The sequence below is a fragment of the Zeugodacus cucurbitae genome, chromosome X (assembly GCF_028554725.1).
Source record: "Zeugodacus cucurbitae isolate PBARC_wt_2022May chromosome X, idZeuCucr1.2, whole genome shotgun sequence".
Classification (NCBI taxonomy): Eukaryota; Metazoa; Arthropoda; class Insecta; order Diptera; family Tephritidae; genus Zeugodacus; species Zeugodacus cucurbitae.
The window spans coordinates 4,697,847-4,986,204 of record NC_071672.1 but is presented as its reverse complement, the minus strand read 5'-3'; the positions used below and the strand labels follow the sequence as shown (position 1 = coordinate 4,986,204).

The following is a 288,358-nucleotide window of genomic DNA, read 5'->3' as shown; positions in this document are numbered from 1 at the left end:
AGAACAACACATGACATGACATGACATGACATGACAAGACAAGACAGAACAGGACAAGACAAGACAAGACAAGACAAGAAAAGACATGACATGACATGAGAAGACAAGACAAGACAAGACAAGACATGACAAGACAAAACAAGACAAAACAAAAGAAGACAAGACAAGACAAGACAAGACAAGACAAGACAAGACAAGACAAGACAAGACAAGACAAGACAAGACAAGACAACACAAGACAAGACAAGACAAGACAAGACAAGACAAGACAAGAAAAGACATGACATGACATGACAAGACAAGACAAGACAAGACATGACAAGACAAGACAAGACAAGACAAGACAAGAAAAGAAAAGACAAGACAAGACAAGACAAGACAAGACAAGATAAGACATGACAAGACAAGAAAAGACAAGACAAGACAAGACAAGACAAGACAAGACATGACAAAACAAGACAAGACAAGACAAGACAAGACAAGACAAGACAAGACAAGACAAGACAAGACAAGACAAGACAAGACAAGACAAGACAAGACAAGACAAGACAAGACAAGACAAGACAAATCAAGACAAGATAAGACATGACAAAACAAGACAAGACAAAACAACACCACATACGACATGACATGACATGACAAGACAAGACAAGACAAGACAAGACAAGACAAGACAAGACAAGACAGAACACCACATACGACATGACATGACATGACAAGACAAGACAAGACAAGACAAGACAAGACAAGACAAGACAAGACAAGACAAGACAAGACAAGACAAGACAAGACAAGACAAGACAAGACAAGACAAGCCAAGGCAAGACAAGACAAGACAAGACAAGACAAGACAAGACAAGACAAGACAAGACAAGACAAAACAAGACAAGACAAGACAGAACACCACATACGACATGACATGACATGACAAGACAAGACAAGACAAGACAAGACAAGACAAGACAAGACAAGACAAGACAAGACAAGACAAGACAAGACAAGACAAGACAAGACAAGCCAAGGCAAGACAAGACAAGACAAGACAAGACAAGACAAGACAAGACAAGACAAGACAAGACAAGACAAGACAAGACAAGACAAGACAAGACAAGACAAGACAAGACAAGACAAGACAAGACAAGACAAGACAAGACAAGACAAGACAAATCAAGACAAGATAAGACATGACAAAACAAGACAAGACAAAACAACACCACATACGACATGACATGACATGACAAGACAAGACAAGACAAGACAAGACAAGACAAGACAAGACAAGACAAGACAAGACAAGACAAGACAAGACAAGACAAGACAAGACAAGACAAGACAAGACAAGACAAGACAAGACAAGACAAGACAAGCCAAGGCAAGACAAGACAAGACAAGACAAGACAAGACAAGACAAGACAAGACAAGACAAGACAAGACAAGACAAGACAAGACAAGACAAGACAAGACAAGACAAGACAAGACAAGATAAGACATGACAAAACAAGACAAGACAAAACAACACCACATACGACATGACATGACATGACAAGACAAGACAAGACAAGACAAGACAAGACAAGACAAGACAAGACAAGACAAGACAAGACAAGACAAGACAAGACAAGACATGACAAAACAAGACAAGACAAAACAACACCACATACGACATGACATGACATGACAAGACAAGACAAGACAAGATAAGACATGACAAGACAAGAAAAGACAAGACAAGACAAGACAAGACAAGACAAGACAAGACAAGACAAGACAAGACAAATCAAGACAAGATAAGACATGACAAAACAAGACAAGACAAAACAACACCACATACGACATGACATGACATGACAAGACAAGACAAGACAAGACAAGACAAGACAAGACAAGACAAGACAAGACAAGACAAGACAAGACAAGACAAGACAAGACAAGACAAGACAAGACAAGACAAGACAAGACAAGACAAGACAAGCCAAGGCAAGACAAGACAAGACAAGACAAGACAAGACAAGACAAGACAAGACAAGACAAGACAAGACAAGACAAGACAAGACAAGACAAGACAAGACAAGACAAGACAAGACAAGACAAGACAAGACAAGACAAGACAAGACAAGACAAGACAAGACAAGACAAGACAAGACAAGACAAGACAAGACAAGACAAGACAAGACAAGACAAGACAAGCCAAGGCAAGACAAGACAAGACAAGACATGACATGACATGACAAGACAAGACAAGACAAGACAAGACAAGACAAGACAAGACAAGACAAGACAAGACAAGACAAGACAAGACAAGACAAGACAAGACAAGACAAGACAAGACAAGACAAGACAAGACAAGACAAGCCAAGGCAAGACAAGACAAGACAAGACAAGACAAGACAAGACAAGACAAGACAAGACAAGACAAGACAAGACAAGACAAGACAAGACAAGACAAGACAAGACAAGACAAGACAAGACAAGACAAGACAAGACAAGACATGACAAGACAAAACAAGACAAGACAAAACAACACAACATACGACATGACATGACATGACAAGACAAGACAAGACAAGACAAGACAAGACAAGACAAGACAAGACAAGACAAGACAAGACAAGACAAGACAAGACAAGACAAGACAAGACAAGACAAGACAAGACAAGACAAGACAAGACAAGACAAGACAAGACAAGACAAGACAAGACAAGACAAGACAAGACAAGACAAGACAAGACAAGACAAGACAAGACAAGACAAGACAAGACAAGACAAGACAAGACAAGACAAGACAAGACAAGACAAGACAAGACAAGACAAGACAAGACAAGACAAGACAAGACAAGACAAGACAAGACAAGACAAGACAAGACAAGACAAGACAAGACAAGACAAGACAAGACAAGACAAGACAAGACAAGACAAGACAAGACAAGACAAGACAAGACAAGACAAGACAAGACAAGACAAGACAAGACAAGACAAGACAAGACAAGACAAGACAAGACAAGACAAGACAAGACAAGACAAGACAAGACAAGACAAGACAAGACAAGACAAGACAAGACAAGACAAGACAAGACAAGACAAGACAAGACAAGACAAAACAAGACAAGACAAGACAAGACAAGACAAGACAAGACAAGACAAGACAAGACAAGACAAGACAAGACAAGACAAGACAAGACAAGACAAGACAAGACAAGACAAGACAAGACAAGACAATACAAGACAAGACAATACAAGACAAGACAAGACAAGACAAGACAAGACAAGACAAGACAAGACAAGACAATACAAGACAAGACAATACAAGACAAGACAACACAAGACAAGACAAAACAAGACAAGACAAGACAAGACAAGACAAGACAAGACAAGACAAGACAAGGCAAGACAAGACAAGACAGGACAAGACAAGACAAGACAAGACAAGACAAGACAAAACAAGACAAGACAAGACAAGACAAGACAAGACAAGACAACACAACACAACATACGACATGCCATGACATGACAAGACAAGACAAGACATGACAAGACAAAACAAGACAAAACAAGACAAGACAAGACAAGACATGACATGACAAGACAAGACAAGACAAGACAAGACAAGACAAGACAAGACAAGACAAGACAAGACAACACAAGACAAGACAAGACAAAACAAGACAAGACAAGACAAGACATGACAAGACAAAGCAAAACAAGACAAGACAAAACAACACAACATACGACATGCCATGACATGACAAGACAAGACAAGACATGACAAGACAAAACAAGACAAAACAAAAGAAGACAAAACAAGACAAGACAAGACAAGACAAGACAAGACAGGACAAGACAACGCAAGACAAGACAAGACAAGACAAGACAAGACAAGACAAGACAAAACAAGACAAGACAAGACAGAACAACACATGACATGACATGACATGACATGACAAGACAAGACAGAACAGGACAAGACAAGACAAGACAAGACAAGAAAAGACATGACATGACATGAGAAGACAAGACAAGACAAGACAAGACATGACAAGACAAAACAAGACAAAACAAAAGAAGACAAGACAAGACAAGACAAGACAAGACAAGACAAGACAAGACAAGACAAGACAACACAAGACAAGACAAGACAAGACATGACATGACAAGACAAGACAAGACAAGACAAGACAAGACAAGACAAGACAAGACAAGACAAGACAAGACAAGACAAGACAAGACAAGACAAGACAAGACAAGACAAGACAAGACAAGACAAGACAAGACAAGACAAGACAAGACAAGACAAGACAAGACAAGACAAGACAAGACAAGACAAGACAAGACAAGACAAGACAAGACAAGACAAGACAAGACAAGACAAGACAAGACAAGACAAGACAAGACAAGACAAGACAACACAACACAACACAAGACAAGACAAGAAAAGATAAGACAAGAAAAGAAAAGAAAAGACAAGACAAGACAAGACAATACAAGACAAGACAAGACAAGACAAGACAAAAAAACAACACATGACATGACATGACATGACAAGACAGAACAGGACAAGACAAGACAAGACAAGACAAGACAAGACAAGACAAGACAAGACAAGACAAGACAAGACAAGACAAGACAAGACAAGAAAAGACAAGACAAGACAAGACAAGACAAGACAAGACAAGACAAGACAAGACAAGACAAGACAAGACAAGACAAGACAAGACAAGACAAGACAAGACAAGACAAGACAAGACAAGACAAGACAACACAACACAACACAAGACAAGACAAGAAAAGATAAGACAAGAAAAGAAAAGAAAAGACAAGACAAGACAAGACAATACACCACATACGACATGACATGACATGACAAGACAAGACAAGACAAGACAAGACAAGACAAGACAAGACAAGACAAGACAAGACAAGACAAGACAAGACAAGACAAGACAAGCCAAGACAAGACAACACAACACAACACAAGACAAGACAAGAAAAGATAAGACAAGAAAAGAAAAGAAAAGACAAGACAAGACAAGACAAGACAATACAAGACAAGACAAGACAAGACAAGACAAGACAAGACAAGACAAGACAAGACAAGACAAGACAAGACAAGACAAGACAAGACAAGACAAGACAAGACAAGACAAGACAAGACAAGACAAGACAAGACAAGACAAGACAAGACAAGACAAGACAAGACAAGCCAAGACAAGACAAGACATGACAAGACAAGACAAGACAAGACAAGAAAAGACAAGACAAGACAAGACAAGACAAGACAAGACAAGACAACACAAGACAAGACAAGACAAGACAAGACAAGACAAGACAAGACAAGACAAGAAAAGACATGACATGACATGACAAGACAAGACAAGACAAGACATGACAAGACAAGACAAGACAAGACAAGAAAAGACAAGACAAGACAAGACAAGACAAGACAAGACAAGACAAGACAAGACATGACAAAACAAGACAAGACAAAACAACACCACATACGACATGACATGACATGACATGACAAGACAAGACAAGACAAGACAAGACAAGACATGACAAGACAAAACAAGACAAGACAAAACAACACAACATACGACATGACATGACATGACAAGACAAGACAAGACAAGACAAGACAAGACAAGACAAGACAAGACAAGACAAGACAAGACAAGACAAGACAAGACAAGACAAGACAAGACAAGACAAGACAAGACAAGACAAGACAAGACAAGACAAGACAAGACAAGACAAGACAAGACAAGACAAGACAAGACAAGACAAGACAAGACAAGACAAGACAAGACAAGACAAGACAAGACAAGACAAGACAAGACAAGACAAGACAAGACAAGACAAGACAAGACAAGACAAGACAAGACAAGACAAGACAAGACAAGACAAGACAAGACAAGACAAGACAAGACAAGACAAGACAAGACAAGACAAGACAAGACAAGACAAGACAAGACAAGACAAGACAAGACAAGACAAGACAAGACAAGACAAGACAAGACAAGACAAGACAAGACAAGACAAGACAAGACAAGACAAGACAAGACAAGACAAGACAAGACAAGACAAGAAAAGACAAGACAAGACAAGACAAGACAAGACAACACAAGACAAGACAAGACAAGACAAGACAAGACAAGACAAGAAAAGACATGACATGACATGACAAGACAAGACAAGACAAGACATGACAAGACAAGACAAGACAAGACAAGAAAAGACAAGACAAGACAAGACAAGACAAGACAAGACAAGACAAGACAAGACAAGACAAGACATGACAAAACAAGACAAGACAAAACAACACCACATACGACATGACATGACATGACATGACAAGACAAGACAAGACAAGACAAGACAAGACATGACAAGACAAAACAAGACAAGACAAAACAACACAACATACGACATGACATGACATGACAAGACAAGACAAGACAAGACAAGACAAGACAAGACAAGACAAGACAAGACAAGACAAGACAAGACAAGACAAGACAAGACAAGACAAGACAAGACAAGACAAGACAAGACAAGACAAGACAAGACAAGACAAGACAAGACAAGACAAGACAAGACAAGACAAGACAAGACAAGACAAGACAAGACAAGACAAGACAAGACAAGACAAGACAAGACAAGACAAGACAAGACAAGACAAGACAAGACAAGACAAGACAAGACAAGACAAGACAAGACAAGACAAGACAAGACAAGACAAGACAAGACAAGACAAGACAAGACAAGACAAGACAAGACAAGACAAGACAAGACAAGACAAGACAAGACAAGACAAGACAAGACAAGACAAGACAAGACAAGACAAGACAAGACAAGACAAGACAAGACAAGACAAGACAAGACAAGACAAGACAAGACAAGACAAAACAAGACAAGACAAGACAAGACAAGACAAGACAAGACAAGACAAGACAAGACAAGACAAGACAAGACAAGACAAGACAAGACAAGACAAGACAAGACAAGACAAGACAAGACAAGACAAGACAATACAAGACAAGACAATACAAGACAAGACAAGACAAGACAAGACAAGACAAGACAAGACAAGACAAGACAATACAAGACAAGACAATACAAGACAAGACAACACAAGACAAGACAAAACAAGACAAGACAAGACAAGACAAGACAAGACAAGACAAGACAAGACAAGACAAGGCAAGACAAGACAAGACAAGACAAGACAAGACAAGACAAGACAAGACAAGACAAAACAAGACAAGACAAAACAACACAACACAACATACGACATGACATGACATGACAAGACAAGACAAGACAAGACAAGAAAAGAAAAGACAAGACAAGACAACACAAGACAAGACAAGACAAAACAAGACAAGACAAGACAAGACATGACAAGACAAAGCAAAACAAGACAAGACAAAACAACACAACATACGACATGCCATGACATGACAAGACAAGACAAGACATGACAAGACAAAACAAGACAAAACAAAAGAAGACAAAACAAGACAAGACAAGACAAGACAAGACAAGACAGGACAAGACAACGCAAGACAAGACAAGACAAGACAAGACAAGACAAGACAAGACAAGACAAGACAAAACAAGACAAGACAAGACAGAACAACACATGACATGACATGACATGACATGACAAGACAAGACAGAACAGGACAAGACAAGACAAGACAAGACAAGAAAAGACATGACATGACATGAGAAGACAAGACAAGACAAGACAAGACATGACAAGACAAAACAAGACAAAACAAAAGAAGACAAGACAAGACAAGACAAGACAAGACAAGACAAGACAAGACAAGACAAGACAAGACAAGACAAGACAAGACAAGACAAGACAAGACAAGACAACACAAGACAAGACAAGACAAGACAAGACAAGACAAGACAAGAAAAGACATGACATGACATGACAAGACAAGACAAGACAAGACATGACAAGACAAGACAAGACAAGACAAGACAAGACAAGAAAAGACAAGACAAGACAAGACAAGACAAGACAAGATAAGACATGACAAGACAAGAAAAGACAAGACAAGACAAGACAAGACAAGACAAGACATGACAAAACAAGACAAGACAAAACAACACCACATACGACATGACATGACATGACAAGACAAGACAAGACAAGACAAGACAAGACAAGACAAGACAAGACAAGACAAGACAAGACAAGACAAGACAAGACAAGACAAGACAAGAAAAGACATGACATGACATGACAAGACAAGACAAGACAAGACAAGACATGACAAGACAAGACAAGACAAGACAAGAAAAGACAAGACAAGACAAGACAAGACAAGACAAGATAAGACATGACAAGACAAGAAAAGACAAGACAAGACAAGACAAGACAAGACAAGACAAGACAAGACATGACAAAACAAGACAAGACAAAACAACACCACATACGACATGACATGACATGACAAGACAAGACAAGACAAGATAAGACATGACAAGACAAGAAAAGACAAGACAAGACAAGACAAGACAAGACAAGACAAGACAAGACAAGACAAGACAAGACAAATCAAGACAAGATAAGACATGACAAAACAAGACAAGACAAAACAACACCACATACGACATGACATGACATGACAAGACAAGACAAGACAAGACAAGACAAGACAAGACAAGACAAGACAAGACAAGACAAGACAAGACAAGACAAGACAAGACAAGACAAGACAAGACAAGACAAGACAAGACAAGACAAGACAAGCCAAGGCAAGACAAGACAAGACAAGACAAGACAAGACAAGACAAGACAAGACAAGACAAGACAAGACAAGACAAGACAAGACAAGACAAGACAAGACAAGACAAGACAAGACAAGACAAGACAAGACAAGACAAGACAAGACAAGACAAGACAAGACAAGACAAGACAAGACAAGACAAGACAAGACAAGACAAGACAAGACAAGCCAAGGCAAGACAAGACAAGACAAGACATGACATGACATGACAAGACAAGACAAGACAAGACAAGACAAGACAAGACAAGACAAGACAAGACAAGACAAGACAAGACAAGACAAGACAAGACAAGACAAGACAAGACAAGACAAGACAAGACAAGACAAGACAAGCCAAGGCAAGACAAGACAAGACAAGACAAGACAAGACAAGACAAGACAAGACAAGACAAGACAAGACAAGACAAGACAAGACAAGACAACACAAGACAAGACAAGAAAAGATAAGACAAGAAAAGAAAAGAAAAGACAAGACAAGACAAGACAATACACCACATACGACATGACATGACATGACAAGACAAGACAAGACAAGACAAGACAAGACAAGACAAGACAAGACAAGACAAGACAAGACAAGACAAGACAAGACAAGACAAGACAAGACAAGACAAGACAAGACAAGACAAGACAAGACAAGACAAGCCAAGGCAAGACAAGACAAGACAAGACATGACATGACATGACAAGACAAGACAAGACAAGACAAGACAAGACAAGACAAGACAAGACAAGACAAGACAAGACAAGACAAGACAAGACAAGACAAGACAAGACAAGACAAGACAAGACAAGACAAGACAAGCCAAGGCAAGACAAGACAAGACAAGACAAGACAAGACAAGACAAGACAAGACAAGACAAGACAAGACAAGACAAGACAAGACAAGACAAGACAACACAACACAACACAAGACAAGACAAGAAAAGATAAGACAAGAAAAGAAAAGAAAAGACAAGACAAGACAAGACAAGACAAGACAAGACAACACAAGACAAGACAAGACAAGACAAGACAAGACAAGACAAGACAAGACAAGACAAGACAAGACAAGACAAGACAAAACAAGACAAGACAAAACAACACCACATACGACATGACATGACATGACAAGACAAGACAAGACAAGACAAGACAAGACAAGACAAGACAAGACAAGACAAGACAAGACAAGACAAGACAAGACAAGACAAATCAAGACAAGATAAGACATGACAAAACAAGACAAGACAAAACAACACCACATACGACATGACATGACATGACAAGACAAGACAAGACAAGACAAGACAAGACAAGACAAGACAAGACAAGACAAGACAAGACAAGACAAGACAAGACAAGACAAGACAAGCCAAGGCAAGACAAGACAAGACAAGACAAGACAAGACAAGACAAGACAAGACAAGACAAGACAAGACAAGACAAGACAAGACAAGACAAGACAAGACAAGACAAGACAAGACAAGACAAGACAAGACAAGACAAGACAAGACAAGACAAGACAAGACAAGACAAGACAAGACAAATCAAGACAAGATAAGACATGACAAAACAAGACAAGACAAAACAACACCACATACGACATGACATGACATGACAAGACAAGACAAGACAAGACAAGACAAGACAAGACAAGACAAGACAAGACAAGACAAGACAAGACAAGACAAGACAAGACAAGACAAGACAAGACAAGACAAGACAAGACAAGACAAGACAAGACAAGACAAGACAAGCCAAGGCAAGACAAGACAAGACAAGACATGACATGACATGACAAGACAAGACAAGACAAGACAAGACAAGACAAGACAAGACAAGACAAGACAAGACAAGACAAGACAAGACAAGACAAGACAAGACAAGACAAGACAAGACAAGACAAGACAAGACAAGACAAGCCAAGGCAAGACAAGACAAGACAAGACAAGACAAGACAAGACAAGACAAGACAAGACAAGACAACACAACACAACACAAGACAAGACAAGAAAAGATAAGACAAGAAAAGAAAAGAAAAGACAAGACAAGACAAGACAATACACCACATACGACATGACATGACATGACAAGACAAGACAAGACAAGACAAGACAAGACAAGACAAGACAAGACAAGACAAGACAAGACAAGACAAGACAAGACAAGACAAGACAAGCCAAGACAAGACAACACAACACAACACAAGACAAGACAAGAAAAGATAAGACAAGAAAAGAAAAGAAAAGACAAGACAAGACAAGACAAGACAATACAAGACAAGACAAGACAAGACAAGACAAGACAAGACAAGACAAGACAAGACAAGACAAGACAAGACAAGACAAGACAAGACAAGACAAGACAAGACAAGACAAGACAAGACAAGACAAGACAAGACAAGACAAGACAAGACAAGACAAGCCAAGACAAGACAAGACATGACAAGACAAGACAAGACAAGACAAGAAAAGACAAGACAAGACAAGACAAGACAAGACAAGACAAGACAAGACAACACAAGACAAGACAAGACAAGACAAGACAAGACAAGACAAGACAAGACAAGAAAAGACATGACATGACATGACAAGACAAGACAAGACAAGACATGACAAGACAAGACAAGACAAGACAAGAAAAGACAAGACAAGACAAGACAAGACAAGACAAGACAAGACAAGACAAGACATGACAAAACAAGACAAGACAAAACAACACCACATACGACATGACATGACATGACATGACAAGACAAGACAAGACAAGACAAGACAAGACATGACAAGACAAAACAAGACAAGACAAAACAACACAACATACGACATGACATGACATGACAAGACAAGACAAGACAAGACAAGACAAGACAAGACAAGACAAGACAAGACAAGACAAGACAAGACAAGACAAGACAAGACAAGACAAGACAAGACAAGACAAGACAAGACAAGACAAGACAAGACAAGACAAGACAAGACAAGACAAGACAAGACAAGACAAGACAAGACAAGACAAGACAAGACAAGACAAGACAAGACAAGACAAGACAAGACAAGACAAGACAAGACAAGACAAGACAAGACAAGACAAGACAAGACAAGACAAGACAAGACAAGACAAGACAAGACAAGACAAGACAAGACAAGACAAGACAAGACAAGACAAGACAAGACAAGACAAGACAAGACAAGACAAGACAAGACAAGACAAGACAAGACAAGACAAGACAAGACAAGACAAGTCAAGACAAGACAAGACAAGACAAGACAAGACAAGACAAGACAAGACAAGACAAGACAAGACAAGACAAGACAAGACAAGACAAGACAAGACAAGACAAGACAAGACAAGACAAGACAAGACAAGACAAGACAAGACAAAACAAGACAAGACAAGACAAGACAAGACAAGACAAGACAAGACAAGACAAGACAAGACAAGACAAGACAAGACAAGACAAGACAAGACAAGACAAGACAAGACAAGACAAGACAAGACAAGACAAGACAATACAAGACAAGACAAGACAAGACAAGACAAGACAAGACAAGACAAGACAAGACAAGACAAGACAAGACAAGACAAGACAATACAAAACAAGACAATACAAGACAAGACAACACAAGACAAGACAAAACAAGACAAGACAAGACAAGACAAGACAAGACAAGACAAGACAAGACAAGACAAGGCAAGACAAGACAAGACAAGACAAGACAAGACAAGACAAGACAAGACAAAACAAGACAAGACAAAACAACACAACACAACATACGACATGACATGACATGACAAGACAAGACAAGACAAGACAAGAAAAGAAAAGACAAGACAAGACAACACAAGACAAGACAAGACAAAACAAGACAAGACAAGACAAGACATGACAAGACAAAGCAAAACAAGACAAGACAAAACAACACAACATACGACATGCCATGACATGACAAGACAAGACAAGACATGACAAGACAAAACAAGACAAAACAAAAGAAGACAAAACAAGACAAGACAAGACAAGACAAGACAAGACAAGACAGGACAAGACAACGCAAGACAAGACAAGACAAGACAAGACAAGACAAGACAAGACAAAACAAGACAAGACAAGACAGAACAACACATGACATGACATGACATGACATGACAAGACAAGACAGAACAGGACAAGACAAGACAAGACAAGACAAGAAAAGACATGACATGACATGAGAAGACAAGACAAGACAAGACAAGACATGACAAGACAAAACAAGACAAAACAAAAGAAGACAAGACAAGACAAGACAAGACAAAACAAGACAAGACAAGACAAGACAAGACAAGACAAGACAAGACAAGACAAGACAAGACAAGACAACACAAGACAAGACAAGACAAGACAAGACAAGACAAGACAAGAAAAGACATGACATGACATGACAAGACAAGACAAGACAAGACATGACAAGACAAGACAAGACAAGACAAGACAAGACAAGACAAGAAAAGACAAGACAAGACAAGACAAGACAAGACAAGATAAGACATGACAAGACAAGAAAAGACAAGACAAGACAAGACAAGACAAGACAAGACATGACAAAACAAGACAAGACAAAACAACACCACATACGACATGACATGACATGACAAGACAAGACAAGACAAGACAAGACAAGACAAGACAAGACAAGACAAGACAAGACAAGACAAGACAAGACAAGACAAGACAAGACAAGACAAGACAAGACAAGACAAGACAAGAAAAGACATGACATGACATGACAAGACAAGACAAGACATGACAAGACAAGACAAGACAAGACAAGAAAAGACAAGACAAGACAAGACAAGACAAGACAAGATAAGACATGACAAGACAAGAAAAGACAAGACAAGACAAGACAAGACAAGACAAGACAAGACAAGACATGACAAAACAAGACAAGACAAGACAAGACAAGATAAGACATGACAAGACAAGAAAAGACAAGACAAGACAAGACAAGACAAGACAAGACAAGACAAGACAAGACAAATCAAGACAAGATAAGACATGACAAAACAAGACAAGACAAAACAACACCACATACGACATGACATGACATGACAAGACAAGACAAGACAAGACAAGACAAGACAAGACAAGACAAGACAAGACAAGACAAGACAAGACAAGACAAGACAAGACAAGACAAGACAAGACAAGACAAGACAAGACAAGACAAGACAAGACAAGCCAAGGCAAGACAAGACAAGACAAGACAAGACAAGACAAGACAAGACAAGACAAGACAAGACAAGACAAGACAAGACAAGACAAGACAAGACAAGACAAGACAAGACAAGACAAGACAAGACAAGACAAGACAAGACAAGACAAGACAAGACAAGACAAGACAAGACAAGACAAGACAAGACAAGACAAGACAAGACAAGACAAGACAAGACAAGACAAGACAAGACAAGACAAGACAAGACAAGACAAGACAAGACAAGACAAGACAAGACAAGACAAGACAAGACAAGACAAGACAAGACAAGACAAGACAAGACAAGACAAGACAAGACAAGCCAAGGCAAGACAAGACAAGACAAGACATGACATGACATGACAAGACAAGACAAGACAAGACAAGACAAGACAAGACAAGACAAGACAAGACAAGACAAGACAAGACAAGACAAGACAAGACAAGACAAGACAAGACAAGACAAGACAAGCCAAGGCAAGACAAGACAAGACAAGACAAGACAAGACAAGACAAGACAAGACAAGACAAGACAAGACAAGACAAGACAAGACAAGACAAGACAAGACAAGACAAGACAAGACATGACAAGACAAAACAAGACAAGACAAAACAACACAACATACGACATGACATGACATGACAAGACAAGACAAGACAAGACAAGACAAGACAAGACAAGACAAGACAAGACAAGACAAGACAAGACAAGACAAGACAAGACAAGACAAGACAAGACAAGACAAGACAAGACAAGACAAGACAAGACAAGACAAGACAAGACAAGACAAGACAAGACAAGACAAGACAAGACAAGACAAGACAAGACAAGACAAGACAAGACAAGACAAGACAAGACAAGACAAGACAAGACAAGACAAGACAAGACAAGACAAGACAAGACAAGACAAGACAAGACAAGACAAGACAAGACAAGACAAGACAAGACAAGACAAGACAAGACAAGACAAGACAAGACAAGACAAGACAAGACAAGACAAGACAAGACAAGACAAGACAAGACAAGACAAGACAAGACAAGACAAGACAAGACAAGACAAGACAAGACAAGACAAGACAAGACAAGACAAAACAAGACAAGACAAGACAAGACAAGACAAGACAAGACAAGACAAGACAAGACAAGACAAGACAAGACAAGACAAGACAAGACAAGACAAGACAAGACAATACAAGACAAGACAATACAAGACAAGACAAGACAAGACAAGACAAGACAAGACAAGACAAGACAAGACAATACAAGACAAGACAATACAAGACAAGACAACACAAGACAAGACAAAACAAGACAAGACAAGACAAGACAAGACAAGACAAGACAAGACAAGACAAGACAAGACAAGACAAGGCAAGACAAGACAAGACAAGACAAGACAAGACAAGACAAGACAAAACAAGACAAGACAAAACAACACAACACAACATACGACATGACATGACATGACAAGACAAGACAAGACAAGACAAGAAAAGAAAAGACAAGACAAGACAACACAAGACAAGACAAGACAAAACAAGACAAGACAAGACAAGACATGACAAGACAAAGCAAAACAAGACAAGACAAAACAACACAACATACGACATGCCATGACATGACAAGACAAGACAAGACATGACAAGACAAAACAAGACAAAACAAAAGAAGACAAAACAAGACAAGACAAGACAAGACAAGACAAGACAGGACAAGACAACGCAAGACAAGACAAGACAAGACAAGACAAGACAAGACAAGACAAAACAAGACAAGACAAGACAGAACAACACATGACATGACATGACATGACATGACAAGACAAGACAGAACAGGACAAGACAAGACAAGACAAGACAAGAAAAGACATGACATGACATGAGAAGACAAGACAAGACAAGACAAGACATGACAAGACAAAACAAGACAAAACAAAAGAAGACAAGACAAGACAAGACAAGACAAGACAAGACAAGACAAGACAAGACAAGACAAGACAAGACAAGACAAGACAAGACAACACAAGACAAGACAAGACAAGACAAGACAAGACAAGACAAGACAAGAAAAGACATGACATGACATGACAAGACAAGACAAGACAAGACATGACAAGACAAGACAAGACAAGACAAGACAAGACAAGACAAGAAAAGACAAGACAAGACAAGACAAGACAAGATAAGACATGACAAGACAAGAAAAGACAAGACAAGACAAGACAAGACAAGACAAGACATGACAAAACAAGACAAGACAAAACAACACCACATACGACATGACATGACATGACAAGACAAGACAAGACAAGACAAGACAAGACAAGACAAGACAAGACAAGACAAGACAAGACAAGACAAGACAAGACAAGACAAGACAAGACAAGACAAGAAAAGACATGACATGACATGACAAGACAAGACAAGACAAGACAAGACATGACAAGACAAGACAAGACAAGACAAGAAAAGACAAGACAAGACAAGACAAGACAAGACAAGATAAGACATGACAAGACAAGAAAAGACAAGACAAGACAAGACAAGACAAGACAAGACAAGACAAGACATGACAAAACAAGACAAGACAAAACAACACCACATACGACATGACATGACATGACAAGACAAGACAAGACAAGATAAGACATGACAAGACAAGAAAAGACAAGACAAGACAAGACAAGACAAGACAAGACAAGACAAGACAAGACAAATCAAGACAAGATAAGACATGACAAAACAAGACAAGACAAAATAACACCACATACGACATGACATGACATGACAAGACAAGACAAGACAAGACAAGACAAGACAAGACAAGACAAGACAAGACAAGACAAGACAAGACAAGACAAGACAAGACAAGACAAGACAAGACAAGACAAGACAAGACAAGCCAAGCCAAGGCAAGACAAGACAAGACAAGACAAGACAAGACAAGACAAGACAAGACAAGACAAGACAAGACAAGACAAGACAAGACAAGACAAGACAACACAAGACAAGACAAGACAAGACAAGACAAGAAAAGACAAGAAAAGACAAGAAAAGACATGAAAAGACATGACAAGACAAGACAAGACAAGACAAGACAAGACAAGACAAGACAAGACAAGACAACACATGACATGACATGACATGACAAGACAAAACAACACATGACATGACATGACAAGACAAGACAAGACATGACACGACAAAACAACACAAGACAAGACAAAACAACACAACACACGACGGGACAGGACAAGACAAGACAAGACAAGACAAGACAAGACAAGAAAAGACAAGACAACACAAGACAAGACAAGACAAGACATGACATGACAAGACAAGACAAGACAAGACAAGACAAGACAAGACAAGACAAGACAAGACAAGACAAGACAAGACAAGACAAGACAAGACAAGACAAGACAAGACAAGACAAGACAAGACAAGACAAGACAAGACAAGACAAGACAAGACAAGACAAGACAAGACAAGACAAGACAAGACAAGACAAGACAAGACAAGACAAGACAAGACAAGACAAGACAAGACAAGACAAGACAAGACAAGACAAGACAAGACAAGACAAGACAAGACAAGACAAGACAAGACAAGACAAGACAAGACAAGACAAGACAAGACAACACAACACAACACAAGACAAGACAAGAAAAGATAAGACAAGAAAAGAAAAGAAAAGACAAGACAAGACAAGACAATACAAGACAAGACAAGACAAGACAAGACAAAAAAACAACACATGACATGACATGACATGACAAGACAGAACAGGACAAGACAAGACAAGACAAGACAAGACAAGACAAGACAAGACAAGACAAGACAAGACAAGACAAGACAAGACAAGACAAGACAAGACAAGAAAAGACAAGACAAGACAAGACAAGACAAGACAAGACAAGACAAGACAAGACAAGACAAGACAAGACAAGACAAGACAAGACAAGACAAGACAAGACAACACAACACAACACAAGACAAGACAAGAAAAGATAAGACAAGAAAAGAAAAGAAAAGACAAGACAAGACAAGACAATACACCACATACGACATGACATGACATGACAAGACAAGACAAGACAAGACAAGACAAGACAAGACAAGACAAGACAAGACAAGACAAGACAAGACAAGACAAGACAAGACAAGACAAGCCAAGACAAGACAACACAACACAACACAAGACAAGACAAGAAAAGATAAGACAAGGAAAGAAAAGAAAAGACAAGACAAGACAAGACAATACAAGACAAGACAAGACAAGACAAGACAAAAAAACAACACATGACATGACATGACATGACAAGACAGAACAGGACAAGACAAGACAAGACAAGACAAGACAAGACAAGACAAGACAAGACAAGACATGACAAGACAAGACAAGACAAGACAAGACAAGACAAGACAAGACAAGACAAGACAAGACAAGACAAGACAAGACAAGACAAGACAAGACAAGACAAGAAAAGACAAGACAAGACAAGACAAGACAAGACAAGACAAGACAAGACAAGACAAGACAATACAAGACAAGACAAGACAAAACAAGACAAGACAAGACAAAACAACACATGACATGACATGACAAGACAAGACAAGACAGAACAGGACAAGACAAGAAAAGACAAGAAAAGAAAAGACAAGACAAGACAAGACAAGGCAAAACAAGACAATACAAGACAAGACAAAACAACACAACATACGACATGACATGACATGACAAGACAAGACAAGACAAGACAACACAAGACAAGACAAGAAAAGACAAGACAAGAAAAGAAAAGACAAGACAATACAACACAAGACAAGACAAAACAAGACAAGACAAGACAAAACAACACATGACATAACATGACATGACAAGACAAGACAGAACAGGACAAGACAAGACAAGACAAGACAAGACAAGACATGACATGACAAGACAAGACAAGACAAGACAATACAAGACAAGACAAGACAAGACAAGACAAGACAAGACAAGACAAGACAAGACAAGACAAAACAACACATGACATAACATGACATGACAAGACAAGACAGAACAGGACAAGACAAGACAAGACAAGACAAGACAAGACATGACATGACAAGACAAGACAAGACAAGACAATACAAGACAAGACAAGACAAGACAAGACAAGACAAGACCAGACAAGACAAAACAACACATGACATGACATGACAAGACAAGACAAGACATGACACGACAAAACAACACAAGACAAGACAAAACAACACAACACACGACGGGACAGGACAAGACAAGACAAGACAAGACAAGACAAGACAAGACAAGACAAGAAAAGACAAGACAATACAACACAAGACAAGACAAAACAAGACAAAACAACACATGACATAACATGACATGACAAGACAAGACAGAACAGGACAAGACAAGACAAGACAAGACAAGACAAGACATGACATGACAAGACAAGACAAGACAAGACAATACAAGACAAGACAAGACAAGACAAGACAAGACAAGACAAGACCAGACAAGACAAAACAACACATGACATGACATGACAAGACAAGACAAGACATGACACGACAAAACAACACAAGACAAGACAAAACAACACAACACACGACGGGACAGGACAAGACAAGACAAGACAAGACAAGACAAGACAAGACAAGACAAGACAAGAAAAGACAAGACAAGACAAGGCAAGACAAGACAAGACATGACATGACAAGACAAGACAAGACAAGACAAGACAAGACAAGACAAGACAAGACAAGACAAGACAAGACAAGACAAGACAAGACAAGAAAAGACAAGACAAGACAAGACAAGACAAGACAAGACAAGACAAGACAAGACAAGACAAGACAAGACAAGACAAGACAAGACAAGACAAGACAATACAAGACAAGACAAAACAAGACAAGACAAGACAAAACAACACATGACATGACATGACATGACAAGACAAGACAAGACAGAACAGGACAAGACAAGACAAGAAAAGAAAAGACAAGACAAGACAAGACAAGGCAAAACAAGACAATACAAGACAAGACAAAACAACACAACATACGACATGACATGACATGACAAGACAAGACAAGACAAGACAACACAAGACAAGACAAGAAAAGACAAGAAAAGAAAAGACAAGACAATACAACACAAGACAAGACAAAACAAGACAAGACAAGACAAAACAACACATGACATAACATGACATGACAAGACAAGACAGAACAGGACAAGACAAGACAAGACAAGACAAGACAAGACAAGACATGACATGACAAGACAAGACAAGACAAGACAATACAAGACAAGACAAGACAAGACCAGACAAGACAAAACAACACATGACATGACATGACAAGACAAGACAAGACATGACACGACAAAACAACACAAGACAAGACAAAACAACACAACACACGACGGGACAGGACAAGACAAGACAAGACAAGACAAGACAAGACAAGACAAGACAAGAAAAGACAAGACAAGACAAGACAAGACAAGACAAGACAAGACAAGACAAGACAAGACAAGACAAGACAAGACAAGACAAGACAAGACAAGACAAGACAAGACAAGACAAGACAAGACAAGACAAGACAAGACAAGACAAGACATGACATGACAAGACATGACATGACAAGACAAGACAAGACAAGACAACACAACACAACACAAGACAAGACAAGACATGACATGACAAGACAAGACAAGACAAGACAAAACAAGACAAGACAAGACAAAACAACACATGACATAACATGACATGACAAGACAAGACAGAACAGGACAAGACAAGACAAGACAAGACAAGACAAGACATGACATGACAAGACAAGACAAGACAAGACAATACAAGACAAGACAAGACAAGACAAGACAAGACAAGACAAGACAAGACAAGACAAGACAAGACAAGACAAGACAAGACATGACATGACAAGACATGACATGACAAGACAAGACAAGACAAGACAACACAAGACAAGACAAGAAAAGACAAGAAAAGAAAAGACAAGACAATACAACACATGACAAAACAAGACAAGACAAAACAACACCACATACGACATGACATGACATGACAAGACAAGACAAGACAAGACAAGACAAGACAAGACAAGACAAGACAAGACAAGACAAGACAAGACAAGACAAGACAAGACAAGACAAGACAAGACAAGACAAGACAAGACAAGACAAGACAAGCCAAGGCAAGACAAGACAAGACAAGACAAGACAAGACAAGACAAGACAAGACAAGACAAGACAAGACAAGACAAGACAAGACAAGACAACACAAGACAAGACAAGACAAGACAAGACAAGAAAAGACAAGAAAAGACAAGAAAAGACATGAAAAGACATGACAAGACAAGACAAGACAAGACAAGACAAGACAAGACAAGACAAGACAACACATGACATGACATGACATGACAAGACAAAACAACACATGACATGACATGACAAGACAAGACAAGACATGACACGACAAAACAACACAAGACAAGACAAAACAACACAACACACGACGGGACAGGACAAGACAAGACAAGACAAGACAAGACAAGACAAGAAAAGACAAGACAACACAAGACAAGACAAGACAAGACATGACATGACAAGACAAGACAAGACAAGACAAGACAAGACAAGACAAGACAAGACAAGACAAGACAAGACAAGACAAGACAAGACAAGACAAGACAAGACAAGACAAGACAAGACAAGACAAGACAAGACAAGACAAGACAAGACAAGACAAGACAAGACAAGACAAGACAAGACAAGACAAGACAAGACAAGACAAGACAAGACAAGACAAGACAAGACAAGACAAGACAAGACAAGACAAGACAAGACAAGACAAGACAAGACAAGACAAGACAAGACAAGACAAGACAAGACAAGACAAGACAAGACAAGACAACACAACACAACACAAGACAAGACAAGAAAAGATAAGACAAGAAAAGAAAAGAAAAGACAAGACAAGACAAGACAATACAAGACAAGACAAGACAAGACAAGACAAAAAAACAACACATGACATGACATGACATGACAAGACAGAACAGGACAAGACAAGACAAGACAAGACAAGACAAGACAAGACAAGACAAGACAAGACAAGACAAGACAAGACAAGACAAGACAAGACAAGACAAGACAAGACAAGACAAGACAAGACAAGACAAGACAAGACAAGACAAGACAAGACAAGACAAGACAAGACAAGACAAGACAAGACAAGACAAGACAAGACAAGACAAGACAACACAACACAACACAAGACAAGACAAGAAAAGATAAGACAAGAAAAGAAAAGAAAAGACAAGACAAGACAAGACAATACACCACATACGACATGACATGACATGACAAGACAAGACAAGACAAGACAAGACAAGACAAGACAAGACAAGACAAGACAAGACAAGACAAGACAAGACAAGACAAGACAAGACAAGACAAGCCAAGACAAGACAACACAACACAACACAAGACAAGACAAGAAAAGATAAGACAAGAAAAGAAAAGAAAAGACAAGACAAGACAAGACAATACAAGACAAGACAAGACAAGACAAGACAAAAAAACAACACATGACATGACATGACATGACAAGACAGAACAGGACAAGACAAGACAAGACAAGACAAGACAAGACAAGACAAGACAAGACAAGACATGACAAGACAAGACAAGACAAGACAAGACAAGACAAGACAAGACAAGACAAGACAAGACAAGACAAGACAAGACAAGACAAGACAAGACAAGACAAGAAAAGACAAGACAAGACAAGACAAGACAAGACAAGACAAGACAATACAAGACAAGACAAGACAAAACAAGACAAGACAAGACAAAACAACACATGACATGACATGACAAGACAAGACAAGACAGAACAGGACAAGACAAGAAAAGACAAGAAAAGAAAAGACAAGACAAGACAAGACAAGGCAAAACAAGACAATACAAGACAAGACAAAACAACACAACATACGACATGACATGACATGACAAGACAAGACAAGACAAGACAACACAAGACAAGACAAGAAAAGACAAGACAAGAAAAGAAAAGACAAGACAATACAACACAAGACAAGACAAAACAAGACAAGACAAGACAAAACAACACATGACATAACATGACATGACAAGACAAGACAGAACAGGACAAGACAAGACAAGACAAGACAAGACAAGACATGACATGACAAGACAAGACAAGACAAGACAATACAAGACAAGACAAGACAAGACAAGACAAGACAAGACAAGACAAGACAAGACAAGACAAAACAACACATGACATAACATGACATGACAAGACAAGACAGAACAGGACAAGACAAGACAAGACAAGACAAGACAAGACATGACATGACAAGACAAGACAAGACAAGACAATACAAGACAAGACAAGACAAGACAAGACAAGACAAGACCAGACAAGACAAAACAACACATGACATGACATGACAAGACAAGACAAGACATGACACGACAAAACAACACAAGACAAGACAAAACAACACAACACACGACGGGACAGGACAAGACAAGACAAGACAAGACAAGACAAGACAAGAAAAGACAAGACAATACAACACAAGACAAGACAAAACAAGACAAAACAACACATGACATAACATGACATGACAAGACAAGACAGAACAGGACAAGACAAGACAAGACAAGACAAGACAAGACATGACATGACAAGACAAGACAAGACAAGACAATACAAGACAAGACAAGACAAGACAAGACAAGACAAGACAAGACCAGACAAGACAAAACAACACATGACATGACATGACAAGACAAGACAAGACATGACACGACAAAACAACACAAGACAAGACAAAACAACACAACACACGACGGGACAGGACAAGACAAGACAAGACAAGACAAGACAAGACAAGACAAGACAAGAAAAGACAAGACAAGGCAAGACAAGACAAGACATGACATGACAAGACAAGACAAGACAAGACAAGACAAGACAAGACAAGACAAGACAAGACAAGACAAGACAAGACAAGACAAGACAAGAAAAGACAAGACAAGACAAGACAAGACAAGACAAGACAAGACAAGACAAGACAAGACAAGACAAGACAAGACAAGACAAGACAAGACAATACAAGACAAGACAAAACAAGACAAGACAAGACAAAACAACACATGACATGACATGACATGACAAGACAAGACAAGACAGAACAGGACAAGACAAGACAAGAAAAGAAAAGACAAGACAAGACAAGACAAGGCAAAACAAGACAATACAAGACAAGACAAAACAACACAACATACGACATGACATGACATGACAAGACAAGACAAGACAAGACAACACAAGACAAGACAAGAAAAGACAAGAAAAGAAAAGACAAGACAATACAACACAAGACAAGACAAAACAAGACAAGACAAGACAAAACAACACATGACATAACATGACATGACAAGACAAGACAGAACAGGACAAGACAAGACAAGACAAGACAAGACAAGACAAGACATGACATGACAAGACAAGACAAGACAAGACAATACAAGACAAGACAAGACAAGACCAGACAAGACAAGACAAGACAAGACCAGACAAGACAAAACAACACATGACATGACATGACAAGACAAGACAAGACATGACACGACAAAACAACACAAGACAAGACAAAACAACACAACACACGACGGGACAGGACAAGACAAGACAAGACAAGACAAGACAAGACAAGACAAGACAAGAAAAGACAAGACAAGACAAGACAAGACAAGACAAGACAAGACATGACATGACAAGACAAGACAAGACAAGACAAGACAAGACAAGACAAGACAAGACAAGACAAGACAAGACAAGACAAGACAAGACAAGACAAGACAAAACAAGACAAGATAATACATGACAAAACAAGTCAAGATAAAACAACACCACATACGACATGACATGACATGACAAGTCAAGACAAGACAAGACAAGACAAGACAAGACAAGACAAGACAAAACAACACATGACATGACATGACAAGACAAGACAAGACAGAACAGGACAAGACAAGACAAGACAAGAAAAGAAAAGACAAGACAAGACAAGACAAGGCAAAACAAGACAATACAAGACAAGACAAAACAACACAACATACGACATGACATGACATGACAAGACAAGACAAGACAAGACAAGACAAGACAAGACAAGACAAGACAAGACAAGACAAAACAACACATGACATGAAATGACAAGACAAGACAAGACAGAACAGGACAAGACAAGAAAAGACAAGAAAAGACAAGACAAGACATGACACGACAAAACAACACAAGACAAGACAAAACAACACAACACACGACGGGACAGGACAAGACAAGACAAGACAAGACAAGACAAGACAAGACAAGACAAGACAAGAAAAGACAAGACAAGACAAGACAAGACAAGACAAGACAAGACAAGAAAAGAAAAGAAAAGACAAGACAAGACAAGACAATACACCACATACGACATGACATGACATGACAAGACAAGACAAGACAAGACAAGACAAGACAAGACAAGACAAGACAAGACAAGACAAGACAAGACAAGACAAGACAAGACAAGACAAGACAAGACAAGACAAGACAAGACAAGACAAGACAAGACAAGACAAGACAAGACAAGACAAGACAAGACAAGACAAGACAAGACAACACAACACAACACAAGACAAGACAAGAAAAGATAAGACAAGAAAAGAAAAGAAAAGACAAGACAAGACAAGACAATACAAGACAAGACAAGACAAGACAAGACAAAAAAACAACACATGACATGACATGACATGACAAGACAGAACAGGACAAGACAAGACAATACAAGACAAGACAAGACAAGACAAGACAAAAAAACAACACATGACATGACATGACATGACAAGACAGAACAGGACAAGACAAGACAAGACAAGACAAGACAAGACAAGACAAGACAAGACAAGACAAGACATGACAAGACAAGACAAGACAAGACAAGACAAGACAAGACAAGACAAGACAAGACCAGACAAGACAAGACAAGACAAGACAAGACAAGACAAGACCAGACAAGACAAGACAAGACAAGACAAGACAAAACAAGACAAGAAAAAAGACAAGACAAGACAAGACAAGACAAGACAAGATAAGACAAGACAAGACAATACAAGACAAGACAAGACAAAACAAGACAAGACAAGACAAAACAACACATGACATGACATGACAAGACAAGACAAGACAGAACAGGACAAGACAAGAAAAGACAAGAAAAGAAAAGACAAGACAAGACAAGACAAGGCAAAACAAGACAATACAAGACAAGACAAAACAACACAACATACGACATGACATGACATGACAAGACAAGACAAGACAAGACAACACAAGACAAGACAAGAAAAGACAAGACAAGAAAAGAAAAGACAAGACAATACAACACAAGACAAGACAAAACAAGACAAGACAAGACAAGACAAGACAAGACAAGACATGACAAGACAAGACAAGACAAGACAAGACCAGACAAGACAAGACAAGACCAGACAAGACAAGACAAGACAAGGCAAGACAAGACAAGACAAGACAAGAAAAGAAAAGAAAAGAAAAGAAAAGAAAAGACAAGACAATACAACACAAGACAAGACAAAACAAGACAAGACAAGACAAAAAAACAACACATGACATGACATGACATGACATGACAAGACAGAACAGGACAAGACAAGACAAGACAAGACAAGACAAGACAAGACAAGACCAGACAAGACAAGACAAGACAAGACAAGACAAGGCAAGACAAGACAAGACAAGACAAGACAAGACAAGACAAGACAAGACAATACAAGACAAGACAAAACAAGACAAGACAAGACAAAACAACACATGACATGACATGACAAGACAAGACAAGACAGAACAGGACAAGACAAGACAAGAAAAGAAAAGACAAGACAAGACAAGACAAGACAAGACAAGACAAGACAAGACAAGACAAGACAAGACAAGACAAGACAAGACAAGACAAGACAAGACAAGACAAGACAACACAACACAACACAAGACAAGACAAGAAAAGATAAGACAAGAAAAGAAAAGAAAAGACAAGACAAGACAAGACAATACAAGACAAGACAAGACAAAAAAACAACACATGACATGACATGACATGACAAGACAGAACAGGACAAGACAAGACAATACAAGACAAGACAAGACAAGACAAGACAAAAAAACAACACATGACATGACATGACATGACAAGACAGAACAGGACAAGACAAGACAAGACAAGACAAGACAAGACAAGACAAGACAAGACAAGACATGACAAGACAAGACAAGAAAAGAAAAGACAAGACAAGACAAGACAAGGCAAAACAAGACAATACAAGACAAGACAAAACAACACAACATACGACATGACATGACATGACAAGACAAGACAAGACAAGACAAGACAACACAAGACAAGACAAGAAAAGACAAGACAAGAAAAGAAAAGACAAGACAATACAACACAAGACAAGACAAAACAAGACAAGACAAGACAAAACAACACATGACATAACATGACATGACAAGACAAGACAGAACAGGACAAGACAAGACAAGACAAGACAAGACAAGACATGACATGACAAGACAAGACAAGACAAGACAATACAAGACAAGACAAGACAAGACAAGACAAGACCAGACAAGACAAAACAACACATGACATGACATGACAAGACAAGACAAGACATGACACGACAAAACAACACAAGACAAGACAAAACAACACAACACACGACGGGACAGGACAAGACAAGACAAGACAAGACAAGACAAGACAAGACAAGACAAGAAAAGACAAGACAAGACAAGGCAAGACAAGACAAGACATGACATGACAAGACAAGACAAGACAAGACAAGACAAGACACACAAGACAAGACACATGACATAACATGACATGACAAGACAAGACAGAACAGGACAAGACAAGACAAGACAAGACAAGACAAGACAAGACATGACATGACAAGACAAGACAAGACAAGACAATACAAGACAAGACAAGACAAGACAAGACAAGACAAGACAAGACAAGACCAGACAAGACAAAACAACACATGACATGACATGACAAGACAAGACAAGACAAGACAAGACAAGACAAGACAAGACAAGACAAAACAACACATGACATGACATGACAAGACAAGACAAGACAGAACAGGACAAGACAAGACAAGACAAGAAAAGAAAAGACAAGACAAGACAAGACAAGGCAAAACAAGACAATACAAGACAAGACAAAACAACACAACATACGACATGACATGACATGACAAGACAAGACAAGACAAGACAAGACAAGACAAGACAAGACAAGACAATACAAGACAAGACAAGACAAAACAACACATGACATGAAATGACAAGACAAGACAAGACAGAACAGGACAAGACAAGAAAAGACAAGAAAAGAAAAGACAAGACAAGACACGACAAGGCAAAACAAGACAAAACAACACATGACATAACATGACATGGCAAGACAAGACAGAACAGGACAAGACAAGACAAGACAAGACAAGACAAGACATGACATGACAAGACAAGACAAGACAAGACAATACAAGACAAGACAAGACAAGACAAGACAAGACCAGACAAGACAAAACAACACATGACATGACATGACAAGACAAGACAAGACATGACACGACAAAACAACACAAGACAAGACAAAACAACACAACACACGACGGGACAGGACAAGACAAGACAAGACAAGACAAGACAAGACAAGACAAGAAAAGACAAGACAAGACAAGACAAGACAAGACAAGACATGACATGACAAGACAAGACAAGACAAGACAAGACAAGACAAGACAAGACAAGACAAGACAAGACAAGACAAGACAAGACAAGACAAGACAAGACAAGACAAGAAAAGACAAGACAAGACAAGACAAGACAAGACAAGACAAGACAAGACAAGACAAGACAATACAAGACAAGACAAAACAAGACAAGACAAGACAAACCAACACATGACATGACATGACAAGACAAGACAAGACAGAACAGGACGAGACAAGACAAGAAAAGAAAAGACAAGACAAGACAAGACAAGGCAAAACAAGACAATACAAGACAAGACAAAACAACACAACATACGACATGACATGACATGACAAGACAAGACAAGACAAGACAACACAAGACAAGACAAGAAAAGACAAGAAAAGAAAAGACAAGACAATACAACACAAGACAAGACAAAACAAGACAAGACAAGACAAAACAACACATGACATAACATGACATGACAAGACAAGACAGAACAGGACAAGACAAGACAAGACAAGACGAGACATGACAAAACAACACAACATACGACATGACATGACATGACAAGACAAGACAAGACAAGACAATACAAGACAAGACAAGACAAAACAAGACAAGACAAGACAAAACAACACATGACATGAAATGACAAGACAAGACAAGACAGAACAGGACAAGGCAAGAAAAGACAAGAAAAGAAAAGACAAGACAAGACACGACAAGGCAAAACAAGACAAAACAACACATGACATAACATGACATGGCAAGACAAGACAGAACAGGACAAGACAAGACAAGACAAGACAAGACAAGACATGACATGACAAGACAAGACAAGACAAGACAATACAAGACAAGACAAGACAAGACAAGACAAGACCAGACAAGACAAAACAACACATGACATGACATGACAAGACAAGACAAGACATGACACGACAAAACAACACAAGACAAGACAAAACAACACAACACACGACGGGACAGGACAAGACAAGACAAGACAAGACAAGACAAGACAAGACAAGACAAGAAAAGACAAGACAAGACAAGACAAGACAAGACAAGACATGACATGACAAGACAAGACAAGACAAGACAAGACAAGACAAGACAAGACAAGACAAGACAAGACAAGACAAGACAAGACAAGACAAGACAAGACAAGACAAGACAAGAAAAGACAAGACAAGACAAGACAAGACAAGACAAGACAAGACAAGACAAGACAAGACAATACAAGACAAGACAAAACAAGACAAGACAAGACAAACCAACACATGACATGACATGACAAGACAAGACAAGACAGAACAGGACAAGACAAGACAAGAAAAGAAAAGACAAGACAAGACAAGACAAGGCAAAACAAGACAATACAAGACAAGACAAAACAACACAACATACGACATGACATGACATGACAAGACAAGACAAGACAAGACAACACAAGACAAGACAAGAAAAGACAAGAAAAGAAAAGACAAGACAATACAACACAAGACAAGACAAAACAAGACAAGACAAGACAAAACAACACATGACATAACATGACATAACATGACATGACAAGACAAGACAGAACAGGACAAGACAAGACAAGACAAGACAAGACAAGACAAGACATGACATGACAAGACAAGACAAGACAATACAAGACAAGACAAGACAAGACAAGACAAGACAAGACAAGACAAGACCAGACAAGACAAAACAACACATGACATGACAAGACAAGACAAGACATGACACGACAAAACAACACAAGACAAGACAAAACAACACAACACACGACGGGACAGGACAAGACAAGACAAGACAAGACAAGACAAGACAAGACAAGAAAAGACAAGACAAGACAACACAAGACAAGACAAGACAAGACAAGACAAGACAAGACAAGACAAGACAAGGCAAGACAAGACAAGACAAGACAAGACAAGACAAGACAAGACAAGACAAGACAAGACAAGACAAGACAAGACAAGACAAGACAAGACAAGACAAGACAAGAGAAGACAAGAAAAGACAAGACAAGACAAGACAAGACAAGAAAAGACAAGACAAGACAAGACAAGACAAGACAAGACAAGACAAGACAAGACAAGACAAGACAAGACAAGACAAGACAAGACAAGACAAGACAAGACAAGACAAGACAAGACAACACAAGACAAGACAAGACAAGAAAAGACAAGACAAGAAAAGACAAGAAAAGACAAGACAAGACAAGACAAGACAACACAAGACAAGACAAGACAAGAAAAGACAAGACAAGACAACACAAGACAAGACAAGACAAAACAAGACAAGAGAAGACAAGACAAGACAAGACAAGACAAGACAAGACAAGGCAAGACAAGACAAGAAAAGACAAGAAAAGACAAGACAAGACAAGACAAGACAAGACAAGACAAGACAAGACAAGACAAGACAAGACAAGACAAGACAAGACAAGACAAGACAAGTCAAGACAAGACAAGACAAGACAAGACAAGACAACACAAGACAAGACAAGACAAGAAAAGACAAGACTAGAAAAGACACGAAAAGACAAGACAAGACAAGACAAGACAACACAAGACAAGACAAGACAAGACAAGACAAGACAAGACAAGTCAAGACAAGACAAGACAAGACAAGACAAGACAAGACAAGACAAGACAAGACAAGACAAGACAAGACAAGACAAGACAAGACAAGACAAGACAAGACAAGACAAGACAAGACAAGAGAAGACAAGACAAGACAAGACAAGACAAGACAAGACAAGGCAAGACAAGACAAGAAAAGACAAGACAAGACAAGACAAGACAAGACAAGACAAGACAAGACAAGACAAGACAAGACAAGACAAGACAAGACAAGACAAGACAAGACAAGACAAGACAAGACAAGACAAGACAAAACAAGACAAGATAAGACATGACAAAACAAGACAAGACAAAACAACACCACATACGACATGACATGACATGACAAGACAAGACAAGACAAGACAAGACAAGACAAGAAAAGACAAGACAAGACAAGACAAGACAAGACAAGACAAGACAAGACAAGACAAGAGAAGACAAGACAAGACAAGACAAGACAAGACAAGACAAGAAAAGACAAGACAAGACAAGACAAGACAAGACAAGACAAGACAAGACAAGACAAGACAAGACAAGATAAGACATGACAAGACAAGAAAAGACAAGACAAGACAAGACAAGACATGACATGACAAGACAAGACAAGACAAGACAAGACAAGACAAGACAAGACAAGACAAAACAAGACAAGATAAGACATGACAAGACAAGACATGACATGACAAGACAAGACAAGACAAGACAAGACAAGACAAGACAAGACAAGACAAGACAAGACAAGACAAGACAAGACAAGACAAGACAAGACAAGACAAGACAAGACAAGACAAGACAAGACAAGACAAGACAAGACAAGACAAGACAAGACAAGACAAGACAAGACAAGACAAGACAAGACAAGACAAGACAAGACAAAACAAGACAAGATAAGACATGACAAAACAAGACAAGACAAAACAACACCACATACGACATGACATGACATGACAAGACAAGACAAGAAAAGACAAGACAAGACAAGACAAGAAAAGACAAGACAAAACAAGACAAGACAAGACAAGACATGACAAGACAAAACAAAACAAGACAAGACATGACAAGACAAAACAAAACAAGACAAGACAACACAACACAACACATGACATGACATGACATGACAAGACAGAACAGGACAAGACAAGACAAGACAAGACAAGACAAGACAAGACAAGACAAGACAAGACAAGACAAGACAAGACAAGACAAGACAAGACAAGACAAGACAAGACAAGACAAGACAAGACAAGACAAGATAAGACAAGACAAGACAAGACAAGACAAAACAACACATGACATGACATGACATGACATGACAAGACAAGACAAGACAAGACAACACAAGACAAGACAAGAAAAGACAAGAAAAGAAAAGACAAGACAATACAACACAAGACAAGACAAAACAAGACAAGACAAGACAAAACAACACATGACATAACATGACATGACAAGACAAGACAGAACAGGACAAGACAAGACAAGACAAGACAAGACAAGACATGACATGACAAGACAAGACAAGACAAGACAATACAAGACAAGACAAGACAAGACAAGACAAGACAAGACAAGACCAGACAAGACAAAACAACACATGACATGACATGACAAGACAAGACAAGACATGACACGACAAAACAACACAAGACAAGACAAAACAACACAACACACGACGGGACAGGACAAGACAAGACAAGACAAGACAAGACAAGACAAGACAAGACAAGACAAGAAAAGACAAGACAAGACAAGACAAGACAAGACAAGACATGACATGACAAGACAAGACAAGACAAGACAAGACAAGACAAGACAAGACAAGACAAGACAAGACAAGACAAGACAAGACAAGACAAGACAAGACAAGACAAGACAAGACAAGACAAAACAAGACAAGATAAGACATGACAAAACAAGTCAAGATAAAACAACAACACATACGACATGACATGACATGACAAGTCAAGACAAGACAAGACAAGACAAGACAAGACAAGACAAGACAAAACAACACATGAAATGACATGACAAGACAAGACAAGACAGAACAGGACAAGACAAGACAAGACAAGAAAAGAAAAGACAAGACAAGACAAGACAAGGCAAAACAAGACAATACAAGACAAGACAAAACAACACAACATACGACATGACATGACATGACAAGACAAGACAAGACAAGACAAGACAAGACAAGACAAGACAAGACAAGACAAGACAAGACAAGACAAGACAATACAAGACAATACAAGACAAGACAAGACAAAACAACACATGACATGAAATGACAAGACAAGACAAGACAGAACAGGACAAGACAAGAAAAGACAAGAAAAGAAAAGACAAGACAAGACACGACAAGGCAAAACAAGACAAAACAACACATGACATAACATGACATGACAAGACAAGACAGAACAGGATAAGACAAGACAAGACAAGACAAGACAAGACATGACATGACAAGACAAGACAAGACAAGACAATACAAGACAAGACAAGACAAGACAAGACAAGACAAGACCAGACAAGACAAAACAACACATGACATGACATGACAAGACAAGACAAGACATGACACGACAAAACAACACAAGACAAGACAAAACAACACAACACACGACGGGACAGGACAAGACAAGACAAGACAAGACAAGACAAGACAAGACAAGAAAAGACAAGACAAGACAAGACAAGACAAGACAAGACATGACATGACAAGGCAAGACAAGACAAGACAAGACAAGACAAGACAAGACAAGACAAGACAAGACAAGACAAGACAAGAAAAGACAAGACAAGACAAGACAAGACAAGACAAGACAAGACAAGACAAGACAAGACAATACAAGACAAGACAAAACAAGACAAGACAAGACAAACCAACACATGACATGACATGACAAGACAAGACAAGACAGAACAGGACAAGACAAGACAAGAAAAGAAAAGAAAAGACAAGACAAGACAAGACAAGGCAAAACAAGACAATACAAGACAAGACAAAACAACACAACATACGACATGACATGACATGACAAGACAAGACAAGACAAGACAACACAAGACAAGACAAGAAAAGACAAGAAAAGAAAAGACAAGACAATACAACACAAGACAAGACAAAACAAGACAAGACAAAACAAAACAACACATGACATAACATGACATGACAAGACAAGACAGAACAGGACAAGACAAGACAAGACAAGACAAGACAAGACATGACATGACAAGACAAGACAAGACAATACAAGACAAGACAAGACAAGACAAGACAAGACAAGACAAGACAAGACCAGACAAGACAAAACAACACATGACATGACATGACAAGACAAGACAAGACATGACACGACAAAACAACACAAGACAAGACAAAACAACACAACACACGACGGGACAGGACAAGACAAGACAAGACAAGACAAGACAAGACAAGACAAGACAAGACAAGACAAGACAAGACAAGACAAGACAAGACAAGAAAAGACAAGACAAGACAAGACAAGACAAGACAAGACATGACATGACAAGACAAGACAAGACAAGACAAGACAAGACAAGACAAGACAAGACAAGACAAGACAAGACAAGACAAGACAAGACAAGACAAGACAAAACAAGACAAGATAAGACATGACAAAACAAGTCAAGATAAAACAACACCACATACGACATGACATGACATGACAAGTCAAGACAAGACAAGACAAGACAAGACAAGACAAGACAAGACAAGACAAGACAAGACACGACAAAACAACACATGACATGACATGACAAGACAAGACAAGACAGAACAGGACAAGACAAGACAAGACAAGAAAAGAAAAGACAAGACAAGACAAGACAAGACAAGGCAAAACAAGACAATACAAGACAAGACAAAACAACACAACATACGACATGACATGACATGACAAGACAAGACAAGACAAGACAAGAAAAGACAAGACAAGACAACACAAGACAAGACAAGAAAAGACAAGACAAGAAAAGAAAAGACAAGACAATACAACACAAGACAAGACAAAACAAGACAAGACAAGACAAGACAAAACAACACATGACATAACATGACATGACAAGACAAGACAGAACAGGACAAGACAAGACAATACAAGACAAGACATGACATGACAAGACAATACAAGACAAGACAAGACAAGACAAGACAAGACAAGACAAGACAATACAAGACAAGACAAGACAAGACAAGACAAGAAAAGACCAGACAAGACAAAACAACACATGACATGACATGACAAGACAAAACAACACAACACACGTCGGGACAGGACAAGACAGGACAAGACAAGACAAGACAAGACAAGACAAGACATGACATGACAAGACAAGACAAGACAAGACAAGACAAGACAAGACAAGACAAGACAAGACAAGACAAGACAAGACAAGACAAGATAAGACATGACAAGACAAGAAAAGACAAGACAAGACAAGACAAGACAAGACATGACATGACAAGACAAGACAAGACAAGACAAGACAAGACAAGACAAGACAAGCCAAGACAAGACAAAACAAGACAAGATAAGACATGACAAGACAAGACATGACATGACAAGACAAGACAAGACAAGACAAGACAAGACAAGACAAGACAAGACAAGACAAGACAAGACAAGACAAAACAACACAACACACGACGGGACAGGACAAGACAAGACAAGACAAGACAAGACAAGACAAGACAAGACAAGACAAGACAAGACAAGACAAGACATGACATGACAAGACAAGACAAGACAAGACAAGACAAGACAAGACAAGACAAGACAAGACAAGACAAGACAAGACAAGACAAGACAAGACAAAACAAGACAAGACAAGAAAAGACATGACAAGACAAAACAAAACAAGAAAAGACAAAACAACACAACAAGACAAGACAAGACAAGACAAGACAAGACAAGACAAGACAAAACAACACATGACATGACATGACAAGACAGAACAGGACAAGACAAGACAAAACAAGACAAGACAAGACAAGACATGACAAGACAAAACAAAACAAGACAAGACAAGACAAAACAACACATGACATGACATGACAAGACAGAACAGGACAAGACAACACAACACAAGACAAGACAAGACAACACAAGACAAGACAAGACAAAACAAGACAAGACAAGACAAGACAAGACAAGACATGACAAGACAAAACAAAACAAGACAAGACAAAACAACACAACACATGACATGACATGACATGACAAGACAGAACAGGACAAGACAAGACAAGACAAGACAAGACAAGACAAGACAAGACAAGACAAGACAAGACAACACAACACAAGACAAGACAAGACAAGACAAGATAAGACATGACAAGACAAGAAAAGACAAGACAAGACAAGACAAGACATGACATGACAAGACAAGACAAGACAAGACAAGACAAGACAAGACAAGACAAGCCAAGCCAAGACAAAACAAGACAAGATAAGACATGACAAGACAAGACATGACATGACAAGACAAGACAAGACAAGACAAGACAAGACAAGACAAGACAAGACAAGACAAGACAAGACAAGACAAGACAAGACAAGACAAGACAAGACAAGACAAGACAAGACAAGACAAGACAAGACAAGACAAGACAAGACAAGACAAGACAAGACAAGACAAGACAAGACAAGACAAGACAAGACAAGACAAGACAAGACAAGACAAGACAAGACAAGACAAGACAAGACAAGACAAGACAAGACAAGACAAGACAAGACAAGACAAGACAAGACAAGACAAGGGAAGACAAGACAAGACAAGACAAGACAAGACAAGACAAGACAAGACAAGAAAAGACAAGACAAGACAAGACATGACAAGACATGACATGACAAGACAAGACAAGACAAGACAAGACAAGACAAGACAAGACAAGACAAGACAAGACAAGACAAGACAAGACAAGACAAGACAAGACAAGACAAGACAAGACAAGACAAGACAAGACAAGACAAGACAAGACAAGACAAGACAAGATAAGACATGACAAGACAAGAAAAGACAAGACAAGACAAGACAAGACATGACATGACAAGACAAGACAAGACAAGACAAGACAAGACAAGACAAGACAAGCCAAGACAAGACAAAACAAGACAAGATAAGACATGACAAGACAAGACATGACATGACAAGACAAGACAAGACAAGACAAGACAAGACAAGACAAGACAAGACAAGACAAGACAAGACAAGACAAGATAAGACAAGACAAGACAAGACAAGACAAGACAAGACAAGACAAGACAAGACAAGACAAGACAAGACAAGACAAGACAAGACAAGACAAAACAAGACAAGATAAGACATGACAAAACAAGACAAGACAAAACAACACCACATACGACATGACATGACATGACAAGACAAGACAAGAAAAGACAAGACAAGACAAGACAAGACAAGAAAAGACAAGACAAAACAAGACAAGACAAGACAAGACATGACAAGACAAAACAAAACAAGACAAGACATGACAAGACAAAACAAAACAAGACAAGACAACACAACACAACACATGACATGACATGACATGACAAGACAGAACAGGACAAGACAAGACAAGACAAGACAAGACAAGACAAGACAAGACAAGACAAGACAAGACAAGACAAGACAAGACAAGACAAGACAAGACAAGACAAGACAAGACAAGACAAAACAACACATGACATGACATGACAAGACAGAACAGGACAGAACAGGACAAGACAAGATAAAACAAGACAAGCCAAGACAAGACATGACAAGACAAAACAAAACAAGACAAGACAAAACAACACAACACATGACATGACATGACAAGACAGAACAGGACAAGACAAGACAAGACAAGACAAGACAAGACAAGACAAGACAACACAAGACAAGACAAGACAAGACAACACAAGACAAGACAAGACAAAACAAGACAAGACAAGACAAGACAAGACAAGACAAGACAAGACAAGACAAGACAAGACAAGACAAGACAAGACAAGACAAGACAAGACAAGACAAGACAAGACAAGACAAGACAAGACAAGACAAGACAAGACAAGACAAGACAAGACAAGACAAGACAAGACAAGACAAGACAAGACAAGACAAGACAAGACAAGACAAGACAAGACAAGAGAAGACAAGACAAGACAAGACAAGACAAGACAAGACAAGGCAAGACAAGAAAAGAAAAGACAAGACAAGACAAGACAAGACAAGACAAGACAAGACAAGACAAGACAAGACAAGACAAGACAAGACAAGACAAGACAAGACAAGACAAGACAAGACAAGACAAGACAAGACAAGACAAGTCAAGACAAGACAAGACAAGACAAGACAAGACAACACAAGACAAGACAAGACAAGAAAAGACAAGACTAGAAAAGACACGAAAAGACAAGACAAGACAAGACAAGACAACACAAGACAAGACAAGACAAGAAAAGACAAGACAAGACAACACAAGACAAGACAAGACAAAACAAGACAAGACAAGAAAAGACATGACAAGACAAAACAAAACAAGAAAAGACAAAACAACACAACACATGACATGACATGACATGACAAGACAAGACAAGACAAGACAAGACAAGACAAGACAAGAGAAGACAAGACAAGACAAGACAAGACAAGACAAGACAAGACAAGACAAGACAAGACAAAACAACACATGACATGACATGACAAGACAGAACAGGACAAGACAAGACAAAACAAGACAAGACAAGACAAGACATGACAAGACAAAACAAAACAAGACAAGACAAAACAACACAACACATGACATGACATGACATGACAAGACAGAACAGGACAAGACAAGACAAGACAAGACAAGACAAGACAAGACAACACAACACAAGACAAGACAAGACAACACAAGACAAGACAAGACAAAACAAGACAAGACAAGACAAAACAACACATGACATGACATGACAAGACAGAACAAGACAAGACAAGACAAGACAAGACAAGACAAGACAAGACAAGACAAGACAAGACAAGACAAGACAAGACAAGACAAGACAAGACAAAACAACACATGACATGACATGACAAGACAGAACAGGACAAGACAAGACAAAACAAGACAAGACAAGACAAGACATGACAAGACAAAACAAAACAAGACAAGACAAAACAACACAACACATGACATGACATGACATGACAAGACAGAACAGGACAAGACAAGACAAGACAAGACAAGACAAGACAAGACAAGACAAGACAAGACAAGACATGACAAGACAAAACAAAACAAGACAAGACAAAACAACACAACACATGACATGACATGACATGACAAGACAGAACAGGACAAGACAAGACAAGACAAGACAAGACAAGACAAGACAAGACAAGACAAGACAAGACAACACAACACAAGACAAGACAAGACAAGACAAGACAACACAAGACAAGACAAGACAAAACAAGACAAGACAAGACAAGACAAGACAAGACAACACAACACAAGACAAGACAAGACAAGAAAAGACAAGACATGAAAAGACAAGAAAAGACAAGAAAAGAAAAGACAAGACAAGACAAGACAAGACAAGAAAAGAAAAGACAAGACAAGACAACACAAGACAAGACAAGGCAAAACAAGACAAGACAAGACAAGACATGACAAGACAAAACAAAACAAGACAAGACAAAACAACACAACACATGACATGACATGACATGACAAGACAGAACAGGACAAGACAAGACAAGACAAGACAAGACAAGACAAGACAAAACAACACATGACATGACATGACAAGACAGAACAGGACAAGACAAGACAAAACAAGACAAGACAAGACAAAACAACACATGACATGACAAGACAGAATAGGACAAGACAAGACAAGACAAGACAAGACAAAACAACACATGACATAACATGACATGACAAGACAAGACAGAACAGGACGAGACAAGACAAGACAAGACAAGACATGACATGACAAGACAAGACAAGACAAGACAATACAAGACAAGACAAGACAAGACAAGACCAGACAAGACAAAACAACACATGACATGACATGACAAAACAAGACAAGACATGACACGACAAAACAACACAAGACAAGACAAGACAAGAAAAGACAAGACAAGACAAGACAAGACAAGACAAGACATGACATGACAAGACAAGACAAGACAAGACAAGACAAGACAAGACAAGACAAGACAAGACAAGAAAAGACAAGACAAGACAAGACAAGACAAGACAAGACAAGACAAGACAAGACAAGACAAGACAAGACAAGACAAGACAAGACAAGACAAGACAAGACAAGACAAAACAAGACAAGATAAGACATGACAAAACAAGACAAGACAAAACAACACCACATACGACATGACATGACATGACAAGACAAGACAAGACAAGACAAGACAAGACAAGACAAGACAAGACAAGACAAGACAAGACAAGACAAGACAAGACAACACAACACAAGACAAGACAAGACAACACAAGACAAGACAAGACAAAACAAGACAAGACAAGACAAGACAAGACAAGACAAGAAAAGACAAGACAAGACAAGACAAGACAAGACAAGACAAGACAAGACAAGACAAGACAAGACAAGACAAAACAACACATGACATGACATGACAAGACAGAACAGGACAAGACAAGATAAAACAAGACAAGCCAAGACAAGACATGACAAGACAAAACAAAACAAGACAAGACAAAGCAACACAACACATGACATGACATGACAAGACAGAACAGGACAAGACAAGACAAGACAACACAACACAAGACAAGAAAAGACAAGACAAGACAAGACAAGACAAGACAAGACAAGACAAGACAAGACAAGACAAGACAAGACAAGACAAGACAAGACAAGACAAGACAAGACAAGACAAGACAAGACAAGACAAAACAACACATGACATGACATGACAAGACAGAACAGGACGAGACAAGATAAAACAAGACAAGCCAAGACAAGACATGACAAGACAAAACAAAACAAGACAAGACAAAACAACACAACACATGACATGACATGACAAGACAGAACAGGACAAGACAAGACAAGACAACACAACACAAGACAAGACAAGACAACACAAGACAAGACAAGACAAAACAAGACAAGACAAGACAAGACAAGACAAGACAAGACAAGACAAGACAAGACAAGACAAGACAAGACAAGACAAGACAAGACAAGACAAGGCAAGACAAGACAAGACAAGACAAGACAAGACAAGACAAGACAAGACAAGACAAGACAAGACAAGACAAGACAAGACAAGACCAGACAAGACAAGACAAGACAAGACAAGACAAGAGAAGACAAGACAAGACAAGACAAGACAAGACAAGACAAGAGAAGACAAGACAAGACAAGAAAAGACAAGACAAGACAAGACAAGACAAGACAAGACAAGACAAGACAAGACAAGACAAGACAAGACAAGACAAGACAAGACAAGACAAGACAAGACAAGACAAGACAAGACAAGACAAGACAAGACAAGACAAGACAAGACAAGACAAGACAAGACAAGACAAGACAAGACAAGACAAGACAAGACAAGACAAGACAAGACAAGACAAGACAAGACAAGACAAGACAAGACAAGACAAGACAAGACAAGACAAGACAAGACAAGACAAGACAAGACAAGACAAGACAAGACAAGACAAGACAAGACAAGACAAGACAAGACAAGACAAGACAAGACAAGACAAGACAAGACAAGACAAGACAAGACAAGACAAGACAAGACAAGACAAGACAAGACAAGACAAGACAAGGCAAGGCAAGACAAGACAAGAAAAGACAAGACAAGACAAGACAAGACAAGACAAGACAAGACAAGACAAGACAAGACAAGACAAGACAAGACAAGACAAGACAAGACAAGACAAGACAAGACAAGTCAAGACAAGACAAGACAAGACAAGACAAGACAACACAAGACAAGACAAGACAAGAAAAGACAAGACTAGAAAAGACACGAAAAGACAAGACAAGACAAGACAAGACAACACAAGACAAGACAAGACAAGAAAAGACAAGACAAGACAACACAAGACAAGACAAGACAAAACAAGACAAGACAAGAAAAGACATGACAAGACAAAACAAAACAAGAAAAGACAAAACAACACAACACATGACATGACATGACATGACAAGACAAGACAAGACAAGACAAGACAAGACAAGACAAGACAAGACAAGAGAAGACAAGACAAGACAAGACAAGACAAGACAAGACAAGACAAGACAAGACAAGACAAGACAAGACAAGACAAAACAACACATGACATGACATGACAAGACAGAACAGGACAAGACAAGACAAAACAAGACAAGACAAGACAAGACATGACAAGACAAAACAAAACAAGACAAGACAAAACAACACAACACATGACATGACATGACATGACAAGACAGAACAGGACAAGACAAGACAAGACAAGACAAGACAAGACAAGACAAGACAAGACAAGACAACACAACACAAGACAAGACAAGACAACACAAGACAAGACAAGACAAAACAAGACAAGACAAGACAAAACAACACATGACATGACATGACAAGACAGAACAAGACAAGACAAGACAAGACAAGACAAGACAAGACAAGACAAGACAAGACAAGACAAGACAAGACAAGACAAGACAAAACAACACATGACATGACATGACAAGACAGAACAGGACAAGACAAGACAAAACAAGACAAGACAAGACAAGACATGACAAGACAAAACAAAACAAGACAAGACAAAACAACACAACACATGACATGACATGACATGACAAGACAGAACAGGACAAGACAAGACAAGACAAGACAAGACAAGACAAGACAAGACAAGACAAGACAAGACAAGACAAGACAAGACAAGACAAGACAAGACAAAACAACACATGACATGACATGACAAGACAGAACAGGACAAGACAAGACAAAACAAGACAAGACAAGACAAGACATGACAAGACAAAACAAAACAAGACAAGACAAAACAACACAACACATGACATGACATGACATGACAAGACAGAACAGGACAAGACAAGACAAGACAAGACAAGACAAGACAAGACAAGACAAGACAACACAACACAAGACAAGACAAGACAACACAAGACAAGACAAGACAAAACAAGACAAGACAAGACAAGACAAGACAAGACAACACAACACAAGACAAGACAAGACAAGAAAAGACAAGACATGAAAAGACAAGAAAAGACAAGAAAAGAAAAGACAAGACAAGACAAGACAAGACAAGAAAAGAAAAGACAAGACAAGACAACACAAGACAAGACAAGGCAAAACAAGACAAGACAAGACAAGACATGACAAGACAAAACAAAACAAGACAAGACAAAACAACACAACACATGACATGACATGACATGACAAGACAGAACAGGACAAAACAAGACAAGACAAGACAAGACAATACAAGACAAGACAAGACAAGACAAGACAAGACAAGACAAGACAAAACAACACATGACATGACATGACAAGACAGAACAGGACAAGACAAGACAAAACAAGACAAGACAAGACAAAACAACACATGACATGACAAGACAGAACAGGACAAGACAAGACAAGACAAGACAAGACAAGACAAAACAACACATGACATAACATGACATGACAAGACAAGACAGAACAGGACGAGACAAGACAAGACAAGACAAGACATGACATGACAAGACAAGACAAGACAAGACAATACAAGACAAGACAAGACAAGACAAGACCAGACAAGACAAAACAACACATGACATGACATGACAAAACAAGACAAGACATGACACGACAAAACAACACAAGACAAGACAAGACAAGAAAAGACAAGACAAGACAAGACAAGACAAGACAAGACAAGACATGACAAGACAAGACAAGACAAGACAAGACAAGACAAGACAAGACAAGACAAGAAAAGACAAGACAAGACAAGACAAGACAAGACAAGACAAGGCAAGACAAAACAAGACAAGACAAGACAAAACAACACATGACATGACAAGACAGAACAGGACAAGACAAGACAAGACAAGACAAGACAAGACAAAACAACACATGACATAACATGACATGACAAGACAAGACAGAACAGGACGAGACAAGACAAGACAAGACAAGACATGACATGACAAGACAAGACAAGACAAGACAAGAAAAGACATGACAAGACAAAACAAAACAAGAAAAGACAAAACAACACAACACATGACATGACATGACATGACAAGACAGAACAGGACAAGACAAGACAAGACAAGACAAGACAAGACAAGACAAGAAAAGACATGACAAGACAAAACAAAACAAGAAAAGACAAAACAACACAACACATGACATGACATGACATGACAAGACAGAACAGGACAAGACAAGACAAGACAAGACAAGACAAGACAAGACAAGACAAGACAAGGCAAAACAAGACAATACAAGACAAGACAAAACAACACAACATACGACATGACAAGACAAGACAAGACAAGACAAGACAAGACAATACAAGACAAGACAAGACAAGACAAGACAAGGCAAAACAAGACAATACAAGACAAGACAAAACAACACAACATACGACATGACATGACATGAAAAGACAAGACAAGACAAGACAACACAAGACAAGACAAGAAAAGACAAGAAAAGAAAAGACAAGACAATACAACACAAGACAAGACAAAACAAGATAAGACAAGACAAAACAACACATGACATAACATGACATGACAAGACAAGACAGAACAGGACAAGACAAGACAAGACAAGACAAGACAAGACATGACATGACAAGACAAGACAGAACAGGACAAGACAAGAAAAGACAAGAAAAGAAAAGACAAGACAAGACACGACAAGGCAAAACAAGACAAAACAACACATGACATAACATGACATGACAAGACAAGACAGAACAGGACAAGACAAGAAAAGACAAGAAAAGAAAAGACAAGACAAGACACGACAAGGCAAAACAAGACAAAACAACACATGACATAACATGACATGACAAGACAAGACAGAACAGGACAAGACAAGAAAAGACAAGAAAAGAAAAGACATGACAAGACAAGACAAGACAAGAAAAGAAAAGACAAGACAAGACAAGACAAGGCAAAACAAGACAATACAAGACAAGACAAAACAACACAACATACGACATGACATGACATGACAAGACAAGACAAGACAAGACAACACAAGACAAGACAAGAAAAGACAAGAAAAGAAAAGACAAGACAATACAACACAAGACAAGACAAAACAAGACAAGACAAGACAAAACAACACATGACATAACATGACATGACAAGACAAGACAGAACAGGACAAGACAAGACAAGACAAGACAAGACAAGACATGACATGACAAGACAAGACAAGACAAGACAATACAAGACAAGACAAGACAAGACAAGACAAGACCAGACAAGACAAAACAACACATGACATGACATGACAAGACAAGACAAGACATGACACGACAAAACAACACAAGACAAGACAAAACAACACAACACACGACGGGACAGGACAAGACAAGACAAGACAAGACAAGACAAGACAAGACAAGAAAAGACAAGACAAGACAAGACAAGACAAGACAAGACAAGACAAGACATGACATGACAAGACAAGACAAGACAAGACAAGACAAGACAAGACAAGACAAGACAAGACAAGACAAGACAAGACAAGACAAGACAAGACAAAACAAGACAAGATAAGACATGACAAAACAAGTCAAGATAAAACAACAACACATACGACATGACATGACATGACAAGTCAAGACAAGACAAGACAAGACAAGACAAGACAAGACAAGACAAAACAACACATGACATGACATGACAAGACAAGACAAGACAGAACAGGACAAGACAAGACAAGACAAGAAAAGAAAAGACAAGACAAGACAAGACAAGGCAAAACAAGACAATACAAGACAAGACAAAACAACACAACATACGACATGACATGACATGACAAGACAAGACAAGACAAGACAAGACAAGACAAGACAAGACAAGACAAGACAAGACAAGACAAGACAAGACAAGACAAGACAAGACAAGACAATACAAGACAAGACAAGACAAAACAAGACAAGACAAGACAAAACAACACATGACATGAAATGACAAGACAAGACAAGACAGAACAGGACAAGACAAGAAAAGACAAGAAAAGAAAAGACAAGACAAGACACGACAAGGCAAAACAAGACAAAACAACACATGACATAACATGACATGACAAGACAAGACAGAACAGGACAAGACAAGACAAGACAAGACAAGACAAGACATGACATGACAAGACAAGACAAGACAAGACAATACAAGACAAGACAAGACAAGACAAGACAAGACCAGACAAGACAAAACAACACATGACATGACATGACAAGACAAGACAAGACATGACACGACAAAACAACACAAGACAAGACAAAACAACACAACACACGACGGGACAGGACAAGACAAGACAAGACAAGACAAGACAAGACAAGACAAGACAAGAAAAGACAAGACAAGACAAGACAAGACAAGACAAGACATGACATGACAAGGCAAGACAAGACAAGACAAGACAAGACAAGACAAGACAAGACAAGACAAGACAAGACAAGACAAGACAAGACAAGACAAGACAAGACAAGACAAGACAAGACAAGACAAGACAATACAAGACAAGACAAAACAAGACAAGACAAGACAAACCAACACATGACATGACATGACAAGACAAGACAAGACAGAACAGGACAAGACAAGACAAGAAAAGAAAAGACAAGACAAGACAAGACAAGGCAAAACAAGACAATACAAGACAAGACAAAACAACACAACATACGACATGACATGACATGACAAGACAAGACAAGACAAGACAACACAAGACAAGACAAGAAAAGACAAGAAAAGAAAAGACAAGACAATACAACACAAGACAAGACAAAACAAGACAAGACAAGACAAAACAACACATGACATAACATGACATGACAAGACAAGACAGAACAGGACAAGACAAGACAAGACAAGACAAGACAAGACATGACATGACAAGACAAGACAAGACAATACAAGACAAGACAAGACAAGACAAGACAAGACAAGACAAGACAAGACCAGACAAGACAAGACAAAACAACACATGACATGACATGACAAGACAAGACAAGACATGACACGACAAAACAACACAAGACAAGACAAAACAACACAACACACGACGGGACAGGACAAGACAAGACAAGACAAGACAAGACAAGACAAGACAAGACAAGACAAGACAAGAAAAGACAAGACAAGACAAGACAAGACAAGACAAGACATGACATGACAAGACAAGACAAGACAAGACAAGACAAGACAAGACAAGACAAGACAAGACAAGACAAGACAAGACAAGACAAGACAAAACAAGACAAGATAAGACATGACAAAACAAGTCAAGATAAAACAACACCAAATACGACATGACATGACATGACAAGTCAAGACAAGACAAGACAAGACAAGACAAGACAAGACAAGACAAAACAAGACAAGACAAGACAAAACAACACATGACATGACATGACAAGACAAGACAAGACAGAACAGGACAAGACAAGACAAGACAAGGCAAAACAAGACAATACAAGACAAGACAAAACAACACAACATACGACATGACATGACATGACAAGACAAGACAAGACAAGACAAGAAAAGACAAGACAAGACAACACAAGACAAGACAAGAAAAGACAAGACAAGAAAAGAAAAGACAAGACAATACAACACAAGACAAGACAAAACAAGACAAGACAAGACAAAACAACACATGACATAACATGACATGACAAGACAAGACAGAACAGGACAAGACAAGACAATACAAGACAAGACATGACATGACAAGACAATACAAGACAAGACAAGACAAGACAAGACAAGACAAGACAATACAAGACAAGACAAGACAAGACAAGACAAGAAAAGACCAGACAAGAAAAACAACACATGACATGACATGACAAGACAAAACAACACAACACACGTCGGGACAGGACAAGACAAGACAAGACAAGACAAGACAAGACAAGACAAGACATGACATGACAAGACAAGACAAGACAAGACAAGACAAGACAAGACAAGACAAGACAAGACAAGACAAGACAAGACAAGACAAGACAAGACAAGACAAGACAAGACAAGATAAGACATGACAAGACAAGAAAAGACAAGACAAGACAAGACAAGACAAGACATGACATGACAAGACAGCACAAGACAAGACAAGACAAGACAAGACAAGACAAGCCAAGACAAGACAAAACAAGACAAGATAAGACATGACAAGACAAGACATGACATGACAAGACAAGACAAGACAAGACAAGACAAGACAAGACAAGACAAGACAAGACAAGACAAGACAAGACAAGACAAGACAAGACAAGACAAGACAAGACAAGACCAGACAAGACAAAACAACACATGACATGACATGACAAGACAAGACAAGACATGACACGACAAAACAACACAAGACAAGACAAAACAACACAACACACGACGGGACAGGACAAGACAAGACAAGACAAGACAAGACAAGACAAGACAAGACAAGACAAGACAAGACAAGACAAGACAAGACAAGACAAGACAAGACAAGACAAGACATGACATGACAAGACAAGACAAGACAAGACAAGACAAGACAAGACAAGACAAGACAAGACAAGACAAGACAAGACAAGACAAGACAAAACAAGACAAGACAAGACAAAACAAGACAAGATAAGACATGACAAAACAAGTCAAGATAAAACAACACCACATACGACATGACATGACATGACAAGTCAAGACAAGACAAGACAAGACAAGACAAGACAAGACAAGACAAGACAAGACAAGACAAGACAAGACCAAACAACACATGACATGACATGACAAGACAAGACAAGACAGAACAGGACAAGACAAGACAAGACAAGAAAAGAAAAGACAAGACAAGACAAGACAAGGCAAAACAAGACAATACAAGACAAGACAAAACAACACAACATACGACATGACATGACATGACAAGACAAGACAAGACAAGACAAGAAAAGACAAGACAAGACAAGACAAGACAAGACAAGAAAAGACAAGACAAGAAAAGAAAAGACAAGACAATACAACACAAGACAAGACAAAACAAGACAAGACAAGACAAAACAACACATGACATAACATGACATGACAAGACAAGACAGAACAGGACAAGACAAGACAATACAAGACAAGACATGACATGACAAGACAATACAAGACAAGACAAGACAAGACAAGACAAGACAATACAAGACAAGACAAGACAAGACAAGACAAGAAAAGACCAGACAAGACAAAACAACACATGACATGACATGACAAGACAAAACAACACAACACACGTCGGGACAGGACAAGACAAGACAAGACAAGACATGACATGACAAGACAAGACAAGACAAGACAAGACAAGACAAGACAAGACAAGAAAAGACAAGACAAGACAAGACAAGACAAGACAAGATAAGACAAGACAAGACAAGACAAGACAAAACAACACATGACATGCATGACAAGACAGAACAGGACAAGACAAGATAAAACAAGACAAGACAAGACAAGACAAGACAAGACAAGACAAGACAAGACAAGACAAGACAAGACAAGATAAGACATGACAAGACAAGAAAAGACAAGACAAGACAAGACAAGACAAGATAAGACAAGACAAGACAAGACAAGACAAAACAACACATGACATGACAAGACAAGACATGACATGACATGACAAGGCAAGACAAGACAAGACAAGACAAGACAAGACAAGACAAGACAAGACAAGACAAGACAAGACAAGACAAGACAAGACAAGACAAGACAAGACAAGACAAGACAAGACAAGACAAGACAAGACAAGACAAGACAAGACAAGACAAGACAAGACAAGACAAGACAAAACAAGACAAGATAAGACATGACAAAACAAGACAAGACAAAACAACACCACATACGACATGACATGACATGACAAGACAAGACAAGACAAGAAAAGACAAGACAAGACAAGACAAGACAAGAAAAGACAAGACAAGACAAGACAAGACAAGACATGACAAGACAAAACAAAACAAGACAAGACATGACAAGACAAAACAAAACAAGACAAGACAAAACAACACAACACATGACATGACATGACATGACAAGACAGAACAGGACAAGACAAGACAAGACAAGACAAGACAAGACAAGACAAGACAAGACAAGACAAGACAAGACAAGACAAGACAAGACAAGACAAGACAAGACAAGACAAGACAAAACAAGACAAGACAAGACAAAACAAGACAAGATAAGACATGACAAAACAAGTCAAGATAAAACAACACCACATACGACATGACATGACATGACAAGTCAAGACAAGACAAGACAAGACAAGACAAGACAAGACAAGACAAGACAAGACAAGACAAGACAAAACAACACATGACATGACATGACAAGACAAGACAAGACAGAACAGGACAAGACAAGACAAGACAAGAAAAGAAAAGACAAGACAAGACAAGACAAGGCAAAACAAGACAATACAAGACAAGACAAAACAACACAACATACGACATGACATGACATGACAAGACAAGACAAGACAAGACAAGAAAAGACAAGACAAGACAACACAAGACAAGACAAGAAAAGACAAGACAAGAAAAGAAAAGACAAGACAATACAACACAAGACAAGACAAAACAAGACAAGACAAGACAAAACAACACATGACATAACATGACATGACAAGACAAGACAGAACAGGACAAGACAAGACAATACAAGACAAGACATGACATGACAAGACAATACAAGACAAGACAAGACAAGACAAGACAAGACAAGACAATACAAGACAAGACAAGACAAGACAAGACAAGAAAAGACCAGACAAGACAAAACAACACATGACATGACATGACAAGACAAAACAACACAACACACGTCGGGACAGGACAAGACAAGACAAGACAAGACATGACATGACAAGACAAGACAAGACAAGACAAGACAAGACAAGACAAGACAAGACAAGACAAGACAAGACAAGACAAGACAAGACAAGACAAGACAAGACAAGACAAGACAAGACAAGACAAGACAAGATAAGACATGACAAGACAAGAAAAGACAAGACAAGACAAGACAAGACAAGACAAGATAAGACAAGACAAGACAAGACAAGACAAAACAACACATGACATGACATGACAAGACAGAACAGGACAAGACAAGATAAAACAAGACAAGACAAGACAAGACAAGACAAGACAAGACAAGACAAGACAAGACAACACAAGACAAGATAAGACATGACAAGACAAGAAAAGACAAGACAAGACAAGACAAGACAAGACAAGATAAGACAAGACAAGACAAGACAAGACAAAACAACACATGACATGACAAGACAAGACATGACATGACAAGACAAGACAAGACAAGACAAGACAAGACAAGACAAGACAAGACAAGACAAGACAAGACAAGACAAGACAAGACAAGACAAGACAAGACAAGACAAGACAAGACAAGACAAGACAAGACAAGACAAGACAAGACAAGACAAGACAAGACAAGACAAGACAAGACAAGACAAGACAAGACAAGACAAGACAAGACAAGACAAAACAAGACAAGATAAGACATGACAAAACAAGACAAGACAAAACAACACCACATACGACATGACATGACATGACAAGACAAGACAAGAAAAGACAAGACAAGACAAGACAAGACAAGAAAAGACAAGACAAGACAAGACAAGACAAGACAAGATAAGACAAGACAAGACAAGGCAAGACAAAACAACACATGACATGACAAGACAAGACATGACATGACAAGACAAGACAAGACAAGACAAGACAAGACAAGACAAGACAAGACAAGACAAGACAAGACAAGACAAGACAAGACAAGACAAGACAAGACAAGACAAGACAAGACAAGACAAGACAAGACAAGACAAGACAAGACAAGACAAGACAAGACAAGACAAGACAAGACAAGACAAAACAAGACAAGATAAGACATGACAAAACAAGACAAGACAAAACAACACCACATACGACATGACATGACATGACAAGACAAGACAAGAAAAGACAAGACAAGACAAGACAAGACAAGAAAAGACAAGACAAGACAAGACAAGACAAGACAAGACATGACAAGACAAAACAAAACAAGACAAGACATGACAAGACAAAACAAAACAAGACAAGACAAAACAACACAACACATGACATGACATGACATGACAAGACAGAACAGGACAAGACAAGACAAGACAAGACAAGACAAGACAAGACAAGACAAGACAAGACAAGACAAGACAAGACAAGACAAGACAAGACAAGACAAGACAAGACAAGACAAGACAAGACAAGACAAGACAAGACAAGACAAGATAAGACAAGACAAGACAAGACAAGACAAAACAACACATGACATGACATGACAAGACAGAACAGGACAAGACAAGATAAAACAAGACAAGCCAAGACAAGACATGACAAGACAAAACAAAACAAGACAAGACAAGACAAGACAAGACAAGACAAGACAAGACAAGACAAGACAAGACAAGACAAGACAAGACAAAACAAGACAAGATAAGACATGACAAAACAAGACAAGACAAAACAACACCACATACGACATGACATGACATGACAAGACAAGACAAGAAAAGACAAGACAAGACAAGACAAGAAAAGACAAGACAAAACAAGACAAGACAAGACAAGACATGACAAGACAAAACAAAACAAGACAAGACATGACAAGACAAAACAAAACAAGACAAGACAACACAACACAACACATGACATGACATGACATGACAAGACAGAACAGGACAAGACAAGACAAGACAAGACAAGACAAGACAAGACAAGACAAGACAAGACAAGACAAGACAAGACAAGACAAGACAAGACAAGACAAGACAAGACAAGACAAGACAAGACAAGACAAGACAAGACAAGATAAGACAAGACAAGACAAGACAAGACAAAACAACACATGACATGACATGACAAGACAGAACAGGACAAGACAAGATAAAACAAGACAAGCCAAGACAAGACATGACAAGACAAAACAAAACAAGACAAGACAAAACAACACATGACATGACATGACAAGACAGAACAGGACAAGACAAGATAAAACAAGACAAGCCAAGACAAGACATGACAAGACAAAACAAAACAAGACAAGACAAGACAAGACAAGACAAGACAAGACAAGACAAGACAAGACAAGACAAGACAAGACAAGACAAGACAAGACAAGACAAGACAAGACAAGACAAGACAAGACAAGACAAGACAAGACAAGACAAGACAAGACAAGACAAGACAAGACAAGACAAGACAAGACAAGACAAGACAAGACAAGACAAGACAAGACAAGACAAGACAAGACAAGACAAGACAAGACAAGACAAGACAAGACAAGACAAGACAATACAAGATAAGACAAGACAAGACAAGACAAGACAAAACAACACATGACATGACATGACAAGACAGAACAGGACAAGACAAGATAAAACAAGACAAGCCAAGACAAGACATGACAAGACAAAACAAAACAAGACAAGACAAGACAAGACAAGACAAGACAAGACAAGACAAAACAAGACAAGATAAGACATGACAAAACAAGACAAGACAAAACAACACCACATACGACATGACATGACAAGACAAGACAAGACAAGACAAGACAAGACAACACAACACAAGACAAGACAAGACAACACAAGACAAGACAAGACAAAACAAGACAAGACAAGACAAGACAAGACAAGACATGACAAGACAAAACAAAACAAGACAAGACAAAACAACACAACACATGACATGACATGACATGACAAGACAGAACAGGACAAGACAAGACAAGACAAGACAAGACAAGACAAGACAAGACAAGACAAGACAAGACAAGACAAGACAAGACAAGACAAGACAAGACAAGACAAGACAAGACAAGACAAGACAAGACAAGACAAGACAAGACAAGACAAGACAAGACAACACAACACAAGACAAGACAAGACAAGATAAGACATGACAAGACAAGAAAAGACAAGACAAGACAAGACATGACATGACATGACAAGACAAGACAAGACAAGACAAGACAAGACAAGACAAGACAAGACAAGCCAAGCCAAGACAAAACAAGACAAGATAAGACATGACAAGACAAGACATGACATGACAAGACAAGACAAGACAAGACAAGACAAGACAAGACAAGACAAGACAAGACAAGACAAGACAAGACAAGACAAGACAAGACAAGACAAGACAAGACAAGACAAGACAAGACAAGACAAGACAAGACAAGACAAGACAAGACAAGACAAGACAAGACAAGACAAGACAAGACAAGACAAGACAAGACAAGACAAGACAAGACAAGACAAGACAAGACAAGACAAGACAAGACAAGACAAGACAAGACAAGACAAGACAAGACAAGACAAGACAAGACAAGACAAGACAAGACAAGACAAGACAAGACAAGACAAGACAAGACAAGACAAGACAAGACAAGACAAGACAAGACAAGACAAGACAAGACAAGAGAAGACAAGACAAGACAAGACAAGACAAGACAAGACAAGACAAGACAAGAAAAGACAAGACAAGACAAGACATGACAAGACATGACATGACAAGACAAGACAAGACAAGACAAGACAAGACAAGACAAGACAAGACAAGACAAGACAAGACAAGACAAGACAAGACAAGACAAGACAAGACAAGACAAGACAAGACAAGACAAGACAAGACAAAACACGACAAGATAAGACATGACAAAACAAGACAAGACAAAACAACACCACATACGACATGACATGACATGACAAGACAAGACAAGAAAAGACAAGACAAGACAAGACAAGACAAGAAAAGACAAGACAAAACAAGACAAGACAAGACAAGACATGACAAGACAAAACAAAACAAGACAAGACATGACAAGACAAAACAAAACAAGACAAGACAACACAACACAACACATGACATGACATGACATGACAAGACAGAACAGGACAAGACAAGACAAGACAAGACAAGACAAGACAAGACAAGACAAGACAAGACAAGACAAGACAAGACAAGACAAGACAAGACAAGACAAGACAAGACAAGACAAGACAAGACAAGACAAGACAAGACAAGACAAGACAAGATAAGACAAGACAAGACAAGACAAGACAAAACAACACATGACATGACATGACAAGACAGAACAGGACAAGACAAGATAAAACAAGACAAGCCAAGACAAGACATGACAAGACAAAACAAAACAAGACAAGACAAAACAACACAACACATGACATGACATGACAAGACAGAACAGGACAAGACAAGACAAGACAAGACAAGACAAGACAACACAACACAAGACAAGACAAGACAACACAAGACAAGACAAGACAAAACAAGACAAGACAAGACAAGACAAGACAAGACAAGACAAGACAAGACAAGACAAGACAAGACAAGACAAGACAAGACAAGACAAGACAAGACAAGACAAGACAAGACAAGACAAGACAAGACAAGACAAGACAAGACAAGACAAGACAAGACAAGACAAGACAAGACAAGACAAGACAAGACAAGACAAGACAAGACAAGACAAGACAAGACAAGACAAGACAAGACAAGACAAGACAAGACAAGACAAGACAAGACAAGACAAGACAAGACAAGACAAGACAAGACAAGACAAGACAAGACAAGACAAGACAAGACAAGACAAGACAAGACAAGACAAGACAAGACAAGACAAGACAAGACAAGACAAGACAAGACAAGACAAGACAAGACAAGACAAGACAAGACAAGAGAAGACAAGACAAGACAAGACAAGACAAGACAAGGCAAGACAAGACAAGACAAGAAAAGACAAGACAAGACAAGACAAGACAAGACAAGACAAGACAAGACAAGACAAGACAAGACAAGACAAGACAAGACAAGAAAAGACAAGACAAGAAAAGACTCGAAAAGACAAGACAAGACAAGACAAGACAACACAAGACAAGACAAGACAAGAAAAGACAAGACAAGACAACACAAGACAAGACAAGACAAAACAAGACAAGACAAGACAAGACAACACAAGACAAGACAAGACAAAACAAGACAAGACAAGACAAGAAAAGACATGACAAGACAAAACAAAACAAGAAAAGACAAAACAACACAACACATGACATGACATGACATCACAAGACAGAACAGGACAAGACAAGACAAGACAAGACAAGACAAGACAAGACAAGACAAGACAAGACATGACATGACAAGACAGAACAGGACAAGACAAGACAAAACAAGACAAGACAAGACAAGACATGACAAGACAAAACAAAACAAGACAAGACAAAACAACACAACACATGACATGACATGACATGACAAGACAGAACAGGACAAGACAAGACAAGACAAGACAAGACAAGACACGACAACACAACACAAGACAAGACAAGACAACACAAGACAAGACAAGACAAAACAAGACAAGACAAGACAAGACAAGACAAGACAAGACAAGACAAGACAAAACAAAACAAGACAAGACAAAACAACACAACACATGACATGACATGACATGACAAGACAGAACAGGACAAGACAAGACAAGACAAGACAAGACAAGACAAGACAAGACAAGACAACACAACACAAGACAAGACAAGACAAGAAAAGACAAGACATGAAAAGACAAGAAAAGACAAGAAAAGAAAAGACAAGACAAGACAAGACAAGACAAGAAAAGAAAAGACAAGACAAGACAACACAAGACAAGACAAGGCAAAACAAGACAAGACAAGACAAGACATGACAAGACAAAACAAAACAAGACAAGACAAAACAACACAACACATGACATGACATGACATGACAAGACAGAACAGGACAAGACAAGACAAGACAAGACAAGACAAGACAAGACAAGACAAGACAAGACAAGACAAGACAAGACAAGACAAGACAAGACAAGACAAGACAAGACAAGACAAGACAAGACAAGACAAGACAAAACAACACATGACATGACATGACAAGACAGAACAGGACAAGACAAGACAAAACAAGACAAGACAAAACAACACATGACATGACAAGACAGAACAGGACAAGACAAGACAAGACAAGACAAGACAAGACAAAACAACACATGACATAACATGACATGACAAGACAAGACAGAACAGGACGAGACAAGACAAGACAAGACAAGACATGACATGACAAGACAAGACAAGACAAGACAATACAAGACAAGACAAGACAAGACAAGACCAGACAAGACAAAACAACACATGACATGACATGACAAAACAAGACAAGACATGACACGACAAAACAACACAAGACAAGACAAAACAACACAACACACGACGGGACAGGACAAGACAAGACAAGACAAGACAAGACAAGACAAGACAAGAAAAGACAAGACAAGACAAGACAAGACAAGACAAGACATGACATGACAAGACAAGACAAGACAAGACAAGACAAGACAAGACAAGACAAGACAAGACAAGAAAAGACAAGACAAGACAAGACAAGACAAGACAAGACAAGACAAGACAAGACAAGACAAGACAAGACAAGACAAGACAAGACAAGACAAGACAAGACAAGACAAGACAAGACAAAACAAGACAAGATAAGACATGACAAAACAAGACAAGACAAAACAACACCACATACGACATGACATGACATGACAAGACAAGACAAGACAAGACAAGACAAGACAAGACAAGACAAGACAAGACAAGACAAGACAAGACAAGACAACACAACACAAGACAAGACAAGACAACACAAGACAAGACAAGACAAAACAAGACAAGACAAGACAAGACAAGACAAGACAAGAAAAGACAAGACAAGACAAGACAAGACAAGACAAGACAAGACAAGACAAGACAAGAAAAGACAAGACAAGACAAGACAAGACAAGACAAGACAAGACAAAACAACACATGACATGACATGACAAGACAGAACAGGACAAGACAAGATAAAACAAGACAAGCCAAGACAAGACATGACAAGACAAAACAAAACAAGACAAGACAAAACAACACAACACATGACATGACATGACAAGACAGAACAGGACAAGACAAGACAAGACAAGACAAGACAAGACAACACAACACAAGACAAGACAAGACAACACAAGACAAGACAAGACAAAACAAGACAAGACAAGACAAGACAAGACAAGACAAGACAAGACAAGACAAGACAAGACAAGACAAGACAAGACAAGACAAGGCAAGACAAGACAAGACAAGACAAGACAAGACAAGACAAGACAAGACAAGACAAGACAAGACAAGACAAGACAAGACCAGACAAGACAAGACAAGACAAGACAAGACAAGAGAAGACAAGACAAGACAAGACAAGACAAGACAAGACAAGACAAGACAAGAAAAGACAAGACAAGACAAGACAAGACAAGACAAGACAAGACAAGACAAGACAAGACAAGACAAGACAAGACAAGACAAGACAAGACAAGTCAAGACAAGACAAGACAAGACAAGACAAGACAACACAAGACAAGACAAGACAAGAAAAGACACGAAAAGACAAGACAAGACAACACAAGACAAGACAAGACAAGAAAAGACAAGACAAGACAACACAAGACAAGACAAGACAAAACAAGACAAGACAAGAAAAGACATGACAAGACAAAACAAAACAAGAAAAGACAAAACAACACAACACATGACATGACATGACATGACAAGACAGAACAGGACAAGACAAGACAAGACAAGACAAGACAAGACAAGACAAGACAAGACAAGACAAGACAAGACAAGACAAGACAAGACAAGACAAGACAAGACAAGACAAGACAAGACAAGACAAGACAAAACAACACATGACATGACATGACAAGACAGAACAGGACAAGACAAGACAAAACAAGACAAGACAAGACAAGACATGACAAGACAAAACAAAACAAGACAAGACAAAACAACACAACACATGACATGACATGACATGACAAGACAGAACAGGACAAGACAAGACAAGACAAGACAAGACAAGACAAGACAAGACAAGACAACACAACACAAGACAAGACAAGACAACACAAGACAAGACAAGACAAAACAAGACAAGACAAGACAAGACAAGACAAGACACGACAAGACAAAACAAAACAAGACAAGACAAAACAACACAACACATGACATGACATGACATGACAAGACAGAACAGGACAAGACAAGACAAGACAAGACAAGACAAGACAAGACAAGACAAGACAAGACAAGACAAGACAAGACAAGACAAGACAAGACAAGACAACACAACACAAGACAAGACAAGACAAGAAAAGACAAGACATGAAAAGACAAGAAAAGACAAGAAAAGAAAAGACAAGACAAGACAAGACAAGACAAAAAAAGAAAAGACAAGACAAGACAACACAAGACAAGACAAGGCAAAACAAGACAAGACAAGACAAGACATGACAAGACAAAACAAAACAAGACAAGACAAAACAACACAACACATGACATGACATGACATGACAAGACAGAACAGGACAAGACAAGACAAGACAAGACAAGACAAGACAAGACAAAACAACACATGACATGACATGACAAGACAGAACAGGACAAGACAAGACAAAACAAGACAAGACAAGACAAAACAACACATGACATGACAAGACAGAACAGGACAAGACAAGACAAGACAAGACAAGACAAGACAAGACAAGACAAGACAAGACAAAACAACACATGACATAACATGACATGACAAGACAAGACAGAACAGGACGAGACAAGACAAGACAAGACAAGACATGACATGACAAGACAAGACAAGACAAGACAAGACAAGACAATACAAGACAAGACAAGACAAGACAAGACCAGACAAGACAAAACAACACATGAAATGACATGACAAGACAAGACAAGACATGACACGACAAAACAACACAAGACAAGACAAAACAACACAACACACGACGGGACAGGACAAGACAAGACAAGACAAGACAAGACAAGACAAGACAAGACAAGACAAGAAAAGACAAGACAAGACAAGACAAGACAAGACAAGACAAGAAAAGACAAGACAAGACAAGACAAGACAAGACAAGACAAGACATGGCATGACAAGACAAGACAAGACAAGACAAGACAATACAAGACAAGACAAGACAAGACAAGACAAGAAAAGACAAGACAAGACAAGACAAGACAAGACAAGACAAGACAAGACAAGACAAGACAAGACAAGACAAGACAAGACAAGACAAGACAAGACAAGACAAGACAAGACAAGACAAGACAAGACAAGACAAGACAAGACAAGACAAGACAAGACAAGATAAGACAAGACAAGACAAGACAAGACAAAACAACACATGACATGACATGACAAGACAGAACAGGACAAGACAAGATAAAACAAGACAAGCCAAGACAAGACATGACAAGACAAAACAAAACAAGACAAGACAAGACAAGACAAGACAAGACAAGACAAGACAAGACAAGACAAGACAAGACAAAACAAGACAAGATAAGACATGACAAAACAAGACAAGACAAAACAACACCACATACGACATGACATGACATGACAAGACAAGACAAGAAAAGACAAGACAAGACAAGACAAGACAAGAAAAGACAAGACAAAACAAGACAAGACAAGACAAGACATGACAAGACAAAACAAAACAAGACAAGACATGACAAGACAAAACAAAACAAGACAAGACAACACAACACAACACATGACATGACATGACATGACAAGACAGAACAGGACAAGACAAGACAAGACAAGACAAGACAAGACAAGACAAGACAAGACAAGACAAGACAAGACAAGACAAGACAAGACAAGACAAGACAAGACAAGACAAGACAAGACAAGACAAGACAAGACAAGACAAGACAAGACAAGACAAGACAAGACAAGACAAGACAAGACAAGACAAGACAAGATAAGACAAGACAAGACAAGACAAGACAAAACAACACATGACATGACATGACAAGACAGAACAGGACAAGACAAGATAAAACAAGACAAGCCAAGACAAGACATGACAAGACAAAACAAAACAAGACAAGACAAAACAACACATGACATGACATGACAAGACAGAACAGGACAAGACAAGATAAAACAAGACAAGCCAAGACAAGACATGACAAGACAAAACAAAACAAGACAAGACAAGACAAGACAAGATAAGACAAGACAAGACAAGACAAGACAAGACAAGACATGACAAGACAAAACAAAACAAGACAAGACATGACAAGACAAAACAAAACAAGACAAGACAAAACAACACAACACATGACATGACATGACATGACAAGACAGAACAGGACAAGGCAAGACAAGACAAGACAAGACAAGACAAGACAAGACAAGACAAGACAAGACAAGACAAGACAAGACAAGACAAGACAAGACAAGACAAGACAAGACAAGACAAGACAAGACAAGACAAGACAAGACAAGACAAGACAAGATAAGACAAGACAAGACAAGACAAGACAAAACAACACATGACATGACATGACAAGACAGAACAGGACAAGACAAGATAAAACAAGACAAGCCAAGACAAGACATGACAAGACAAAACAAAACAAGACAAGACAAGACAAGACAAGACAAGACAAGACAAGACAAGACAAAACAAGACAAGATAAGACATGACAAAACAAGACAAGACAAAACAACACCACATACGACATGACAAGACAAGACAAGACAAGACAAGACAAGACAAGACAACACAACACAAGACAAGACAAGACAACACAAGACAAGACAAGACAAAACAAGACAAGACAAGACAAGACAAGACAAGACATGACAAGACAAAACAAAACAAGACAAGACAAAACAACACAACACATGACATGACATGACATGACAAGACAGAACAGGACAAGACAAGACAAGACAAGACAAGACAAGACAAGACAAGACAAGACAAGACAACACAACACAACACAAGACAAGACAAGACAAGATAAGACATGACAAGACAAGAAAAGACAAGACAAGACAAGACAAGACATGACATGACAAGACAAGACAAGACAAGACAAGACAAGACAAGACAAGACAAGACAAGACAAGCCAAGCCAAGACAAAACAAGACAAGATAAGACATGACAAGACAAGACATGACATGACAAGACAAGACAAGACAAGACAAGACAAGACAAGACAAGACAAGACAAGACAAGACAAGACAAGACAAGACAAGACAAGACAAGACAAGACAAGACAAGACAAGACAAGACAAGACAAGACAAGACAAGACAAGACAAGACAAGACAAGACAAGACAAGACAAGACAAAACAAGACAAGACAAGACAAGACAAGACAAGACAAGACAAGACAAGACAAGACAAGACAAGACAAGACAAGACAAGACAAGACAAGACAAGACAAGACAAGACAAGACAAGACAAGAGAAGACAAGACAAGACAAGACAAGACAAGACAAGACAAGACAAGAAAAGACAAGACAAGACAAGACATGACAAGACATGACATGACAAGACAAGACAAGACAAGACAAGACAAGACAAGACAAGACAAGACAAGACAAGACAAGACAAGACAAGACAAGACAAGACAAGACAAGACAAGACAAGACAAGACAAGACAAGACAAGACAAGACAAGATAAGACAAGACAAGACAAGACAAGACAAGACAAGACAAGACAAGACAAGACAAGACATGACATGACAAGACAAGACAAGACAAGACAAGACAAGACAAGACAAGACAAGACAAGACAAGACAAGACAAGACAAGACATGACAAGACAAGACAAGACAAGACAAGACAAGACAAGACAAGACAAGACAAGACAAGACAAGATAAGACAAGACAAGACAAGACAAGACAAGACAAGACAAGACAAGACAAGACAAGACAAGACATGACATGACAAGACAAGACAAGACAAGACAAGACAAGACAAGACAAGACAAGACAAGACAAGACAAGACAAGACAAGACAAAACAAGACAAGACATGACAAGACAAGACAAGACAAGACAAGACAAGACAAGACAAGACAAGACAAGACAAGACAAGACAAGATAAGACAAGACAAGACAAGACAAGACAAGACAAGACAAGACATGACATGACAAGACAAGACAAGACAAGACAAGACAAGACAAGACAAGACAAGACAAGACAAGACAAGCCAAGCCAAGCCAAGACAAAACAAGACAAGATAAGACATGACAAGACAAGACATGACATGACAAGACAAGACAAGACAAGACAAGACAAGACAAGACAAGACAAGACAAGACAAGACAAGACAAGACAAGACAAGACAAGACAAGACAAGACATGACATGACAAGACAAGACAAGACAAGACAAGACAAGACAAGACAAGACAAGACAAGACAAGACAAGACAAGACAAGACAAGACAAGACAAGACAAGACAAGACAAGACAAGACAAGACAAAACAAGACAAGACAAGACAAGACAAGACAAGACAAGACAAGACAAGACAAGACAAGACAAGACAAGACAAGACAAGACAAGACAAGACAAGACAAGACTAGACAAGACAAGACAAGACAAGACAAGACAAGACAAGACAAGACAAGACAAGACAAAACAAGACAAGACAAGACAAGACAAGACAAGACAAGACAAGACAAGACAAGACAAGACAAGACAAGACAAGACATGACATGACAAGACAAGACAAGACAAGACAAGACAAGACAAGACAAGACAAGACAAGACAAGCCAAGCCAAGCCAAGACAAAACAAGACAAGATAAGACATGACAAGACAAGACATGACATGACAAGACAAGACAAGACAAGACAAGACAAGACAAGCCAAGACAAGACAAGACAAGACAAGACAAGACAAGACAAGACAAGACAAGACAAGACAAGACAAGACAAGACAAGACAAGACAAGACAAGACAAGACAAGACAAGACAAAACAAGACAAGACAAGACAAGACAAGACAAGACAAGACAAGACAAGACAAGACAAGACAAGACAAGACAAGACAAGACAAGACAAGACAAGACAAGACAAGACAAGACAAGACAAGAGAAGACAAGACAAGACAAGACAAGACAAGACAAGACAAGACAAGAAAAGACAAGACAAGACAAGACATGACAAGACATGACATGACAAGACAAGACAAGACAAGACAAGACAAGACAAGACAAGACAAGACAAGACAAGACAAGACAAGACAAGACAAGACAAGACAAGACAAGACAAGACAAGACAAGACAAGTCAAGACAAGACAAGACAAGACAAGACAAGACAAGACAAGACAACACAAGACAAGACAAGACAAGAAAAGACAAGACAAGAAAAGACTCGAAAAGACAAGACAAGACAAGACAAGACAACACAAGACAAGACAAGACAAGAAAAGACAAGACAAGACAACACAAGACAAGACAAGACAAAACAAGACAAGACAAGAAAAGACATGACAAGACAAAACAAAACAAGAAAAGACAAAACAACACAACACATGACATGACATGACATGACAAGACAGAACAGGACAAGACAAGACAAGACAAGACAAGACAAGAAAAGACAAGACAAGACAAGACAAGACAAGACAAAACAACACATGACATGACATGACAAGACAGAACAGGACAAGACAAGACAAAACAAGACAAGACAAGACAAGACATGACAAGACAAAACAAAACAAGACAAGACAAAACAACACAACACATGACATGACATGACATGACAAGACAGAACAGGACAAGACAAGACAAGACAAGACAAGACAAGACAAGACAAGACAACACAACACAAGACAAGACAAGACAACACAAGACAAGACAAGACAAAACAAGACAAGACAAGACAAGACAAGACAAGACAAGACAAGACAAAACAAAACAAGACAAGACAAAACAACACAACACATGACATGACATGACATGACAAGACAGAACAGGACAAGACAAGACAAGACAAGACAAGACAAGACAAGACAACACAACACAAGACAAGACAAGACAAGAAAAGACAAGACATGAAAAGACAAGAAAAGACAAGAAAAGAAAAGACAAGACAAGACAAGACAAGACAAGAAAAGAAAAGACAAGACAAGACAACACAAGACAAGACAAGGCAAAACAAGGCAAGACAAGACAAGACATGACAAGACAAAACAAAACAAGACAAGACAAAACAACACAACACATGACATGACATGACATGACAAGACAGAACAGGACAAGACAAGACAAGACAAGACAAGACAAGACAAGACAAGACAAGACAAGACAAGACAAGACAAGACAAGACAAGACAAGACAAGACAAGACAAAACAACACATGACATGACATGACAAGACAGAACAGGACAAGACAAGACAAAACAAGACAAGACAAGACAAAACAACACATGACATGACAAGACAGAACAGGACAAGACAAGACAAGACAAGACAAGACAAGACAAAACAACACATGACATAACATGACATGACAAGACAAGACAGAACAGGACGAGACAAGACAAGACAAGACAAGACATGACATGACAAGACAAGACAAGACAAGACAATACAAGACAAGACAAGACAAGACAAGACCAGACAAGACAAAACAACACATGACATGACATGACAAAACAAGACAAGACATGACACGACAAAACAACACAAGACAAGACAAAACAACACAACACACGACGGGACAGGACAAGACAAGACAAGACAAGACAAGACAAGACAAGACAAGACAAGAAAAGACAAGACAAGACAAGACAAGACAAGACAAGACAAGACATGACATGACAAGACAAGACAAGAAAAGACAAGACAAGACAAGACAAGACAAGACAAGACAAGAAAAGACAAGACAAGACAAGACAAGACAAGACAAGACAAGACAAGACAAGACAAGACAAGACAAGACAAGACAAGACAAGACAAGACAAAACAAGACAAGATAAGACATGACAAAACAAGACAAGACAAAACAACACCACATACGACATGACATGACATGACAAGACAAGACAAGACAAGACAAGACAAGACAAGACAAGACAAGACAAGACAAGACAAGACAAGACAAGACAAGACAAGACAAGACAAGACAAGACAAGACAACACAACACAAGACAAGACAAGACAACACAAGACAAGACAAGACAAAACAAGACAAGACAAGACAAGACAAGACAAGACAAGAAAAGACAAGACAAGACAAGACAAGACAAGACAAGACAAGACAAGACAAGACAAGACAAGAAAAGACAAGACAAGACAAGACAAGACAAGACAAGACAAAACAACACATGACATGACATGACAAGACAGAACAGGACAAGACAAGATAAAACAAGACAAGCCAAGACAAGACATGACAAGACAAAACAAAACAAGACAAGACAAAACAACACAACACATGACATGACATGACAAGACAGAACAGGACAAGACAAGACAAGACAAGACAAGACAAGACAACACAACACAAGACAAGACAAGACAACACAAGACAAGACAAGACAAAACAAGACAAGACAAGACAAGACAAGACAAGACAAGACAAGACAAGACAAGACAAGACAAGACAAGACAAGACAAGACAAGACAAGGCAAGACAAGACAAGACAAGACAAGACAAGACAAGACAAGACAAGACAAGACAAGACAAGACAAGACAAGACAAGACCAGACAAGACAAGACAAGACAAGACAAGACAAGACAAGAGAAGACAAGACAAGACAAGACAAGACAAGACAAGACAAGACAAGACAAGACAAGACAAGAAAAGACAAGACAAGACAAGACAAGACAAGACAAGACAAGACAAGACAAGACAAGACAAGACAAGACAAGACAAGACAAGACAAGTCAAGACAAGTCAAGACAAGACAAGACAAGACAAGACAAGACAACACAAGACAAGACAAGACAAGAAAAGACAAGACAAGAAAAGACACGAAAAGACAAGACAAGACAAGACAAGACAACACAAGACAAGACAAGACAAGAAAAGACAAGACAAGACAACACAAGACAAGACAAGACAAAACAAGACAAGACAAGAAAAGACATGACAAGACAAAACAAAACAAGAAAAGACAAAACAACACAACACATGACATGACATGACATGACAAGACAGAACAGGACAAGACAAGACAAGACAAGACAAGACAAGACAAGACAAAACAACACATGACATGACATGACAAGACAGAACAGGACAAGACAAGACAAAACAAGACAAGACAAGACAAGACATGACAAGACAAAACAAAACAAGACAAGACAAAACAACACAACACATGACATGACATGACATGACAAGACAGAACAGGACAAGACAAGACAAGACAAGACAAGACAAGACAAGACAAGACAAGACAAGACAAGACAAGACAAGACAAGACAAGACAAGACAAGACAAGACAACACAACACAAGACAAGACAAGACAAGAAAAGACAAGACATGAAAAGACAAGAAAAGACAAGAAAAGAAAAGACAAGACAAGACAAGACAAGACAAGAAAAGAAAAGACAAGACAAGACAACACAAGACAAGACAAGGCAAAACAAGACAAGACAAGACAAGACATGACAAGACAAAACAAAACAAGACAAGACAAAACAACACAACACATGACATGACATGACATGACAAGACAGAACAGGACAAGACAAGACAAGACAAGACAAGACAAGACAAGACAAGACAAGACAAGACAAGACAAGACAAGACAAGACAAGACAAGACAAGACAAGACAAGACAAGACAAGACAAGACAAGACAAGACAAGACAAGACAAGACAAGACAAGACAAGACAAGACAAGACAAAACAACACATGACATGACATGACAAGACAGAACAGGACAAGACAAGACAAAACAAGACAAGACAAGACAAAACAACACATGACATGACAAGACAGAACAGGACAAGACAAGACAAGACAAGACAAGACAAGACAAGACAAGACAAGACAAGACAAAACAACACATGACATAACATGACATGACAAGACAAGACAGAACAGGACGAGACAAGACAAGACAAGACAAGACATGACATGACAAGACAAGACAAGACAAGACAAGACAATACAAGACAAGACAAGACAAGACAAGACCAGACAAGACAAAACAACACATGACATGACATGACAAGACAAGACAAGACATGACACGACAAAACAACACAAGACAAGACAAAACAACACAACACACGACGGGACAGGACAAGACAAGACAAGACAAGACAAGACAAGACAAGACAAGACAAGACAAGAAAAGACAAGACAAGACAAGACAAGACAAGACAAGACAAGACATGACATGACAAGACAAGACAAGACAAGACAAAACAAGACAAGACAAGACAAGACAAGACAAGACAAGAAAAGACAAGACAAGACAAGACAAGACAAGACAAGACAAGACAAGACAAGACAAGACAAGACAAGAAAAGACAAGACAAGACAAGACAAGACAAGACAAGACAAGACAAGACAAGACAAGACAAGACAAGACAAGACAAGACAAGACAAGACAAGACAAGACAAGACAAGACAAGACAAGACAAGACAAGACAAGACAAGACAAGTCAAGACAAGACAAGACAAGACAAGACAAGACAACACAAGACAAGACAAGACAAGAAAAGACAAGACAAGAAAAGACACGAAAAGACAAGGCAAGACAAGACAAGACAACACAAGACAAGACAAGACAAGACAAGACAAGACAAGACAAGACAACACAAGACAAGACAAGACAAAACAAGACAAGACAAGAAAAGACATGACAAGACAAAACAAAACAAGAAAAGACAAAACAACACAACACATGACATGACATGACATGACAAGACAGAACAGGACAAGACAAGACAAGACAAGACAAGACAAGACAAGACAAGACAAGACAAGACAAGACAAGACAAGACAAGACAAGACAAGACAAAGCAACACATGACATGACATGACAAGACAGAACAGGACAAGACAAGACAAAACAAGACAAGACAAGACAAGACATGACAAGACAAAACAAAACAAGACAAGACAAAACAACACAACACATGACATGACATGACATGACAAGACAGAACAGGACAAGACAAGACAAGACAAGACAAGACAAGACAAGACAACACAACACAAGACAAGACAAGACAAGACAACACAAGACAAGACAAGACAAAACAAGACAAGACAAGACAAGACAAGACAAGACATGACAAGACAAAACAAAACAAGACAAGACAAAACAACACAACACATGACATGACATGACATGACAAGACAGAACAGGACAAGACAAGACAAGACAAGACAAGACAAGACAAGACAAGACAAGACAAGACAAGACAAGACAAGACAAGACAAGACAAGACAAGACAAGACAAGACAACACAACACAACACAAGACAAGACAAGAAAAGACAAGACATGAAAAGACAAGAAAAGACAAGAAAAGAAAAGACAAGACAAGACAAGACAAGACAAGAAAAGAAAAGACAAGACAAGACAACACAAGACAAGACAAGGCAAAACAAGACAAGACAAGACAAGACATGACAAGACAAAACAAAACAAGACAAGACAAAACAACACAACACATGACATGACATGACATGACAAGACAGAATAGGACAAGACAAGACAAGACAAGACAAGACAAGACAAGACAAGACAAGACAAGACAAGACAAGACAAGACAAGACAAGACAAGACAAGACAAGACAAGACAAAACAACACATGACATGACATGACAAGACAGAACAGGACAAGACAAGACAAAACAACACATGACATGACAAGACAGAACAGGACAAGACAAGACAAGACAAGACAAGACAAGACAAGACAAGACAAAACAACACATGACATAACATGACATGACAAGACAAGACAGAACAGGACGAGACAAGACAAGACAAGACAAGACATGACATGACAAGACAAGACAAGACAAGACAAGACAAGACAATACAAGACAAGACAAGACAAGACAAGACCAGACAAGACAAAACAACACATGACATGACATGACAAGACAAGACAAGACATGACACGACAAAACAACACAAGACAAGACAAAACAACACAACACACGACGGGACAGGACAAGACAAGACAAGACAAGACAAGACAAGACAAGACAAGACAAGAAAAGACAAGACAAGACAAGACAAGACAAGACAAGACATGACATGACAAGACAAGACAAGACAAGACAAGACAAGACAAGACAAGACAAGACAAGACAAGACAAGACAAGACAAGACAAGATAAGACAAGAAAAGACATGACATGACATGCCAAGACAAGACAAGACAAGACAAGACATGACAAGACAAGACAAGAAAAGACATGACATGACATGACAAGACAAGACAAGACAAGACAAGACATGACAAGACAAAACAAGACAAAACAAAAGAAGACAAGACAAGACAAGACAAGACAAGACAAGACAAGACAAGACAAGACAAGACAAGACAAGACAAGACAAGACAAGACAAGACAAGACAACACAACACTAGACAAGACAAGACAAAACAAGACAAGACAAGACATGACAAGACAAAACAAGACAAGACAAAACAACACAACATACGACATGACATGACATGACAAGACAAGACAAGACAAGACAAGACAAGACAAGACAAGACAAGACAAGACAAGACAAGACAAGACAAGACAAGACAATACAAGACAAGACAAGACAAGACAAAACAAGACAAGACAAAACAACACAACATACGACATGACATGACATGACAAGACAAGACAAGACAAGACAAGACAAGACAAGACAAGACTAGACAAGACAAGACAAGACAAGACAATACAAGACAAGACAAGACACGACAAGACAAGACAAAACAAGACAAGACAAAACAACACAACATACGACATGACATGACATGACAAGACAAGACAAGACAAGACAAGACAAGACAAGACAAGACAAGACAAGACAAGACAAGACAAGACAAGACAATACAAGACAAGACAAGACAAGACAAGACAAGACAAGACAAGACAAGACAAGACAAGACAAGACAAGACAAGACAAGACAAGACAAGACAAGACAAGACAAGACAAGACAAGACAAGACAAGACAAGACAAGACAAGACAAGACAACACAAGACAAGACAAGACAAAACAAGACAAGACAAGACATGACAAGACAAAACAAGACAAAACAAAACAAAAGAAGACAAGACAAGACAAGACAAGACAAGACAAGACAAGACAAGACAAGACAAGACAAGACAAGACAAGACAAGACAAGACAAGACAAGACAAGACAAGACAAGACAAGACAAGACAAGACAAGACAAGACAAGACAAGACAAGACAAGACAAGACAAGACAAGACAAGACAAGACAAGACAAGACAAGACAAGACAAGACAAGACAAGACAAAACAAGACAAAAGAAGACAAGACAAGACAAGACAAGACAAGACAAGACAAGACAAGACAAGACAAGACAAGACAAGACAAGACAAGACAAAACAAGACAAGACAAGACATGACAAGACAAAACAAGACAAAACAAAACAAAAGAAGACAAGACAAGACAAGACAAGACAAGACAAGACAAAACAAGACAAGACAAGACATGACAAGACAAAACAAGACAAGACAAAACAACACAACATACGACATGACATGACATGACAAGACAAGACAAGACAAGACAAGACAAGACAAGACAAGACAAGACAAAACAAGACAAGACAAAACAACACAACATACGACATGACATGACATGACAAGACAAGACAAGACAAGACAAGACAAGACAAGACAAAACAAGACAAGACAAGACATGACAAGACAAAACAAGACAAGACAAAACAACACAACATACGACATGACATGACATGACAAGACAAGACAAGACAGAAAAGGACAAGACAAGACAAGACAAGACAAGACAAGACAAGACAAGACAAGACAAGACATGACAAGACAAAACAAGACAAAACAAAAGAAGACAAGACAAGGCAAGACAAGACAAGACAAGACAAGACAAGACAAGACAAGACAAGACAAGACAAGACAAGACAAGACAAGACAAGACAAGACAAGACAAGACAAGACAAGACAAGACAACACAAGACAACACAAGACAAAACAACACAAGACAAGACAAAACAACACAACACAACATACGACATGACATGACATGACAAGACAAGACAAGACAAGACAAGAAAAGAAAAGACAAGACAAGACAAGACAAAACAACACAACATACGACATGACATGACATGACAAGACAAGACAAGACAAGACAAGACAAGACAAGACAAGACAAGACAAGACAAGACAAGACAAGACAAGACAAGACAAGACAAGACAAGACAAGACAAGACAAGACAAGACAAGACAAGACAAGACAAGACAAGACAAGACAAGACAAGACAAGACAAGACAAGACAAGACAAGACAAGACAAGAAAAGACATGACAAGACAAGACAGAAAAGGACAAGACAAGACAAGACAAGACAAGACAAGACAAGACATGACAAGACAAAACAAGACAAAACAAAAGAAGACAAGACAAGGCAAGACAAGACAAGACAAGACAAGACAAGACAAGACAAGACAAGACAAGACAAGACAAGACAAGACAAGACAAGACAAGACAAGACAAGACAAGACAAGACAAGACAAGACAAGACAAGACAAGACAAGACAAGACAAGACAAGACAAGACAAGACAAGACAAGACAAGACAAGACAAGACAAGACAAGACAAGACAAGACAAGACAAGACAATACAAGACAAGACAAGACAACACAAGACAACACAAGACAAGACAAAACAACACAACACAACATACGACATGACATGACATGACAAGACAAGACAAGACAAGACAAGACAAGACAAGAAAATAAAAGACAAGACAAGACAACACAAGACAAGACAAGACAAAACAAGACAAGACAAGACAAGACAAGACAAGACAATACAAGACAAGACAAGACAACACAAGACAACACAAGACAAGACAAAACAACACAACACAACATACGACATGACATGACATGACAAGACAAGACAAGACAAGACAAGAAAAGAAAAGACAAGACAAGACAACACAAGACAAGACAAGACAAAACAAGACAAGACAAGACATGACAAGACAAAACAAAACAAGACAAGACAAAACAACACAACATACGACATGCCATGACATGACAAGACAAGACAAGACATGACAAGACAAAACAAGACAAAACAAAAGAAGACAAGACAAGACAAGACAAGACAAGACAAGACATGACAAGACAAAACAAGACAAAACAAAAGAAGACAAGACAAGACAAAACAAGACAAGACAAGACAAGACAGGACAAGACAACACAAGACAAGACAAGACAAGACAAGACAAGACAAGACAAGACAAGATAAGACATGACAAGACAAAACAAGACAAGACAAAACAACACAACATACGACATGACATGACATGACAAGACAAGACAAGACAAGACAAAACAAGACAAGACAAGACAAGACAAGACAAGACAAGACAAGACAAGACAAGACAAGACAAGACAAGACAAGACAAGACAAGACAAGACAAGACAAGACAAGACAAGACACGACAAGACAAGACAAAACAAGACAAGACAAAACAACACAACATACGACATGACATGACATGACAAGACAAGACAAGACAAGACAAGACAAGACAAGACAAGACAAGACAAGACAAGACAAGACAAGACAAGACAAGACAACACAAGACAAGACAAGACAAAACAAGACAAGACAAGACATGACAAGACAAAACAAGACAAAACAAAACAAAAGAAGACAAGACAAGACAAGACAAGACAAGACAAGACAAGACAAGACAAGACAAGACAAGACAAGACAAGACAAGACAAGACAAGACAAGACAAGACAAGACAAGACAAGACAAGACAAGACAAGACAAGACAAGACAAGACAAGACAAGACAAGACAAGACAAGACAAGACAAGACAAGACAAGACAAGACAAGACAAGACAAGACAAGACAAGACAAAACAAGACAAAAGAAGACAAGACAAGACAAGACAAGACAAGACAAGACAAGACAAGACAAGACAAGACAAGACAAGACAAGACAAAACAAGACAAGACAAGACATGACAAGACAAAACAAGACAAAACAAAACAAAAGAAGACAAGACAAGACAAGACAAGACAAGACAAAACAAGACAAGACAAGACATGACAAGACAAAACAAGACAAGACAAAACAACACAACATACGACATGACATGACATGACAAGACAAGACAAGACAAGACAAGACAAGACAAGACAAGACAAGACAAAACAAGACAAGACAAGACATGACAAGACAAAACAAGACAAAACAAAACAAAAGAAGACAAGACAAGACAAGACAAGACAAGACAAAACAAGACAAGACAAGACATGACAAGACAAAACAAGACAAGACAAAACAACACAACATACGACATGACATGACATGACAAGACAAGACAAGACAGAAAAGGACAAGACAAGACAAGACAAGACAAGACAAGACAAGACAAGACAAGACAAGACATGACAAGACAAAACAAGACAAAACAAAAGAAGACAAGACAAGGCAAGACAAGACAAGACAAGACAAGACAAGACAAGACAAGACAAGACAAGACAAGACAAGACAAGACAAGACAAGACAAGACAAGACAAGACAAGACAAGACAAGACAAGACAAGACAACACAAGACAACACAAGACAAAACAACACAAGACAAGACAAAACAACACAACACAACATACGACATGACATGACATGACAAGACAAGACAAGACAAGACAAGAAAAGAAAAGACAAGACAAGACAAGACAAAACAACACAACATACGACATGACATGACATGACAAGACAAGACAAGACAAGACAAGACAAGACAAGACAAGAAAAGACATGACAAGACAAGACAGAAAAGGACAAGACAAGACAAGACAAGACAAGACAAGACAAGACATGACAAGACAAAACAAGACAAAACAAAAGAAGACAAGACAAGGCAAGACAAGACAAGACAAGACAAGACAAGACAAGACAAGACAAGACAAGACAAGACAAGACAAGACAAGACAAGACAAGACAAGACAAGACAAGACAAGACAAGACAAGACAAGACAAGACAAGACAAGACAAGACAAGACAAGACAAGACAAGACAAGACAAGACAAGACAAGACAAGACAAGACAAGACAAGACAAGACAAGACAAGACAAGACAATACAAGACAAGACAAGACAACACAAGACAACACAAGACAAGACAAAACAACACAACACAACATACGACATGACATGACATGACAAGACAAGACAAGACAAGACAAGACAAGACAAGAAAATAAAAGACAAGACAAGACAACACAAGACAAGACAAGACAAAACAAGACAAGACAAGACAAGACAAGACAAGACAATACAAGACAAGACAAGACAACACAAGACAACACAAGACAAGACAAAACAACACAACACAACATACGACATGACATGACATGACAAGACAAGACAAGACAAGACAAGAAAAGAAAAGACAAGACAAGACAACACAAGACAAGACAAGACAAAACAAGACAAGACAAGACATGACAAGACAAAACAAAACAAGACAAGACAAAACAACACAACATACGACATGCCATGACATGACAAGACAAGACAAGACATGACAAGACAAAACAAGACAAAACAAAAGAAGACAAGACAAGACAAGACAAGACAAGACAAGACATGGCAAGACAAAACAAGACAAAACAAAAGAAGACAAGACAAGACAAAACAAGACAAGACAAGACAAGACAGGACAAGACAACACAAGACAAGACAAGACAAGACAAGACAAGACAAGACAAGACAAGATAAGACATGACAAGACAAAACAAGACAAGACAAAACAACACAACATACGACATGACATGACATGACAAGACAAGACAAGACAAGACAAAACAAGACAAGACAAGACAAGACAAGACAAGACAAGACAAGACAAGACAAGACAAGACAAGACAAGACAAGACAAGACAAGACAAGACAAGACAAGACAAGACAAGACAAGACAAGACAAGACAAGACAAGACAAGACAAGACAAGACAAGACAAGACAAGACAAGACAAGACAAGACAAGACAAGACAAGACAAGACAAGACAAAACAACACATGACATGACATGACAAGACAGAACAGGACAAGACAAGACAAAACAAGACAAGACAAGACAAAACAACACATGACATGACAAGACAGAACAGGACAAGACAAGACAAAACAAGACAAGACAAGACAAGAAAAGACAAGACAAGAAAAGACACGAAAAGACAAGGCAAGACAAGACAAGACAACACAAGACAAGACAAGACAAGAAAAGACAAGACAAGACAACACAAGACAAGACAAGACAAAACAAGACAAGACAAGAAAAGACATGACAAGACAAAACAAAACAAGAAAAGACAAAACAACACAACACATGACATGACATGACATGACAAGACAGAACAGGACAAGACAAGACAAGACAAGACAAGACAAGACAAGACAAGACAAGACAAGACAAGACAAGACAAGACAAGACAAGACAAGACAAGACAAGACAAGACAAGACAAGACAAGACAAGACAAGACAAGACAAGACAAGACAAGACAAAACAACACAACACAAGACAAGACAAGAAAAGACAAGACATGAAAAGACAAGAAAAGACAAGAAAAGAAAAGACAAGACAAGACAAGACAAGACAAGAAAAGAAAAGACAAGACAAGACAACACAAGACAAGACAAGGCAAAACAAAACAAGACAAGACAAGACATGACAAGACAAAACAAGACAAAACAAAACAAAAGAAGACAAGACAAGACAAGACAAGACAAGACAAAACAAGACAAGACAAGACATGACAAGACAAAACAAGACAAGACAAAACAACACAACATACGACATGACATGACATGACAAGACAAGACAAGACAGAAAAGGACAAGACAAGACAAGACAAGACAAGACAAGACAAGACAAGACAAGACAAGACATGACAAGACAAAACAAGACAAAACAAAAGAAGACAAGACAAGGCAAGACAAGACAAGACAAGACAAGACAAGACAAGACAAGACAAGACAAGACAAGACAAGACAAGACAAGACAAGACAAGACAAGACAAGACAAGACAAGACAAGACAAGACAACACAAGACAACACAAGACAAGACAACACAAGACAAGACAAAACAACACAACACAACATACGACATGACATGACATGACAAGACAAGACAAGACAAGACAAGAAAAGAAAAGACAAGACAAGACAAGACAAAACAACACAACATACGACATGACATGACATGACAAGACAAGACAAGACAAGACAAGACAAGACAAGACAAGACAAGACAAGACAAGACAAGACAAGACAAGACAAGACAAGACAAGACAAGACAAGACAAGACAAGACAAGACAAGACAAGACAAGACAAGACAAGACAAGACAAGACAAGACAAGAAAAGACATGACAAGACAAGACAGAAAAGGACAAGACAAGACAAGACAAGACAAGACAAGACAAGACATGACAAGACAAAACAAGACAAAACAAAAGAAGACAAGACAAGGCAAGACAAGACAAGACAAGACAAGACAAGACAAGACAAGACAAGACAAGACAAGACAAGACAAGACAAGACAAGACAAGACAAGACAAGACAAGACAAGACAAGACAAGACAAGACAAGACAAGACAAGACAAGACAAGACAAGACAAGACAAGACAAGACAAGACAAGACAAGACAAGACAATACAAGACAAGACAAGACAACACAAGACAACACAAGACAAGACAAAACAACACAACACACCATACGACATGACATGACATGACAAGACAAGACAAGACAAGACAAGACAAGACAAGAAAATAAAAGACAAGACAAGACAACACAAGACAAGACAAGACAAAACAAGACAAGACAAGACAAGACAAGACAAGACAATACAAGACAAGACAAGACAACACAAGACAACACAAGACAAGACAAAACAACACAACACAACATACGACATGACATGACATGACAAGACAAGACAAGACAAGACAAGAAAAGAAAAGACAAGACAAGACAACACAAGACAAGACAAGACAAAACAAGACAAGACAAGACATGACAAGATAAAACAAAACAAGACAAGACAAAACAACACAACATACGACATGCCATGACATGACAAGACAAGACAAGACATGACAAGACAAAACAAGACAAAACAAAAGAAGACAAGACAAGACAAAACAAGACAAGACAAGACAAGACAGGACAAGACAACACAAGACAAGACAAGACAAGACAAGACAAGACAAGACAAGATAAGACATGACAAGACAAAACAAGACAAGACAAAACAACACAACATACGACATGACATGACATGACAAGACAAGACAAGACAAGACAAAACAAGACAAGACAAGACAAGACAAGACAAGACAAGACAAGACAAGACAAGACAAGACAAGACAAGACAAGACAAGACAAGACAAGACAAGACAAGACAAGACAAGACAAGACAAGACAAGACAAGACAAGACAAGACAAGACAAGACAAGACAAGACAAGACAAGACAAGACAAGACAAGACAAGACAAGACAAGACAAGACAAGACAAGACAAGACAAGACAAAACAACACATGACATGACATGACAAGACAGAACAGGACAAGACAAGACAAAACAAGACAAGACAAGACAAAACAACACATGACATGACAAGACAGAACAGGACAAGACAAGACAAAACAAGACAAGACAAGACAAGAAAAGACAAGACAAGAAAAGACACGAAAAGACAAGGCAAGACAAGACAAGACAACACAAGACAAGACAAGACAAGAAAAGACAAGACAAGACAAGACAACACAAGACAAGACAAGACAAAACAAGACAAGACAAGAAAAGACATGACAAGACAAAACAAAACAAGAAAAGACAAAACAACACAACACATGACATGACATGACATGACAAGACAGAACAGGACAAGACAAGACAAGACAAGACAAGACAAGACAAGACAAGACAAGACAAGACAAGACAAGACAAGACAAGACAAGACAAGACAAGACAAGACAAGACAAGACAAGACAAGACAAGACAAGACAAGACAAAACAACACATGACATGACATGACAAGACAGAACAGGACAAGACAAGACAAAACAAGACAAGACAAGACAAGACATGACAAGACAAAACAAAACAAGACAAGACAAAACAACACAACACATGACATGACATGACATGACAAGACAGAACAGGACAAGACAAGACAAGACAAGACAAGACAAGACAAGACAAGACAAGACAACACAACACAAGACAAGACAAGACAAGACAACACAAGACAAGACAAGACAAAACAAGACAAGACAAGACAAGACAAGACAAGACATGACAAGACAAAACAAAACAAGACAAGACAAAACAACACAACACATGACATGACATGACATGACAAGACAGAACAGGACAAGACAAGACAAGACAAGACAAGACAAGACAAGACAAGACAAGACAAGACAAGACAAGACAAGACAAGACAAGACAAGACAAGACAAGACAAGACAACACAACACAAGACAAGACAAGAAAAGACAAGACATGAAAAGACAAGAAAAGACAAGAAAAGAAAAGACAAGACAAGACAAGACAAGACAAGAAAAGAAAAGACAAGACAAGACAACACAAGACAAGACAAGGCAAAACAAGACAAGACAAGACAAGACATGACAAGACAAAACAAAACAAGACAAGACAAAACAACACAACACATGACATGACATGACATGACAAGACAGAACAGGACAAGACAAGACAAGACAAGACAAGACAAGACAAGACAAGACAAGACAAGACAAGACAAGACAAGACAAGACAAGACAAAACAACACATGACATGACATGACAAGACAGAACAGGACAAGACAAGACAAAACAACACATGACATGACAAGACAGAACAGGACAAGACAAGACAAGACAAGACAAGACAAGACAAGACAAAACAACACATGACATAACATGACATGACAAGACAAGACAGAACAGGACGAGACAAGACAAGACAAGACAAGACATGACATGACAAGACAAGACAAGACAAGACAAGACAAGACAATACAAGACAAGACAAGACAAGACAAGACCAGACAAGACAAAACAACACATGACATGACATGACAAGACAAGACAAGACATGACACGACAAAACAACACAAGACAAGACAAAACAACACAACACACGACGGGACAGGACAAGACAAGACAAGACAAGACAAGACAAGACAAGACAAGACAAGACAAGAAAAGACAAGACAAGACAAGACAAGACAAGACAAGACATGACATGACAAGACAAGACAAGACAAGACAAGACAAGACAAGACAAGACAAGACAAGACAAGACAAGACAAGACAAGACAAGACAAGAAAAGACATGACATGACATGCCAAGACAAGACAAGACAAGACAAGACATGACAAGACAAGACAAGAAAAGACATGACATGACATGACAAGACAAGACAAGACAAGACAAGACATGACAAGACAAAACAAGACAAAACAAAAGAAGACAAGACAAGACAAGACAAGACAAGACAAGACAAGACAAGACAAGACAAGACAAGACAAGACAAGACAAGACAAGACAAGACAAGACAACACAACACTAGACAAGACAAGACAAAACAAGACAAGACAAGACATGACAAGACAAAACAAGACAAGACAAAACAACACAACATACGACATGACATGACATGACAAGACAAGACAAGACAAGACAAGACAAGACAAGACAAGACAAGACAAGACAAGACAAGACAAGACAAGACAAGACAAGACAAGACAATACAAGACAAGACAAGACAAGACAAAACAAGACAAGACAAAACAACACAACATACGACATGACATGACATGACAAGACAAGACAAGACAAGACAAGACAAGACAAGACAAGACAAGACAAGACAAGACAAGACAAGACAATACAAGACAAGACAAGACAAGACAAGACAAAACAAGACAAGACAAAACAACACAACATACGACATGACATGACATGACAAGACAAGACAAGACAAGACAAGACAAGACAAGACAAGACAATACAAGACAAGACAAGACAAGACAAGACAAGACAATACAAGACAAGACAAGACAAGACAAGACAAGACAAGACAAGACAAGACAAGACAAGACAAGACAAGACAAGACAAGACAAGACAAGACAAGACAAGACAAGACAAGACAAGACAAGACAAGACAAGACAAGACAAGACAACACAAGACAAGACAAGACAAAACAAGACAAGACAAGACATGACAAGACAAAACAAGACAAAACAAAACAAAAGAAGACAAGACAAGACAAGACAAGACAAGACAAGACAAGACAAGACAAGACAAGACAAGACAAGACAAGACAAGACAAGACAAGACAAGACAAGACAAGACAAGACAAGACAAGACAAGACAAGACAAGACAAGACAAGACAAGACAAGACAAGACAAGACAAGACAAGACAAGACAAGACAAGACAAGACAAGACAAGACAAGACAAGACAAGACAAGACAAGACAAAACAAGACAAAAGAAGACAAGACAAGACAAGACAAGACAAGACAAGACAAGACAAGACAAGACAAGACAAGACAAGACAAGACAAGACAAGACAAAACAAGACAAGACAAGACATGACAAGACAAAACAAGACAAAACAAAACAAAAGAAGACAAGACAAGACAAGACAAGACAAGACAAGACAAAACAAGACAAGACAAGACATGACAAGACAAAACAAGACAAGACAAAACAACACAACATACGACATGACATGACATGACAAGACAAGACAAGACAAGACAAGACAAGACAAGACAAGACAAGACAAGACAAGACAAAACAAGACAAGACAAGACATGACAAGACAAAACAAGACAAAACAAGACAAAACAAAACAAAAGAAGACAAGACAAGACAAGACAAGACAAGACAAAACAAGACAAGACAAGACATGACAAGACAAAACAAGACAAGACAAAACAACACAACATACGACATGACATGACATGACAAGACAAGACAAGACAGAAAAGGACAAGACAAGACAAGACAAGACAAGACAAGACAAGACAAGAAAAGACAAGACATGACAAGACAAAACAAGACAAAACAAAAGAAGACAAGACAAGGCAAGACAAGACAAGACAAGACAAGACAAGACAAGACAAGACAAGACAAGACAAGACAAGACAAGACAAGACAAGACAAGACAAGACAAGACAAGACAAGACAAGACAAGACAAGACAAGACAACACAAGACAACACAAGACAAGACAACACAAGACAAGACAAAACAACACAACACAACATACGACATGACATGACATGACAAGACAAGACAAGACAAGACAAGAAAAGAAAAGACAAGACAAGACAAGACAAAACAACACAACATACGACATGACATGACATGACAAGACAAGACAAGACAAGACAAGACAAGACAAGACAAGACAAGACAAGACAAGACAAGACAAGACAAGACAAGACAAGACAAGACAAGACAAGACAAGACAAGACAAGACAAGACAAGACAAGACAAGACAAGACAAGACAAGACAAGACAAGACAAGACAAGACAAGACAAGACAAGACAAGACAAGACAAGACAAGACAAGACAAGACAAGACAAGACAAGACAAGACAAGACAAGACAAGAAAAGACATGACAAGACAAGACAGAAAAGGACAAGACAAGACAAGACAAAACAAAAGAAGACAAGACAAGACAAGACAAGACATGACAAGACAAAACAAGACAAAACAAAAGAAGACAAGACAAGGCAAGACAAGACAAGACAAGACAAGACAAGACAAGACAAGACAAGACAAGACAAGACAAGACAAGACAAGACAAGACAAGACAAGACAAGACAAGACAAGACAAGACAAGACAAGACAAGACAAGACAAGACAAGACAAGACAAGACAAGACAAGACAAGACAAGACAAGACAATACAAGACAAGACAAGACAACACAAGACAACACAAGACAAGACAAAACAACACAACACAACATACGACATGACATGACATGACAAGACAAGACAAGACAAGACAAGACAAGAAAATAAAAGACAAGACAAGACAACACAAGACAAGACAAGACAAAACAAGACAAGACAAGACAAGACAAGACAAGACAATACAAGACAAGACAAGACAACACAAGACAACACAAGACAAGACAAAACAACACAACACAACATACGACATGACATGACATGACAAGACAAGACAAGACAAGACAAGAAAAGAAAAGACAAGACAAGACAACACAAGACAAGACAAGACAAAACAAGACAAGACAAGACATGACAAGACAAAACAAAACAAGACAAGACAAAACAACACAACACACGACATGCCATGACATGACAAGACAAGACAAGACATGACAAGACAAAACAAGACAAAACAAAAGAAGACAAGACAAGACAAGACAAGACAAGACAAGACATGACAAGACAAAACAAGACAAAACAAAAGAAGACAAGACAAGACAAAACAAGACAAGACAAGACAAGACAGGACAAGACAACACAAGACAAGACAAGACAAGACAAGACAAGACAAGACAAGATAAGACATGACAAGACAAAACAAGACAAGACAAAACAACACAACATACGACATGACATGACATGACAAGACAAGACAAGACAAGACAAAACAAGACAAGACAAGACAAGACAAGACAAGACAAGACAAGACAAGACAAGACAAGACAAGACAAGACAAGACAAGACAAGACAAGACAAGACAAGACAAGACAAGACAAGACAAGACAAGACAAGACAAGACAAGACAAGACAAGACAAGACAAGACAAGACAAGACAAGACAAGACAAGACAAAACAACACATGACATGACATGACAAGACAGAACAGGACAAGACAAGACAAAACAAGACAAGACAAGACAAAACAACACATGACATGACAAGACAGAACAGGACAAGACAAGACAAGACAAGACAAGACAAAACAACACATGACATGACAAGACAGAACAGGACAAGACAAGACAAAACAAGACAAGACAAGACAAAACAACACATGACATGACAAGACAGAACAGGACAAGACAAGACAAGACAAGACAAGACAAAACAACACATGACATGACAAGACAGAACAGGACAAGACAAGACAAAACAAGACAAGACAAGACAAAACAACACATGACATGACAAGACAGAACAGGACAAGACAAGACAAGACAAGACAAGACAAAGCAACACATGACATGACAAGACAGAACAGGACAAGACAAGACAAAACAAGACAAGACAAGACAAAACAAGACAAGACAAGACAAGACAAGACAAGACATGACAAGACAAAACAAAACAAGACAAGACAAAACAACACAACACATGACATGACATGACATGACAAGACAGAACAGGACAAGACAAGACAAGACAAGACAAGACAAGACAAGACATGACAAGACAAAACAAAACAAGACAAGACAAAACAACACAACACATGACATGACATGACATGACAAGACAGAACAGGACAAGACAAGACAAGACAAGACAAGACAAGACAAGACAAGACAAGACAAGACAAGACAAGACAAGACAAGACAAGACAAGACAAGACAAGACAAGACAAGACAAGACAAGACAAGACAAGACAAGACAAGACAAGACAACACAAGACAAGACAAGGCAAAACAAGACAAGACATGACAAGACAAAACAAAACAAGACAAGACAAGACAAGACAAGACAAGACAAGACAAGACAAGACAAGACAAGACAAGACAAGACAACACAACACAAGACAAGACAAGACAAGACAAGGCAAAACAAGACAAGACAAGACAAGACATGACAAGACAAAACAAGACAAGACAAGACAAGACAAGACAAGACAAGACAAGACAAGACAAGACAAGACAAAACAAGACAAGACAAGACAATACAAGACAAGACAAGACAAGACAAGACAAGACATGACAAGACAAAACAAAACAAGACAAGACAAAACAACACAACACATGACATGACATGACATGACAAGACAGAACAGGACAAGACAAGACAAGACAAGACAAGACATGACAAGACAAAACAAAACAAGACAAGACAAAACAACACAACACATGACATGACATGACATGACAAGACAGAACAGGACAAGACAAGACAAGACAAGACAAGACAAAACAACACATGACATGACAAGACAGAACAGGACAAGACAAGACAAAACAAGACAAGACAAAACAACACAACACATGACATGACATGACATGACAAGACAGAACAGGACAAGACAAGACAAGACAAGACAAGACAAGACAAGACAAGACAAGACAAGACAAGACAAGACAAGACAAGACAACACAACACAAGACAAGACAAGAAAAGACAAGACATGAAAAGACAAGAAAAGACAAGAAAAGAAAAGACAAGACAAGACAAGACAAGACAAGAAAAGAAAAGACAAGACAAGACAACACAAGACAAGACAAGGCAAAACAAGACAAGACAAGACAAGACATGACAAGACAAAACAAAACAAGACAAGACAAAACAACACAACACATGACATGACATGACATGACAAGACAGAACAGGACAAGACAAGACAAGACAAGACAAGACAAGACAAGACAAGACAAGACAAGACAAGACAAGACAAGACAAGACAAAACAACACATGACATGACATGACAAGACAGAACAGGACAAGACAAGACAAAACAAGACAAGACAAAACAACACATGACATGACAAGACAGAACAGGACAAGACAAGACAAGACAAGACAAGACAAGACAAGACAAGACAAGACAAAACAACACATGACATAACATGACATGACAAGACAAGACAGAACAGGACGAGACAAGACAAGACAAGACAAGACATGACATGACAAGGCAAGACAAGACAAGACAAGACAAGACAATACAAGACAAGACAAGACAAGACAAGACAAGACAAGACAAGACAAGACAAGACAAGACAAAACAACACATGACATAACATGACATGACAAGACAAGACAGAACAGGACGAGACAAGACAAGACAAGACAAGACATGACATGACAAGGCAAGACAAGACAAGACAAGACAAGACAATACAAGACAAGACAAGACAAGACCAGACAAGACAAAACAACACATGACATGACATGACAAGACAAGACAAGACATGACACGACAAAACAACACAAGACAAGACAAAACAACACAACACACGACGGGACAGGACAAGACAAGACAAGACAAGACAAGACAAGACAAGACAAGAAAAGACAAGACAAGACAAGACAAGACAAGACAAGACATGACATGACAAGACAAGACAAGACAAGACAAGACAAGACAAGACAAGACAAGACAAGACAAGACAAGACAAGAAAAGACATGACATGACATGACAAGACAAGACAAGACAAGACAAGACATGACAAGACAAGACAAGAAAAGACATGACATGACATGACAAGACAAGACAAGACAAGACAAGACATGACAAGACAAAACAAGACAAAACAAAAGAAGACAAGACAAGACAAGACAAGACAAGACAAGACAAGACAAGACAAGACAAGACAAGACAAGACAACACAACACAAGACAAGACAAGACAAAACAAGACAAGACAAGACATGACAAGACAAAACAAGACAAGACAAAACAACACAACATACGACATGACATGACATGACAAGACAAGACAAGACAAGACAAGACAAGACAAGACAAGACAAGACAAGACAAGACAAGACAAGACAAGACAAGACAAGACAAGACAAGACAAGACAAGACAAGACAAGACAAAACAAGACAAGACAAAACACCACAACATACGACATGATATGACATGACAAGACAAGACAAGACAAGACAAGACAAGACAAGACAAGACAAGACAAGACAAGACAATACAAGACAAGACAAGACAAGACAAAACAAGACAAGACAAAACAACACAACATACGACATGACATGACATGACAAGACAAGACAAGACAAGACAAGACAAGACAAGACAAGACAAGACAAGACAAGACAAGACAAGACAAGACAAGACAAGACAAGACAAGACAAGACAAGACAAGACAAGACAAGACAAGACAAGACAAGACAAGACAAGACAACACAAGACAAGACAAGACAAAACAAGACAAGACAAGACATGACAAGACAAAACAAGACAAAACAAAACAAAGAAGACAAGACAAGACAAGACAAGACAAGACAAGACAAAACAAGACAAGACAAGACATGACAAGACAAAACAAGACAAAACAAAACAAAGAAGACAAGACAAGACAAGACAAGACAAGACAAGACAAGACAAGACAAGACAAGACAAGACAAGACAAGACAAGACAAGACAAGACAAGACAAGACAAGACAAGACAAGACAAGACAAGACAAGACAAGACAAGACAAGACAAGACAAGACAAGACAAGACAAGACAAGACAAGACAAGACAAGACAAGACAAGACAAGACAAGACAAGACAAGACAAGACAAAACAAGACAAAACAAAACAAAAGAAGACAAGACAAGACAAGACAAGACAAGACAAGACAAGACAAGACAAGACAAGACATGACAAGACAAAACAAGACAAAACAAAACAAAAGAAGACAAGACAAGACAAGACAAGACAAGACAAAACAAGACAAGACAAGACATGACAAGACAAAACAAGACAAGACAAAACAACACAACATACGACATGACATGACATGACAAGACAAGACAAGACAAGACAAGACAAGACAAGACAAGACAAAACAAGACAAGACAAGACATGACAAGACAAAACAAGACAAAACAAAACAAAAGAAGACAAGACAAGACAAGACAAGACAAGACAAAACAAGACAAGACAAGACATGACAAGACAAAACAAGACAAGACAAAACAACACAACATACGACATGACATGACATGACAAGACAAGACAAGACAAGACAAGACAAGACAAGACAAGACAAGACAAGACAAGACAAGACAAGACAAGACAAGACAAGACAAGACAAGACAAGACAAGACAAGACAAGACAAGACAAGACAGAACAGGACAAGACAAGACAAGACAAGACAAGAAAAGACATGACATGACATGACATGACAAGACAAGACAAGACAAGACAAAACAAGACAAAACAAAAGAAGACAAGACAAGGCAAGACAAGACAAGACAAGACAAGACAAGACAAGACAAGACAAGACAAGACAAGACAAGACAAGACAAGACAAGACAAGAAAAGACATGACAAGACAAGACAAGACAAGACAGAAAAGGACAAGACAAGACAAGACAAGACAAGACAAGACAAGACAAGACATGACAAGACAAAACAAGACAAAACAAAAGAAGACAAGACAAGGCAAGACAAGACAAGACAAGACAAGACAAGACAAGACAAGACAAGACAAGACAAGACAAGACAAGACAAGACAAGACAAGACAAGACAACACAAGACAAGACAAAACAACACAACACAACATACGACATGACATGACATGACAAGACAAGACAAGACAAGACAAGAAAAGAAAAGACAAGACAAGACAAAACAACACAACATACGACATGACATGACATGACAAGACAAGACAAGACAAGACAAGACAAGACAAGACAAGACAAGACAAGACAAGACAAGACAAGACAAGACAAGACAAGACAAGACAAGACAAGACAAGACAAGACAAGAAAAGAAAAGACAAGACAAGACAACACAAGACAAGACAAGACAAGACAAGACAAGACAACACAAGACAAGACAAAACAACACAACACAACATACGACATGACATGACATGACAAGACAAGACAAGACAAGACAAGAAAAGAAAAGACAAGACAAGACAAAACAACACAACATACGACATGACATGACATGACAAGACAAGACAAGACAAGACAAGACAAGACAAGACAAGACAAGACAAGACAAGACAAGACAAGACAAGACAAGACAAGACAAGACAAGACAAGACAAGACAAGACAAGACAAGACAAGACAAGACAAGACAAGACAAGACAAGACAAGACAAGACAAGACAAGACAAGACAAGACAAGACAAGACAAGACAAGACAAGACAAGACAAGACAAGACAAGACAAGACAAGACAAGACAAGACAAGACAAGACAAGACAAGACAAGACAAGACAAGACAAGACAAGACAAGACAAGAAAATAAAAGACAAGACAAGACAACACAAGACAAGACAAGACAAAACAAGACAAGACAAGACAAGACAAGACAAGACAATACAAGACAAGACAAGACAACACAAGACAACACAAGACAAGACAAAACAACACAACACAACATACGACATGACATGACATGACAAGACAAGACAAGACAAGACAAGAAAAGAAAAGACAAGACAAGACAACACAAGACAAGACAAGACAAAACAAGACAAGACAAGACATGACAAGACAAAACAAAACAAGACAAGACAAAACAACACAACATACGACATGCCATGACATGACAAGACAAGACAAGACATGACAAGAAAAAACAAGACAAAACAAAAGAAGACAAGACAAGACAAGACAAGACAAGACAAGACATGACAAGACAAAACAAGACAAAACAAAAGAAGACAAGACAAGACAAAACAAGACAAGACAAGACAAGACAGGACAAGTTAACACAAGACAAGACAAGACAAGACAAGACAAGACAAGACAAGACAAGATAAGACATGACAAGACAAAACAAGACAAGACAAAACAACACAACATACGACATGACATGACATGACAAGACAAGACAAGACAAGACTAAACAAGACAAGACAAGACAAGACAAGACAAGACAAGACAAGACAAGACAAGACAAGACAAGACAAGACAAGACAAGACAAGACAAGACAAGACAAGACAAGACAAGACAAGACAAGACAAAACAACACATGACATGACATGACAAGACAGAACAGGACAAGACAAGACAAAACAAGACAAGACAAGACAAAACAACACATGACATGACAAGACAGAACAGGACAAGACAAGACAAGACAAGACAAGACAAAACAACACATGACATGACAAGACAGAACAGGACAAGACAAGACAAAACAAGACAAGACAAGACAAAACAACACATGACATGACAAGACAGAACAGGACAAGACAAGACAAGACAAGACAAGACAACACAACACAAGACAAGACAAGACAACACAAGACAAGACAAGACAAAACAAGACAAGACAAGACAAGACAAGACAAGACATGACAAGACAAAACAAAACAAGACAAGACAAAACAACACAACACATGACATGACATGACATGACAAGACAGAACAGGACAAGACAAGACAAGACAAGACAAGACAAGACAAGACAAGACAAGACAAGACAAGACAAGACAAGACAAGACAAGACAACACAACACAAGACAAGACAAGACAAGAAAAGACAAGACATGAAAAGACAAGAAAAGACAAGAAAAGAAATGACAAGACAAGACAAGACAAGAAAAGAAAAGACAAGACAAGACAACACAAGACAAGACAAGGCAAAACAAGACAAGACAAGACAAGACATGACAAGACAAAACAAAACAAGACAAGACAAAACAACACAACACATGACATGACATGACATGACAAGACAGAACAGGACAAGACAAGACAAGACAAGACAAGACAAGACAAGACAAGACAAGACAAGACAAGACAAGACAAGACAAGACAAGACAAGACAAGACAAGACAAGACAAGACAAGACAAGACAAGACAAGACAAGACAAGACAAGACAAGACAAAACAACACATGACATGACATGACAAGACAGAACAGGACAAGACAAGACAAAACAAGACAAGACAAGACAAAACAAGACAAGACAAGACAACACAACACAAGACAAGACAAGACAACACAAGACAAGACAAGACAAAACAAGACAAGACAAGACAAGACAAGACAAGACAAGACAAGACAAGACAAGACAAGACAAGACAAGACAAGACAAGACAAGACAAGACAAGACAAGACAAGACAAGACAAGACAAGACAAGACAAGACAAGACAAGACAAGACAAGACAAGACAAGACAAGACAAGACAAGACAAGACAAGACAAGACAAGACAAGACAAGACAAGACAAGACAAGACAAGACAAGACAAGACAAGACAAGACAAGACAAGACAAGACAAGACAAGACAAGACAAGACAAGACAAGACAAGACAAGACAAGACAAGACAAGACAAGACAAGACAAGACAAGACAAGAAAAGACAAGACAAGACAAGACAAGACAAGACAAGACAAGACAAGACAAGACAAGACAAGACAAGACAAGACAAGACAAGTCAAGACAAGACAAGACAAGACAAGACAAGACAACACAAGACAAGACAAGACAAGAAAAGACAAGACAAGAAAAGACAAGAAAAGACAAGACAAGACAAGACAAGACAAGAAGAGACATGACAAGACAAAACAAAACAAGAAAAGACAAAACAACACAACACATGACATGACATGACATGACAAGACAGAACAGGACAAGACAAGACAAGACAAGACAAGACAAGACAAGACAAGACAAGACAAGACAAGACAAGACAAGACAAGACAAGACAAGACAAGACAAGACAAGACAAGACAAAACAACACATGACATGACATGACAAGACAGAACAGGACAAGACAAGACAAAACAAGACAAGACAAGACAAGACATGACAAGACAAAACAAAACAAGACAAGACAAAACAACACAACACATGACATGACGTGACATGACAAGACAGAACAGGACAAGACAAGACAAGACAAGACAAGACAAGACAACACAACACAAGACAAGACAAGACAACACAAGACAAGACAAGACAAAACAAGACAAGACAAGACAAGACAAGACATGACAAGACAAAACAAAACAAGACAAGACAAAACAACACAACACATGACATGACATGACATGACAAGACAGAACAGGACAAGACAAGACAAGACAACACAAGACAAGACAAGACAAAACAAGACAAGACAAGACAGGACAAGACAAGACATGACAAGACAAAACAAAACAAGACAAGACAAAACAACACAACACATGACATGACATGACATGACAAGACAGAACAGGACAAGACAAGACAAGACAAGACAAGACAAGACAAGACAAGACAAGACAAGACAAGACAAGACAAGACAACACAACACAAGACAAGACAAGACAAGACAAGACAAGACAAGACAAGACAAGACAAGACAAGACAAGACAAGACAAGACAAAACAACACAACACATGACATGACATGACATGACAAGACAGAACAGGACAAGACAAGACAAGACAAGACAAGACAAGACAAGACAAGACAAGACAAGACAAGACAAGACAAGACAAGACAAGACAAGACAAGACAAAACAACACATGACATGACATGACAAGACAGAACAGGACAAGACAAGACAAAACAAGACAAGACAAGACAAAACAACACATGACATGACAAGACAGAACAGGACAAGACAAGACAAGACAAGACAAGACAAGACAAGACAAAACAACACATGACATAACATGACATGACAAGACAAGACAGAACAGGACAAGACAAGACAAGACAAGACAAGACATGACATGTCAAGACAAGACAAGACAAGACAATACAAGACAAGACAAGACAAGACAAGACCAGACAAGACAAAACAACACATGACATGACATGACATGACAAGACAAGACATGACACGACAAAACAACACAAGACAAGACAAAACAACACAACACACGACGGGACAGGACAAGACAAGACAAGACAAGACAAGACAAGACAAGACAAGACAAGAAAAGACAAGACAAGACAAGACAAGACAAGACAAGACAAGACATGACATGACAAGACAAGACAAGACAAGACAAGACAAGACAAGACAAGACAAGACAAGACAAGACAAGACAAGACAAGACAAGACAAGACAAGACAACACAACACAAGACAAGACAAGACAAAACAAAACAAGACAAGACAAAACAACACAACATACGACATGACATGACATGACAAGACAAGACAAGACAAGACAAGACAAGACAAGACAAGACAAGACAAGACAAGACAAGACAAGACAAGACAAGACAAGACAAGACAAGACAAGACAAGACAAGACAAGACAAGACAAGACAAGACAAGACAAGACAAGACAAGACAAGACAAGACAAGACAAGACAACACAAGACAAAACAACACATGATATGACATGACATGACAAGACAGAACAGGACAAGACAAGACAAGACAAGACAAGACAAGACAAGACAAGACAAGACAAGACAAGACCAGACAAGACAAGACAAGACAAGACAAGACAAGATAAGACAAGACAAGACAAGACAAGACAAGACAAGACAAGACAAGACAAGACAAGACAAGACAAGAAAAGAAAAGACAAGACAAGACAAGACAAGACAAGACAAGATAAGACATGACAAGATAAAACAAGACAAAACAAGACAAGACAAAACAACACAACATACGACATGACATGACATGACAAGACAAGACAAGAAAAGACAAGACAAGACAAGACAAGACAAGAAGAGACAAGACAAGACAAGACGAGACAAGACAAGACAAGACAAGACAAGACAAGACAAGACAAGACAAGACAAGACAAGACAAGACAAGACAAGACAAGACAAGACAAGACAAGACAAGACAAGACAAGACAAGACAAAACATGACAAGACAAGACAAGACAAGACAAGACAAGACAAGACAAGACAAGACAAGACAAGACAAGACAAGACAAGACAAAACAAGACAAGACAAGACAAGACAAGACAAGATAAGACATGACAAGACAAGACAAGAAAAGAAAAGACAATACAAGACCAGACAAGACAAGACAAGAAAAGACAAGACAAGAAAAGACAAGACAAGACAAGAAAAGACAAGACAAGACAAGACAAGACAAGACAAGACCAGACAAGACAAGACAAAACAAGACAAGACAAGACAAGACAAGATAAGACAAGACAAGACAAGACAAGACAAGACAAGACAAGACAAGACAAGACAAGACAAGACAAGACAAGACAAGACAAGACAAGACAAGACAATACAAGACAAGACAAGACAAGACAAGACAAGACAAGACAAGACAAGACAAGACAAGACACGACAAGACAAGACAAGACAACACACGACAGGACAGGACAAGACAAGACAAGACAAGACAAGACAAGACAAGACAAGACAAGGCAAGACAAGACAAGACACGACAAAACAACACAAGACAAGACAAAACAACACAACACACGACAGGACAGGACAAGACAAGACAAGACAAGACAAGACAAGACAAGACAAGACAAGGCAAGACAAGACAAGACAAGACAAGACAAGACGAGACAAGACAAGACAAGACAAGACAAGACAATACAAGACAAGACAAGACAAGACAAGACAAGACAAGACAAGACAAGACAAGACAAGACACGACAAGACAAGACAAGACAAGACAAGGCAAGACAAGACAAGACAAGACAAGACAAGAAAAGAAAAGACAAGACAAGACAAGACAAGACAAGACATGACAAGACAAGGCAAGACAAGACAAGACACGACAAAACAACACAAGACAAGACAAAACAACACAACACACGACAGGACAGGACAAGACAAGACAAGACAAGACAAGACAAGACAAGACAAGACAAGGCAAGACAAGACAAGACAAGACAAGACAAGACAAGACAAGACAAGACAAGACAAGACAAGACAATACAAGACAAGACAAGACAAGACAAGACAAGACAAGACAAGACAAGACAAGACAAGACACGACAAGACAAGACAAGACAAGACAAGGCAAGACAAGACAAGACAAGACAAGACAAGAAAAGAAAAGACAAGACAAGACAAGACAAGACAAGACATGACAAGACAAGACAAGACAAGACAACACAAGACAAGACAAGACAAGACAAGACAAGACAAGACAAAACAAGACAAGACAAGACATGACACGACAAGACAAGACAAAACAACACAACATACGACATGGCATGACATGACAAGCCAAGACAAGACAAGACACGAAAAGAAAAGACAAGACAAGACAAGACAAGACAAGACAAAACAAGACAAAACAAGACAAGACAAGACAACACAACACAAGACAAGACAAGAAAAGACAAGACAAGAAAAGACAAGAAAAGAAAAGACAAGACAAGACAAGACAATACAAGACAAGACAAGACAAGACAAGGCAAGACAAAACAACACATGACATGACATGACAAGACAGAACAGGACGAGACAAGACAAGACAAGACAAGACAAGACAAGACAAGACAAGACAAGACAAGAGCAGACAAGACAAGACACGACAAGACAAGACAAGACAAGACAAGACAAGACAAAACAAGACAAGACAAGACAAGACAAGACAAGACAAGACAAGACAAGACAAGACGAGACAAGACAAGACAAGACAAGACAAGACAAGACAAGACAAGACAAGACAAGACAAGACAAGACAATACAAGACAAGACAAGACAAGACAAGACAAGACAAGACAAGACAAGACAAGACAAGACACGACAAGACAAGGCAAGACAAGACAAGACAAGACAAGACAAGAAAAGAAAAGACAAGACAAGACAAGACAAGACAAGACATGACACGACAAAACAACACAAGACAAGACAAAACAACACAACACACGACAGGACAGGACAAGACAAGACAAGACAAGACAAGACAAGACAAGACAAGACAAGGCAAGACAAGACAAGACAAGACAAGACAAGACGAGACAAGACAAGACAAGACAAGACAAGGCAAGACAAAACAACACATGACATGACATGACAAGACAGAACAGGACGAGACAAGACAAGACAAGACAAGACAAGACAAGACAAGACAAGACAAGACAAGAGCAGACAAGACAAGACACGACAAGACAAGACAAGACAAGACAAGACAAGACAAAACAAGACAAGACAAGACAAGACAAGACAAGACAAGACAAGACAAGACAAGACGAGACAAGACAAGACAAGACAAGACAAGAAAAGAAAAGACAAGACAAGACAAGACAAGACAAGACATGACAAGACAAGGCAAGACAAGACAAGACACGACAAAACAACACAAGACAAGACAAAACAACACAACACACGACAGGACAAGAAAAGACAAGACAAGAAAAGACAAGAAAAGAAAAGACAAGACAAGACAAGACAAGGCAAGACAAGACAAGACAAGACAAGGCAAGACAAAACAACACATGACATGACATGACAAGACAGAACAGGACGAGACAAGACAAGACAAGACAAGACAAGACAAGACAAGACAAGACAAGACAAGAGCAGACAAGACAAGACACGACAAGACAAGACAAGACAAGACAAGACAAGACAAAACAAGACAAGACAAGACAAGACAAGACAAGACAAGACAAGACAAGACGAGACAAGACAAGACAAGACAAGACAAGACAAGACAAGACAAGACAATACAAGACAAGACAAGACAACACAAGACTACACAAGACAAGACAAGACAAAACAACATATGACATGACATGACATGACATGACATGACAAGACAAGACAGAACAGGACAAGACAAGACAAGACAAGACAAGACAAGACAAGACAAGACAGGACAAGACAAGACAAGACAAGACAAGACAAGACAAGACAAGACAAGACAAGACAAGATAAGACAAGACAAGACAAGACAAGACAAGACAAGACAAGACAAGACAAGACAAGAAAAGAAAAGACAAGACAAGACCAGACAAGACAAGACAAGACAAGACAAGACAGGACAAGACAAGACAAGACAAGACAAGACAAGACAAGACAAGACAAGACAAGACAAGACAAGACAAGACAAGACAAGACAAGACAAGACAAGACAAGACAAGACCAGACAAGACAAGACAAAACAAGACAAGACAAGATAAGACAAGACAAGACAAGATAAGACATGACAAGACAAGACAAGAAAAGAAAAGACAATACAAGACCAGACAAGACAAGACAAGAAAAGACAAGATAAGACATGACAAGATAAAACAAGACAAAACAAGACAAGACAAAACAACACAACATACGACATGACATGACATGACAAGACAAGACAAGAAAAGACAAGACAAGACAAGACAAGACAAGAAGAGACAAGACAAGACAAGACGAGACAAGACAAGACAAGACAAGACAAGACAAGACAAGGCAAGACATGACATGACAAGACAAGACAAGAAAAGAAAAGACAATACAAGACCAGACAAGACAAGACAAGAAAAGACAAGACAAGAAAAGAAAAGAAAAGACAAGACAAGACCAGACAAGACAAGACAAGACAAGACAAGACAAGACAAGACAAGACAAGACAAGACAAGACAAGACAAGACAAGACAAGACAAGACAAGACAAGACAAGACAAGGCAAGACATGACATGACAAGACAAGACAAGACAAGACAAGACAAGACAAGACAAGACAAGACAAGACAAGAAAAGACAAGACAAGACAAAACAAGACATGACAAGATAAAACAAGACAAAACAAGACAAGACAAAACAACACAACATACGACATGACATGACATGACAAGACAAGACAAGACAAGACAAGACAAGACAAGACAAGACAAGAAAAGACAAGACAAGACAAAACAAGACAAGACAAGACATGACAAGACAACACAAGACAAGACAAAACAACACAACATACGACATGACATGACATGACAAGACAAGACAAGACAAGACAAGACAAGACAAGACAAGACAAGACAAGACAAGACAAGACAAGACAAGACAAGACAAGACAAGACAAGACAAGACAAGACAAGACAAGACAAGACAAGACAAGACAAGACAAGACAAGACAAGACAAGACAAGACAAGACAAGACAAGACAAGACAAGACAAGACAAGACAAGACAAGACAAGACAAGACAAGACAAGACAAGACAAGAAAAGACAAGACAAGACAAGACAAGACAAGACAAGACAAGACAAGACAAGACAAGACAAGACAAGACAAGACAATACAAGACAAGACAAGACAAGACAAGACAAGACAAGACAAGACAAGACAAGACAAGACAAGACAAGACAAGACAAGACAAGACAAGACAAGACAAGACAAGACAAGACAAGACAAGACAAGACACGACAAGACAAGACAAGACAAGACAAGACAAGACAAGACAAGACAAGACATGACATGACATGACAAGACAAGACAAGACAAGACATGACAAGACAAAACAAGACAAAACAAAAGAAGACAAGACAAGACAAGGCAAGACAAGACAAGACAAGACAAGACAAGATAAGACATGACAAGATAAAACAAGACAAAACAAGACAAGACAAAACAACACAACATACGACATGACATGACATGACAAGACAAGACAAGAAAAGACAAGACAAGACAAGACAAGACAAGAAGAGACAAGACAAGACAAGACGAGACAAGACAAGACAAGACAAGACAAGACAAGACAAGACAAGACAAGACAAGACAAGACAAGACAAGACAAGACAAGACAAGACAAGACAAGACAAGACAAGACAAGACATGACAAGACAAAACAAGACAAAACAAAAGAAGACAAGACAAGGCAAGACAAGACAAGACAAGAAAAGACAAGACAAGACAAGACAAGACAAGACAAGACAAGACAAGACAAGACAAGACAAGACAAGAGAATACAAGACAAGACAAGACAACACAAGACTACACAAGACAAGACAAGACAAAACAACATATGACATGACATGACATGACATGACATGACAAGACAAGACAGAACAGGACAAGACAAGACAAGACAAGACAAGACAAGACAAGAACAACAAAACAAGACAAGACAAGACAAGACAAGACAAGACAAGACAAGACAAGACAAGACAAGACAAGACAAGACAAGACAAGACAAGACAATACAAGACAAGACAAGACAACACAAGACTACACAAGACAAGACAAGACAAAACAACATATGACATGACATGACATGACATGACATGACAAGACAAGACAGAACAGGACAAGACAAGACAAGACAAGACAAGACAAGTCAAGACAAGACAAGACAAGACAAGACAAGACAAGACAAGATAAGACATGACAAGACAAAACAAGACAAGACAAGACAAGACAAGACAAGACAAGACAAGACAAGAAAAGACAAGACAAGACAAGACAAGACAAGACAAGACAAGACAAGACAAAACAAGACAAGACAAGACATGACAAAACAACACAACATACGACATGACATGACATGACAAGACAAGACAAGAAAAGACAAGACAAGACAAGACAAGACAACACAAGACTACACAAGACAAGACAAAACAACACAACATACGACATGACATGACATGACAAGACAAGACAAGAAAAGACAAGACAAGACAAGACAAGACAAGAAGAGACAAGACAAGACAAGACGAGACAAGACAAGACAAGACAAGACAAGACAAGACAAGACAAGACAAGACAAGACAAGACAAGACAAGACAAGACAAGACAAGACAAGACAAGACAAGACAAGACAAGACAAGACAAGACAAGACAAGACATGACAAGACAAGACAAGACAAGACAAGACAAGACAAGACAAGACAAGACAAGACAAGACAAGACAAGACAAGACAAGACAAAACAAGACAAGACAAGACAAGACAAGACAAGATAAGACATGACAAGACAAGACAAGAAAAGAAAAGACAATACAAGACCAGACAAGACAAGACAAGAAAAGACAAGACAAGACAAGATAAGACATGACAAGACAAGACAAGAAAAGAAAAGACAAGACAAGACAAGACCAGACAAGACAAGACAAGACAAGACATGACATGACAAGACAAGACAAGACAAGACAAGACAAGACAAGACAAGACAAGACAAGACAAGACAAGACAAGACAAGACAAGACAAGACAAGACAAGACAAGACAAGACAAGAAAAGACAAGACAAGACAAGACAAGACAAGACAAGACCAGACAAGACAAGACAAAACAAGACAAGACAAGACAAGACAAGATAAGACAAGACAAGACAAGACAAGACAAGACAAGACAAGACAAGACAAGACAAGACAAGACAAGACAAGACAAGACAAGACAATACAAGACAAGACAAGACAAGACAAGACAAGACAAGACAAGACAAGACAAGACAAGACACGACAAGACAAGACAAGACAAGACAACACAACATACGACATGGCATGACATTACAAGCCAAGACAAGACAAGACAAGACAAGACAAGACAAGACAAGACAAGACAAGACAAGACAAGACAAGACAAGACAAGACAAGACAAGACAAGACAATACAAGACAAGACAAGACAAGACAAGACAAGACAAGACAAGACAAGACAAGACAAGACACGACAAGACAAGACAAGACAAGACAACACAACATACGACATGGCATGACATTACAAGCCAAGACAAGACAAGACAACACAACATACGACATGGCATGACATTACAAGCCAAGACAAGACAAGACAAAACAAGACAAGACAAGACAACACAACACAAGACAAGACAAGAAAAGACAAGACAAGAAAAGACAAGAAAAGAAAAGACAAGACAAGACAAGACAATACAAGACAAGACAAGACAAGACAAGGCAAGACAAAACAACACATGACATGACATGACATGACATGACAAGACAGAACAGGACAAGACAAGACAAGACAAGACAAGACAATACAAGACAATACAAGAAAAGAAAAGACAAGACAAGACAAGACAAGACAAGACAAGACAATACAAGACAAGACAAGACAAAACAAGACAAGACAAGACAAGACAAGACAAAACAACACATGACATGACATGACATGACAAGACAGAACAAGACAAGACAAGACAAGACAAGACAAGACAAGACAAGACAAGACAAGACAAGACAAGACAAGACAAGACAAGACAAGACAAGACAAGACAAGACAAGACAAGACAAGACAAAACAAGACAAGACAAGACAAGACAAGAAAAGAAAAGACAAGACAAGACAAGACAAGACAAGACATGACACGACAAAACAACACAAGACAAGACAAAACAACACAACACACGACAGGACAGGACAAGACAAGACAAGACAAGACAAGACAAGACAAGACAAGACAAGACAAGGCAAGACAAGACAAGACAAGACAAGACAAGACGAGACAAGACAAGACAAGACAAGACAAGACAAGACAAGACAAGACAAGACAAGACAAGACAAGACAAGACAAGACAAGACAACACAAGACAAGACAAGACAAGACAAGACAAGACAAGACAAGACAAAACAAGACAAGACAAGACATGACACGACAAGACAAGACAAAACAACACAACATACGACATGGCATGACATGACAAGCCAAGACAAGACAAGACACGAAAAGAAAAGACAAGACAAGACAAGACAAGACAAGACAAGACAAGACAAAACAAGACAAAACAAGACAAGACAAGACAACACAACACAAGACAAGACAAGAAAAGACAAGACAAGAAAAGACAAGAAAAGAAAAGACAAGACAAGACAAGACAATACAAGACAAGACAAGACAAGACAAGGCAAGACAAAACAACACATGACATGACATGACAAGACAGAACAGGACGAGACAAGACAAGACAAGACAAGACAAGACAAGACAAGACAAGACAAGACAAGACAAGAGCAGACAAGACAAGACACGACAAGACAAGACAAGACAAGACAAGACAAGACAAAACAAGACAAGACAAGACAAGACAAGACAAGACAAGACAAGACAAGACAAGACGAGACAAGACAAGACAAGACAAGACAAGACAAGACAAGACAAGACAATACAAGACAAGACAAGACAACACAAGACTACACAAGACAAGACAAGACAAAACAACATATGACATGACATGACATGACATGACATGACAAGACAAGACAGAACAGGACAAGACAAGACAAGACAAGACAAGACAAGACAAGACAAGACAGGACAAGACAAGACAAGACAAGACAAGACAAGACAAGACAAGACAAGACAAGATAAGACAAGACAAGACAAGACAAGACAAGACAAGACAAGACAAGACAAGACAAGAAAAGAAAAGACAAGACAAGACCAGACAAGACAAGACAAGACAAGACAAGACAGGACAAGACAAGACAAGACAAGACAAGACAAGACAAGACAAGACAAGACAAGACAAGACAAGACAAGACAAGACAAGACAAGACAAGACAAGACAAGACAAGACAAGACAAGACAAGACCAGACAAGACAAGACAAAACAAGACAAGACAAGATAAGACAAGACAAGACAAGATAAGACATGACAAGACAAGACAAGAAAAGAAAAGACAATACAAGACCAGACAAGACAAGACAAGAAAAGACAAGACAAGAAAAGAAAAGACAAGACAAGACCAGACAAGACAAGACAAGACAAGACAAGACAAGACAGGACAAGACCAGACAAGACAAGACAAAACAAGGCAAGACAAGATAAGACAAGACAAGACAAGATAAGACATGACAAGACAAGACAAGAAAAGAAAAGACAAGACAAGACAAGACCAGACAAGACAAGACAAGACAAGACATGACATGACAAGACAAGACAAGACAAGACAAGACAAGACAAAACAAGACAAGACAAGACAAGACAAGATAAGACAAGACAAGACAAGACAAAACAACACAACACACGACAGGACAGGACAAGACAAGACAAGACAACACAAGACAAGACAAGACAAGACAAGGCAAGACAAGACAAGACAAGACAAGACAAGACGAGACAAGACAAGACAAGACAAGACAAGACAAGACAAGACAAGACAAGACAAGACAAGACAAGACAAGACAAGACAAGACAAGACAAGACAAGACAAGACAAGACAAGACAAGACAAGACATGACATGACAAGACAAGACAAGACAAGACAAGACAAGACAAGACAAGACAAGACAAGACAAGAAAAGACAAGACAAGACAAAACAAGACAAGACAAGACATGACAAGACAAAACAAGACAAGACAAAACAACACAACATACGACATGACATGACATGACAAGACAAGACAAGACAAGACAAGACAAGACAAGACAAGACAAGACAAGACAAGACAAGACAAGACAAGACAAGACAAGACAAGACAAGACAAGACAAGACAAGACAAGACAAGACAAGACAAGACAAGACAAGACAAGACAAAACAAGACAAGACAAAACAACACAACATACGACATGACATGACATGACAAGACAAGACAAGACAAGACAAGACAAGACAAGACAAGACAAGACAAGACAAGACAAGACAAGACAAGACAAGACAAGACAAGACAAGACAAGACAAGACAAGACAAGACAAGACAAGACAAGGCAAGACATGACATGACAAGACAAGACAAGACAAGACAAGACAAGACAAGACAAGACAAGACAAGACAAGAAAAGACAAGACAAGACAAAACAAGACATGACAAGATAAAACAAGACAAAACAAGACAAGACAAAACAACACAACATACGACATGACATGACATGACAAGACAAGACAAGACAAGACAAGACAAGACAAGACAAGACAAGACAAGACAAGAAAAGACAAGACAAGACAAAACAAGACAAGACAAGACATGACAAGACAAAACAAGACAAGACAAAACAACACAACATACGACATGACATGACATGACAAGACAAGACAAGACAAGACAAGACAAGACAAGACAAGACAAGACAAGACAAGACAAGACAAGACAAGACAAGACAAGACAAGACAAGACAAGACAAGACAAGACAAGACAAGACAAGACAAGACAAGACAAGACAAGACAAGACAAGACAAGACAAGACAAGACAAGACAAGACAAGACAAGACAAGACAAGACAAGACAAGAAAAGACAAGACAAGACAAGACAAGACAAGACAAGACAAGACAAGACAAGACAAGACAAGACAAGACAAGACAAGACAATACAAAACAAGACAAGACAAGACAAGACAAGACAAGACAAGACAAGACAAGACAAGACAAGACAAGACAAGACAAGACAAGACAAGACAAGACAAGACAAGACAAGACAAGACAAGACAAGACAAGACAAGACACGACAAGACAAGACAAGACAAGACAAGACAAGACAAGACAAGAAAAGACATGACATGACATGACAAGACAAGACAAGACAAGACATGACAAGACAAAACAAGACAAAACAAAAGAAGACAAGACAAGACAAGGCAAGACAAGACAAGACAAGACAAGACAAGATAAGACATGACAAGATAAAACAAGACAAAACAAGACAAGACAAAACAACACAACATACGACATGACATGACATGACAAGACAAGACAAGAAAAGACAAGACAAGACAAGACAAGACAAGAAGAGACAAGACAAGACAAGACGAGACAAGACAAGACAAGACAAGACAAGACAAGACAAGACAAGACAAGACAAGACAAGACAAGACAAGACAAGACAAGACAAGACAAGACAAGACAAGACAAGACAAGACAAGACAAGACATGACAAGACAAAACAAGACAAAACAAAAGAAGACAAGACAAGGCAAGACAAGACAAGACAAGAAAAGACAAGACAAGACAAGACAAGACAAGACAAGACAAGACAAGACAAGACAAGACAAGACAAGACAAGAGAATACAAGACAAGACAAGACAACACAAGACTACACAAGACAAGACAAGACAAAACAACATATGACATGACATGACATGACATGACATGACAAGACAAGACAGAACAGGACAAGACAAGACAAGACAAGACAAGACAAGACAAGAACAACAAAACAAGACAAGACAAGACAAGACAAGACAAGACAAGACAAGACAAGACAAGACAAGACAAGACAATACAATACAAGACAAGACAAGACAACACAAGACTACACAAGACAAGACAAGACAAAACAACATATGACATGACATGACATGACATGACATGACAAGACAAGACAGAACAGGACAAGACAAGACAAGACAAGACAAGACAAGAACAACAAAACAAGACAAGACAAGACAAGACAAGACAAGACAAGACAAGACAAGACAAGACAAGACAAGTCAAGACAAGACAAGAAAAGACAAGACAAGAAAAGACAAGACAAGACAAGACAAGACAAGACAAGACAAGACAAGACAAGACAAGACAAGACAAGACAAGACAAGACAAGACAAGACAAGACAAGACAAGACAAGACAAGACAAGAACAACAAAACAAGACAAGACAAGACAAGACAAGACAAGACAAGACAAGACAAGACAAGACAAGACAAGACCAGACAAGACAAGACAAAACAAGGCAAGACAAGATAAGACAAGACAAGACAAGATAAGACATGACAAGACAAGACAAGAAAAGAAAAGACAAGACAAGACAAGACCAGACAAGACAAGACAAGACAAGACATGACATGACAAGACAAGACAAGACAAGACAAGACAAGACAAGACAAGACAAGACAAGACAAGACAAGACAAGACAAGACAAGACAAGACAAGACAAGACAAGACAAGACAAGACAAGAAAAGACAAGACAAGACAAGACAAGACAAGACAAGACCAGACAAGACAAGACAAAACAAGACAAGACAAGACAAGACAAGATAAGACAAGACAAGACAAGACAAAACAACACAACACACGACAGGACAGGACAAGACAAGACAAGACAACACAAGACAAGACAAGACAAGACAAGGCAAGACAAGACAAGACAAGACAAGACGAGACAAGACAAGACAAGACAAGACAAGACAAGACAAGACAAGACAAGACAAGACAAGACAAGACAAGACAAGACAAGACAAGACAAGACAAGACAAGACAAGACAAGACAAGACAAGACAAGACAAGACAAGACAAGACAAGACAAGACAAGACAAGACAAGACAAGACAAGACAAGACAAGACAAGACAAGACAAGACAAGACAAGACAAGACAAGACAAGACAAGACAAGACAAGACAAGACAAGACAAGACAAGACAAGACAAGACAAGACAAGACAAGACAAGACAAGACAAGACAAGACAAGACAAGACAAGACAAGACAAGACAAGACAAGACAAGACAAGACAAGACAAGACAAGACAAGACAAGACAAGACAAGACAAGACAAGACAAGACAAGACAAGACAAGACAAGACAAGACAAGACAAGACAAGACAAGACAAGACAAGACAAGACAAGACAAGACAAGACAAGACAAGACAAGACAAGACAAGACAAGACAAGACAAGACAAGACAAGACAAGACAAGACAAGACAAGACAAGACAAGACAAGACAAGACAAGACAAGACAAGACAAGACAAGACAAGACAAGACAAGACAAGACAAGACAAGACAAGACAAGACAAGACAAGACAAGACAAGACAAGACAAGACAAGACAAGACAAGACAAGACAAGACAAGACAAGACAAGACAAGACAAGACAAGACAAGACAAGACAAGACAAGACAAGACAAGACAAGACAAGACAAGACAAGACAAGACAAGACAAGACAAGACAAGACAAGACAAGACAAGACAAGACAAGACAAGACAAGACAAGAAAAGAAAAGACAAGACAAGACAAGACAAGACAAGAAAAGAAAAGACAAGACAAGACATGACACGACAAAACAAGACAAGACAAGACAAAACAAGCCAAGACAAGACAAGACACGAAAAGAAAAGACAAGACAAGACAAGACAAAACAAGACAAGACAAGACAACACAACACAAGACAAGACAAGAAAAGACAAGACAAGAAAAGACAAGAAAAGAAAAGACAAGACAAGACAAGACAATACAAGACAAGACAAGACAAGACAAGGCAAGACAAAACAACACATGACATGACATGACATGACATGACAAGACAGAACAGGACAAGACAAGACAAGACAAGACAAGACAAGACAATACAAGATAATACAAGAAAAGAAAAGACAAGACAAGACAAGACAAGACAAGACAAGACAATACAAGACAAGACAAGACAAGACAAAACAAGACATGACAAGACAAGACAAGACAAAACAACACATGACATGACATGACATGACATGACAAGACAGAACAAGACAAGACAAGACAAGACAAGACAAGACAAGAAAAGAAAAGACAAGACAAGACCAGACAAGACAAGACAAGACAAGACATGACATGACAAGACAAGACAAGACAAGACAAGACAAGACAAGACAAGACAAGACAAGACAAGACAAGACAAGACAAGACAAGACAAGACAAGACAAGACAAGACAAGACAAGACAAGACAAGACAAGAAAAGACAAGACAAGACCAGACAAGACAAGACAAGACAAGACAAGACAGGACAAGACAAGACAAGACAAGACAAGACAAGACAAGACAAGACAAGACAAGACAAGACAAGACAAGACAAGACAAGACAAGACAAGACAAGACCAGACAAGACAAGACAAAACTAGACAAGACAAGATAAGACAAGACAAGACAAGATAAGACATGACAAGACAAGACAAGAAAAGAAAAGACAATACAAGACCAGACAAGACAAGACAAGAAAAGACAAGACAAGAAAAGAAAAGACAAGACAAGACCAGACAAGACAAGACAAGACAAGACAAGACAAGACAGGACAAGACCAGACAAGACAAGACAAAACAAGGCAAGACAAGATAAGACAAGACAAGACAAGATAAGACATGACAAGACAAGACAAGAAAAGAAAAGACAAGACAAGACAAGACCAGACAAGACAAGACAAGACAAGACATGACATGACAAGACAAGACAAGACAAGACAAGACAAGACAAGACAAGACAAGACAAGACAAGACAAGACAAGACAAGACAAGAAAAGAAAAGACAAGACAAGACAAGACAAGACAAGACAAGACAAGACCAGACAAGACAAGACAAAACAAGACAAGACAAGACAAGACAAGATAAGACAAGACAAGACAAGACAAAACAACACAACACACGACAGGACAGGACAAGACAAGACAAGACAAGACAACACAAGACAAGACAAGACAAGACAAGGCAATACAAGACAAGACAAGACAAGACAAGACGAGACAAGACAAGACAAGACAAGACAAGACAAGACAAGACAAGACAAGACAAGACAAGACAAGACAAGACAAGACAAGACAAGACAAGACAAGACAAGACAAGACAAGACAAGACAAGACAAGACAAGACAAGACAAGACAAGACAAGACAAGACAAGACAAGACAAGACAAGACAAGACAAGACAAGACAAGACAAGACAAGACAAGACAAGACAAGACAAGACAAGACAAGACAAGACAAGACAAGACAAGACAAGACAAGACAAGACAAGACAAGACAAGACAAGACAAGACAAGACAAGACAAGACAAGACAAGACAAGACAAGACAAGACAAGACAAGACAAGACAAGACAAGACAAGACAAGACAAGACAAGACAAGACAAGACAAGACAAGACAAGACAAGACAAGACAAGACAAGACAAGACAAGACAAGACAAGACAAGACAAGACATGACATGACATGACAAGACAGAACAGGACAAGACAAGACAAGACAAGACAAGACAATACAAGATAATACAAGAAAAGAAAAGACAAGACAAGACAAGACAAGACAAGACAAGACAATACAAGACAAGACAAGACAAAACAAGACATGACAAGACAAGACAAGACAATACAAGACAAGACAAGACAAAACAAGACATGACAAGACAAGACAAGACAAAACAACACATGACATGACATGACATGACATGACAAGACAGAACAAGACAAGACAAGACAAGACAAGACAAGACAAGACAAGACAAGACAAGACAAGACAAGAAAAGAAAAGACAAGACAAGACAAGACAAGACCAGACAAGACAAGACAAGACAAGACATGACATGACAAGACAAGACAAGACAAGACAAGACAAGACAAGACAAGACAAGACAAGACAAGAAAAGAAAAGACAAGACAAGACCAGACAAGACAAGACAAGACAAGACAAGACAGGACTAGACAAGACAAGACAAGACAAGACAAGACAAGACAAGACAAGACAAGACAAGACAAGATAAGACAAGACAAGACAAGACAAGACAAGACAAGACAAGACAAGAAAAGACAAGACCAGACAAGACAAGACAAGACAAGACAAGACAAGACAGGACAAGACAAGACAAGACAAGACAAGACAAGACAAGACAAGACAAGACAAGACAAGACAAGACAAGACAAGACAAGACAAGACAAGACAAGACAAGACAAGACAAGACAAGACAAGACAAGACAAGACCAGACAAGACAAGACAAGACAAGACAAGACAAGACACGACAAGACAAGACAAGACAAGAAAAGAAAAGACAAGACAAGACCAGACAAGACAAGACAAGACAAGACAAGACAGGACTAGACAAGACAAGACAAGACAAGACAAGATAAGACAAGACAAGACAAGATAAGACATGACAAGACAAGACAAGAAAAGAAAAGACAAGACAAGACAAGACCAGACAAGACAAGACAAGACAAGACATGACATGACAAGACAAGACAAGACAAGACAAGACAAGACAAGACAAGACAAGACAAGACAAGACAAGACAAGACAAGACAAGACAAGACAAGACAAGACAAGAAAAGACAAGACAAGACAAGACAAGACAAGACAAGACCAGACAAGACAAGACAAAACAAGACAAGACAAGACAAGACAAGATAAGACAAGACAAGACAAGACAAAACAACACAACACACGACAGGACAGGACAAGACAAGACAAGACAACACAAGACAAGACAAGACAAGACAAGGCAAGACAAGACAAGACAAGACAAGACGAGACAAGACAAGACAAGACAAGACAAGACAAGACAAGACAAGACAAGACAAGACAAGACAAGACAAGACAAGACAAGACAAGACAAGACAAGACAAGACAAGACAAGACAAGACAAGACAAGACAAGACAAGACAAGACAAGACAAGACAAGACAAGACAAGACAAGACAAGACAAGACAAGACAAGACAAGACAAGACAAGACAAGACAAGACAAGACAAGACAAGACAAGACAAGACAAGACAAGACAAGACAAGACAAGACAAGACAAGACAAGACAAGACAAGACAAGACAAGACAAGACAAGACAAGACAAGACAAGACAAGACAAGACAAGACAAGACAAGACAAGACAAGACAAGACAAGACAAGACAAGACAAGACAAGACAAGACAAGACAAGACAAGACAAGACAAGACAAGACAAGACAAGACAAGACAAGACAAGACAAGACAAGACAAGACAAGACAAGACAAGACAAGACAAGACAAGACAAGACAAGACAAGACAAGACAAGACAAGACAAGACAAGACAAGACAAGACAATACAAGACAAGACAAGACAAGACAAGACAAGACAAGACAAGACAAGACAAGACAAGACAAGACAAGACACGACAAGACAAGACAAGACAAGACAACACAACATACGACATGGCATGACATTACAAGCCAAGACAAGACAAGACACGAAAAGAAAAGACAAGACAAGACAAGACAAGACAAGACAAAACAAGACAAGACAAGACAACACAACACAAGACAAGACAAGAAAAGACAAGACAAGAAAAGACAAGAAAAGAAAAGACAAGACAAGACAAGACAATACAAGACAAGACAAGACAAGACAAGACAAGGCAAGACAAAACAACACATGACATGACATGACATGACATGACAAGACAGAACAGGACAAGACAAGACAAGACAAGACAAGACAATACAAGACAATACAAGAAAAGAAAAGACAAGACAAGACAAGACAAGACAAGACAAGACAATACAAGACAAGACAAGACAAAACAAGACAAGACAAGACAAGACAAGACAAAACAACACATGACATGACATGACATGACATGACAAGACAGAACAAGACAAGACAAGACAAGACAAGACAAGACAAGACAAGACAAGACAAGACAAAACAAGACAAGACAAGACAACACAACACAAGACAAGACAAGAAAAGACAAGACAAGAAAAGACAAGAAAAGAAAAGACAAGACAAGACAAGACAATACAAGACAAGACAAGACAAGACAAGGCAAGACAAAACAACACATGACATGACATGACATGACATGACAAGACAGAACAGGACAAGACAAGACAAGACAAGACAATACAAGACAATACAAGAAAAGAAAAGACAAGACAAGACAAGACAAGACAAGACAAGACAATACAAGACAAGACAAGACAAAACAAGACAAGACAAGACAAGACAAGGCAAGACAAGACAAGACAAGACAAGACAAGAAAAGAAAAGACAAGACAAGACAAGACAAGACAAGACATGACACGACAAAACAACACAAGACAAGACAAAACAACACAACACACGACAGGACAGGACAAGACAAGACAAGACAAGACAAGACAAGACAAGACAAGACAAGGCAAGACAAGACAAGACAAGACAAGACAAGACGAGACAAGACAAGACAAGACAAGACAAGACAAGACAAGACAAGACAAGACAAGACAAGACAAGACAAGACAAGACAAGACAAGACAACACAAGACAAGACAAGACAAGACAAGACAAGACAAAACAAGACAAGACAAGACATGACACGACAAGACAAGACAAAACAACACAACATACGACATGGCATGACATGACAAGCCAAGACAAGACAAGACACGAAAAGAAAAGACAAGACAAGACAAGACAAGACAAGACAAGACAAAACAAGACAAAACAAGACAAGACAAGACAACACAACACAAGACAAGACAAGAAAAGACAAGACAAGAAAAGACAAGAAAAGAAAAGACAAGACAAGACAAGACAATACAAGACAAGACAAGACAAGACAAGGCAAGACAAAACAACACATGACATGACATGACAAGACAGAACAGGACGAGACAAGACAAGACAAGACAAGACAAGACAAGACAAGACAAGACAAGACAAGAGCAGACAAGACAAGACACGACAAGACAAGACAAGACAAGACAAGACAAGACAAAACAAGACAAGACAAGACAAGACAAGACAAGACAAGACAAGACAAGACAAGACAAGACAAGACGAGACAAGACAAGACAAGACAAGACAAGACAAGACAAGACAAGACAAGACAAGACAAAACAAGACAAGACAAGACAACACAACACAAGACAAGACAAAACAACACAACATACGACATGGCATGACATGACAAGCCAAGACAAGACAAGACACGAAAAGAAAAGACAAGACAAGACAAGACAAGACAAGACAAGACAACACAACACAAGACAAGACAAGAAAAGACAAGACAAGAAAAGACAAGAAAAGAAAAGACAAGACAAGACAAGACAATACAAGACAAGACAAGACAAGACAAGGCAAGACAAAACAACACATGACATGACATGACAAGACAGAACAGGACGAGACAAGACAAGACAAGACAAGACAAGACAAGACAAGACAAGACAAGACAAGACAAGAGCAGACAAGACAAGACACGACAAGACAAGACAAGACAAGACAAGACAAGACAAAACAAGACAAGACAAGACAAGACAAGACAAGACAAGACAAGACAAGACAAGACAAGACAAGACGAGACAAGACAAGACAAGACAAGACAAGACAAGACAAGACAAGACAAGACAACACAACACAAGACAAGACAAAACAACACAACATACGACATGGCATGACATGACAAGCCAAGACAAGACAAGACACGAAAAGAAAAGACAAGACAAGACAAGACAAGACAAGACAAGACAAAACAAGACAAAACAAGACAAGACAAGACAACACAACACAAGACAAGACAAGAAAAGACAAGACAAGAAAAGACAAGAAAAGAAAAGACAAGACAAGACAAGACAATACAAGACAAGACAAGACAAGACAAGGCAAGACAAAACAACACATGACATGACATGACAAGACAGAACAGGACGAGACAAGACAAGACAAGACAAGACAAGACAAGACAAGACAAGACAAGACAAGAGCAGACAAGACAAGACACGACAAGACAAGACAAGACAAGACAAGACAAGACAAAACAAGACAAGACAAGAAAAGAAAAGACAAGACAAGACAAGACAAGACAAGACAAAACAAGACAAGACAAGACAAGACAAGACACGAAAAGAAAAGACAAGACAAGACAAGACAAGACAAGACAAGACAAAACAAGACAAAACAAGACAAGACAAGACAACACAACACAAGACAAGACAAGAAAAGACAAGACAAGAAAAGACAAGAAAAGAAAAGACAAGACAAGACAAGACAATACAAGACAAGACAAGACAAGACAAGGCAAGACAAAACAACACATGACATGACATGACAAGACAGAACAGGACGAGACAAGACAAGACAAGACAAGACAAGACAAGACAAGACAAGACAAGACAAGACAAGACAAGACAAGACAAGACAAGACAAAACAAGACAAGACAAGACAACACAACACAAGACAAGACAAGAAAAGACAAGACAAGAAAAGACAAGAAAAGAAAAGACAAGACAAGACAAGACAATACAAGACAAGACAAGACAAGACAAGACAAGGCAAGACAAAACAACACATGACATGACATGACATGACATGACAAGACAGAACAGGACAAGACAAGACAAGACAAGACAAGACAATACAAGACAATACAAGAAAAGAAAAGACAAGACAAGACAAGACAAGACAAGACAAGACAAGACAAGACAATACAAGACAAGACAAGACAAAACAAGACAAGACAAGACAAGACAAGACAAAACAACACATGACATGACATGACATGACATGACAAGACAGAACAAGACAAGACAAGACAAGACAAGACAAGACAAGACAAGACAAGACAAGACAAGACAAGACAAGACAAGACAAGACAAGACAAGACAAGACAAGGCAAGACAAGACAAGACAAGACAAGACAAGAAAAGAAAAGACAAGACAAGACAAGACAAGACAAGACATGACACGACAAAACAACACAAGACAAGACAAAACAACACAACACACGACAGGACAGGACAAGACAAGACAAGACAAGACAAGACAAGACAAGACAAGACAAGGCAAGACAAGACAAGACAAGACAAGACAAGACGAGACAAGACAAGACAAGACAAGACAAGACAAGACAAGACAAGACAAGACAAGACAAGACAAGACAAGACAAGACAAGACAACACAAGACAAGACAAGACAAGACAAGACAAGACAAAACAAGACAAGACAAGACATGACAAGACAAGACAAAACAACACAACATACGACATGGCATGACATGACAAGCCAAGACAAGACAAGACACGAAAAGAAAAGACAAGACAAGACAAGACAAAACAAGACAAAACAAGACAAGACAAGACAACACAACACAAGACAAGACAAGAAAAGACAAGACAAGAAAAGACAAGAAAAGAAAAGACAAGACAAGACAAGACAATACAAGACAAGACAAGACAAGACTAGGCAAGACAAAACAACACATGACATGACATGACAAGACAGAACAGGACGAGACAAGACAAGACAAGACAAGACAAGACAAGACAAGACAAGACAAGACAAGACAAGAGCAGACAAGACAAGACACGACAAGACAAGACAAGACAAGACAAGACAAGACAAGACAAAACAAGACAAGACAAGACAAGACAAGACAAGACAAGACAAGACAAGACAAGACAAGACAAGACAAGACAAGACAAGACAAGACAAGACAAGACAAGACAAGACAAGACAAGACAAGACAAGACAAGACAAGACAAGACAAGACAAGACAAGACAAGACAAGACAAGACAAGACAAGACAAGACAAGACAAGACAAGACAAGACAAGACAAGACAAGACAAGACAAGACAAGACAAGACAAGACAAGACAAGACAAGACAAGACAAGACAAGACAAGACAAGACAAGACAAGACAAGACAAGACAAGACAAGACAAGACAAGACAAGACAAGACACGACAAGACAATACAAGACGAGACAAGACAAGACAAGACAAGACAAGACAAGACAAGACAAGACAAGACAAGACAAGACAAGACAAGACAAGACAAGAAAAGAAAAGACAAGACAAGACATGACACGACAAAACAAGACAAGACAAGACAAAACAACACAACATACGACATGGCATGACATTACAAGTCAAGACAAGACAAGACACGAAAAGAAAAGACAAGACAAGACAAGACAAGACAAGACAAGACAAAACAAGACAAGACAAGACAACACAACACAAGACAAGACAAGAAAAGACAAGACAAGAAAAGACAAGAAAAGAAAAGACAAGACAAGACAAGACAATACAAGACAAGACAAGACAAGACAAGGCAAGACAAAACAACACATGACATGACATGACATGACATGACAAGACAGAACAGGACAAGACAAGACAAGACAAGACAAGACAATACAAGACAATACAAGAAAAGAAAAGACAAGACAAGACAAGACAAGACAAGACAAGACAATACAAGACAAGACAAGACAAAACAAGACAAGACAAGACAAGACAAGACAAAACAACACATGACATGACATGACGTGACATGACAAGACAGAACAAGACAAGACAAGACAAGACAAGACAAGACAAGACAAGACAAGACAAGACAAGACAAGACAAGACAAGACAAGAAAAGAAAAGACAAGACAAGACATGACACGACAAAACAAGACAAGACAAGACAAAACAACACAACATACGACATGGCATGACATTACAAGCCAAGACAAGACAAGACACGAAAAGAAAAGACAAGACAAGACAAGACAAGACAAGACAAAACAAGACAAGACAAGACAACACAACACAAGACAAGACAAGAAAAGACAAGACAAGAAAAGACAAGAAAAGAAAAGACAAGACAAGACAAGACAATACAAGACAAGACAAGACAAGACAAGGCAAGACAAAACAACACATGACATGACATGACATGACATGACAAGACAGAACAGGACAAGACAAGACAAGACAAGACAAGACAATACAAGACAATACAAGAAAAGAAAAGACAAGACAAGACAAGACAAGACAAGACAAGACAAGACAAGACAAGACAAGACAAGACAAGACAAGACAAGGCAAGACAAGACAAGACAAGACAAGACAAGAAAAGAAAAGACAAGACAAGACAAGACAAGACAAGACATGACACGACAAAACAACACAAGACAAGACAAAACAACACAACACACGACAGGACAGGACAAGACAAGACAAGACAAGACAAGACAAGACAAGGCAAGACAAGACAAGACAAGACAAGACAAGACAAGACGAGACAATACAAGACAAGACAAGACAAGACAAGACAAGACAAGACAAGACAAGACAAGACAAGACAAGACAAGACAAGACAAGACAAGACAAGACAAGACAAGACAACACAAGACAAGACAAGACAAGACAAGACAAGACAAAACAAGACAAGACAAGACATGACACGACAAGACAAGACAAAACAAGACGAGACAAGACAAGACAAGACAAGACAAGACAACACAACACAAGACAAGACAAGAAAAGACAAGACAAGAAAAGACAAGACAAGACAAGACAAGAAAAGACAAGACAAGACAAGACAAGACAAGACATGACACGACAAAACAACACAAGACAAGACAAAACAACACAACACACGACAGGACAGGACAAGACAAGACAAGACAAGACAAGACAAGACAAGACAAGACAAGGCAAGACAAGACAAGACACGACAAAACAACACAAGACAAGACAAAACAACACAACACACGACAGGACAGGACAAGACAAGACAAGACAAGACAAGACAAGACAAGACAAGACAAGGCAAGACAAGACAAGACAAGACAAGACAAGACGAGACAAGACAAGACAAGACAAGACAAGACAAGACAAGACAAAACAACACAACACACGACAGGACAGGACAAGACAAGACAAGACAAGACAAGACAAGACAAGACAAGACAAGACAAGGCAAGACAAGACAAGACAAGACAAGACAAGACAAGACGAGACAAGACAAGACAAGACAAAACAACACAACACACGACAGGACAGGACAAGACAAGACAAGACAAGACAAGACAAGACAAGACAAGACAAGGCAAGACAAGACAAGACAAGACAAGACAAGACAAGACGAGACAAGACAAGACAAGACAAGACAAGACAAGACAAGACAAGACAAGACAAGACAAGACAAGAAAAGAAAAGACAAGACAAGACATGACACGACAAAACAAGACAAGACAAGACAAAACAACACAACATACGACATGGCATGACATTACAAGCCAAGACAAGACAAGACACGAAAAGAAAAGACAAGACAAGACAAGACAAGACAAGACAAAACAAGACAAGACAAGACAACACAACACAAGACAAGACAAGAAAAGACAAGACAAGAAAAGACAAGAAAAGAAAAGACAAGACAAGACAAGACAATACAAGACAAGACAAGACAAGACAAGGCAAGACAAAACAACACATGACATGACATGACATGACATGACAAGACAGAACAGGACAAGACAAGACAAGACAAGACAAGACAATACAAGACAATACAAGAAAAGAAAAGACAAGACAAGACAAGACAAGACAAGACACGACAAGACAATACAAGACGAGACAAGACAAGACAAGACAAGACAAGACAAGACAAGACAAGACAAGACAAGACAAGACAAGACAAGACAAGACAAGACAAGAAAAGAAAAGACAAGACAAGACATGACACGACAAAACAAGACAAGACAAGACAAAACAACACAACATACGACATGGCATGACATTACAAGCCAAGACAAGACAAGACACGAAAAGAAAAGACAAGACAAGACAAGACAAGACAAGACAAAACAAGACAAGACAAGACAACACAACACAAGACAAGACAAGAAAAGACAAGACAAGAAAAGACAAGAAAAGAAAAGACAAGACAAGACAAGACAATACAAGACAAGACAAGACAAGACAAGGCAAGACAAAACAACACATGACATGACATGACATGACATGACAAGACAGAACAGGACAAGACAAGACAAGACAAGACAAGACAATACAAGACAATACAAGAAAAGAAAAGACAAGACAAGACAAGACAAGACAAGACAAGACAATACAAGACAAGACAAGACAAAACAAGACAAGACAAGACAAGACAAGACAAAACAACACATGACATGACATGACGTGACATGACAAGACAGAACAAGACAAGACAAGACAAGACAAGACAAGACAAGACAAGACAAGACAAGACAAGACAAGACAAGAAAAGAAAAGACAAGACAAGACATGACACGACAAAACAAGACAAGACAAGACAAAACAACACAACATACGACATGGCATGACATTACAAGCCAAGACAAGACAAGACACGAAAAGAAAAGACAAGACAAGACAAGACAAGACAAGACAAAACAAGACAAGACAAGACAACACAACACAAGACAAGACAAGAAAAGACAAGACAAGAAAAGACAAGAAAAGAAAAGACAAGACAAGACAAGACAATACAAGACAAGACAAGACAAGACAAGGCAAGACAAAACAACACATGACATGACATGACATGACATGACAAGACAGAACAGGACAAGACAAGACAAGACAAGACAAGACAATACAAGACAATACAAGAAAAGAAAAGACAAGACAAGACAAGACAAGACAAGACAAGACAAGACAAGACAAGACAAGACAAGACAAGGCAAGACAAGACAAGACAAGACAAGACAAGAAAAGAAAAGACAAGACAAGACAAGACAAGACAAGACATGACACGACAAAACAACACAAGACAAGACAAAACAACACAACACACGACAGGACAGGACAAGACAAGACAAGACAAGACAAGACAAGACAAGGCAAGACAAGACAAGACAAGACAAGACAAGACAAGACGAGACAATACAAGACAAGACAAGACAAGACAAGACAAGACAAGACAAGACAAGACAAGACAAGACAAGACAAGACAAGACAAGACAAGACAAGACAAGACAACACAAGACAAGACAAGACAAGACAAGACAAGACAAAACAAGACAAGACAAGACATGACACGACAAGACAAGACAAAACAAGACGAGACAAGACAAGACAAGACAAGACAACACAACACAAGACAAGACAAGAAAAGACAAGACAAGAAAAGACAAGACAAGACAAGACAAGAAAAGACAAGACAAGACAAGACAAGACAAGACATGACACGACAAAACAACACAAGACAAGACAAAACAACACAACACACGACAGGACAGGACAAGACAAGACAAGACAAGACAAGACAAGACAAGACAAGACAAGGCAAGACAAGACAAGACACGACAAAACAACACAAGACAAGACAAAACAACACAACACACGACAGGACAGGACAAGACAAGACAAGACAAGACAAGACAAGACAAGACAAGACAAGGCAAGACAAGACAAGACAAGACAAGACAAGACGAGACAAGACAAGACAAGACAAGACAAGACAAGACAAGACAAGACAAAACAACACAACACACGACAGGACAGGACAAGACAAGACAAGACAAGACAAGACAAGACAAGACAAGACAAGGCAAGACAAGACAAGACAAGACAAGACAAGACGAGACAAGACAAGACAAGACAAAACAACACAACACACGACAGGACAGGACAAGACAAGACAAGACAAGACAAGACAAGACAAGACAAGACAAGGCAAGACAAGACAAGACAAGACAAGACAAGACAAGACGAGACAAGACAAGACAAGACAAGACAAGACAAGACAAGACAAGACAAGACAAGACAAGACAAGACAAGACAAGACAAGACAAGACAAGACAACACAAGACAAGACAAGACAAGACAAGACAAGACAAAACAAGATAAGACAAGACATGACACGACAAGACAAGACAAAACAACACAACATACGACATGGCATGACATGACAAGCCAAGACAAGACAAGACACGAAAAGAAAAGACAAGACAAGACAAGACAAGACAAGACAAGACAAAACAAGACAAAACAAGACAAGACAAGACAACACAACACAAGACAAGACAAGAAAAGACAAGACAAGAAAAGACAAGACAAGACAAGACAAGACAAGACAATACAAGACAAGACAAGACAAGACAAGGCAAGACAAAACAACACATGACATGACATGACATGACATGACATTACAAGCCAAGACAAGACAAGACACGAAAAGAAAAGACAAGACAAGACAAGACAAGACAAGACAAAACAAGACAAGACAAGACAACACAACACAAGACAAGACAAGAAAAGACAAGACAAGAAAAGACAAGAAAAGACAAGACAAGACAAGACAAGACAAGACAAGACAAGACAAAACAAGACAAGACAAGACAACACAACACAAGACAAGACAAGAAAAGACAAGACAAGAAAAGACAAGAAAAGAAAAGACAAGACAAGACAAGACAATACAAGACAAGACAAGACAAGACAAGGCAAGACAAAACAACACATGACATGACATGACATGACATGACAAGACAGAACAGGACAAGACAAGACAAGACAAGACAAGACAATACAAGACAATACAAGAAAAGAAAAGACAAGACAAGACAAGACAAGACAAGACAAGACAATACAAGACAAGACAAGACAAAACAAGACAAGACAAGACAAGACAAGACAAAACAACACATGCCATGACATGACGTGACATGACAAGACAGAACAAGACAAGACAAGACAAGACAAGACAAGACAAGACAAGACAAGACAAGACAAGACAAGAAAAGAAAAGACAAGACAAGACATGACACGACAAAACAAGACAAGACAAGACAAAACAACACAACATACGACATGGCATGACATTACAAGCCAAGACAAGACAAGACACGAAAAGAAAAGACAAGACAAGACAAGACAAGACAAGACAAAACAAGACAAGACAAGACAACACAACACAAGACAAGACAAGAAAAGACAAGACAAGAAAAGACAAGAAAAGAAAAGACAAGACAAGACAAGACAATACAAGACAAGACAAGACAAGACAAGGCAAGACAAAACAACACATGACATGACATGACATGACATGACAAGACAGAACAGGACAAGACAAGACAAGACAAGACAAGACAATACAAGACAATACAAGAAAAGAAAAGACAAGACAAGACAAGACAAGACAAGACAAGACAAGACAAGACAAGACAAGACAAGACAAGACAAGACAAGACAAGGCAAGACAAGACAAGACAAGACAAGACAAGAAAAGAAAAGACAAGACAAGACAAGACAAGACAAGACATGACACGACAAAACAACACAAGACAAGACAAAACAACACAACACACGACAGGACAGGACAAGACAAGACAAGACAAGACAAGACAAGACAAGGCAAGACAAGACAAGACAAGACAAGACAAGACAAGACGAGACAATACAAGACAAGACAAGACAAGACAAGACAAGACAAGACAAGACAAGACAAGACAAGACAAGACAAGACAAGACAAGACAAGACAAGACAACACAAGACAAGACAAGACAAGACAAGACAAGACAAAACAAGACAAGACAAGACATGACACGACAAGACAAGACAAAACAAGACGAGACAAGACAAGACAAGACAAGACAAGACAACACAACACAAGACAAGACAAGAAAAGACAAGACAAGAAAAGACAAGACAAGACAAGACAAGAAAAGACAAGACAAGACAAGACAAGACAAGACATGACACGACAAAACAACACAAGACAAGACAAAACAACACAACACACGACAGGACAGGACAAGACAAGACAAGACAAGACAAGACAAGACAAGACAAGACAAGGCAAGACAAGACAAGACACGACAAAACAACACAAGACAAGACAAAACAACACAACACACGACAGGACAGGACAAGACAAGACAAGACAAGACAAGACAAGACAAGACAAGACAAGGCAAGACAAGACAAGACAAGACAAGACAAGACGAGACAAGACAAGACAAGACAAGACAAGACAAGACAAGACAAAACAACACAACACACGACAGGACAGGACAAGACAAGACAAGACAAGACAAGACAAGACAAGACAAGACAAGGCAAGACAAGACAAGACAAGACAAGACAAGACGAGACAAGACAAGACAAGACAAAACAACACAACACACGACAGGACAGGACAAGACAAGACAAGACAAGACAAGACAAGACAAGACAAGACAAGGCAAGACAAGACAAGACAAGACAAGACAAGACAAGACGAGACAAGACAAGACAAGACAAGACAAGACAAGACAAGACAAGACAAGACAAGACAAGACAAGACAAGACAAGACAAGACAAGACAAGACAAGACAACACAAGACAAGACAAGACAAGACAAGACAAGACAAAACAAGATAAGACAAGACATGACACGACAAGACAAGACAAAACAACACAACATACGACATGGCATGACATGACAAGCCAAGACAAGACAAGACACGAAAAGAAAAGACAAGACAAGACAAGACAAGACAAGACAAGACAAAACAAGACAAAACAAGACAAGACAAGACAACACAACACAAGACAAGACAAGAAAAGACAAGACAAGAAAAGACAAGACAAGACAAGACAAGACAAGACAATACAAGACAAGACAAGACAAGACAAGGCAAGACAAAACAACACATGACATGACATGACATGACATGACATTACAAGCCAAGACAAGACAAGACACGAAAAGAAAAGACAAGACAAGACAAGACAAGACAAGACAAAACAAGACAAGACAAGACAACACAACACAAGACAAGACAAGAAAAGACAAGACAAGAAAAGACAAGAAAAGAAAAGACAAGACAAGACAAGACAATACAAGACAAGACAAGACAAGACAAGGCAAGACAAAACAACACATGACATGACATGACATGACATGACAAGACAGAACAGGACAAGACAAGACAAGACAAGACAAGACAATACAAGACAATACAAGAAAAGAAAAGACAAGACAAGACAAGACAAGACAAGACAAGACAAGACAAGACAAGACAAGACAAGACAAGACAAGACAAGGCAAGACAAGACAAGACAAGACAAGACAAGAAAAGAAAAGACAAGACAAGACAAGACAAGACAAGACATGACACGACAAAACAACACAAGACAAGACAAAACAACACAACACACGACAGGACAGGACAAGACAAGACAAGACAAGACAAGACAAGACAAGGCAAGACAAGACAAGACAAGACAAGACAAGACAAGACGAGACAATACAAGACAAGACAAGACAAGACAAGACAAGACAAGACAAGACAAGACAAGACAAGACAAGACAAGACAAGACAAGACAAGACAAGACAACACAAGACAAGACAAGACAAGACAAGACAAGACAAAACAAGACAAGACAAGACATGACACGACAAGACAAGACAAAACAAGACGAGACAAGACAAGACAAGACAAGACAAGACAACACAACACAAGACAAGACAAGAAAAGACAAGACAAGAAAAGACAAGACAAGACAAGACAAGAAAAGACAAGACAAGACAAGACAAGACAAGACATGACACGACAAAACAACACAAGACAAGACAAAACAACACAACACACGACAGGACAGGACAAGACAAGACAAGACAAGACAAGACAAGACAAGACAAGACAAGGCAAGACAAGACAAGACACGACAAAACAACACAAGACAAGACAAAACAACACAACACACGACAGGACAGGACAAGACAAGACAAGACAAGACAAGACAAGACAAGACAAGACAAGGCAAGACAAGACAAGACAAGACAAGACAAGACGAGACAAGACAAGACAAGACAAGACAAGACAAGACAAGACAAAACAACACAACACACGACAGGACAGGACAAGACAAGACAAGACAAGACAAGACAAGACAAGACAAGACAAGGCAAGACAAGACAAGACAAGACAAGACAAGACGAGACAAGACAAGACAAGACAAAACAACACAACACACGACAGGACAGGACAAGACAAGACAAGACAAGACAAGACAAGACAAGACAAGACAAGACAAGGCAAGACAAGACAAGACAAGACAAGACGAGACAAGACAAGACAAGACAAGACAAGACAAGACAAGACAAGACAAGACAAGACAAGACAAGACAAGACAAGACAAGACAACACAAGACAAGACAAGACAAGACAAGACAAGACAAAACAAGATAAGACAAGACATGACACGACAAGACAAGACAAAACAACACAACATACGACATGGCATGACATGACAAGCCAAGACAAGACAAGACACGAAAAGAAAAGACAAGACAAGACAAGACAAGACAAGACAAGACAAAACAAGACAAAACAAGACAAGACAAGACAACACAACACAAGACAAGACAAGAAAAGACAAGACAAGAAAAGACAAGACAAGACAAGACAAGACAAGACAATACAAGACAAGACAAGACAAGACAAGGCAAGACAAAACAACACATGACATGACATGACATGACATGACATGACAAGACAGAACAGGACGAGACAAGACAAGACAAGACAAGACAATACAAGACAAGACAAGAAAAGAAAAGACAAGACAAGACAAGACAAGACGAGACAAGACAAGACAAGACAATACAAGACAAGACAAGACAAAACAAGACAAGACAAGACAAGACAAGACAAGACAAGACAAGACGAGACAAGACAAGACAAGACAAGACAAGACAAGACAAGACAAGACAAGACAAGACAAGACAAGACAAGACAAGACAAGACAAGACAAGACAAGACGAGACAAGACAAGACAAGACAAGACAAGACGAGACAAGACAAGACAAGACAAGACAAGACAAGACAAGACAAGACAAGACAAGACAAGACGAGACAAGACAAGACAAGACAAGACAAGACAAGACAAGACAAGACAAGACAAGACAAGACAAGACAAGACAAGACAAGACAAGACAAGACAAGACAAGACAAGACAAGACAAGACAAGACAAGACAAGACAAGATATGACATGACAAGACAAGACAAGAAAAGAAAAGACAAGACAAGACCAGACAAGACAAGACAAGACAAGACAAGACAAGACCAGACAAGACAAGACAAGACAAGACAAGACAAGACAAGACAAGACAAGACAAGACAAGACAAGACAAGACAAGACAAGACAAGACAAGACAAGACAAGACAAGACAAGACAAGACAAGACAAGACAAGACAAGACAAGACAAGAAAAGATAAGACATGACAAGACAAGACAAGAAAAGAAAAGACAAGACAAGACCAGACAAGACAAGACAAGAAAAGACAAGACAAGAAAAGAAAAGACAAGACAAGACAAGACAAGACCAGACAAGACAAGACAAGACAAGACAAGACAGGACAAGACCAGACAAGACAAGACAAAACAAGGCAAGACAAGATAAGACAAGACAAGACAAGACAAGACAAGACAAGACAAGACAAGACAAGACAAGACAAGACAATACAAGACAAGAAAAGACAAGACAAGACAAAACAAGACAAGACAAGACATGACAAGACAAAACAAGACAAGACAAGACAAGACAAGACAAGACAAGACAAGACAAGACAAGACAAGACAAGACAAGACAAGACAAGACAAGACAAGACAAGACAAGACAAGACAAGACAAGACAAGACAAGACAAGACAAGACAAGACAAGACAAGACAAGACAAGACAAGACAAGACAAGACAAGACAAGACAAGACAAGACAAGACAAGACAAGACAAGACAAGACAAGACAAGACAAGACAAGACAAGACAAGACAAGACAAGACAAGACAAGACAAGACAAGACAAGACAAGACAAGAAAAGACATGACATGACATGACAAGGCAAGACAAGACAAGACATGACAAGACAAAACAAGACAAAACAAAAGAAGACAAGACAAGACAAGGCAAGACAAGACAAGACAAGACAAGACAAGATAAGACATGACAAGATAAAACAAGACAAAACAAGACAAGACAAAACAACACAACATACGACATGACATGACATGACAAGACAAGACAAGACAAGACAAGACAAGACAAGACAAGAAGAGACAAGACAAGACAAGACGAGACAAGACAAGACAAGACAAGACAAGACAAGACAAGACAAGACAAGACAAGACAAGACAAGACAAGACAAGACAAGACAAGACAAGACAAGACAAGACAAGACAAGACAAGACAAGACATGACAAGACAAAACAAGACAAAACAAAAGAAGACAAGACAAGGCAAGACAAGACAAGACAAGACAAGACAAGACAAGACAAGACAAGACAAGACAAGACAAGACAAGACAAGACAAGACAATACAAGACAAGACAAGACAACACAAGACTACACAAGACAAGACAAGACAAAACAACATATGACATGACATGACATGACATGACATGACAAGACAAGACAGAACAGGACAAGACAAGACAAGACAAGACAAGACAAGACAAGAACAACAAAACAAGACAAGACAAGACAAGACAAGACAAGACAAGACAAGACAAGACAAGACAAGACAAGACAAGACAAGACAAGACAAGACAATACAAGACAAGACAAGACAAGACAACACAAGACTACACAAGACAAGACAAGACAAAACAACATATGACATGACATGACATGACATGACATGACAAGACAAGACAGAACAGGACAAGACAAGACAAGACAAGACAAGACAAGACAAGACAAGACAAGACAAGACAAGACAAGACAAGACAAGACAAGACAAGACAAGAAAAGAAAAGACAAGACAAGACATGACACGACAAAACAAGACAAGACAAGACAAAACAACACAACATACGACATGGCATGACATTACAAGCCAAGACAAGACAAGACACGAAAGGAAAAGACAAGACAAGACAAGACAAGACAAGACAAAACAAGACAAGACAAGACAACACAACACAAGACAAGACAAGAAAAGACAAGACAAGAAAAGACAAGAAAAGAAAAGACAAGACAAGACAAGACAATACAAGACAAGACAAGACAAGACAAGGCAAGACAAAACAACACATGACATGACATGACATGACATGACAAGACAGAACAGGACAAGACAAGACAAGACAAGACAAGACAATACAAGACAATACAAGAAAAGAAAAGACAAGACAAGACAAGACAAGACAAGACAAGACAAGACAAGACAATACAAGACAAGACAAGACAAAACAAGACAAGACAAGACAAGACAAGACAAAACAACACATGACATGACATGACATGACATGACAAGACAGAACAAGACAAGACAAGACAAGACAAGACAAGACAAGACAAGACAAGACAAGACAAGACAAGACAAGACAAGACAAGACAAGACAAGACAAGACAAGGCAAGACAAGACAAGACAAGACAAGACAAGAAAAGAAAAGACAAGACAAGACAAGACAAGACAAGACATGACACGACAAAACAACACAAGACAAGACAAAACAACACAACACACGACAGGACAGGACAAGACAAGACAAGACAAGACAAGACAAGACAAGACAAGACAAGACAAGACAAGACAAGACGAGACAAGACAAGACAAGACAAGACAAGACAAGACAAGACAAGACAAGACAAGACAAGACAAGACAAGACAAGACAAGACAACACAAGACAAGACAAGACAAGACAAGACAAGACAAAACAAGACAAGACAAGACATGACAAGACAAGACAAAACAACACAACATACGACATGGCATGACATGACAAGCCAAGACAAGACAAGACACGAAAAGAAAAGACAAGACAAGACAAGACAAAACAAGACAAAACAAGACAAGACAAGACAACACAACACAAGACAAGACAAGAAAAGACAAGACAAGAAAAGACAAGAAAAGAAAAGACAAGACAAGACAAGACAATACAAGACAAGACAAGACAAGACAAGACAAGGCAAGACAAAACAACACATGACATGACATGACAAGACAGAACAGGACGAGACAAGACAAGACAAGACAAGACAAGACAAGACAAGACAAGACAAGACAAGACAAGACAAGACAAGACAAGACAAGACAAGACAAGACACGACAAGACAATACAAGACGAGACAAGACAAGACAAGACAAGACAAGACAAGACAAGACAAGACAAGACAAGACAAGACAAGACAAGACAAGACAAGACAAGAAAAGAAAAGACAAGACAAGACATGACACGACAAAACAAGACAAGACAAGACAAAACAACACAACATACGACATGGCATGACATTACAAGCCAAGACAAGACAAGACACGAAAAGAAAAGACAAGACAAGACAAGACAAGACAAGACAAAACAAGACAAGACAAGACAACACAACACAAGACAAGACAAGAAAAGACAAGACAAGAAAAGACAAGAAAAGAAAAGACAAGACAAGACAAGACAATACAAGACAAGACAAGACAAGACAAGACAAGGCAAGACAAAACAACACATGACATGACATGACAAGACAGAACAGGACGAGACAAGACAAGACAAGACAAGACAAGACAAGACAAGACAAGACAAGACAAGACAAGAGCAGACAAGACAAGACACGACAAGACAAGACAAGACAAGACAAGACAAGACAAGACAAAACAAGACAAGACAAGACAAGACAAGACAAGACAAGACAAGACAAGACAAGACAAGACAAGACAAGACAAGACAAGACAAGACAAGACAAGACAAGACAAGACAAGACAAGACAAGACAAGACAAGACAAGACAAGACAAGACAAGACAAGACAAGACAAGACAAGACAAGACAAGACAAGACAAGGCAAGACAAAACAACACATGACATGACATGACAAGACAGAACAGGACGAGACAAGACAAGACAAGACAAGACAAGACAAGACAAGACAAGACAAGACAAGACAAGAGCAGACAAGACAAGACACGACAAGACAAGACAAGACAAGACAAGACAAGACAAGACAAAACAAGACAAGACAAGACAAGACAAGACAAGACAAGACAAGACAAGACAAGACAAGACAAGACAAGACAAGACAAGACAAGACAAGACAAGACAAGACAAGACAAGACAAGACAAGACAAGACAAGACAAGACAAGACAAGACAAGACAAGACAAGACAAGACAAGACAAGACAAGACAAGACAAGACAAGACAAGACAAGACAAGACAAGACAAGACAAGACAAGACAAGACAAGACAAGACAAGACAAGACAAGACAAGACAAGACAAGACAAGACAAGACAAGACAAGACAAGACAAGACAAGACAAGACAAGACAAGACAAGACAAGACAAGACAAGACAAGACAAGACAAGACAAGACACGACAAGACAATACAAGACGAGACAAGACAAGACAAGACAAGACAAGACAAGACAAGACAAGACAAGACAAGACAAGACAAGACAAGACAAGACAAGACAAGAAAAGAAAAGACAAGACAAGACATGACACGACAAAACAAGACAAGACAAGACAAAACAACACAACATACGACATGGCATGACATTACAAGCCAAGACAAGACAAGACACGAAAAGAAAAGACAAGACAAGACAAGACAAGACAAGACAAAACAAGACAAGACAAGACAACACAACACAAGACAAGACAAGAAAAGACAAGACAAGAAAAGACAAGAAAAGAAAAGACAAGACAAGACAAGACAATACAAGACAAGACAAGACAAGACAAGGCAAGGCAAAACAACACATGACATGACATGACATGACATGACAAGACAGAACAGGACAAGACAAGACAAGACAAGACAAGACAATACAAGACAATACAAGAAAAGAAAAGACAAGACAAGACAAGACAAGACAAGACAAGACAATACAAGACAAGACAAGACAAAACAAGACAAGACAAGACAAGACAAGACAAAACAACACATGACATGACATGACGTGACATGACAAGACAGAACAAGACAAGACAAGACAAGACAAGACAAGACAAGACAAGACAAGACAAGACAAGACAAGAAAAGAAAAGACAAGACAAGACATGACACGACAAAACAAGACAAGACAAGACAAAACAACACAACATACGACATGGCATGACATTACAAGCCAAGACAAGACAAGACACGAAAAGAAAAGACAAGACAAGACAAGACAAGACAAGACAAAACAAGACAAGACAAGACAACACAACACAAGACAAGACAAGAAAAGACAAGACAAGAAAAGACAAGAAAAGAAAAGACAAGACAAGACAAGACAATACAAGACAAGACAAGACAAGACAAGGCAAGACAAAACAACACATGACATGACATGACATGACATGACAAGACAGAACAGGACAAGACAAGACAAGACAAGACAAGACAATACAAGACAATACAAGAAAAGAAAAGACAAGACAAGACAAGACAAGACAAGACAAGACAAGACAAGACAAGACAAGACAAGACAAGCCAAGACAAGACAAGGCAAGACAAGACAAGACAAGACAAGACAAGAAAAGAAAAGACAAGACAAGACAAGACAAGACAAGACATGACACGACAAAACAACACAAGACAAGACAAAACAACACAACACACGACAGGACAGGACAAGACAAGACAAGACAAGACAAGACAAGACAAGGCAAGACAAGACAAGACAAGACAAGACAAGACAAGACGAGACAATACAAGACAAGACAAGACAAGACAAGACAAGACAAGACAAGACAAGACAAGACAAGACAAGACAAGACAAGACAAGACAAGACAACACAAGACAAGACAAGACAAGACAAGACAAGACAAAACAAGACAAGACAAGACATGACACGACAAGACAAGACAAAACAAGACGAGACAAGACAAGACAAGACAAGACAAGACAACACAACACAAGACAAGACAAGAAAAGACAAGACAAGAAAAGACAAGACAAGACAAGACAAGAAAAGACAAGACAAGACAAGACAAGACAAGACATGACACGACAAAACAACACAAGACAAGACAAAACAACACAACACACGACAGGACAGGACAAGACAAGACAAGACAAGACAAGACAAGACAAGACAAGACAAGGCAAGACAAGACAAGACACGACAAAACAACACAAGACAAGACAAAACAACACAACACACGACAGGACAGGACAAGACAAGACAAGACAAGACAAGACAAGACAAGACAAGGCAAGACAAGACAAGACAAGACAAGACAAGACGAGACAAGACAAGACAAGACAAGACAAGACAAGACAAGACAAGACAAAACAACACAACACACGACAGGACAGGACAAGACAAGACAAGACAAGACAAGACAAGACAAGACAAGACAAGGCAAGACAAGACAAGACAAGACAAGACAAGACGAGACAAGACAAGACAAGACAAAACAACACAACACACGACAGGACAGGACAAGACAAGACAAGACAAGACAAGACAAGACAAGACAAGACAAGGCAAGACAAGACAAGACAAGACAAGACAAGACAAGACGAGACAAGACAAGACAAGACAGGACAAGACAAGACAAGACAAGACAAGACAAGACAAGACAAGACAAGACAAGACAAGACAAGACAAGACAAGACAACACAAGACAAGACAAGACAAGACAAGACAAGACAAAACAAGATAAGACAAGACATGACACGACAAGACAAGACAAAACAACACAACATACGACATGGCATGACATGACAAGCCAAGACAAGACAAGACACGAAAAGAAAAGACAAGACAAGACAAGACAAGACAAGACAAGACAAAACAAGACAAGACAAGACATGACACGACAAGACAAGACAAAACAAGACGAGACAAGACAAGACAAGACAAGACAAGACAACACAACACAAGACAAGACAAGAAAAGACAAGACAAGAAAAGACAAGACAAGACAAGACAAGAAAAGACAAGACAAGACAAGACAAGACAAGACATGACACGACAAAACAACACAAGACAAGACAAAACAACACAACACACGACAGGACAGGACAAGACAAGACAAGACAAGACAAGACAAGACAAGACAAGACAAGGCAAGACAAGACAAGACACGACAAAACAACACAAGACAAGACAAAACAACACAACACACGACAGGACAGGACAAGACAAGACAAGACAAGACAAGACAAGACAAGACAAGGCAAGACAAGACAAGACAAGACAAGACAAGACGAGACAAGACAAGACAAGACAAGACAAGACAAGACAAGACAAGACAAAACAACACAACACACGACAGGACAGGACAAGACAAGACAAGACAAGACAAGACAAGACAAGACAAGACAAGGCAAGACAAGACAAGACAAGACAAGACAAGACGAGACAAGACAAGACAAGACAAAACAACACAACACACGACAGGACAGGACAAGACAAGACAAGACAAGACAAGACAAGACAAGACAAGACAAGGCAAGACAAGACAAGACAAGACAAGACAAGACAAGACGAGACAAGACAAGACAAGACAAGACAAGACAAGACAAGACAAGACAAGACAAGACAAGACAAGACAAGACAAGACAAGACAAGACAAGACAAGACAACACAAGACAAGACAAGACAAGACAAGACAAGACAAAACAAGATAAGACAAGACATGACACGACAAGACAAGACAAAACAACACAACATACGACATGGCATGACATGACAAGCCAAGACAAGACAAGACACGAAAAGAAAAGACAAGACAAGACAAGACAAGACAAGACAAGACAAAACAAGACAAAACAAGACAAGACAAGACAACACAACACAAGACAAGACAAGAAAAGACAAGACAAGAAAAGACAAGACAAGACAAGACAAGACAAGACAATACAAGACAAGACAAGACAAGACAAGGCAAGACAAAACAACACATGACATGACATGACATGACATGACATGACAAGACAGAACAGGACGAGACAAGACAAGACAAGACAAGACAATACAAGACAAGACAAGAAAAGAAAAGACAAGACAAGACAAGACAAGACGAGACAAGACAAGACAAGACAATACAAGACAAGACAAGACAAAACAAGACAAGACAAGACAAGACAAGACAAGACAAGACAAGACGAGACAAGACAAGACAAGACAAGACAAGACAAGACAAGACAAGACAAGACAAGACAAGACAAGACAAGACAAGACAAGACAAGACAAGACGAGACAAGACAAGACAAGACAAGACAAGACGAGACAAGACAAGACAAGACAAGACAAGACAAGACAAGACAAGACAAGACAAGACAAGACAAGACAAGACAAGACAAGACAAGACAAGACAAGACAAGACAAGACAAAACAAGACAACACAAGACAAAACAACACATGACATGACATGACAAGACAAGACAAGACAAGACAAGACAAGACAAGACAAGATATGACATGACAAGACAAGACAAGAAAAGAAAAGACAAGACAAGACCAGACAAGACAAGACAAGACAAGACAAGACAAGACAAGACAAGACAAGACAAGACAAGACAAGACAAGACAAGACAAGACAAGACAAGACAAGACAAGACAAGACAAGACAAGACAAGACAAGACAAGACAAGACAAGACAAGACAAGAAAAGATAAGACATGACAAGACAAGACAAGAAAAGAAAAGACAAGACAAGACCAGACAAGACAAGACAAGAAAAGACAAGACAAGAAAAGAAAAGACAAGACAAGACAAGACAAGACAAGACAAGACAAGACAAGACAAGACAAGACAAGACAGGACAAGACCAGACAAGACAAGACAAAACAAGGCAAGACAAGATAAGACAAGACAAGACAAGACAAGACAAGACAAGACAAGACAAGACAAGACAAGACAAGACAATACAAGACAAGAAAAGACAAGACAAGACAAAACAAGACAAGACAAGACATGACAAGACAAAACAAGACAAGACAAAACAACACAACATACGACATGACATGCCATGACAAGACAAGACAAGACAAGACAAGACAAGACAAGACAAGACAAGACAAGACAAGACAAGACAAGACAAGACAAGACAAGACAAGACAAGACAAGACAAGACAAGACAAGACAAGACAAGACAAGACAAGACAAGACAAGACAAGACAAGACAAGACAAGACAAGACAAGACAAGACAAGACAAGACAAGACAAGACAAGACAAGACAAGACAAGACAAGACAAGACAAGACAAGACAAGACAAGACAAGACAAGACAAGACAAGACAAGACAAGACAAGACAAGACAAGACAAGACAAGACAAGACAAGACAAGACAAGACAAGACAAGACAAGACAAGACAAGACAAGACAAGACAAGACAAGACAAGACAAGACAAGACAAGACAAGACAAGACAAGACAAGACAAGACAAGACAAGACAAGACAAGACAAGACAAGACAAGACAAGACAAGACAAGACAAGACAAGACAAGACAAGACAAGACAAGACAAGACAAGACAAGACAAGACAAGACAAGACAAGACAAGACAAGACAAGACAAGACAAGACAAGACAAGACACGACAAGACAAGACAAGACAAGACAAGACAAGACAAGACAAGACAAGAAAAGACATGACATGACATGACAAGGCAAGACAAGACAAGACATGACAAGACAAAACAAGACAAAACAAAAGAAGACAAGACAAGACAAGGCAAGACAAGACAAGACAAGACAAGACAAGATAAGACATGACAAGATAAAACAAGACAAAACAAGACAAAACAAGACAAGACAAAACAACACAACATACGACATGACATGACATGACAAGACAAGACAAGACAAGACAAGACAAGACAAGACAAGAAGAGACAAGACAAGACAAGACGAGACAAGACAAGACAAGACAAGACAAGACAAGACAAGACAAGACAAGACAAGACAAGACAAGACAAGACAAGACAAGACAAGACAAGACAAGACAAGACAAGACAAGACATGACAAGACAAAACAAGACAAAACAAAAGAAGACAAGACAAGGCAAGACAAGACAAGACAAGACAAGACAAGACAAGACAAGACAAGACAAGACAAGACAAGACAAGACAAGACAAGACAATACAAGACAAGACAAGACAACACAAGACTACACAAGACAAGACAAGACAAAACAACATATGACATGACATGACATGACATGACATGACAAGACAAGACAGAACAGGACAAGACAAGACAAGACAAGACAAGACAAGACAAGACAAGAACAACAAAACAAGACAAGACAAGACAAGACAAGACAAGACAAGACAAGACAAGACAAGACAAGACAAGACAAGACAAGACAAGACAAGACAATACAAGACAAGACAAGACAAGACAACACAAGACTACACAAGACAAGACAAGACAAAACAACATATGACATGACATGACATGACATGACATGACAAGACAAGACAGAACAGGACAAGACAAGACAAGACAAGACAAGACAAGAACAACAAAACAAGACAAGACAAGACAAGACAAGACAAGACAAGACAAGACAAGACAAGACAAGACAAGACAAGACAAGACAAGACAAGTCAAGACAAGACAAGACAAGACAAGACAAGACAAGATAAGACATGACAAGACAAAACAAGACAAGACAAGACAAGACAAGACAAGACAAGACAAGACAAGACAAGAAAAGACAAGACAAGACAAGACAAGACAAGACAAGACAAGATAAGACAAGACAACACATGACATGACATGACATGACATGACAAGACAGAACAGGACAAGACAAGACAAGACAAGACAAGACAATACAAGACAATACAAGAAAAGAAAAGACAAGACAAGACAAGACAAGACAAGACAAGACAAGACAAGACAAGACAAGACAAGACAAGACAAGACAAGGCAAGACAAGACAAGACAAGACAAGACAAGAAAAGAAAAGACAAGACAAGACAAGACAAGACAAGACATGACACGACAAAACAACACAAGACAAGACAAAACAACACAACACACGACAGGACAGGACAAGACAAGACAAGACAAGACAAGACAAGACAAGGCAAGACAAGACAAGACAAGACAAGACAAGACAAGACGAGACAATACAAGACAAGACAAGACAAGACAAGACAAGACAAGACAAGACAAGACAAGACAAGACAAGACAAGACAAGACAAGACAAGACAAGACAACACAAGACAAGACAAGACAAGACAAGACAAGACAAAACAAGACAAGACAAGACATGACACGACAAGACAAGACAAAACAAGACGAGACAAGACAAGACAAGACAAGACAAGACAACACAACACAAGACAAGACAAGAAAAGACAAGACAAGAAAAGACAAGACAAGACAAGACAAGAAAAGACAAGACAAGACAAGACAAGACAAGACATGACACGACAAAACAACACAAGACAAGACAAAACAACACAACACACGACAGGACAGGACAAGACAAGACAAGACAAGACAAGACAAGACAAGACAAGACAAGGCAAGACAAGACAAGACACGACAAAACAACACAAGACAAGACAAAACAACACAACACACGACAGGACAGGACAAGACAAGACAAGACAAGACAAGACAAGACAAGACAAGGCAAGACAAGACAAGACAAGACAAGACAAGACGAGACAAGACAAGACAAGACAAGACAAGACAAGACAAGACAAAACAACACAACACACGACAGGACAGGACAAGACAAGACAAGACAAGACAAGACAAGACAAGACAAGACAAGGCAAGACAAGACAAGACAAGACAAGACAAGACGAGACAAGACAAGACAAGACAAAACAACACAACACACGACAGGACAGGACAAGACAAGACAAGACAAGACAAGACAAGACAAGACAAGACAAGGCAAGACAAGACAAGACAAGACAAGACAAGACAAGACGAGACAAGACAAGACAAGACAAGACAAGACAAGACAAGACAAGACAAGACAAGACAAGACAAGACAAGACAAGACAAGACAAGACAACACAAGACAAGACAAGACAAGACAAGACAAGACAAAACAAGATAAGACAAGACATGACACGACAAGACAAGACAAAACAACACAACATACGACATGGCATGACATGACAAGCCAAGACAAGACAAGACACGAAAAGAAAAGACAAGACAAGACAAGACAAGACAAGACAAGACAAAACAAGACAAAACAAGACAAGACAAGACAACACAACACAAGACAAGACAAGAAAAGACAAGACAAGAAAAGACAAGACAAGACAAGACAAGACAAGACAATACAAGACAAGACAAGACAAGACAAGGCAAGACAAAACAACACATGACATGACATGACATGACATGACATGACAAGACAGAACAGGACGAGACAAGACAAGACAACACAACACACGACAGGACAGGACAAGACAAGACAAGACAAGACAAGACAACACAACACAAGACAAGACAAGAAAAGACAAGACAAGAAAAGACAAGACAAGACAAGACAAGAAAAGACAAGACAAGACAAGACAAGACAAGACATGACACGACAAAACAACACAAGACAAGACAAAACAACACAACACACGACAGGACAGGACAAGACAAGACAAGACAAGACAAGACAAGACAAGGCAAGACAAGACAAGACAAGACAAGACAAGACAAGACGAGACAATACAAGACAAGACAAGACAAGACAAGACAAGACAAGACAAGACAAGACAAGACAAGACAAGACAAGACAAGACAAGACAAGACAAGACAACACAAGACAAGACAAGACAAGACAAGACAAGACAAAACAAGACAAGACAAGACATGACACGACAAGACAAGACAAAACAAGACGAGACAAGACAAGACAAGACAAGACAAGACAACACAACACAAGACAAGACAAGAAAAGACAAGACAAGAAAAGACAAGACAAGACAAGACAAGAAAAGACAAGACAAGACAAGACAAGACAAGACATGACACGACAAAACAACACAAGACAAGACAAAACAACACAACACACGACAGGACAGGACAAGACAAGACAAGACAAGACAAGACAAGACAAGACAAGACAAGGCAAGACAAGACAAGACACGACAAAACAACACAAGACAAGACAAAACAACACAACACACGACAGGACAGGACAAGACAAGACAAGACAAGACAAGACAAGACAAGACAAGGCAAGACAAGACAAGACAAGACAAGACAAGACGAGACAAGACAAGACAAGACAAGACAAGACAAGACAAGACAAAACAACACAACACACGACAGGACAGGACAAGACAAGACAAGACAAGACAAGACAAAACAACACAACATACGACATGGCATGACATGACAAGCCAAGACAAGACAAGACACGAAAAGAAAAGACAAGACAAGACAAGACAAGACAAGACAAGACAAAACAAGACAAAACAAGACAAGACAAGACAACACAACACAAGACAAGACAAGAAAAGACAAGACAAGAAAAGACAAGACAAGACAAGACAAGACAAGACAATACAAGACAAGACAAGACAAGACAAGGCAAGACAAAACAACACATGACATGACATGACATGACATGACATGACAAGACAGAACAGGACGAGACAAGACAAGACAAGACAATACAAGACAAGACAAGAAAAGAAAAGACAAGACAAGACAAGACAAGACGAGACAAGACAAGACAAGACAATACAAGACAAGACAAGACAAAACAAGACAAGACAAGACAAGACAAGACAAGACAAGACAAGACGAGACAAGACAAGACAAGACAAGACAAGACAAGACAAGACAAGACAAGACAAGACAAGACAAGACAAGACAAGACAAGACAAGACAAGACAAGACGAGACAAGACAAGACAAGACAAGACAAGACGAGACAAGACAAGACAAGACAAGACAAGACAAGACAAGACAAGACAAGACAAGACAAGACAAGACAAGACAAGACAAGACAAGACAAGACAAGACAAGACAAGACAAGACAAGACAAAACAAGACAACACAAGACAAAACAACACATGACATGACATGACAAGACAAGACAAGACAAGACAAGACAAGACAAGACAAGATATGACATGACAAGACAAGACAAGAAAAGAAAAGACAAGACAAGACCAGACAAGACAAGACAAGACAAGACAAGACAAGACAAGACAAGACAAGACAAGACAAGACAAGACAAGACAAGACAAGACAAGACAAGACAAGACAAGACAAGACAAGACAAGACAAGACAAGACAAGACAAGACAAGACAAGACAAGACAAGACAAGACAAGAAAAGATAAGACATGACAAGACAAGACAAGAAAAGAAAAGACAAGACAAGACCAGACAAGACAAGACAAGAAAAGACAAGACAAGAAAAGAAAAGACAAGACAAGACAAGACAAGACAAGACAAGACAAGACAAGACAAGACAAGACAGGACAAGACCAGACAAGACAAGACAAAACAAGGCAAGACAAGATAAGACAAGACAAGACAAGACAAGACAAGACAAGACAAGACAAGACAAGACAAGACAAGACAAGACGAGACAAGACAAGACAAGACAAGACAAGACAAGACAAGACAAGACAAGACAAGACAAGACAAGACAAGACAAGACAAGACAAGACAAGACAACACAAGAAAAGACAAGACAAGAAAAGAAAAGACAAGACAAGACAAGACAAGACAAGACAAGACAAGACAAGACAGGACAAGACCAGACAAGACAAGACAAAACAAGGCAAGACAAGACAAGACAAGACAAGACAAGACAAGACAAGGCAAGACAAGACAAGACAAGACAAGACAAGACAAGACGAGACAAGACAAGACAAGACAAGACAAGACAAGACAAGACAAGACAAGACAAGACAAGACAAGACAAGACAAGACAAGACAAGACAAGACAACACAAGACAAGACAAGACAAGACAAGACAAGACAAAACAAGATAAGACAAGACATGACACGACAAGACAAGACAAAACAACACAACATACGACATGGCATGACATGACAAGCCAAGACAAGACAAGACACGAAAAGAAAAGACAAGACAAGACAAGACAAGACAAGACAAGACAAAACAAGACAAAACAAGACAAGACAAGACAACACAACACAAGACAAGACAAGAAAAGACAAGACAAGAAAAGACAAGACAAGACAAGACAAGACAAGACAATACAAGACAAGACAAGACAAGACAAGGCAAGACAAAACAACACATGACATGACATGACATGACATGACATGACAAGACAGAACAGGACGAGACAAGACAAGACAAGACAAGACAATACAAGACAAGACAAGAAAAGAAAAGACAAGACAAGACAAGACAAGACGAGACAAGACAAGACAAGACAATACAAGACAAGACAAGACAAAACAAGACAAGACAAGACAAGACAAGACAAGACAAGACAAGACGAGACAAGACAAGACAAGACAAGACAAGACAAGACAAGACAAGACAAGACAAGACAAGACAAGACAAGACAAGACAAGACAAGACAAGACAAGACGAGACAAGACAAGACAAGACAAGACAAGACGAGACAAGACAAGACAAGACAAGACAAGACAAGACAAGACAAGACAAGACAAGACAAGACAAGACAAGACAAGACAAGACAAGACAAGACAAGACAAGACAAGACAAGACAAAACAAGACAACACAAGACAAAACAACACATGACATGACATGACAAGACAAGACAAGACAAGACAAGACAAGACAAGACAAGATATGACATGACAAGACAAGACAAGAAAAGAAAAGACAAGACAAGACCAGACAAGACAAGACAAGACAAGACAAGACAAGACAAGACAAGACAAGACAAGACAAGACAAGACAAGACAAGACAAGACAAGACAAGACAAGACAAGACAAGACAAGACAAGACAAGACAAGACAAGACAAGACAAGACAAGACAAGACAAGACAAGAAAAGATAAGACATGACAAGACAAGACAAGAAAAGAAAAGACAAGACAAGACCAGACAAGACAAGACAAGAAAAGACAAGACAAGAAAAGAAAAGACAAGACAAGACAAGACAAGACAAGACAAGACAAGACAAGACAAGACAAGACAGGACAAGACCAGACAAGACAAGACAAAACAAGGCAAGACAAGATAAGACAAGACAAGACAAGACAAGACAAGACAAGACAAGACAAGACAAGACAAGACAAGACAATACAAGACAAGAAAAGACAAGACAAGACAAAACAAGACAAGACAAGACATGACAAGACAAAACAAGACAAGACAAAACAACACAACATACGACATGACATGCCATGACAAGACAAGACAAGACAAGACAAGACAAGACAAGACAAGACAAGACAAGACAAGACAAGACAAGACAAGACAAGACAAGACAAGACAAGACAAGACAAGACAAGACAAGACAAGACAAGACAAGACAAGACAAGACAAGACAAGACAAGACAAGACAAGACAAGACAAGACAAGACAAGACAAGACAAGACAAGACAAGACAAGACAAGACAAGACAAGACAAGACAAGACAAGACAAGACAAGACAAGACAAGACAAGACAAGACAAGACAAGACAAGACAAGACAAGACAAGACAAGACAAGACAAGACAAGACAAGACAAGACAAGACAAGACAAGACAAGACAAGACAAGACAAGACAAGACAAGACAAGACAAGACAAGACAAGACAAGACAAGACAAGACAAGACAAGACAAGACAAGACAAGACAAGACAAGACAAGACAAGACACGACAAGACAAGACAAGACAAGACAAGACAAGACAAGAAAAGACATGACATGACATGACAAGGCAAGACAAGACAAGACATGACAAGACAAAACAAGACAAAACAAAAGAAGACAAGACAAGACAAGGCAAGACAAGACAAGACAAGACAAGACAAGATAAGACATGACAAGATAAAACAAGACAAAACAAGACAAAACAAGACAAGACAAAACAACACAACATACGACATGACATGACATGACAAGACAAGACAAGACAAGACAAGACAAGACAAGACAAGAAGAGACAAGACAAGACAAGACAAGACAAGACAAGACAAGACAAGACAAGACAAGACAAGACAAGACAAGACAAGACAAGACAAGACAAGACAAGACAAGACAAGACATGACAAGACAAAACAAGACAAAACAAAAGAAGACAAGACAAGGCAAGACAAGACAAGACAAGACAAGACAAGACAAGACAAGACAAGACAAGACAAGACAAGACAAGACAAGACAAGACAAGACAATACAAGACAAGACAAGACAACACAAGACTACACAAGACAAGACAAGACAAAACAACATATGACATGACATGACATGACATGACATGACAAGACAAGACAGAACAGGACAAGACAAGACAAGACAAGACAAGACAAGACAAGACAAGAACAACAAAACAAGACAAGACAAGACAAGACAAGACAAGACAAGACAAGACAAGACAAGACAAGACAAGACAAGACAAGACAAGACAAGACAAGACAAGACAATACAAGACAAGACAAGACAAGACAACACAAGACTACACAAGACAAGACAAGACAAAACAACATATGACATGACATGACATGACATGACATGACAAGACAAGACAGAACAGGACAAGACAAGACAAGACAAGACAAGACAAGAACAACAAAACAAGACAAGACAAGACAAGACAAGACAAGACAAGACAAGACAAGACAAGACAAGACAAGACAAGACAAGACAAGTCAAGACAAGACAAGACAAGACAAGACAAGACAAGATAAGACATGACAAGACAAAACAAGACAAGACAAGACAAGACAAGACAAGACAAGACAAGAAAAGACAAGACAAGACAAGACAAGACAAGACAAGACAAGACAAGATAAGACAAGACAAGACAAGGCAAGGCAAGACAAGACAAGACAAGACAAGACAAGACAAGACCGGACAAGACAAGACAAGACAAGACAAGACAAGGCAAGGCAAGACAAGACAAGACACGACAAGACAAGACAAGACAAGACAAGACAAGACAAGACAAGACAAGACAAGACAAGACAAGAAAAGAAAAGACAATACAAGACCAGACAAGACAAGACAAGAAAAGACAAGACAAGAAAAGAAAAGAAAAGACAAGACAAGACAAGACAAGGCAAGGCAAGACAAGACAAGACAAGACAAGACAAGACAAGACAAGACAAGACAAGACAAGACAGGACAAGACAAGACAAGACAAGACAAGACAAGACAAGACAAGACAAGATAAGACAAGACAAGACAAGACAAGACAAGACAAGACAAGACAAGACAAGACAAGACAAGACAAGACAAGACAAGAAAAGAAAAGACAAGACAAGACCAGACAAGACAAGACAAGACAAGACAAGACAGGACAAGACAAGACAAGACAAGACAAGACAAGACAAGACAAGACAAGACAAGACAAGACAAGACAAGACAAGACAAGACAAGACAAGACAAGACAAGACAAGACAAGACAAGACAAGACAAGACAAGACAAGACCAGACAAGACAAGACAAAACAAGACAAGACAAGATAAGACAAGACAAGACAAGATAAGACATGACAAGACAAGACAAGAAAAGAAAAGACAATACAAGACCAGACAAGACAAGACAAGACAAGACAAGAAAAGAAAAGACAAGACAAGACCAGACAAGACAAGACAAGACAAGACAAGACAGGACAAGACCAGACAAGACAAGACAAAACAAGGCAAGACAAGATAAGACAAGACAAGACAAGATAAGACATGACAAGACAAGACAAGAAAAGAAAAGACAAGACAAGACAAGACCAGACAAGACAAGACAAGACAAGACATGACATGACAAGACAAGACAAGACAAGACAAGACAAGACAAGACAAGACAAGACAAGACAAGACAAGACAAGACAAGACAAGACAAGACAAGACAAGACAAGAAAAGACAAGACAAGACAAGACAAGACAAGACCAGACAAGACAAGACAAAACAAGACAAGACAAGACAAGACAAGATAAGACAAGACAAGACAAGACAAAACAACACAACACACGACAGGACAGGACAAGACAAGACAAGACAACACAAGACAAGACAAGACAAGACAAGGCAAGACAAGACAAGACAAGACAAGACGAGACAAGACAAGACAAGACAAGACAAGACAAGACAAGACAAGACAAGACAAGACAAGACAAGACAAGACAAGACAAGACAAGACAAGACAAGACAAGACAAGACAAGACAAGACAAGACAAGAAAAGACAAGAAAAGAAAAGACAAGACAAGACAAGACAATACAAGACAAGACAAGACAAGACAAGGCAAGACAAAACAACACATGACATGACATGACATGACATGACAAGACAGAACAGGACAAGACAAGACAAGACAAGACAAGACAATACAAGATAATACAAGACAAGACAAGACAAGACAAGACAAGACAAGACAAGACAAGACAAGACAAGACAAGACAAGACAAGACAAGACAAGACAAGACAAGACAAGACAAGACAAGACAAGACAAGAAAAGACAAGAAAAGAAAAGACAAGACAAGACAAGACAATACAAGACAAGACAAGACAAGACAAGGCAAGACAAAACAACACATGACATGACATGACATGACATGACAAGACAGAACAGGACAAGACAAGACAAGACAAGACAAGACAATACAAGATAATACAAGAAAAGAAAAGACAAGACAAGACAAGACAAGACAAGACAAGACAAGACAAGACAAGACAAGACAATACAAGACAAGACAAGACAAAACAAGACATGACAAGACAAGACAAGACAAAACAACACATGACATGACATGACATGACATGACAAGACAGAACAAGACAAGACAAGACAAGGCAAGACAAGACAAGACAAGACAAGACAAGACAAGACAAGACAAGACAAGACAAGAAAAGAAAAGAAAAGACAAGACAAGACCAGACAAGACAAGACAAGACAAGACAAGACATGACAAGACAAGACAAGACAAGACAAGACAAGACAAGACAAGACAAGACAAGACAAGACAAGACAAGACAAGACAAGACAAGACAAGACAAGACAAGACAAGACAAGACAAGACAAGACAAGAAAAGACAAGACAAGACCAGACAAGACAAGACAAGACAAGACAAGACAGGACAAGACAAGACAAGACAAGACAAGACAAGACAAGACAAGACAAGACAAGACAAGACAAGACAAGACAAGACAAGACAAGACAAGACAAGACAAGACAAGACAAGACAAGACAAGACAAGACAAGACAAGACAAGACAAGACAAGACAAGACAAGACAAGACAAGACAAGACAAGACAAGACAAGACAAGAAAAGAAAAGACAAGACAAGACCAGACAAGACAAGACAAGACAAGACAAGACAGGACAAGACCAGACAAGACAGGACAAGACCAGACAAGACAAGACAAAACAAGGCAAGACAAGACAAGACAAGACAAGACAAGACAAGACAAGACAAGACAAGACAAGACATGACAAGACAAAACAAGACAAAACAAAAGAAGACAAGACAAGGCAAGACAAGACAAGACAAGATAAGACATGACAAGATAAAACAAGACAAAACAAGACAAGACAAAACAACACAACATACGACATGACATGACATGACAAGACAAGACAAGACAAGACAAGACAAGACAAGACAAGAAGAGACAAGACAAGACAAGACGAGACAAGACAAGACAAGACAAGACAAGACAAGACAAGACAAGACAAGACAAGACAAGACAAGACAAGACAAGACAAGACAAGACAAGACAAGACAAGACATGACAAGACAAAACAAGACAAAACAAAAGAAGACAAGACAAGGCAAGACAAGACAAGACAAGACAAGACAAGACAAGACAAGACAAGACAAGACAAGACAAGACAAGACAATACAAGACAAGACAAGACAACACAAGACTACACAAGACAAGACAAGACAAAACAACATATGACATGACATGACATGACATGACATGACAAGACAAGACAGAACAGGACAAGACAAGACAAGACAAGACAAGAACAACAAAACAAGACAAGACAAGACAAGACAAGACAAGACAAGACAAGACAAGACAAGACAAGACAAGACAAGACAAGACAAGACAAGACAAGACAATACAAGACAAGACAAGACAAGACAACACAAGACTACACAAGACAAGACAAGACAAAACAACATATGACATGACATGACATGACATGACATGACAAGACAAGACAGAACAGGACAAGACAAGACAAGACAAGAACAACAAAACAAGACAAGACAAGACAAGACAAGACAAGACAAGACAAGACAAGACAAGACAAGACAAGACAAGACAAGACAAGTCAAGACAAGACAAGACAAGACAAGACAAGACAAGATAAGACATGACAAGACAAAACAAGACAAGACAAGACAAGACAAGACAAGACAAGACAAGACAAGACAAGAAAAGACAAGACAAGACAAGACAAGACAAGACAAGACAAGATAAGACAAGACAAGACAAGGCAAGGCAAGACAAGACAAGACAAGACAAGACAAGACAAGACCGGACAAGACAAGACAAGACAAGACAAGACAAGGCAAGGCAAGACAAGACAAGACACGACAAGACAAGACAAGACCGGACAAGACAAGACAAGACAAGACAAGACAAGACAAGACAAGACAAGACAAGACAAGACAAGAAAAGAAAAGACAATACAAGACCAGACAAGACAAGACAAGAAAAGACAAGACAAGAAAAGAAAAGAAAAGACAAGACAAGACAAGACAAGGCAAGGCAAGACAAGACAAGACAAGACAAGACAAGACAAGACAAGACAGGACAAGACAAGACAAGACAAGACAAGACAAGACAAGACAAGACAAGATAAGACAAGACAAGACAAGACAAGACAAGACAAGACAAGACAAGACAAGACAAGACAAGACAAGACAAGGAAAGAAAAGACAAGACAAGACCAGACAAGACAAGACAAGACAAGACAAGACAGGACAAGACAAGACAAGACAAGACAAGACAAGACAAGACAAGACAAGACAAGACAAGACAAGACAAGACAAGACAAGACAAGACAAGACAAGACAAGACAAGACAAGACAAGACAAGACAAGACAAGACCAGACAAGACAAGACAAAACAAGACAAGACAAGATAAGACAAGACAAGACAAGATAAGACATGACAAGACAAGACAAGAAAAGAAAAGACAATACAAGACCAGACAAGACAAGACAAGACAAGACAAGAAAAGAAAAGACAAGACAAGACCAGACAAGACAAGACAAGACAAGACAAGACAGGACAAGACCAGACAAGACAAGACAAAACAAGGCAAGACAAGATAAGACAAGACAAGACAAGATAAGACATGACAAGACAAGACAAGAAAAGAAAAGACAAGACAAGACAAGACCAGACAAGACAAGACAAGACAAGACATGACATGACAAGACAAGACAAGACAAGACAAGACAAGACAAGACAAGACAAGACAAGACAAGACAAGACAAGACAAGACAAGACAAGACAAGAAAAGACAAGACAAGACAAGACAAGACAAGACCAGACAAGACAAGACAAAACAAGACAAGACAAGACAAGACAAGACAAGACAAGACAAGACAAGACAAGACAAGACAAGACATGACAAGACAAAACAAGACAAAACAAAAGAAGACAAGACAAGGCAAGACAAGACAAGACAAGATAAGACATGACAAGATAAAACAAGACAAAACAAGACAAAACAAGACAAGACAAAACAACACAACATACGACATGACATGACATGACAAGACAAGATAAGACAAGACAAGACAAGACAAGACAAGACAAGACAAGACAAGACAAGACAAGACAAGACAAGACAAGGAAAGAAAAGACAAGACAAGACCAGACAAGACAAGACAAGACAAGACAAGACAGGACAAGACAAGACAAGACAAGACAAGACAAGACAAGACAAGACAAGACAAGACAAGACAAGACAAGACAAGACAAGACAAGACAAGACAAGACAGGACAAGACAAGACAAGACAAGACAAGACAAAACAAGGCAAGACAAGATAAGACAAGACAAGACAAGATAAGACATGACAAGACAAGACAAGAAAAGAAAAGACAAGACAAGACAAGACCAGACAAGACAAGACAAGACAAGACATGACATGACAAGACAAGACAAGACAAGACAAGACAAGACAAGACAAGACAAGACAAGACAAGACAAGACAAGACAAGACAAGACAAGACAAGAAAAGACAAGATAAGACAAGACAAGACAAGACAAAACAACACAACACACGACAGGACAGGACAAGACAAGACAAGACAACACAAGACAAGACAAGACAAGACAAGACAAGACAAGACAAGACAAGACAAGACAAGACAAGACAAGACAAGAAAAGAAAAGACAAGACAAGACCAGACAAGACAAGACAAGACAAGACAAGACAGGACAAGACCAGACAAGACAGGACAAGACCAGACAAGACAAGACAAAACAAGGCAAGACAAGACAAGACAAGACAAGACAAGACAAGACAAGACAAGACAAGACAAGACATGACAAGACAAAACAAGACAAAACAAAAGAAGACAAGACAAGGCAAGACAAGACAAGACAAGATAAGACATGACAAGATAAAACAAGACAAAACAAGACAAAACAAGACAAGACAAAACAACACAACATACGACATGACATGACATGACAAGACAAGACAAGACAAGACAAGACAAGACAAGACAAGAAGAGACAAGACAAGACAAGACGAGACAAGACAAGACAAGACAAGACAAGACAAGACAAGACAAGACAAGACAAGACAAGACAAGACAAGACAAGACAAGACAAGACAAGACATGACAAGACAAAACAAGACAAAACAAAAGAAGACAAGACAAGGCAAGACAAGACAAGACAAGACAAGACAAGACAAGACAAGACAAGACAAGACAAGACAAGACAAGACAAGACAATACAAGACAAGACAAGACAACACAAGACTACACAAGACAAGACAAGACAAAACAACATATGACATGACATGACATGACATGACATGACAAGACAAGACAGAACAGGACAAGACAAGACAAGACAAGACAAGAACAACAAAACAAGACAAGACAAGACAAGACAAGACAAGACAAGACAAGACAAGACAAGACAAGACAAGACAAGACAAGACAAGACAAGACAAGACAAGACAATACAAGACAAGACAAGACAAGACAACACAAGACTACACAAGACAAGACAAGACAAAACAACATATGACATGACATGACATGACATGACATGACAAGACAAGACAGAACAGGACAAGACAAGACAAGACAAGAACAACAAAACAAGACAAGACAAGACAAGACAAGACAAGACAAGACAAGACAAGACAAGACAAGACAAGACAAGACAAGACAAGACAAGTCAAGACAAGACAAGACAAGACAAGACAAGACAAGATAAGACATGACAAGACAAAACAAGACAAGACAAGACAAGACAAGACAAGACAAGACAAGACAAGACAAGAAAAGACAAGACAAGACAAGACAAGACAAGACAAGATAAGACAAGACAAGACAAGGCAAGGCAAGACAAGACAAGACAAGACAAGACAAGACAAGACCGGACAAGACAAGACAAGACAAGACAAGACAAGGCAAGGCAAGACAAGACAAGACACGACAAGACAAGACAAGACCGGACAAGACAAGACAAGACAAGACAAGACAAGACAAGACAAGACAAGACAAGACAAGAAAAGAAAAGACAATACAAGACCAGACAAGACAAGACAAGAAAAGACAAGACAAGAAAAGAAAAGAAAAGACAAGACAAGACAAGACAAGGCAAGGCAAGACAAGACAAGACAAGACAAGACAAGACAAGACAAGACAGGACAAGACAAGACAAGACAAGACAAGACAAGACAAGACAAGACAAGATAAGACAAGACAAGACAAGACAAGACAAGACAAGACAAGACAAGACAAGACAAGACAAGACAAGACAAGACAAGAAAAGAAAAGACAAGACAAGACCAGACAAGACAAGACAAGACAAGACAAGACAGGACAAGACAAGACAAGACAAGACAAGACAAGACAAGACAAGACAAGACAAGACAAGACAAGACAAGACAAGACAAGACAAGACAAGACAAGACAAGACAAGACAAGACAAGACAAGACAAGACAAGACCAGACAAGACAAGACAAAACAAGACAAGACAAGATAAGACAAGACAAGACAAGATAAGACATGACAAGACAAGACAAGAAAAGAAAAGACAATACAAGACCAGACAAGACAAGACAAGACAAGACAAGAAAAGAAAAGACAAGACAAGACCAGACAAGACAAGACAAGACAAGACAAGACAGGACAAGACCAGACAAGACAAGACAAAACAAGGCAAGACAAGATAAGACAAGACAAGACAAGATAAGACATGACAAGACAAGACAAGAAAAGAAAAGACAAGACAAGACAAGACCAGACAAGACAAGACAAGACAAGACATGACATGACAAGACAAGACAAGACAAGACAAGACAAGACAAGACAAGACAAGACAAGACAAGACAAGACAAGACAAGACAAGACAAGACAAGACAAGACAAGACAAGACAAGAAAAGACAAGACAAGACAAGACAAGACAAGACCAGACAAGACAAGACAAAACAAGACAAGACAAGACAAGACAAGATAAGACAAGACAAGACAAGACAAAACAACACAACACACGACAGGACAGGACAAGACAAGACAAGACAACACAAGACAAGACAAGACAAGACAAGGCAAGACAAGACAAGACAAGACAAGACGAGACAAGACAAGACAAGACAAGACAAGACAAGACAAGACAAGACAAGACAAGACAAGACAAGACAAGACAAGACAAGACAAGACAAGACAAGACAAGACAAGACAAGACAAGACAAGACAAGACAAGACAAGACAAGACAAGACAAGACAAGACAAGACAAGACAAGACAAGACAAGACAAGACAAGACAAGACAAGACAAGACAAGACAAGACAAGACAAGACAAGACAAGACAAGACAAGACAAGACAAGACAAGACAAGACAAGACAAGACAAGACAAGACAAGACAAGACAAGACAAGACAAGACAAGACAAGACAAGACAAGACAAGACAAGACAAGACAAGACAAGACAAGACAAGACAAGACAAGACAAGACAAGACAAGACAAGACAAGACAAGACAAGACAAGACAAGACAAGACAAGACAAGACAAGACAAGACAAGACAAGACAAGACAAGACAAGACAAGACAAGACAAGACAAGACAAGACAAGACAAGACAAGACAAGACAAGACAAGACAAGACAAGACAAGACAAGACAAGACAAGACAAGACAAGACAAGACAAGACAAGACAAGACAAGACAAGACAAGACAAGACAAGACAAGACAAGACAAGACAAGACAAGACAAGACAAGACAAGACAAGACAAGACAAGACAAGACAAGACAAGACAAGACAAGACAAGACAAGACAAGAAAAGACAATACAAGATAATACAAGAAAAGAAAAGACAAGACAAGACAAGACAAGACAAGACAAGACAAGACAAGACAAGACAAGACAATACAAGACAAGACAAGACAAGACAAGACAAGGCAAGACAAAACAACACATGACATGACATGACATGACATGACAAGACAGAACAGGACAAGACAAGACAAGACAAGACAAGACAAGACAAGACAAGACAAGACAAGACAAGAGAAGACAAGACAAGACAAGACAAGACAAGACAAGACAAGACAAGACAAGACAAGACAAGACAAGACAAGACAAGACATGACACGACAAAACAAGACAACACAAGACAAGACAAGACAAGACAAGACAAGACAAAACAAGACAAGACAAGACATGACACGACAAGACAAGACAAGACAAGAAAAGACAAGACAAGACCAGACAAGACAAGACAAGACAAGACAAGACAAGACAAGACAAGACAAGACAAGACAAGACAAGACAAGACAAGACAAGACAAGACAAGACAAGACAAGACAAGAAAAGACAAGACAAGACAAGACAATACAAGACAAGACAAGACAAGACAAGGCAAGACAAAACAACACATGACATGACATGACATGACATGACAAGACAGAACAGGACAAGACAAGACAAGACAAGACAAGACAATACAAGATAATACAAGAAAAGAAAAGACAAGACAAGACAAGACAAGACAAGACAAGACAAGACAAGACAAGACAAGACAATACAAGACAAGACAAGACAAAACAAGACATGACAAGACAAGACAAGACAAAACAACACATGACATGACATGACATGACATGACAAGACAGAACAAGACAAGACAAGACAAGACAAGACAAGACAAGACAAGACAAGACAAGACAAGACAAGACAAGACAAGACAAGAAAAGAAAAGACAAGACAAGACAAGACCAGACAAGACAAGACAAGACAAGACAAGACATGACAAGACAAGACAAGACAAGACAAGACAAGACAAGACAAGACAAGACAAGACAAGACAAGACAAGACAAGACAAGACAAGACAAGACAAGACAAGACAAGACAAGACAAGACAAGACAAGAAAAGACAAGACAAGACCAGACAAGACAAGACAAGACAAGACAAGACAGGACAAGACAAGACAAGACAAGACAAGACAAGACAAGACAAGACAAGACAAGACAAGACAAGACAAGACAAGACAAGACAAGACAAGACAAGACAAGACAAGACAAGACAAGACAAGACAAGACAAGACAAGACAAGACAAGACAAGACAAGACAAGACAAGACAAGACAAGACAAGACAAGACAAGACAAGACAAGAAAAGAAAAGACAAGACAAGACCAGACAAGACAAGACAAGACAAGACAAGACAGGACAAGACCAGACAAGACAGGACAAGACCAGACAAGACAAGACAAAACAAGGCAAGACAAGACAAGACAAGACAAGACAAGACAAGACAAGACAAGACAAGACAAGACAAGACAAGACAAGACAAGACAAGACAAGACAAGACAAGACAAGACAAGACAAGACAAGACAAGACAAGACAAGACAAGACAAGACAAGACATGACACGACAAAACAAGACAACACAAGACAAGACAAGACAAGACAAGACAAGACAAAACAAGACAAGACAAGACATGACACGACAAGACAAGACAAAACAAGACGAGACAAGACAAGACAAGACAAGACAAGACAACACAACACAAGACAAGACAAGAAAAGACAAGACAAGAAAAGACAAGACAAGACAAGACAAGAAAAGACAAGACAAGACAAGACAAGACAAGACATGACACGACAAAACAACACAAGACAAGACAAAACAACACAACACACGACAGGACAGGACAAGACAAGACAAGACAAGACAAGACAAGACAAGACAAGACAAGACAAGGCAAGACAAGACAAGACACGACAAAACAACACAAGACAAGACAAAACAACACAACACACGACAGGACAGGACAAGACAAGACAAGACAAGACAAGACAAGACAAGACAAGACAAGGCAAGACAAGACAAGACAAGACAAGACAAGACGAGACAAGACAAGACAAGACAAGACAAGACAAGACAAGACAAGACAAGACAAGAAAAGACAAGAAAAGAAAAGACAAGACAAGACAAGACAATACAAGACAAGACAAGACAAGACAAGGCAAGACAAAACAACACATGACATGACATGACATGACATGACAAGACAAGGCAAGACAAGACAAGACAAGACAAGACAAGACGAGACAAGACAAGACAAGACAAGACAAGACAAGACAAGACAAGACAAGACAAGACAAGACAAGACAAGACAAGACAAGACAAGACAAGACAAGACAAGACAAGACAAGACAAGACAAGACAAGACAAGACAAGACAAGACAAGACAAGACAACACAAGACAAGACAAGACAAGACAAGACAAGACAAAACAAGACAAGACAAAACAAGACAAGACAAGACATGACACGACAAGACAAGACAAAACAACACAACATACGACATGGCATGACATGACAAGCCAAGACAAGACAAGACACGAAAAGAAAAGACAAGACAAGACAAGACAAGACAAGACAAGACAAAACAAGACAAGACAAGACAAGACAAGACAAGACAAGATATGACATGACAAGACAAGACAAGAAAAGAAAAGACAAGACAAGACCAGACAAGACAAGACAAGACAAGACAAGACAAGAAAAGAAAAGACAAGACAAGACAACACAAGACAAGACAAGACAAGACAACACCACATACGACATGACATGACATGACAAGACAAGACAAGACAAGACAAGACAAGACAAGGCAAGACAAGACAAGACAAGACAAGACAAGAAAAGAAAAGACAAGACAAGACAAGACAAGACAAGACATGACACGACAAAACAACACAAGACAAGACAAAACAACACAACACACGACAGGACAGGACAAGACAAGACAAGACAAGACAAGACAAGACAAGACAAGACAAGACAAGACAAGGCAAGACAAGACAAGACAAGACAAGACAAGACGAGACAAGACAAGACAAGACAAGACAAGACAAGACAAGACAAGACAAGACAAGACAAGACAAGACAAGACAAGACAAGACAAGACAAGACAAGACAAGACAAGACAAGACAAGACAAGACAAGACAAGACAAAACAAGATAAGACAAGACATGACACGACAAGACAAGACAAAACAACACAACATACGACATGGCATGACATGACAAGCCAAGACAAGACAAGACACGAAAAGAAAAGACAAGACAAGACAAGACAAGACAAGACAAGACAAAACAAGACAAAACAAGACAAGACAAGACAACACAACACAAGACAAGACAAACAACACATGACATGACATGACATGACATGACATGACAAGACAGAACAGGACGAGACAAGACAAGACAAGACAAGACAATACAAGACAAGACAAGAAAAGAAAAGACAAGACAAGACAAGACAAGACAAGACAAGACAAGACAAGACAATACAAGACAAGACAAGACAAAACAAGACAAGACAAGACAAGACAAGACAAGACAAGACAAGACAAGACGAGACAAGACAAGACAAGACAAGACAAGACAAGACAAGACAAGACAAGACAAGACAAGACAAGACAAGACAAGACACGACAAGACAAGACAAGACAAGACAAGACATGACACGACAAAACAACACAAGACAAGACAAAACAACACAACACACGACAGGACAGGACAAGACAAGACAAGACAAGACAAGACAAGACAAGACAAGACAAGACAAGACAAGACAAGACAAGACGAGACAAGACAAGACAAGACAAGACGAGACAAGACAAGACAAGACAAGACAAGACAAGACAAGACAAGACAAGACAAGACAAGACAAGACAAGACAAGACAAGACAAGAAAAGACAAGACAAGACAAGACAAGACAAGACCAGACAAGACAAGACAAAACAAGACAAGACAAGACAAGACAAGATAAGACAAGACAAGACAAGACAAGACAAAACAACACAACACAACACACGACAGGACAAGACAAGACAAGACAAGACAACACAAGACAAGACAAGACAAGACAAGGCAAGACAAGACAAGACAAGACAAGACAAGACGAGACAAGACAAGACAAGACAAGACAAGACAAGACAAGACAAGACAAGACAAGACAAGACAAGACAAGACAAGACAAGACAAGACAAGACAAGACCAGACAAGACAAGACAAAACAAGACAAGACAAGATAAGACAAGACAAGACAAGATAAGACATGACAAGACAAGACAAGAAAAGAAAAGACAAGACAAGACCAGACAAGACAAGACAAGACAAGACAAGACAAGAAAAGAAAAGACAAGACAAGACAAGACAAGACAAGACAAGACAAGACAAGACAAGACAAGACAGGACAAGACCAGACAAGACAAGACAAAACAAGGCAAGACAAGATAAGACAAGACAAGACAAGACAAGACAAGACAAGACAAGACAAGACAAGACAAGACAAGACAAGACAAGAAAAGACAAGACAAGACAAAACAAGACAAGACAAGACATGACAAGACAAAACAAGACAAGACAAAACAACACAACATACGACATGACATGCCATGACAAGACAAGACAAGACAAGACAAAACAAGACGAGACAAGACAAGACAAGACAAGACAAGACAACACAACACAAGACAAGACAAGAAAAGACAAGACAAGAAAAGACAAGACAAGACAAGACAAGAAAAGACAAGACAAGACAAGACAAGACAAGACATGACACGACAAAACAACACAAGACAAGACAAAACAACACAACACACGACAGGACAGGACAAGACAAGACAAGACAAGACAAGACAAGACAAGACAAGACAAGACAAGGCAAGACAAGACAAGACACGACAAAACAACACAAGACAAGACAAAACAACACAACACACGACAGGACAGGACAAGACAAGACAAGACAAGACAAGACAAGACAAGACAAGACAAGGCAAGACAAGACAAGACAAGACAAGACAAGACGAGACAAGACAAGACAAGACAAGACAAGACAAGACAAGACAAGACAAGACAAGACAAGAAAAGACAAGAAAAGAAAAGACAAGACAAGACAAGACAATACAAGACAAGACAAGACAAGACAAGGCAAGACAAAACAACACATGACATGACATGACATGACATGACAAGACAAGGCAAGACAAGACAAGACAAGACGAGACAAGACAAGACAAGACAAGACAAGACAAGACAAGACAAGACAAGACAAGACAAGACAAGACAAGACAAGACAAGACAAGACAAGACAAGACAAGACAAGACAAGACAAGACAAGACAAGACAAGACAAGACAAGACAAGACAAGACAAGACAAGACAAGACAACACAAGACAAGACAAGACAAGACAAGACAAGACAAAACAAGACAAGACAAAACAAGACAAGACAAGACATGACACGACAAGACAAGACAAAACAACACAACATACGACATGGCATGACATGACAAGCCAAGACAAGACAAGACACGAAAAGAAAAGACAAGACAAGACAAGACAAGACAAGACAAGACAAAACAAGACAAGACAAGACAAGACAAGACAAGACAAGATATGACATGACAAGACAAGACAAGAAAAGAAAAGACAAGACAAGACCAGACAAGACAAGACAAGACAAGACAAGACAAGAAAAGAAAAGACAAGACAAGACAACACAAGACAAGACAAGACAAGACAAGACAAGACAACACCACATACGACATGACATGACATGACAAGACAAGACAAGACAAGACAAGACAAGACAAGGCAAGACAAGACAAGACAAGACAAGACAAGAAAAGAAAAGACAAGACAAGACAAGACAAGACAAGACATGACACGACAAAACAACACAAGACAAGACAAAACAACACAACACACGACAGGACAGGACAAGACAAGACAAGGCAAGACAAGACAAGACAAGACAAGACAAGGCAAGACAAGACAAGACAAGACAAGACGAGACAAGACAAGACAAGACAAGACAAGACAAGACAAGACAAGACAAGACAAGACAAGACAAGACAAGACAAGACAAGACAAGACAACACAAGACAAGACAAGACAAGACAAGACAAAACAAGATAAGACAAGACATGACACGACAAGACAAGACAAAACAACACAACATACGACATGGCATGACATGACAAGCCAAGACAAGACAAGACACGAAAAGAAAAGACAAGACAAGACAAGACAAGACAAGACAAGACAAAACAAGACAAAACAAGACAAGACAAGACAACACAACACAAGACAAGACAAGAAAAGACAAGACAAGAAAAGACAAGACAAGACAAGACAAGACAAGACAATACAAGACAAGACAAGACAAGACAAGGCAAGACAAAACAACACATGACATGACATGACATGACATGACATGACAAGACAGAACAGGACGAGACAAGACAAGACAAGACAAGACAATACAAGACAAGACAAGAAAAGAAAAGACAAGACAAGACAAGACAAGACAAGACAAGACAAGACAAGACAATACAAGACAAGACAAGACAAAATAAGACAAGACAAGACAAGACAAGACAAGACAAGACAAGACAAGACGAGACAAGACAAGACAAGACAAGACAAGACAAGACAAGACAAGACAAGACAAGACAAGACAAGACAAGACAAGACACGACAAGACAAGACAAGACAAGACAAGACATGACACGACAAAACAACACAAGACAAGACAAAACAACACAACACACGACAGGACAGGACAAGACAAGACAAGACAAGACAAGACAAGACAAGACAAGACAAGACAAGACAAGACAAGACAAGACAAGACAAGACAAGACAAGACGAGACAAGACAAGACAAGACAAGACAAGACGAGACAAGACAAGACAAGACAAGACAAGACAAGACAAGACAAGACAAGACAAGACAAGACAAGACAAGACAAGACAAGACAAGACAAGACAAGACAAGACAAGACAAGACAAGACAAGACAAGACAAGACAAGACAAAACAAGACAACACAAGACAAAACAACACATGACATGACATGACAAGACAAGACAAGACAAGACAAGACAAGACAAGACAAGATATGACATGACAAGACAAGACAAGAAAAGAAAAGACAAGACAAGACCAGACAAGACAAGACAAGACAAGACAAGACAAGACAAGACAAGACAAGACAAGACAAGACAAGACAAGACAAGACAAGACAAGACAAGACAAGACAAGACAAGACAAGACAAGACAAGACAAGACAAGACAAGACAAGACAAGACAAGACAAGACAAGACAAGACAAGACAAGACAAGACAAGACAAGACAAGAAAAGACAAGACAAGACAAGACAAGACAAGACCAGACAAGACAAGACAAAACAAGACAAGACAAGACAAGACAAGATAAGACAAGACAAGACAAGACAAGACAAGACAAAACAACACAACACAACACACGACAGGACAAGACAAGACAAGACAAGACAACACAAGACAAGACAAGACAAGACAAGGCAAGACAAGACAAGACAAGACAAGACAAGACGAGACAAGACAAGACAAGACAAGACAAGACAAGACAAGACAAGACAAGACAAGACAAGACAAGACAAGACAAGACAAGACAAGACAAGACAAGACAAGACAAGACAAGACAAGACAAGACAAGACAAGACCAGACAAGACAAGACAAAACAAGACAAGACAAGATAAGACAAGACAAGACAAGATAAGACATGACAAGACAAGACAAGAAAAGAAAAGACAAGACAAGACCAGACAAGACAAGACAAGAAAAGACAAGACAAGAAAAGAAAAGACAAGACAAGACAAGACAAGACAAGACAAGACAAGACAAGACAAGACAAGACAAGACAAGACAAGACAGGACAAGACCAGACAAGACAAGACAAAACAAGGCAAGACAAGATAAGACAAGACAAGACAAGACAAGACAAGACAAGACAAGACAAGACAAGACAAGACAAGACAAGACAAGAAAAGACAAGACAAGACAAAACAAGACAAGACAAGACATGACAAGACAAAACAAGACAAGACAAAACAACACAACATACGACATGACATGCCATGACAAGACAAGACAAGACAAGACAAGACAAGACAAGACAAGACAAGACAAGACAAGACAAGACAAGACAAGACAAGACAAGACAAGACAAGACAAGACAAGACAAGACAAGACAAGACAAGACAAGACAAGACAAGACAAGACAAGACAAGACAAGACAAGACAAGACAAGACAAGACAAGACAAGACAAGACAAGACAAGACAAGACAAGACAAGACAAGACAAGACAAGACAAGACAAGACAAGACAAGACAAGACAAGACAAGACAAGACAAGACAAGACAAGACAAGACAAGACAAGACAAGACAAGACACGACAAGACAAGACAAGACAAGACAAGACAAGACAAGACAAGACAAGAAAAGACATGACATGACATGACAAGACAAGACAAGACAAGACATGACAAGACAAAACAAGACAAAACAAAAGAAGACAAGACAAGACAAGGCAAGACAAGACAAGACAAGACAAGACAAGATAAGACATGACAAGATAAAACAAGACAAAACAAGACAAGACAAAACAACACAACATACGACATGACATGACATGACAAGACAAGACAAGACAAGACAAGACAAGACAAGACAAGAAGAGACAAGACAAGACAAGACGAGACAAGACAAGACAAGACAAGACAAGACAAGACAAGACAAGACAAGACAAGACAAGACAAGACAAGACAAGACAAGACAAGACAAGACAAGACATGACAAGACAAAACAAGACAAAACAAAAGAAGACAAGACAAGGCAAGACAAGACAAGACAAGACAAGACAAGACAAGACAAGACAATACAAGACAAGACAAGACAACACAAGACTACACAAGACAAGACAAGACAAAACAACATATGACATGACATGACATGACATGACATGACAAGACAAGACAGAACAGGACAAGACAAGACAAGACAAGACAAGAACAACAAAACAAGACGAGACAAGACAAGACAAGACAAGACAAGACAAGACAAGACAAGACAAGACAAGACAAGACAAGACAAGACAAGACAATACAAGACAAGACAAGACAAGACAACACAAGACTACACAAGACAAGACAAGACAAAACAACATATGACATGACATGACATGACATGACATGACAAGACAAGACAGAACAGGACAAGACAAGACAAGACAAGAACAACAAAACAAGACAAGACAAGACAAGACAAGACAAGACAAGACAAGACAAGACAAGACAAGACAAGACAAGACAAGACAAGACAAGTCAAGACAAGACAAGACAAGACAAGACAAGACAAGATAAGACATGACAAGACAAAACAAGACAAGACAAGAAAAGACAAGACAAGACAAGACAAGACAAGACAAGAAAAGACAAGACAAGACAAGACAAGACAAGACAAGACAAGACAAGACAAGACAAGACAAGACAAGACAAGACAAGACAAGACAAGACAAGACAAGACAAGACAAGACAAGACAAGACAAGACAAGACAAGACAAGACAAGACAAGACAAGACATGACAAGACAAAACAAGACAAAACAAAAGAAGACAAGACAAGGCAAGACAAGACAAGACAAGACAAGACAAGACAAGACAAGACAATACAAGACAAGACAAGACAACACAAGACTACACAAGACAAGACAAGACAAAACAACATATGACATGACATGACATGACATGACAAGACAAGACAGAACAGGACAAGACAAGACAAGACAAGACAAGAACAACAAAACAAGACAAGACAAGACAAGACAAGACAAGACAAGACAAGACAAGACAAGACAAGACAAGACAAGACAATACAAGACAAGACAAGACAAGACAACACAAGACTACACAAGACTACACAAGACAAGACAAGACAAAACAACATATGACATGACATGACATGACATGACATGACAAGACAAGACAGAACAGGACAAGACAAGACAAGACAAGATAAGACAAGAACAACAAAACAAGACAAGACAAGACAAGACAAGACAAGACAAGACAAGACAAGACAAGACAAGACAAGACAAGACAAGTCAAGACAAGACAAGACAAGACAAGACAAGACAAGATAAGACATGACAAGACAAAACAAGACAAGACAAGACAAGACAAGACAAGACAAGACAAGACAAGACAAGAAAAGACAAGACAAGACAAGACAAGACAAGACAAGACAAGACAAGACAAGACAAGACAAGACAAGACAAGGCAAGGCAAGACAAGACAAGACAAGACAAGACAAGACAAGACCGGACAAGACAAGACAAGACAAGACAAGACAAGGCAAGGCAAGACAAGACAAGACACGACAAGACAAGACAAGACCGGACAAGACAAGACAAGACAAGACAAGACAAGACAAGACAAGACAAGACAAGACAAGAAAAGAAAAGACAATACAAGACCAGACAAGACAAGACAAGAAAAGACAAGACAAGAAAAGAAAAGAAAAGACAAGACAAGACAAGACAAGGCAAGGCAAGACAAGACAAGACAAGACAAGACAAGACAAGACAAGACAAGACAAGACAAGACAGGACAAGACAAGACAAGACAAGACAAGACAAGACAAGACAAGACAAGATAAGACAAGACAAGACAAGACAAGACAAGACAAGACAAGACAAGACAAGACAAGACAAGACAAGAAAAGAAAAGACAAGACAAGACCAGACAAGACAAGACAAGACAAGACAAGACAGGACAAGACAAGACAAGACAAGACAAGACAAGACAAGACAAGACAAGACAAGACAAGACAAGACAAGACAAGACAAGACAAGACAAGACAAGACAAGACAAGACCAGACAAGACAAGACAAAACAAGACAAGACAAGATAAGACAAGACAAGACAAGATAAGACATGACAAGACAAGACAAGAAAAGAAGAGACAATACAAGACCAGACAAGACAAGACAAGACAAGACAAGAAAAGAAAAGACAAGACAAGACCAGACAAGACAAGACAAGACAAGACAAGACAGGACAAGACCAGACAAGACAAGACAAAACAAGGCAAGACAAGATAAGACAAGACAAGACAAGATAAGACATGACAAGACAAGACAAGAAAAGAAAAGACAAGACAAGACAAGACCAGACAAGACAAGACAAGACAAGACAAGACATGACATGACAAGACAAGACAAGACAAGACAAGACAAGACAAGACAAGACAAGACAAGACAAGACAAGACAAGACAAGACAAGACAAGACAAGACAAGAAAAGACAAGACAAGACAAGACAAGACAAGACCAGACAAGACAAGACAAAACAAGACAAGACAAGACAAGACAAGATAAGACAAGACAAGACAAGACAAAACAACACAACACACGACAGGACAGGACAAGACAAGACAAGACAACACAAGACAAGACAAGACAAGACAAGGCAAGACAAGACAAGACAAGACAAGACGAGACAAGACAAGACAAAACAAGACAAGACAAGACAACACAACACAAGACAAGACAAGAAAAGACAAGACAAGAAAAGACAAGAAAAGAAAAGACAAGACAAGACAAGACAATACAAGACAAGACAAGACAAGAAAAGACAAGACAAGACAATACAAGATAAGACATGACAAGACAAAACAACACAACATACGACATGGCATGACATTACAAGCCAAGACAAGACAAGACACGAAAAGAAAAGACAAGACAAGACAAGACAAGACAAGACAAAACAAGACAAGACAAGACAACACAACACAAGACAAGACAAGAAAAGACAAGACAAGAAAAGACAAGAAAAGAAAAGACAAGACAAGACAAGACAATACAAGACAAGACAAGACAAGACAAGGCAAGACAAAACAACACATGACATGACATGACATGACATGACAAGACAGAACAGGACAAGACAAGACAAGACAAGACAAGACAATACAAGACAATACAAGAAAAGAAAAGACAAGACAAGACAAGACAAGACAAGACAAGACAAGACAATACAAGACAAGACAAGACAAAACAAAACAAGACAAGACAAGACAAGACAAAACAACACATGACATGACATGACATGACATGACAAGACAGAACAAGACAAGACAAGACAAGACAAGACAAGACAAGACAAGACAAGACAAGACAAGACAAGACAAGACAAGACAAGACAAGACAAGACAAGACAAGACAAGGCAAGACAAGACAAGACAAGACAAGACAAGAAAAGACAAGACAAGAAAAGACAAGAAAAGAAAAGACAAGACAAGACAAAACAATACAAGACAAGACAAGACAAGACAAGGCAAGACAAAACAACACATGACATGACATGACATGACATGACAAGACAGAACAGGACAAGACAAGACAAGACAAGACAAGACAATACAAGACAATACAAGAAAAGAAAAGACAAGACAAGACAAGACAAGACAAGACAATACAAGACAAGACAAGACAAGACAAAACAAGACAAGACAAGACAAGACAAGACAAAACAACACATGACATGACATGACATGACATGACAAGACAGAACAAGACAAGACAAGACAAGACAAGACAAGACAAGACAAGACAAGACAAGACAAGACAAGACAAGACAAGACAAGACAAGACAAGACAAGACAAGACAAGACAAGACAAGACAAGACAAGACAAGACAAGACAAGGCAAGACAAGACAAGACAAGACAAGAAAAGAAAAGACAAGACAAGACAAGACATGACACGACAAAACAACACAAGACAAGACAAAACAACACAACACACGACAGGACAGGACAAGACAAGACAAGACAAGACAAGACAAGACAAGACAAGACAAGGCAAGACAAGACAAGACAAGACAAGACAAGACAAGACGAGACAAGACAAGACAAGACAAGACAAGACAAGACAAGACAAGACAAGACAAGACAAGACAAGACAAGACAAGAAAAGACAAGACAAGACAAGACGAGACAAGACAAGACAAGACAAGACAAGACAAGACAAAACAAGACAAGACAAGACAAGACAAGACAAGACAAGACAAGGCAAGACAAGACAAGACAAGACAAGACAAGACAAGACGAGACAAGACAAGACAAGACAAGACAAGACAAGACAAGACAAGACAAGACAAGACAAGACAAGACAAGAAAAGAAAAGACAAGACAAGACAAGACAAGACAAGACAAGACAATACAAGACAAGACAAGACAAGACAAAACAAGACAAGACAAGACAAGACAAGACAAGACAAGACAAGACAAGACAAGACAAGACACGACAAGACAAGACAAGACAAGACAAGAAAAGAAAAGACAAGACAAGACAAGACATGACACGACAAAACAAGACAAGACAAGACAAAACAACACAACATACGACATGGCATGACATTACAAGCCAAGACAAGACAAGACACGAAAAGAAAAGACAAGACAAGACAAGACAAGACAAGACAAAACAAGACAAGACAAGACAACACAACACAAGACAAGACAAGAAAAGACAAGACAAGAAAAGACAAGAAAAGAAAAGACAAGACAAGACAAGACAATACAAGACAAGACAAGACAAGACAAGGCAAGACAAAACAACACATGACATGACATGACATGACATGACAAGACAGAACAGGACAAGACAAGACAAGACAAGACAAGACAATATAAGACAATACAAGAAAAGAAAAGACAAGACAAGACAAGACAAGACAAGACAAGACAAGACAACACAAGACAAGACAAGACAAGACAACACCACATACGACATGACATGACATGACAAGACAAGACAAGACAAGACAAGACAAGACAAGACAAGACAAGACAAGACAAGACAAGACAAGACAACACCACATACGACATGACATGACATGACAAGACAAGACAAGACAAGACAAGACAAGACAAGACAAGACAAGACAAGACAAGACAAGACAAGACAAGACAAGACAAGATAAGACAAGACAAGACAAGACAAGACAAGACAAGACAAGACAAGACAAGACAAGACAAGACAATACAAGACAAGACAAGACAAGACAAGACAAGACAAGAAAAGAAAAGACAAGACAAGACAAGAAAAGAAAAGACAAGACAAGACAACACAAGACAAGACAAGACAAGACAACACCACATACGACATGACATGACATGACAAGACAAGACAAGACAAGACAAGACAAGACAAGACAAGACAAGACAAGACAAGACAAGACAAGACAAGACAAGATAAGACAAGACAAGACAAGACAAGACAAGACAAGACAAGACAAGACAAGACAAGACAAGACAAGACAAGACAAGACAAGACAAGACAAGACAAGACAAGACAAGACAAGACAAGACAAGACAAGACAAGACAAGACAAGACAAGACAAGACAAGACAAGACAAGACAAGACAAGACAAGACAAGACAAGACAAGACACGACAAGACAAGACAAGACAAGACAAGAAAAGAAAAGACAAGACAAGACATGACACGACAAAACAAGACAAGACAAGACAAAACAACACAACATACGACATGGCATGACATTACAAGCCAAGACAAGACAAGACACGAAAAGAAAAGACAAGACAAGACAAGACAAGACAAGACAAAACAAGACAAGACAAGACAACACAACACAAGACAAGACAAGAAAAGACAAGACAAGAAAAGACAAGAAAAGAAAAGACAAGACAAGACAAGACAATACAAGACAAGACAAGACAAGACAAGGCAAGACAAAACAACACATGACATGACATGACATGACATGACAAGACAGAACAGGACAAGACAAGACAAGACAAGACAAGACAATATAAGACAATACAAGAAAAGAAAAGACAAGACAAGACAAGACAAGACAAGACAAGACAAGACAATACAAGACAAGACAAGACAAAACAAGACAAGACAAGACAAGACAAGACAAAACAACACATGACATGACATGACATGACATGACAAGACAGAACAAGACAAGACAAGACAAGACAAGACAAGACAAGACAAGACAAGACAAGACAAGACAAGACAAGACAAGACAAGACAAGACAAGACAAGACAAGACAAGGCAAGACAAGACAAGACAAGACAAGACAAGAAAAGACAAGACAAGAAAAGACAAGAAAAGAAAAGACAAGACAAGACAAAACAATACAAGACAAGACAAGACAAGACAAGGCAAGACAAAACAACACATGACATGACATGACATGACATGACAAGACAGAACAGGACAAGACAAGACAAGACAAGACAAGACAAGACAATACAAGACAAGACAAGACAAGACAAAACAAGACAAGACAAGACAAGACAAGACAAAACAACACATGACATGACATGACATGACATGACAAGACAGAACAAGACAAGACAAGACAAGACAAGACAAGACAAGACAAGACAAGACAAGACAAGACAAGACAAGACAAGACAAGACAAGACAAGACAAGACAAGACAAGACAAGACAAGACAAGACAAGACAAGACAAGACAAGACAAGACAAGACAAGACAAGACAAGACAAGGCAAGACAAGACAAGACAAGACAAGACAAGAAAAGAAAAGACAAGACAAGACAAGACAAGACAAGACATGACACGACAAAACAACACAAGACAAGACAAAACAACACAACACACGACAGGACAGGACAAGACAAGACAAGACAAGACAAGACAAGACAAGACAAGACAAGGCAAGACAAGACAAGACAAGACAAGACAAGACAAGACGAGACAAGACAAGACAAGACAAGACAAGACAAGACAAGACAAGACAAGACAAGACAAGACAAGACAAGACAAGACAACACAAGACAAGACAAGACAAGACAAGACAAGACAAAACAAGACAAGACAAGACATGACACGACAAGACAAGACAAAACAACACAACATACGACATGGCATGACATGACAAGCCAAGACAAGACAAGACACGAAAAGAAAAGACAAGACAAGACAAGACAAGACAAGACAAGACAAAACAAGACAAAACAAGACAAGACAAGACAACACAACACAAGACAAGACAAGAAAAGACAAGACAAGAAAAGACAAGAAAAGAAAAGACAAGACAAGACAAGACAATACAAGACAAGACAAGACAAGACAAGGCAAGACAAAACAACACATGACATGACATGACATGACATGACATGACAAGACAGAACAGGACGAGACAAGACAAGACAAGACAAGACAAGACAAGACAAGACAAGACAAGACAAGACAAGACAAGAGCAGACAAGACAAGACACGACAAAACAAGACAAGACAAGACAAGACAAGACAAGACAAGACAAGACAAGACAAGACAAGACAAGACAAGACAAGACAAGACAAGACAAAACAACACATGGCATGACATGACATGACATGACAAGACAGAACAGGACAAGACAAGACAAGACAAGACAAGACAAGACAAGACAATACAAGAAAAGAAAAGACAAGACAAGACAAGACAAGACAAGACAAGACAATACAAGACAAGACAAGACAAAACAAGACAAGACAAGACAAGACAAGACAAAACAACACATGACATGACATGACATGACATGACAAGACAGAACAAGACAAGACAAGACAAGACAAGACAAGACAAGACAAGACAAGACAAGACAAGACAAGACAAGACAAGACAAGACAAGACAAGACAAGACAAGACAAGACAAGACAAGGCAAGACAAGACAAGACAAGACAAGACAAGAAAAGAAAAGACAAGACAAGACAAGACAAGACAAGACATGACACGACAAAACAACACAAGACAAGACAAAACAACACAACACACGACAGGACAGGACAAGACAAGACAAGACAAGACAAGACAAGACAAGACAAGACAAGGCAAGACAAGACAAGACAAGACAAGACAAGACGAGACAAGACAAGACAAGACAAGACAAGACAAGACAAGACAAGACAAGACAAGACAAGACAAGACAAGACAAGACAACACAAGACAAGACAAGACAAGACAAGACAAGACAAAACAAGACATGACACGACAAGACAAGACAAAACAACACAATATACGACATGGCATGACATGACAAGCCAAGACAAGACAAGACACGAAAAGAAAAGACAAGACAAGACAAGACAAGACAAGAAAAGACAAGAAAAGAAAAGACAAGACAAGACAAGACAATACAAGACAAGACAAGACAAGACAAGGCAAGACAAAACAACACATGACATGACATGACATTTCATGACATGACAAGACAGAACAGGACGAGACAAGACAAGACAAGACAAGACAATACAAGACAAGACAAGAAAAGAAAAGACAAGACAAGACAAGACAAGACAAGACAAGACAATACAAGACAAGACAAGACAAAACAAGACAAGACAAGACAAAACAACACATGACATGACATGACATGACATAACAAGACAGAACAAGACAAGACAAGACAAGACAAGACAAGACAAGACAAGACAAGACAAGACAAGACAAGACAAGACAAGGCAAGACAAGACAAGACAAGAAAAGAAAAGACAAGACAAGACAAGGCAAGACAAGACATGACACGACAAAACAACACAAGACAAGACAAAACAACACAACACACGACAGGACAGGACAAGACAAGACAAGACAAGACAAAACAACACAACACACGACAGGACAGGACAAGACAAGACAAGACAAGACAAGACAAGACAAGACAAGACAAGACAAGACAAGACAAGACAAGACAAGACAAGACAAGACAAGACAAGACAAGACGAGACAAGACAAGACAAGACAAGACGAGACAAGACAAGACAAGACAAGACAAGACAAGACAAGACAAGACAAGACAAGACAAGACAAGACAAGACAAGACAAGACAAGACAAGACAAAACAAGACAACACAAGACAAAACAACACATGACATGACATGACATGACAAGACAAGACAAGACAAGACAAGACAAGACCAGACAAGACAAGACAAAACAAGACAAGACAAGACAAGACAAGACAAGACGAGACAAGACAAGACAAGACAAGACAAGACAAGACAAGACAAGACAAGACAAGACAAGACAAGACAAGACAAGACAAGACAAGACAAGACAAGACAAGACAAGACAAGACAAGACAAGACAAGACAAGACAAGACAAGACAAGACAAGACAAGACAAGACAAGAAAAGACAAGACAAGACAAGACAAGACAAGACCAGACAAGACAAGACAAAACAAGACAAGACAAGACAAGACAAGATAAGACAAGACAAGACAAGACAAGACAAAACAACACAACACAACACACGACAGGACAAGACAAGACAAGACAAGGCAAGACAAGACAAGACAAGACAAGACAAGACAAGACGAGACAAGACAAGACAAGACAAGACAAGACAAGACAAGACAAGACAAGACAAGACAAGACAAGACAAGACAAGACAAGACAAGACAAGACAAGACAAGACAAGACAAGACAAGACAAGACAAGACAAGACAAGACAAGACAAGACAAGACAAGACAAGACAAGACAAGACAAGACAAGACAAGACAAGACAACACAAGACAAGACAAGACAAGACAAGACAAGACAAGACAAGACAAGACAAGACAAGACAAGACAAGACAAGACAAGACAAGACAAGACAAGACAAGACAAGACAAGACAAGACAAGACAAGACAAGACAAGACAAGACAAGACAAGACAAGACAAGACAAGACAAGACAAGACAAGACAAGACAAGACAAGACAAGACAAGACAAGACAAGACAAGACAAGACAAGACAAGACAAGACAAGACAAGACAAGACAAGACAAGACAAGACAAGACAAGACAAGACAAGACAAGACAAGACAAGACAAGACAAGACAAGACAAGACAAGACAAGACAAGACAAGACAAGACAAGACAAGACAAGACAAGACAAGACAAGACAAGACAAGACAAGACAAGACAAGACAAGACAAGACAAGACAAGACAAGACAAGACAAGACAAGACAAGACAAGACAGGACAAGACAAGACAAGACAAGACAAAACAAGACAACACAAGACAAAACAACACATGACATGACATGACAAGACAAGACAAGACAAGACAAGACAAGACCAGACAAGACAAGACAAAACAAGACAAGACAAGACAAGACAAGATAAGACAAGACAAGACAAGACAAGACAAGACAAGACGAGACAAGACAAGACAAGACAAGACAAGACAAGACAAGACAAGACAAGACAAGACAAGACAAGACAAGACAAGACAAGACAAGACAAGACAAGACAAGACAAGACAAGACAAGACAAGACAAGACAAGACAAGACAAGATAAGACAAGACAAGACAAGACAAGACAAGACAAGACAAGACAAGACAAGACAAGACAAGACAAGACAAGACAAGACAAGACAAGACAAGATAAGACAAGACAAGACAAGACAAGACAAGACAAGAAAAGAAAAGACAAGACAAGACAAGACAATACAAGACAAGACAAGACAAGACAAGGCAAGACAAAACAAGACAAGACAAGACAAGACAAGACAAGACAAGACAAGGCAAGACAAAACAACACATGACATGACATGACATGACATGACAAGACAGAACAGGACAAGACAAGACAAGACAAGACAGGACAAGACAAGACAAGACAAGACAAGACAAGACAAGACAAGACAAGACAAGACAATACAAGACAAGACAAGACAAGACAAGGCAAGACAAAACAACACATGACATGACATGACATGACATGACATGACAAGACAGAACAGGACAAGACAAGACAAGACAAGACAAGACAAGACAAGACAAGACAAGACAAGACAAGACAAGACAAGACAAGACAAGACAAGACAAGACAAGACAAAACAACACATGACATGACATGACATGACATGACATGACAAGACAGAACAAGACAAGACAAGACAAGACAAGACAAGACAAGGCAAGACAAGACAAGACAAGACAAGACAAGAAAAGAAAAGACAAGACAAGACAAGACAAGACAAGACATGACACGACAAAACAACACAAGACAAGACAAAACAACACAACACACGACAGGACAGGACAAGACAAGACAAGACAAGACAAGACAAGACAAGACAAGACAAGACAAGACAAGACAAGACAAGACAAGACGAGACAAGACAAGACAAGACAAGACAAGACAAGACAAGACAAGACAAGACAAGACAAGACAAGACAAGACAAGACAAGACAAGACAAGACAAGACAAGACAAGACAAGACAAGACAAGACAAGACAAGACAAGACAAGACAAGACAAGACAAGACGAGACAAGACAAGACAAGACAAGACAAAACAAGACAAGACAAGACATGACACGACAAGACAAGACAAAACAACACAACATACGACATGGCATGACATGACAAGCCAAGACAAGACAAGACACGAAAAGAAAAGAAAAGACAAGACAAGACAAGACAAGACAAGACAAGACAAGACAAGACAAGACAAGACAAGACAAGACAAGACAAGACAAGACAAGACAAGACAAGACAAGACAAGACAAGACAAGACAAGACAAGACAAGACAAGACAAGACAAGACAAGACAAGACAAGACAAGACAAGACAAGACAAGACAAGACAAGACAAGACAAGACAAGACAAGACAAGACAAGACAAGACAAGACAAGACAAGACAAGACAAGACAAGACAAGACACGACACGACAAGACAAGACAAGACAAGACAAGACAAGACAAGACAAGACAAGACAAGACAAGACAAGACAAGACAAGACAAGAAAAGAAAAGACAAGACAAGACAAGACAAGAAAAGAAAAGAAAAGACAAGACAAGACAAGACACGACAAAACAACACAACATACGACATGGCATGACATTACAAGCCAAGACAAGACAAGACACGAAAAGAAAAGACAAGACAAGACAAGACAAGACAAAACAAGACAAAACATGACAAGACAAGACAACACAACACAAGACAAGACAAGAAAAGACAAGACAAGAAAAGACAAGAAAAGAAAAGACAAGACAAGACAAGACAATACAAGACAAGACAAGACAAGACAAGGCAAGACAAAACAACACATGACATGACATGACATGACATGACAAGACAGAACAGGACAAGACAAGACAAGACAAGACAAGACAATACAAGACAAGACAAGAAAAGAAAAGACAAGACAAGACAAGACAAGACAAGACAAGACAAGACAAGACAAGACAATACAAGACAAGACAAGACAAAACAAGACAAGACAAGACAAAACAACACATGACATGACATGACATGACATGACAAGACAGAACAAGACAAGACAAGACAAGACAAGACAAGACAAGACAAGACAAGACAAGACAAGACAAGACAAGACAAGACAAGACAAGACAAGACAAGACAAGACAAGACAAGACAAGGCAAGACAAGACAAGACAAGACAAGACAAGACAAGACAAGGCAAGACAAGACAAGACAAGACAAGACAAGACAAGACAAGACAAGACAAGACAAGACAAGACAAGACAAGACAAGACAAGACAAGACAAGACAAGACAAGACAAGACAAGACAAGACAAGACAAGACAAGACAAGACAAGACAAGACAAGACAAGACAAGACAAGACAAGACAAGACAAGACAAGACAAGACAAGACAAGACAAGACAAGACAAGACAAGACAAGACAAGACAAGACAAGACAAGACAAGACAAGACAAGACAAGACAAGACAAGACAAGACAAGACAAGACAAGACAAGACAAGACAAGACAAGACAAGACAAGACAAGACAAGACAAGACAAGACAAGACAAGACACGACAAGACAAGACAAGACAAGACAAGACAAGACAAGACAAGACAAGACAAGACAAGACAAGACAAGACAAGACAAGACAAGACAAGACAAGACAAGACAAGACAAGACAAGACAAGACAAGACAAGACAAGACAAGACAAGACAAGACAAGACAAGACAAGACAAGACAAGACAAGACAAGACAAGACAAGACAAGACAAGACAAGACAAGACAAGACAAGACAAGACAAGACAAGACAAGACAAGAAAAGAAAAGAAAAGACAAGACAAGACAAGACAAGACATGACACGACAAAACAAGACAAGACAAAACAACACAACATACGACATGGCATGACATTACAAGCCAAGACAAGACAAGACACGAAAAGAAAAGACAAGACAAGACAAGACAAGACAAAACAAGACAAAACATGACAAGACAAGACAACACAACACAAGACAAGACAAGAAAAGACAAGACAAGAAAAGACAAGAAAAGAAAAGACAAGACAAGACAAGACAATACAAGACAAGACAAGACAAGACAAGGCAAGACAAAACAACACATGACATGACATGACATGACATGACAAGACAGAACAGGACAAGACAAGACAAGACAAGACAAGACAATACAAGACAAGACAAGAAAAGAAAAGACAAGACAAGACAAGACAAGACAAGACAAGACAAGACAAGACAATACAAGACAAGACAAGACAAAACAAGACAAGACAAGACAAAACAACACATGACATGACATGACATGACATGACAAGACAGAACAAGACAAGACAAGACAAGACAAGACAAGACAAGACAAGACAAGACAAGACAAGACAAGACAAGACAAGACAATACAAGACAAGACAAGACAAAACAAGACAAGACAAGACAAGACAAGACAAGACAAAACAACACATGACATGACATGACATGACATGACAAGACAGAACAAGACAAGACAAGACAAGACAAGACAAGACAAGACAAGACAAGACAAGACAAGACAAGACAAGACAAGACAAGACAAGACAAGACAAGACAAGACAAGACAAGACAAGACAAGGCAAGACAAGACAAGACAAGACAAGAAAAGACAAGACAAGACAAGAAAAGACAAGACAAGACAAGACAATACAAGACAAGACAAGACAAGACAAGGCAAGACAAAACAACACATGACATGACATGACATGACATGACATGACAAGACAGAACAGGACAAGACAAGACAAGACAAGACAAGACAATACAAGACAATACAAGAAAAGAAAAGACAAGACAAGACAAGACAAGACAAGACAAGACAATACAAGACAAGACAAGACAAAACAAGACAAGACAACACAACACAAGACAAGACAAGAAAAGACAAAACAACACAACATACGACATGGCATGACATTACAAGCCAAGACAAGACAATACAAGACAATACAAGAAAAGAAAAGACAAGACAAGACAAGACAAGACAAGACAATACAAGACAAGACAAGACAAGACAAGACAAAACAACACAACATACGACATGGCATGACATTACAAGCCAAGACAAGACAAGACACGAAAAGAAAAGACAAGACAAGACAAGACAAGACAAAACAAGACAAAACATGACAAGACAAGACAACACAACACAAGACAAGACAAGAAAAGACAAGACAAGAAAAGACAAGAAAAGAAAAGACAAGACAAGAAAAGACAAGACAAGACAAGACAATACAAGACAAGACAAGACAAGACAAGGCAAGACAAAACAACACATGACATGACATGACATGACATGACAAGACAGAACAGGACAAGACAAGACAAGACAAGACAAGACAATACAAGACAATACAAGAAAAGAAAAGACAAGACACGAAAAGAAAAGACAAGACAAGACAAGACAAGACAAGACAAAACAAGACAAGACAAGACAACACAACACAAGACAAGACAAGAAAAGACAAGACAAGAAAAGACAAGAAAAGAAAAGACAAGACAAGACAAGACAATACAAGACAAGACAAGACAAGACAAGGCAAGACAAAACAACACATGACATGACATGACATGACATGACAAGACAGAACAAGACAAGACAAGACAAGACAATACAAGACAATACAAGAAAAGAAAAGACAAGACAAGACAAGACAAGACAAGACAAGACAATACAAGACAAGACAAGACAAAACAAGAAAAGACAAGACAAGACAAGACAAAACAACACATGACATGACATGACATGACATGACAAGACAGAACAAGACAAGACAAGACAAGACAAGACAATACAAGACAATACAAGAAAAGAAAAGACAAGACAAGACAAGACAAGACAAGACAAGACAATACAAGACAAGACAAGACAAAACAAGACAAGACAAGACAAGACAAGACAAAACAACACATGACATGACATGACATGACATGACAAGACAGAACAAGACAAGACAAGACAAGACAAGACAAGACAAGACAAGACAAGACAAGACAAGACAAGACAAGACAAGACATGACACGACAAAACAACACAAGACAAGACAAAACAACACAACACACGACAGGACAGGACAAGACAAGACAAGACAAGACAAGACAAGACAAGACAAGACAAGACAAGACAAAACAAGACAAGACAAGACATGACACGACAAGACAAGACAAAACAACACAACATACGACATGGCATGACATGACAAGCCAAGACAAGACAAGACACGAAAAGAAAAGACAAGACAAGACAAGACAAGACAAAACAAGACAAAACAAGACAAGACAAGACAACACAACACAAGACAAGACAAGAAAAGACAAGACAAGAAAAGACAAGAAAAGAAAAGACAAGACAAGACAAGACAATACAAGACAAGACAAGGCAAGACAAAACAACACATGACATGACATGACATGACATGACATGACAAGACAGAACAGGACGAGACAAGACAAGACAAGACAAGACAATACAAGACAAGACAAGAAAAGAAAAGACAAGACAAGACAAGACAAGACAAGACAAGACAATACAAGACAAGACAAGACAAGACAAAACAAGACAAGACAAGACAAAACAACACATGACATGACATGACATGACATAACAAGACAGAACAAGACAAGACAAGACAAGACAAGACAAGACAAGACAAGACAAGACAAGACAAGACAAGGCAAGACAAGACAAGACAAGAAAAGAAAAGACAAGACAAGACAAGGCAAGACAAGACAAGACAAGAAAAGAAAAGACAAGACAAGACAAGACAAGACAAGACAAGACAAGACAAAACAACACAAGACAAGACAAAACAACACAACACACGACAGGACAGGACAAGACAAGACAAGACAAGACAAGACAAGACAAGACAAGACAAGACAAGACAAGACAAGACAAGACAAGACAAGACAAGACGAGACAAGACAAGACAAGACAAGACGAGACAAGACAAGACAAGACAAGACAAGACAAGACAAGACAAGACAAGACAAGACAAGACAAGACAAGACAAGACAAGACAAGACAAGACAAGACAAAACAAGACAACACAAGACAAAACAACACATGACATGACAAGACAAGACAAGACAAGACAAGACAAGACAAGACCAGACAAGACAAGACAAAACAAGACAAGACAAGACAAGATAAGACAAGACAAGACAAGACAAGACAAGACAAGACAAGACGAGACAAGACAAGACAAGACAAGACAAGACAAGACAAGACAAGACAAGACAAGACAAGACAAGACAAGACAAGACAAGACAAGACAAGACAAGACAAGACAAGACAAGACAAGACAAGACAAGAAAAGACAAGACAAGACAAGACAAGACAAGACCAGACAAGACAAGACAAAACAAGACAAGACAAGACAAGACAAGATAAGACAAGACAAGACAAGACAAGACAAGACAAAACAACACAACACAACACACGACAGGACAAGACAAGACAAGACAAGGCAAGACAAGACAAGACAAGACAAGACAAGACGAGACAAGACAAGACAAGACAAGACAAGACAAGACAAGACAAGACAAGACAAGACAAGACAAGACAAGACAAGACAAGACAAGACAAGACAAGACAAGACAAGACAAGACAAGACAAGACAAGACAACACAAGACAAGACAAGACAAGACAAGACAAGACAAGACAAGACAAGACAAGACAAGACAAGACAAGACAAGACAAGACAAGACAAGACAAGACAAGACAAGACAAGACAAGACAAGACAAGGCAAGACAAGACAAGACAAGACAAGACAAGACAAGACAAGACAAGACAAGACAAGACAAGACAAGACAAGACAAGACAAGACAAGACAAGACAAGACAAGACAAGACAAGACAAGACAAGACAAGACAAGACAAGACAAGACAAGACAAGACAAGACAAGACAAGACAAGACAAGACAAGACAAGACAAGACAAGACAAGACAAGACAAGACAAGACAAGACAAGACAAGACAAGACAAGACAAGACAAGACAAGACAAGACAAGACAAGATAAGACAAGACAAGACAAGACAAGACAAGACAAGACAAGACAAGACAAGACAAGACAAGACAAGACAAGACAAGACAAGACAAGATAAGACAAGACAAGACAAGACAAGACAAGACAAGAAAAGAAAAGACAAGACAAGACCAGACAAGACAAGACAAGACAAGACAAGACAAGACCAGACAAGACAAGACAAAACAAGACAAGACAAGACAAGACAAGACAAGACAAGACAAGACAAGACAAGACAAGACAAGAAAAGAAAAGACAAGACAAGACCAGACAAGACAAGACAAGACAAGACAAGACAAGACGAGACAAGACACGACAAGACAAGACAAGACAAGACAAGACAAGACAAGACAAGACAAGACACGACAAGACAATACAAGACAAGACAAGACAAGACAAGACAAGACAAGACAAGACAAGACAAGACAAGACAAGACAAGACAAGACAAGACAAGACAAGACAAGACAAGACAAGACAAGACAAGACAAGACAAGACAAGACAAGACAAGACAAGACAAGACAAGACAAGACAAGACAAGACAAGACAAGACAAGACAAGACAAGACAAGACAAGACAAGACAAGACAAGACAAGACAAGACAAGACAAGACAAGACAAGACAAGACAAGACAAGACAAGACAAGACAAGACAAGACAAGACAAGACAAGACAAGACAAGACAAGACAAGACAAGACAAGACACGACAAGACAAGACAAGACAAGACAAGACAAGACAAGACAAGACAAGACAAGACAAGACAAGACAAGACAAGACAAGACAAGACAAGACAAGACAAGACAAGACAAGACAAGACAAGACAAGACAAGACACGACAAGACAAGACAAGACAAGACAAGACAAGACAAGACAATACAAGACAATACAAGACAAAACAAGACAAGACAAGACAAAACAACACATGACATGACATGACATGACATAACAAGACAGAACAAGACAAGACAAGACAAGACAAGACAAGACAAGACAAGACAAGACAAGACAAGACAAGACAAGACAAGACAAGACAAGACAACACAACACAACACAAGACAAGACAAGAAAAGACAAGACAAGAAAAGACAAGAAAAGAAAAGACAAGACAAGACAAGACAATACAAGACAAGACAAGACAAGACAAGGCAAGACAAAACAACACATGACATGACATGACATGACATGACAAGACAGAACAGGACGAGACAAGACAAGACAAGACAAGACAATACAAGACAAGACAAGAAAAGAAAAGACAAGACAAGACAAGACAAGACAAGACAATACAAGACAAGACAAGACAAAACAAGACAAGACAAGACAAAACAACACATGACATGACATGACATGACATAACAAGACAGAACAAGACAAGACAAGACAAGACAAGACATGACAAGACAAGACAAGACAAGACAAGACAAGACAAGACAAGACAAGACAAGACAAGACAAGACAAGACAAGACAAGACAAGACAAGACAAGACAAGACAAGACAAGACAAGACAAGACAAGACAAGACAAGACAAGACAAGACAAGACAAGACATGACACGACAAAACAACACAAGACAAGACAAAACAACACAACACACGACAGGACAGGACAAGACAAGACAAGACAAGACAAGACAAGACAAGACAAGACAAGACAAGGCAAGACAAGACGAGACAAGACAAGACAAGACAAGACAAGAAAAGACAAGACAAGAAAAGACAAGAAAAGAAAAGACAAGACAAGACAAGACAAGACAAGACAAGACAAGACAAGACAAGACAAGACAAGACAAGACAAGACAAGACAAGACAAGACATGACAAGACAAGACAAGACAAGACAAGACAAGACAAGACAAGACAAGACAAGACAAGACAAGACAAGACAAGACAAGACAAGACAAGACAAGACAAGACAAGACAAGACAAGACAAGACAAGACAAGACAAGACAAGACAAGACAAGACAAGACAAGACAAGACAAGACAAGACAAGACAAGACAAGACAAGACAAGAAAAGAAAAGAAAAGAAAAGACAAGACAAGACAAGACAAGACATGACACGACAAAACAAGACAAGACAAGACAAGACAAGACAAGACAAGACAAGACAAGACAAGACAAGACAAGACAAGACAAGACAAGACAAGACAAGACAAGACAAGACAAGACAAGACAAGACAAGACAAGACAAGACAAGACAAGACAAGACAAGACAAGACAAGACAAGACAAGACAAGACAAGACAAGACAAGACAAGACAAGACAAGACAAGACAAGACAAGACAAGACAAGACAAGACAAGACAAGACAAGACAAGACAAGACAAGACACGACAAGACACGACAAGACAAGACAAGACAAGACAAGACAAGACAAGACAAGACAAGACAAGACAAGACAAGACAAGACAAGACAAGACAAGACAAGACAAGACAAGACAAGACAAGACAAGACAAGACACGACAAGACAAGACAAGACAAGACAAGACAAGACAAGACAAGACAAGACAAGACAAGACAAGACAAGACAAGACAAGACAAGACAAGACAAGACAAGACAAGACAAGACAAGACAAGACAAGACAAGACAAGACAAGACAAGACAAGACAAGACAAGACAAGACAAGACAAGGCAAGACAAAACAACACATGACATGACATGACATGACATGACAAGACAGAACAGGACAAGACAAGACAAGACAAGACAAGACAATACAAGACAAGACAAGAAAAGAAAAGACAAGACAAGACAAGACAAGACAAGACAAGACAAGACAATACAAGACAAGACAAGACAAAACAAGACAAGACAAGACAAAACAACACATGACATGACATGACATGACATGACAAGACAGAACAAGACAAGACAAGACAAGACAAGACAAGACAAGACAAGACAAGACAAGACAAGACAAGACAAGACAAGACAAGACAAGACACGACAAGACAAGACAAGACAAGACAAGACAAGACAAGACAACACAACACAACACAAGACAAGACAAGACAAGAAAAGACAAGACAAGAAAAGACAAGAAAAGAAAAGACAAGACAAGACAAGACAATACAAGACAAGACAAGACAAGACAAGGCAAGACAAAACAACACATGACATGACATGACATGACATGACATGACAAGACAGAACAGGACGAGACAAGACAAGACAAGACAAGACAATACAAGACAAGACAAGAAAAGAAAAGACAAGACAAGACAAGACAAGACAAGACAATACAAGACAAGACAAGACAAAACAAGACAAGACAAGACAAAACAACACATGACATGACATGACATGACATAACAAGACAGAACAAGACAAGACAAGACAAGACAAGACATGACAAGACAAGACAAGACAAGACAAGACAAGACAAGACAAGACAAGACAAGACAAGACAAGACAAGACAAGACAAGACAAGACAAGACAAGACAAGACAAGACAAGACAAGACAAGACAAGACAAGACAAGACAAGACAAGACAAGACAAGACAAGACAAGACAAGACAAGACAAGACAAGACAAGGCAAGACAAGACAAGACAAGACAAGACAAGACAAGACAAGACAAGACAAGACAAGACAAGACAAGACAAGACAAGACAAGACAAGACAAGACAAGACAAGACAAGACAAGACAAGACAAGGCAAGACAAGACAAGACAAGACAAGACAAGACAAGGCAAGACAAGACAAGACAAGACAAGACAAGACATGACACGACAAAACAACACAAGACAAGACAAAACAACACAACACACGACAGGACAGGACAAGACAAGACAAGACAAGACAAGACAAGACAAGACAAGACAAGACAAGGCAAGACAAGACGAGACAAGACAAGACAAGACAAGACAAGAAAAGACAAGACAAGAAAAGACAAGAAAAGAAAAGACAAGACAAGACAAGACAAGACAAGACAAGACAAGACAAGACAAGACAAGACAAGACAAGACAAGACAAGACAAGACAAGACAAGACAAGACAAGACAAGACAAGACAAGACAAGACAAGACAAGACAAGACAAGACAAGACAAGACAAGACAAGACACGACAAGACAAGACAAGACAAGACAAGACAAGACAAGACAAGACAAGACAAGACAAGACAAGACAAGACAAGACAAGACACGACAAGACAAGACAAGACAAGACAAGACAAGACAAGACAAGACAAGACAAGACAAAACAAGACAAGACAAGACAAAACAACACATGACATGACATGACATGACATAACAAGACAGAACAAGACAAGACACGACAAGACAAGACAAGACAAGACAAGACAAGACAAGACAAGAAAAGACAAGACAAGAAAAGACAAGAAAAGAAAAGACAAGACAAGACAAGACAATACAAGACAAGACAAGACAAGACAAGGCAAGACAAAACAACACATGACATGACATGACATGACATGACATGACAAGACAGAACAGGACGAGACAAGACAAGACAAGACAAGACAATTCAAGACAAGACAAGAAAAGAAAAGACAAGACAAGACAAGACAAGACAAGACAAGACAATACAAGACAAGACAAGACAAAACAAGACAAGACAAGACAAAACAACACATGACATGACATGACATGACATAACAAGACAGAACAAGACAAGACAAGACAAGACAAGACATGACAAGACAAGACAAGACAAGACAAGACAAGACAAGACAAGACAAGACAAGACAAGACAAGACAAGACAAGACAAGACAAGACAAGACAAGACAAGACAAGACAAGACAAGACAAGACAAGACAAGACAAGACAAGACAAGACAAGACAAGACAAGACAAGACAAGACAAGAAAAGAAAAGAAAAGACAAGACAAGACAAGACAAGACAAGACATGACACGACAAAACAAGACAAGACAAGACAAAACAACACAACATACGACATGGCATGACATTACAAGCCAAGACAAGACAAGACACGAAAAGAAAAGACAAGACAAGACAAGACAAGACAAAACAAGACAAAACATGACAAGACAAGACAACACAACACAAGACAAGACAACACAACACAAGACAAGACAAGAAAAGACAAGACAAGAAAAGACAAGAAAAGAAAAGACAAGACAAGACAAGACAATACAAGACAAGACAAGACAAGACAAGGCAAGACAAAACAACACATGACATGACATGACATGACATGACAAGACAGAACAGGACAAGACAAGACAAGACAAGACAAGACAATACAAGACAATACAAGAAAAGAAAAGACAAGACAAGACAAGACAAGACAAGACAAGACAATACAAGACAAGACAAGACAAAACAAGACAAGACAAGACAAGACAAGACAAAACAACACATGACATGACATGACATGACATGACAAGACAGAACAAGACAAGACAAGACAAGACAAGACAAGACAAGACAAGACAAGACAAGACAAGTCAAGACAAGACAAGACAACACAAGACAAGACAAGACAAGACAAGACAAGACAAGACAAGACAAGAAAAGAAAAGACAAGACAAGACAAGACAAGACAAGACATGACACGACAAAACAACACAAGACAAGACAAAACAACACAACACACGACAGGACAGGACAAGACAAGACAAGAAAAGACAAGACAAGACAAGACAAGACAAGGCAAGACAAGACAAGACAAGACAAGGCAAGACGAGACAAGACAAGACAAGACAAGACAAGACAAGACAAGACAACACAAGACAAGACAAGACAACACAAGACAAGACAAGACAAGACAAGACAAGACAAGACAAAACAAGACAAGACAAGACATGACACGACAAGACAAGACAAAACAACATAACATACGACATGGCATGACATGACAAGCCAAGACAAGACAAGACACGAAAAGAAAAGACAAGACAAGACAAGACAAGACAAGACAAGACAAGACAAAACAAGACAAAACAAGACAAGACAAGACAACACAACACAAGACAAGACAAGAAAAGACAAGACAAGAAAAGACAAGAAAAGAAAAGACAAGACAAGACAAGACAATACAAGACAAGACAAGACAAGACAAGGCAAGACAAAACAACACATGACATGACATGACATGACATGACATGACAAGACAGAACAGGACGAGACAAGACAAGACAAGACAAGACAATACAAGACAAGACAAGAAAAGAAAAGACAAGACAAGACAAGACAAGACAAGACAAGACAAGACAATACAAGACAAGACAAGACAAAACAAGACAAGACAAGACAAAACAACACATGACATGACATGACATGACATAACAAGACAGAACAAGACAAGACAAGACAAGACAAGACAAGACAAGACAAGACAAGACAAGACAAGACAAGACAAGACAAGACAAGACAAGACAAGACAAGACAAGACAAGACAAGACAAGACAAGGCAAGACAAGACAAGACAAGACAAGAAAAGAAAAGACAAGACAAGACAAGACAAGACATGACACGACAAAACAACACAAGACAAGACAAAACAACACAACACACGACAGGACAGGACAAGACAAGACAAGACAAGACAAGACAAGACAAGACAAGACAAGACAAGACAAGACAAGACAAGACAAGACAAGACAAGACGAGACAAGACAAGACAAGACAAGACAAGACAAGACGAGACAAGACGAGACAAGACAAGACAAGACAAGACAAGACAAGACAAGACAAGACAAGACAAGACAAGACAAGACAAGACAAGACAAGACAAGACAAGACAAGACAAAACAAGACAACACAAGACAAAACAACACATGACATGACATGACAAGACAAGACAAGACAAGACAAGACAAGACAAGACAAGACAAGACAAGATATGACATGACAAGACAAGACAAGAAAAGAAAAGACAAGACAAGACCAGACAAGACAAGACAAGACAAGACAAGACAAGACAAGACAAGACAAGACAAGACAAGACAAGACAAGACAAGACAAGACAAGACAAGACAAGACAAGACAAGACAAGACAAGACAAGACAAGACAAGACAAGACAAGACAAGACAAGAAAAGACAAGACAAGACAAGACAAGACAAGACAAGACAAAACAAGACAAGACAAGACAAGACAAGACAAGATAAGACAAGACAAGACAAGACAAGACAAGACAAAACAACACAACACACGACAGGACAAGACAAGACAAGACAAGACAACACAAGACAAGACAAGACAAGACAAGGCAAGACAAGACAAGACAAGACAAGACAAGACGAGACAAGACAAGACAAGACAAGACAAGACAAGACAAGACAAGACAAGACAAGACAACACAAGACAACACAAGACAAGACAAGACAAGACAAGACAAGACAAGACAAGACAAGACAAGACAAGACAAGACAAGACAAGACAAGACAAGACAAGACAAGACAAGACAAGACAAGACAAGACAAGACAAGACAAGACAAAACAACACATGACATGACATGACATGACATGACAAGACAGAACAGGACAAGACAAGACAAGACAAGACAAGACAATACAAGACAAGACAAGAAAAGAAAAGACAAGACAAGACAAGACAAGACAAGACAAGACAAGACAAGACAAGACAATACAAGACAAGACAAGACAAAACAAGACAAGACAAGACAAAACAACACATGACATGACATGACATGACATGACAAGACAGAACAAGACAAGACAAGACAAGACAAGACAAGACAAGACAAGACAAGACAAGACAAGACAAGACAAGACAAGACAAGACAAGACAAGACAAGACAAGACAAGACAAGACAAGACAAGGCAAGACAAGACAAGACAAGACAAGACAAGACAAGGCAAGACAAGACAAGACAAGACAAGACAAGACAAGACAAGACAAGACAAGACAAGACAAGACAAGACAAGACAAGACAAGACAAGACAAGACAAGACAAGACAAGACAAGACAAGACAAGACAAGACAAGACAAGATAAGACAAGATAAGACAAGACAAGACAAGACAAGACAAGACAAGACAAGACAAGACAAGACAAGACAAGACAAGACAAGACAAGACAAGACAAGACAAGACAAGACAAGACAAGACAAGACAAGACAAGACAAGACAAGACAAGACAAGACAAGACAAGACAAGACAAGACAAGACAAGACAAAACAAGACAAGACAAGACAAAACAACACATGACATGACATGACATGACATGACAAGACAGAACAAGACAAGACAAGACAAGACAAGACAAGACAAGACAAGACAAGACAAGACAAGACAAGACAAGACAAGACAAGACAAGACAAGACAAGACAAGACAAGGCAAGACAAGACAAGACAAGACAAGACAAGACAAGGCAAGACAAGACAAGACAAGACAAGACAAGACATGACACGACAAAACAACACAAGACAAGACAAAACAACACAACACACGACAGGACAAGACAAGACAAGACAAGACAAGACAAGACAAGACAAGGCAAGACAAAACAACACATGACATGACATGACATGACATGACAAGACAGAACAGGACAAGACAAGACAAGACAAGACAATACAAGACAAGACAAGAAAAGAAAAGACAAGACAAGACAAGACAAGACAAGACAAGACAAGACAAGACAATACAAGACAAGACAAGACAAAACAAGACAAGACAAGACAAAACAACACATGACATGACATGACATGACATGACAAGACAGAACAAGACAAGACAAGACAAGACAAGACAAGACAAGACAAGACAAGACAAGACAAGACAAGACAAGACAAGACAAGACAAGACAAGACAAGACAAGACAAGACAAGACAAGGCAAGACAAGACAAGACAAGACAAGACAAGACAAGACAAGGCAAGACAAGACAAGACAAGACAAGACAAGACAAGACAAGACAATACAAGACAAGACAAGACAAAACAAGACAAGACAAGACAAAACAACACATGACATGACATGACATGACATGACAAGACAGAACAAGACAAGACAAGACAAGACAAGACAAGACAAGACAAGACAAGACAAGACAAGACAAGACAAGACAAGACAAGACAAGACAAGACAAGACAAGGCAAGACAAGACAAGACAAGACAAGACAAGACAAGGCAAGACAAGACAAGACAAGACAAGACAAGACATGACACGACAAAACAACACAAGACAAGACAAAACAACACAACACACGACAGGACAGGACAAGACAAGACAAGACAAGACAAGACAAGACAAGACAAGACAAGACAAGACAAGACAAGGCAAGACAAGACGAGACAAGACAAGACAAGAAAAGAAAAGAAAAGACAAGACAAGACAAGACAAGACATGACACGACAAAACAAGACAAGACAAGACAAAACAACACAACATACGACATGGCATGACATTACAAGCCAAGACAAGACAAGACACGAAAAGAAAAGACAAGACAAGACAAGACAAGACAAGACAAAACAAGACAAAACATGACAAGACAAGACAACACAACACAAGACAAGACAAGAAAAGACAAGAAAAGAAAAGACAAGACAAGACAAGACAATACAAGACAAGACAAGACAAGACAAGGCAAGACAAAACAACACATGACATGACATGACATGACATGACAAGACAGAACAGGACAAGACAAGACAAGACAAGACAAGACAAGACAATACAAGACAATACAAGAAAAGAAAAGACAAGACAAGACAAGACAAGACAATACAAGACAAGACAAGACAAAACAAGACAAGACAAGACAAGACAAGACAAAACAACACATGACATGACATGACATGACATGACATGACAAGACAGAACAAGACAAGACAAGACAAGACAAGACAAGACAAGACAAGGCAAGACAAGACAAGACAAGACAAGACAAGACAAGACAAGACAAGACAAGACAAGACAAGACGAGACAAGACAAGACAAGACAAGACAAGACAAGACAAGACAAGACAAGACAAGACAAGACAAGACAAGACAAGACAAGACAAGACAAGACAAGACAAGACGAGACAAGACAAGACAAGACAAGACAAAACAAGACAAGACAAGACATGACACGACACGACAAGACAAGACAAAACAACACAACATACGACATGGCATGACATGACAAGCCAAGACAAGACAAGACACGAAAAGAAAAGACAAGACAAGACAAGACAAGACAAGACAAGACAAGACAAGACAAGACAAGACAAGACAAGACAAGACAAGACAAGACAAGACAAGACAAGACAAGACAAGACAAGACAAGACAAGACAAGACAAGACAAGACAAGACAAGACAAGACAAGACAAGACAAGACAAGACAAGACAAGACAAGACAAGACAAGACAAGACAAGAAAAGAAAAGACAAGACAAGACAAGACAAGACAATACAAGACAAGACAAGACAAGAAAAGAAAAGACAAGACAAGACAAGACAAGACAAGACATGACACGACAAAACAACACAAGACAAGACAAAACAACACAACACACGACAGGACAGGACAAGACAAGACAAGACAAGACAAGACAAGACAAGACAAGACAAGACAAGACAAGACAAGACAAGACAAGACGAGACAAGACAAGACAAGACAAGACAAGACAAGACAAGACAAGACAAGACAAGACAAGACAAGACAAGACAAGACAAGACAAGACAAGACAAGACAAGACAAGACGAGACAAGACAAGACAAGACAAGACAAAACAAGACAAGACAAGACATGACACGACACGACAAGACAAGACAAAACAACACAACATACGACATGGCATGACATGACAAGCCAAGACAAGACAAGACACGAAAAGAAAAGACAAGACAAGACAAGACAAGACAAGACAAGACAAGACAAGACAAGACAAGACAAGACAAGACAAGACAAGACAAGACAAGACAAGACAAGACAAGACAAGACAAGACAAGACAAGACAAGACAAGACAAGACAAGACAAGACAAGACAAGACAAGACAAGACAAGACAAGACAAGACAAGACAAGACAAGACAAGACAAGACAAGACAAGACAAGACAAGACAAGACAAGACAAGACAAGACAAGACAAGACAAGACAAGACAAGACAAGACAAGACAAGACACGACAAGACAAGACAAGACAAGACAAGACAAGACAAGACAAGACACGACAAGACAAGACAAGACAAGACAAGACAAGACAAGACAAGACAAGACAAGACAAGACAAGACAAGACAAGACAAGACAAGACAAGACAAGACAAGACAAGACAAGACAAGACAAGACAAGACAAGACAAGACAAGACAAGACAAGACAAGACAAGACAAGACAAGACAAGACAAGACAAGACAAGACAAGACAAGACAAGACAAGGCAAGACAAGACAAGACAAGACAAGACAAGACAAGACAAGACAAGACAAGACAAGACAAGACAAGACAAGACAAGACAAGACAAGACAAGACAAGACAAGACAAGACAAGACAAGACAAGACAAGACAAGACAAGACAAGACAAGACAAGACAAGACAAGACAAGACAAGACAAGACAAGACAAGACAAGACAAGACAAGACAAGACAAGACAAGACAAGACACGACAAGACAAGACAAGACAAGACAAGACAAGACAAGACAAGACAAGACAAGACAAGACAAGACAAGACAAGACAAGACAAGACAAGACAAGAAAAGAAAAGAAAAGACAAGACAAGACAAGACACGACAAAACAACACAACATACGACATGGCATGACATTACAAGCCAAGACAAGACAAGACACGAAAAGAAAAGACAAGACAAGACAAGACAAAACAAGACAAAACATGACAAGACAAGACAACACAACACAAGACAAGACAAGAAAAGACAAGACAAGAAAAGACAAGAAAAGAAAAGACAAGACAAGACAAGACAATACAAGACAAGACAAGACAAGACAAGGCAAGACAAAACAACACATGACATGACATGACATGACATGACAAGACAGAACAGGACAAGACAAGACAAGACAAGACAAGACAATACAAGACAAGAAAAGAAAAGACAAGACAAGACAAGACAAGACAAGACAAGACAAGACAATACAAGACAAGACAAGACAAAACAAGACAAAACAACACATGACATGACATGACATGACATGACAAGACAGAACAAGACAAGACAAGACAAGACAAGACAAGACAAGACAAGACAAGACAAGACAAGACAAGACAAGACAAGACAAGACAAGACAAGACAAGACAAGACAAGACAAGACAAGACAAGGCAAGACAAGACAAGACAAGACAAGACAAGACAAGGCAAGACAAGACAAGACAAGACAAGACAAGACAAGACAAGACAAGACAAGACAAGACAAGACAAGACAAGACAAGACAAGACAAGACAAGACAAGACAAGACAAGACAAGACAAGACAAGACAAGACAAGACAAGACAAGACAAGACAAGACAAGATAAGACAAGATAAGACAAGACAAGACAAGACAAGACAAGACAAGACAAGACAAGACAAGACAAGACAAGACAAGACAAGACAAGACAAGACAAGACAAGACAAGACAAGACAAGACAAGACAAGACAAGACAAGACAAGACAAAACAAGACAAGACAAGACAAAACAACACATGACATGACATGACATGACATGACAAGACAGAACAAGACAAGACAAGACAAGACAAGACAAGACAAGACAAGACAAGACAAGACAAGACAAGACAAGACAAGACAAGGCAAGACAAGACAAGACAAGACAAGACAAGACAAGGCAAGACAAGACAAGACAAGACAAGACAAGACATGACACGACAAAACAACACAAGACAAGGCAAGACAAGACAATACAAGACAGGACAAGACAAGACAAGATAAGACAAGACAAGACAAGACAAGGCAAGACAAAACAACACATGACATGACATGACATGACATGACAAGACAGAACAGGACAAGACAAGACAAGACAAGACAAGACAATACAAGACAAGACAAGAAAAGAAAAGACAAGACAAGACAAGACAAGACAAGACAAGACAAGACAAGACAAGACAATACAAGACAAGACAAGACAAAACAAGACAAGACAAGACAAAACAACACATGACATGACATGACATGACATGACAAGACAGAACAAGACAAGACAAGACAAGACAAGACAAGACAAGACAAGACAAGACAAGACAAGACAAGACAAGACAAGACAAGACAAGACAAGACAAGACAAGACAAGACAAGACAAGGCAAGACAAGACAAGACAAGACAAGACAAGACAAGACAAGGCAAGACAAGACAAGACAAGACAAGACAAGACAAGACAAGACAAGACAATACAAGACAAGACAAGACAAAACAAGACAAGACAAGACAAAACAACACATGACATGACATGACATGACATGACAAGACAGAACAAGACAAGACAAGACAAGACAAGACAAGACAAGACAAGACAAGACAAGACAAGACAAGACAAGACAAGACAAGACAAGACAAGACAAGACAAGGCAAGACAAGACAAGACAAGACAAGACAAGACAAGGCAAGACAAGACAAGACAAGACAAGACAAGACATGACACGACAAAACAACACAAGACAAGACAAAACAACACAACACACGACAGGACAGGACAAGACAAGACAAGACAAGACAAGACAAGACAAGACAAGACAAGACAAGACAAGGCAAGACAAGACGAGACAAGACAAGACAAGAAAAGAAAAGAAAAGACAAGACAAGACAAGACAAGACATGACACGACAAAACAAGACAAGACAAGACAAAACAACACAACATACGACATGGCATGACATTACAAGCCAAGACAAGACAAGACACGAAAAGAAAAGACAAGACAAGACAAGACAAGACAAGACAAGACAAAACATGACAAGACAAGACAACACAACACAAGACAAGACAAGAAAAGACAAGAAAAGAAAAGACAAGACAAGACAAGACAATACAAGACAAGACAAGACAAGACAAGGCAAGACAAAACAACACATGACATGACATGACATGACATGACAAGACAGAACAGGACAAGACAAGACAAGACAAGACAAGACAAGACAATACAAGACAATACAAGAAAAGAAAAGACAAGACAAGACAAGACAAGACAATACAAGACAAGACAAGACAAAACAAGACAAGACAAGACAAGACAAGACAAAACAACACATGACATGACATGACATGACATGACATGACAAGACAGAACAAGACAAGACAAGACAAGACAAGACAAGACAAGACAAGACAAGACAAGACAAGACAAGACAAGACAAGAAAAGAAAAGACAAGACAAGACAAGACAAAACAACACAACACACGACAGGACAGGACAAGACAAGACAAGACAAGACAAGACAAGACAAGACAAGACAAGACAAGACAAGACAAGACAAGACAAGACGAGACAAGACAAGACAAGACAAGACAAGACAAGACAAGACAAGACAAGACAAGACAAGACAAGACAAGACAAGACAAGACAAGACAAGACAAGACAAGACAAGACAAGACGAGACAAGACAAGACAAGACAAGACAAAACAAGACAAGACAAGACATGACACGACAAGACAAGACAAAACAACACAACATACGACATGGCATGACATGACAAGCCAAGACAAGACAAGACACGAAAAGAAAAGACAAGACAAGACAAGACAAGACAAGACAAGACAAGACAAGACAAAACAAGACAAAACAAGACAAGACAAGACAACACAACACAAGACAAGACAAGAAAAGACAAGACAAGAAAAGACAAGAAAAAAAAGACAAGACAAGACAAGACAATACAAGACAAGACAAGACAAGACAAGGCAAGACAAAACAACACATGACATGACATGACATGACATGACAAGACAAGAGAAGACAAGACAAGACAAGACAAGACAAGACGAGACAAGACAAGACAAGACAAGACAAGACGAGACAAGACAAGACAAGACAAGACAAGACAAGACAAGACAAGACAAGACAAGACAAGACAAGACAAGACAAGACAAGACAAGACAAGACAAGACAAGACAAGACAAGACAAGACAAGACAAAACAAGACAACACAAGACAAAACAACACATGACATGACATGACAAGACAAGACAAGACAAGACATGACATGACAAGACAAGACAAGAAAAGAAAAGACAAGACAAGACCAGACAAGACAAGACAAGACAAGACAAGACAAGACAAGACAAGACAAGACAAGACAAGATAAGACAAGACAAGACAAGACAAGACAAGACAAGACAAGACAAGACAAGACAAGACAAGACAAGACAAGACAAGACAAGACAAGACAAGACAAGACAAGACAAGATATGACATGACAAGACAAGACAAGAAAAGAAAAGACAAGACAAGACCAGACAAGACAAGACAAGACCAGACAAGACAAGACAAGACAAGACAAGACAAGACAAGACAAGACAAGACAAGACAAGACAAGACAAGACAAGACAAGACAAGACAAGACAAGACAAGACAAGACAAGACAAGACAAGACAAGACAAGACAAGACAAGACAAGACAAGACAAGACAAGACAAGACAAGACAAGACAAGACAAGACAAGACAAGACAAGACAAGACAAGACAAGACAAGACAAGACAAGACAAGACAAGACAAGACAAGACAAGACAAGACAAGACAAGACAAGGCAAGACAAGACAAGACAAGACAAGACAAGACGAGACAAGACAAGACAAGACAAGACAAGACAAGACAAGACAAGACAAGACAAGACAAGACAAGACAAGACAAGACAACACAAGACGAGACAAGACAAGACAAGACAAGACAAAACAAGACAAGACAAGACATGACACGACAAGACAAGACAAAACAACGCAACATACGACATGGCATGACATGACAAGCCAAGACAAGACAAGACACGAAAAGAAAAGAGAAGACAAAACAAGACAAGACAAGACAAGACAAAACAAGACAAAACAAGACAAGACAAGACAACACAACACAAGACAAGACAAGAAAAGACAAGACAAGAAAAGACAAGAAAAGAAAAGACAAGACAAGACAAGACAATACAAGACAAGACAAGACAAGTCAAGGCAAGACAAAACAACACATGACATGACATGACATGACATGACAAGACAGAACAGGACGAGACAAGACAAGACAAGACAATACAAGACAAGACAAGAAAAGACAAGACAAGACAAGACAAGACAAGACAATACAAGACAAGACAAGACAAAACAAGACAAGACAAGACAAAACAACACATGACATGACATGACATGACATAACAAGACAGAACAAGACAAGACAAGACAAGACAAGACAAGACAAGACAAGACAAGACAAGACAAGACAAGACAAGACAAGACAAGACAAGACAAGACAAGACAAGACAAGACAAGACAAGGCAAGACAAGACAAGACAAGACAAGACAAGAAAAGAAAAGACAAGACAAGACAAGACAAGACAAGACAAGACATGACACGACAAAACAACACAAGACAAGACAAAACAACACAACACACGACAGGACAGGACAAGACAAGACAAGACAAGACAAGACAAGACAAGACAAGACAAGACAAGACAAGACGAGACAAGACAAGACAAGACAAGACAAGACGAGACAAGACAAGACAAGACAAGACAAGACAAGACAAGACAAGACAAGACAAGACAAGACAAGACAAGACAAGACAAGACAAGACAAGACAAGACAAGACAAGACAAGACAAGACAAGACAAGACAAGACAAAACAAGACAACACAAGACAAAACAACACATGACATGACATGACAAGACAAGACAAGACAAGACAAGACAAGACAAGATATGACATGACAAGACAAGACAAGAAAAGAAAAGACAAGACAAGACCAGACAAGACAAGACAAGACAAGACAAGACAAGACAAGACAAGACAAGACAAGACAAGACAAGACAAGACAAGACAAGACAAGACAAGACAAGACAAGACAAGACAAGACAAGACAAGACAAGACAAGACAAGACAAGACAAAACAAGACAACACAAGACAAAACAACACATGACATGACATGACAAGACAAGACAAGACAAGACAAGACAAGACAAGATATGACATGACAAGACAAGACAAGAAAAGAAAAGACAAGACAAGACCAGACAAGACAAGATAAGACAAGACAAGACAAGACAAGACAAGACAAGACAAGACAAGACAAGACAAGACAAGACAAGACAAGACAAGACAAGACAAGACAAGACAAGACAAGGCAAGACAAGACAAGACAAGACAAGACAAGACAAGGCAAGACAAGACAAGACAAGACAATACAAGACAAGACAAGACAAGACAAGGCAAGACAAAACAACACATGACATGACATGACATGACATGACAAGACAGAACAGGACAAGACAAGACAAGACAAGACAAGACAAAACAAGACAAGACAAGACAAGACAAGACAAGACAAGACAAGACAAGACAAGACAAGACAAGACAAGACAAGACACGACAAGACAAGACAAGACAAGACAAGACAAGACAAGACAAGACAAGACAAGACAAGACAAGACAAGACAAGACAAGACAAGACAAGACAAGACAAGACAAGACAAGACAAGACAAGACAAGACAAGACAAGACAAGACAAGACAAGACAAGACAAGACAAGACAAGACAAGACAAGACAAGACAAGACAAGACAAGACAAGACAAGACAAGACAAGACAAGACAAGACAAGACAAGACAAGACAAGACAAGACAAGACAAGACAAGACAAGACAAGACAAGACAAGACACGACAAGACAAGACAAGACAAGACAAGACAAGACAAGACAAGACAAGACAAGACAAGACAAGACAAGACAAGACAAGACAAGACAAGACAAGACAAGACAAGACAAGACAAGACAAGACAAGACAAGACAAGACAAGACAAGACAAGACAAGACAAGACAAGACAAGACAAGACAAGACAAGACAAGACAAGACAAGACAAGACAAGACAAGACAAGACAAGAAAAGAAAAGAAAAGAAAAGACAAGACAAGACAAGACATGACACGACAAAACAAGACAAGACAAGACAAAACAACACAACATACGACATGGCATGACATTACAAGCCAAGACAAGACAAGACACGAAAAGAAAAGACAAGACAAGACAAGACAAGACAAGACAAAACAAGACAAAACATGACAAGACAAGACAACACAACACAAGACAAGACAAGAAAAGACAAGACAAGAAAAGACAAGAAAAGAAAAGACAAGACAAGACAAGACAATACAAGACAAGACAAGACAAGACAAGGCAAGACAAAACAACACATGACATGACATGACATGACAAGACAGAACAGGACAAGACAAGACAAGACAAGACAAGACAATACAAGACAAGACAAGAAAAGAAAAGACAAGACAAGACAAGACAAGACAAGACAAGACAAGACAAGACAATACAAGACAAGACAAGACAAAACAAGACAAGACAAGACAAAACAACACATGACATGACATGACATGACATGACAAGACAGAACAAGACAAGACAAGACAAGACAAGACAAGACAAGACAAGGCAAGACAAGACGAGACAAGACAAGACAAGACAAGACAAGAAAAGACAAGACAAGAAAAGACAAGAAAAGAAAAGACAAGACAAGACAAGACAATACAAGACAAGACAAGACAAGACAAGGCAAGACAAAACAACACATGAGATGACATGACATGACATGACAAGACAGAACAGGACAAGACAAGACAAGACAAGACAAGACAATACAAGACAATACAAGAAAAGACAAGACAAGACAAGACAAGACAATACAATACAAGACAAGACAAGACAAAACAAGACAAGACAAGACAAGACAAGACAAAACAACACATGACATGACATGACATGACATGACAAGACAGAACAAGACAAGACAAGACAAGACAAGACAAGACAAGACAAGGCAAGACAAGACAAGACAAGACAAGACAAGAAAAGAAAAGACAAGACAAGACAAGACAAGACAAGACATGACACGACAAAACAACACAAGACAAGACAAAACAACACAACACACGACAGGACAGGACAAGACAAGACAAGACAAGACAAGACAAGACAAGACAAGACAAGGCAAGACAAGACAAGACAAGACAAGACAAGACGAGACAAGACAAGACAAGACAAGACAAGACAAGACAAGACAAGACAAGACAAGACAAGACAAGACAAGACAAGACAAGACAAGACAAGACAAGACGAGACAAGACAAGACAAGACAAGACAAAACAAGACAAGACAAGACATGACACGACAAGACAAGACAAAACAACACAACATACGACATGGCATGACATGACAAGCCAAGACAAGACAAGACACGAAAAGAAAAGACAAGACAAGACAAGACAAGACAAGACAAGGCAAGACAAAACAACACATGACATGACATGACATGACATGACAAGACAGAACAGGACAAGACAAGACAAGACAAGACAAGACAATACAAGACAAGACAAGAAAAGAAAAGACAAGACAAGACAAGACAAGACAAGACAAGACAAGACAAGACAATACAAGACAAGACAAGACAAAACAAGACAAGACAAGACAAAACAACACATGACATGACATGACATGACATGACAAGACAGAACAAGACAAGACAAGACAAGACAAGACAAGACAAGACAAGACAAGACAAGACAAGACAAGACAAGACAAGACAAGACAAGACAAGGCAAGACAAGACAAGACAAGACAAGACAAGACAAGGCAAGACAAGACAAGACAAGACAAGACAAGACAAAACAACACATGACATGACATGACATGACATGACAAGACAGAACAAGACAAGACAAGACAAGACAAGACAAGACAAGACAAGACAAGACAAGACAAGACAAGACAAGACAAGACAAGACAAGACAAGACAAGGCAAGACAAGACAAGACAAGACAAGACAAGACAAGGCAAGACAAGACAAGACAAGACAAGACAAGACATGACACGACAAAACAACACAAGACAAGACAAAACAACACAACACACGACAGGACAGGACAAGACAAGACAAGACAAGACAAGACAAGACAAGACAAGACAAGACAAGACAAGGCAAGAGAAGACGAGACAAGACAAGACAAGACAAGACAAGAAAAGACAAGACAAGAAAAGACAAGAAAAGAAAAGACAAGACAAGACAAGACAATACAAGACAAGACAAGACAAGACAAGGCAAGACAAAACAACACATGACATGACATGACATGACATGACAAGACAGAACAGGACAAGACAAGACAAGACAAGACAAGACAAGACAATACAAGACAATACAAGAAAAGAAAAGACAAGACAAGACAAGACAAGACAATACAAGACAAGACAAGACAAAACAAGACAAGACAAGACAAGACAAGACAAAACAACACATGACATGACATGACATGACATGACAAGACAGAACAAGACAAGACAAGACAAGACAAGACAAGACAAGGCAAGACAAGACAAGACAAGACAAGACAAGAAAAGAAAAGACAAGACAAGACAAGACAAGACAAGACATGACACGACAAAACAACACAAGACAAGACAAAACAACACAACACACGACAGGACAGGACAAGACAAGACAAGACAAGACAAGACAAGACAAGACAAGACAAGGCAAGACAAGACAAGACAAGACAAGACAAGACGAGACAAGACAAGACAAGACAAGACAAGACAAGACAAGACAAGACAAGACAAGACAAGACAAGACAAGACAAGACAAGACAAGACAAGACAAGACAAGACAAGACGAGACAAGACAAGACAAGACAAGACAAGACAAAACAAGACAAGACAAGACATGACACGACAAGACAAGACAAAACAACACAACATACGACATGGCATGACATGACAAGCCAAGACAAGACAAGACACGAAAAGAAAAGACAAGACAAGACAAGACAAGACAAGACAAGACAAAACAAGACAAAACAAGACAAGACAAGACAACACAACACAAGACAAGACAAGAAAAGACAAGACAAGAAAAGACAAGAAAAAAAAAGACAAGACAAGACAAGACAATACAAGACAAGACAAGACAAGACAAGGCAAGACAAAACAACACATGACATGACATGACATGACATGACATGACAAGACAGAACAGGACGAGACAAGACAAGACAAGACAAGACAATACAAGACAAGACAAGAAAAGAAAAGAAAAGACAAGACAAGACAAGACAAGACAAGACAATACAAGACAAGACAAGACAAAACAAGACAAGACAAGACAAAACAACACATGACATGACATGACATGACATAACAAGACAGAACAAGACAAGACAAGACAAGACAAGACAAGACAAGACAAGACAAGACAAGACAAGACAAGACAAGACAAGACAAGACAAGACAAGACAAGACAAGACAAGACAAGACAAGACAAGGCAAGACAAGACAAGACAAGACAAGACAAGAAAAGAAAAGCCAAGACAAGACAAGACAAGACAAGACATGACACGACAAAACAACACAAGACAAGACAAAACAACACAACACACGACAGGACAGGACAAGACAAGACAAGACAAGACAAGACAAGACAAGACAAGACAAGACAAGACAAGACTAGACAAGACAAGACAAGACAAGACAAGACGAGACAAGACAAGACAAGACAAGACAAGACAAGACAAGACAAGACAAGACAAGACAAGACAAGACAAGACAAGACAAGACAAGACAAAACAAAACAAGACAACACAAGACAAAACAACACATGACATGACATAACAAGACAAGACAAGACAAGACAAGACAAGATATGACATGGCAAGACAAGAAAAGAAAAGACAAGACAAGACAAGACAAGACAAGACAAGACAAGACAAGACAAGACAAGACAAGACAAGATAAGACAAGACAAGACAAGACAAGACAAGACAAGACAAGACAAGACAAGACAAGACAAGACAAGACAAGACAAGACAAGACAAGACAAGACAAGACAAGACAAGACAAGACAAGACAAGACAAGACAAGACAAGACAAGACAAGACAAGACAAGACAAGACAAGACAAGACAAGACAAGACAAGACAAGACAAGACAAGACAAGACAAGACAAGACAAGACAAGACAAGACATGACACGACAAAACAACACAAGACAAGACAAGACAACACAACACACGACAGGACAGGACAAGACAAGACAAGACAAGTCAAGACAAGACAAGACAAGACAAGGCAAGACAAGACAAGACAAGACAAGACAAGACGAGACAAGACAAGACAAGACAAGACAAGACAAGACAAGACAAGACAAGACAAGACAAGACAAGACAACACAAGACGAGACAAGACAAGACAAGACAAGACAAAACAAGACAAGACAAGACATGACACGACAAGACAAGACAAAACAACACAACATACGACATGGCATGACATGACAAGCCAAGACAAGACAAGACACGAAAAGAAAAGAGAAGACAAAACAAGACAAGACAAGACAAGACAAAACAAGACAAAACAAGACAAGACAAGACAACACAACACAAGACAAGACAAGAAAAGACAAGACAAGAAAAGACAAGAAAAGAAAAGACAAGACAAGACAAGACAATACAAGACAAGACAAGACAAGTCAAGGCAAGACAAAACAACACATGACATGACATGACATGACATGACAAGACAGAACAGGACGAGACAAGACAAGACAAGACAAGACAATACAAGACAAGACAAGAAAAGAAAAGACAAGACAAGACAAGACAAGACAAGACAATACAAGACAAGACAAGACAAAACAAGACAAGACAAGACAAAACAACACATGACATGACATGACATGACATAACAAGACAGAACAAGACAAGACAAGACAAGACAAGACAAGACAAGACAAGACAAGACAAGACAAGACAAGACAAGACAAGACAAGACAAGACAAGACAAGACAAGACAAGACAAGACAAGACAAGACAAGACAAGAAAAGACAAGACAAGACAAGACAAGACAAGACCAGACAAGACAAAACAAGACAAGACAAGACAAGACAAGATAAGACAAGACAAGACAAGGCAAGACAAGACAAAACAACACAACACACGACAGGACAAGACAAGACAAGACAAGACAACACAAGACAAGACAAGACAAGACAAGGCAAGACAAGACAAGACAAGACAAGACAAGACGAGACAAGACAAGACAAGACAAGACAAGACAAGACAAGACAAGACAACACAAGACAAGACAAGACAAGACAAGACAAGACAAGACAAGACAAGACAAGACAAGACAAGACAAGACAAGAAAAGAAAAGAAAAGACAAGACAAGACAAGACAAGACATGACACGAGAAAACAAGACAAGACAAAACAACACAACATACGACATGGCATGACATTACAAGCCAAGACAAGACAAGACACGAAAAGAAAAGACAAGACAAGACAAGACAAGACAAAACAAGACAAAACAAGACAAGACAAGACAACACAACACAAGACAAGACAAGAAAAGACAAGAAAAGAAAAGACAAGACAAGACAAGACAATACAAGACAAGACAAGACAAGACAAGGCAAGACAAAACAACACATGACATGACATGACATGACATGACAAGACAGAACAGGACAAGACAAGACAAGACAAGACAAGACAATACAAGACAAGACAAGAAAAGAAAAGACAAGACAAGACAAGACAAGACAAGACAAGACAAGACAAGACAATACAAGACAAGACAAGACAAAACAAGACAAGACAAGACAAAACAACACATGACATGACATGACAAGACAGAACAAGACAAGACAAGACAAGACAAGACAAGACAAGACAAGACAAGACAAGACAAGACAAGACAAGACAAGACAAGACAAAGCAAGACAAGACAAGACAAGACAAGACAAGAAAAGAAAAGACAAGACAAGACAAGACAAGACAAGACATGACACGACAAAACAACACAAGACAAGACAAAACAACACAACACACGACAGGACAGGACAAGACAAGACAAGACAAGACAAGACAAGACAAGACAAGACAAGGCAAGACAAGACAACACAAGACAAGACAAGACAAGACAAGACAAGACAAGACAAGACAAGACAAGACAACACAAGACAAGACAAGACAAGACAAGACAAGACAAGACAAGACAAGACAAGACAAGACAAGACAAGACATGACACGACAAAACAAGACAAGACAAGACAAAACAACACAACATACGACATGGCATGACATTACAAGCCAAGACAAGACAAGACACGAAAAGAAAAGACAAGACAAGACAAGACAAGACAAGACAAAACAAGACAAAACAAGACAAGACAAGACAACACAACACAAGACAAGACAAGAAAAGACAAGACAAGAAAAGACAAGAAAAGAAAAGACAAGACAAGACAAGACAATACAAGACAAGACAAGACAAGACAAGGCAAGACAAAACAACACATGACATGACATGACATGACATGACAAGACAGAACAGGACAAGACAAGACAAGACAAGACAAGACAATACAAGACAAGACAAGAAAAGAAAAGACAAGACAAGATAAGACAAGACAAGACAAGACAATACAAGACAAGACAAGACAAAACAAGACAAGACAAGACAAAACAACACATGACATGACATGACATGACATGACAAGACAGAACAAGACAAGACAAGACAAGACAAGACAAGACAAGACAAGACAAGACAAGACAAGACAAGACAAGACAAGACAAGACAAGACAAGACAAGACAAGGCAAGACAAGACAAGACAAGACAAGACAAGAAAAGAAAAGACAAGACAAGACAAGACAAGACAAGACAAGACAAGACATGACACGACAAAACAACACAAGACAAGACAAAACAACACAACACACGACAGGACAGGACAAGACAAGACAAGACAAGACAAGACAAGACAAGACAAGACAAGGCAAGACAAGACAAGACAAGACAAGACGAGACAAGACAAGACAAGACAAGACAAGACAAGACAAGACAAGACAAGACAAGACAAGACAAGACAAGACAAGACAACACAAGACAAGACATGACAAGACAAGACAAGACAAAACAAGACAAGAAAAGACATGACACGACAAGACAAGACAAAACAACACAACATACGACATGGCATGACATGACAAGCCAAGACAAGACAAGACACGAAAAGAAAAGACAAGACAAGACAAGACAAGACAAGACAAAACAAGACAAAACAAGACAAGACAAGACAACACAACACAAGACAAGACAAGAAAAGACAAGACAAGAAAAGACAAGAAAAGAAAAGACAAGACAAGACAAGACAATACAAGACAAGACAAGACAAGACAAGGCAAGACAAAACAACACATGACATGACATGGCATGACATGACAAGACAGAACAGGACGAGACAAGACAAGACAAGACAAGACAATACAAGACAAGACAAGAAAAGAAAAGACAAGACAAGACAAGACAAGACAAGACAAGACAAGACAATACAAGACAAGACAAGACAAAACAAGACAAGACAAGACAAAACAACACATGACATGACATGACTTGACATGACAAGACAGAACAAGACAAGACAAGACAAGACAAGACAAGTCAAGACAAGACAAGACAAGACAAGACAAGACAAGACAAGACAAGACAAGACAAGACAAGACAAGACAAGACAAGACAAGACAAGACAAGACAAGACAAGACAAGACAAGACAAGACAAGACAAGACAAGACAAGACAAGACAAGACAAGACAAGACAAGACAAGACAAGACAAGACAAGACAACACAAGACAAGACAAGACAAGACAAGACAAGACAAGACAACACAAGACAAAACAACACATGACATGACATGACATGACATGACAAGACAGTACAGGACGAGACAAGACAAGACAAGACAAGACAATACAAGACAAGACAAGACAAGACAAGACAAGACAAGACAAGACAAGACAATACAAGACAAGACAAGACAAGACAATACAAGACAAGACAACACATGACATGACATGACATGACATGACAAGACAGAACAGGACGAGACAAGACAAGACAAGACAAGACAATACAAGACAAGACAAGAAAAGAAAAGACAAGACAAGACAAGACAAGACAAGACAAGACAATACAAGACAAGACAAGACAAGACAAGACAAGACAAGACAAGACAAGACAAGACAAAACAAGACAAGACAAGACAAAACAACACATGACATGACATGACATGACAAGACAAGACAAGACAGAACAGGACAAGACAAGACAAAACAAGACAAGACAAGACAAGACAAGACAAGACAAGACAAGACAAGACAAGACAAGACAAGACAAGACAAGACAAGACAAGACAAGAAAAGCCAAGACAAGACAAGAGAAGACAAGACAAGACAAGACAAGACAAGACAAGACAAAACAACACATGACATGACATGACATGACAAGACAAGACAAGACAGAACAGGACAAGACAAGACAAAACAAGACAAGACAAGACAAAACAACACATGAAATAACATGACATGACAAGACAAGACAGAACAGGACAAGACAAGACAAGACAAGACAAGACATGACATGACAAGACAAGACAAGACAAGACAATACAAGACAAGACAAGACAAGGCAAGACCAGACAAGACAAAACAACACATGACAAGACAAGACAAGACAAGACAAGACAAGACAAGACAAGACAGGACAAGATAAGACAAGACAAGACAAGACAAGACAAGACAAGACAAGACAAGACAAGACAAGACAAGACAAGACAAGACAAGAAAAGACAAGGCAAAACAAGACAAGACAAGACAAGACAAGACAAGATATGGCAAGACAAGACAAGAAAAGACAAGGCAAAACAAGACAAGACAAGACAAGACAACACAAGACAAGACAAGACAAGACAAGACAAGACAAGACAAGATATGACAAGACAAGACAAGACAAGACAAGACAAGACAAGACAAGACAAGACAAGACAAGACAAGACAAGACAAGACAAGACAAGACAAGACAAGACAAGACAAGACAAGACAAGACAAGACAAGACAAGACAAGACAAGACAAGACAAGACAAGATATGACAAGACAAGACAAGACAAGACAAGACAAGACAAGACAAGACAAGACAAGACAAGACAAGACAAGACAAGACAAGACAAGACAAGACAAGAAAAGCCAAGACAAGACAAGAGAAGACAAGACAAGACAAGACAAGACAAGACAAGACAAGACAAGACAAGACAAGACAAGACAATACAAGACAAGACAAGACAAAACAAGACAAGACAAGACAAGACAAGACAAGAGAAGACAAGACAAGACAAGACAAGACAAGACAAGACAAGACAAGACAAGACAAGACAAGATATGACAAGACAAGACAAGACAAGACAAGACAACACAACATACGACAGGACATGACATGACAAGACAAGACAAGACAAGACAAAACAAGACAAGACAAGACAAGAAAAGACAAGACAAGACAAAACAACACATGACATGACATGACAAGACAAGACAAGACAAGACAAGACAAGACAAGACAAGACAAGACAAGACAAGACAAGACAAGACAAGACAAGACAAGACAAGACAAGACAAGACAAGACAAGACAAGACAAGACAAGACAAGACAAGACAAGACAAGACAAGACAAGACAAGACAAGACAAGACAAGAGAAGACAAGACAAGACAAGACAAGACAAGACAAGACAAGACAAGACAAGACAAGACAAGACAAGATATGACAAGACAAGACAAGACAAGACAAGACAAGACAAGACAAGACAAGACAAGACAAGACAAGACAAGACAAGACAAGACAAGACAAGACAAGACAAGACAAGACAAGACAAGACAAGACAAGACAAGACAAGACAAGACAAGGCAAAACAAGACAATACAAGACAAGACAAAACAACACAACATACGACAGGACATGACATGACAAGACAAGACAAGACAAGACAAAACAAGACAAGACAAGACAAGAAAAGACAAGACAAGACAAAACAACACATGACATGACATGACATGACATGACAGAACAGGACAAGACAAGACAAGACAAGACAAGACAAGACAAGACAAGACAAGACAAAACAACACATGACATGACAAGACAGAACAGGACAAGACAAGACAAAACAAGACAAGACAAGACAAAACAACACATGACATGACAAGACAGAACAGGACAAGACAAGACAAGACAAGACAAGACAAGACAAGACAAGACAAGATAAGACAAGACAAGACAAGACAAGACAAGACAAGACAAGACAAGACAAGACAAGACAAGACAAGACAAGACAAGACAAGACAAGACAAGACAAGACAAGACAAGACAAGACAAGACAAGACAAGACAAGACAAGACTAGACAAGACAAGACAAGACAAGACAAGACAAGACAAGACAAGACAAGACAAGACAAGACAAGACAAGACAAGACAAGACAAGACAAGACAAGACAAGACAAGACTAGACAAGACAAGACAAGACAAGACAAAACAACACATGACATGACATGACAAGACAAGACAAGACAGAACAGGACAAGACAAGACAAGACAAGACAAGACAAGACAAGACAAGACAAGACAAGACAAGACAAGACAAGACAAGACAAGACAAGACAAGACAAGACAAGACAAGACAAGACAAGACAAGACAAGACAAGACAAGACAAGACAAGACAAGACAAGACAAGACAAGACAAGACAAGACAAAACAAGACAAGACAAGACAAGACAAGACAAGACAAGACAAGACAAGACAAGACAAGACAAGACAAGACAAGACAAGACAAGACAAGACAAGACAAGACAAGACAAGACAAGACAAGACTAGACAAGACAAGACAAGACAAGACAAGACAAGACAAGACAAGACAAGACAAGACAAGACAAGACAAGACAAGACAAGACAAGACAAGACAAGACAAGACAAGACAAGACTAGACAAGACAAGACAAGACAAGACAAGACAAGACAAGACAAGACAAGACAAGACAAGACAAGACAAGACAAGACAAGACAAGACAAGACAAGACAAGACAAGACAAGACAAGACAAGACAAGACAAGACAAGACAAGACAAGACTAGACAAGACAAGACAAGACAAGACAAGACAAGACAAGACAAGACAAGACAAGACAAGACAAGACAAGACAAGACAAGACAAGACAAGACTAGACAAGACAAGACAAGACAAGACAAGACAAGACAAGACAAGACAAGACAAGACAAGACAAGACAAGACAAGACAAGACAAGACAAGACAAGACAAGACAAGACAAGACAAGACAAGACAAGACAAGACAAGACAAGACAAGACTAGACAAGACAAGACAAGACAAGACAAGACAAGACAAGACAAGACAAGACAAGACAAGACAAGACAAGACAAGACAAGACAAGACAAGACAAGACAAGACAAGAAAAGCCAAGACAAGACAAGAGAAGACAAGACAAGACAAGACAAGACAAGACAAGACAAGACAAGCCAAGACAAGACAAGAGAAGACAAGACAAGACAAGACAAGACAAGACAAGACAAGACAAGACAAGACAAGACAAGACAATACAATACAAGACAAGACAAGACAAAACAAGACAAGACAAGACAAAACAACACATGACATGACATGACATGACAAGACAAGACAAGACAGAACAGGACAAGACAAGACAAAACAAGACAAGACAAGACAAGACAAGACAAGACAAGACAAGACAAGACAAGACAAGACAAGACAAGACAAGACAAGACAAGACAAGACAAGAAAAGCCAAGACAAGACAAGAGAAGACAAGACAAGACAAGACAAGACAAGACAAGACAAAACAACACATGACATGACATGACATGACAAGACAAGACAAGACAGAACAGGACAAGACAAGACAAAACAAGACAAGACAAGACAAAACAACACATGAAATAACATGACATGACAAGACAAGACAGAACAGGACAAGACAAGACAAGACAAGACAAGACATGACATGACAAGACAAGACAAGACAAGACAATACAAGACAAGACAAGACAAGGCAAGACCAGACAAGACAAAACAACACATGACAAGACAAGACAAGACAAGACAAGACAAGACAAGACAAGACAGGACAAGATAAGACAAGACAAGACAAGACAAGACAAGACAAGACAAGACAAGACAAGACAAGACAAGACAAGACAAGACAAGAAAAGACAAGGCAAAACAAGACAAGACAAGACAAGACAAGACAAGACAAGATATGGCAAGACAAGACAAGAAAAGACAAGGCAAAACAAGACAAGACAAGACAAGACAACACAAGACAAGACAAGACAAGACAAGACAAGACAAGACAAGATATGACAAGACAAGACAAGACAAGACAAGACAAGACAAGACAAGACAAGACAAGACAAGACAAGACAAGACAAGACAAGACAAGACAAGACAAGACAAGACAAGACAAGACAAGACAAGACAAGACAAGACAAGACAAGACAAGACAAGATATGACAAGACAAGACAAGACAAGACAAGACAAGACAAGACAAGACAAGACAAGACAAGACAAGACAAGACAAGACAAGACAAGACAAGACAAGACAAGAAAAGCCAAGACAAGACAAGAGAAGACAAGACAAGACAAGACAAGACAAGACAAGACAAGACAAGACAAGACAAGACAATACAAGACAAGACAAGACAAAACAAGACAAGACAAGACAAAACAACACATGACATGACATGACAAGACAAGACAGAACAGGACAAGACAAGACAAGACAAGAAAAGAAAAGACAAGACAAGACAAGACAAGGCAAAACAAGACAATACAAGACAAGACAAAACAACACAACATACGACATGACATGACATGACAAGACAAGACAAGACAAGACAAGAAAAGACAAGACAAGACAAGACTAGACAACACAAGACAAGACAAGAAAAGACAAGACAAGAAAAGAAAAGACAAGACAATACAACACAAGACAAGACAAAACAAGACAAGACAAGACAAGACAAAACAACACATGACATAACATGACATGACAAGACAAGACAGAACAGGACAAGACAAGACAAGACAAGACAAGACATGACATGACAAGACAAGACAAGACAAGACAATACAAGACAAGACAAGACAAGACAAGACAAGACCAGACAAGACAAAACAACACATGACATGACATGACAAGACAAGACAAGCCATGACACGACAAAACAACACAAGACAAGACAAAACAACACAACACACGACGGGACCGGACAAGACAAGACAAGACAAGACAAGACAAGACAAGACAAGACAAGACAAGACAAGAAAAGACAAGACAAGACAAGACAAGACAAAACAAGACAAGATAAGACATGACAAAACAAGACAAGACAAAACAACACCACATACGACATGACAAGACAAGACAAGACAAGACAAGACAAGACAAGACAAGACAAGACAAGACAAGACAAGACAAGACAAGACAAGACAAGACAAGACAAGACAAGACAAGACAAGACAAGACAAGACAAGACAAGACAAGACAAGACAAGACAAGACAAAACAACACATGGCATGACATGACATGACATGACAGAACAGGACAAGACAAGACAAGACAAGACGAGACAAGACAAGACAAAACAACACATGACATGACAAGACAGAACAGGACAAGACAAGACAAAACAAGACAAGACAAGACAAAACAACACATGACATGACAAGACAGAACAGGACAACACAAGACAAGACAAGACAAGACAAGATAAGACAAGACAAGACAAGACAAGACAAGACAAGACAAGACAAGACAAGACAAGACAAGACAAGACAAGACAAGACAAGACAAGACAAGACAAGACAAGACAAGACAAGACAAGACAAGACAAGACAAGACAAGACAAGACAAGACAAGACAAGACAAGACAAGACAAGACAAGACAAGACAAGACAAGACAAGACAAGACAAGACAAGACAAGACAAGACAAGACAAGACAAGACAAGACAAGACAAGACAAGACAAAACAAGACATGACAAGACAAAACAAAACAAAACAAGACAAGACAAAACAACACAACATACGACATGCCATGACATGACAAGACAAGACAAGACATGACAAGACAAAACAAGACAAAACAAAGACAGGACAAGACAACACAAAACAAGACAAGACAAGACAAGACAAGACAAGATAAGACATGACAAGACAAAACAAGACAAGACAAAACAACACATGACATGACATGACATGACAAGACAGAACAGGACAAGACAAGACAAGACAAGACAAGACAAGACAAGACAAGACAAGACAAGACAAGACAAGACAAGACAAAACAACACATGACATGACAAGACAGAACAGGACAAGACAAGACAAAACAAGACAAGACAAGACAAAACAACACATGACAAGACAAGACAGAACAGGACAAGACAAGACAAGACAAGACAAGACAAGACAAGGCAAGACAAGACAAGACAAGAAAATACAAGACAAGACAAGACAAGACAACACAAGACAAGGCAAGACAAGACAAGACAAGATAAGACATGACAAGACAAAACAAGACAAGACAAAACAACACAACACAACATACGACATGACATGACATGACAAGACAAGACAAGACAAGACAAGACAAGACAAGACAAGACAAGAAAAGAAAAGACAAGACAAGACAACACAAGACAAGACAAAACAAGACAAGACATGACATGACAAGACAGAACAGGACAAGACAAGACAAGACAAGACAAGACAAGACAAGACAAGACAAGACAAGACAAGACAAGACAAGACAAGACAAGACAAGACAAGACAAAACAACACATGACATGACAAGACAGAACAGGACAAGACAAGACAAAACAAGACAAGACAAGACAAAACAACACATGACAAGACAAGACAGAACAGGACAAGACAAGACAAGACAAGACAAGACAAGACAAGGCAAGACAAGACAAGACAAGAAAAGACAAGCCAAGACAAGACAACACAAGACAAGGCAAGACAAGACAAGACAAGATAAGACATGACAAGACAAAACAAGACAAGACAAAACAACACAACACAACATACGACATGACATGACATGACAAGACAAGACAAGACAAGACAAGACAAGAAAAGAAAAGACAAGACAAGACAACACAAGACAAGACAAGACAAAACAAGACAAGACATGACAAGACAAAACAAAACAAGACAAGACAAAACAACACAACATACGACATGCCATGACATGACAAGACAAGACAAGACATGACAAGACAAAACAAGACAAAACAAAGACAGGACAAGACAACACAAAACAAGACAAGACAAGACAAGACAAGACAAGATAAGACATGACAAGACAAAACAAGACAAGACAAAACAACACAACATACGACATGACATGACATGACAAGACAAGACAAGACAAGACAAGACAACATAAGACATGACAAGACAAAACAAGACAAGACAAAACAACACAACATACGACATGACATGACATGACAAGACAAGACAAGACAAGACAAGACAAGACAAGACAACACAAGACAAGACAAGACAAAACAAGACAAGACAAGACAAGACAAGACAAGACAAGACAAGACAAGACAAGATATGACCAGACAAGACAAGACAAGACAAGACAAGACAAGACAAGACAAGACAAGACAAGACAAGACAAGACAATACAACACAAGACAAGACAAAACAAGACCAGACAAGACAAAACAACACATGACATGACATGACAAGACAAGACAAGACAAGACAAAACAAGACAAGACAAGACAAGACAAGACAAGACAAGACAAGACAAGACAAGACAAGACAAGACAAGGCAAAACAAGACAATACAAGACAAGACAAAACAACACAACATACGACATGACATGACATGACAAGACAAGACAAGACAAGACAAGAAAAGACAAGACAAGACAAGACTAGACAACACAAGACAAGACAAGAAAAGAAAAGACAAGACAATACAACACAAGACAAGACAAAACAAGACAAGACAAGACAAAACAACACATGACATAACATGACATGACAAGACAAGACAGAACAGGACAAGACAAGACAAGACAAGACAAGACATGACATGACAAGACAAGACAAGACAATACAAGACAAGACAAGACAAGACAAGACAAGACAAGACAAGATATGACCAGACAAGACAAGACAAGACAAGACAAGACAAGACAAGACAAGACAAGACAAGACAAAACAACACAACATACGACATGACATGACATGACAAGACAAGACAAGACAAGACAAGACAAGACAAGACAACACAAGACAAGACAAGACAAAACAAGACAAGACAAGACAAGACAAGACAAGACAAGACAAGACAAGACAAGACAAGACAAGACAAGGCAAAACAAGACAATACAAGACAAGACAAAACAACACAACATACGACATGACATGACATGACAAGACAAGACAAGACAAGACAAGACTAGACAACACAAGACAAGACAAGACAAGAAAAGGCAAGACAAGACAAGAAAAGAAAAGACAAGACAATACAACACAAGACAAGACAAAACAAGACAAGACAAGACAAAACAACACATGACATAACATGACATGACAAGACAAGACAGAACAGGACAAGACAAGACAAGACAAGACAAGACATGACATGACAAGACAAGACAAGACAATACAAGACAAGACAAGACAAGACAAGACCAGACAAGACAAAACAACACATGACATGACATGACAAGACAAGACAAGCCATGACACGACAAAACAACACAAGACAAGACAAAACAACACAACACACGACGGGACAGGACAAGGCAAGACAAGACAAGACAAGACAAGACAAGACAAGACAAGACAAGACAAGACAAGACAAGAAAAGACAAGACAAAACAAGACAAGACAAGACAAGACATGACATGACAAGACAAGACAAGACAAGACAAGACAAGACAAGACAAGACAAGACAAGACATGACAAGACAAGACAAGACAAGACAATACAAGACAAGACAAGACAAGACAAGACAAGACCAGACAAGACAAAACAACACATGACATGACATGACAAGACAAGACAAGCCATGACACGACAAAACAACACAAGACAAGACAAAACAACACAACACACGACGGGACAGGACAAGACAAGACAAGACAAGACAAGACAAGACAAGACAAGACAAGACAAGACAAGAAAAGACAAGACAAGACAAGACAAGACAAGACATGACATGACAAGACAAGACAAGACAAGACAAGACAAGACAAGACAAGACAAGACAAGACAAGACATGACATGACAAGACAAGACAAGACAAGACCAGACAAGACAAAACAACACATGACATGACATGACAAGACAAGGCAAGCCATGACACGACAAAACAACACAAGACAAGACAAAACAACACAACACACGACGGGACAGGACAAGACAAGACAAGACAAGACAAGACAAGAAAAGACAAGACAAGACAAGACAAGACAAGACAAGACAAGACAAGACAAGACAAGACAAGACAAGACAAGACAAGACAAGACAAGACAAGACAAGACAAGACAAGACAAGACAAGACAAGACAAGACAAGACAAGACAAGACAAGACAAGACAAGACAAGACAAGACAAGACAAGACAAGACAAGACAAGACAAGACAAGACAAGACAAGACAAGACAAGACAAGACAAGACAAGACAAGACAAGACAAGACAAGACAAGACAAGACAAGACAAGACAAGACAAGACAAGACAAGACAAGACAAGACAAGACAAGACAAGACAAGACAAGACAAGACAAGACAAGACAAGAAAAGACAAGACAAGACAAAACAACACATGATATGACATGACATGACATGACAGAACAGGACAAGACAAGACAAGATAAGACGAGACAAGACAAGACAAAACAACACATGACATGACAAGACAGAACAGGACAAGACAAGACAAAACAAGACAAGACAAGACAAAACAACACATGACATGACAAGACAGAACAGGACAACACAAGACAAGACAAGACAAGACAAGATAAGACAAGACAAGACAAGACAAGACAAGACAAGACAAGACAAGACAAGACAAGACAAGACAAGACAAGACAAGACAAGACAAGACAAGACAAGACAAGACAAGACAAGACAAGACAAGACAAGACAAGACAAGACAAGACAAGAAAAAACAAGACAAGACAAAACAACACATGACATGACATGACATGACAAGACAGAACAGGACAAGACAAGACAAGACAAGACAAGACAAGACAAGACAAGACAAGACAAGACGAGACAAGACAAGACAAAACAACACATGACATGACAAGACAGAACAGGACAAGACAAGACAAAACAAGACAAGACAAGACAAAACAACACATGACATGACAAGACAGAACAGGACAACACAAGACAAGACAAGACAAGACAAGACAAGACAAGACAAGACAAGACAAGACAAGACAAGACAAGACAAGACAAGACAAGACAAGACAAGACAAGACAAGACAAGACAAGACAAGACAAGACAAGACAAGACAAGACAAGACAAGACAAGACAAGACAAGACAAGACAAGACAAGACAAGACAAGACAAGACAAGACAAGACAAGACAAGACAAGAAAAAACAAGACAAGACAAAACAACACATGACATGACATGACATGACAAGACAGAACAGGACAAGACAAGACAAGACAAGACAAGACAAGACAAGACAAGACAAGACAAGACAAGACAAGACAAGACAAGACAAGACAAAACAACACATGACATGACAAGACAGAACAGGACAAGACAAGACAAGACAAAACAACACAACATACGACATGACATGACATGACAAGACAAGACAAGACAAGACAAGACAAGACAAGACAAGACAAGACAAGACAAGACAAGACAAGACAAGACAAGACAAGACAAGACATGACAAGACAAGACAAGACAAGACAATACAAGACAAGACAAGACAAGACAAGACCAGACAAGACAAAACAACACATGACATTACATGACAAGACAAGACAAGCCATGACACGACAAAACAACACAAGACAAGACAAAACAACACAACACACGACGGGACAGGACAAGACAAGACAAGACAAGACAAGACAAGACAAGACAAGACAAGACAAGACAAGACAAGACAAGACAAGACAAGACAAGACAAGACAAGACAAGACAAGACAAGAAAAGACAAGACAAGACAAGACAAGACAAGACATGACATGACAAGACAAGACAAGACAAGACAAGACAAGACAAGACAAGACAAGACAAGACATGACATGACAAGACAAGACAAGACAAGACCAGACAAGACAAAACAACACATGACATGACATGACAAGACAAGACAAGCCATGACACGACAAAACAACACAAGACAAGACAAAACAACACAACACACGACGGGACAGGACAAGACAAGACAAGACAAGACAAGACAAGACAAGACAAGACAAGAAAAGACAAGACAAGACAAGACAAGACAAGACAAGACAAGACAAGACAAGACAAGACAAGACAAGACAAGACAAGACAAGACAAGCCAAGACAAGACAAGACAAGACAAGACAAGACAAGACAAGACAAGACAAGACAAGACAAGACAAGACAAGACAAGACAAGACAAAACAACACATGACATGACAAGACAGAACAGGACAAGACAAGACAAAACAAGACAAGACAAGACAAAACAACACATGACAAGACAAGACAGAACAGGACAAGACAAGACAAGACAAGACAAGACAAGACAAGGCAAGACAAGACAAGACAAGAAAAGACAAGACAAGACAAGACAACACAAGACAAGGCAAGACAAGACAAGACAAGATAAGACATGACAAGACAAAACAAGACAAGACAAAACAACACAACACAACATACGACATGACATGACATGACAAGACAAGACAAGACAAGACAAGACAAGACAAGAAAAGAAAAGACAAGACAAGACAACACAAGACAAGACAAGACAAAACAAGACAAGACAAAACAACACAACATACGACATGCCATGACATGACAAGACAAGACAAGACATGACAAGACAAAACAAGACAAAACAAAGACAGGACAAGACAACACAAAACAAGACAAGACAAGACAAGACAAGACAAGATAAGACATGACAAGACAAAACAAGACAAGACAAAACAACACAACATACGACATGACATGACATGACAAGACAAGACAAGACAAGACAAGACAAGACAAGACAACATAAGACATGACAAGACAAAACAAGACAAGACAAAACAACACAACATACGACATGACATGACATGACAAGACAAGACAAGACAAGACAAGACATGACAAGACAAGACAACACAAGACAAGACAAGACAAAACAAGACAAGACAAGACAAGACAAGACAAGACAAGACAAGACAAGACAAGACAAGACAAGACAAGACAAGACAAGACAAGATATGACCAGACAAGACAAGACAAGACAAGACAAGACAAGACAAGACAAGACAAGACAAGACAAGACAAGACAATACAACACAAGACAAGACAAAACAAGACAAGACAAGACAAGACAAGACAAGACAAGAAAAGAAAAGACAAGACAAGACAAGAAAAGACAAGACAAGACAAGACAAGACAAGACAAGACAAGACAAGACAAGACAAGACAAGACAAGACAAGACAAGACAAGAAAAGACAAGACAAGACAAGAAAAGAAAAGACAAGACAAGACAACACAAGACAAGACAAGACAAAACAAGACAAGACATGACAAGACAAAACAAGACAAGACAAAACAACACAACACAACATACGACATGACATGACATGACAAGACAAGACAAGACAAGACAAAACAACACAAGACAAGACAAGACAAGACAAAACAACACAAGACAAGACAAGACAAAACAAGACAAGACATGACATGACAAGACAAGACAAGACAAGACAAAACAACACAAGACAAGACAAGACAAGACAAGACAAGACAAGACAAGACAAGACAAGACAAGACAAGACAATACAACACAAGACAAGACAAAACAAGACAAGACAAGACAAGACAAGACAAGACAAGACAAGAAAAGAAAAGACAAGACAAGACAAGACAAGACAAGACAAGACAAGACAAGACAAGACAAGACAAGACAAGACAAGACAAGACAAGACAAGACAAGACAAGACAAGACAAGACAAGACAAGACAAGACAAGACAAGACAAGACAAGACAAGACAAGACAAGACAAGACAAGACAAGACAAGACAAGACAAGACAAGACAAGACAAGACAAGACAAGACAAGACAAGACAAGACAAGACAAGACAAGACAAGACAAGACAAGACAAGACAAGACAAGACAAGACAAGACAAGACAAGAAAAGACAAGACAAGACAAGACAAAACAACACATGACATGACATGACATGACATGACAGAACAGGACAAGACAAGACAAGATAAGACGAGACAAGACAAGACAAAACAACACATGACATGACAAGACAGAACAGGACAAGACAAGACAAAACAAGACAAGACAAGACAAAACAACACATGACATGACAAGACAGAACAGGACAACACAAGACAAGACAAGACAAGACAAGATAAGACAAGACAAGACAAGACAAGACAAGACAAGACAAGACAAGACAAGACAAGACAAGACAAGACAAGACAAGACAAGACAAGACAAGACAAGACAAGACAAGACAAGACAAGACAAGACAAGACAAGACAAGACAAGACAAGACAAGACAAGACAAGACAAGACAAGACAAGACAAGACAAGACAAGACAAGACAAGACAAGACAAGACAAGACAAGACAAGACAAGACAAGACAAGACAAGACAAGACAAGACAAGACAAGACAAGACAAGACAAGACAAGACAAGACAAGACAAGACAAGACAAGACAAGACAAGACAAGACAAGACAAGACAAGACAAGACAAGACAAGACAAGACAAGACAAGACAAGACAAGACAAGACAAGACAAGACAAGACAAGACAAGACAAGACAAGACAAGACAAGACAAGACAAGACAAGACAAGACAAGACAAGACAAGACAAGACAAAACAAGACATGACAAGACAAAACAAAACAAAACAACATACGACATGCCATAACATGACAAGACAAGACAAGACATGACAAGACAAAACAAGACAAAACAAAGACAGGACAAGACAACACAAAACAAGACAAGACAAGACAAGACAAGACAAGATAAGACATGACAAGACAAAACAAGACAAGACAAAACAACACATGACATGACATGACATGACAAGACAGAACAGGACAAGACAAGACAAGACAAGACAAGACAAGACAAGACAAGACAAGACAAGACAAGACAAGACAAGACAAGACAAAACAACACATGACATGACAAGACAGAACAGGACAAGACAAGACAAAACAAGACAAGACAAGACAAAACAACACATGACAAGACAAGACAGAACAGGACAAGACAAGACAAGACAAGACAAGACAAGACAAGGCAAGACAAGACAAGACAAGAAAATACAAGACAAGACAAGACAAGACAACACAAGACAAGGCAAGACAAGACAAGACAAGATAAGACATGACAAGACAAAACAAGACAAGACAAAACAACACAACACAACATACGACATGACATGACATGACAAGACAAGACAAGACAAGACAAGACAAGAAAAGAAAAGACAAGACAAGACAACACAAGACAAGACAAGACAAAACAAGACAAGACATGACATGACAAGACAGAACAGGACAAGACAAGACAAGACAAGACAAGACAAGACAAGACAAGACAAGACAAGACAAGACAAGACAAGACAAGACAAGACAAGACAAGACAAGACAAGACAAGACAAGACAAAACAACACATGACATGACAAGACAGAACAGGACAAGACAAGACAAAACAAGACAAGACAAGACAAAACAACACATGACAAGACAAGACAGAACAGGACAAGACAAGACAAGACAAGACAAGACAAGACAAGGCAAGACAAGACAAGACAAGAAAAGACAAGACAAGACAAGACAACACAAGACAAGGCAAGACAAGACAAGACAAGATAAGACATGACAAGACAAAACAAGACAAGACAAAACAACACAACACAACATACGACATGACATGACATGACAAGACAAGACAAGACAAGACAAGACAAGACAAGAAAAGAAAAGACAAGACAAGACAACACAAGACAAGACAAGACAAAACAAGACAAGACAAAACAACACAACATACGACATGCCATGACATGACAAGACAAGACAAGACATGACAAGACAAAACAAGACAAAACAAAGACAGGACAAGACAACACAAAACAAGACAAGACAAGACAAGACAAGACAAGATAAGACATGACAAGACAAAACAAGACAAGACAAAACAACACAACATACGACATGACATGACATGACAAGACAAGACAAGACAAGACAAGACAAGACAAGACAACATAAGACATGACAAGACAAAACAAGACAAGACAAAACAACACAACATACGACATGACATGACATGACAAGACAAGACAAGACAAGACAAGACAAGACAAGACAACACAAGACAAGACAAGACAAAACAAGACAAGACAAGACAAGACAAGACAAGACAAGACAAGACAAGACAAGACAAGACAAGATATGACCAGACAAGACAAGACAAGACAAGACAAGACAAGACAAGACAAGACAAGACAAGACAAGACAAGACAAGACAAGACAATACAACACAAGACAAGACAAAACAAGACCAGACAAGACAAAACAACACATGACATGACATGACAAGACAAGACAAGACAAGACAAAACAAGACAAGACAAGACAAGACAAGACAAGACAAGACAAGACAAGACAAGACAAGACAAGACAAGACAAGGCAAAACAAGACAATACAAGACAAGACAAAACAACACAACATACGACATGACATGACATGACAAGACAAGACAAGACAAGACAAGAAAAGACAAGACAAGACAAGACTAGACAACACAAGACAAGACAAGACAAGAAAAGAAAAGACAAGACAATACAACACAAGACAAGACAAAACAAGACAAGACAAGACAAAACAACACATGACATAACATGACATGACAAGACAAGACAGAACAGGACAAGACAAGACAAGACAAGACAAGACATGACATGACAAGACAAGACAAGACAATACAAGACAAGACAAGACAAGACAAGACAAGATATGACCAGACAAGACAAGACAAGACAAGACAAGACAAGACAAGACAAGACAAGACAAGACAAGACAAGACAAGACAAGACAAAACAACACAACATACGACATGACATGACATGACAAGACAAGACAAGACAAGACAAGACAAGACAACACAAGACAAGACAAGACAAAACAAGACAAGACAAGACAAGACAAGACAAGACAAGACAAGACAAGACAAGACAAGGCAAAACAAGACAATACAAGACAAGACAAAACAACACAACATACGACATGACATGACATGACAAGACAAGACAAGACAAGACAAGAAAAGACAAGACAAGACAAGACTAGACAACACAAGACAAGACAAGACAAGAAAAGAAAAGACAAGACAATACAACACAAGACAAGACAAAACAAGACAAGACAAGACAAAACAACACATGACATAACATGACATGACAAGACAAGACAGAACAGGACAAGACAAGACAAGACAAGACAAGACATGACATGACAAGACAAGACAAGACAATACAAGACAAGACAAGACAAGACAAGACCAGACAAGACAAAACAACACATGACATGACATGACAAGACAAGACAAGCCATGACACGACAAAACAACACAAGACAAGACAAAACAACACAACACACGACGGGACAGGACAAGACAAGACAAGACAAGACAAGACAAGACAAGACAAGACAAGACAAGACAAGACAAGACAAGACAAGAAAAGACAAGACAAAACAAGACAAGACAAGACAAGACATGACATGACAAGACAAGACAAGACAAGACAAGACAAGACAAGACAAGACAAGACAAGACATGACAAGACAAGACAAGACAAGACAATACAAGACAAGACAAGACAAGACAAGACAAGACCAGACAAGACAAAACAACACATGACATGACATGACAAGACAAGACAAGCCATGACACGACAAAACAACACAAGACAAGACAAAACAACACAACACACGACGGGACAGGACAAGACAAGACAAGACAAGACAAGACAAGACAAGACAAGACAAGACAAGACAAGACAAGACAAGAAAAGACAAGACAAGACAAGACAAGACAAGACATGACATGACAAGACAAGACAAGACAAGACAAGACAAGACAAGACAAGACAAGACAAGACAAGACAAGACATGACATGACAAGACAAGACAAGACAAGACCAGACAAGACAAAACAACACATGACATGACATGACAAGACAAGGCAAGCCATGACACGACAAAACAACACAAGACAAGACAAAACAACACAACACACGACGGGACAGGACAAGACAAGACAAGACAAGACAAGACAAGAAAAGACAAGACAAGACAAGACAAGACAAGACAAGACAAGACAAGACAAGACAAGACAAGACAAGACAAGACAAGACAAGACAAGACAAGACAAGACAAGACAAGACAAGACAAGACAAGACAAGACAAGACAAGACAAGACAAGACAAGACAAGACAAGACAAGACAAGACAAGACAAGACAAGACAAGACAAGACAAGACAAGACAAGACAAGACAAGACAAGACAAGACAAGACAAGACAAGACAAGACAAGACAAGACAAGACAAGACAAGACAAGACAAGACAAGACAAGACAAGACAAGACAAGACAAGACAAGACAAGACAAGACAAGACAAGACAAGACAAGACAAGACAAGACAAGACAAGACAAGAAAAGACAAGACAAGACAAAACAACACATGATATGACATGACATGACATGACAGAACAGGACAAGACAAGACAAGATAAGACGAGACAAGACAAGACAAAACAACACATGACATGACAAGACAGAACAGGACAAGACAAGACAAAACAAGACAAGACAAGACAAAACAACACATGACATGACAAGACAGAAGAGGACGACACAAGACAAGACAAGACAAGACAAGATAAGACAAGACAAGACAAGACAAGACAAGACAAGACAAGACAAGACAAGACAAGACAAGACAAGACAAGACAAGACAAGACAAGACAAGACAAGACAAGACAAGACAAGACAAGACAAGACAAGACAAGACAAGACAAGACAAGACAAGACAAGACAAGACAAGACAAGACAAGAAAAAACAAGACAAGACAAAACAACACATGACATGACATGACATGACAAGACAGAACAGGACAAGACAAGACAAGACAAGACAAGACAAGACAAGACAAGACAAGACAAGACGAGACAAGACAAGACAAAACAACACATGACATGACAAGACAGAACAGGACAAGACAAGACAAAACAAGACAAGACAAGACAAAACAACACATGACATGACAAGACAGAACAGGACAACACAAGACAAGACAAGACAAGACAAGATAAGACAAGACAAGACAAGACAAGACAAGACAAGACAAGACAAGACAAGACAAGACAAGACAAGACAAGACAAGACAAGACAAGACAAGACAAGACAAGACAAGACAAGACAAGACAAGACAAGACAAGACAAGACAAGACAAGACAAGACAAGACAAGACAAGACAAGACAAGACAAGACAAGACAAGACAAGACAAGACAAGACAAGACAAGACAAGACAAGACAAGACAAGAAAAAACAAGACAAGACAAAACAACACATGACATGACATGACATGACAAGACAGAACAGGACAAGACAAGACAAGACAAGACAAGACAAGACAAGACAAGACAAGACAAGACAAGACAAGACAAAACAACACATGACATGACATGACAAGACAGAACAGGACAAGACAAGACAAGACAAAACAACACAACATACGACATGACATGACATGACAAGACAAGACAAGACAAGACAAGACAAGACAAGACAAGACAAGACAAGACAAGACAAGACAAGACAAGACAAGACAAGACAAGACAAGACATGACAAGACAAGACAAGACAAGACAATACAAGACAAGACAAGACAAGACAAGACAAGACCAGACAAGACAAAACAACACATGACATTACATGACAAGACAAGACAAGCCATGACACGACAAAACAACACAAGACAAGACAAAACAACACAACACACGACGGGACAGGACAAGACAAGACAAGACAAGACAAGACAAGACAAGACAAGACAAGACAAGACAAGACAAGACAAGACAAGACAAGACAAGAAAAGACAAGACAAGACAAGACAAGACAAGACATGACATGACAAGACAAGACAAGACAAGACAAGACAAGACAAGACAAGACAAGACAAGACAAGACATGACATGACAAGACAAGACAAGACAAGACCAGACAAGACAAAACAACACATGACATGACATGACAAGACAAGACAAGCCATGACACGACAAAACAACACAAGACAAGACAAAACAACACAACACACGACGGGACAGGACAAGACAAGACAAGACAAGACAAGACAAGACAAGACAAGACAAGACAAGAAAAGACAAGACAAGACAAGACAAGACAAGACAAGACAAGACAAGACAAGACAAGACAAGACAAGACAAGACAAGACAAGACAAGACAAGACAAGACAAGACAAGACAAGACAAGACAAGACAAGACAAGACAAGACAAGACAAGACAAGACAAGACAAGACAAGACAAGACAAGACAAGACAAGACAAGACAAGACAAGACAAGACAAGACAAGACAAGACAAGACAAGACAAGACAAGACAAGACAAGACAAGACAAGACAAGACAAGACAAGACAAGACAAGACAAGACAAGACAAGACAAGACAAGACAAGACAAGACAAGACAAGACAAAACAACACATGACATGACAAGACAAAACAAAACAAGACAAGACAAAACAACACAACATACGACATGCCATGACATGACAAGACAAGACAAGACATGACAAGACAAAACAAGACAAAACAAAGACAGGACAAGACAACACAAAACAAGACAAGACAAGACAAGACAAGACAAGATAAGACATGACAAGACAAAACAAGACAAGACAAAACAACACAACATACGACATGACATGACATGACAAGACAAGACAAGACAAGACAAGACAAGACAAGACAAGACAACATAAGACATGACAAGACAAAACAAGACAAGACAAAACAACACAACATACGACATGACATGACATGACAAGACAAGACAAGACAAGACAAGACATGACAAGACAAGACAACACAAGACAAGACAAGACAAAACAAGACAAGACAAGACAAGACAAGACAAGACAAGACAAGACAAGACAAGACAAGACAAGACAAGACAAGACAAGATATGACCAGACAAGACAAGACAAGACAAGACAAGACAAGACAAGACAAGACAAGACAAGACAAGACAAGACAAGACAAGACAATACAACACAAGACAAGACAAAACAAGACAAGACAAGACAAGAAAAGAAAAGACAAGACAAGACAAGACAAGACAAGACAAGACAAGACAAGACAAGACAAGACAAGACAAGACAAGACAAGACAAGACAAGACAAGACAAGACAAGACAAGACAAGACAAGACAAGACAAGACAAGACAAGACAAGACAAGACAAGACAAGACAAGACAAGACAAGACAAGACAAGACAAGACAAGACAAGACAAGACAAGACAAGACAAGACAAGACAAGACAAGACAAGACAAGACAAGACAAGACAAGACAAGACAAGACAAAACAACACATGACATGACATGACATGACATGACAGAACAGGACAAGACAAGACAAGATAAGACGAGACAAGACAAGACAAAACAACACATGACATGACAAGACAGAACAGGACAAGACAAGACAAAACAAGACAAGACAAGACAAAACAACACATGACATGACAAGACAGAACAGGACAACACAAGACAAGACAAGACAAGACAAGATAAGACAAGACAAGACAAGACAAGACAAGACAAGACAAGACAAGACAAGACAAGACAAGACAAGACAAGACAAGACAAGACAAGACAAGACAAGACAAGACAAGACAAGACAAGACAAGACAAGACAAGACAAGACAAGACAAGACAAGACAAGACAAGACAAGACAAGACAAGACAAGACAAGACAAGACAAGACAAGACAAGAAAAAACAAGACAAGACAAAACAACACATGACATGACATGACATGACATGATATGACAAGACAGAACAGGACAAGACAAGACAAGACAAGACAAGACAAGACAAGACAAGACAAGACAAGACAAGACAAAACAACACATGACATGACAAGACAGAACAGGACAAGACAAGACAAAACAAGACAAGACAAGACAAAACAACACATGACATGACAAGACAGAACAGGACAAGACAAGACAAGACAAGACAAGACAAGGCAAGACAAGACAAGACAAGACAAGACAAGACAAGACAACACAAGAAAAGGCAAGACAAGACAAGACAAGATAAGACATGACAAGACAAGACAAAACAACATAACACAACATACGACATGACATGACATGACAAGACAAGACAAGACAAGACAAGACAAGACAAGAAAAGAAAAGACAAGACAAGACAACACAAGACAAGACAAGACAAAACAAGACAAGACATGACAAGACAAAACAAAACAAGACAAGACAAAACAACACAACATACGACATGCCATGACATGACAAGACAAGGCAAAACAAGACAATACAAGACAAGACAAAACAACACAACATACGACATGACATGACATGACAAGACAAGACAAGACAAGACAAGAAAAGACAAGACAAGACAAGACTAGACAACACAAGACAAGACAAGACAAGAAAAGAAAAGACAAGACAATACAACACAAGACAAGACAAAACAAGACAAGACAAGACAAAACAACACATGACATAACATGACATGACAAGACAAGACAGAACAGGACAAGACAAGACAAGACAAGACAAGACATGACATGACAAGACAAGACAAGACAATACAAGACAAGACAAGACAAGACAAGACCAGACAAGACAAGACAAGACAAGACAAAACAACACAACATACGACATGAGATGACATGACAAGACAAGACAAGACAAGACAAGACAAGACAACACAAGACAAGACAAGACAAAACAAGACAAGACAAGACAAGACAAGACAAGACAAGACAAGACAAAACAACACATGACATAACATGACATGACAAGACAAGACAGAACAGGACAAGACAAGACAAGACAAGACAAGACATGACATGACAAGACAAGACAAGACAATACAAGACAAGACAAGACAAGACAAGACAAGACAAGATATGACCAGACAAGACAAGACAAGACAAGACAAGACAAGACAAGACAAGACAAGACAAGACAAGACAAGACAAGACAAGACAAAACAACACAACATACGACATGACATGACATGACAAGACAAGACAAGACAAGACAAGACAAGACAACACAAGACAAGACAAGACAAAACAAGACAAGACAAGACAAGACAAGACAAGACAAGACAAGACAAGACAAGACAAGACAAGACAAGACAAGGCAAAACAAGACAATACAAGACAAGACAAAACAACACAACATACGACATGACATGACATGACAAGACAAGACAAGACAAGACAAGAAAAGACAAGACAAGACAAGACTAGACAACACAAGACAAGACAAGACAAGAAAAGAAAAGACAAGACAATACAACACAAGACAAGACAAGACAAAACAACACATGACATAACATGACATGACAAGACAAGACAGAACAGGACAAGACAAGACAAGACAAGACAAGACATGACATGACAAGACAAGACAAGACAATACAAGACAAGACAAGACAAGACAAGACCAGACAAGACAAAACAACACATGACATGACATGACAAGACAAGACAAGCCATGACACGACAAAACAACACAAGACAAGACAAAACAACACAACACACGACGGGACAGGACAAGACAAGACAAGACAAGACAAGACAAGACAAGACAAGACAAGACAAGACAAGACAAGAAAAGACAAGACAAAACAAGACAAGACAAGACAAGACATGACATGACAAGACAAGACAAGACAAGACAAGACAAGACAAGACAAGACAAGACAAGACATGACAAGACAAGACAAGACAAGACAATACAAGACAAGACAAGACAAGACAAGACAAGACCAGACAAGACAAAACAACACATGACATGACATGACAAGACAAGACAAGCCATGACACGACAAAACAACACAAGACAAGACAAAACAACACAACACACGACGGGACAGGACAAGACAAGACAAGACAAGACAAGACAAGACAAGACAAGACAAGACAAGACAAGACAAGACAAGAAAAGACAAGACAAGACAAGACAAGACAAGACATGACATGACAAGACAAGACAAGACAAGACAAGACAAGACAAGACAAGACAAGACAAGACAAGACAAGACATGACATGACAAGACAAGACAAGACAAGACCAGACAAGACAAAACAACACATGACATGACATGACAAGACAAGGCAAGCCATGACACGACAAAACAACACAAGACAAGACAAAACAACACAACACACGACGGGACAGGACAAGACAAGACAAGACAAGACAAGACAAGAAAAGACAAGACAAGACAAGACAAGACAAGACAAGACAAGACAAGACAAGACAAGACAAGACAAGACAAGACAAGACAAGACAAGACAAGACAAGACAAGACAAGACAAGACAAGACAAGACAAGACAAGACAAGACAAGACAAGACAAGACAAGACAAGACAAGACAAGACAAGACAAGACAAGACAAGACAAGACAAGACAAGACAAGACAAGACAAGACAAGACAAGACAAGACAAGACAAGACAAGACAAGACAAGACAAGACAAGACAAGACAAGACAAGACAAGACAAGACAAGACAAGACAAGACAAGACAAGACAAGACAAGACAAGACAAGACAAGACAAGACAAGACAAGACAAGACAAGACAAGACAAGACAAGACAAGACAAGACAAGAAAAGACAAGACAAGACAAAACAACACATGATATGACATGACATGACATGACAGAACAGGACAAGACAAGACAAGATAAGACGAGACAAGACAAGACAAAACAACACATGACATGACAAGACAGAACAGGACAAGACAAGACAAAACAAGACAAGACAAGACAAAACAACACATGACATGACAAGACAGAAGAGGACAACACAAGACAAGACAAGACAAGACAAGATAAGACAAGACAAGACAAGACAAGACAAGACAAGACAAGACAAGACAAGACAAGACAAGACAAGACAAGACAAGACAAGACAAGACAAGACAAGACAAGACAAGACAAGACAAGAAAAAACAAGACAAGACAAAACAACACATGACATGACATGACATGACAAGACAGAACAGGACAAGACAAGACAAGACAAGACAAGACAAGACAAGACAAAACAAGACAAGACGAGACAAGACAAGACAAAACAACACATGACATGACAAGACAGAACAGGACAAGACAAGACAAAACAAGACAAGACAAGACAAAACAACACATGACATGACAAGACAGAACAGGACAACACAAGACAAGACAAGACAAGACAAGATAAGACAAGACAAGACAAGACAAGACAAGACAAGACAAGACAAGACAAGACAAGACAAGACAAGACAAGACAAGACAAGACAAGACAAGACAAGACAAGACAAGACAAGACAAGACAAGACAAGACAAGACAAGACAAGACAAGACAAGACAAGACAAGACAAGACAAGACAAGACAAGACAAGACAAGACAAGACAAGACAAGACAAGACAAGAAAAAACAAGACAAGACAAAACAACACATGACATGACATGACATGACAAGACAGAACAGGACAAGACAAGACAAGACAAGACAAGACAAGACAAGACAAGACAAGACAAGACAAGACAAGACAAAACAACACATGACATGACAAGACAGAACAGGACAAGACAAGACAAGACAAAACAACACAACATACGACATGACATGACATGACAAGACAAGACAAGACAAGACAAGACAAGACAAGACAAGACAAGACAAGACAAGACAAGACAAGACAAGACAAGACAAGACAAGACAAGACAAGACAAGACAAGACATGACAAGACAAGACAAGACAAGACAATACAAGACAAGACAAGACAAGACAAGACAAGACCAGACAAGACAAAACAACACATGACATTACATGACAAGACAAGACAAGCCATGACACGACAAAACAACACAAGACAAGACAAAACAACACAACACACGACGGGACAGGACAAGACAAGACAAGACAAGACAAGACAAGACAAGACAAGACAAGACAAGACAAGACAAGACAAGACAAGACAAGACAAGAAAAGACAAGACAAGACAAGACAAGACAAGACATGACATGACAAGACAAGACAAGACAAGACAAGACAAGACAAGACAAGACAAGACAAGACAAGACATGACATGACAAGACAAGACAAGACAAGACCAGACAAGACAAAACAACACATGACATGACATGACAAGACAAGACAAGCCATGACACGACAAAACAACACAAGACAAGACAAAACAACACAACACACGACGGGACAGGACAAGACAAGACAAGACAAGACAAGACAAGACAAGACAAGACAAGACAAGAAAAGACAAGACAAGACAAGACAAGACAAGACAAGACAAGACAAGACAAGACAAGACAAGACAAGACAAGACAAGACAAGACAAGACAAGACAAGACAAGACAAGACAAGACAAGACAAGACAAGACAAGACAAGACAAGACAAGACAAGACAAGACAAGACAAGACAAGACAAGACAAGACAAGACAAGACAAGACAAGACAAGACAAGACAAGACAAGACAAGACAAGACAAGACAAGACAAGACAAGACAAGACAAGACAAGACAAGACAAGACAAGACAAGACAAGACAAAACAACACATGACATGACAAGACAAAACAAAACAAGACAAGACAAAACAACACAACATACGACATGCCATGACATGACAAGACAAGACAAGACATGACAAGACAAAACAAGACAAAACAAAGACAGGACAAGACAACACAAAACAAGACAAGACAAGACAAGACAAGACAAGATAAGACATGACAAGACAAAACAAGACAAGACAAAACAACACAACATACGACATGACATGACATGACAAGACAAGACAAGACAAGACAAGACAAGACAAGACAAGACAACATAAGACATGACAAGACAAAACAAGACAAGACAAAACAACACAACATACGACATGACATGACATGACAAGACAAGACAAGACAAGACAAGACATGACAAGACAAGACAACACAAGACAAGACAAGACAAAACAAGACAAGACAAGACAAGACAAGACAAGACAAGACAAGACAAGACAAGACAAGACAAGACAAGACAAGATATGACCAGACAAGACAAGACAAGACAAGACAAGACAAGACAAGACAAGACAAGACAAGACAAGACAAGACAAGACAATACAACACAAGACAAGACAAAACAAGACAAGACCAGACAAGAAAAGAAAAGACAAGACAAGACAAGACAAGACAAGACAAGACAAGACAAGACAAGACAAGACAAGACAAGACAAGACAAGACAAGACAAGACAAGACAAGACAAGACAAGACAAGACAAGACAAGACAAGACAAGACAAGACAAGACAAGACAAGACAAGACAAGACAAGACAAGACAAGACAAGACAAGACAAGACAAGACAAGACAAGACAAGACAAGACAAGACAAGACAAGACAAGACAAGACAAGACAAGACAAGACAAGACAAGACAAGACAAGACAAAACAACACATGACATGACATGACATGACATGACAGAACAGGACAAGACAAGACAAGATAAGACGAGACAAGACAAGACAAAACAACACATGACATGACAAGACAGAACAGGACAAGACAAGACAAAACAAGACAAGACAAGACAAAACAACACATGACATGACAAGACAGAACAGGACAACACAAGACAAGACAAGACAAGACAAGATAAGACAAGACAAGACAAGACAAGACAAGACAAGACAAGACAAGACAAGACAAGACAAGACAAGACAAGACAAGACAAGACAAGACAAGACAAGACAAGACAAGACAAGACAAGACAAGACAAGACAAGACAAGACAAGACAAGACAAGACAAGACAAGACAAGACAAGACAAGACAAGACAAGAAAAAACAAGACAAGACAAAACAACACATGACATGACATGACATGACATGATATGACAAGACAGAACAGGACAAGACAAGACAAGACAAGACAAGACAAGACAAGACAAGACAAGACAAGACAAGACAAGACAAGACAAGACAAGACAAAACAACACATGACATGACAAGACAGAACAGGACAAGACAAGACAAAACAAGACAAGACAAGACAAAACAACACATGACATGACAAGACAGAACAGGACAAGACAAGACAAGACAAGACAAGGCAAGACAAGACAAGACAAGACAAGACAAGACAAGACAAGACAACACAAGAAAAGGCAAGACAAGACAAGACAAGATAAGACATGACAAGACAAGACAAAACAACATAACACAACATACGACATGACATGACATGACAAGACAAGACAAGACAAGACAAGACAAGACAAGAAAAGAAAAGACAAGACAAGACAACACAAGACAAGACAAGACAAAACAAGACAAGACATGACAAGACAAAACAAAACAAGACAAGACAAAACAACACAACATACGACATGCCATGACATGACAAGACAAGGCAAAACAAGACAATACAAGACAAGACAAAACAACACAACATACGACATGACATGACATGACAAGACAAGACAAGACAAGACAAGAAAAGACAAGACAAGACAAGACTAGACAACACAAGACAAGACAAGACAAGAAAAGAAAAGACAAGACAATACAACACAAGACAAGACAAAACAAGACAAGACAAGACAAAACAACACATGACATAACATGACATGACAAGACAAGACAGAACAGGACAAGACAAGACAAGACAAGACAAGACATGACATGACAAGACAAGACAAGACAATACAAGACAAGACAAGACAAGACAAGACCAGACAAGACAAAACAACACATGACATGACATGACAAGACAAGACAAGCCATGACACGACAAAACAACACAAGACAAGACAAAACAACACAACACACGACGGGACAGGACAAGACAAGACAAGACAAGACAAGACAAGACAAGACAAGACAAGACAAGACAAGAAAAGACAAGACAAAACAAGACAAGACAAGACAAGACATGACATGACAAGACAAGACAAGACAAGACAAGACAAGACAAGACAAGACAAGACAAGACATGACAAGACAAGACAAGACAAGACAATACAAGACAAGACAAGACAAGACAAGACAAGACCAGACAAGACAAAACAACACATGACATGACATGACAAGACAAGACAAGCCATGACACGACAAAACAACACAAGACAAGACAAAACAACACAACACACGACGGGACAGGACAAGACAAGACAAGACAAGACAAGACAAGACAAGACAAGACAAGACAAGACAAGACAAGACAAGACAAGAAAAGACAAGACAAGACAAGACAAGACAAGACATGACATGACAAGACAAGACAAGACAAGACAAGACAAGACAAGACAAGACAAGACAAGACAAGACAAGACAAGACAAGACAAGACAAGACAAGACAAGACAAGACAAGACAAGACAAGACAAGACAAGACAAGACAAGACAAGACAAGACAAGACAAGACAAGACAAAACAAGACAAGACAAGACAAAACAACACATGACATGACAAGACAGAACAGGACAAGACAAGACAAGACAAGACAAGACAAGGCAAGACAAGACAAGACAAGACAAGACAAGACAAGACAAGACAACACAAGACAAGGCAAGACAAGACAAGACAAGATAAGATAAGACATGACAAGACAAAACAAGACAAGACAAAACAACATAACACAACATACGACATGACATGACATGACAAGACAAGACAAGACAAGACAAGACAAGAAAAGAAAAGAAAAGACAAGACAAGACAACACAAGACAAGACATGACAAGACAAAACAAAACAAGACAAGACAAAACAACACAACATACGACATGCCATGACATGACAAGACAAGACAAGACATGACAAGACAAAACAAGACAAAACAAAGACAGGACAAGACAACACAAGACAAGACAACACAAGACAAGACAAGACAAGACAAGACAAGACAAGACAAGATAAGACATGACAAGACAAAACAAGACAAGACAAAACAACACAACATACGACATGACATGACATGACAAGACAAGACAAGACAAGACAAGACAAGACAAGACAAGACAAGACAACATAAGACATGACAAGACAAAAAAAGACAAGACAAAACAACACAACATACGACATGACATGACATGACAAGACAAGACAAGACAAGACAAGACAAGACAAGACAAGACAAGACAACACAAGACAAGACAAGACAAAACAAGACAAGACAAGACAAGACAAGACAAGACAAGACAAGACAAGACAAGACAAGATATGACAAGACAAGACAAGACAAGACAAGACAAGACAAGACAAGACAAGAAAAGAAAAGACAAGACAAGACAAGACAAGGCAAAACAAGACAAGACAAGACAAGACAAAACAACACAACATACGACATGACATGACATGACAAGACAAGACAAGACAAGACAAGAAAAGACAAGACAAGACAAGACTAGACAACACAAGACAAGACAAGACAAGAAAAGAAAAGACAAGACAATACAACACATGACAAGACAAAACAACACATGACATAACATGACATGACAAGACAAGACAGAACAGGACAAGACAAGACAAGACAAGACAAGACATGACATGACAAGACAAGACAAGACAAGACAATACAAGACAAGACAAGACAAGAAAAGACAAGACAAGACCAGACAAGACAAAACAACACATGACATGACATGACAAGACAAGACAAGCCATGACACGACAAAACAACACAAGACAAGACAAAACAACACAACACACGACGGGACAGGACAAGACAAGACAAGACAAGACAAGACAAGACAAGACAAGACAAGACAAGACAAGACAAAACAAGACAAGACAAAACAAGACAAGACAAGACAACACAACACATGACATGACAAGACAGAACAGGACAAGACAAGACAAGACAAGACAAGACAAGACAAGATAAGACAAGACAAGACAAGACAAGACAAGACAAGACAAGACAAGACAAGACAAGACAAGACAAGACAAAACAACACATGACATGACAAGACAGAACAGGACAAGACAAGACAAGACAAGACAAGACAAGACAACACAACATACGACATGACATGACATGACAAGACAAGACAAGACAAGACAAGACAAGACAAGACAAGACAAGACAAGACAAGACAAGACAAGACAAGACAAGACAAGACAAGACAAGACAAGACAAGACAAAACAACACATGACATGACAAGACAGAACAGGACAAGACAAGACAAGACAAAACAACACAACATACGACATGACATGACAAGACAAGACAAGACAAGACAAGACAAGACAAGACAAGACAAGACAACACAAGAAAAGCCAAGACAAAACAAGACAAGACAAGACAAGACAAGACAAGACAAGACAATACAAGATGAACAATAACTCACCTTGATGTTCACTTTTGATTATCGAATCCCTTTTTTTAAAGGAAGAAAGAAACGCACTTGTTTCGGAATAAACGTTATAAATATTTATTGAATTTAATAATATTACACAATAATTCACGAATTATTTATGTATTTATATTGAACAACGTTATGATAAATGTATGTATCGTTAGTGATTTTAGTTTACAAAAATGGTTGTATTAAAAATGGATGTTAAATGTTGAAACATATAAGCGGGTGCCAAATATCGGAAAACCGGGATGCTGCGAACACGGAGGTGCGATGCGAACGACGTTATCGAAAAGAAAGGTGAAGTGCTATCCTTTCTATTCCTTTTTGTTAAAGTTTGTATGCTGTCATCGTGTTTTGATGTATGTGTGTGTGTGTGTGTTAACGTGTAGTGTTCTCTGGCGTGATGAGGTGGATGTAGTGTGGTGAAATGATATGAGTGTGTTTTTCGTTTTGACTCATTTAGCCATCCCGGCCCCCCTAGGCGAATGTTTAGCCTAGAAGCCGCTGTAACTGCTGTAGCGTGGCTACGACGCTGCTGAGGCCTGTTGACCGGCGGGATTGCGGCCTAGGCTGCTGACGTCGTGCTGATGTGGCACGGTGTTGCCAGTGACGGGATTCTGCAGACGGGGGTCCACGCCGGCGGTATTGTATCAAAGGGGCTCTTTGAGAACGCCTGATGTTATCACTGGTGCGAGGAGCCGCTTGTCGCCCTGCGTCGCGTCTGGTAGTGCGGTGCAGCAGCGTGTGATGCGAACGCACACAGATTTGGCAGCGATTGTTGGACGGGCACTCCTGCGTTGCGTGAGTAGTTCCCAGGCAATTTAGGCAATAGCCGTGTGCCTGTGCAACTTGTTGGCGTTGCATCGGTGGCATGCCTTTAAAAATGCCGCAGTGCGATAGTCGATGCGGGCGTCGACACAATGGGCATCGAATGCGCTGCAAATCCGCTGTTAGTGCGGGTGATGCTGGTGTTGATGCCATGCTATTGCCCGGGGCCGTTGGCGCGGTGGTGCCTGTTGTTGGTTGAGGCACGGCGGTTGGAATGGTGGTCCGGCGTGCTGCGATTGGGGCAGTTCCAGGGCGCGGAGCGGGAACAACCGAACGCATAGTTGGCGTTGATGGTGATGCCATTTCTACGTCCATATTGCTCTGTATAGAAAAATTGTTATATTAGTTATATGTATTGTGGAGTCAACAATAATATGAACATGAGTGCCACGTTATGTGGCATGCATAGATTGTTATTTCTTATCGGACATTTATGTTAGGGTTTTATGGCGTTTTTTGATGTTCGAGGTTTCGAGTTTGTAAGCGGTTTATCTGTTTTAACGATTTATTAATTAACATTCGGTTTTCGAGTATATTTACGTTTCTTTATCTTCGGCGTTTGGCAGAAAGCATAATTTGACGAGCGGTCTGGTTAGCGTTCCGGTTTGGGTGCGGAGATCAACTACTCGAACATGACCGTCGGAGCTGTAGTGAAGCTGCTTTATGCGTCCAAGTCGCCATTCCGAAGGTGGGAGACAATCGTCTTGTATAAGGACACAATCTCCAAGTTTTGGTTCTTTTCCTTGAACTTTCCAGCGGTATCTCTTGTGGAGGTCCTTGATATAGTCTTCCTTCCATCTACGGCTGAAATCATGATGGAGAATTTTAATTCGTTCCCATCTGTTTAATAAGGATAGCGACTCCACGCCTGGCTCAGGTATGGCCAGAATGGGTGCTCCTTTGAGAAAATGCCCGGGGGTTAAGGCTGTGAAGTCGTAGGGATCTTGCGAGAGTGGTGAGATAGGTCTAGAGTTAAGAACGGCTTCGATACGAGCGAGTAGTGTGGTAAACTCCTCATAATTGAACTTATGGTTACCTGCCATTTTCTTTAAATGGAATTTGAAGCTTTTTACTGCTGATTCCCAAAGTCCGCCCATGTGTGGAGAACATGGTGGTATGAATTGCCAATCGATCCCTTGGGGTGCATATTTTTTGACAATTTCAGGGGCTACTTCTTGGCTGAATTGTAAAAACTCCCTTTCTGTGGCTCTTTGAGCTCCGACAAAGTTTTTTCCATTGTCGCTCATAATTTTTAAAGGAAATCCGCGTCGTCCGACAAATCGTGCAAATGCTGCGAGAAAAGCCGCAGTAGTCAGATCGGAACATAGCTCTAGGTGTACTGCCTTTGTCGTAAAACATACAAAGACAGCCACATACCCTTTTCTAAATGAGGAAGACCTTAACATCGAGGCCTTTATCTGGAAAGGTCCAGCAAAATCAACCCCAGTGATGGTAAAGGGTAGAGCATAATTGCAGCGTTCAGGTGGTAAGGCTGCCATGATCTGCGTACGCATCTTGTGCTTGTATATCGTACACTGTTTACACATGAAGATGGTTCTTTTAATTTGTGGCTTTAGTCGCGGTATATAAAATTCTTGCCGGACCATTTGTTGCATCAGGCGATGCTCACCATGCAGTGTAAGCTGATGGAGATATATCAGAAATAAATTGGTAAAACGGGATTTCTCTGGAATAATAATGGGATATCGTTCGTTATAACTAAGGCTGGAATTTGCTAGTCTTCCATTTGCCCGTATTAATCCCTTAGCGTCCAGGAATGGGTTAAGGACGAGAAGTGAGCTTCCTTTTTCGAGAGGTCGTTTTTCCAGTAGCTTTGATTTCTCTCGACTGAAATAGCGAGTTTGGGTATATAAGATGAGACTGACCTTGGCATGTTGCAAGTCGGAATGAGTTAGTTGTGCGCAATGATCACTTGATATTCTCTTAATTTTTTGTTTAATCCTTTGGATGAATTTGTGGATGTAAGCGATTACCCTTAGTGCTCTAGGGAGTGATGAAAATCGGTGGAGAATATCATCCTCTTCGGGAGTGATATGAAAATTTTCAATTTTCCGACTTTCCGGCGGAATTATATTCCGAGCAGGAGATTTTGGCCAGAATTCTTGTGACTCTGTTAGCCATGTAGGACCGTTCCACCAGAGTGTAGTGCTGGTGAGGTGAAGTGGTTTGCAACCTCTTGTGCCAAGATCCGCTGGGTTATCTGCACTTGCAACATGTTGCCACTTTGCTGGGCCAACTAAGTCTAATATTTGAGATATACGGTTAGAGACATACGTCTTCCAAGTATAGGGTGGTTTTTCTAACCATGCTAGAACTATTTCTGAGTCTGACCAAAGATACATTTTGTGATCGTTTAATTTGAGATGGGTTTGAACTATTGAAATTAATTTTGCTAACAGAAGAGCGCCATTCAGTTCGAGCCGTGGCAGGCTTAGTGTCTTCAAAGGTGCAACTTTGGCTTTGGCTACCAAAAGATGTGAAGATATTTTACTATCGTACTGAGTTCGTACGTAGACAGTTGCGCAATATGCCTTTTCAGAGGCGTCACAGAAACCGTGTAATTCTACATTAATGTCAGGGCTGAAGTTTACCCATCGAGGGATTCGAATTTCTGATATAGTGTGTAAGTTGTTAGCAAATTGAACCCATTTTGTTAAGCGTATAGGTTTTACCTGTTCATCCCATTCAGTGCCATCTTGCCACAATTCTTGAATGAGGATTTTGGCTTGAATCATTATTGGCGAAAGCCATCCTGCGGGGTCGAAAAGTTTTGCTACCGAGGAAAGTATTTGGCGTTTGGTTATGGCGGACCTTGCAGATATTGACTCAATTGTATATGAGAATTGATCTGTTATCGCATTCCATTGAATCCCTAGTGTTTTTGTTGTACTAGCCTTTTCAAACTTAAGGAAGTCTGTATCTAATAAGTCTTCCTTTTTTATATCTTTTATTATTTCGGGGTGGTTTGATGTAATTTTCTTGAGGGGAAACCCTGCTGAATTAAGTGCTTTGATCACTTGAGATAGTGATTCGCTCGCTAATGGGATACTGTGGCTACCTGATAGTATGTCGTCCACGTATGTTTGTGTTTGCAACACAGAAGATGCTAGGGGCAAATTAGTTTCGCATGTTTTTGCAACTTCATGTAATGTCCTAATGGCTAAATAAGGTGCGCAATTGATGCCAAAGGTAACTGTTTTAAGTTTGTAGTCGCTAATTGGACTATTAATTGAATTGCGGAAGACTATGCGTTGGAAATCTTGGTCATCTTCATGTACCATAATTTGCCTGTACATTTTTTCAACGTCTCCGTTAAAAACGTATTTAAACATGCGCCAATTTAGTATTAGCAACATGAGGTCAGGTTGTAATGTTGGCCCTGTGTATAGTACGTCATTGAGTGATTTGCCTGAGCTCGTACATTTTGAGGCATTGAAAACCACTCGTACTTTCGTTGTAATTTTATCTGGTCTTATTACCCCATGATGTGGAAGGTAAAAAGACAAATATCTACCTTTGGAAATTTTCTCATATGGTACAGTCTCTTCCATATGATTGAGGTCAAGATATTCCTCCATCACATTATCATATGCTGATTTAAGCTCACTTTTCTTTATCAGGCTTTTTTCCATGCTTAGGAATTGCTGGACTGCTGATATTCTAGAGTGGCCAAGAGCTGTGGTTTCTGGAAAAGTAGGTTTGAATGGGAGTCGCACAACATAACGACCATGTTCGTTTCTTGTTGTTGTGGACTTGTAGTAGGCTTCGCATGCCTGGTCTTCTTCTGAAAGTTGAGTGATTTGAGGTAATTCTTCTACTTCCCAGAATTTTTTAAGTTGGTTATTTAAATATTCGTTTGTGATGTTTTCCACTTGTGTTGTGAAAGAATTTATTTTTTCAGTGACTTGGCCACTTATAATCCACCCAAAGATTGTATTTTGGGCTAACAATTTATTGGAGATTTTCTCAATACCTTCAAGAATTATTTGAGGTATTAAGTCACTGCCTAATAATATGTCGATTTGGGATGGGGTATGACAGTTGGGATCTGCTAACTTGAGATGTGAGCATTTTTCCCAGTGTTTTTTATTAACTTCATAGCTTGGAAGCAAATTTGTAAGTTGCGGTAGAACGATGGCTTGCGCATCTATTCTAATATCCGCACTTGGAGATACTATGGTGATTGGGCATATTTTGTTGGAATTTTGAATAATGCTCCCGCCCATTCCCGAGATTTGAAAGTTAGAATGTTTTATTGGCAGTTTGAGCCGATTTTGAACCTTTGAAGATATAAAGGATCTTTGAGAGCCTTGATCTATTAGTGCTCTTAGTTTGAATAAATCACCTTTATGTTCAATGGTGATGACCGCAGTGGGTGAAAGAATTTTGCTTTCATTTTCTGAATGAAGCGCTTGAATTTTTGCTGCTTTAGAGCATGATGGTTGTTCTTCCCTTTTTTCGGGATTTGATATTTCGGGATTATTTGATGTGGTCGTAGCGACTAACCCCGTGGTTTTATTAAACTTATTTTGCTTCATATTTTGAAAATTAGTAATGTGAAGCAGTGAGTGGTGTCTTCGTTGACAATATACACAATTGAATTTGCTTTCACAGTCTTTTGTCATATGATTATTCGACCGACAGTTTATGCAAAGTCTATGTTGACGGACAACATTGTTTCTATCTGAAACGGGTAATTTTTTGAATATCTCGCAAGATCTTAATTTATGACCTTCTTTACAGAGGTCACACAACGATTGCCGTTGATTATTTTGATTTGAAACGAATGTGTGACTTTTATTGACAGGTCTATTATATTGCATATTATTGCTGGCTTGAGGCTTAAACGAGGTTTTACTCGACTCATTTTGATGACTTGATATATTCATATTTTGGCTGCCCATTCGCTCAGCTATCTCGTACTGAGCAGCGAGGAATTTCTTCATTTGCTCCCAAGTGGGCATTACTCTTCTATCGTCAAGTGATTGCTCCCATCGTAGTACCGCAGCCTGAGGGAGTTTTTCTGTACAGATAGTTACTATCATATGGTCCCAATATTCTACGGGAGAATTTTGTGTTTTTAACACTGACAGGCAATTAGTCACTGTCGAGTAAAATTTTTGATATTCCTGGCTGGATTCTTGTTTAATTTTTGGATAATGTAATATAGTTTTTATAGGGTTTTCTATCATTACCCTTTTATTTTCATATCTTTGAACTAGTGCATCCCAAGCCAGCTTAAAATTGTCGCCATTTACATCGAATTGCTTGACGATAATGCCTGCTTCCCCTTGTGTCTTGTACCTTAGTTGGAATAGCTTTTGTGCTTCTGCAAGTCTAGGATGGTTTATGTAAAGGGCTGTGAACATGTCCCGGAAGGACGGCCATTGTTCATAACATCCAGTAAAAACTTCAGTATCACAAGTTGGTACATTTAGATACATGCCTTTATCTAGGTCTTCTTTTGTTGTTGTGACTTCTCTGGGAGGGGGAGTAGTGGCGCTATTTGGCCTTAATACATTTAACTGTTCGCTTATCATTCCCTTTATTATTTCTTTATGACCACGGCAATTATTTAATTTGGCTGTCGCCGAAGCTTTTATGTTTTCTGGGAGTTCAGCGTCGTCAGCATCAATTACTGTATCGTACGCTGCCAGAAGGCGTGCCCATATTTCGTGGACACTTTCGAGTTTTACTTTTAAAACCGATTCCGTGGTGTCAGCAATAGGGGAAGCTTTGAATTGCGTGCAATAGTTTATAAAAGTATCACTTTCAGTGATGAATCTTGATAGTAAAGGATCTTTTGATCTTTTTTGTTTTACACTCTGCTTTGAGCGTGTAGCTTCTGCAGGTGTGTTTTGTGGTTTATCTTCATCAGCCATTTTCGGAATTTGTAAAAATTGACTTGATTTAGATTCTTTTGAGTCTGTGCTCATTTAGAATTGAAAATTTGATAAGATAAATTGTTTGTTGTTAACTGATAGTGTTAACTGATAAATCTCGAAAACCGAAACTCTTTTTGGAAATAAGAGTTATTAAAATTATTAAATTTGCTAAAATACGCGTTAATCGTTTTTGTTGACCGCACGTTTGTATTTACTTGCGATTTTATATTTATATTATATATTACGGACTTATCCGTATGTCCTTGTATATTAGCGCTCGTAAAAGTGGTAAAGAAGGTCAGTAACCTTTGTACATATGTGTGCACGCTATGTGCCTATTTATGTGCATATGATATGCTGAATTGGTTGGTATACAATCCTGCTTGTTTTTGTAGTACAAAGAACAAGGGGTATTGTTGTAATAATATTTGCCTATACGGACTTAAATTGTTTATATATGTACTTATATATTATAATACTCTTACCAGCTTATACGTGTATTTTGTATTTTAACCGTTTTTTTTTTTTTTTTTTTTTTAGAAAAAATTATATGCTCGCTTTTTTTTTTTTGATTTATTAAGATTTTTATATTTGCATATACCCGGATGTAGGGTGCATTACCGCGTATGCAAATGAATACCGTGTATCTGTTTGTGTAGATATGTATACTTATATTAGCGCGATAAGAAGAGAGCGAGAAAAGAAAAGTGAAAATGTGAAGGTGATTAACCTCTGCACATGTGGATATATGAGTTAATATGTTTCAATATAATAATTTGTGTTTGAATGTTTGTTTATTTGTATTAGTAAGTACTAAGTTATGTTTGTTGCCTTTATGTATATTAGACTTATGGTTTTGATAAGTGAATATGTAAATATGTATGTTTGAAATTGTTCTCTTTGCTATGGATTTTGTGTGCCTTTTGCTTACCTATTTTATGCAATCCTGCTTACTGTTTGAAAAAACAGAAGGGGTATTGCTTGAAAGTTTTGCAAGTAAGTACTTGAATATAATTTGTTGGTTTTCTATTTTCTATAGGTGTGTTTGTGTACACAAGGGTAAGCATATAAGGCCGGAAATGATTACCTTATGTTTTTATATAAATATATTGATTATATATTTTAGCAAACTGTTTTTTATTCCCGTTTTGGAATCGTTCAAACGGATTATATTGGTTTTATATCTGATAAAACCGTTTGATATCATACATATTTACATATGTTAACAAAAATGGAAAGGACTTACTTTGTCTCGCCTCAAGGGGTTTTTGGGAGAATACGTATGTAAAATTGGATAATTTTGTAGTTATTATCCCCTGCTTTTGTTTTAGTTTCCTCCTGTGTTTAGTGATCCTCTACTCCAATTTCCTCCTGTGTTTAATGTTCTTTCCTAATTTCCTCCTTTGTTTAGTGTCCTCTTGCTCCCGTTTCCTCCTTTGTAGATTGTTTCAATATGACTTCGTTGCTTTATTGTGTTATTATATTTTTCTAATTATTTCGCGCCCGATTTATATTTTAAATTTTTGGTGTTTTTATAGTTTTCATTTTATAGTTAGAACGCGCCCGATTTCTGTTTTAAATTTTAGTTTCGCGCGCGTTTGAATTTTATTTTGTTTAACATCTATGTAATTTTTTTGTTTGTTTTTTTTCACAGCATTAAACATATATGTATTTTTATTATATTTTTGTTGTTTTGTATTTGTATGTAAAAAGTCGCAGAACAATATAACTTTACAGATTTTAATTATTTTTGTAAATTTTTTTTTTATTTTATTTATTACTATTTTTTTTGTTTTTATAAAATTTAGTTATATTTAAATATGTATGTTTTGAATATTTGCACTGCACATTTCTTTATTTGGTAAATATTTTATTTTATTTATATCTGTACCTTTTTGTAGCACAGTGTATACTAAATATATACATATGTATATACTGTATGTACCTTAAATAATATAGGTCACTGCACTTGCTGTTTCGCGAAACCGGTTTTTGGCACAATTTTGTTGTTTGGTTTTCTTTTTTGTTTGATTTTGTTTGTCACTTGTATAATTTTTATTATTTTATTAAACACTTTTTCACATATATGTATATTAATTTTTTTATATTTATTTAGCCACAGTGCCTTTCTTTGTGGCTCGAAGGACCATGAACAATAACTCACCTTGATGTTCACTTTTGATTATCGAATCCCTTTTTTTAAAGGAAGAAAGAAACGCACTTGTTTCGGAATAAACGTTATAAATATTTATTGAATTTAATAATATTACACAATAATTCACGAATTATTTATGTATTTATATTGAACAACGTTATGATAAATGTATGTATCGTTAGTGATTTTAGTTTACAAAAATGGTTGTATTAAAAATGGATGTTAAATGTTGAAACATATAAGCGGGTGCCAAATATCGGAAAACCGGGATGCTGCGAACACGGAGGTGCGATGCGAACGACGTTATCGAAAAGAAAGGTGAAGTGCTATCCTTTCTATTCCTTTTTGTTAAAGTTTGTATGCTGTCATCGTGTTTTGATGTATGTGTGTGTGTGTGTGTTAACGTGTAGTGTTCTCTGGCGTGATGAGGTGGATGTAGTGTGGTGAAATGATATGAGTGTGTTTTTCGTTTTGACTCATTTAGCCACAAGACAAGACAAGACAAGACAAGACAAAACAACACATGACATGACAAGACAGAACAGGACAAGACAAGACAAAACAAGACAAGACAAGACAAAACAACACATGACATGACAAGACAGAACAGGACAAGACAAGACAAGACAAGACAAGACAAGACAAGACAAGACAAGACAAGACAAGACAAGACAAGACAAGACAAGACAAGACAAGACAAGACAAGAAAAAACAAGACAAGACAAGACAACACATGACATGACATGACAAGACAGAACAGGACAAGACAAGACAAGACAAGACAAGACAAGACAAGACAAGACAAGACAAGACAAGACAAGACAAGACAAGACAAAACAACACATGACATGACAAGACAGAACAGGATAAGACAAGACAAAACAAGACAAGACAAGACAAAACAGCACATGACATGACAAGACAGAACAGGACAAGACAAGACAAGACAAGACAAGACAAGACAAGGCAAGACAAGACAAGACAAGACAAGACAAGACAAGACAAAACAACACAACACAACATACGACATGACATGACATGACAAGACAAGACAAGACAAGACAAGACAAGACAAGAAAAGAAAAGACAAGACAAGACAACACAAGACAAGACAAGACAAAACAAGACAAGACAAGACAAGACATGACCAGACAAAACAAAACAAGACAAGACAAAACAACACAACATACGACATGCCATGACCTGACAAGACAAGACAAGACAAGACAAGACAGGACAAGACAACACAAGACAAGACAAGACAAGACAAGACAAGACAAGACAAGACAAGACAAGACAAGACAAGACAAGACAAGACAAGACAAGACAAGACAAGACAAGACAAAACAAGACAAGACAAGACAACACATGACATGACATGACAAGACAGAACAGGACAAGACAAGACAAGACAAGACAAGACAAGACAAGACAAGACAAGACAAGACAAGACAAGACAAGACAAGACAAGACAAGACAAGACAAAACAACACATGACATGACAAGACAGAACAGGACAAGACAAGACAAAACAAGACAAGACAAGACAAAACAGCACATGACATGACAAGACAGAACAGGACAAGACAAGACAAGACAAGACAAGACAAGACAAGGCAAGACAAGACAAGACAAGACAAGACAAGACAAGACAACACAAGACAAGGCAAGACAAGACAAGACAAGATAAGACATGACAAGACAAAACAAGACAAGACAAAACAACACAACACAACATACGACATGACATGACATGACAAGACAAGACAAGACAAGACAAGACAAGACAAGACAAGACAAGACAAGACAAGACAAGAAAAGAAAAGACATGACAAGACAACACAAGACAAGACAAGACAAAACAAGACAAGACAAGACAAGACATGACCAGACAAAACAAAACAAGACAAGACAAAACAACACAACATACGACATGCCATGACCTGACAAGACAAGACAAGACATGACAAGACAAAACAAGACAAAACAAAAGAAGACAAGACAAGACAAGACAAGACAAGACAGGACAAGACAACACAAGACAAGACAAGACAAGACAAGATAAGATATGACAAGACAAAACAAGACAAGACAAAACAACACAACATACGACATGACATGACATGACAAGACAAGACAAGACAAGACAAGACAAGACAAGACAAGACAAGACAACACAAGACAAGACAAGACAAAACAAGACAAGACAAGACAGAACAGGACAAGACAAGACAAGACAAGACAAGACAAGAACAACAAAACAAGACAAGACAAGACAAGACAAGACAAGACAAGACAAGACAAGACAAGACAAGACAAGACAAGACAAGACAAGACAAGCCAAGACAAGACAAGACAAGACAAGACAAGATAAGACATGACAAGACAAAACAAGACAAGACAAGACAAGACAAGACAAGACAAGACAAGACAAGACAAGACAAGACAAGACAAGACAAGACAAGACAAGACAAGACAAGACAAGCCAAGACAAGACAAGACAGAACAGGACAAGACAAGACAAGACAAGACAAGACAAGACAAGAACAACAAAACAAGACAAGACAAGACAAGACAAGACAAGACAAGACAAGACAAGACAAGACAAGACAAGACAAGACAAGACAAGACAAGCCAAGACAAGACAAGACAAGACAAGACAAGATAAGACATGACAAGACAAAACAAGACAAGACAAGACAAGACAAGACAAGACAAGACAAGACAAGACAAGAAAAGACAAGACAAGACAAGACAAGACAAGACAAGACAAGACAAGACAAGACAAGACAAGACAAGACAAGACAAGGCAAGGCAAGACAAGACAAGACAAGACAAGACAAGACAAGACAAGACAAGACAAGACAAGACAAGACAAGACAAGACAAGACAAGACAAGACAAGACAAGACAAGACAAGACAAGACAAGACAAGAAAAGAAAAGAAAAGACAAGACAAGACCAGACAAGACAAGACAAGACAAGACAAGACAGGACAAGACAAGACAAGACAAGACAAGACAAGACAAGACAAGACAAGACAAGACAAGACAAGACAAGACAAGACAAGACAAGACAAGACAAGACAAGACAAGACAAGACAAGACAAGACAAGACAAGACAAGACAAAACAAGACAAGACAAGATAAGACAAGACAAGACAAGATAAGACATGACAAGACAAGACAAGAAAAGAAAAGACAAGACAAGACCAGACAAGACAAGACAAGAAAAGACAAGACAAGACAAGAAAAGAAAAGACAAGACAAGACCAGACAAGACAAGACAAGACAAGACAAGACAAGACAGGACAAGACCAGACAAGACAAGACAAAACAAGGCAAGACAAGATAAGACAAGACAAGACAAGATAAGACATGACAAGACAAGACAAGAAAAGAAAAGACAAGACAGGACAAGACCAGACAAGACAAGACAAGACAAGACATGACATGACAAGACAAGACAAGACAAGACAAGACAAGACAAGACAAGACAAGACAAGACAAGACAAGACAAGACAAGACAAGACAAGACAAGACAAGACAAGACAAGACAAGACAAGACAAGACAAGACAAGACAAGACAAGACAAGACAAGACAAGACAAGACAAGACAAGACAAGACAAGACAAGACAAGACAAGACAAGACAAGACAAGATATGACAAGACAAGACAAGACAAGACAAGACAAGACAAGACAAGACAAGACAAGACAAGACAAGACAAGACAAGACAAGACAAGACAAGACAAGACAAGACAAGACAAGAAAAGACAAGACAAGACAAGACAAGAAAAGACATGACATGACATGACAAGACAAGACAAGACAAGACATGACAAGACAAGACAAGACAAGACAACACAAGACAAAACAAGACAAGACAAGACAAAACAACACAACATACGACATGACATGACATTACAAGCCAAGACAAGACAAGACACGAAAAGAAAAGACAAGACAAGACAAGACAAAACAAGACAAGACAAGACAACACAACACAAGACAAGACAAGAAAAGACAAAACAAGAAAAGACAAGAAAAGAAAAGACAAGACAAGACAAGACAATACAAGACAAGACAAGACAAGACAAGGCAAGACAAAACAACACATGACATGACATGACATGACAAGACAAGACAGAACAGGACAAGACAAGACAAGACAAGCCAAGACAAGACAAGACAAGACAAGACAAGATAAGACATGACAAGACAAAACAAGACAAGACAAGACAAGACAAGACAAGACAAGACAAGACAAGACAAGACAAGACAAGACAAGACAAGACAAGACAAGACAAGACAAGACAAGCCAAGACAAGACAAGACAGAACAGGACAAGACAAGACAAGACAAGACAAGACAAGAACAACAAAACAAGACAAGACAAGACAAGACAAGACAAGACAAGACAAGACAAGACAAGACAAGACAAGACAAGACAAGACAAGACAAGCCAAGACAAGACAAGACAAGACAAGACAAGATAAGACATGACAAGACAAAACAAGACAAGACAAGACAAGACAAGACAAGACAAGACAAGACAAGACAAGACAAGACAAGACAAGAAAAGACAAGACAAGACAAGACAAGACAAGACAAGACAAGACAAGACAAGACAAGACAAGACAAGACAAGACAAGGCAAGGCAAGACAAGACAAGACAAGACAAGACAAGACAAGACAAGACAAGACAAGACAACACAAGACAAGACAAGACAAGACAAGACAAGACAAGACAAGACAAGACAAGACAAGACAAGAAAAGAAAAGAAAAGACAAGACAAGACCAGACAAGACAAGACAAGACAAGACAAGACAGGACAAGACAAGACAAGACAAGACAAGACAAGACAAGACAAGACAAGACAAGACAAGACAAGACAAGACAAGACAAGACAAGACAAGACAAGACAAGACAAGACAAGACAAGACAAGACAAGACAAGACAAGACAAGACAAGACAAGACAAGACAAGACAAAACAAGACAAGACAAGATAAGACAAGACAAGACAAGATAAGACATGACAAGACAAGACAAGAAAAGAAAAGACAAGACAAGACCAGACAAGACAAGACAAGAAAAGACAAGACAAGACAAGAAAAGAAAAGACAAGACAAGACCAGACAAGACAAGACAAGACAAGACAAGACAAGACAGGACAAGACCAGACAAGACAAGACAAAACAAGGCAAGACAAGATAAGACAAGACAAGACAAGATAAGACATGACAAGACAAGACAAGAAAAGAAAAGACAAGACAGGACAAGACCAGACAAGACAAGACAAGACAAGACATGACATGACAAGACAAGACAAGACAAGACAAGACAAGACAAGACAAGACAAGACAAGACAAGACAAGACAAGACAAGACAAGACAAGACAAGACAAGACAAGACAAGACAAGACAAGAAAAGACAAGACAAGACAAGACAAGACAAGACAAGACAAGACAAGACAAGACAAGACAAGACAAGACAAGACAAGACAAAACAACACAACACACGACAGGACAGGACAAGACAAGACAACACAAGACAAGACAAGACAAGGCAAGACAAGACAAGACAAGACAAGACAAGACAAGACAAGACAAGACAAGACAAAACAACACAACACACGACAGGACAGGACAAGACAAGACAACACAAGACAAGACAAGACAAGGCAAGACAAGACAAGACAAGACAAGACAAGACAAGACAAGACAAGACAAGACAAGACAAGACAAGACAAGACAAGACAAGACAAGACAAGACAAGACAAGACAAGACAAGACAAGACAAGACAAGACAAGACAAGACAAGACAAGACAAGACAAGACAAGACAAGACAAGACAAGACAAGACAAGACAAGACAAGACAAGACAAGACAAGACAAGACAAGACAAGACAAGACAAGACAAGACAAGACAAGACAAGATATGACAAGACAAGACAAGACAAGACAAGACAAGACAAGACAAGACAAGACAAGACAAGACAAGACAAGACAAGACAAGACAAGACAAGACAAGACAAGACAAGACAAGACAAGACAAGAAAAGACAAGACAAGACAAGACAAGACAAGAAAAGACATGACATGACATGACAAGACAAGACAAGACAAGACATGACAAGACAAGACAAGACAAGACAAGACAACACAAGACAAGACAAGACAAAACAAGACAAGACAAGACAAGACAAGACAAGAAAAGAAAAGACAAGACAAGACATGACACGACAAAACAAGACAAGACAAGACAAAACAACACAACATACGACATGACATGACATTACAAGCCAAGACAAGACAAGACACGAAAAGAAAAGACAAGACAAGACAAGACAAGACAAGACAAAACAAGACAAGACAAGACAACACAACACAAGACAAGACAAGAAAAGACAAAACAAGAAAAGACAAGAAAAGAAAAGACAAGACAAGACAAGACAATACAAGACAAGACAAGACAAGACAAGGCAAGACAAAACAACACATGACATGACATGACATGACAAGACAAGACAGAACAGGACAAGACAAGACAAGACAAGACAAGGCAATACAAGACAAGACAAGAAAAGAAAAGACAAGACAAGACAATACAAGACAAGACAAGACAAGACAAGGCAAGACAAAACAACACATGACATGACATGACATGACAAGACAAGACAGAACAGGACAAGACAAGACAAGACAAGACAAGACAATACAAGACAAGACAAGAAAAGAAAAGACAAGACAAGACAAGACAAGACAAGACAATACAAGACAAGACAAGACAAAACAAGACAAGACAAGACAAAACAACACATGACATGACATGACATGACATGACAAGACAGAACAAGACAAGACAAGACAAGACAAGACAAGACAAGACAAGACAAGACAAGACAAGACAAGACAAGACAAGACAAGACAAGACAAGACAAGACAAGACAAGACAAGACAAGGCAAGGCAAGACAAGACAAGACAAGACAAGACAAGAAAAGAAAAGACAAGACAAGACAAGACAAGACAAGACATGACACGACAAAACAACACAAGACAAGACAAAACAACACAACACACGACAGGACAGAACAAGACAAGACAAGACAAGACAAGACAAGACAAGACAAGACAAGGCAAGACAAGACAAGACAAGACAAGACAAGACGAGACAAGACAAGACAAGACAAGACAAGACAAGACAAGACAAGACAAGACAAGACAAGACAAGACAAGACAAGACAAGACAAGACAAGACAAGACAAGACAAGACAACACAACACAACACAAGACAAGACAAGACAAGACAAGACAAGACAAAACAAGACAAGACAAGACAAGACATGACACGACAAGACAAGACAAAACAACACAACATACGACATGGCATGACATGACAAGCCAAGACAAGACAAGACACGAAAAGAAAAGACAAGACAGGACAAGACAAGACGAGACAAAACAAGACAAAACAAGACAAGACAAGACAACACAACACAAGACAAGACAAGAAAAGACAAGACAAGAAAAGAAAAGACAAGACAAGACAAGACAATACAAGACAAGACAAGACAAGACAAGGCAAGACAAAACAACACATGACATGACATGACATGACATGACAAGACAGAACAGGACGAGACAAGACAAGACAAGACAAGAAAAGAAAAGACAAGACAAGACAAGACAAGACAAGACAAGACAAAACAAGACAAGACAAGACAAAACAACACATGACATGACATGACATGACATAACAAGACAGAACAAGACAAGACAAGACAAGACAAGACAAGACAAGACAAGACAAGACAAGACAAGACAAGACAAGACAAGACAAGACAAGACAAGACAAGACAAGACAAGACGAGACAAGACAAGACAAGGCAAGACAAGACAAGACAAGACAAGACAAGAAAAGAAAAGAAAAGACAAGACAAGACAAGACAAGACAAGACATGACACGACAAAACAACACAAGACAAGACAAAACAACACAACACACGACAGGACAGGACAAGACAAGACAAGACAAGACAAGACAAGACAAGACAAGACAAGACAAGACAAGGCAAGACAAGGCAAGACAAGACAAGACAAGACAAGACAAGACGAGACAAGACAAGACAAGACAAGACAAGACAAGACAAGACAAGACAAGACAAGACAAGACAAGACAAGACAAAACAAGACAACACAAGACAAAACAACACATGACATGACATGACAAGACAAGACAAGACAAGACAAGACAAGACAAGATATGACATGACAAGGCAAGACAAGAAAAGAAAAGACAAGACAAGACCAGACAAGACAAGACAAGACAAGACAAGACAAGACAAGACAAGACAAGACAAGACAAGACAAGACAAGACAAGACAAGACAAGACAAGACAAGACAAGACAAGACAAGACAAGACAAGACAAGACAAGACAAGACAAGACAAGACAAGACAAGACAAGACAAGACAAGACAAGACAAGACAAGACAAGACAAGACAAGACAAGACAAGACAAGACAAGACAAGACAAGACAAGACAAGACAAGACAAGACAAGACAAGAAAAGACAAGACAAGACAAGACAAGACAAGACAAGACCAGACAAGACAAGACAAAACAAGACAAGACAAGACAAGACAAGATAAGACAAGACAAGACAAGACAAAACAACACAACACACGACAGGACAGGACAAGACAAGACAAGACAACACAAGACAAGACAAGACAAGGCAAGACAAGACAAGACAAGACAAGACAAGACGAGACAAGACAAGACAAGACAAGACAAGACAAGACAAGACAAGACAAGACAAGACAAGACAAGACAAGACAAGACAAGACAAGACAAGACAAGACAAGACAAGACACGACAAGACAAGACAAGACAAGGCAAGACAAGACAAGACAAGACAAGACAAGACAAGACAAGACAAGACAAGACAAGACAAGACAAGACAAGACAAGACAAGACAAGAAAAGAAAAGAAAAGACAAGACAAGACAAGACAAGACATGACACGACAAAACAAGACAAGACAAAACAACACAACATACGACATGGCATGACATTACAAGCCAAGACAAGACAAGACACGAAAAGAAAAGACAAGACAAGACAAAACAAGACAAAACAAGACACGACAAGACAACACAACACAAGACAAGACAAGAAAAGACAAGACAAGAAAAGACAAGAAAAGAAAAGACAAGACAAGACAAGACAATACAAGACAAGACAAGACAAGACAAGGCAAGACAAAACAACACATGACATGACATGACATGACATGACAAGACAGAACAGGACAAGACAAGACAAGACAAGACAAGACAATACAAGACAAGACAAGAAAAGAAAAGACAAGACAAGACAAGACAAGACAAGACAAGACAATACAAGACAAGACAAGACAAAACAAGACAAGACAAGACAAAACAACACATGACATGACATGACATGACAAGACAGAACAAGACAAGACAAGACAAGACAAGACAAGACAAGACAAGCCAAGACAAGACAAGACAAGACAAGACAAGACAAGACAAGACAAGACAAGACAAGACAAGACAAGACAAGACAAGACAAGACAAGACAAGACAAGACAAGACAAGACAAGACAAGACAAGAAAAGACAAGACAAGACAAGACAAGACAAGACAAGACAAGACAAGACAAGACAAGACAAGACAAGACAAGACAAGACAAGACAAGACAAGACAAGACAAGACAAGACAAGACAAGACAAGACAAGACAAGACAAGACAAGACAAGACAAGACAAGACAAGACAAGACAAGACAAGACAAGACAAGAAAAGAAAAGACAAGAAAAGACAAGAAAAGACAAGACAAGACAAGACAAGACATGACACGACAAAACAAGACAAGACAAGACAAAACAACACAACATACGACATGGCATGACATTACAAGCCAAGACAAGACAAGACACGAAAAGAAAAGACAAGACAAGACAAGACAAGACAAGACAAAACAAGACAAAACAAGACAAGACAAGACAACACAACACAAGACAAGACAAGAAAAGACAAGACAAGAAAAGACAAGAAAAGAAAAGACAAGACAAGACAAGACAATACAAGACAAGACAAGACAAGACAAGGCAAGACAAAACAACACATGACATGACATGACATGACATGACAAGACAGAACAGGACAAGACAAGACAAGACAAGACAAGACAATACAAGACAAGACAAGACAAGAAAAGAAAAGACAAGACAAGATAAGACAAGACAAGACAAGACAAGACAAGACAAGACAAGACAAGACAAGACAAGACAAGACAAGACAAGACAAGACAAGACAAGACAAGACAAGACAAGACAAGACAAGACAAGACAAGACAAGACAAGACAAGACAAGACAAGACAAGACAAGACAAGACAAGACAAGACAAGACAAGACAAGACAAGACAAGACAAGACAAGACAAGACAAGACAAGACAAGACAAGACAAGACAAGACAAGACAAGACAAGACAAGACAAGACAAGACAAGACAAGACAAGACAAGACAAGACAAGACAAGACAAGACAAGACAAGACAAGACAAGACAAGACAAGACAAGACAAGACAAGACAAGACAAGACAAGACAAGACAAGACAAGACAAGACAAGACAAGACAAGACAAGACAAGACAAGACAAGACAAGACAAGACAAGACAAGACAAGACAAGACAAGACAAGACAAGACAAGACAAGACAAGACAAGACAAGACAAGACAAGACAAGACAAGACAAGACAAGACAAGACAAGACAAGACAAGACAAGACAAGACAAGACAAGACAAGACAAGACAAGACAAGACAAGACAAGACAAGACAAGACAAGACAAGACAAGACAAGACAAGACAAGACAAGACAAGACAAGACAAGACATGACAAGACAAGACAAAACAAGACAAAACAACACATGACATGACATGACATGACATGACAAGACAAGACAAGACATGACACGACAAAACAACACAAGACAAGACAAAACAACACAACACACGACAAGACAGGACAAGCCAAGACAAGACAAGACAAGACAAGACAAGACAAGACAAGACAAGACAAGACAAGACAAGACAAGACAAGACAAGACAAGACAAGACAAGACACGACAAGACAAGACAAGACAATATAAGACATGACAAGACAAAACAAGACAAGACAAAACAACACAACATACGACATGACATGACATGACAAGACAAGACAAGACAAGACAAGACAATATAAGACATGACAAGACAAAACAAGACAAGACAAAACAACACAACATACGACATGACATGACATGACAAGACAAGACAAGACAAGACAAGACAAGACAAGACAAGACAAGACAAGACAAGACAAGACAAGACAAGACAAGACAAGACAAGACAAGACAAGACAAGACAAGACAAGACAAGACAAGACATGACAAGACAAGACAAGACAAGACAAAACAAGACAAAACAACACATGACATGACATGACATGACATGACAAGACAAGACAAGACAAGACATGACACGACAAAACAACACAAGACAAGACAAAACAACACAACACACGACAAGACAGGACAAGACAAGACAAGAAAAGAAAAGAAAAGAAAAGAAAAGACAAGACAAGACAAGACAAGACAAGACAAGACAAGACAAGACAAGACAAGACAAGACAAGACAAGACAAGACAAGACAAGACAAGACAAGACAAGACAAGACAAGACAAGACAAGACAAGACAAGACAAGACAAGACAAGACAAGACAAGACAAGACAAGACAAGACAAGACAAGACAAGACAAGACAAGACAAGACAAGACAAGACAAGACAAGACAAGACAAGACAAGACAAGACAAGACAAGACAAGACAAGACAAGACAAGACAAGACAAGACAAGACAAGACAAGACAAGGCAAGGCAAGACAAGACAAGACGAGACAAGACAAGACAAGACAAGACAAGACAAGACAAGACAAGATAAGACATGACAAGACAAAACAAGACAAGACAAAACAACACAACATACGACATACGACATGACATGACATGACAAGACAAGACAAGACAAGACAAGACAAGACATGACAAGACAAGACAAGACAAGACAAGACAAGACAAGACAGGACAAGACAAGACAAGAAAAGAAAAGACAAGACAAGACAAGACAAGGCAAGACAAGACAAGACAAGACAAGACAAGACAAGACAAGACAAGACAAGGCAAGGCAAGACAAGACAAGACAAGACAAGACAAGACAAGACAAGACAAGACAAGACAAGACAAGACAAGACAAGACAAGACAAGACAAGACACGACAAGACAAGACAAGACAAGACAAGATAAGACATGGCAAGACAAAACAAGACAAGACAAAACAACACAACATACGACATACGACATGACATGACATGACAAGACAAGACAAGACAAGACAAGACAAGACAAGACAAGACAAGACAAGACAAGACATGACAAGACAAGACAAGACAAGACAAGACAAGACAAGACAGGACAAGACAAGACAAGAAAAGAAAAGACAAGACAAGACAAGACAAGGCAAGACAAGACAAGACAAGACAAGACAAGACAAGACAAGACAAGACAAGACAAGACAAGACAAGACAAGACAAGGCAAGGCAAGACAAGACAAGACAAGACAAGACAAGACAAGACAAGACAAGACAAGACAAGACAAGACAAGACAAGACAAGACAAGACAAGACAAGACAAGACACGACAAGACAAGACAAGACAAGACAAGACAAGACAAGACAAAACAAGACAAAACAACACATGACATGACATGACATGACATGACAAGACAAGACAAGACAAGACATGACACGACAAAACAACACAAGACAAGACAAAACAACACAACACACGACAAGACAGGACAAGACAAGACAAGACAAGAAAAGAAAAGAAAAGAAAAGACAAGACAAGACAAGACAAGACAAGACAAGACAAGACAAGACAAGACAAGACAAGACAAGACAAGACAAGACAAGACAAGACAAGACAAGACAAGACAAGACAAGACAAGACAAGACAAGACAAGACAAGACAAGACAAGACAAGACAAGACAAGACAAGACAAGACAAGACAAGACAAGACAAGACAAGACAAGACAAGACAAGACAAGACAAGACAAGACAAGACAAGACAAGACAAGACAAGACAAGACAAGGCAAGGCAAGACAAGACAAGACGAGACAAGACAAGACAAGACAAGACAAGACAAGACAAGACAAGATAAGACATGACAAGACAAAACAAGACAAGACAAAACAACACAACATACGACATGACATGACATGACAAGACAAGACAAGACAAGACAAGACAAGACATGACAAGACAAGACAAGACAAGACAAGACAAGACAAGACAGGACAAGACAAGACAAGAAAAGACAAGACAAGACAAGACAAGGCAAGACAAGACAAGACAAGACAAGACAAGACAAGACAAGACAAGACAAGACAAGACAAGACAAGACAAGACAAGACAAGACAAGGCAAGGCAAGACAAGACAAGACAAGACAAGACAAGACAAGACAAGACAAGACAAGACAAGACAAGACAAGACAAGACAAGACAAGACAAGACAAGACAAGACACGACAAGACAAGACAAGACAAGACAAGACAAGATAAGACATGGCAAGACAAAACAAGACAAGACAAAACAACACAACATACGACATGACATGACATGACAAGACAAGACAAGACAAAACAAGACAAGACAAAACAACACAACATACGACATGACATGACATGACAAGACAAGACAAGACAAGACAAGACAAGATAAGACATGGCAAGACAAAACAAGACAAGACAAAACAACACAACATACGACATGACATGACATGACAAGACAAGACAAGACAAGACAAGACAAGACATGACAAGACAAGACAAGACAAGACAAGACAAAAAAAGAAAAGACAAGACAAGACAAGACAAGACAAGACAAGACAAGACAAGACAAGACAAGACAAGACAAGAAAAGACAAGACAAGATAAGACATGACAAGACAAAACAAAACAAAACAAAACAAAACAACACAACATACGACATGACATGACATGACATGACAAGACAAGACAAGACAAGACAAGACAAGACAAGACAAGACAAGACAAGACAAGACAAGACAAGACAAGACAAGACAAGACAAGACAAGACAAGACAAGACAAGACAAGACAAGACAAGACAAGACAAGACAAGACAAGACAAGACAAGACAAGACAAGACAAGACAAGACAAGACAAGACAAGGCAAGGCAAGACAAGACAAGACAAGACAAGACAATACAATACAAGACAAGACAAGACAAGACAAGACAAGACAAGACAAAACAAGACAAGACAACACAACACAAGACAAGACAAGAAAAGACAAGACAAGAAAAGACAAGAAAAGACAAGAAAAGGCAAGAAAAGACAAGACAAGACAAGACAATACAAGACAAGACAAGACAAGACAAGGCAAGACAAGGCAAGACAAAACAACACATGACATGACATGACATGACAAGACAGAACAGGACAAGACAAGACAAGACAAGACAAGACAATACAAGACAAGACAAGACAAGACAAGAAAAGAAAAGACAAGACAAGACAAGACAAGACAATACAAGACAAGACAAGACAAAACAAGACAAGACAAGACAAAACAAAACAACACATGACATGACATGACATGACATGACAAGACAGAACAAGACAAGACATGACAAAACAACACAAGACAAGACAAAACAACACAACACACGACAAGACAGGACAAGCCAAGACAAGACAAGACAAGACAAGACAAGACAAGACAAGACAAGACAAGACAAGACAAGACAAGACAAGACAAGACAAGACAAGACAAGACAAGACAAGACAAGACAAGACAAGACAAGACAAGACAAGACAAGACAAGACAAGACAAGACAAGACAAGACACGACAAGACAAGACAAGACAATATAAGACATGACAAGACAAAACAAGACAAGACAAAACAACACAACATACGACATGACATGACATGACAAGACAAGACAAGACAAGACAAGACAAGACAAGACAAGACAAGACAAGACAAGACAAGACAAGACAAGACAAGACAAGACAAGACAAGACAAGACAAGACAAGACAAGACAAGACAAGACAAGACAAGACAAGACAAGACAAGACAAGACAAGACAAGACAAGACAAGACAAGACAAGACAAGACAAGACAAGACAAGACAAGACAAGACAAGACAAGACAAGACAAGACAAGACAAGACAAGACAAGACAAGACAAGACAAGACAAGACAAGACAAGACAAGACAAGACAAGACAAGACAAGACAAGACAAGACAAGACAAGACAAGACAAAAGACAAGAGAAGACAAGACAAGACAAGACAAGACAAGAGAAGACAAGACAAGACAAGACAAGACAAGACAAGACAAGACAAGACAAGACAAGACAAGACAAGACAAGACAAGACAAGACAAGACAAGACAAGACAAGACAAGACAAGACAAGACAAGACAAGACAAGACAAGACAAGACAAGACAAGACAAGACAAGACAAGACAAGACAAGACAAGACAAGACAAGACAAGACAAGACAAGACAAGACAAGACAAGACAAGACAAGACAAGACAAGACAAGACAAGACAAGACAATACAAGACAAGACAAGACAAGACAAGACAAAACAAGACAAGACAACACAACACAAGACAAGACAAGAAAAGACAAGACAAGAAAAGACAAGAAAAGACAAGAAAAGACAAGAAAAGACAAGACAAGACAAGACAATACAAGACAAGACAAGACAAGACAAGGCAAGACAAGGCAAGACAAAACAACACATGACATGACATGACATGACAAGACAGAACAGGACAAGACAAGACAAGACAAGACAAGACAATACAAGACAAGACAAGACAAGACAAGAAAAGAAAAGAAAAGACAAGACAAGACAAGACAAGACAATACAAGACAAGACAAGACAAAACAAGACAAGACAAGACAAAACAAAACAACACATGACATGACATGACATGACATGACAAGACAGAACAAGACAAGACAAGACAAGACAAGACAAGACAAGACAAGACAAGACAAGACAAGACAAGACAAGACAAGACAAGACAAGACAAGACAAGACAAGACAAGACAAGACAAGACAAGACAAGACAAGACAAGACAAGACAAGACAAGACAAGACAAGACAAGACAAGACAAGACAAGACAAGACAAGACAAGACAAGACAAGACAAGACAAGACAAGACAAGACAAGACAAGACAAGACAAGACAAGACAAGACAAGACAAGACAAGACAAGACAAGACAAGACAAGACAAGACAAGACAAGACAAGACAAGACAAGACAAGACAAGACAAGACAAGATAAGACATGACAAGACAAAACAAGACAAGACAAAACAACACAACATACGACATGACATGACATGACAAGACAAGACAAGACAAGACAAGACAAGACATGACAAGACAAGACAAGACAAGACAAGACAAGACAAGAAAAGGAAAGACAAGACAAGACAAGACAAGACAAGACAAGACAAGACAAGACAAGACAAGACAAGACAAGACAAGACAACACACGACGGGACAGGACAAGACAAGACAAGACAAGACAAGACAAGACAAGACAAGACAAGACAAGACAAGACAAGACAAGACAAGACAAGACAAGACAAGACAAGACAAGACAAGGCAAGGCAAGACAAGACAAGACAAGACAAGACAAGACAAGACAAGAAAAGACAAGACAAGAGAAGAAAAGAAAAGACAAGACAAGACAACACAAGACAAGACAAGACAAGACAAGACAAGAAAAGACAAGACAAGACAATACAACACAAGACAAGACAAGACAAGACATGACATGACAAGACAAGACAACACAAGACAAGGCAAGACAAGACAAGACAAGACAAGACAAGACATGACATGACAAGACAGAACAGGACAAGACAAGACAAGACAAGACAAGACAAGACAAGACAAGAAAAGACAAGACAATACAAGACAAGGCAAGGCAAGACAAGACAAGACAAGACAAGACAAGACAAGACAAGACAAGACAAGACAATACAATACAAGACAAGATAAGACATGACAAGACAAGACAAGACAAGAAAAGACAAGACAAGACAATACAAGACAAGACAACACAAGACAAGGCAAGACAAGACAAGACAAGACAAGACAAGACAAGACAAGACAAGACAAGACAAGACAAGACAAGACAAGACAAGACAAGACAAGACAGGACAAGACAAGACAAGACAATACAAGACAAGACAAGACAAGACAAGGCAAGACAAGGCAAGACAAAACAACACATGACATGACAAGACAAGACAAGACAAGACAAGACAAGACAAGACAAGACAAGACAAGACAGGACAAGACAAGACAAGACAAGACAAGACAAGACAAGACAAGACAAGACAAGACAAGACAAGACAAGATAAGACATGACAAGACAAAACAAAACAAAACAAGACAAAACAACACAACATACGACATGACATGACATGACAAGACAAGACAAGACAAGACAAGACAAGACATGACAAGACAAGACAAGACAAGACAAGACAAGAAAAGAAAAGACAAGACAAGACAAGACAAGACAAGACCAGACAAGACAAAACAACACATGACATGACATGACAAGACAAGACAAGACATGACACGACAAAACAACACAAGACAACACAAGACAAGACAAAACAACACAACACACGACGGGACAGGACAAGACAAGACAAGACAAGACAAGACAAGACAAGACAAGACAAGACAAGACAAGACAAGAAAAGACAAGACAAGACAAGAAAAGACAAGACAAGACAAGACAAGACAAGACAAGACAAGACAAGACAAGACAAGACAAGACAAGACAAGACAAGACAAGACAAGACAAGACAAGACAAGACAAAACAAGACAAGATAAGACATGACAAAACAAGACAAGACAAAACAACACCACATACGACATGACATGACAAGACAAGACAAGACAAGACAAGACAAGACAAGACAAGACAAGACAAGACAAGACAAGACAAGACAAGACAAGACAAGACAAGACAAGACAAGACAAGACAAGACAAGACAAGACAAGACAAGACAAGACAAGACAAGACAAGACAAGACAAGACAAGACAAGACAAGACAAGACAAGACAAGACAAGACAAGACAAGACAAGACAAGACAAGACAAGACAAGACAAGACAAGACAAGACAAGACAAGACAAGACAAGACAATACAAGACAAGACAAGACAAGACAAGGCAAAACAAGACAATACAAGACAAGGCAAAACAAGACAATACAAGACAAGACAAAACAACACAACATACGACAGGACATGACATGACAAGACAAGACAAGACAAGAAAAGACAAGACAAGACAAGACAAGACAACACAAGACAAGACAAGAAAAGACAAGACAAGAAAAGAAAAGACAAGACAATACAACACAAGACAAGACAAAACAAGACAAGACAAGACAAAACAACACATGACATAACATGACATGACAAGACAAGACAGAACAGGACAAGACAAGACAAGACAAGACAAGACATGACATGACAAGACAAGACAAGACAAGACAATACAAGACAAGACAAGACAAGACAAGACAAGACCAGACAAGACAAAACAACACATGACATGACATGACAAGACAAGACAAGACATGACACGACAAAACAAGACAAGACAAGACAAGACAAGACAAGACAAGACAAGACAAGACAAGACAAGACAAGACAAGACAAGACAAAACAACACATGACATGACATGACATGACAAGACAAGACAAGACAAGACAAGACAAGACAAGACAAGACAAGACAAGATATGACAAGACAAGACAAGACAAGACAAGACAAGACAAGACAAGACAAGACAAGACAAGACAAGACAAGACAAGACAAGACAAGACATGACATGACAAAACAAGACAAGACAAGACAACACAAGACAAGACAAGACAAGACAAAACAAGACAAGACAAGACAAGAAAAGACAAGACAAGACAAAACAACACATGACATGACATGACATGACATGACAGAACAGGACAAGACAAGACAAGACAAAACAACACATGACATGACAAGACAGAACAGGACAAGACAAGACAAAACAAGACAAGACAAGAAAAGACAAGACAAGACAAAACAACACATGACATGACATGACATGACATGACAGAACAGGACAAGACAAGACAAGACAAGACAAGACAAGACAAGACAAGACAAGACAAGACAAGACAAGACAAGACAAGACAAGACAAGACAAGACATGACATGAAAAAACAAGACAAGACAAGACAAGACAAGACAAGACAAGACAAGACAAGACAAGACAAGACAAGACAAGACAAGACAAGACAAGACAAGACAAGACAAGACAAGACAAAACAAGACAAGACAAGACAAGAAAAGACAAGACAAGACAAAACAACACATGACATGACATGACATGACATGACAGAACAGGACAAGACAAGACAAGACAAAACAACACATGACATGACAAGACAGAACAGGACAAGACAAGACAAAACAAGACAAGACAAGACAAAACAACACATGACATGACAAGACAGAACAGGACAAGACAAGACAAGACAAGACAAGACAAGACAAGACAAGACAAGATAAGACAAGACAAGACAAGACAAGACAAGATAAGACAAGACAAGACAAGACATGACAAGACAAGACAAGACAAGACAAGACAAGACAAGACAAGACAAGATAAGACAAGACAACACAAGACAAGACAAGACAAGATAAGACAAAACAAGACAAGACAAAACAACAGAACATACGACATGACATGACATGACAAGACAAGACAAGGCAAAACAAAAGAAGACAAGACAAGACAAGACAAGATAAGACAAGACAAGACAACACAAGACAAGACACGACAAGACAAGACACCACAAGACAAGACAAGATAAGACATGACAAGACAAAACAGGACAAGACAAAACAACACAACATACGACATGACATGACATGACAAGACAAGACAAGACAAGACAAGACAAGACAAGACAAGACAAGACAAGACAAGACAAGACAAGACAAGACAAGACAAGACAAGACAAGACAAGACAAGACAAGACAAGACAAGACAAGACAAGACAAGACAAGACAAGACAAGACAAGACAAGACAAGACAAGACAAGACAAGAAAAGACAAGACAAGACAAGACAAGACAAGACAAGACAAGACAAGACAAGACAAGACAAGACAAGACAAGACAAGACAAGACAAGACAAGACAAGACAAGACAAGACAAGACAAGACAAGACATGACAAGACAAGACAAGACAAGACAAGAGAAGACAAGACAAGACAAGACAAGACAAGACAAGACAACACAACATACGACATGACATGACAAGACAAGACAAGACAAGACAAGACAAGACAAGACAAGACAAGACAAGACAAGACAAGACAAGACAAGACAAGACAAGACAAGACAAGACAAGACAAGACAAGACAAGACAAGACAAGACAAGACAAGACAAGACAAGACAAGACAAGACAGGACAAGACAAGACAAGAAAAGAAAAGACAAGACAAGACAAGACAAGACAAGACAAGACAAGACAAGACAAGACAAGACAAGACATGACAAGACAAGACAAGACAAGACATGACAAGACAAGACAAGACAACACAAGACAAGACAAGACAAGAAAAGACAAGAAAAGAAAAGACAAGACAAGACAAGAAAAGAAAAGAAAAGACAAGACAAGACAAGACAAGACAAGACAAGACAAGACAAGACAACACAAGACAAGACACGACAAGACAAGACAAGACAAGATAAGACATGGCAAGACAAAACAAGACAAGACAAAACAACACAACATACGACATGACATGACATGACAAGACAAGACAAGACAAGACAAGACAAGACATGACAAGACAAGACAAGACAAGACAAGACAAGAAAAGAAAAGACAAGACAAGACAAGACAAGACAAGACAAGACAAGACAAGACAAGACAAGACAAGACAAGACAAGACAAGACAAGACAAGATAAGACATGACAAGACAAAACAAAACAAAACAAAACAAAACAACACAACATACGACATGACATGACATGACAAGACAAGACAAGATAAGACATGACAAGACAAAACAAAACAAAACAAAACAAAACAACACAACATACGACATGACATGACATGACAAGACAAGACAAGACAAGACAAGACAAGACAAGACAAGACAAGACAAGACAAGACAAGACAAGACAAGACAAGACAAGACCAGACAAGACAAAACAACACATGACATGACATGACAAGACAAGACAAGACATGACACGACAAAACAACACAAGACAACACAAGACAAGACAAAACAACACAACACACGACGGGACAGGACAAGACAAGACAAGACAAGACAAGACAAGACAAGACAAGACAAGAAAAGACAAGACAAGACAAGACAAGAAAAGACAAGACAAGACAAGACAAGACAAGACAAGACAAGACAAGACAAGACAAGACAAGACAAGACAAGACAAGACAAGACAAGACAAGACAAGACAAGACAAGACAAGACAAGACAAGACAAGACAACACAAGACAAGACACGACAAGACAAGACAAGACAAGACAAGACAAGACAAGATAAGACATGGCAAGACAAAACAAGACAAGACAAAACAACACAACATACGACATGACATGACATGACAAGACAAGACAAGACAAGACAAGACAAGACATGACAAGACAACACAAGACAAGACACGACAAGACAAGACAAGACAAGACAAGACAAGACAAGATAAGACATGGCAAGACAAAACAAGACAAGACAAAACAACACAACATACGACATGACATGACATGACAAGACAAGACAAGACAAGACAAGACAAGACATGACAAGACAAGACAAGACAAGACAAGAAAAGAAAAGACAAGACAAGACAAGACAAGAAAAGACAAGACAAGACAAGACAAGACAAGACAAGACAAGACAAGACAAGACAAGACAAGACAAGACAAGATAAGACATGACAAGACAAAACAAAACAAAACAAAACAAAACAACACAACATACGACATGACATGACATGACAAGACAAGACAAGACAAGACAAGACAAGACAAGACAAGACAAGACATGACAAGACAAGACAAGACAAGACAAGACAAGACATGACAAGACAACACAAGACAAGACACGACAAGACAAGACAAGACAAGACAAGACAAGACAAGACAAGACATGACAAGACAACACAAGACAAGACACGACAAGACAAGACAAGACAAGACAAGACAAGACAAGATAAGACATGGCAAGACAAAACAAGACAAGACAAAACAACACAACATACGACATGACATGACATGACAAGACAAGACAAGACAAGACAAGACAAGACAAGACAAGACATGACAAGACAAGACAAGACAAGACAAGACAAGAAAAGAAAAGACAAGACAAGACATGACAAGACAAGACAAGACAAGACAAGACAAGAAAAGAAAAGACAAGACAAGACAAGACAAGACAAGACAAGACAAGACAAGACAAGACAAGGCAAGACAAGACAAGACAAGACAAGACAAGACAAGACAAGACCAGACAAGACAAAACAACACATGACATGACATGACAAGACAAGACAAGACATGACACGACAAAACAACACAAGACAACACAAGACAAGACAAAACAACACAACACACGACGGGACAGGACAAGACAAGACAAGACAAGACAAGACAAGACAAGACAAGACAAGACAAGACAAGACAAGAAAAGACAAGACAAGACAAGACAAGAAAAGACAAGACAAGACAAGACAAGACAAGACAAGACAAGACAAGACAAGACAAGACAAGACAAGACAAGACAAGACAAGACAAAACAAGACAAGATAAGACATGACAAAACAAGACAAGACAAAACAACACCACATACGACATGACATGACAAGACAAGACAAGACAAGACAAGACAAGACAAGACAAGACAAGACAAGACAAGACAAGACAAGACAAGACAAGACAAGACAAGACAAGACAAGACAAGACAAGACAAGACAAGACAAGACAAGACAAGAGAAGACAAGACAAGACAAGACAAGACAAGACAAGACAAGACAAGACAAGACAAGACAAGACAAGACAAGACAAGACAAGACAAGACAAGACAAGACAAGACAAGACAAGACAAGACAAGACAAGACAAGACAAGACAAGACAAGACAAGACAAGACAAGACAAGGCAAAACAAGACAATACAAGACAAGACAAAACAACACAACATACGACAGGACATGACATGACAAGACAAGACAAGACAAGAAAAGACAAGACAAGACAAGACAACACAAGACAAGACAAGAAAAGACAATACAACACAAGACAAGACAAAACAAGACAAGACAAGACAAAACAACACATGACATAACATGACATGACAAGACAAGACAGAACAGGACAAGACAAGACAAGACAAGACAAGACATGACATGACAAGACAAGACAAGACAATACAAGACAAGACAAGACAAGACAAGACAAGACCAGACAAGACAAAACAACACATGACATGACATGACAAGACAAGACAAGACATGACACGACAAAACAAGACAAGACAAGACAAGACAAGACAAGACAAGACAAGACAAGACAAGACAAGACAAGACAAGACAAGACAAGACAAGACAAGACAAGACAAGACAAGACAAGACAAGACAAGACAAGACAAGACAAAACAACACATGACATGACATGACATGACAAGACAAGACAAGACAAGACAAGACAAGACAAGACAAGACAAGACAAGACAAGACAAGATATGACAAGACAAGACAAGACAAGACAAGACAAGACAAGACAAGACAAGACAAGACAAGACAAGACAAAACAAGACAAGATAAGACATGACAAAACAAGACAAGACAAAACAACACCACATACGACATGACAAGACAAGACAAGACAAGACAAGACAAGACAAGACAAGACAAGACAAGACAAGACAAGACAAGACAAGACAAGACAAGACAAGACATGACATGACAAAACAAGACAAGACAAGACAAGACAAGACAAGACAAGACAAGACAAGACAAGACAAGACAAGACAAGACAAGACAAGACAAGACATGACAAGACAAGACAAAACAAGACAAGACAAGACAAGAAAAGACAAGACAAGACAAAACAACACATGACATGACATGACATGACATGACAGAACAGGACAAGACAAGACAAGACAAAACAACACATGACATGACAAGACAGAACAGGACAAGACAAGACAAAACAAGACAAGACAAGACAAAACAACACATGACATGACAAGACAGGACAGGACAAGACAAGACAAGACAAGACAAGACAAGACAAGATAAGACAAGACAAGACAAGACAAGACAAGACAAGACATGACAAGACATGACAAGACAAGACAAGACAAGACAAGACAAGACAAGACAAGACAAGACAAGACAAGACAAGACAAGACAAGACAAGACAAGACAAGACAAGACAAGACAAGACAAGACAAGACAAGACAAGACAAGACAAGACAAGACAAGACAAGACAAGACAAGACAAGACAAGACAAGACAAGACAAGACAAGACAAGACAATACACGACAAGACAAAACAAAACAAGACAAGACAAGACAAAACAACACATGACATGACATGACATGACAAGACAAGACAAGACAGAACAGGACAAGACAAGACAAGACAAGAAAAGAAAAGAAAAGACAAGACAAGACAAGACAAGGCAAAACAACACAATACAAGACAAGACAAAACAACACAACATACGACATGACATGACATGACAAGACAAGACAAGACAAGACAAGACAAGAAAAGACAAGACAAGACAAGACTAGACAACACAAGACAAGACAAGAAAAGACAAGACAAGAAAAGAAAAGACAAGACAATACAACACAAGACAAGACATAACATGACATGACAAGACAAGACAGAACAGGACAAGACAAGACAAGACAAGACAAGACATGACAATACAAGACAAGACAAGACAAGACAAGACAAGACCAGACAAGACAAAACAACACATGACAAGACAAGACAAGACAAGACAAGACAAGGCAAGACAAGACAAGACAAGACAAGACAAGACAAGACAAGACAAGACAACACAAGACAAGGCAAGACAAGACAAGACAAGAGAAGACATGACAAGACAAAACAAGACAAGACAAAACAACACAACACAACATACGACAAGACAAGACAAGACAAGATAAGACAAGACAAGACAAGACAAAACAAGACAAGACAAAACAAGACAAGACAAGACAAGACAAGACAAGACAAGACAAGACAAGACAAGACAAGACAAGACAAGACAAGACAAGACAAGACAAGACAAGACAAGACAAGACAAGACAAGACAAGGCAAGACAAGACAAGACAAGACAAGACAAGACAAGACAAGACAAGACAAGACAAGACAAGACAAGACAAGACAAGACAAGACAAGACAAGACAAGACAAGACAAGACAAGACAAGACAAGACAAGACAAAACAACACATGACATGACAAGACAGAACAGGACAAGACAAGACAAAACAAGACAAGACGAGACAAAACAACACATGACATGACAAGACAGAACAGGACAAGACAAGACAAGACAAGACAAGACAAGACAAGGCAAGACAAGACAAGACAAGACAAGACAAGACAAGACAAGACAAGACAACACAAGACAAGGCAAGACAAGACAAGACAAGATAAGACATGACAAGACAAAACAAGACAAGACAGAACAACACAACACAACATACGACATGACATGACATGACAAGACAAGACAAGACAAGACAAGACAAGACAAGACAAGACAAGAAAAGAAAAGACAAGACAAGACAACACGAGACAGGACAAGACAAGACAAAACAAGACAAGACAAGACAAGACATGACAAGACAAAACAAAACAAGACAAGACAAAACAACACAACATACGACATGCCATGACCTGACAAGACAAGACAAGACATGACAAGACAAAACAAGACAAAACAAAAGAAGACAAGACAAGACAAGACAAGACAAGACAGGACAAGACAACACAAGACACGACAAGACAAGACAAAACAAGACAAGACAAAACAACACAACATACGACATGACATGACATGACAAGACAAGACAAGACAAGACAAGACAAGACAAGACAAGACAAGATAACACAAGACAAGACAAGACAAAACAAGACAAGACAAGACATGACAAGACAAAACAAGACAAGACAAGACAAGACAAGACAAGACAAGACAAGACAAGACAAGACAAGACAAGACAAGACAAGACAAGACAAGACAAGACAAGACAAGACAAGACAAGACAAGACAAGACAAGACAAGACAAGACAAGAAAAGACAAGACAAGACAAGACAAGACAAGACAAGAAAAGACATGACATGACATGACAAGACAAGACAAGACAAGACATGACAAGACAAAACAAGACAAGACATGACAAGACAAAACAAGACAAAACAAAAGAAGACAAGACAAGACAAGGCAAGACAAGACAAGACCAGACAAGACCAGACAAGACAAGACAAAACAAGGCAAGACAAGATAAGACAAGACAAGACAAGATAAGACATGACAAGACAAGACAAGAAAAGAAAAGACAAGACAAGACCAGACAAGACAAGACAAGAAAAGACAAGAAAAGAAAAGAAAAGACAAGACAAGACAAGACAAGACAAGACAAGACAAGACAAGACAAGACAAGACAAGACAGGACAAGACCAGACAAGACAAGACAAAACAAGGCAAGACAAGATAAGACAAGACAAGACAAGATAAGACATGACAAGACAAGACAAGAAAAGAAAAGAAAAGACAAGACAAGACAAGACCAGACAAGAAAAGACAAGACAAGGCAAGACATGACATGACATGACAAGACAAGACAAGACAAGACAAGACAAGACAAGACAAGACAAGACAAGACAAGACAAGACAAGACAAGACAAGACAAGACAAGACAAGACAAGACAAGACAAGACAAGACAAGACAAGACAAGACAAGACAAGACAAGACAAGACAAGACAAGACAAGACAAGACAAGACAAGACAAGACAAGACAAGACAAGACAAGACAAGACAAGACAAGACAAGACAAGACAAGACAAGACAAGACAAGACAAGACAAGACAAGACAAGACAAGACAAGACAAGACAAGACAAGACAAGACAAGACAAGACAAGACAAGACAAGACAAGACAAGACAAGACAAGACAAGACAAGACAAGACAAGACAAGGCAAGACAAGACAAGACAAGACAAGACAAGACAAGACAAGACAAGACAAGACAAGACAAGACAAGACAAGACAAGACAAGACAAGACAAGACAAGACAAGACAAGACAAGACAAGACAAGACAAGACAAGACAAGACAAGACAAGACAAGACAAGACAAGACAAGACAAGACAAGACAAGACAAGACAAGACAAGACAAGACAAGACAAGACAAGACAAGACAAGACAAGACAAGACAAGACAAGACAAGACAAGACAAGACAAGACAAGACAAGACAAGACAAGACAAGACAAGACAAGACAAGACAAGACAAGACAAGACAAGACAAGACAAGAAAAGACAAGACAAAACAAGGCAAGACAAGATAAGACAAGACAAGACAAGATAAGACATGACAAGACAAGACAAGAAAAGAAAAGAAAAGACAAGACAAGACCAGACAAGACAAGACAAGACAAGACATGACATGACAAGACAAGACAAGACAAGACAAGACAAGACAAGACAAGACAACACAACATACGACATGACATGACATGACAAGACAAGACAAGACAAGACAAGACAAGACAAGACAAGACAAGACAAGACAAGACAAGACAAGACAAGACAAGACAAGACAAGACAAGACAAGACAAGACAAGACAAGACAAGACAAGACAAGACAAGACAAGACAAGACAAGACAAGACAAGACAAGACAAGACAAGACAAGACAAGACAAGACAAGACAAGACAAGACAAGACAAGACAAGACAAGACAAGACAAGACAAGACAAGACAAGACAAGACAAGACAAGACAAGACAAGACAAGACAAGACAAGACAAGACAAGACAAGACAAGACAAGACAAGACAAGACAAGACAAGACAAGACAAGACAAGACAAGACAAGACAAGACAAGACAAGACAAGACAAGACAAGACAAGACAAGACAAGACAAGACAAGACAAGACAAGACAAGACAAGACAAGACAAGACAAGACAAGACAAGAAAAGACATGACATGACATGACAAGACAAGACAAGACAAGACATGACAAGACAAAACAAGACAAAACAAAAGAAGACAAGACAAGACAAGGCAAGACAAGACAAGACAAGACAAGACAAGATAAGACATGACAAGATAAAACAAGACAAAACAAGACAAGACAAAACAACACAACATACGACATGACATGACATGACAAGACAAGACAAGACAAGACAAGACAAGACAAGACAAGAAGAGACAAGACAAGACAAGACGAGACAAGACAAGACAAGACAAGACAAGACAAGACAAGACAAGACAAGACAAGACAAGACAAGACAAGACAAGACAAGACAAGACAAGACAAGACAAGACAAGACAAGACATGACAAGACAAAACAAGACAAGACAAGACAAGACAAGACAATACAAGACAAGACAAGACAACACAAGACTACACAAGACAAGACAAGACAAAACAACATATGACATGACATGACATGACATGACATGACAACATATGACATGACATGACATGACATGACATGACAAGACAAGACAGAACAGGACAAGACAAGACAAGACAAGAGAAGACAAGAACAACAAAACAAGACAAGACAAGACAAGACAAGACAAGAACAACAAAACAAGACAAGACAAGACAAGACAAGACAAGACAAGACAAGACAAGACAAGACAAGACAAGACAAGACAAGACAAGACAAGACAAGACAAGTCAAGACAAGACAAGACAAGACAAGACAAGACAAGACAAGATAAGACATGACAAGACAAAACAAGACAAGACAAGACAAGACAAGACAAGACAAGACAAGACAAGAAAAGACAAGACAAGACAAGACAAGACAAGACAAGACAAGACAAGACAAGACAAGACAAGACAAGACAAGACAAGACAAGACAAGGCAAGGCAAGACAAGACAAGACAAGACAAGACAAGACAAGACAAGACAAGACAGGACAAGACAAGACAAGACAAGACAAGACAAGACAAGACAAGACAAGACAAGACAAGACAAGACAAGACAAGACAAGACAAGACAAGACAAGACAAGACAAGACAAGACAAGACAAGACAAGACAAGAAAAGAAAAGACAAGACAAGACCAGACAAGACAAGACAAGACAAGACAAGACAGGACAAGACAAGACAAGACAAGACAAGACAAGACAAGACAAGACAAGACAAGACAAGACAAGACAAGACAAGACAAGACAAGACAAGACAAGACCAGACAAGACAAGACAAAACAAGACAAGACAAGATAAGACAAGACAAGACATGATAAGACATGACAAGACAAGACAAGAGAAGAAAAGACAATACAAGACCAGACAAGACAAGACAAGAAAAGACAAGACAAGAAAAGAAAAGACAAGACAAGACCAGACAAGACAAGACAAGACAAGACAAGACACGACACGACACGACACGACAAGACAAGACAAGACAAGACAAGACAAGACAAGACAAGACAAGACAAGACAAGACAAGACAAGACAAGACAAGACAAGACAAGACAAGACAAGACAAGACAAGACAAGACAAGACAAGACAAGACAAGACAAGACAAGACAAGACAAGACAAGACAAGACAAGACAAGACAAGACCAGACAAGACCAGACAAGACAAGACAAGAAAAGAAAAGACAAGACAAGACATGACACGACAAAACAAGACAAGACAAGACAAAACAACACAACATACGACATGGCATGACATTACAAGCCAAGACAAGACAAGACACGAAAAGAAAAGAAAAGACAAGACAAGACAAGACAAGACAAGACAAAACAAGACAACACAAGACAACACAACACAAGACAAGACAAGAAAAGACAAGACAAGAAAAGACAAGAAAAGAAAAGACAAGACAAGACAAGACAATACAAGACAAGACAAGACAAGACAAGGCAAGACAAAACAACACATGACATGACATGACATGACATGACAAGACAGAACAGGACAAGACAAGACAAGACAAGACAAGACAATACAAGATAATACAAGAAAAGAAAAGACAAGACAAGACAAGACAAGACAAGACAAGACAATACAAGACAAGACAAGACAAAACAAGACAAGACAAGACAAGACAAGACAAGACAAGACAAAACAACACATGACATGACATGACATGACATGACAAGACAGAACAAGACAAGACAAGACAAGACAAGACAAGACAAGACAAGACAAGACAAGACAAGACAAGACAAGACAAGACAAGACAAGACAAGAAAAGAAAAGACAAGACAAGACAAGACCAGACAAGACAAGACAAGACAAGACCAGACAAGACAAGACAAGACAAGACATGACATGACAAGACAAGACAAGACAAGACAAGACAAGACAAGACAAGACAAGACAAGACAAGACAAGACAAGACAAGACAAGACAAGACAAGACAAGACAAGACAAGACAAGACAAGACAAGACAAGACAAGACAAGACAAGACAAGACAAGACAAGACAAGACAAGACAAGAAAAGAAAAGACAAGACAAGACAAGACAAGACAAGACAAGACAAGACAAGACAAGACAAGACAAGACAAGACAAGACAAGACAAGACAAGACAAGACAAGACAAGACAAGACAAGACAAGACAAGACAAGACAAGACAAGACAAGACCAGACAAGACAAGACAAGACAAGACATGACATGACAAGACAAGACAAGACAAGACAAGACAAGACAAGACAAGACAAGACAAGACAAGACAAGACAAGACAAGACAAGACAAGACAAGACAAGACATGACATGACAAGACAAGACAAGACAAGACAAGACAAGACAAGACAAGACAAGACAAGACAAGACAAGACAAGACAAGACAAGACAAGACAAGACAAGACAAGACAAGACAAGACAAGACAAGACAAGACAAGACAAGACAAGACAAGACAAGACAAGACAAGACAAGACAAGACAAGACAAGACAAGACAAGACAAGACAAGACAAGACAAGACAAGACAAGACAAGACAAGACAAGACAAGACAAGACAAGACAAGACAAGACAAGACAAGACAAGACAAGACAAGACAAGACAAGACAAGACAAGACAAGACAAGACAAGACAAGACAAGACAAGACAAGACAAGACAAGACAAGACAAGACAAGACAAGACAAGACAAGACAAGACAAGACAAGACAAGACAAGACAAGACAAGACAAGACAAGACAAGACAAGACAAGACACGACACGACACGACAAGACAAGACAAGACAAGACAAGACAAGACAAGACAAGACAAGACAAGACAAGAGAAGACAAGACAAGACAAGACAAGACAAGACAAGACAAGACAAGAAAAGAAAAGACAAGACAAGACATGACACGACAAAACAAGACAAGACAAGACAAAACAACACAACATACGACATGGCATGACATTACAAGCCAAGACAAGACAAGACACGAAAAGAAAAGAAAAGACAAAACAAGACAAGACAAGACAACACAACACAAGACAAGACAAGAAAAGACAAGACAAGAAAAGACAAGAAAAGAAAAGACAAGACAAGACAAGACAATACAAGACAAGACAAGACAAGACAAGGCAAGACAAAACAACACATGACATGACATGACATGACATGACATGACAAGACAGAACAGGACAAGACAAGACAAGACAAGACAAGACAATACAAGATAATACAAGAAAAGAAAAGACAAGACAAGACAAGACAAGACAAGACAAGACAAGACAAGACAAGACAAGACAAGACAAGACAAGACAAGACAAGACAAGACAAGACAAGACAAGACAAGACAAGACAAGACAAGACAAGACAAGACAAGACAAGACAAGACAAGACAAGACAAGACAAGACAAGACAAGACAAGACAAGACAAGACAAGACAAGACAAGACAAGACAAGACAAGACACGACACGACACGACAAGACAAGACAAGACAAGACAAGACAAGACAAGACAAGACAAGACAAGACAAGACAAGACAAGACAAGACAAGACAAGACAAGACAAGACAAGACAAGACAAGACAAGACAAGAAAAGAAAAGACAAGACAAGACATGACACGACAAAACAAGACAAGACAAGACAAAACAACACAACATACGACATGGCATGACATTACAAGCCAAGACAAGACAAGACACGAAAAGAAAAGAAAAGACAAGACAAGACAAGACAAGACAACACAACACAAGACAAGACAAGAAAAGACAAGACAAGAAAAGACAAGAAAAGAAAAGACAAGACAAGACAAGACAATACAAGACAAGACAAGACAAGACAAGGCAAGACAAAACAACACATGACATGACATGACATGACATGACAAGACAGAACAGGACAAGACAAGACAAGACAAGACAAGACAATACAAGATAATACAAGAAAAGAAAAGACAAGACAAGACAAGACAAGACAAGACAAGACAATACAAGACAAGACAAGACAAAACAAGACAAGACAAGACAAGACAAGACAAAACAACACATGACATGACATGACATGACATGACAAGACAGAACAAGACAAGACAAGACAAGACAAGACAAGACAAGACAAGACAAGACAAGAAAAGAAAAGACAAGACAAGACAAGACCAGACAAGACAAGACAAGACAAGACCAGACAAGACAAGACAAGACAAGACATGACATGACAAGACAAGACAAGACAAGACAAGACAAGACAAGACAAGACAAGACAAGACAAGACAAGACAAGACAAGACAAGACAAGACAAGACAAGACAAGACAAGACAAGACAAGACAAGACAAGACAAGACAAGACAAGGCAAGACAAGACAAGACAAGAAAAGAAAAGACAAGACAAGACATGACACGACAAAACAAGACAAGACAAGACAAAACAACACAACATACGACATGGCATGACATTACAAGTCAAGACAAGACAAGACACGAAAAGAAAAGAAAAGACAAGACAAGACAAGACAAGACAACACAACACAAGACAAGACAAGAAAAGACAAGACAAGAAAAGACAAGAAAAGAAAAGACAAGACAAGACAAGACAATACAAGATAAGACAAGACAAGACAAGGCAAGACAAAACAACACATGACATGACATGACATGACAAGACAGAACAGGACAAGACAAGACAAGACAAGACAAGACAATACAAGATAATACAAGAAAAGAAAAGACAAGACAAGACAAGACAAGACAAGACAAGACAATACAAGACAAGACAAGACAAAACAAGACAAGACAAGACAAGACAAGACAAAACAACACATGACATGACATGACATGACATGACAAGACAGAACAAGACAAGACAAGACAAGACAAGACAAGACAAGACAAGACAAGACAAGACAAGACAAGACAAGACAAGACAAGACCAGACAAGACAAGACAAGACAAGACCAGACAAGACAAGACAAGACAAGACATGACATGACAAGACAAGACAAGACAAGACAAGACAAGACAAGACAAGACAAGACAAGACAAGACAAGACAAGACAAGACAAGACAAGACAAGACAAGACAAGACAAGACAAGACAAGACAAGACAAGACAAGACAAGACAAGACAAGACAAGAAAAGAAAAGACAAGACAAGACCAGACAAGACAAGACAAGACAAGACAAGACAGGACAAGACAAGACAAGACAAGACAAGACAAGACAAGACAAGACAAGACAAGACAAGACAAGACAAGACAAGACAAGACAAGACAAGACAAGACAAGACCAGACAAGACAAGACAAAACTAGACAAGACAAGATAAGACAAGACAAGACAAGATAAGACATGACAAGACAAGACAAGAAAAGAAAAGACAATACAAGACCAGACAAGACAAGACAAGAAAAGACAAGACAAGAAAAGAAAAGACAAGACAAGACAAGACCAGACAAGACAAGACAAGACAAGACAAGACAGGACAAGACCAGACAAGACAAGACAAAACAAGGCAAGACAAGATAAGACAAGACAAGACAAGATAAGACATGACAAGACAAGACAAGAAAATAAAAGACAAGACAAGACATGACACGACAAGACAAGACAAGACAAGACAAGACAAGACAAGACAAGACAATACAAGACAAGACAAGACAAAACAAGACAAGACAAGACAAAACAACACATGACATGACATGACATGACAAGACAAGACAAAACAACACATGACATGACATGACATGACATGACAAGACAAGACAAGACAAGACAAGACAAGACAAGACAAGACAAGACAAGACAAGACAAGACAAGACAAGACAATACAAGACAAGACAATACAAGACAAGACAAGACAAAACAAGACAAGACAAGACAAAACAACACATGACATGACATGACATGACAAGACAAGACAAAACAACACATGACATGACATGACATGACATGACAAGACAAGACAAGACAAGACAAGACAAGACAAGACAAAACAACACATGACATGACATGACATGACATGACAAGACAAGACAAGACAAGACAAGACAAGACAATACAAGACAAGACAAGACAAAACAAGACAAGACAAGACAAGACAAGACAAAACAACACATGACATGACATGACATGACATGACAAGACAAGACAAGACAAGACAAGACAAGACAAGACAAGACAAGACAACACAAGACAAGACAAGACAAGACAAGATAAGACATGACAAGACAAACCAAAACAAAACAACACAACATACGACATGACATGACATGACAAGACAAGACAAGACAAGACAAGACAAGACAAGACAAGACAAGACAAGACAAGACAAGACAAGACAAGACAAGACAAGAAAATACAAGACAAGACAACACAAGACAAGACAAGACAAGACAAGACAAGAAAAGACAAGATAAGACAAGACAACACAAGACAAGACAAGACAAGACAAGATAAGACATGACAAGACAAAACAAGACAAGACAAAACAACACAACATAGGACATGACATGACATGACAAGACAAGACAAGACAAAACAAAAGAAGACAAGACAAGACAAGACAAGACAAGACAAGACAAGACAAGACAAGACAAGACATGACATGACAAGACAATACAAGACAAGACAAGACAAGACAAGACAAGACAAAACAACACATGACATGACATGACATGACAAGACAAGACAAGACATGACACGACAAAACAACACAAGACAAGACAAAACAACACAACATAGGACATGACATGACATGACAAGACAAGACAAGACAAAACAAAAGAAGACAAGACAAGACAAGACAAGACAAGACAAGACAAGACAAGACAAGACAAGACAAGACATGACATGACAAGACAATACAAGACAAGACAAGACAAGACAAGACAAGACAAGACAAGACAAGACAAGACAAGACAAGACAAGACAAGACAAGACAAGACAAGACAAGACAAGACAAGACAAGACAAGACAAGACAAGACAAGACAAGACAAGACAAGACAAGACAAGACAAGACAAGACAAGACAAGACAAGACAAGACAAGACAAGACAAGACAAGACAAGACAAGACAAGACAAGACAAGACAAGACAAGACAAGACAAGACAAGACAAGACAAGACAAGACAAGACAAGACAAGACAAGACAAGACAAGACAAGACAAGACAAGACAAGACAAGACAAGACACGACAAAACAACACAAGACAAGACAAAACAACACAACACACGACAAGACAGGACAAGACAAGACAAGACAAGACAAGACAAGACAAGACAAGACAAGACAAGACAAAACTAGACAAGACAAGATAAGACAAGACAAGACAAGATAAGACATGACAAGACAAGACAAGAAAAGAAAAGACAATACAAGACCAGACAAGACAAGACAAGAAAAGACAAGACAAGAAAAGAAAAGACAAGACAAGACAAGACCAGACAAGACAAGACAAGACAAGACAAGACAGGACAAGACCAGACAAGACAAGACAAAACAAGGCAAGACAAGATAAGACAAGACAAGACAAGATAAGACATGACAAGACAAGACAAGAAAATAAAAGACAAGACAAGACATGACACGACAAGACAAGACAAGACAAGACAAGACAAGACAAGACAAGACAATACAAGACAAGACAAGACAAAACAAGACAAGACAAGACAAAACAACACATGACATGACATGACATGACAAGACAAGACAAAACAACACATGACATGACATGACATGACATGACAAGACAAGACAAGACAAGACAAGACAAGACAAGACAAGACAAGACAAGACAAGACAAGACAAGACAAGACAATACAAGACAAGACAAGACAAAACAAGACAAGACAAGACAAAACAACACATGACATGACATGACATGACAAGACAAGACAAAACAACACATGACATGACATGACATGACATGACAAGACAAGACAAGACAAGACAAGACAAGACAAGACAAAACAACACATGACATGACATGACATGACATGACAAGACAAGACAAGACAAGACAAGACAAGACAATACAAGACAAGACAAGACAAAACAAGACAAGACAAGACAAGACAAGACAAAACAACACATGACATGACATGACATGACATGACAAGACAAGACAAGACAAGACAAGACAAGACAAGACAAGACAAGACAACACAAGACAAGACAAGACAAGACAAGATAAGACATGACAAGACAAACCAAAACAAAACAACACAACATACGACATGACATGACATGACAAGACAAGACAAGACAAGACAAGACAAGACAAGACAAGACAAGACAAGACAAGACAAGACAAGACAAGACAAGACAAGAAAATACAAGACAAGACAACACAAGACAAGACAAGACAAGACAAGACAAGAAAAGACAAGATAAGACAAGACAACACAAGACAAGACAAGACAAGACAAGATAAGACATGACAAGACAAAACAAGACAAGACAAAACAACACAACATAGGACATGACATGACATGACAAGACAAGACAAGACAAAACAAAAGAAGACAAGACAAGACAAGACAAGACAAGACAAGACAAGACAAGACAAGACAAGACATGACATGACAAGACAATACAAGACAAGACAAGACAAGACAAGACAAAACAACACATGACATGACATGACATGACAAGACAAGACAAGACATGACACGACAAAACAACACAAGACAAGACAAAACAACACAACATAGGACATGACATGACATGACAAGACAAGACAAGACAAAACAAAAGAAGACAAGACAAGACAAGACAAGACAAGACAAGACAAGACAAGACAAGACAAGACAAGACAAGACATGACATGACAAGACAATACAAGACAAGACAAGACAAGACAAGACAAGACAAGACAAGACAAGACAAGACAAGACAAGACAAGACAAGACAAGACAAGACAAGACAAGACAAGACAAGACAAGACAAGACAAGACAAGACAAGACAAGACAAGACAAGACAAGACAAGACAAGACAAGACAAGACAAGACAAGACAAGACAAGACAAGACAAGACAAGACAAGACAAGACAAGACAAGACAAGACAAGACAAGACAAGACAAGACAAGACAAGACAAGACAAGACAAGACAAGACAAGACAAGACAAGACAAGACAAGACAAGACAAGACAAGACAAGACAAGACAAGACAAGACAAGACAAGACAAGACAAGACAAGACAAGACAAGACAAGACATGACAAGACAAAACAAGACAAAACAAGACAAAACAACACATGACATGACATGACATGACATGACAAGACAAGACAAGACATGACACGACAAAACAACACAAGACAAGACAAAACAACACAACACACGACAAGACAGGACAAGACAAGACAAGACAAGACAAGACAAGACAAGACAAGACAAGACAAGACAAGACAAGACAAGACAAGACAAGACAAGACAAGACAAGACAAGACAAGACAAGACAAGACAAGACAAGACAAGACAATATAAGACATGACAAGACAAAACAAGACAAGACAAAACAACACAACATACGACATGACATGACATGACAAGACAAGACAAGACAAGACAAGACAAGACAAGACAAGACAAGACAAGACAAGACAAGACAAAACAAAAGAAGACAAGACATGACAAGACAAGACAAGACAGGACAAGACAAGACAAGAAAAGAAAAGACAAGACAAGACAAGACAAGACAAGACAAGACAAGACAAGACAAGACAAGACAAGACACGACAAGACAAGACAAGACAAGACAAGACAAGACAAGACAAGACAAGACAAGACTCGACAAGACAAGACAAGACAAGACAATATAAGACATGACAAGACAAAACAAGACAAGACAAAACAACACAACATACGACATGACATGACATGACAAAACAAAAGAAGACAAGACATGACAAGACAAGACAAGACAAGACAAGACAAAACAAAAGAAGACAAGACATGACAAGACAAGACAAGACAGGACAAGACAAGACAAGAAAAGAAAAGACAAGACAAGACAAGACAAGACAAGACAAGACAAGACAAGACAAGACATGACATGACAAGACAATACAAGACAAGACAAGACAAGACAAGACAAGACAAAACAACACATGACATGACATGACATGACAAGACAAGACAAGACATGACACGACAAAACAACACAAGACAAGACAAAACAACACAACATAGGACATGACATGACATGACAAGACAAGACAAGACAAAACAAAAGAAGACAAGACATGACAAGACAAGACAAGACAGGACAAGACAAGACAAGAAAAGAAAAGACAAGACAAGACAAGACAAGACAAGACAAGACAAGACAAGACAAGACAAGACAAGACAAGACAAGACAAGACAAGAAAAGACAAGACAAGAAAAGACAAGAAAAGACAAGAAAAGAAAAGACAAGACAAGACAAGACAATACAAGACAAGACAAGACAAGACAAGACAAGACAAGACAAGACAAGACAAGACAAGACAAGACAAGACAAGACAAGACAAGACAAGAGAAGACAAGACAAGACAAGACAAGACAAGACAAGACAATACAAGACAAGACAAGACAAGACAAGACAAGACAAAACAAGACAAGATAACACAACACAAGACAAGACAAGACAAGACAAGACAAGACAAGACAAGACAAGACAAGAGAAGACAAGACAAGACAAGACAAGACAAGACAAGACAAGACAAGACAAGACAAGACAAGACAAGACAAGACAAGACAAGACAAGACAAGACACGACAAGACAAGACAAGACAAGACAATATAAGACATGACAAGACAAAACAAGACAAGACAAAACAACACAACATACGACATGACATGACATGACAAGACAAGACAAGACAAGACAAGACAAGACAAGACAAGACATGACAAGACAAGACAAAACAAGACAAGATAACACAACACAAGACAAGAGAAGACAAGACAAGACAAGACAAAACAAGACAAGACAAAACAACACAACATACGACATGACATGACATGACAAGACAAGACAAGACAAGACAAGACAATACAAGACAAGACAAGACAAGACAAGACAAGACAAGACAAAACAAGACAAGATAACACAACACAAGACAAGAGAAGACAAGACAAGACAAGACAAGACAAGACAAGACAAGACAAGACAAGACAAGACAAGACAAGACAAGACAAGACAAGACAAGACAAGACAAGACAAGACAAGACAAGACAAGACAAGACAAGACAAGACAAGACACGACAAGACAAGACAAGACAAGACAATATAAGACATGACAAGACAAAACAAGACAAGACAAAACAACACAACATACGACATGACATGACATGACAAGACAAGACAAGACAAGACAAGACAAGACAAGACAAGACAAGACATGACAAGACAAGACAAGACAAGACAAGACAAGACAAGACAAGACAAGACAAGACAAGACAAGACAAGACAAGACAAGACAAGACAAGACAAGACAAGACAAGACAAGACAAGACAAGACAAGACAAGACAATACAAGACAAGACAAGACAAGACAATACAAGACAAGACAAGACAAGACAAGACAAGACAAAACAAGACAAGATAACACAACACAAGACAAGACAAGAAAAGACAAGACAAGAAAAGACAAGAAAAGACAAGAAAAGAAAAGACAAGACAAGACAAGACAATACAAGACAAGACAAGACAAGACAAGACAAGACAAGACAAGACAAGACAAGACAAGACAAGACAAGACAAGACAAGACAAGACAAGACAAGACAAGACAAGACAAGACAAGAAAAGACAAGACAAGAAAAGACAAGAAAAGACAAGAAAAGAAAAGACAAGACAAGACAAGACAATACAAGACAAGACAAGACAAGACAAGACAAGACAAGACAAGACAAGACAAGACAAGACAAGACAAGACAAGACAAGACAAGACAAGACAAGACAAGACAAGACAAGACAAGACAAGACAAGACAAGACAAGGCAAGACAAGACAAGACAAGACAAGACAAGACAAGACAATATAAGACATGACAAGACAAAACAAGACAAGACAAAACAACACAACATACGACATGACATGACATGACAAGACAAGACAAGACAAGACAAGACAAGACAAGACAAGACAAGACAATATAAGACATGACAAGACAAAACAAGACAAGACAAAACAACACAACATACGACATGACATGACATGACAAGACAAGACAAGACAAGACAAGACAAGACAAGACAAGACAAGACAAGACAAGACAAGACAAGACAAGACAAGACAAGACAAGACAAGACAAGACAAGACAAGACATGAAAAGACAACACAAGAAAAGACAAGAAAAGACAAGAAAAGAAAAGACAAGACAAGACAAGACAATACAAGACAAGACAAGACAAGACAAGACAAGACAAGACAAGACAAGACAAGACAAGACAAGACAAGACAAGACAAGACAAGACAAGACAAGACAAGACAAGACAAGACAAGAAAAGACAAGACAAGAAAAGACAAGAAAAGACAAGAAAAGAAAAGACAAGACAAGACAAGACAATACAAGACAAGACAAGACAAGACAAGACAAGACAAGACAAGACAAGACAAGACAAGACAAGACAAGACAAGACAAGACAAGACAAGACAAGACAAGACAAGACAAGACAAGACAAGACAAGACAAGACAAGACAAGACAAGACAAGGCAAGACAAGACAACACAAGACAAGACAAGACAAGACAAGACAAGACAAGACAAGACAAAACAAGACAAGACAAGACAAGACAAGACAAGAAAAGACAAGACAAGAAAAGACAAGAAAAGACAAGAAAAGAAAAGACAAGACAAGACAAGACAATACAAGACAAGACAAGACAAGACAAGACAAGACAAGACAAGACAAGAGAAGACAAGACAAGACAAGACAAGACAAGACAAGACAAGACAAGACAATACAAGACAAGACAAGACAAGACAAGACAAGACAAAACAAGACAAGATAACACAACACAAGACAAGACAAGACAAGACAAGACAAGACAAGACAAGACAAGAGAAGACAAGACAAGACAAGACAAGACAAGACAAGACAAGACAAGACAAGACAAGACAAGGCAAGACAAGACAAGACAAGACAAGACAAGACAAGACAAGACAAGACAATATAAGACATGACAAGACAAAACAAGACAAGACAAAACAACACAACATACGACATGACATGACATGACAAGACAAGACAAGACAAGACAAGACAAGACAAGACAAGACAAGACAATATAAGACATGACAAGACAAAACAAGACAAGACAAAACAACACAACATACGACATGACATGACATGACAAGACAAGACAAGACAAGACAAGACAAGACAAGACAAGACAAGACAAGACAAGACAAGACAAGACAAGACAAGACAAGACAAGACAAGACAAGACAAGACAAGACAAGACAAGACCAGACAAGACAATACAAGACAAGACAAGACAAGACAAGACAAGACAAGACAAGACAAGACAAGACAAGACAAGACAAGACAAGACAAGAGAAGACAAGACAAGACAAGACAAGACAAGACAAGACAAGACAAGAGAAGACAAGACAAGACAAGACAAGACAAGACAAGACAAGACAAGACAATACAAGACAAGACAAGACAAGACAAGACAAGACAAAACAAGACAAGATAACACAACACAAGACAAGACAAGACAAGACAAGACAAGACAAGACAAGACAAGAGAAGACAAGACAAGAGAAGACAAGACAAGACAAGACAAGACAAGACAAGACAAGAGAAGACAAGACAAGGCAAGACAAGACAAGACAAGACAAGACAAGACAAGACAAGACAATACAAGACAAGACAAGACAAGACAAGATAACACAACACAAGACAAGACAAGAAAAGACAAGACAAGAAAAGACAAGAAAAGACAAGAAAAGAAAAGACAAGACAAGACAAGACAATACAAGACAAGACAAGACAAGACAAGACAAGACAAGACAAGACAAGACAAGACAAGACAAGACAAGACAAGACAAGACAAGACATGAAAAGACAACACAAGAAAAGACAAGAAAAGACAAGAAAAGAAAAGACAAGACAAGACAAGACAATACAAGACAAGACAAGACAAGACAAGACAAGACAAGACAAGACAAGACAAGACAAGACAAGACAAGACAAGACAAGACAAGACAAGACAAGACAAGACAAGACAAGAAAAGACAAGACAAGAAAAGACAAGAAAAGACAAGAAAAGAAAAGACAAGACAAGACAAGACAATACAAGACAAGACAAGACAAGACAAGACAAGACAAGACAAGACAAGACAAGACAAGACAAGACAAGACAAGACAAGACAAGACAAGACAAGACAAGACAAGACAAGACAAGACAAGACAAGACAAGGCAAGACAAGACAACACAAGACAAGACAAGACAA

General features: G+C 38.9%; 1 protein-coding gene across 3 annotated transcripts; it reads right to left on the bottom strand.

The window, feature by feature from the left end:
• Nucleotides 1–236,132: 236,132 nt before the first annotated feature.
• LOC114804947 (uncharacterized) lies at nucleotides 236,133–245,515 on the bottom strand. Of its 3 annotated transcripts, none has more exons than XM_054235403.1 (2): nucleotides 245,042–245,515; nucleotides 236,133–237,292 (listed from the first exon to the last, which is right to left on the bottom strand). In XM_054235403.1, exon 2 carries the CDS (start codon nucleotides 237,284–237,286, stop codon nucleotides 236,633–236,635), a length of 654 nt encoding a protein of 217 aa, XP_054091378.1. In that variant the 5' UTR covers nucleotides 237,287–237,292; nucleotides 245,042–245,515; the 3' UTR covers nucleotides 236,133–236,632. The 3 variants fall into 3 exon arrangements, with proteins under 3 accessions (XP_054091378.1, XP_054091379.1, XP_028900989.2); XM_054235404.1 differs by lacking the exon at nucleotides 245,042–245,515 and adding an exon at nucleotides 244,124–244,602; XM_029045156.2 differs by lacking the exon at nucleotides 245,042–245,515 and adding an exon at nucleotides 237,512–238,002.
• Nucleotides 245,516–288,358: the final 42,843 nt, after the last annotated feature.

What these genes read in the sequence shown, in the direction of transcription:
- LOC114804947 (XM_054235403.1), bottom strand. Translation starts at nt 237,286, where the DNA reads ATGGACGTAGAAATGGCATCACCATCAACGCCAACTATGCGTTCGGTT.